We start from the raw sequence: 288358 nt of genomic DNA, 5'->3' as shown, positions 1-288358 counted from the left end.
GAGTAGGCGTTTAGATGGTATAAGTACATGTGATCAGATCCAATAATTGGAAGACTGTTCTAACCTTAGCATTTCTCTCCTCCCTCTCTGTCTCGAATCGAGAAAAAAAAAAAGATCTCTGTGTAGGAGAGGAAAAGTAATAATCTGTTGACTCGACCCGTCTTTCTTGTGTCTGTAGAACTTAGATATTTGTCAGATACAAATCCCGGCAGGCATCTGAGTTCTGTTCCACCAATACGATACTATAAACCCATATTTCACAGAACGGCTTGGCCAACTGTAACGCGCAAACTTAAAATAACTGAGCTGCGATGACATCGTGCAATGATAAGTTATATAGCACGCTATCACATAGGCCGTTACCAAAGAAGTTTTAAACATCATGGGTAACAACATTACTGTTGTTGTCACTATCTTTTCCGTGAAAAGTGTATGTTTGTTCCCATACAGCCAGAACAGGTCAGTGAAAATGATGTCTATGATAACTTACAGATACTGAAGTTTGTGTGGATGAACTTTCTGGTCATTATTCTTGGTAGAAAACCACAAGTAGGACCTACATCCCCTCCTCCGGCACAAAGAAACTGACAACTGCATGCTCTCACACCCAAGCTTATATATTACGCCATGGTTTGAGGACTGCTGTAAACCTGGCAACTCCGTAACAGTAGCAATGAGTAGCTTGACCATTCATGCTGTAAAATTCTTCATTGCTCTCACAAATCACTCGATATGAAACCTGAAGGTGTATGCTGTTCCTGCACTGAATGACGCGTCACGGCGGAGAAATGGAGGGAATAGCGGATGAAATAACATGGCAGGGTTTTACGGGATATCGTATCCAGAGACGGATATTACCCCGATGGCGGCTCTAAATCATGAATTGCGCGTCAGAGCGAGGAGCTTAACTGATGCGATCCTCAAAAGCGTTACGCCAGCATCTAAACACTGCCATGATGGTCATAACAACGCGCGTTTTATACTGCACCATAATGTCATGAAAAGACGCGAAACTGACCTATGTGTTTGTACATTGCACGTTACTTCTAAACTTTTTGTTTTACTCATAAGTTAAGCACGGACCTATGTGTGTGTGTGTGTGTGTGTGTGTGTGTGTGTGCGTGATTTAGATTTCGTGTGATCGGTAAGCATAAATTACAACAGTCAACATGACAGCGTAAGAAGTTGTGATAGATTTACATAAACTAATACATGTATACGAGATCAGAATGGTTGCGCCATCGCACCTGCTTGTAACCCCATCCCCCCCCCCCCCCCCCCACCCCGCCCCTTTCCCGGCCAGGTTCTGTCTCTCGCCTTCGAATCATTCCCCTTGCTAACCTAACGAATGGAATCGAAACGAATTATCATGATCAAGCCGTTTGGATAAGGAGTTGTGAACATGATTGACCCCTCACATTCAAAACTCAGCTTTTGACTGAGATGCCTTTCGCTCACTCTGATAGGTGGCAACAAAAGGAATGTGGAGTAAAAGTGTGTTTGCCATTGGTTTAGTCCTTTTGGTTGATTAGAATTGCTATTAAATTCAAATTTCTATATTCGGAATATGAAAACTGATATGTTAAAAATCAAACTCCCAGTGTTTTTGTATTGAACTATTAGAAGCCTGGTTAAAGATGAATAATAACTTTTGTTTGAAATATCATCCGATGGTACATGAACTACAATATGAAAATTCTATGGCGTAAGAAAAAGAATGTAACTTTTCAGGAAAATACACTTTTTTCTATGAGGAGTACAGCATCAAAAATGGAATCGATTTTTTTCAAAGATGTTTTCAAAGAGGGCAATTTTAAAACCACCAAAAAAAAAAAATGTTTGCTCAACTGAAAAGACAGAAACAAAAGCAAAAACAGGATTTTTTTTTACATCATATTTTGCTACGTCAGGCTAGTCCAAAATCATGGAAGGGACAGTTCTGTTCGGTATCATGTACTCAAGTATGGTAATAGATTATTTTTAAAAATCCTAAGATAAGAAAAGGAAGAAAAATCGGATAAGCGCTTTTCATGATGTCTCAATTAAAAACATTCTATAGACTATAATATTTAAAAGATATTCGTGCTATTGTAAACAAAACAAATAAACGAAATTTAATGTCAAGATTTTGTATAATCTATTACCATGCAGTGAAAAAGAATTTGTATAGCTATCGAAGACATTCTCTTGAAAAAGGTAAGAACATGCTTACCAAAATGTCGGGAGGGGCCAAGGGCCACATACCTAAAGAAATATACACGCTATTAAGAATGTGATAAGTGCTAATTGTAAGTGCAAAGCATTTCTAAGGTTTTATGATAAAAACCTACTGTCAACAGTACTTAAATAGTCCCAAAAAGAATACGAATTAACCGTGAAATATAAATACCAATGTTTTCATTGTAATCCTTATCCATAATTTTGTGATCAGTAACAAATAATGAAATACAGTGTAATCATACATTATTATTTTACTCTATTTTCATATGAAACTTTGTAGGACTCTGTATTTTCTGATGTCCTTGTGCAGGACCCCTTTGTCAATCAGTTTTGAAACTGAAAGGGGTACCCTGTAAAAAAATAAAACGGAATGATGAATAGCTCTGAAGCGCCGGATTCGTGCTCTGCGATATCTTAATGCACCACGCCTTTTCGCTGGCAATGTTGTAAACGTGACGCTATTATCAATGCTCAACTTATGATATGCTCATTGACAGGAGAAACATACAAAGGAATATCATTACCGACTATTACAATACAGCATTTCAAGAATAGTGCGAGTGAAACAGTAAACTCTTTACTCATTAATGCTCATCTTACTTAACTTTAGTATAGTTTATAGACTCTTTAGTAATCCAAAAATGAAAAAAAAAGAAGTACGTGTTAACGAACTTTCTTAATTCGAACCTTTCTTCGTTTTCCGGTTAATGAACCCCTTTTTTTTTTCTTTTGATATATCCGATTGACGAACCTCCGAAATGACCAAATGTAACTTTTAAGACCAGTGGGCACCATCTGATGAGATCATAAAAGATATAGTCCAAGATGTGAATGCCCCCTCTCTCCCTAGAGGTGCAATGACCTTAATTTGATATCCGTGCCTAGTCACGTTGCCATGTACTACACATTCATGGCAATAGGTACACACTATATAATGGCAATAACCTCATTATCGCCATTGATGTCTACTTTGCGAATGCCGACACGTCCTTCTGGTGGCCGATGGACTGAGTAACTACAGAATGTGCTATATATCGATGCAAATTTTCTCGTTTACTCCTTGCATGAATGCGTACCTAATGATCCTTGTTTAGTTTAATGAATTCGTGATGAGTGGACAACAGTAACTGTACTGTACGCAAAGCCCACACATTCTGCAGTTTTTGTCATTACTGAATTCAAGGAAAACACGCCAGCATGTAAAAGCGTTGTGCATTCTTTATAAGTAAGGAAAAGCAGGATGACAATTAAATGCACTCTGCCAAGTGTTACTAGGATCATCGTTCTCTCACAATGCAAATACGTATAAAAAAAACACCCAAACAAACAGACACAAACACACACACACACAAGTGATTTCGATTATATCCATGTATGTGTGTGTGTGCGTGTGTGTGTGTGTGTGTGTGTGCGTGTGTGCGTGTGTGTGTGTGTGTGTGTGTGTGTGTGTGTGTGTGTGTGTGTGCGTGCGCGTGTGTAATACATTTACAGACAATTGAAAATTTATACTAAACCCGTGTCTGGTATTAGGGATGACCAAAACTCCTGTACATTAATATTAGTGTATATAACATGATTATTATTTACATTATCATAAAATCTATAGGCCGGCAGTATAATCGACCATAATCGACCCAATACCAAATAAACTGTGAACCAACTCAAAGTACTGTGAAGCACATGACGTAGACCTAAAGCAACATGTACGAAAACAGAAAATCGATAGCGCCAGTAGAATAATAAGGATATTTGCTATGTAAAGCGCACTTTATTTTACAGTACGAAGGAATGCTGACGTCATCACATTTGTCAATTTTCTTTAATCTGTATATAATTGGAAAAATAAATGTTAATGTATGTACCATAACTATGTCAATGTTTGTTTTTTAATAGCAAAGACAGACTCAAGTGTTCATGATGGTGCTGATTGTAAACATGGTAAAGTAAAGACAGCTTGGCTGGGTCAAAATGGGCCAAATGCCGTACAATAAGAGTCATGAAGACTGCATAAAGAAACCAACGTCTTTTTGGCTTACATCCCTTTCTCCCTGATGATAGATATATAGCACTCTACACAATGCTGCCACCTAAAGAGTTACGCAACATCTTTTTTTAACCCTCAGCTATACAGATATATATACTAACTTAAATTAATCACAGTGATGGTGTCCATACAGTAAATATACATTCTGTGCACTTACACCTTTACAAAATCTGTTTCCATTTTGATCGGACACTCGTCCCTTTCTGAATGTTAAAAGCTTTCAATATAGCTTTCTCATAATCTCATATAAGAGATTTGATATTCTGATAGCTTGGTATGCATTGCATCAGCGACATTATTGCTCGCATAATATTTGCCCTTCAAAATGGTTCATCAAATGAATTGAAATGAATGTATTTTCTTTGAAATAGTACTTATCGCTGGCCAAGAGGGGAGATGACACAACTACTGCACCATAATGTTTTCGGTCGAAAGCAAGTTTATGTCATCTGAACATAATGGGACATTCATGCATGCGTACGCAGAGCATTCTCTGCCAGAAAAGAAATGAATTTACTAATAGTTATAAAAGAAATATGAAATGAATTCAACAAAACAAAAAAACAAACAAAAACCCGAGTCCCCTCATTGGAACAACGCCCGCCTCGTTTTTCGCTCCTCGGCGCCAAGCTGTTAGACCTAAATGCACCATCAGCACCGAGGATGATTAAATTTTTACAAGCACTGCGGCGGAGGGAGATGCCCGAAATTAATGTTTACTGCCACGGGGATGGAATTGTGTTTAACGATACAGAAAAAAGGGCGAAGCTTGTTCCCGCCCAAACGCTGCCTGCTAGCCGTTATTTTCTGGAAGGCGGCTCGTGACAGGCCCCGCTGGCGTGTCTTCGTGTGAGGGGGTGGTGGTGGGGGGGGGGGGGGGGGGGGGGGGGGGGAGAGAACTGAGGATGAAGACTCATGAATATACGACATATTATCGAGATCCAACGAGTGTTTAGCTGGAATCAAGAATACCTCCATGAAAATATGGGAAACACACCCATATCTACTAAAGGATGAAAAAGAATAGACCATTGAAAACCACCGTGAATGATACAGCTCACTATAAAAGAACGATCTGTTTTCACGTAATCATCCAACTAATTTTGTAGCTAAGAGAAAAAAAAAATAAAGTAACACTGCATCATTACTGATACTAGCTTCTTTACGTCAAAGCATAATATAATACTTGCATTGTAGCATTTCCGTATGGCACACCTTTGTAGAAAATACTAAATATGAATCTTGTTTAATGTTTACGGGGAATACTTTTGCCGAAGAATGGAGTAAAAATTACGCTATCAAAATTTATCAGTGTATGCCACTTTTTGCACGATATCATCGGCTTCCTCTCATATTACGTTATCTTAACATTCTTCACAAAAACACTGGTTTCATGCGTAAAATGTTGTCAGGAAATTTATTTACAAATGTGTACATCTGCGATTCAACACTTCAGAGGGTTGTCAGTTGGTTGCCAAAATTATACAGGTAAGCTGAAGTGAGCTCATAAATCCGCTTTAGATCATACAAGACGTGGAACAAGAAGTCACAAATTTGTGGCAACTTTTTTTTTTTTGTAAAAAAACCCCAATAACAACACAAAAGGTCAGCCTACTGAAGTAAACCGACAACCTGTAAGATCACACAAAATATTATTGCAGTAATATTTTCAGGGGAATTTAGTTTCAGCTTGAGAGTGTTTTAATTTCCTGCCCCCCACTGCAGGGTGTTTCACCAGTATGCAGCACATTGTCCGAATATCCAACCCTGATCTTGATCGTTTTTCAAACCTCCGTTCCGTTAAAAAAACAAACAAACAGCAATCCATAAGAATCGTGATTTCGTAATCCAAGAACAAGCGTGTAGTTGCAAGGAAATAAGACGAGCAAGCAACCATCTTCTTGCCTCAGTTACATCTTACAAATTAACACTGAAACAGAAAATCATTAGGATTAAACACCTCAAGCGAGCAGCCCTGCTTGTACGTTATCAAGTAATGTTACAAAGCATTCTTTATAATCTATTTATGAATTTTTTTGTATCTGTATTCTTATCTCTGTGTGTGCGTGTGTATGTGCGTGTGTAATTTCTTTTCTCTTTTTTTTTGGCTTCATTTGGAAACCTCCCTCTTCTTTCTTCTGAATGAAGAATTCGTCGGTTTGCTTATTATACTAATATGTTGCAAAGGATAGCTATTTACATAAGCAAATATTGTTTCATTTCATAGTTTTCACCACATTATAAAAATGATAAAATCGAACAAGTTTTCCGTTTTTTCAACACAGGAGCTTGCTTATTGTACGGGCTTTGCATTTTTGCAACTTTCTTGCATATTCCTCACAATTGATTTACTGTTATTTCAATTTACGTCAATATCTCGAAAATCAACATATTTGTATAATTATGTGTATGTATTGCATGTATGCATGTGCAGTTAGCGGGGTGTATTAATAAATGCGTATATTTATTCACATGTGGTTGTTAAGTATTTATTTCATGTAAACATTTGTATTTACTTCATTGTGCTATCCCAATATGCATTTTCATCTGGTAGCATTATCAGTGTTGTTTACTTTGTAATAATTTTACATTTTTTGAATATGCAAAAAGTATAAAATAGAATGAAATGAAAGGTAAATGAACAATTAATGAATAAAGAGAAACTTTTTCACAAAACTGATGGTCTGTCTATTAAAGCACGGCCTTATTGTAAATAACATCCACACATACATCATAACACTGCCCTCTGATAAACTATTGAGAAATGTCAAATTCTTGTCTAAAACGGATCTGAAATGGGTCGGAGTAGAACGACTTGAACTACAAAATGTATTCCCTTCTTGCGCTGCATGCAGCAACAATTTTGCACTCAAAGCACAACCCTTGCCGCAAAGTCCCCGTTGAGAATACCTTAAATAAGGACACATAAAGCTCAGATTTACGAAAATCTATTCTGGGGTAAAAGTGTGGACGGAGAGAAAATAAACTTTGCACCTCTATGATAAATCAGGCTATAAACCTTTCCAACTACTTTCCACCCCCGATTTCTTATCATCACTTTTTTCTTTTTTTTTTCTTTTTTTTTTTTGGGGGGGGGGGAGGGGACTGCTACTGCTATGTGAATGTTTAAGTTTTATTAGGGTGAATTTAGCTAGAGTGGAGTACATGAAGTCATGAGTGCCACGTATGGGGGAGGGGGAGTAATTATGGATAGGAATGGACTCTAGAATAGCCAAAGTCAACAATGCCAAAGAGCATGCAGCGGAAGTGAGTAACTGAATTGCATGTTTGCTTTTATACAATATTTCGCTTTATATACTTGGACTTGTAAATGATGGCAGTTCGAATCCTACCGAGACAGCCCTCGGAGAATACGTTTCAGTTATCAGAGACACGAGCTTATACAATTGCTCGAAGGCACTCCGGTTTCGCGTAACATTCTCAAAAATCGACCAGTCCATATAGAAAAAAAAAAGAAAAAGAAAAAGTGGAGGATGATCAAAATAGAAACAAACGGTGGAAAGCAATTCGGAAGGGGAATAGAGATGGGCAACTCATGTTCATGTTTTAGGACGTCATATAAGACAGAGGTCTAAATGAATATGCGCATTAGAAATTCAGGGGATATAATGCGTGTATATAACTGAAATAGGAGAACCTGAGCGGTGTTTTCTTTCAAAATTATCATTTCTGCAAAATCATAGTCAGTGGGGAACATTAAAGCATCTCAAAGTCAACTTCGATCTTTTTTATTTGATTTCTTTTTTTTCCACTGAGAGCATACTATAGATGTATTAAACAAAACATAATATACCAGAATTGCAAATGATCTTGAGTACACAATGGAAAGTGAAAAAATAGATATGTTTGAATAGAAATTAAAAGCATTTATTCCGATGTAAACATTGTTTCAAATCAAACTTGTTGCATGTTCTATGTTCTGAAGAAAAAAAATAAGGGGTCCACTGGACAATGAACAGAGCCATGGGATTTTTAAGATTCATTTTTTAGATAATCTTAAACTGACATTCACACAAAGTTAGCTTTCACTTCCTTTCTTTCTTTTTTTTTTTTTGTTGTTGCTATGAGCAGAAATGGCAGTTTAAATAAAGTGTGACTGATCAACTCAGTGCAAATAAATCAGTCAATTGGCCATGATTAATCCTATATTAGTGTGATAAAAGAGAAAAAAAAAAACGCACACACAGAGAAATTGACATTGTTGCATCGCCAGCATGCGACAAGATGCTCACAGTGATTACTGTCACGACTGTTGAACACTAAGAGAAAACTAAATGGGACCATGAACAGATGAATCCTTGCAGAGGACCGCGCGGTGTCACGTGACATGCAGCATGCCCAACAGCAACTATAGGTGTATGTTTCTCGTCGTCTCAAAATGAAAAAAAAAAACAAAAACAAAACAAAACAAAAACGGGAGAATGAGAAGCATCACGGCGGAAAGTTGATATATGGCAGGGAAAGGTGTCAGGAAAACATCGCTCAATGATGGAAGTTCGCCACCGCGTCCCCCCCCCCCCCTTCAAAAAAAAAACAAAAAAAAAGGCAGTGAGAAAGAGAGAGAGAGAGAGGAAAAAATGATCTGTAGGTACGAACACTTGCCTATGTTTCTTTCTTTTCTTTTCTTTCGCTACGATGCGCAAGCTGAAATCAGAGACAGCGCCATTACGAATCCAGGGACTGTTAAACGGCTGAGCGCCTGGTGTACATGCCCCTTGTGCCACAAGACGGGGCTGAAGTCCACGCTTAGAAGCCATATCATGCCAAGCTGAGCGTCCTGCTTTCCTGTCACGTGCAAGGCATAGATTCGTGATCCCTTTGAGCATTTTGTAGAGAATGAAAGAAAAGATTGTGTGTGTGTGTGTGTGTGTGTACTCGCGTGCGCGCGTATCAAATCGTTTTGATGCATTGAACATCCGCCTATCCCTTTTGCCTTATCCCTTTAATAGATGTTAATCCTGTGCATTTCACAGATCGTACATTTCTGAAACGGCTTTTTGACCATGACAACTTGTTTAAATTTCAATTTGTCTTCCACGTCACAATGGCGCCCCGTCATTTTGTCAGGTGTTTTTGTCTGTGTATACATTTCTCCTCAAAAGAGTTCTGGCATCAGTACAGAACTGCCATGTGATACGTGCGTGAAATATACCGGTATAGGGTCGGGGATGTTACAATAGTATATCTTTCCTGGATTCTACCCTAGTATATCTCTTTCGCGGGTCTAAAACCTTGTCAAGTTTAATTTACTGTCATCCAGACTGGATTTGCGGACTGAGCAGACAGTCATGCCGTTCTCAATGCCTTATTCCAAATGTCCACAGTGCTCGCCGAAAAACTTGAAAATTAAAAAAAAAAGCTTCACACATTGTAAAAAATATTACAGATGCTTCGTGTGCTTATCATACAATGCGTATCAAAAAAAATCCGACTTTGGAGGACTGCCATTTCATACTTGTCGGCTGTGGAGAGCACAGTGTTGGTTGTATTGTGAGGAAAGAAGAACTCTTCCTCTTTCCATTGATACCTAATTATGTTGACAAATGTAATGCATGACTGAGCACATGAATTTTAAAGACAATGGCAAATTGCACTTTTTCCAAGTTTGAGTGTCACATGAATTAACAAAGAAGTCTCATGAATGGATGAGATCTGTCAATGAAAGTGACCAAATAAACAGGCCAGCCTGTACGAATGCAGGTTTGTGTTCAGGGTTTCTTCCAACATTTTATAGTCCATAAGCTTTAACATGGCCACCTGGCCGATAACGTGGTCACTTTACCACTAAGGCCAACCCAGACAGTCCATTTTTCTCCGTTCATCATGTTCATAATAATTATTATTCAACGCAAAGCTCGCAGCGACAAACAATGTCTTGAATATCATAAAGAGAGAAAACGGATAATGGGTTAGCCTTTGTAGAAGTATCCATACACGTCAACGTTTATTTGCATTGATTACTGTAGTCCCTTTAACAAACAAGGCCAAATCTATTGATTTCAGCAGGTATTTTTTATTTGATCTGGTCACGTCTGATTCCCTTTTTGTTGTTGTTGTTGTTGTTGTTTAGTCAGCAGATTTCTATATATTCTGTCTTGCGCAGACCTTTTTTTTTTTCATTTAGGTGCCGAAAACTGATCAGTTCGTAATGCATTATCATCTTGTGTTCACCATCTTTATACCGACGATCAAAGAAGCGCATTCCTCTCCACTTTGCGGAAGAACTCTACAAACCCTCGTTACCTTTACGCAAAGCACTCTTAGACAAAAGTTGATTTTTGCAATTGTTACTCATGTTTTCGCACTTATTAGGTCAGCAAATATTATATATGTAAAGCAGACACTCTAAAGATTAACAGTTACAGATTGAGGCTCATACTAAAGAAAGATAAATCTTTCCATCGCTTCACAATTATTACAAGAGATACACTCATAATCAGCTCTTCACCCACAGAACAACCAACAGTGACATTTTAAAACACTCGTAGTTCACGCTATGGTCTCCTTTTCTTTTCTTTCCTTTTCTTTTTTTTTCTTTGTTGAATTACGCTGTCTTCAGATTAGCAGCTTCAATTTAAACGAGTAATACTCGGAATTATCTTTTCTGTTTTCTGCTGGTAGAATGTACGTCACTTTAAAAATTCAATAACATGAATCTTCTATGATAAGAAATTTAATTAAGTGCCTAAGATTCAGATGAGCATACCTGCAGCGTCCACACGCGGCGTTGAAACTCGTGAAAGATAAAAACATCTCTCATCCTCAGAAGGTTTATAAAAGCAGCACATTACGAAACACTCCAGTGTGTGTCACGAAGCACTCATGTAAAAGTAGCTGTCATGTACGTTCACGCAACATGAATCATAAATAAACGTCGTTATAAAAGCAGCAGCGTCATCGACGAGATTATTATCGTCAAGAATTGCGTTTTCTCTTGATATCATATTTCTTTTGCAATATATTGTATTAAACTATCCACAGCAGCCACAGTGATTTCTTCTTGTGTGTGTGTGTGTGTTTTCCTTTCTTTAAAGGAACAACGAAAATGATAAGAGATCAAAGATTTCATGTAGCCTCTGAGAGTTTTCCGATGAAAGGGAAAAAAAAAGATAGAAGGAATTTATTCAAGCTGGAGTGATCGTTTCATTTACACGTAGATCTGTACTTACTGCTTTGTGATATCTAGGCTTCTCAAGAATAATTGACTCAAATTGTGAATCGGCTGAACCTGCGCATCAGAAACTAGAATTTCGAGAAATATTGATGAATAGATATTAAAAGAGTGAGAAAGACGGAGAGAGACGAGGATTGGGTCGGATGTGGAGATGATTTGTAAACAAAACGCAATTTGAATAAAACCGATGTGAACATGATAAAAAAAAATCAAACTGATGTCGATGCAATTGTTGTTGTTGCTGCTGCTGCCGTTGATGTTTTTGTTGTTGTTGTTGTCGTTAGTTTTGTTTTGAACGAACACGAATCTCATCACCCCCTCTCTTGTCATGTTTGGTTTCCCGAAATGTCAATAGGGAATCGAGTGCATTAGATGATGATTCTTGAAATATGAATACACAGCATAAAACCAGCCAGATTTTTTTTTTTTAAGTTGTGAATATAGCATTGTGAAAATGGCATCCTCATTGATAAATTCATGGAATTAATACATCAACGCTAAAGAGTTTTCCAACGGACATTATATCATCGAAATTGATATTGTCAAATGGGCATCTTAAAATTACGCTGCATTTTATATTGGGAAATGAAGATTCGATGGGACTGATTAATTCTGCACAAAAGTCAAATAGATATGTAGACAAATAGATAATGAGAAATATACAAATTTTTGTCTATTTGAGAGAAAGCAAGAACTTAAGCGTTCTTAGTGACGAGTTCCAAATTCTGAAATCAGTTAAACTTCAATAACGACACGGTTTTTGAGTGTGCTGCAAACGAAACAACAGATATGATAGGAACAATAGAAGCATCAGATGAGATAAACTACTACGCTCTGTCTTTTGTCAAACACTGAAAGAGATGATTTACGTAATGGAACGCTACATCACCAAACCATAGGAATTTCTTTTTTCAAGATATGATTATTTAAGCAGCAGAGTTAGAATATCGACGAATGTTTTTTTTACAGATCTGACTAGAATTTAAAACAAAAATCATTGAACACGCACACACACACACACACACACACACACACACACCACAAAGTTTAACGTCAAATCCACCCGAGGGAATTTCACAGAATTTCGGCGTCATGGCATGTAATCTGGAAGCACCTGGTAGAGACGTTGACAATTGTTTTTCCCCTTTCAGGGCATTTTGCTTCAATTTCTCATCATCTATGTAATCAAGGACAAATGTGACAAATACAATTTGCCTATTATATCACCATCTATCCCTAAACAAAATATTTTTTCTGTTGTGACCGATGACTCTATATTTTACAGTTGTTGGTGTGGACAAAATCAAATCACCCAATAATTGTATAATGTGATTCCCTCGGGATAGCAGAACCAGAGCAGAGAGCAAACAGAGAAAAGAAAGAAGTGGGGTGTAATAAGCACGAGGGAATTACAATTAACGAAGGGGGAAATGCAAACGCTTGCGTGACAGCAACGTCACATGGTAACGAGCAACATGTTATATTGAAGAGAAGCTGCCATATAGAAACGAAGAGAAGACCAAAATCTTTTGTGAAAGAGAGAGAAAAAAAAAACACAACGACAACAATAACCTGCTGGCTAAGGCAGCCCAAGAATTGATTCAGACAAAGATATAGAGTTTTTTGTTGCTGTTTTTTGTGGGGTGGTTTGTTTGTTTTTGTTTTTGTCTCTTGACATGACGACAAAAAGAAAAAAAATATAAAGACATTCAGAAAATCATCGGACTTGTGAGAAAGTGACTGTAAAAGGAACGGGAAAAAAAGGTTTCATCAAATCCCATTAGGAAATGGAAAGGATTCACTTGTGAGTTTCATAAATCGCGATCGATTTGAGAATTTCATAACTTCATGCCACTTTGGGGAAAATGTTGAATTGTGTCCTGTCAGAAAGCGTCTATAAAACATGTATTCTTCATGCAGTAAAAGTTACTTTATTTATTTCTTATTTGCTATACTTCAGAATCCAATAATAAAAACACTGCAAAGGGTCCTACGTTTTGAGATCTTAGCATTTTAACTTCATCTGAGAAACTGAATTGAGATATCTCCAGGCAAAAAGCAATTGTTACGTAGCTCACTTTTTATATTGACGTTACGATGATGAACATGAAAACAATGACGCAGATACAGTTTCTCAGCGTTTGTGACAAATCTTCATTAAAGTTTTGCAATTGATACAAGTTGTATTCATGTCTTCATTACTTTAGACAAAGACATACCAATGAGTTGATTTGTCAGCACGCCTGAAATTAATATTTGGGTCAACTCAAGTGATTCTATGCAGGTTTCTGGGTGGGGTTTTTGCTTTTGTTTTTGTTTTTTGTTTCTCTCTCTCACGATGTTACTCCTTCTCTATTTAGATCATAAACACTAAGATTAAGAACAAAGAATTAAGTACTGGTAGTTTTTTTAACAGTTTTGCTTCTCCTATTTTTTTTTTTGTCCGTGTTCCATCTATAAGGCGAAGTGAAATTGCGCACCTAAACTCTACAGGAGTATACTATTTAAACAGTCAGCAGCAGCTTTGATGCAGTTTCGGAGGGGGTCTGGTTGTTTCCCCTCCCCATCCCCAGGTATATATACTTCATCTAAACGCGGAGCTACAACACGCTATGATCTGAATAATGTACTTTGGTCCGCACGCACGCACTCGGCATGCTGTCCGGCCCCGCTTACCAAAACACTGCGCGTTCCTTGTTCGTTATTGCTGTCGATTGGTACAACACAATTTGAATGCAAATTACGTTTAATCATTGTGTCGCATTACACTTGAATGTTGCAAAGGACATCGGCCTACATTGAGAGTTTAAGGAGCAGTTCATTACTATACATATAACAAACTCAAATTGACTTTAATTGTTACAGATGAACTTAGAGAACCGACTAGTAGAAATATCACTTAAAATCGGAGCCTAAAACACATGTAAATTAGAAAAGTTATGGAATGAGAAAGCTTTACAAATAATTTCTCTTACCAAAAATGGTGAAATTAGTTTCAACTATTCACATTCAAACAAGCTGAGGTGATGATGTCATAAGTTGAAGTAATGATGTCATCAACTCGTCTGTCTTTCCTAAGTTTGTACTCAAGATGTGATTTAAAAAACGAAATTATGCTCTGGTAGATAATTTGCAACCTTACATCCACCTTATCCGCTGAAAGTTAATACTTAAGTCTTAACACTTAGTACGATACAGAGAAATATTCGATGCAAAGTATATAGATGTTCTTCTTCTTTAGTTTACTCCTTTAATTCACTTTTGTCATATCTGGACAAGTGTAAGTCAATGGTAAACTCAAGATGTAATGGTAACATAACCTGCACTGCATTCATGATTTCTACTTATGTCCCTATTTTGTGAAAAACTGAAGAAAACATTTGATACGTTCCTTACAAACAAGCAAAGCCATGGCAGAGACTGTCTCGAGGTTTGATATCAGATGAAGTCTTGAACAGTAACGAAATTCATTAAAGGGTACTCGACTTCATTACAACATGGCACTTCCCCACCCCACCCCCTTTCCTCGTACAAGAGCACTCTGAAGGTTTGGCACTCCCGAATGTGGCATAGCAAATAAGATTTAAAATTTTAATGAAAAGAAATGCTGTGGCAAGGCCCGCTGCGCTACGGGCTTTGATTTTTCTTTCGTTTTTTTATTTTTTATTGAACTGTCAAAATACGATGAGACGAGAAAATAATGCCATTTTGAGGCTTAGGGATGAGGTAACGTAGGAGAAGTGATGATGATGTGTTCCGGTTTTAAAATAAAGTAGAACTCTCTGTAAAATGTGAAAGAAGACACCACCATTTACAGGTTTAAAAGAGGCATTTTGACACAAAATAACATTGTCCCATCGTAACCGAAAGTTATGATATACGATTTACGATTTACACTTTTACGTTGTTTTTTTTTTTTTGTGTGTGTGTGTGTGTGTTTTACCAATAAAGAAATCTAAATGCTGGATTTGCTATCAACTCGTCGATCTTTTCTTGAATTTCAAGACGTTTTTGTGTGACCTTTGTCAGTCCTCACAATCAGAGCAGTCAAAATGAGCAGTCTAACGTTTGCAGTTTGATTTGGTTTCTGTCTTCTTGAAGAAAATTGGCTACCAAACTCTGTTCTAGAGTTTCAATTGGTTGATTTTTCCTTGGCCCTTTTGGCCACGTAGTAAACAATTTCCTTAAATGATGTTCTTGCAACGGCTGACAGCATATTTGTCAGTTCAAAGAAAGAACAGTTTGGGTGTACACTATAATTGTGTGGGCAATTTACAGAAATGTGTGGAAGTGGTTGGCAGAAAAATAGAATACCAACAAAGAAAAATATCAAACGTATCCTGTACAGCTCATTTGATATGATAAAGATTAGTCATCACAGTCGAGGTTTATGTTCAATAACTTTTCATTAGTTTCATGGTATATAAGTGTCTATTCGTCTTAAAATGCAGTTGTTGTTTTTTTTTTATTTCAGGATAAAAAACAAAATCAACATCTCTTGATAAAGAATCTCTTTCCAGATCAAAGAACTAAGTATTGCTTGTACTTGATCTCGTTAACCACTATGTATGGGTTTCACAATCTTAGCATGTTCTGCTTCAGACGTTAACAGTTCTTGTCATTTAAACACTTTATACTGGAATTGTGTATTTTCATAATCATAAACACGTTTAGATGTTTATAGAGTGTTGCAGAAAAGCGTTTACTTATGAATGCATCAAAGCATTTATAAAATGAATAAATTGACGTGTTTAAAACCTAAACAAGATGTTTATAATGAAGTGTTTTAGTGTATAATTTTATATGAAGGTGTTCTAAGGAAGTGTTTATGAAGTGTTTAAAAGTATCTATGAAAGTGTTTTGATAGTGTTTATGAAGACTAGTGTTTAAGTGTTATGAAGGTGTTCTGATGATGTGTTTGTAAAGTGTTCAAGTGTTTACGAAGTGCTTCGGTGTTTATGAAAGTGTTCCATTACAGTGCTTATAAATGATATAGTAAAGGCGTTTATGTGTTTATAAAGTGCAATAGATAACTGTTTATGAAAGTGTTGAAATCCCTAACATTGCGTTTTAAAGTGTACCTCAAACGAAATCTCATGAAAAGGCCATAGTTTGGTTGTTGGTGTTGTTTTTGTGTGTGTTAGTTTGAGTTTTTTCTTTCTTTCTCTTAAATGTGCGTTCCTCTGAACAGTTGACTTTAACCGCTAAACACGGATCAGTTCTCTCTCCCACCACCATCTCCGAACACACACACACACACACACACACACACACACACACACGCACACACACACATATACACATACACACAAACCAAACAGTTTTGTTTGCGTCACTTCCATAATCAACATGAACTATACATAAAATCGGGCTGCTTGGGGGCTAAATGAAATCAGCATCCAGAAAATGTACGTACCAGAAATGAGGGGTTTTTGTTTTGTATTTTCGGTTTCGTGTTTGACCTACCTTCCATATATATCAGATTCGCGTCTCGCTAACGGCATGAGCTGCGACCAGCCGGTAAATTAACGCCCCTCTTTAACCATGCATATCCAGGTGAAGTGGGTCGTTCCTTGGGAGGACTTCAAGTTACAAATTGTACCGCCCATCATGTTTCTTGGGCACTGCGGCATGAAACGCACGCTGTTAGTAGTACGTCAAAGTGGCGCGTCTGTGAAGTTATCGCGGCGGTTCAGAGAACGCCTGATGCGTGCGTTGCTTGAGGAGGAACGACATTTTGGTCTCACGCGGCGGAGTGGGTTGGTGGAGCTGCGGTGCGACCACATCACTCACTTTCACACTGTCGATTAATTGTAATGCTTCCCGCCCCGCTGCTCTCACCCTCGTTCTCTTCAGACGGGTCCTTCAATCGAGCCGTTAGTATCGCTTTGGCAGCCCCAAAGCTCTGGAGAACAAATACAAGGTAAGAACTTTTAACAGCTTCTTTAGAAAGACTAAAACAAGTACAAAAACAATTTGTGGTGCTTAAGAGAAGGTAGGAAAACATCACTTCGTGCATATTCCGGAAAAATTACTGGAGTGAGTGAAACAGTTAATTTTGGTAATGGCAGGCAGAAGCACACGTCGTGAATATCTAAAAATTTCATGATCGTCTGCGGGTAAATTGAATTGGCGGATGACCATGTGGTTTAAAAAAAAGCCCTGCCTGCTAAGAAATTTCATCAAAAGTGCAAAGGTACATGAGTCTCACTCAATGCTAGTAGAGAGTGTTTTTTTTTTTTTTTGGGGGGGGGGGGGCTGATGTTTTAAGTCCTATCAATAAAACTTTGATATTCATGAAATTCCGTCATGCGCTCCCATCGAAATTGGACTAAACGCAGCGGCTTCCGTTTGAGTTCTGGATGCAATGAAAATTATGCACCGGCAATATGAGTCCATTAGTCCGCGATATGATTAATCTTACGATAGTAAATAGTGTAATGACACTGGAAATCCAATACCAAGGCGTAATTACATTGACCTGTCTTATGAATATTCCCATTGGATAATAATATACAGGTAAAACAAAAGACACGTTTCGTTTCTCCGAATCGAATGCAAAGCGAGCTATGTACAAAAAAGTGGAGACGAGAGGGAAAAAGATGGAGTTGAGGCAGGTGAATAAGGTGCAATGACGTGTAAGAGTCAGACGACAAGTATATTTGTGCATATATGAATATATGAATTTATACATTAATTATAAGTATGCATACTCTTACGTTGTGTTTATGATGTAAGGACTGTATATTAATAATGACTATGTGAATTACATGAATGTATTTGAGTGAGTGGGTGTGCGTGCTTTTTGTGTGAGAAGTGAAATCAGTATGTTCAATTAAGTTTAAATCTTAAATTACTCGATATACAAAAATTCGTGTTCACCACTTTAATGTTACTATCGGTAATTTGTTTTATTTCGCATATTGTTTTTTTTTCAGAAATGGACCGTAAGTTATCCATCTCACGAATTGCGTTTATGAGTCGATTATAAAGTTAATCATGCGCTTGAACACTGGATCTGACAGTGAGGACATTTTCCCATTCTAATTCGCGTTTTTGTTTTGTTCCAGAAACTCACTTTTATTTTCGAAGGCACTAGACTTGAAATATTGATTCTATGAAGCCTGCAACTCATTTTATTTCCATTCAATTACCGAGGTAGTTGTTCACAGCACGCTGCTGCTCGGACGAAAAAAAAAGATAAACAACATGAAAACAAGATTTCTCTGGGCGTCAATTAATATCTGGAGTGAGCAATTACAGTAATTACATTCAGCTGGAGATTCTACATTCACTTTTTTCACCCTTCGGGAAGTGCGGATATCTATTGGAGACGCAATGGAAAAACAGAACGTGGAACTTTTCCTGAGTATTGTTTTTGTGTTTGCTGCTTGCTTTTTGGGTTATTGTTGTTGGTGGTGTGTTTGTGTGTGTGTGTGTGTGTGTGTGTGTGTGTGTGTGTGTGTGTGTGTGTGTTTGTGTGTGCATTTTGTGACGTAGACATTTTTTGGTGAATACTTATGATGTTATGTCTGTCTTGACTTTCTTGTTCTATAACACCCAGTGGAGAAGCAGCAAGCAATGTGAATGTGATCAGGGTGATATAATATTAGATGTCAAGTATACACACACACACACACACACACACACACACACACACACACATAACAACCATTCAATAAACCTATAATGCCCCTTGTGTTGCCACTTATCGTCACCATAAACAATCTTGCCCTTTGTTTTTTGTGGTTTTTTTTTCACCAGAGGACTAGTAATCTTTACGACAAAGAGAAACGCGATGTAAATATAAGAGTAGCTGTATTAAGATTCTAGATTTTCATTCTGTATACCTTCGTCGATGGCATCGTAGATTTATTTTAAACCCATCTACCCCATTGGAAATCTTCCGAGAATGCTCATTATTGCTTTTTAGTAAGGTATTGGGAAACGTCCTTTTTCCATTGACTTTATCGAAGACGAGATAAAAGTCGCAAAGATCAGCTAAGTGCGACGGGGATTAAAAAAAAACGATGATGGCAAACTTAAGATTAATTTGCATCAAAGTATTTCTTCAATTCAAAATTAGTATAACACAATATAGTTCACTTCAATACTTGTATTTTCCTCCAGTACCTGCCTTCCTCTCTGGCTGGGTCCATCGTGGCTTTGACTTGATATCTTACGGCGGTTGAAGAAAACTATTGAATAATGTTTGATTTGGGCGATTTGTAGATTAGTCTATCCTTCATCTCAGCACACGCATTTCAAATTGTTATCCCCCAGGTGCTCCGCAGATGCTCCGAAGTAGTGAGAAACTAACGAATGAAATATTCAGCGCGCCCCCAGGAGAATTCAAACTTCACCAATGGATAGATTCCTGTTTGATATTCCGAACATGAATACCAGGGAATATCGGAATTATTCTGGTTGATTTGTATGACGGTCACGCCAAGTCCCTGCACTGAAGCATTGAACCTCGCCGCCCTCGATGTTTTTCCAGTAATCCTATGTTGTATTTCTTCAACCAATAATCTCATTGAAATTCTCCACATTTGATCGATTTTTCATTCGATTACTGAGTTGATATTGCCTCTTCTTGTCTACCATGTCACCTCTTTGCGGTGATTACTGATAGACGAAACAGTTTTTTTCCTCGAATATCTAACGAAGCCTTTCAGACATGAATGCACGATTGCCAGTTGGTGAAATATCGTCACAGCACCGATGCGCGCTCATACCAAAAGTTGACACGCATAATTCATATCGCATGGCTTTAAGAGCACACCTTTAATGTTCCAGAATTATGTTTCAGTAACTTTTCGTATTGCAACCGTGTGCTATGTATGAATACATACGCACACTCCAAGACAAGAAAATTAGTAAGATGCATGCGTTGATACTGATTTTAGAAAAAAAAAGAAGAAGTCGAGACGTATGATGCTGGTGCTGTTATAAGTACATATTAGCATGGAGAATACTGACTTGACAATTTCAGTTTCGAAAGAAACATAATTATTTTGATCAAATCGTTGATAATGTGTAGACTACTGATTCGTCATCACGTTACCTGCACGTAGGTCAGAAACACTGAAACCCAGGAAATATATCAATACCGTATGATTTGGATGGGGATTACAGATATATTGAGACATTCCTTCCAGAAATAAAAAATGATGATATTTTAGGTACGTCTCAATTGTCAAACTTAATTGCAGAATCTAAGAATATCTTGCATTTTGAAACTTTAAGAGTTTTCTTGAAACATTTTGTGTGTGAATGCCTTTCCTCTTGATTTCCTTGAAAGGACACACACACACACACACACACACACACACACACACACATATATATATATATATATATATATATGGAGCGAAAGAGAGATTGAAATACAAAATACATGTACAGCTTATTATATCATAATATCTTATGCATGCAGAGTCACAAGAATTGAATAACATCATGGTTTGTGCGTGTGTTGACACTGAATGATGTAAAAATCTTAATAGCTATGAAGTCTACGCAGTCGATTACACAGGTGCATTGTCGATGGCTGTTATAAAAGTTGCTATTCTTATATTACCTCATGAATGCCTTCGATGGTATCGAAAACAGAATTGCACTTAACCTTCAAAAGTGTGGATGCAAGAAAAAAAAACCTGTCCTAGTTGCGAAAAGAGCATGGGTTTCTCGTTTAAAAGTCGCATTTTGAACGCATTCTTCCTAAATCTAGAATGTTTTGACACGTTTGTTTATCTTTCAGCAGTAACAGGCGAGTTGAAATAGAATCCCTCATGCAGTCAATCAGAAACGCCGCAGTAATAATGCAAGATTGCAAGCTGGCAAGATTTTCCAACTTTTGAACGGAAAGTTCATGGCTTTGATGAGAAGAACAGCCCATCATTAGCAACCTAACAGCCTGAACTCAACTTATCGAGTGGTTACCGCCTGTGGACAGATCTGGGCTGTTAGCTGTAAAAAGAGCCTTTGATGTTCATGATGTGATCCCTTACTAAAGTGCACTAACACACACACAAAAAAAAAAATGTGACTAAATTGGGCAATCACTATTATAATGATGATGATGATAATAATGATAGTAATGATAATGATAATAATGATGATTATTATTATAACTATTATCATTATTATAATTTTTTATCATTATTATTATTATCATTATTGTTATTATTATCATTATTCATGTTATCGGTATTATCATTATTACTATTATTATTGTCATTATTATTAATCATGAAATGACAACTTCGACTATATGTAATCAGACCAGCTGCTGATAAGTAACCATGGTAACGACTGGGTATATCTAGGTATCTGTATTATCTCTTTATATTTCGAATAGCACGACTACGATCCTTCAACGACAGGGTAATCATAAATCTGATTGTCAATTCTTTTTGAATGAATATATCAAATTTTTGTCTCACGGTCATTACGGATTACACACACACACACAAAAGAAAAAAAAACAACTTGAAAATATGAGATGCCTTAGATTCCCGTCTGTTCACGTCCAATCAACGAAACTCATGTATCTTCCCCTGGAGAATAGAGAACGACCAGTGAGAGAAATGAAGCAGCGTGCTTCTTACAACCCCATCCATCCACGATTAGCATCTCCTCCTGTCGGTCAGGAATGCACGAATGATGGTGACACATTGAAAACAAAATTAGCCGTCGTCGGAATAGTTCGCGTACCACTCAAGTCTGCAGGACAGGTCTTGTTTCCACCGTAAGTAATTTTATGTAAATTCCATTTCCTCTCCAAATATTGGTTTGTATTGGACGCAGTCGCGACAAGACCAGACTAAGAAATAATAAAAAAAAAAACAAACAAACAAAAAACAAAAAACCTATTCCTCGTGGCAGTATTAATTAGTTTTAAACTCTGCAATCGAATATTACTGTAAAGACTAGTAGCTTGAATTCCAGAGACATTTTCCCCCCAGGTACATCCAATGCCGTGGCTTCTTTTCATTTTGATTGATATCTTAACCTTGGGATGGCAAAGATGAGATGACAAGACAAGATGAATTTTATTTGAGCTGTCACGTCGTCGTTATATATCTTTCTTCATGTGATGATGAGTGATATATTCCAAACATTGGAGTGTAATGCATTATTCTATATGTTTTCATTCGTTTCTGCTTCAAAATCAGGCAAGAGTTAAAATGAACAGATATGGCCAAAAATGATCTGAATAGAACCGAATTAAAAGCTATTGCGTTAGAGCTGATGTATAAAATTAGCAACACAAATAACACAGCATGTGTAGTCACTTGCGTTGATGTTGAGCCTAACATTTTTTTTTTCCAAAACAGTTCGGTCGATATCCGGAATTCCATTCTACTTTAAAATGCTTAGTCCAGAACGTATGCTAGTATTGTCATAATAAGTTTATTGATATAGAATTAAATTTAAGAGATTTGAAAATATGAATAGTTTAGCGTGAAGATAGGTAGGCCTACATGATTAGGGAAATTGATGACTTACAGACAAAAGATACGGTTCAATAATTTTCTGGATCATTGGATAAAATATACATTTTATGGGATAAAAGTTTGGAACAAAGTTGGGCTCTTTCTTTTTTTTTCCCTTCCTCTTTCATTTCTCTTTCTTGTCTTCAAGCTCACGAATAGGCCAGTATAGTGTTCAAGCCTTGTGACAACTCTGATGATTAAAATCCACAATGGTTGCCTCCACTAATGTTTAGAACTACGAATGTCAAGAACTGTGAAATGCAGAGTTTTTACAGCTTCCAAAGTTTAATCATCTTTGGATGAATATTTCTAGAAATCTTGGACACACAATACAAATGCTTGTAACAACTGTGATTGATAAAACAGTTATCTTAGCGAGCCATTATTAAGGATTTATATGGTACATGTATCATTAAACAGGACGAAAAATAAATGGCCGTGGTGATACCTCCTTGCGAAAGTACCCATGCTATAGTGTTTGCAACACTTTCGTTATTTTATTTAAACGACAAGAATTATGTTAAGCATTCTTCGTTACCCTTCTTTGCCCGCCGGTCATCAAGGGGAGGGGGGGGGGGGGGCGGATGGGTGGGAAAGAGAGTACCACATTCCTTTCTTTTTCTGCCGACAGACCTTATTGGTGTTACATCCAAGAGCCTTTGAGAAACTTACTTATAATTCCATGCGTGGTGTCCCAGAGAATAGATTTCAGAAGGGGACAAGTGTTTTGGACATCGCCCCAAATGATGAATTCCACATTTAAAGAAAAAAAAAAAAGCCCTGCTGACATACCCCTTCGTAACATGCAGGGAACTGATCGATGAATGTGTCAATAACACTTTTTTCTTCAGTTTTTCGGGTGAGAAACGACCGTGAACTGTTTCACCCCCCCCTTATTTTTTCCTTTTTTTAATGTTTTCCTCCAGGCTCCAAATTTGCGTCTCTCTTGCGATGGCACACCCGTAATGGACATACTATTCTGCACGACAGACAAGATCTAACCATGATTTTTATCATTTTGCGAGCACACCTCGATGTAAAATGCCAAAACCTGTCACACCCCCATGGCTTGCAGGTAGCTGACCTATTTGACGCGCGCGCTGGAGCAGAATACCCCAAGGCTGTTAGCAAGCCGCCCATCTCCCGCCTTTTTTCCGCCTTGTCTCCACTGTCAATTTGGCCGGGGCAGGCGCGGTAAGTCGCCAGCCAGCAAAGTAAAAACGTAATTATACAACTTGTGGGCCCTATATATTCCTCATACCAATGTTCCTGAGATAAAACTCCGAATAACTTTCCTCACAAACAAAATTACTCGCTGCCTCCTCGTCCATCCCGTCTTTATCGCCCGTGAAATCGCGAAGATGTACTTTGTGGCTTGAAAATGTAAGTCGATTCGTGTTGGCTTGGATATCTTGGGGAATCAAAAGCCGTCTCCACGTGCCTTCATTGCATGGCGTCCTAAAATCCACAAGCTCACCACGTGATCTCCAGGCGACGAGAGAGAGAGAGAGAGAGAAAAAAAAAAACTGCCGTAGAAACCAACAATATTTTTTTTTGGTAAAGTCTGAAAAGCCCTAAATTACATCCAAATTACTTCTTCAGTTTCCTTATAGAATACGCAAGACCGCAAGAATGATCTTCATTTTCATGTAATTGAGGAAGTCATGTTCATATAACGTGAAAGATGTGTGTGTTTTTTTCTGTGGAAGTAGGCTGTGAGAACGGCTAAGTGAGAGAAAGAGACAAAGAGATAGAGTAAGAGAGGGTTGTGTTTGTATGAGAGAAGGAGAGAAGTGGGCAAACAAAGCCAGCAACACTTCGTACATGGAACATAGAGCAAGATAAAGAAAGATAGTGAGAGAGAGGGAGAGAGAGACGCTACATCGCTATATACCTCTCACAGGATTGTATTATCTCAAACCGAGAAAGTGTCGGTCATCTGGGTAAAAATATTATTTCACGGCCAGTTTTTGTAAATTGATTTTCGCGAAAGCTGCCTACAGCATGAATTCTGAAAACAACATACGATTAAGCTAGCAAAGCGTTGCAAAGTGAAAAACCATCTAAATGGTTGCTTTTGCACAACAGTCGAAAATCATGTCACTTCATGTAAGAGTGCGAAAAAATTGGGATTATTATATGTATCTCTCTATCTAGCTTTTTATCTATCTATCTATATACATATATATCACGCAGGGTGTCATAGTTTTCACAAGTTGAGATTAAGATTTACAAAAAAAAAAATGACGGTAAAGATTGATGTTAATTTCTGTTAATGTGGAGCAAGTCCTTCAATTACCCTTAACCTGGTTGTCTCAAGACCTTCCCTTGATGTGTGATGAACTATGGATATACAAATACTATTATGATGTAATGGAAATATGAGTATCATACATCTCCGCGGTGTTTCTACTGGAAAAGAAGCTCTTGTGATTTTTAGTAAATAATCCCGTGATTGACCGGTGCAAAGCGATTAGTCAATAGTTTTAGATGTGAATTTCGTAATCCCTCTTGTTTCTTACTGAGTTGTGACTGTGCGAAAGTGTTCTGCGCGACAACGGAGACAAAATATCCGAGAATTAACCTAGAAGTGAACAATATTCCCCTCATGAAAACTGTATTTGAAATCAAATCCTAACTGCATGCCTTGAGACAGACTCGGGGCGGATAAATTGGCGACATGTTCATCCGGCCTAAATCTGTCTCCAACTATTCTCTTTTTCATCTTGCTGATGTGTGCATCTGATGCGTGCCAGGGCTGAATTCTTCCATAGGAAGAAACTCTAGAATTCAGGGGGGCATTTCATGAAGCATTTTGGTCTGATATTTTTCTGACAAAGTGTTAAAAGCTACTGAAATCTTTGCATCTGATTGGCTGAGAGCAAATTTGTCCGACAACTTTGTCGGACAAAATGCTTCATGAAATGCCCCCCAGGACAAAGTTGATCGTGTATAGTGGTCTGTCGACAGTGTACTTTTATTTTTTCGTGGATCAGGAATATGGCAATGTGAAATAATGCGGTCATATGCAGATGTTGCAGCTGTAAGCTCATCGTCACGGCTGGAATCATTACAAACTATCTATGATGCTGTGAAGTAAACAAAATTCGTCAATCATACATTGTTTCTTTCGTTTACAGGGAGATTCTGGTAAAAATTATTCAACACAATTTATACACACATCCGTGTCTTGGTATGAATGTGTGGGTGTGTATTTATTCTACAAGGTTATGATAAATGGCTTTCTATAAATAAGCCTCTTAAGGGATCAAATAAAAAGAAAATCAGATTTTTACCGATGATGTCATATGGATTCAATAATATTATCAACCTTTAAACTTGAATGTTATGACATCATAGATTATTAAAGCTAATAGTTCCAAATCAGGTTTTCATATAGAATTCAATAACCTGGTGCGTTTTCATCACGCAAAAGAGCAGGAAAAAAGCTTCTTATCGTTTCTCCGCTTTCCCAAAAGCACAAATCAGCTGGAAGTATAGGTCTATTCTGTGCATCAGTGTTGTTCGGTTATTTTCCCCACAAAGATATCATTAAGATTTATCCTCTGCGTAATACATTTTGATGACCTAAGAAATAAATCGTTACATATAAGCACTTTATTCGGGGTGCAGTATGACAACTTGAAATATTTGAAAAAAGGAGAGTCAATTCCTGTGCATGAACGTTTACCAAATATTACAACTTCAAGCTTCCTTTTGTTGTATAAGTATGAAAGTGTGTAATTATGTACAATCTTTAATATGAAACGATCTTTCTATATCCAGTACGGAGAGCAGATTCGGAGTTATCAATAACAATCAAATCAAATCAAGCTTTTGAATATGCAATAGAAACTGGGGATGCCCAAAAACTTGTGAATTGTTTCTGCGCCATTGCACACATCTTCTTTTAATCATTTTTTTTTAGTTGTGATATTTTGCTACTTGAACTTTCAAATAGAAAGATTGAAGCCGTGGGGCAATGAGAATTCGTGTTTACGCAGGATTATAGTAACTGTATGTTTGTTACTAACACGATATTCATTGTGATTTGAAACCACGAAAAACGATGCACGTGTGTAACAACGAACTGAGTGCGGATATGCATTGCGTCAGAGTTCATGGCCCTATACCGTGGTATAAGAAGTGTATAACTGACGAAAATCTTGATGATAATAATGATGATGGTGATGGCGGTGGTAATGATTGCGCCGTTTATCTGCAAAAACAAAGCAAAACAAAACAAGACAAAACAAAACAAAAAACCTTCAAAGGCGCCCTATTTACCATGGACACAATCTTTTTTTTTTCCCATTCGGTAACAATGAGGACTTTGCTAAAAAGACTTGCTGGGAATTTTACGTGCAATTACATGCAAGCATGCAAAGTTTGAATTCCATTGGGGAAAGGCTTTTAGAAGTTTGCAGCGCTTCTTTCAGCAATATTGCTATATTACACACCACACCAAATACCATGTATATATGATTCCTTTGGTGCATGATTTAATTTAGGTTGATTGACCTAGATTTTCTTATTTGACTGTCTGCTTCCGTGTCTCCCTCCTCTCTCCCTCTCTCCCCTCTTTCTCTTTATCTCTCTTTCTCTGTCTTTTTCTCTTCTTTATCTCTCCCTCCTTCTCTTACTCTTATATTTCTAAGCTAAAAACATCTTCTGCTGTCAAGCCAAGAGTATCAAGTTCAAACCAATTTTCTCGATAAATTGAATAGAATGTCTGATCAGAGTGACGCCGTGGCATGTGTTCCTTCTCCCAGCTTTCCGGCCCCGCCCTGAACCGATTTTCCCTATCACTTAATTCGTAAAAAAAAATATCGTAAAATCATGATTTTTTTATTCCTAATGTTCTAGCGTTTGGCCACCTCAAACATGATCGTCCTTTCCGCCGGTCAGACGCACGCAAAATACAGACAGTATCGTTCTCGTTAAAAAGTAATAATTGCAAAAAAGATATATGTATACTTATGAATACATATATATATATATATATATACATATATGTATAATATATATATATGTATATATATATATATATATATATATGTGTGTGTGTGTGTGTGTGTGTGTGTGTGTGTGTGTCATCACATGTATTTTTATTCTAACCCGTGTTATTTTTTTATCGGCATCATGAATATCCAATCACAAGGTCAGAACTTTCCTGTATTTTTTCTGTGATTGTGTGTGTGTGTGTGTGTGTGTGTGTGTGTGTGTGTTTGGGTGAGTGTGAGCGTCCAGCTGCAATGAAAACAGAGAAGCATTAATATGTATTTTAATTCATTTATTCACTGAATTTTTTGCAATGGTCCGTTTACCTTCTGGCATGTCTGATGTGCAAAATAATCACGCACTCACACACACATGAGACCGATTAAAGAAAAGAAGCGTGTACACAAGCATGTAAGAAACTTGACAGCTGCTGCGTTCATGAATTTTGACGGGGGTGGGGGAGGTAACATTATTTCTTCAAGATTATTGTATGTCAATCATTTCTTTTTGACAATATGTGTGAGAATGCCCGAGGGAGAGAGCCCGCCGTCGTCTTGAATTTTTAAAGGAAGTATAAAACAATAAGTACTATGCTTCGAAAAACCCTCTGAAAATGCATTAGGAAACGTAATACGAAACGTTTTCGCTTTAAAGTTAAAAGTCCTTGGACGTCATAAAATAGCCTCGAGGAACTCGGCAGGATTTGCATCATCAGTCAGTGTAGGCCTAAGTATGTGTGTGTATGCAAGTGTGTTATTTCATGTATGTGTGAACATCAAGTAAGAAAGTTGCACGTGTATTTTGGGGTTATTTTGTGTGTATGTGTTTTGTTGTTGTTGTTGTTGTTGTTGTTGTAGTGTGTGTGTGTGTGTGTGTGCTTGTTTCAATGTGCATTGTGTTTCCGATTAATGTATTTGTAAATACGGTATGCCATCTTTATGCGGGTGATTGTGGAACTAAAATGTCAGGCATTGTGATTATGATTGTTCTTGTCTCTTCAAATTTTACTTTTGTTCCTCGCAAAGACGCAAGTAAATGTTGAAAGACCTATTGCAGTGAAGTTTTGCCCCCCCCCCCCCCCCAAAAAAAAAAGAAAGAAAGAAAGAAGAAGATAATTTTACGGCAAAGGTTATCGTTCTTGATGAGGGCTCTTGATGACATTGTACCAACAATGTTGAAAGACGAAGTTCTTAGCCCACTTCGGTCAGTCACATTGTAACTGTAATAATAAAACACTAGAACTGAATCATCTTGTGAAGTTCCATGCATGCTTCCATTTCATATTATTATCTCGTTATTTAGATGAAACCTCGATTTTGATTGGACAGAAGTCCAGTCAATAGTTTTGTTAAACTGCCCAGCAGTCATTTAATGCTTTTTTTTTCGGGATGCGTAAGGCTGATTGTGAGATTATCTTGTGCGCGTATCTATATACATGTATTTGCACTTGAGTGAAAGGGCCGGTGCTTTACGTACTTTCGCTGACCGGTTCCACAAAAACTTAATTTCAATGCCTTGATTAAGCATGAAAATCTTAAGATTAAGTCGGATGCGCTATACAAAACAATTATTGACTGCTTTCTTTCTGATCATGGTTAAAACTTAATTATTTGCCCTCGGCGATATCTCCATAGTGCTATGCCCCTCGACTTTGTCTCTGAGCATATAGTACTATCGAGAAATAGCTCTAGGCAAATAGTTTTAACCATGTTTAGCCATGCCCCTCGAAGCAGCCAATTTTTGATATGGTACTCAACAGTGTCTTCTGCTCAGGTAAATCCCAAAGCCCATTAATATGTGTGTTCCCCCCCCCCAAAAAAAAAAAAAAAAAAAAAAAAAAAAAAGATTGGTTGATTTATCGGGAATTCGAGTAGATTAATGCCGGAAGTATGAAGTCTTATTCTGTCAGAAGTGGACGTTTGTACAGCATAAAAATATCAAATTGGTCAAATCTCAAATATGTTTTCATACATAATGAAAACTTTAAATATCTGAGCTTTATGCAAATTGATGCACATTGTTTGCTAGTTTTTTGTTTGATTGTGACATTAGTTACGCCATTTTTCCAGTTTATAGTTGCAATTGAAGTGAAAAAAAAAAGCCATGAACATTTTCTAACAGCTGTTACGCGTAATACGCTCATGAAAGAATGGACTACAAATTTTCGGTTCTAAAATATTTTGACAGAGTAAAACAGTGCTTATTTGTCAGCCATGTTTGCTCGAAGGCGAAAAACTTTCAAGAATGTAAGAATTCTAGCCAACTAGGGCCTACATAACTCCGTCTGACCACAGAACTCTACACAGCTCTGTGCGTCAGACACACACGTTCACAATTTCAGTGCTTCCTATCTCCAGATTAGGCAGGATACTGGAATGCATATAGCAAACTCTTTGAAGCCTATAGCGTATGGGTGATGGTACAAGTTCCCTCGATTTCATTCTGTTATCTAATTCTTCAAAATATCTCCGACATGTTAACGAAGTAAGCGCTGCATATATAGCTCGAGAATAAAACACTCCTAGCCGTTCATGTTTTAGTCATACATGTATGTGCATGCATACACACACATACACACACAACCACACACACTGATATATATACATATGCATATATTAATGTGTGATTCTCTTCCCTTGTCCGGAGGGAACGTAATTGCCATGATTCCCATGTGCGTTCACACCAACTGTTTTATGCCAGCTAGCGTCTTTGGTCGAAACTATGGATACCCTGCTGACGGCAAGTTGTGTGTACGCATAATGTCAATCTTATTTCATGTTCCGTACTGTATGATCAATTCAAGTATCCTTGAGCTTGAGCTTTTTTTTATTTAAGGAGGGTAACGCTTTGGGAATACACCTACCGATCAGAAAAAAAAAAATACGTTAGAACATGTTCGCGCACTTATACTACTCTGCTACAAAGAATGTTATTCTCACCAAGGGATAACAGTATAATAATAACAACGATATGGTCTTATTTACCCAATTTAGCCTCATCAGGATCAGCGTTGTTCTACCAGAGGGCCCTGCCATTATTACGACCCTAGCATTGTCAGGTATATACCCATTTGTACACCTGTGTCGATAGGGACGTCGTAAATGAGCACTTGCCAGGATTCGGAACTCGAGACTTCCGTTTTAAAGTCTAAATCCTATCCATTACTATACCACAATGCCCCTAATAAAGTATAAGATAAATTAGTAATGTCGTACATTCGGTCGGAGAAGACATCCGGTCGCTTCCATTGAATCCATGTTGCTTATAAGACGTATCGTGTTCATATCTACATTAACAACATCTTGCATCATTCATGTTATTGGAACATTGTACTTGTTATTGAGAAGTTCCTTTATAGCGAGCGACATCACCGTGAGCAACATACTCTGTAAACAGATGCGTGCATGATTGGCGAAAGGAAATGACAAGGATGTGACAGGGAAGAGACGGGGGGGGGGGGGCAGAAAAAGAGAAGGATGATTCTTCAGCCGAAAGTTTTTCCCGCCAACGTGTGATGCTATAATCATGTTCTGCATGAGCCGTGTCATGTCCGGGATAGTTTGTTTTGATGACATTACGCCGGTGTCGCGATGACTGACAGTCACCGTCCCCAAAATCACGACGACGTCTCGTAATACCGCCTTGGCGCTCCCTCCTCCCATTTTACCCCCAAATCGGTCGTCCGCTCTTAACCTCATTGAGTCTACCCGGCCTGATCTAGATTTGTTCCGTTTCAATTAGGTCCTGTGTGTCACGTTCATCGGGCGCGAGACGAAAGGAGGAACTGATATGCAGGACGTAATTTCCTTGCAGGTGAATCCAGTCTGGCACCCAAGGCCACTGCTAATATTGCACCCTAGAAACGAAGGGGGAAAAGAACAAAAACATAAACAGCCCGCGGAAATTTACTTTCTAACTTCATCATGAAAAAAAAATCAAGACACATCTATTGTGAGTGTGCCAGTACCGAGCAAAATCCGGCGTGCTATTGTTATCTTGCGCTCGACGCCTGCTCAGAAAAACAAACGAACCAAAACAAATGTTCCCTTGTTTGAACGGTATAATGGACGAATGAACTGTGTTTGTGGTTTTAGTATATTATGTATCATAGAATTGTGGAAAGATACAGTGGAACTTTGGCCAGTCTTACTGTAGTTCGTGTTATTCAAAGATGGCCAAAGATATAATATCTTCATCGGAACCACAGGACTTTTGTGATAAATCATTTATTACTGCTTTATTCTTCAATCATTTGGTTTAACAACATTCTATGAAAACAAAATAACAAAAATTAACCACCTTTTAAATATAAGATAGATCACAATAAAACGCGGAATACCGGATAAAAGATTTTTGAAAATAGTATCAGTGTGTACGCTCTGTAGTCTAAGATGAAACTGCTTAGATCTAAAGTGTATTTGAAACACTTAAACAAGGTGTTCCCATTAAAATAATTCAGTCATGATGTGTTCACTGATGCTGGCTGTAGTATCGTTTCTACAATTCATGTAAAGAGTGCGTATTTCTATTTCCACTAAAGTTCTGTTCAAAACTGTACACAGAATAAGTTCACATCTTACAAAGATCGGGAAAGAGCCCATGTATTATTCTGCTCATGTACATTGCGATTATTGTTTCGTATTTTTTTGGCATTACTTTTATATGCAGTTTTGAAGTAATATTCCTGCTTCATTTAGGAAAATATGAAAATGAAATCAAGATAGATTCAATGTACCTCTACATGTACATTTTCTTCTTTATCATACATGACTCTTCGATTTTATGTTCCTGCTTGCTTGCCTTATTGTGTAAAAACTATAAGACGATGTCCTAAAGTCCAGTGAGTGAAATTTAGGGTCGATGAACAAACAGAAGTGGGTGCACTTGAAATTCACTCAATAACGCATGACTTGTGCTGGGAATAAACAACAAAGTCATCGATGCAGAGTGAAATCAGCGCTGACTTGAGAATACTCGCAGGACTCATGCTATGAAAGAAACAAAGCAGAAAAGGTGGTGGAGCGATGAAGTTTGCAAAAATATATCCGTGAGAAGTGTTTGAAGGGAAGAAAGAGGGGTGGGAGGGGGAGTAACCCTTCGTCGGTACTATAGAATCAAGTCAATTTGGTTCATGTACGCCAATAAAGTGCCGAACCACCGGGAGCAACGTCTTCTAATTTAGACGTTAGGGCGTTTTAGAACGGGTCACTGCGCAGGAGCTGTTCCCGAAATCAAAGCTGTAGAGCCGTGATGAAGAAAATGCCAGCTGCCAGCGGCGTGCATGTACTCCAGGGGGGCCTTCGACTCCCGACCGACATTGCTTTGCAGAGAAAGAGAGAGAGAGAGAGAGAGGGGGGGGGGTGGGGGGAGTAGAGGGAGAGGGGGTTACTGGAGCAAAATTATTACCTGTGGTAGCGACTCTACCGCAAATTAATCAGCAATATCGGCAGCTACTGGCGATCGGCTGCACTATCACAATTCGGTCGCGTGCCGGAACGATCGATTAGGTGAGGCACATCTTTTCTCCCCCCTTATACTGTGTCAAACACTCGACTGTAATAAAATGGGGCATTTCAAAATACCAGTGTACTTCTACCTATCGGATGGCCTATTTGCCCCCAACTGTCCTATCTCGTGAGAAAAGATGCAATTCCATACAGGGGAAAAAGGTTCATTAGTTTTTTATTTGCGTCTGAATTGCAGAAAATCGCCTTATCGACATTTATATGACAGCATAACCAGTGATTTAAGAAGTCATTCACAATATCGAAAAAAACCAAACAAACAAACAAACTCAATGTATGTGCAAGCATTGAATCCTAAAGGGGGAAGGTAATTACGTCACTTTTTTTCTCCTATACTCACGTACTACAAACGTGATAAGAAGTGTAAAACAACTCGTAAATCATCTTTTATTCCACTTTGATATGTGAGACAGCGTCAGATGACGATGTTCACCCAGCCAATACAAATATCTAATCGCAAACTATTTGAACAATTTCCTCTTTAACATTTTAAAGCCTTTCAATACTTTCTTTTCTGTGAGATGATTTTTTTTTTTTTTTGCATTCGTAAATTTGAAGATACGTTCTACTCGCTTGACTGCGTGGCATCTGTGCTGGTTGGTTGACACATGAAATCGATAATAAAAAAAAATCATGTTAATCAGCAATGATGACAAAATCAAAAACAACACTCTCCTTTTTGAAGATGTCTGACGGTTACATCGATATGATATCAATTGCATTCAATCATTAATGCAGATTGGCTCTTGGCAGCTAAATCCTAAATGCTGAGCGTGACTCTGCTGAGTCGCACAGAAATGACCGGTTCATTTACCAAAATCAAAATACACCTGTCCAATATACATGTAGGATGCACGCTTCAAATCCGAAATCTCAGAGACGCTGCCGTATAATGCTGAACCCAGTGATGTCGACATGGTCTTTCCCCTCCTACCGCTCTTCTTGAGGAAGAACCTTGTCACCTGTCGCCGTTTGTTCCAGACGAATAAAGACAGGCATCGAATCAGAGAGGTGTGACGGAGACATATATACCTCCCTGACCGAATGGAGATCTGTCAAAGCGATATCTCTTCCAACCTGAACGAATTTTCTTGATAAAAACAAGCGATTCATGAGCCGTATATCCTTCGCGGTGAGACACGATTCGAAGAAAAAGGCCTCCGAGGCACTGTGCAGTAGAGACCGCAATGGTTCGACTGGCATTTAAGGATAATTTCATGCAGTACGTCGCCAGAGATATGTAGTATATATATATATATATATATATATATATATATATATATATATATGCTCATGATTGCTTCGTTAAGGAGAGACAACACGTTAGGGAGACAATTGTGTCTCCTTAATAAGCACGTTGTCAGGAGGCGTGTGTATAGACAGACCTGACTAAAATCACTATCAGAATATGTTGTACAACCGGTAACATCTTAAAGATTATATTTGTTCCCGGTATTTGCTCTTGGATGACGTTGAGTTTTTTTCTTTCTTCTTTTGTCTCTCAAATGCCAGTTCTAGTGTACATTTCTTCCAAATAAGACAAGCATCGGATTGTAATTGTATCTTCCCCCTGTCGCCGAATTTGTCAGAACCTGTTAAAATTACGTGTGGTCACTTTTGTTGGAACCGCCGACGAGCAACATACGTGTGACAGTATCTCGGGAATTTGATTGAAAGTCCAACTGCTATCTATTGGCTGTGTGCAACAATTCCATTGGCCTGCTGGGGTATAGCGAATCACTGCTGAAAAACACGAGACGACAACTTTAAATGGCAGTCGTTACGAGCTCATTACTTCTCTGTAATGACTCGACGTTCGATGTGGAATCAATTCAGAGATCGGGTCATGTTCGACACGAAACGTTATATACGCGATCACGCATCCCCTTCTGTCGCGTCTTTATCTAAAACATTAGTTCATAATTCGGATGCTGACGCTTATTGCAGAGGACGGGTGTATCACTCTTGTTACCCTGACAACGGTGACATAATCGAATTCTGAGATAAAATGCGTAAGTTGACTGAACTCTGTTTCAATTATGGCTGTTGTAGCCACCTCCCCCTCCATGCACACACACACACACACACACACACACACACACACACATTAGACACTGCTGAAATAAAATAGAGGAAGGCACTAAACTCTCCTTTAAGCAGGCAGGATATCTCATTGGCTATCTCAACGCACGATTGGCAGGGCGACCATCATCGACTGTCTGACTAAGACCATCGAGGTCCAGGTCCTCGACAACCCAGGTGGTCTGTCTTGCGACACTCGTCCGTCATACAAGGTAGTCATTGTGGTATATTATAATCAATTTAATGGTCAGGTAATACTCAAACACTCGAAAATTGATATTGTCTTGGCCCAATCACAATTACAGACGAAGAGTTTACTCAAAGCTGTCAATTTCAGTTGACAACAACCAGTAGCATCCCCACGGAGGGTATATAGATGTCCCCTGAGATTTTGCTTTGACTTACAGTATAGACCTATCCGACCTGACAGAAAGTCCCCCAGTACTGCGGTGTCTCATGCGCGCACGCGTATGCTGAATGAATGATACTTATATAATATTGGATGGCCTTGAGATTAATACAAGGAAATATTGGACGAGCTATGCACAAATATTGGACGAGTCGAAGACGAGTCCAATATTTTGCTTAGCGAGTCCAATATTTCCTTGTATTAATCGAAAATAGGACATTCAATATCATCATTATTATCCTACAGAGGATTTTAGCGAAGAATGTTTTCACTTAGGCCTACCCTTTCTGTCTCCGACTCCGAGTGCTGTGTGGTCTCCTACTGTGTAGTGATCCTGACATGGGGTATGGTATGTTGATGTAGGCCTACAGTCTCTGATAAAACAGTGATCTATGTATCCAAGGTAGCCGTCATGTTACTGTTAGACCGAGATCTAGCTAATTTAGACCAGAATTAGATGTATTTGTATCCGAGATCTGAGAAACAATTCACGTCACATCTACCGTAGATCGTGAAAGATCGAATTAGGCTACTACAATTAGTAGTCCTACTGTATAGTGTATACGTACACGTCGCGGTACAGTATCGATTATGCATTATCGCGCATGCAAATGCAAGCGGCGGCCGGCTACATGTATTTGTATATCGCGCGCGGGCTATCTAGCAGTAAAGCGCTGAGCATGCAGAGCTGCAGATCATTCGTCGCCTTGCGCCTGCATGCACAAAAAAAGGCAACTTATTTTCATCAATCCTAAATTTAACTTCCTGTTATGAAAGTGATATTTTGAAAAATTGTATAAAAAACAATTTCAACTGATTGATATATGAAATTTGTTTGCATGAACACAGAATTTTAGAAGAAACGATATTCTAGTTAATTCGTGATTGACCAATCACAGACGTTTTTACTTCATATTTCAGGTTATCTCGTATATATCTCAACCAATCACGGTGCAGTTTATAAAAACTTTGGGGAATCCCCCTCTTGCCGTCCAATATTTTAAATATTGGTCGCCTCGGCAAAAAATATTGGTCGAGTTCAACAAACTTTTTAAGTGGGTTGGAGGTTATGAGGTGCGTCGACAAAATAACACTTGTATTTGGGCTCTAAAATCCTCTGTATGGATAATAATATTAGTTATCCCCTGCTTGTTCACGAAATACGGGCAAATATCTACAGTCTGGTGCCATATTCCATGAGGCCGAAGGCCGAATGGAATATGGCACCAGACCGTAGATATTTCCCGTATTTCGTAAGAACAAGCAGGGGGTAACGATTTTATCTTTTAGTGTAAGTGCTAACCTTCTTCTCGCTGATTTCCCCTCGTGAATGATGTTGAAATCGCCGACTGTCAGCCATGACCATGTTGACTTACGTCTCGCGAGCTGATTACTGTATGCGCGCATACAATGTACAAATATTAAATACGTACAAGCCATACGATACTGCAGTAGCCAGATACGTAAGTTGCTGTTGTCGTTTATCAAGCGTCTAGTGGTCTCAGATTATGTGCGTAATACGCTTGAGGACCACGCGCTGTCCATTTGTTTTGTACAGGATTAGCGCGCACTTTCCTATAAGCGTCTTTGGTACACGCGCAGCTAGCTGTGTAATATGACGTCATATCACGGAATACGGAATATATTCAGTGGTGGATTTAGCGCATGCGCACAATATGACCTTATCACGGAATACGGGATATATTCAGTGGTTGATTGACCAATGAGATTACAGAATTCACGATCACAAAAAGATAATATTAGTTATCCCCTGCTTGTTCACGAAATACGGGCAAATATCTACGGTCTGGTGCCATATTCCATGAGGCCGAAGGCCGAATGGAATATGGCACCAGACCGTAGATATTTCCCGTATTTCGTAAGAACAAGCAGGGGGTAACGATTTTATCTTTTAGTGTAAGTGCTAACCTTCTTCTCGCTGATTTCCCCTCGTGAATGATGTTGAAATCGCCGGCTGTCAGCCATGACCATGTTGACTATAGGCCTACGTCTCGCGAGCTGATTACTGTATGCGCGCATACAATGTACAAATACGTACAAGCCATAAGATACTGCAGTAGCCAGATACGTAAGTTGCTGTTGTCGTTTATCAAGCGTCTAGTGGTCTCAGGTTATGTGCGTAATACGCTTGAGGACCACGCGCTGTCCATTTGTTTTGTACAGGATTAGCGCGCACTTTCCTATAAGCGTCTTTGGTACACGCGCAGCTAGCTGTGTAATATGACGTCATATCACGGAATACGGAATATATTCAGTGGTGGATTTAGCGCATGCGCACAATATGACCTTATCACGGAATACGGGATATATTCAGTGGTTGATTGACCAATGAGATTACAGAATTCACAATCACTAAAAGATAAATGTATATATTGCGGCGGGCGTGAGCCAAAATATTCATTCGCGTAGTCATGGTAAACTTATGTGAGCGTATGGGACAACGCAGTAATGGCAGATAGTGCTGCCAGGCAGGACCGATCTGCAGGTCGGCTACGGTGGCTGTTGGCGATTTCCAAAAAGAAAATTCTTACAAAATAAGTATTCTCAGAACGAAGGACCAAATGTCAGTCAGGGGCGGTGCTACATTTTTCAAAGTGAAGGGGCCGCCTTTATGGGGAAAAAAAATCGCCTCACAAGTAAAAAAATAAACAAAAACAAAAAAGAATTCCCGTTTTTGTATCAGGCAAATTAAAGGAAAAACGAAGACCCCCTCAAAAAAAAACAAACAAACAAACAAACAAATAAACAAACATGCAAAATGGGTTTAAATGTGAAACTTAATCAATTCCACAGCAGGTCTCTTGGCTCTCGTTTAAAATGAGGTTACTAGTATGTAACAAAGATTGAACGATGACTATCACACCCATTTTTTTTTTTTGATCACCCATCACTTCATGCAGGAGGAAGTCTTTTGTCGAGAAAGGGCAGCAGTGAAATTTCATCCTCTTATAGGGGTACATGTACTCTAAATCCTGTTTCTTTACGAACATTGATGTTCCCCCGTATACGCCGTGCAGCTATGAGCGTCGCGCCGTCCATTCCCGCGCAGCGCGCATGCCCAAGGCTCACGCGATCAGCCTGCTCGTGTGTACCGATTTGGCGCCACTCAATCCTTGTGAAACGCAAATTGTTATTACATATTTTTTCCCTCCATCTGAGAAGTGAGAGAGAGAGCAAAATCAACCCGCGGCACTCTCATGATTATGGGGCATGGATTTGGGGTCGAGACCGTCTACTTATTGCCCAAGATTGTGCCACAGAGCAGAGATGCATTATTCTCATGCACTTTGGCGAACACTGTCCTTCCATATTCCAAAATATTCGCATCCATTCGCATCCGCAGTGCGCATGCATCACTATTCAAACTCGCGCGCCGTCTGCTAGCCTAATGGGTGCCATTGTTTTCGTCGTTGTTCTACTTTATGACCGACGTTTTGTCTGTTAGACTATACGCGAAGAGTTTAAATCCCGAAAGCAACTCTTCGCAGAAACAATTACAGGAAACATAACGGATGATGCGCTGTCTGTTTTAGTACTGTATCACCTATTATTTGTTTGTTTTTAATCTCTACGGACCCATGTTGATTGAGTTAAAAGCAGATCAAAGACATCAATCATCATTAGCCTTTCACTCAATGTTCTAGAGAGATGCGCATAATGTTTGTATGATTGTTTTTAAAGCCAAAACGTAGTTCTCAGAAGGGCTCAAAATTAATCTTCAACCATATTATATGCAATTTACTTGCAATATATCGAAAGGGTCTACCGAGAAACACGCGATTTGCCAGAATAATGAGCTGTTAGGGAGTATTTTCAGATCAAAAGTGTTAAATAATTTCGATTGTAGTACATGAATATTATTCTAGAAGAGCTCTCCCCCTTCACAGTGGGGAGGTAGAACGTTTACGTGACGATCAATCGTGCCGATATGCTAGCAGTCGTGTTTTCCAACAAGCTCCATGCGATGCACTTTAGCGCAGAATATTGGTTAGTACCGCTGTTGTCCGATTTGTCGATTATCGTTAATCGATTATAACGAATTACGCAGCAACCACGATCGGGTATGCTCTTTTTTTTTTGCTAATATTTCGCATTTTCGTCGTTATTTGAAGTGAAATCGTGTTATCTTAGCGTTATTTCACGCATCATATCTAATGCATATCCGCACATTTTACAGCAAAAAAAAAAAAAAAAAAAAAAAGATCATCGAGAGTTCGGCAGATATTATGAGAACTGTGTTTTCACTTTATCCCGTGAGTTCAAAAAGCACGTGTGTATGAGTATACCTCCATATTCGTACGTACAATGTTTGTAAATGGATGTGCAAGTACCAGAGATAGGAAAGTTTTGAATGTTCTGTGTAGTCTCACACTTAATGTTCCCAATCGTTGACTCATGTATGCACCTAAACTGCGCTTTAAACATTTTTTTCCATGCATCTTCATTATTAAGATCAACCGATTCTTACAAAAGAAGTTTAGTATGCTAGATTACTCTCTCTCTCTCTCCCTTTGAATTCTAATTGGTGGCAGGGAACAGTTTACACAATTTTTTACAATCCAGCCACCAGCTTACCCAAAGAACCAAATTCCGTCTATTTTCCTCTCCTTTTTCCTAGTTTTTTTTTTTTTTATACTTCATCAGATTTTGTTCCTTTGTTCTTACTTCTGATGTGAGCAAGAAAGTTACTTGTTTATGCAGCAAGCGGGCTGCCTCTTGTTATGTGGTTCAAAGATAAGGCAAATTGCTCTTTCAAATACGTCTCATCCAGAACGCATACACAACTGATTTACCTGAGATTGTAATTTCCTTCCAGGAATGTTAACTTCTTAAGGCATATTCTTCTCAATGTCCTGCGAAATGAACAGGATACGGCCTATATTGTCTTAATTGATTATCTGTCCGTAATTTCAGCGTCAAGGAAAAATGCACATATAGAGCCATATTGGGCTGTACAGGACGCTCATGACTGTGAGAGTAAGAGCAGCCTCAGCATCGCTTTGAAACGATCGCTATAATGTGGTTTCCATGCCATTTCAGGGAATTCAATTTGCTCCATCCGAGCAGCGTTGGCCTCCGCGAGGCATCGGGTTGCGTGATTCATTTACTCAAGGCGACCCACCCCCTGTACAGTCGTTTGCGCTTTTTGACTGAGAAACCTGAAAATTGTGGGGCGACAATACGATTTGAAATTGTATCTCGTCACAAATGTACTCACTGAAAGATCAATCTTGTTTTATTCTTCATTTATCCCACTCTTTGCCCAAACCCCGTTAACGCGGAATCTCGAAAAATGAAAAGAGAGAGAAAAAAAAAGTTTACTGCCGTTTTACATGAATTCGTACGGAGTACAAACAATGGGCAAATATGTATAGCATCATCCAATTTACTGATGGTATATGGCGCATTGATGACGAAACATACTTTTTATTCTGATTCAATTCCAATGAATTATAACCCCCCCCCCCTTACATGAAAAAAGAAGGGAAAATCAGACTGTATTATGAAAAACAAAACTTTTGTTGCCTTTACTCTTTATATAACTAAGCCGGTGAGCATTTATACCGAAATCCTGCCCACGCTATTCTGAATAGGAAAAGACACCTTCGCATGAGCTTTACTGGAAAAGGACGTTACCTATACCCTAAATTGTGTCCAGACCTTTTCTTTAACTTTCTTTCTTTGTTTGATGCCGCGCTAGAAGGCTTATAATTTCCTTGGCCTGAGAAGTAAGTAATTTCCAATAGTTAAGTAAGAGATGTTACACAAATTGCCAGCAGTAGACAGGTATAGATGTCTACAATGTGTACAATCATTCCTTTCTCCGTGTGATACAGTTCATTGATATCTACATACGTTTTACTTTTCTCTACATGATTTGAGAAATGTGCGTATATAATATTATGTATGAACAATACGATGTAAGGATATGGCGTCATGATTGAACACATTTTCTTGTTCTACTTTTATTACAGTGAGGTCATAACATTAATATGTCTGTTGATTCAAACCCATGTGTAAAGATTAAGATCAAGTTCAAACGAATATTTCATTCATACCTTGGTATATAATAATGAATGATTCATCTCAGTTACTATAAGTGCTTATATGATCATATCTATCTCCAGTTTTATCGAATTTTGTTTGTAATGTAATATTTCCCAGGCTTTGATGAGACTGTGCTTTTTATTTTCTTTGATTTCTTGTTTTGGCGGGGGCGGGGAGGGACAGAAGTGAATGATGATAGGAGGGGGGATACTATCTTGTCTCTCAGTTCGTAATGTGTAAAATGGCTCATATACTAATGGTGAAAATGGATTAGCCGCGGCCATCATACTGAGGTATATTGGGACCTCTGTGGGCCATCGTGTAGCGTTTTCATAGCATCATTACTACATGCATTATCATCATAATCAGCCTTGCATCGCACGGCTTTCCGCCAGTAAGAGGCCCTCGGAAATCAACTAACGGCCAGTAGCGAGTCTTGTCCTCGTCAATGCACGCTCGTACCGCCCAGGGAGGACTTCATATCTTAGAGGGATTACCCAGGCCAGTTGACCAAACCCTCTTCGGAAAGTCAATCACGGTAGAGGATTTGCGACAGGAATCAGCCGCAAGAATCAATTTACCACTTGTACAATCTGTTCTCCTCCCTCTTCAGGGTTCCACATGAAGGGGATTCCTGGATATTGCCGACAAATTTATGTCATGTCTCCCTTTTTGTTGGATAAGTGTTGCAGTGACCTGCGGCCGGTAAATTCTTCAGATTTGCGCCCCGGCGCCTCAGTGCACAATAACTACTCTATCGAGAAATTGTCGGTTAAAGATATATTCTTCGTGCCCTTTCTAACTACCTCTGTCTGTCTGTCTCTCTGACTCTTTCTGTTTGTCTGTCCGTCTGTCCGTCTTCCTCTACCCTTTCTCCTTGCTTCGATCTATTTTCACTCCTTTTTGCTCTCTTTCTTTCCATGTCAATCTGTTTTTCCGCCTCTATTTCAATCTCGGTCTTGACAAAACGTTACAATAATAAGATGGTTGCATAAAATTACTGACATTAATAGTAATAACAAACAGTTTCTGCTGTGAAAAGGTTTTTATTACGTCAGCGTCCCAGTCTATCCGAGAAGCAGTCATGGACTACTGCCACTAATTTCCTAATTACTGACTTTTGCGAGGCTGTGAAAAAAATGTAGGCGTTATTGCAGGCGAATGAGCAAAGCAATAAAAAAAAAGTGTAAGTAAAACAATCGATACCCCCATGATAGGCGAAGAAGAAGGAGAAGTTTCAATTCATGATGTCCGAAAGGTGTGTTTTCTTTTCAACCCTCCGACCCACCTCTTACCTGGAAGAGGTATTATTGCCCACCATGCAAGTCTTTTGAATTCAAGTAAGGTGAGAGCTGTGTTGATATGGAACCGCTGTGTTGGCGCCAGAACGGGCTGTGTATTCGACCCTGAATTCAAAACCGGTGTCATTTGATTAACCCAGCATTTGGCATTGTAGGGACGTCGTTGGATTTCTTTGGAAGAAGGTGAACAAATACGTGTTCGTTGGATGGAGAAGTTTGGTCGTGTAGGATGACATCAACTCCTAGCGAGCTTTTTACTCCAGGCTCCTCTGAAGGTGTCTACTGGGGTACAGCAGTGTAAACCAGTTGCAGGTGCATGGTCTGTGAGGTTATTACCATCGCTACTTACCCCCCTATGAGGTGGACTTGCCGAAGCTTCGGGGTATACGCAGGTTATGGCAATTTAGGTTTCTAAACTGAGACATTCCAATATACATGTCTGCTTGTCATTTTGTTCAGATGGCACTTAATGTGGGTATTTATATTTGAAAGTATTTTCTTAAACGAGGAGGGATTCTATAGTTCCATCATTTGTCATCATACGGTGAGCGGGTCTGTAATGCATGAAATAGTACGCAGAAGGTCACATGACATTTGAGTGTTGTCTCTGCTGGCATTGTGCTTGAGATCTTCAAAAACGACATGACACCCAATCGGAAGGATGTTTTCACATATAAGATTTTATCAGCAACAACCAAAACAACAAACGAAAGGAGTTCCTGGTGTCATGTACGCTACATAAAGGTCATTTTGTGATAGTTAGACCGTTAATCACGTGTTTGTTCGTTTGGTGTTGTTTTTCTTTTACTGCTTGTTCTAAGATGCTAGCTATAAAAGCTTTTCCACTTGCTGTTATTGGTCCGTACTATTGACAAAGCTACCGACCAATTGTCGCGTGAAAATTATCGGAGCCGTCGCGCTAGTTGTTACGAGCACGTTGCTCGTTAGACAAAATTACAGTGGCAAGTGGAAAGTGATGGTGACCGCGTGATCTACACACATAGATTGTGCGTAGGGAATTTGATGTTAAAGGACAAGTTCACCTTCATAAACATAAGGATTGAGAGAATGTAGCAATATCAGTAGAACACATCATTGAAAGTTTGAGGAAAATCAGACAATCCGTTCAAAAGTTATGAATTTTTGAAGTTTTTGTGCAGTACCCGCTGGATGAGAAGACTACTGCAGTGTATGAATAACTTAGATGTCACATGCGTACAACAATATAAGGAAAATATAAAGAGAATTTCACAAAATTCCATCTTTTGAAAAAAGTACACATTCCCCTGACTCGTTACCGATAAATGTTATGGGTAATATTATTCCCCCTGCCTTTAGAAAGAGGCAAGTCAATTGCTCTTTTATTATGCGAAAAAAGTGAAAATATGTTGAATTTTCTTTTATATTTTCTTTATACTGTTGTACGCATATTTTAAAAAATTCATAACTTTTGCATCGATTGTCCAATTTTCCTTAAACTTTCACTGATGTGTTGTACTAATATTGTTGCATTTTCTCAATCCTTATGTTTATGAAGGTGAACTTGTCCTTTAAAGACACCGAGCTGTACTATGATTGATTTTCAAATGGATGAAGAAACAATCAAACATATCATACGTAATTGAATCATGCTTGTTGGTATGTTCATTGGTTTGTTTGTAGGCTGATGTTGTTTCGGGGGTGTCGAAATGTGCTACAGCTACCAAGATCTTCTTGAGCAAATATAACCATAACAGGAAGTCGTTTTCTCCAAAGTGTTTGTTTTTTCATCTGTCATAGGGAAAATTGAAGGTATAATAGAAAGATATCATGGTAGCGATCACTGTTAATCCTATATAGTCTTTTCAAAGCAGCATAGCTAATACACACTATAATACGCCAGACCAGCCATCATCTCAGATATTTCTAACTAGGATCAGGGCAAACAACGTCTTTAAATTCACTGGGATTGAGTCGTGCGTGTCGGGAAATATTTTCTGGCTGTTTACTCATCAGTTTGCTGCTTATACTTTGCATTCTTTTTTTTCCCTTTCCATCGCAATATTCGCCATGAAACTCTAATAAGAATCATTGCACTCTCAAGGAGGTGTGCGTTGTTGGCAATGCCTCAAACGGGAGATTGGGAGAGCAAGACAAGTTTGACAATTTCCAGAAAGGTGGTTAGAATATTCCTCTTTCTTGTCTCTACTATACTCTCAATTTTTAACAGTAATCAGAGGGAACACTAATTTAAAGCGTTAAAGGGATTGTACAGTTTTGGTTGAGACCTAATATCAGGTTTCTAACATTTTTGGTGAGATAATGAGAAACCTCTTATGAAATATGAAAGAGCATGTAATTCTATGAGGAATTCAACGTTAATTTGATGAAAATTGGTTTTGAAATGGCTGAGATATCCAAAAAAGAGCGATTCTAATAAAGTGTGGAACCCACACTTTATTACGATCGCTTTGTTCTATATATGTTTTTGGATATTTCAGTCATTCCAAACCCAATTTTCATCAAATAAACTTTGAATTCCTCTTAAAATGGTATGCTCTGTACTATATCATAAGTGTTTTCTTGGTATCTCGCAAAAAGTTAAAAGCCCAATTCTCATCTCCACCAATACTGTACTATCCCTTTAATTAATGATGAATCTTCATTTATTTGACCACACACACGCACGTACATAATCATTATACTCACGTGCATACACACACACACGCGTGCGCGTGCGTAAAACAGCTATTATGTACATACATGTTTTATACTACTCAGTACTTAATACTTAGTATCGCCAGTAGGCCTACACATGAATCTCACGTAAATCTATGCATGTTCATGCGTTAATAGATGTTTCCTTTGAGTGCAAGGACAAGTCTTCACATCAACGTCTCTTTACACCCAAACTTCATGTAATAGCATTGTATTGTCGTTTGTTTTTCTTCATTTTAGTTACCTCACTGACGCAGAGAAATTTCGATCATTGTCATTATCATTTCTTTTCTGAGCCCATAGCTATTATGTGTTTTAGGTTTGTGAGGGAAAGCATGATGTGCATACAGTGTAGATTTTACCACAGTTCGAGCACACAGTTGAAATGTCAAACTTTATTCACAATAAGACTAACGATGTACATTGTATTTCAATTGCTTGACGTGTATCCATATAGAATCAGGAAAAAAAAAAAGAAGAAACGTACTTCTTGATAAGGAAACAACATTTTCTATAGGGCCTACTTTGTATTATTTGTAGTTCTGTATTATTGAAGGTCAAAGGGTACAAAGTAATAACAAAGAATTATATTTGCCACTCAGAATTTGTTTCTGTATAGACAACAAGAGATATTAATCATGTGTTTTCCAGAGGTGTTATTTATTTCTTTGACTCGAGAGAACTGGGCCTTTGCGCGACCTTTGACTGATTTGTAGATCGGGTTGTTGTTGCTTTTTTTTGGCAGTTTTGTGTTGCTGGTTAAAAGAAGACCGGCATGGGTTGTGTGGTCATCGGACCCGAACATTGCCGAACGAGAAAATTATTTCCCGAAGAGTTTGGTTCTTTAATATCATGTAGGCCTACTACAGTGTCGGTTTCTCCCGCAACGCTCGGGCTGGAATTTCAGCTCATATAAGAGGCTGGCTACTTTACGATCGAGCAAGTCGCTATATACGGTACCCATACACGAAAACTTGAGTAGGTAGGCCTATGAATAGCGTGGAGAGAATAGATCGAATTTACACTGGACTATATTTGTTCTATTTCAAAGGTGTGTAATATTACCTGAATGTGACTGACGTTGTGCTGCCCACAATAGCTAGATTAAACCGCTGCATATAAACATTACAATCTCGAGTTAGCGGTTAGGAATTCTCCATCCAATTCCACCGGCTGTCAGATGCTTCAGAAGGCTTAGAGTAATCCATCCGCAGTTTCAACAAGCTTCGATGAAGTTACTGTTTATGCATGGAGAGTGCTTCAATGATTCTGTGCATTAGGCGAAACATTTACAGCAACGGGACTACATAAACCCGTAACTGGTTCAACGGTCTAATATGAACTACGGATGGGAAAAGGTTCACAATGTCACGAATACATGACATATAATACGCACATTCTCAAATAAATGTTCTTCGCAATATTCTGCAGGATTCCATTAACTGCAATGAATAGCAGTAGTACCGGCAGTCTTCGTATATCAAAAATTTACAGGAATTCTAGACACGGCCATATTCAGTGGCAGCTTTATGTAGTCACGGATAGTTACAATACAGAATTTCATGATACGAATGATAGATCTTCCCTCCCCCCCCCCCCCCCTTCAATTTCAGTAAAGGAGTCTATGATCTTTCATTAGTATACCGTATGTCCCAAAAAAAAATTACAACGGGGTCCTACGCAATGATATCTTTAAAAATATTTCATTAATCTAAATACAAATTCAGGGTGTGAAACAATAACTCATTGCCCACATCTTACAGAAAACCCCATTCGATTTGCTTCAGTGGTCAAAGAGAAATGAGGAATTTTGTATAGGATGTCGGGAATCTCTTTTGTCCAAGTTCTGTCTATTGTTTACACACAAAATCATCGAAGTGCTAAACTTCGAAGAATCAGACTCATGACATGCTTTACTACAATCCCCATTTCTCTGTGACCGCTTATCCAAATCGAATGGGGATTTCTGCAAAATAGAGCTAAGATGTTATATTTTAAGACCCTGAAGTAGCATTGAAAAAAAAAAATCATATTGGATGTTATCAATACGAAAATGTGACTGTAATTTTTGTTGGACATACTGCAGTATGTCCCTCAAAAATTACAATCAAATTTTCGAATTGATACCATTCAAAATGATCGACCTGTCTAAGTGCTACTTCGGGGCCTTAAAATATAACATCTTAGCTCTATTTTGCAGAAAACCTCATTCAATTTGGTGAAGCGGTCACAGAGAAATGTAGATTGTTGTAAAGCATGTCATGAGTCCAATTTTTTCCAATTTTAGCAATTCAATGCTCTAGCGCGTGAATAATAGACAGAACTTGGACAAAAGAGATTCCCGACATCCTCTACAAAATTCCTCATTTCTCTTTGACCACTGAAGCAAATCGAATGGGGTTTTCTGTAAGATGTGGGCAATGAGTTATAGTTTCATACCCTGAATTTGTATCTAGATTGATTCACTATTTTTAAAGATATCATTGCGGGGGGTCCCGTTGTAATTTTTTGGCGGACATACTGTATATAATACAGACACAAATCTATGCCACAGAAAGAAATTGAAACCGGGGATGAAACAGGCACGTTGTTAATTAATCGGTGTGTTTTGATTTCTTAAAATTATTAGCGAAATACCTTTTCTTGGTGATTTTACCGTATAAGTATGAAAGAGTTACCACGGCTGAGATATATTTATGACATAAACTTCCTTATCCTTTGCTATTGTGGGGAGCGCTATCATTGTTGGTGTCTAGTTCAGCTATTACACCTTCCTGACTGCACTTAATATTTTTGCGTGACGGAGCCCAGCTACTCTAGCAAATGCGTTTCTTTGTCAAATAATCCCAATATGGTGATAGTTTAGGTTACCTCTAAATTAAATGTCACAGAATTAAGATTGCAGCCAGTGCGAACTTCAGCAACATTTCAATCCCGTGTGAAATACCCGAAACTCATGTTGTCTCAATCGTTTTTTTGAAGCAACTATAGTAACATTGCATCATTTCATTGAGTCTTTTGTACTCCCATTTAAATATTCACTGTTATTAGGCAGAAGAGCTTTAATCACCTTCCGCCAAAAAGAAAAGAAAATCATGACCGCTCACAAGCTGCATTATACTAGACGATTTGCAAGGAACTAGATCATGTGTTCAAGCAGTCACACGTTTAAATCAGATATGATTACAATTTTGCACATTTTAGCAGCATCTCTTCACTGATCCTATCCCCTAACTCGATGACGACGGTTATGTCTTCGTTGTTGTTGTTGTTGTTGTATTGCTTTGCTGCCTTTTGTCTTTTTGTAGTATCGTGATGTTATTCTGAAGCTATCCTCTGTACAGGGACAACTTTGGTATTCCGTCAAAGTGCGCTTATGTTGTGCCTTGGGTAACCATGACTTCAAAAGAGAGTGTGTTGTGCTTCTATGGCATCAAAGTAAGTGTGCTTCCATCAGCATAGATCGGCCTGTCATCATTCTCAGTTTGAGATGTCGTATCAAATACGGCAGTCTTAGAAGGTTTTAAACATCGTGCCACATAATATTTCTTCCCCTCGACAAGATATTACCCCGTAGCCTCTTTACAGCAGTGACAGCGAACAATTTCTGAGGCTTACCTCTTTCACTCCGGGAAGGATTATCGCTTATTTTGTATTCATCTATGATGTTTGTTTTCTTTTGTTCTGATTTGTGTGATCGTGTCTTGGCTGTCATCTGTTTGGCGTACATGCGATTGGGAAGGCTTTGTTTGACCGATGACCGGCTCAGCGTGACCACTATAGACTCATTTGTGGCAGACACGTATTTCGGTTAAGACTTTGAGGAAGAGTAATATCTTTTGACGTGCAAAGTTGAGCAGTGATGTGATGTATAGTGCAACATCGGTGTGTACAATGCATTCAAGGGTCTTTTTTTCCGCGGAAAGAAATATGCTCTGAATAATAATAAGTTAGAAACAAACGCTGGAGGCTGACGCACAAACATTTCATAGAATCATATATGACGTTCTTCAAGAAAGAGCCCGTGATGGGGTGGTATCAAGAACCATAAGGTGGGAGAAGTTTCCAGATGTACCAAATTTGCTGCGAACTGTGATAAACGACTCCATTCTCAGTGTCAAAGCATTTAGGAGCTTTATGCCGTAAGCCTGCCGACCGTGCGCTCCAAACTATACTTATCACTTACGAAAGTGGCTCCAAGCTTTGCGAATCCAACACCAAAGCCCATATGCCATCAAAGGTTTGTACTCATTGCCGTTGGCGTATTCCATCTTGCTTTCAAATATATATATCCCTATTAAGGCTTGCAATTTTTCTAGCCGCATTGTTTTTCGTGACCTTGGTGCAATTTGCAAAATGTCTGCATAGTCGCGGGTCACTTTAGCAGAGGTCTATTCAATTCCTGACATTTCTTCATCATTTGTTATCCCTTCAAAAACATATCTTGTGTCTCAATAGCGTCATTTAGTAGGATTCCCTTTCATGCTTGTTAAAGGGTTATATCGTTTTAATGTCACCATATCCTGACGGGAATTCGGGAGGGACAACACAGTTATGAGTGCAGGATGGACTGGCGATTATTCTGTAATGTTTTGGTTTGTTTTGATTTGATTTTCCCGGTTGGGGGGGGGGGGGGTATAGGGGAGGGTAGATGGGTTCGGTTTATGTCTTTTCCTTTACTGTTTTCTTAAAGTTTTAACATAGAACACTTTAACATATGGGTTGGTGCAATGCATTATGTTGAAAATACATCTACATCAATGTTTCCATACGTGTTCGCTTATGGGTTGTTTTTTTTTTTTTGTCTTTTGCACTAATACTATAGCATCACACTTCATGCACAGCATACACGCGCTACCGACAAGCGAGTATTGCGAAATAGCAACAGATTTGCTTTTGTCAAACTGTTGTAACTGGTATGGCAGCTTGAGAGAGAAACGAACTGGTGAATGTGTTGGAAGCTACAGAGCCTACTACTCCCGTTAATGTTAGACAGTCGTGGCAGGGCCGGAAGGCAAAGGATTTCCCATTATACTAGTATTACCAACGCCTGAACTGGGTAAGTTTCTTTGACACCGGTAGTTCTAAGGGCTTTTTACACTTGTGTTTCTTAACCCCGGACTTTCTCTGACCCAGGACTATCGTTAGTCCCGTACCAATTTTTTCAGCTTTTTACACTCGCCAATTAGTCCCGTACTATCTCTTGTCCGGGGCTAAGGAGAAAACTGACCTTTTTACACTCGTATTTCTTAGCCCCGGACTTTCCAAACCACATGAATATTCATAATTACGCTGTGTACTGTACACGTACACGCACGCACCGGCAGCACTTGATTACCTCGTTTCTGATTGGTCAGTGAGGGTCGGACTTCGTCTCCGTCGCTTAGCCCAGGATTATTTTTTCGTTCTGTTTACACTCACTTGCTTGGCACCGCAATTGCGGTGCTAACCCCTGCTAATTTGCAGGGCCAGATAGTACCGTACTATCGGTGGGGCTAGCCCACTTTGGCAAAAACGAGTGTAAACAGAAAGTGGGCTAAGGATAGTCCCGTACCAACGGTGGGGCTAAGGCCCCCCCCCCCCCCCCCCCCCTTAGCCCCACCGTTGGTCCGGGGCTAAGCAAAATTTTACAAGTGTAAAAAGCCCTCTATACTAGTACTAGCGCTGGACCTGAAACAGGGCCACGTCCATAGTCTACAGCTCATGTATACCAGTGACTGCAGACAGAAGAGATTAGGCCCTACATTGCCAAAGTTCACATTCTCATACATCACTACAAACACTTACCTCAACAAGCTTGCTTTAGACTAAAAGCGGCAGTTGTAGACCCTTAATGTTAGTCTTCTAACGTTACAATTTTTTTTAAATAATTTTACAACTCTCACTACAAAATCTAGCTCTACCGCTACGTAAATAGGCCCTCACTACAGGCCTACGTACGATTGAATAGCGATTGTTCTAGGAATGCTCCTGCACGGTCGGCTATATACCACGGAAGAACGAATTACCGTCAGTAGGGCCTAAAAACTACGCGAAAGCCATTCATAGTTGTGGCTCGGTTTGGCTCGATTGCATACCACTGTTACAGTGCCGTTGTCACGCGCGTTCATGAATTTGACTGTGGGTTTGAAAAAGGAGAAGTCGTGTTGCTTTATACAGCAGTTTCTTTCTTGTACTGTAGGTCATATAATATAACAGATATTGACTTTTTTTCCTTCGGTAGGAATATAACGTTTCATTTCCCTTGGGAAGTTATATTTTTGTCTCGAAATACTATATTTTTCCTCAGCGCTACGCGCTTCGCAAAAATATAATAATCCTCGACAAAAATATAACTTCCCGCGAGGATCTCAAATGTTGTATTCCACCTCTGATTTTTAAGTCAATATCTGTATAATATCGCATACTTGCAATATCCTATATCAATTTTGTAATAGGGCTCACTTGGAAAGCAGGTCCCTGGGCTGTGAAAAATAAATAGAAATATAAAACAGAAATGATTGTGTCCACAGAAATAATTGTTATGCTAACACAACACTTGTGGCAGACTAGTAGTGTATTATTTGTATGGACACAATCGTTTATTCTGTAGTTGTCTATCTGTTTATTTATTTATTTTTTAAAGGTAATCAGGGTAGTCAGGTTCACAGAGCCCAGGGACCTGCGCTGTTTAAAAGATAATGTCCTAGAAAAAAAAAGAGTTTTGTATTGTTCATCTTGTGTCATTCTACTACTGTGACAACACCAAACCCTGTTCCTCTTGAGAGAGGGCGCCACGTAGAATTATACGCACCGCCTTAACATTTTCGGATTAACGAACCTTCGGAATAACGAACCTTCGAATAACGCCCCAAATGTTCGGATTACAAACCCTTTTTAATATTCGGATTAACGAACCTCTAGGTATATGTAATTTGTGCGTTTCGGAATAAAAAAAAAAAAAACCTTCGGAATAACAAACCTTATTTTGTTTTCGGATTAACGAACCTTCAAAATAACGAACATTACCCGGGAAAACTACTAAAACTACCAAACCTGTCGGAACGTTGATTGTCTCTACATTCTTCACAAGCTGCATGTGGATTGCGTAAAGACATGCAGCCGTAACTGGGACATGAGCTCAACAGGACAGAACCCCAAACACCCCCACAGACTTAATAATGCACATTTATATTCTTCAGAAAAGGAGTACAATTATTCCACCAAAATATGAAAACTGCACCGTAGACATTGTAGATCAAAAGAAAATCAGTTTCTGGACTTTTTCGCTAATCGTCAAAAGCTCCGGAGGGCAAGGAGAATTTAGCATGAAAATTTTACACTTTTACTCGCATACATACACATACACACAAAAAAAAAAAAAAAAAATGTAAACAAAGTTTGAAAGCGCTGGACCAAAAACGGTGGTCTTGTGGAAATTCAATGTTCATGTACGAAACCAGCTAACATGGTGTCATCCGGACGAGAAGCGAACAGACACCGAGATAATTTTACCACTGACGTTGATGTCAAGATTAAGTCGCATTAAAGGAAAATGGCATTTTCTTTGTTATTTTTTTTACGAGAAAAGAAAAGTTTAGAGTCGCGCTCGGGCGTAAAATGGGAACAGATCTCCAATGACAGATGAAATCCATAATCGTGATGCATACTTGAACCACATGAATAATTGGCTTTACATGCAAGTTTGATCAAAAGTAACTGCATGTAAGATACTCGCATCATTGACACTTTTCCAAGATGGTAATATACGATGGCAGGATAATCCTCTCCAACGATGATAGAGTTCTAGCCTTCAGTATGATTTAGTATGATTTAACAAATATTCCCTTACACAGCTATAGCTTGTGTCATAAAAAAACAACTTTCCTTCCAGAGGGATCACACTGCGTATTATTATTAGGATGAGCATTCTACGGAGGCAGAGTGATAACCTTAATCATAGTCTGTTATGAAGAAATCTGGTTGACTGAAATAAAGTGGTGCAATACTCTACAATTAGTCCTGAAAACTCCCTGCGCTGTTTAAAGGGAAATCCAGTCCAAATATAAGTTAGTCTGATAAGAAAGAGTAAAATATTACGAGTTCAACGGTATAATTTTGATCGAAATTGGATGAAAAATAAGGAAGTTATGATATTTTGAAATTTCGCTATTTTGGGGGAGACAGTTCTTGAACAGCCAATATGAATATGCAAATGGCGAAGTGAGCATGTCATTCCCTCACAATAACCATATAGTTTGTACACAAAACTTTGAAATTTCCAGTTTTTCATTCAAACGCAATTATGCCCGAGGCTCAAATCCTCATGTATCAAATTTTCTGAAGTTATGCAACCAGGAATAATATAATTCAGACTTCAATTACAGAAACATTGAATTTTTGTCATTTTTTTGTTGGTACACAATCAATGAAAAATTGTGAGGGTATGACATGATTATCTCACTCATTTGCATATTCATATCCACTGTACAAGAACTGTTTTGCGGAAATTAGCAAAACTTCAAAATGTCATAACTTCCTTATTTTTCATCCGATTTCAGTCAAATTTTTACCGTTGAACTCGTAAGATTTTACTCTTTTTATCAGACTACAAATAGTAACTTATATGGACTGGATTTCCTCTTTAAAGGGCGTCGTTGTAGGGGAAAAATCTAGTTTCACCCCTGCTATAGAAATGAAGCTCACCTTGCATGAATGATAGTAGTGTGCTGTCTTTTGTTTCACGTTTGATTTGCATGTTATATCAGTGTTTCACAGTTGGTTATTGCCTATACAGAATACTCTCGCAAATGAGCTAGTGAAACGAAGGAAAAGATATTTAGATATACTTATATAGGGGAGTAAATCGAGATGGCAACTTCAGAAGTGACCTTTCACCTGACATGATACATTTTCCCCTCAAGAGGAAGTCAATTTTTTAAGTCTGGTGATCTGATCAGCCTGATTTTTACTTGCATTAAAACACTCAACAAATAAAAAGAGAAATGTAAAATGTAAACCCATTCCGGACATATCAGTGCTTTTAACAACTTTTAACAGGAATAGTATGTGAGTATGTGGATTTCAGCATTTGATTCTAGTGTACATCGAATTTACGTGCAAACATTACAGTCACTTTGGAAAAAGTCTGGACGAATGTGAATTCAAGCACATATTCTAAAAGTTTGACAAAGAAGAATATGATTTCCACAAAGTAACAACGATATCGAAAGTGTCCATGTGATATTCAATACAAGAATAAAGGGGAAACTCTTATTCCCAGAGTAAACACTAACATCTAGCGGAGTGTCAGCCAGTCCTACACATATAAACGTAAGAAGTTGGAAATTACTATCATAATTGGCACATTTTACTGTATACGGTGTCGTATTGGAATTTATCAGCCGTGTGAAGACCCCCTTATGGGTCAGACTCGACCAGGGTCAGTGTAGATATCAAGGAGCTAAATCTGGGCCATCTCGGGAACGCTACACGGGGCGATATCCTATCGGAAATTTGAAGAGCCAGCGAAGAGGTGTAATTGGAGAATGGCATTATTTCACTGAGCGCGAGACTCGGCGAACGTTTAAAGAACAGGGAACACCCTTCTCAGCTAAGAGTTGAATGGTGGTAATGAAATCATCAGGTATATCCCGTGACATCTATATATACCTTGAAGCAGGTGTAGGCTTACAAAGTTGTATTTCGGGCTCGCTGTAATTTGCTGTTATAGGTTTTCCCATTCATTTTCAAACTTACTATGATATGGGTTTCATTCAATTTCACAAATTTTTACTTCAATTTCGTCGCAGGATGTCAGGAATAGGCCAATCTCACTTTCATATTGGTCTTTCGTCGTTCATTTTCAAATAAAGTCAATTCAATTTAGTCATCTGGCATACATTTTCGTCATTTACAGTTCAAATTCGTCTGTCTCACTCGCAGCACTCAAAACAACAGGATCGATTTCGTCTTCTGTCAATCATTTTCGTATAATTTTCATTCATGTTCGTCTCATATCTCTATCCGGTGTGATTTTCCAGTCATTCGTGTATTTTTTTCTGTAACCGTTCACATTTAACAAAGTTAACATACACACAAGTGTCCCCCCTCCCACACACACACACACACAGAAGCACAGATACAGACACACACACATGCAATCCGATCGAGTACACACTGATACACACAGATGAAAGCACTGACAAACGATTTCTAGGCAAACATGATTACAGACAAAATCTAAGCGTAGAATTGTAGCCTGTTTAATGTCAAAGAATGGATAACATGTTTGCTACTTTCCAGGGTACAACATTTTAAGATTGCTTCATGAATTATGATGCGAAAACCTGAATATACGAGTTAAAGTTCAAAATGTGACACTGACATACTGTCCTGGGTTATGACTTTTGACTGTCGTTTATCCTTCAATCAATTTCGGTTGGCAGTCATGTTTTTCGTGTGTATTGTTTAAGCAAATGGTTAGGGAATAATGTGTAAAGTTACAATTTACGAGAGAAAGTAAAAATATGTCAGCTTAAAGTTGGTTCACCATCAAAATAAAGAATCGACAACATCTGACTAATTTGAATGAAAAAATCATGAAATTGTGTGAACAAAAACGAATTTGATCTTCACATTCTGCGATCCGTCAGCGGGAGGGATGAATTTGAATGACAATTGACGATTCTATGCTATGTCTTCGAAAATGTTTGACGAAAAACGAATTACAATGACAATTGACGAAATTGAAGTTAGGATTTGGCTTCCACGTGCTTCCCGGGACGAAAATTGAATAATATATCTTTGAAATTCAATTCAATTCAATTCAATTCAAACTTTATTTCATTTTTCGAAAAGAACATAAACAGTTCACTTCCTTTGGTAACAGAATGACAAAAATGGTAAATTGAATGACAAAAGTGCGAAAATGGATGGGAAATCCTATATTACAGTTGTCCATCGCCTTGATATTATCATCAAAGCAGATGCATAATTTGATAATACTTTTGGTGACGTTTACGCTGGTCTTGTGTGTGTGTGTGTGTGTGTGTGTGTGTGTGTGTGTGTGTGTGTGTGTGTGTGTGTGTGTGTGTGTGTGTGTGTGTGTGTGTGTGTATGGGGGGGGGGGGGTTCTGAGGCGTCACAGTGGCTGTGTAACACTAATCGGCGCACATGCACAGCTGTTTCTCTTCGGGATTTGTGTAACTTCATTAATTGCTTTATCTTATGATAACGTTATCATTCACTGGAAATTTACACTTTTGACAAAATGTGGCGTAAATTATATTTTAACCATATTCTTTAGAATATTGAAACTCTCACTCTCATTTGGCCATCCTCTCATGTGCATTATTATTTACAAGTTCATAGGATTTTAGAACGAACTCGTCAAAGCAAAGGGAAAAAAAGATGGCCCTGCTCTTTGATAATGCCAGTATTCTCTGTGCTGTGTGCGTATTATGCTTATACGGTATCGCAACTGATTGACAAATCTAAATTGATCGCCGCAAACAGGCATTGTTCATTATTGTTATTATTAGTAGTAGCCATGGTGAACTAGTGAAAAAAAAATCATGGGTATAAAAACTCAGGTCGGACTCGAACCAATGATCTCCTGATCACGAGAAAAGCGTTCTTATCCACTACACTACTAAGCTTCCGCGCGACAGCCATAGCTTGTTAAAATCCGTATAGCATGCAACGGGTACTGCATAATTCATTCATCCAAACTAATGAATTCTTGCGTCTTGTTGTTTTGATTGCCACTGAATGACAAATTGCTCTTCATCGAAGTAAATTCATTAATTCATTGATATAGATATTACGTTACCACTGTGTATCTATTACACAACATGTTCAAACATATCATCATATTATCATCATATACTTGTTATTGAAAAAAAGAAGAAGATTGAGAGAGCTTGGTAAAGTTACTGAATAAAGGATTCTTCAGTCATTTTGTTGCATTTTACTACATAAGTTTCCATGGTGTATGTGTGTGTGTGTGTGTGTGTGTGTGTGGGAGGGGGGGAGAATCAGTCATCAGATACAGTAAGATGGCGGTTCATTAGTACCTGGTGGTTAGTGCATAATATTGTTGCCTTTTCTGGTTCTCTGATATTGTTAATGGATGAGAAGACAACGATAACTGTGACTGGGATGTGCACTTTAAATGGGCATGGATTTCACGCTGTATTCTTATCTAATTCTTTGTATATATTCCATATTCGATGCTTCCGCAAGAGAGGAAAAAACGTGCGAATCAAGTCTAGATGTTTCCGGAGAACAAATTGTCGTGAGAATATGCAATTTGCCATATTACAGTGGGGAAATTGAAAAATAGTGAAAAACACAAAACAATACATGAGGGCTGTATAGTTTCATGACTTCGTGCATTATTGATATCAGACGAGTCGAAATGCTTTCGCACTACATCAATGATAGATCACGGAGATAGTAAGGAATAACTCATTCTGGGATCCATTAGATCCCTAGCGACATGGCTGATATTCTTTTCAGTCCCACAGCAGCCGGTGGTATAATAGGGGATGGACGAGGGGGGAAAACAAGAGTCATGGGTATAGTTAATTTCATATGCTACTCCCAGAGCTCTTAAAGGCGTGCTATATTGCACCTCATACTGATGTAGACTCTCATTTGAAGAAAAAAACGAAATATGAATAAACAGACAGAACTTAGAAAGTCTTAAAAACATAAAGAAAAGAAGAAGAAAATGAGGAAATTTCCATTTCTTTCGAGCCTTCGTAATATTTATTGTTGATTTTGTTTGCATGCTGCTGTGATGAAATCGCAATATTGTTGATTGGGCGTATTGATTTCATTTCTTCTTGATTTATAAGCCAGTTATAGTATACTTGAAAATGGAAGCTTACCTCATCAGACACCATTGGGAAAGTCTGGGAAAAAACATGCAAAAGGGAGAAGAAAATGCGGATATTTCCTGTTCTCTCGAACCGCCGTGGTTCTTATTGTTGTTTTTGTTTTTATATTGCTGTGATAAAATCGCAATGTTGTTGACTGGGTTATTTCATTTTATTTCTTCTTTTTTATTTATATGTCAGTTAGCACTACAAAATGGTATCTTACCTCAATAAAACCAAGTTTTGGTCAAGATTGAGATTAGATTCCGGCGCCATTATGGAGTCCACCGCGATTAGGAACACTATCAGGTTAACTCCACTGGCGACACTCGTGCCGTCGGCAACACACAGCCCTCTCTGTATCTCATTGGGGCCAGATTCTTGGCCATTTGCAACAACAAAAAGAGAGAGCGATCAGACGGATAATCGTAAGCTACACATGCAGGCCTCGCGATAGGAAGTGTAGACACAATGTCTCAGAATATTCGTGACCCGGTAAAAATCGTCAACATCTATATTGCACCTACCATTTCATGTCCTCTCTGTTTTGTTTCGGCTTGTTTTGTTTTTCGTTTGGGGGGGATGTATTTTTTTTTGCAGGTATCAACCTGTTTTGAGGCAGTGTGGAGGTCATGGAATCACAATCAAAACGACCCTAATTGGTTCCCTGTTGTGTCAAGGGGAGCAACGTTTGAAATCCATTCACGGAACTCCTCTCTCGTCCGCTCTAATTTCGTTATCCGATAGCGACAGTGTTTACGATTGGGCGCGTTTATGGCTGTACAAAGTGGTCACCAATTGCGTATCTTGGCGAATTATATTACCCCCAGCAGTAGCATTATGACGTCATGATCTTGACCGCAGCTCTTTGTGTCATTGGCGCCAAGACGAAAAGAAGAAGCCAAGTGCTCGTAAAGCTGTCCCGCTGATGAATTAAGTGCTTCAGCATAGGTATTTCAGAGCAGGGAATTTGAGAAGGAACATTCAACAAATCATATTATCGTATTTCGAAGTCAAATCAATTTGTCCAGAATTCGATTTGATGCATTTCTTTGGCTTCAAGCAAAAGCCATGATACAAACAGTTCAACATCAATTTCGCTCCTGGGATCACGAAAGGGAATATCCTAATGCCATTCGAAGATTGCGAAATGTTTTCACAAATTCATATTGTTCATTCATTAATATCTAATGTTTGGGACAAGTGAAGTCATACAAAATTCGTGTGAATTTATGAAATCCTATATGCATACACGTATTCAGGCCGTATCAACTGCAGACGTTGTATTCGAAGTTCTAATGACAGACAGCGGAGTGTCCTTTAAGATCTACAACGCATGAGATAATTTTACGAACATTAAATCAACGTGAAGTGTTACTCCGTACCTACATGAAGAGTTGGTCTCAAGTAACATGAAAGGGGGGGTTAGAGTTTTGCATGTTTCGTTATTTTCACTACATACTATATGTTCTATACGTTATCATCGCTTGATGCAGTCTCAAATCCCACTTTTCCATAGATAGATATATAGATGGATGAATGGATGGATAGATAGATAGGTTATATCATAAGTGGATACTTAGAAAGATACGTTAATATTGGGGCTGTAGATAGATGGGTAGATATATCATTGATAGGTTGGTAGATACGTATAGATTGATTATATAGATTGATATGGATAGACGGACAGATGGATAAATGGCAGTATAGATAATTAGGTTGGCAGGTAGGTAGACATGCATACAGAAATTATAGATACACTGCTGTTATAAGTGTCATTCTAGATAGTGAAAAAGAAGTAGGAGGATGGCAGCAAGTGGCTTGTTTTCCGCCACTCCCACAAATTGTTGACTATATACTTTGAGACGAATCGGCTCACATCCATTTCCCTCAACGGAGGATAAAAAATACAGACAAAAACGTGTGCATGATCGGCCCTACCAGGCGAAGCCTTTCGAGCCGACATGCTCGGCTAGTAGCTTACCTCCCGGAGGAGTTAGCCCTTTTAAACTGCGAACAAAACGAGCTGAGGAGTCTTTTTCGACGCGAGTGTCACCCGAGCGCGATGGTGATGAAGAAAAACCAACTCGTTACAAACCCCTCAATGCTTAGGCAATGTGTCAGAATGGATAGTAAGAGAACACCGCCCCGCTAATCGCAGCTGTGACACTGGTTACCGGTTACCTCCCATGGTGAGGGCAGACGACACCTAATAATGACGCCTCTAAATCGTGCTGCGATGCGGTGACGAGGTGGTACCGGAAACAGTGTTCATCGCCTTTCCCTGCTGACGGGATATACTTAAACTTGATGCACTCTCTTTTTAATCTTTTCTTTTATTTTGTTTTCTTCCTTGCTTTTTTTTCTTCCTCCTTTGTCGCAGCGGAAGTTGGGTTGAAAACATTCTGCGTGTTTGTTTGTTGTTTACTTTGTTTTTGTTTGTTTGTTGGTTTGTAACCGCGTTTCCGGGAGCCCTATATCGTAGATATGTTCATCTCACTGACCCATCAGACGCATTCTTTATGAATACTGTGCAGAGATGGAAACACCACTACACATAAGTACATGTACATACACACACACACACACACACATACACACACACACACACACACACACACACACACACACACACATATATATATATATATATATATATATATATATATATATATAACAAACATGTAACTATAGTCTACACAAATCTTGGCTGACAAACATGAACACACACATTCACACAAACATGGCAAATGAAAGTAATATGCTTGTATATAATAATGGACATAGATATGGAGTAATAAAACAACTCTTTTCACTAAAACATGAGGCACATAATCAAGACTACCATTTGACTTCGCTGGGGTTTTGTTTTGTTTTGTTTTCATCAAACGTTTCATATATCATGTTTTCTGTTCACCCATTCCCCATCGGCCTGTCGTATGATCTTTATGTTGTTGATTAAAGCGAAAAACCTCCGATCATGATGGGAAGACTAGATCGTCTACATAACTGCCAAAAGGAAACGGCTACCACCCATTTTAAAGGTTCGTTATTCCAAAGGTGCGTTATTCCGAAACACATAGTTCCCTATCATATGCCTAGATGTTCGTTAATCTACACTTGAAAAAGGGTTCATTAATTCGAACAGTTAATTTGAAAATGAAATAAGGTACGTTATTCCGAATTAGGTTCGTTAATCCGAAAATGAAATCAGGTCCAATATTCCAAAGGTTCATAAATCCGAAAAAGACATAAAGTTCGTTATTCCAAAGGTTCGTTAATCCGTCAATAAAAGAAGTTGCGTACTAACGAACCTTCAAAATCCGAAAATGAAAAGAAAATTCGTATTAACGAATCTTCGTTTTCACATCAATGAACTGTCGGAACAATGAACCTTATTTAATTTTCGGATGAACGAGCCTTAGGAATAACGAACCTTTGGAAACACGAACTGCAACGACAGGGTCTTCCGCAAGTGTTTGTGCACTCAAACGAGCAAGACCGAATGCGCCATTTCGCTTTCCTTTCAACATCACATACGTACAGGTCTGTAATAGATGCTATCTCTAAATTGCCACACCTGCACACACACACACACACATGCACACACACACATTACCAGGTACTTTCCGTTTCTTATTGACGGCGTGCATGGCAAATGTTAGGTATTCCATTACACTTTACATCTCCCTTAGATAAAGAGTAGTCATTATCTTGCTTCATTTTTAAACAACGGGCCACGCCTCTGAAAAGATCTGCGGTTTTCAGTGACCCTTTCCATGTAGGTATGTATAATGGGTGAGAATTTTGAACGATGTACAATTGCCAATTTTCGTACCTTATGACATTCTTTCCCTTAGAACACGCCAGGATGATCTAAGCAACCAGATTTTTTCATGTCATCTCAAAGATTGGTAAATTTCCTTTCAGGAAATATATGGTTTGGTTGACTTTTGCCTGATATTTTCCATTCCACAAGGACTTAAAGCGTAAAAATACGGTAAAAACGCTATTTTCACAATAATTTTTGTTTTTCAAACTAATGATGTGCATTTTTAATGGTACGTGGCATCTAATATCTGACCATGTTCTGGATCTGACATATCATGGGTATGTACCACAAAATTATAAGAACGTTATGAGCACGTATAAAATTACAGAGAACAATTAAAATATCAAAGTCCTAAACAGACGAACGTCCGTGATGCTTTTATTTCTATCGCTGCTGCAAACTCTACTTTGTTGTCCCAACTGTAACGTATACGAAAATTTGGTGTTCCACCTAATGAACATATCCTGCAAAAATTGTACGTCTGCTGGCTGTACATGGGACGTAATATTCTTTTATGCAAAATTATACTCAGTTTTCGTCACGGACGTGCTTCCGCTATTTTCTAATAAAGATCGTAGCCCATGAAACGTTATTGGCGATATTGTTCTGAGTCGTAATCAACTAAGATCTAGCGACACGATAATATGTTTGTTTTGAGTTTCTGTCCATCCTTTGTCAAATAGGAACCGAAATTATATTTTTAGACGAACCTCCAAGAAAAAAAGAACGTCCGTGATGATTAAAACGTTTTCGAGTGGGACACCATCTTGCTTCGATGGCGAAGGTGCATTTTACATTTGGCTCTCTAGCCGAGGAGCTGCATGCCATTTTTGGAGCGGACTGAGGTTCGTCCGCAGTTTTTGGACCATGCAATTCACCGAAAACCAAGCATATAATTAATATTTTCTCTGAAAATTCACCTCCTGATCCCCCTCTGAGCAATACATATGTTGTAAGGATGTCAAATTTCTTATAATTTGCATTGACAATACCTTTTCAAATTTTTGAAAGAGTTAGGAAGGCTAGGTACTCTCTGCCGATTAGTTATCCGTCCTGGAACATGACCCTAGTAGTAGAACGAACGTCCGTGATAATTCCAGAGAACGTCCGTGACGTATGCAATCCCTCCGATAGGGATAACTTGTCCCGAAAGTGTCCTGTATTCTTTAAAACTTTTGGCTCGAATAGCGACAAATAAAGTTTTACAAAGTAGAAAATTAGTTTAGAGCAGTAGTTTCAGAATTTTTAAGGCGTTATGTGATCATGATGAACAAACAATTGAAAATTTACTCACAATTTTACGCTTGTTTTCCCTCTAATTATACAAAAAACAGCTAAACACTTAAAACAAAGTTATAGGAAAATGGAATTTTGCGTAATCTACAATTTCTGTGCGTTTAAATTTCTTTCTAATGAGGTTCTGGCGACAATTTGTACTGTTACAGGTTCTGAAAGTTTCGCTCACGGACGTTCTGTCCGAGAAAGGAAATTTCTGACAATTACAAATATATCACTGCACATACGATTAATGTTAGTTGAAAATATTACCAAATCACCGAGCCGCTCATACCCGAAAGTGAATAGCGTTCAGCACTCAATTTACCTGTAATAACAAACGGAAAACGTTGTTTTCACGGATGTTCGTTGGTTGAATAAGTCAGTGGATTACATAGTAGGAGAAAGAGGATCAGTGCCACTTTTTAGTGACAGGTGCTCTATTCAGTGTTTATCATTTGAGTATGGTAGCTGCCGTCTCAAACAGAACACATCCAGTTTTGGTCTCCATAACGGACGTTCGCTGTAATTGTCATGATATTAAATGCCTTAATTCATTCTTATTTTTCTCTTCATGACGATTTTTCTCTCATTCCCTCAATAGCCTGAACATGCTGCGACCAAATAGAAAAAACAAAACAAAACAAAACAAACCAAAACAAATCCGAAGAGTGCTACGCAATCACATTCAGGATAATGACAGAAGAAGTCTGTAATGAGCATGTGTTGAATAAGAAACGGAAAAGCAGTTGAATGAAAATGACTGAGAAACAGAGAAGGGATCGAGCTCCAACACACAGAGAAAAGAATTGCCAGTGCACTCCCGTTATACCAAATTCTTCTGGAGAAGTTTTTGTTTGTTTGTTTATGTTTTTTATTCACCGAAATGCCGTCACAAGCGAACAAAAATCATGGAGTATACAATTATTGTCTGATGAAAACACACAAATCCTCCGCTTATCATCACATTATGTTGTTTTATACTCATCAATGAAAAGCAATATTCATTTGTAATTTTTTCCAAGATTTTTTTTTCTATCATTTTACATTTAAGAGACAGAGAGATCGTCAATTTGTTTGTGCATTTGTGCTTACTTTGAAAACACATGTTAAAAAAAGTAATGATTAAGAATAGGTTTAAGGCTGCACTTTGATACGTTCGCTCTTCCAAAGATTCGTTACTCCGATGTCCAAAGGTTTGTTATTCCAAAATGAAAAACAAAAATTGTACTTAATTCAGGAGGTTTGTCATTAGAAATGTTCTTCGAAAAATAGATACTAAGGATCATTGTTTTTAGGTCCGTTCTTCTAAAAGTGGAATGGGCCTAATATTCGTTTAGGTGAAAACGGTTATTATGAGGTTTTGAAATTGGAGGATTTTAGTTGTTAACTTGTTTCTCCACATTTGGATAAGCGAACATAATTTTTCATGTTCCAATTAATAAGCCTTTCGGTTAACCTTCGGAGATTCCTATCATTTACCGAATAAAAAAGCTTCATAATTATACGAACTCTATCAATTTTTGTATAGACAAACTGTATGAATAACGAGCCTCCGAAATGACGCGCTAGAAAAGGTTTGTTATAACAAACCACATTGTATAATATCGAAGTCACAAACATCCATCAAAGTTATATGGACTTATTATGGACTTGTTATGACGAAACTTCGTAGTATCGAACCAATTATCACTTCTGACTAATATAATAACACAAATTCTCCTCGATAACAGTGTGTAACACAAGGAGCAAACACAGAGGGATTTCTTCCTAACGTATTCGTTTGCCCTCCCTAGCTAAACTTCGTATTTCTATAACGGAGCACATTTCTGTTGTTTTTCTATATTGATTCTTTGTCATAATTTTAGCTGTGACCATGTTCGTTATATAAAAAGCAAATTTTGCATTGTAGACTTTATAATTATAACAACTTTAGGACCTGAATATTTACTTTCTGACAACGAAATTTTGATAAATATATTCGTTCTCAAGGATGGACTACGTCACTGAGATTACACGTACGTTTGTACGTTCATTTACGAGAGATGGAAAAATTGTTTTCTTTGATTCCCCAGTATGAGAAGATAAACAAGCTTATATAATTGAGAATTGGTAATATCTACTCAGGATTTTGCAGAGGAGTTTGTTCTCGACATGAAATTGCTGTTTGTTGTGAGTAGAATGCGTTTCCAACTCAAGAGAGCTGCATTGTTCAATATCTTGTTTGTTCCGAACGTCCGTGAGCTACATGCGAACCTCCGTGATGAAAACTATGCTATGTTTGTTGGGTTATAGAGACTGCCCAGATGAGATACATCTTAAAAAGGTATATTATTATTTGGGAGTGAGGATTAAAGTATGGGATAGTGAAATAAGAGGTGAAAATATTGAGTTTCTGTAAAATGCGCGTAAAGTTAAGAAAGTGTTTAGCGGAAGAGCAATATTTCCACAGAAATTACGAATTTAGTTAAATCATCAGTTGTCTACCATTACGAACAGGTTAAGAGTACAAGCTTAGTATTCTGCAATCACGTACACATGTCCCTTGAGATATTTCGTTAGGATTTTGAACTGAATCAGATCTTGGAAACTATGTTAAATGGTATTCAAATGTATGTGCAGTACTATTCCTCACGGACGTTCGCTGCTCTGGACATGGTAAACTTCAGCGGTGAATAAAAACTTGTTCCTCTGGGAAAATCCTAGTATAATTGGGTTCATATTAAAGCTTGAGTTATACTCTTTCAGGTAAGATGAATGATTTGGAGAATTTCCTACTTTTTAAATTTTGCCTTGTTTTGGCTCAATTGTACATCGTTCAAAATTCTGACCCATATACTAACACAACGAAAAACACGGGAAAGAGCAAAGTTACGTCAATGAAACTATTACATCTGCATGCAAAGGGTGACATCTGTTCAACGTGATGCTAACAATTCGTCAGAATATAGCCCACCTTGCATTGAACAATGCCGCAATGATCAGAGTGCACTTACCACTTTCGGTATGTTAGATTGTTAGATGCCATATTTTTTCCGGCCATTGACCTGGACATCCCCTTTAGGGCTCGAGCGCACATGTTACGCTTCTCAACACATTTTAATCACGGCGGCCTGCAGTGAGCCACGTAAAGCTGACACCGCCACAGTAATCGTCTCGAACGGGACTAACAAGGCCAAGTAAACACCACGTGTCGGTCAGCCCTGTTTACTGCGACTTCAATATCATCATGTAATTGTGTCCCAACATCCCCGGGTGGGCCGGAGCTGAAATAAGAGGATCTTTTTACTGGTAGCCTTTGGTGTATCAGAAGGGTTCTATAAATATGCTTTTCACCCGGTGGGAACCGATTAGGCAGGTATCCCCATGCCACATGTTTTTGAGGAGTTAAAGAGCAACCACCCCATCTGCGAACTTCGCACGTCAGCAAGTATAAAGAATGGGTTTAGCATCAATCCATCGAAAAAAACAATGAATAGGATTATTGCCTATACCTTAGGCCATACTGACATACTTATTTAATATTCATTTAACGTTCTTTTGAATGTGCAGGGGAGTGTGGTGAAGAACCGATGGGCCTGCTTTACAACAGAGGACAGTGACGTTAAATTGCATCGCACGTGACGATGATGGGTTTCACCAATACTGACACCTGACAACACATAAAACACTAAAAAACAAAGGGCAAAAGTGAAATCTGTTAAGTAGGGCCTATTGCAGCAATTACAAATTAAACACAAACTTGGAAGTAAACCATTTGGTAAAAAATGATAGGGTAAAATTACTACAAATACGAACTAGCTTTTTACATGAAAGTTCAATGAGTACTGTAAGTATTTTGAACAAAATAGAGAACAAATCTGAAGCAAACATGCAAAGGGTCACATTGAGCAGAACTACATACCAAGCGCAAAACACGAAACAACATTAACACTGCTCAGTACTAATTTAAAGCTAACAGTATTCATACGCTCTATGACAAAGTGAGGTACAGCATTGAATAAAAAGAAATGCAGTGTAGTACAATGCTACAAAAAAAAACTTTAAAGAGAAACAATAATTTCAACTTCAGTTTACAGTCTGACAGTGTTTACATCTCTGAATATTGAAAATGGTATATACCTTGTTAAAAAGCGAGCATGCAAAATGATGAGGAAAATCGTGTTTTTTTTTTAGATACAAATTTTGTATATGCCTTGATAATAGAAATATATTCTAGACATTCTAAGACATTCTAGATATGAAATAGAGAAGAGACTTATTCAATACGCCGATTTGCTGAAACGAGCATATATCATACATTCCTTAAGGACCTTTTGAAACAATACCAATCAGTACAGAACTTTTCCGAGGCTTGTCCGACATAGTAGCAACTAACGGAAAAAGTACCCTTTTTAAGACCCTCGGGCAGCATTCACATTAAAACTGCTAAACGGTCTCTCAATGGTGCAATCTGAAAATGTCTTTTGTGAATGGAACAGGTTTGTTTGCTTATTTGTTTGTTGAAAGACGGGTTAACATACTTGCACTTGACCACGTGTTGACTGGCAATATGAAAAAACTAGAAATGTCGCTATGGCGACTGGTATGCCTCCGCCATAATGCACGATTCTCCTAATAGGTCTATAGTACATGTGGACAATGTGTGATTACATTTTCACAAAATTGGCAAAATATCAAAATGACATGTTTGTCACAAATGCATCGAATGTTTACCTTCCTTGACCTATGTTTAATTGGATGAATAGGAGAGCATGTACTTTAACTTCGACTTTGACCCTTTCATAAGTTTACGCACTTGAGTAATTTTCAAGGTATGGAGAAAAAGTGCAATTTCTGTATTGAACAGTAAATTGTTATCATTTTCATCTGGCCTTTGATTCATAAGAGAATCACTGTCAGGCAGAACATACATAAATATGTACTAAGTTTAAAGATTACTTGAGCCGCTTCCGAGATATGGAAAAAGTAGTAAGTTCAGCACTTTCACTTGATCTTTGACCTTTTGACCTTTGACCTTCTTGGCAAAAAAAAAAAAAATCCCAGAGAATCTCTAGTGGGTAATAGACATGCATACATTAAGTTTAAAAAAATAATCCTGCTGGCATTGCATAAATATAAGGAAAATAGTAAAATTTCGAAGTATTGCCCTTGACCTTTGACCCCTGACCTTTGACCCCATAAACCCCAAATTCCCTAGCTAACTACTGACAGTCAGTACATGCATGTATACTTTGTTCCATAAAGATACTTTGAACAATTTCCAAGATACAGAGAAAAAAGTGAAATTTTAACATTTTACTTGACCTTTTGACCTTTGACCTTTTGACCTCATGACCCCAAACTTTCACCAAAGAATCTTAATTGGGTAATACATGTATACACTAAGTTTCAAGAAAATATCTTCAGGCATTGCATAGATATGGGGGAAATAGTGCAATTTTAAGCATTTGACCTTGACCTTTTGACCTTTGACCTTGAGCATGTGCACCCCAAAGTTGATAGGCACAACTTCACCCCCTAATACACATACATGCCAAGTTTCATTAGTCTACCTCAAAAGGTTTTGATAGTTACCCTGTCCACAAAATTCATTACGGACGGACGGAAGGACGGACGGACGGAAGGACGGACGGACGGAAGGACGGACGGACGGAAGGACGGACGGACGGACGGACAACCCGAAAACATAATGCCTCCGGCACCACTTCGTGGCGGAGGCATAAAAATGCTAACAATTGTTTATGGACATAAGATTGGATACATTCCTTACATATTGCTCCAGCGTAAAATAGCCTGGTAGGATATTCATTGAAGCTGGCAGTAAGTCCGTTAAGTTTTGTTTATTTTCCTTGATTTTCTTGTTTAACCTTCCTAACCTATTGATACACAAGATGGAAATTTCATAGAGGGCAAGCAGACATGACACAAACGTATGCAAACTGCTACAAACAGACGAATTATGTAGAGTCAAGCATTAGATAAGTATGATGATAATTTAATCAAAGAAAAAAGCTTTGGTTTTTCGAGGAGCAATCTTATTTTGTAAACCTAACTGAACAGACAAAGAGATAGAATGTGAATGAACGAAAAAAAAAATACCAGGAACGGTATAGAAATAGTTGTTTGAAAATTATTAAAAGAAAAATGGACTTTAACGTTGTTATATTAGCGAAAATATTCACATCTGAATTAGCATCGGTTTTTATTACATTGGATTAAACCATGATAAATAATCACGTGTGCCCTGAATGTAAACTGCATGCTTATTGATTTAGGGCTCATTTCTAAGCATCGTCTTTCAAAATAAGGTTAGCCAAACAATTAATGTTTGCACAGATGAATATGATTTGAGCACTTTGCACAGCAATACGCCGACTATCTAAGTCGGGGTCATCCCACGAGACACTGAGCGAAAAAAAGACCTACGAGTTCAACACTAGGTAAAAACGACCTACGAGTTCGGCATTATAGATGAATGTGTCGCTGTCGAGCATGGGCTTTGTTTGCTTAGGTCAAACCAGTCGTAGCCTTGTCTACTTTACAGTGTTCAGCTCGTGGGCCTTGTTTGCCTAGTGTCGGACTCGTGGGCCTTATTTGCTTAGTGTCGAACTCATTCGCTGTATGACTATAGTGGGCTGCATGACTTATGGGTTGTAATGACTCGTGGGTTGTGATTCGTTGGTGTCGAACCCGAGACTTTGCACCCACTAAGTCTGGTCTCATGATAAAGTTTGTGATTATATCATTCAAAGCTTACTAAAATTTGAGCTAAAGATTTGTCTGGTGTTTAGAATTCATGTACTTTCTAAATCAAATAATTTTGTGTATCTTTGAATAAAGCAAAGACTATTAAACTTCATTATACGAATATTCACAATGATTATTATATCATTATGTTTTGAATAGCCTTGGATTTGAGGAAATATCAGAACACGAATTTGTCCCTTCCTCCAATTTGGAATAATCTATCTTTGACATAATATAAGGTTTACTTTATCGACATCGATGATACATATTTTGTCAACCTTTAAAAAAATAACAAAACTAGCGAAAAATTAAAAATGCAAATACTAAGTAATCTGATAAGCACACAGGTACACTCTTGCAAAAATGCCTCTGGAATCAAATACGATTAGTACATTATTGCTGCAATTTTAGACAGCATAGTATAGTGTACTTCATTAAAAATATAATGTTCAAATGTTAGAACAGTTTTAGGCTTTATAATTTGGACATGCAGTAGAAAATGTAGATATAAAATTTCGAATGTTCTTTCATTTATCTTCATAACGTGACTGAATTTTTTCGGCTTTGGTTTTAACATGTCTGCAAACAGTATGAGGATAACATGGTGAAAGACGTAACATTTATACTAATTTCACGTATTCATTTTTCATAATAACTTAGAAGTCTATCTCCTTTTGGAGAATTTTATTTGACAGAAGAACATGGTACGACACAAAATGAGTCAAAATATAGTTAAATATTTCTTGATCTTTCTGTTTGTTCATTTTCTTCTCCTTCATAGTTTTGTTTTAAAAGATACGAAAAAGAGTGTCGAATTGAACGCTTAAACTGTGTTGTTTATTTTTTTAATGCTTTTTTACTCTCGCAATGCAATATACCGGATTGATAACCTTTGCAGCCACGATGGTGTGAAATGTAAAGCATTGTGTAATGCCTTCGTTGTAAATAATTCATTAGTATCCGTGGCAATGAGGAAAGCAAAACATTACGTTAGTCGGCCGGGTTATGTGAAAAAAAAATGATTGTGCATTATGCTTTATTCATCAAAGCTGTATAACGCTTTGTGGCTTGTAGTGAAATTACTGAATCAAAATGAAGTTGTTCCGTTCCTTTGTATTGTGGTGATGCTGCGGTCGTTCTTTTACTATATTTTTAAAAAACTTTTTTGTTGAAACATGGACTGACTTCAACGGACCGAAAAACTGTCATCATTTAGTTTGGGAATCGTGCCTTCTCGTTTCGATTATACAATACGACGGTGCAAGGCGGCCTCAATTTGATTATAAAGCATTTCAAAAGTTGACAAAAAGTAGGCCCGAAACTTTGACAGAAGTAAACAGCACTATGGAAAGGTGGGAATTGCGGGGGCGCTTTACTGCTTTTCCACTCCGCAACATAAACGACATAACAGGCAACACCTCAGTCATAATCTCACAGTTCTTTGTGATGAAACTACTCTGGCCAAAAATGGCTAAAAGCATCATAAAAAAGAAACGACTTCCACTTGATTTATAAAGGTGATAATATGCATGCTCATGACTGGGATTTCTCTATGAGCAAAGGAGCCTCCATAAACATGCAAACGTACTCTAAGGACTCTTCAAAGTGCGTGCAAACTGCTTGGTTTTTAAGCATTACTTTTCAGTGATATACAATTAGTAACGTATATGCTTTCTTCATTCTCTTCCCTCAAGACCCAAAATGCGTGTCACCGTGCCACCATAAATCACGTGGTAATCATAGTAATTACTTGCGATGCTTCCCACTTACCTATAAAGCTATCCACATTACTTACCGCTCACGTTCCCAACGAAATGGAAACACGATCGCCTTTTAGGGTTTGTTTTTATTTCCGTTTTCAGTTTTAGTCCTGCCTAGATTTTGTTTCGTTTCGTTTTTGACTGATCGGTCTGGCTCTGACGGAAGGAATTCCAAGTAACTGATATGGATAATGTGCCGCTTTTCATCTGATGTCCTTTCAAATGGCACTGAAAATGGAGGGCTTAGGGAATGCGACGTCACATAATATTTCTCTAAAGATCATTAGCTTACATCTCACGATCGTATGGCTACAAGACCACATGGAATGATCACTGACTGCTAAATTGGACTTGAACGTTCTCTCAATCTTTCTCTTTTTATCGTAAAGCCACAAGTTGGACATGGCTGGCTGTCAGCGTGTGGTACTGGGACGGTAGCAGATACACAAAGAACTTGTTCCCTCTGGCAGATGTTTTGTTCTTTTGATATATAGTTTGCACAAATTAGACCACTCGATTTAAATACAAGCAAAAGAAGTGCATCGTTTGCTAACTTGTACACAAGATATTTTTTTTTTCAAAGGGCATACAAGACGTAATTCTTACTGCGTGCGTGTGTGTCATTTGTGTGTTCCGCGTATATACAATTTTGATTTTGGGCGACTTATATCTTTCAACCTTTTAAATCACTTCAGAATGACGATCATTTCTGCGTAAATGGCACCTAGGTTTTCACCTTACAGTGATAAAAGGGTTTGTGTTGTTGTTTTTGTTTGGGCTTTGTGTTGTTGTTGTTGTTGTTGTTCAACTTCAGTTTTGGATATCTGACGTGTTAATTGGTTGTCTACGTAGAAGGTGTTTCGAATCGTATTCCTACATCAAAAAGGGGTTCTGAGAAATAAAGGGGTAAATTAAGGCTAATGGCAAAATGGAGCGACTCCAATTGCTTTCACGGAAAATGACGATGGGATAGCGCGAATTATGGCCGGTAAGGTTGCGCTAAAACTCACGCTACTTTGCCCAGGGGGTAGGTAGTAGACATCTGATGCTATACTGCTTCTCCGCCAGCGTACATGGGTGGATCAGACGTTACATAGTCAACTACAGAATGGAGACGAATATCAATGTACACATCTGAAGTTTTAAAAAAAAAAGATAAATGAAATCATGAACACACACACACACACACACACACACATACACACACACCCTCACACACACGCACGCACCTACACGCAAACACATGTAGGTCCTATGTATGTGAAGGAAGTAAAAACGTTTCGTTCTTGAATCACACGCCTTTGAATGAACAAATTTCGCTGTCAGCGTTGGGAAGCGAAAATCAGCCAATCAGCAGCATTCAATTCGAAGAAAATCCTACAGAGTGCAATACGCACTGACTCACGGTAGGAGAAGACAGGGCCTAACGAAATGAATTATTCAGTAAACGTAGTTCTCAGGTAAAAGCTTTATACCGTCTCATGAATATTAATCATATTTGCTGATTTTTAAAGAAATCAGTCTCTACGCGCTCGGATTTATCTCACGACTGCTACCGCTAACTTTCAAAAAGAGGTATACTCCTCACCTCAGTCACTCGAGAGAAGTCAGTATGGCGAGAATAACGGAGCGTGCCAGAGAAGCGGATAATATTTGAGCTGGGATTATTGAGCCTACAACCAGATGTTCTGACTTTTAAATAAAGGGATGAAGGGATAAAGGAAGGAGGCACAGTAGTCTCAGTTGAAAATTGCTGGCTTGAAGATTTCCCCCTCTAACTCCCCACGCCTGTCTTGCGATGGCATAATACATAATCTATTAACAATGTTTTCGGACATAGTGCACTATATATAGTTCACTACCGAACTATGCTCCGTACCTAGACTTAATCTTACCTAGTTGTCGTCATTAATGTGTTATTTAGCCAGTAGACTTTGATTAGCAGACTAAGATCAAACACATTGAACGGTAGAGGGCGCATTACAATCGTGCTTATTAACATAAGGTACTTAGAAGTCAAATATGGATTCTTATCGATCAACCACGTATTAATTTTATCCACGTAAGATGACATGAATGGATTTGCTATCATTTTGTTCTAATTCTGCTCTATGTACAGCAGTCAACTAGAGCATGATTGTTAATATTTCTGTAATAGTGTGACGAAAAATTAAATATCTGCCGTTTTAAAGGGATCGTATAGTTCTGGTTGAGACCTAATTTCAGGTTTCTAACATATTTTGGTGAGATAATGAGAAACCTCTTATGAAATATGAAAGAGCATGTAATTCCATGAGGAATTCAACGTTTATTTGATGAAAATTGGTTTTGAAATGGCTGAGATATCCAAAACAGAGCAATTCTAGAAAAGTATGGGACCCACACTTTATTACGATCGCTTTGTTTTACTTTGTTTTTGGATGTTTCAGTCATTCCAAACCCGATTTTCATCAAATAAACTTTGAATTCTTCTTAAAATGATATTCTCTGTACTATTTCGTAAGTGTTTTCTTGGTATCTCGCAAAAAGTTAAAAGCCCAATTCTCATCTCCACCAATACTGTATTATCCCTTTAAGCCCATCTTGACTTAACTTTTTGTAGCATTTATGTCACTTTTTCAGCTTTATTGTATTTTTAAACTGTCTATCTTTTACTTTGCATTTGTCTGTTGCAAAGAACTTACATATCCTTTTAATGGCAACAACATGTAGGTGCTCCTTTAAGCATCACTGCCGATAAGGTGCCAGGTAAAAATGGCAGAGGTAAAAATGGCAGAGGTAAAAATGGCAGGGGTAAAAATGGCAGAGGTAAAAATGGCAGAGGTAAAAATGGCAGGGGTAAAAATGGCAGAGGTAAAAATGGCAGAGGTAAAAATGGCAGGGGTAAAAATGGCAGAGGTAAAAATGGCAGGGGTAAAAATGGCAGAGGTAAAAATGGCAGAGATAAAAATGGCAGAGGTAAAAATGGCAGAGGTAAAATTGGCAGAGGTAGAAATGGCAGGGGTAAAAATGGCAGAGGTAAAAATGGCAGAGGTAAAAATGGCAGAGGTAAAAATGGCAAAGGTAAAAATGTCAGAGGTAAAATGTCAGAAGTAATGAGAGCGATTTCGTCGGAGATAAACGTATGAAGAATTATCAAATCCAAACTGCAGATTTGAAGAATGTTTATTGAATTATGTTTTTAAAAGATTTATTTATTTATTTTTATCTATTTATTCATATTTAAAAAAAATATTCTGAGTTTGATACAGCATGACATTCTGATGATACATCAGAAGCAGGTACACAGTGAATTGTCTTATGACTTCTGATAGTGAACAGTTTTTAATGGTTACTCAGCAATGTGAACGCAGGAGGGAATACAGATCATTCTTATTGATACACAGAAAATGGGGAAAAGTGAATATGATACCACTGGCAAATTACGTCCCGTAAAACCATACTGTTGGAAAGACATGCATTTTTCTTCTCTTTTTAATGCGGGGCGTGGACTTTTTCTTGTCTGTATGGTTGAAGATCACCTATTGGAAAGCAATATACCGTGAAGTACCTGGTTTAGCAAATATTTAATCACAGATAATATAACTTTTGAGCCCAGCTATTAGTTAAATTGCATTTACATTTAACATCTTTAATTAAAAAAATAATGATGCGCAGTGTGGGGCACGACATATTTCAATCTGTCTTAACGGATAACGTACTATTATGTTTCTTTGGAAAGAGATATTTCTCCTTTAATCATGCTATTAATGAACATCTTTAATTATCATCACACAATGAAGGATTAAAAATCTAGGGCAGCTAGTGTTACTTTATCGGATTGTATACCATGTTGTTATCATGTTGTTCTCGGGGTGAAACCCGGAAACTGTGGTATCATAAAGTTTCATGAATAATGAATATAAGTTCATTTTGCACTACGATATATTCATAAGCATTATGCCCTTCAGCATGGTGTTGTGGAGTTTGCCTGTTATATCAAAGAGGTTCTCTCGCCTTCTTGATGATTATAGTTTAGCTCCTGATGGTTACATGCCATCATCATAATGCATGGTGAATATCAGAATTGTATAAAATCCGCTAGGTTTGTTACATGCTAAATAATTCTGGACTTAGAAATTACTTATATCTGGCTTACGTTACAGTCAACGGGTTTTCCTACGAAAACATTCAGGTTTCGTAGGAGCCTATTTATCTCACAAGGCCTGATCACGACATAATGTAGAAGTAAAATTACAAAACGCAAAAAACAAACTACAGCAGATGTATCGGCAGATATAAGTAAGCTCTTGCAAAATATTTTATTACATTGTTCAAGTATCACATGGCGCAAAAACAAATATCTCGAAGTTTAATGAACACTTTGTGGTCACTTTACAAACTTATGCCTATTAAGACTGGAGACGAACTTTAGCAATAGACTGTTCAGCGAGAGTAAAAACCGATAGTTTGCCATGGGATTTCTTTCAATCATTGTTGAACGAATCCGCAGGCGAAAAAATGTAAATGTTTGATGCCTTTCAAACTTAGCTGTTGCCCCAAAGCATGGGCGTAAATCCAGGAACACATCAGTGCCCTGTTGCATAAAACCCTTACCGCTGGACTTACCGCTCCTTTCTAGCGGTAAGTCTTTAAATTAGCGGTAAATTCTATAATCCTTGATGCTGATTGGCTGTGACGCCTAATTTTGACGGTAGTTACCATTGAAATTCAACGGTAAGTTTTATGCAACGGGCCACTGAATCAGGTCAATAGCACCATGAGACCCAGAGATATTCGCAATTGTAGATTTCAAATGGCGACCATTTTGAAATCCAATATGGCGGACATAAAGAGAGAATTCCAAGTGGCCCAATATCTGAAAATGTTTGCAATATGTTAATGTACATTTGTGCCAAATTTGGTGCTTGTATCACAAAATGCACGATAGGTTTCCTAAGCTGCCCCACTAAGAGTATTTAGTGATACCCCTTTATATATAAAACATTTTCGTGTAATTAATGATTTGTTTAACCCCTAATTTGGGGGGATTGGGACATCAAGCGGGGAGAAATGAGACAACCTAGAGTGAAATTGGATAACCATCATGACCAAAGTAGGATTTACATGTCGCGGGGAGAAATGTAACACTGCCCTATTAAATGGCTCTCAGTGGTAACAGAAACAGTAAAAGATCCCTGCGAATTTTTCATACCTGCATGTCTGGTATGAAGCAATTTTATTTTCAGAAGTTTGCACACTTATTAAAATGCCTATTAACATAGTATAGGACCTACCAGATCTACAGTAAGTTTGATATTTTACTGACTATACCTGTAGAGCTGTATAGTGGTTATAATATGTCCATTTTCAGGTGTACCGAGGCTCATCTTTTTACTGATATATAATTGGATTGTTGACTGGCCAAGCATTTTTCAAGTTACTTGAGTGTCCCATATTTCTCCCCGTGTCCCATTTCTCCCGGTCTCCCCCGTGCTTATTTCAGAAGGCACGAAAAGCGCGTATTGCGAGAAAGGTGTCAGAAACATGAAGAAAAAAAACAAACTTTTACCTCGTCCCCTTGCATTTCAACATCTAAATTTTTATCAATGGCAATTTTATCTCTAGCATTTTGACCACTGACATTTCGACCACTGACACCTTTAACTCTGACATTTTTACCACTGACATAATTATTTACCTCTGACATTTTTACCCCTGCCATTTTTACCTCTGCCATATTTACCCCTGCCATTTTACCTCTGCCATTTTTACCCCTGCCATTTTTACCTCTGCCATTTTTACCCCTGCCATTTTTACCTCTGCCATTTTTACCCCTGCCATTTTTACCTCTGCCATTTTTACCCCTGCCATTTTTACCTCTGCCATTTTTACACCGAACCGTCGATAATGCGATCAGAGGCGACAGGTTATTTGCTGACAGCAAAGAGTTATGCCAACAATCAGCTATAAACACTATGTGTGCTGTCACATGTGCTTTAGATATGCATTACACACTGTGCACGAAGTGTTAAAAGCTTGAATTAAGTTTATAAGTCTATAGGGGGTTTGAATTATTAGTATCTTGATACGTTGCAGTCTTTCACTGAGTTCACTTGCATGCGTGTATGTTTGTGTTTGTCTATCTATCTGTCGGTCTAGGAGTCTCAGCCCGTGTCCACGTATCTGTTATGTGTGTACGTTACTGTATGAAATATCAAGATGCTATAGCTAGATCGAGTAGCCTTTATTCTTTCACTTTTTCAATCTACTAATCTCTAAAATATCGAGATTTCTACTACATACATCATAAGTTGTCGTTAGTATAGTTTAAAGAGGAAGGAAAGTTCAAGGAAGTAAGACTTTACTCATCAGGGGGAAAAGAAGGAAAAACTGAAAGAGTGCAATTATGCAGACATATTGTGAACTCGGGAACAAGGAAGGCGACATTGAAGTGTTATTCCAGCGAAAACCACGCCACTTATTTCCGTCGCGAATGTCTGTTGCGACACGCCTAAATCGAATCTGTAGTCTGCACTGTTTAGTTATTCAATTTAGGCGCCGTATGTACTTCGTGTCGCCTTTTGCACTTAGAAGGTGCAACTGAGTCGGCTTTACTTTTTTCTCTTTTTTTCCAGTTTCTTCTTCTGTACTCTTCTTCCACAAAACAGGATTGAAATCTTGATAAAGTGAATGAGTTGAACGGACTCTGGACGAGTTTATCCTTCCCGCGTTTACGCATAGAATGACAAAACGAATTCTGAACAAGTGATAAAAAAATAATAATTTCTCAGTGCTACTATATAACATATCTCTTGATAAACACCTTTGATATTATCATAAATATAACACAAAACAACGAATATTTAGAATACGACTGATATATCTTTCTTGCATCATGATACTGTAGTGTCATGGCTAGTATAACCTAGCAATGGTAAATTTTAAGAAGAATAGGTTTCATCTGCTGAATAAAAAATGAAAAATACGATTTTCTTGTGTATGCAAACCAATCGCAAATTTGTGGGTGACCACGTGTAATTTTGCGATGATTGCGCTTGCCATCTCCACGACCGTTTCCTTTTTTCTTTTTAAATTTATTAAATGTTTAACGATATTTCGACTAATTTTGTGTCTGTCAAATGAAGTTTTCCAAAAGGAAATGAACTTCTGCATTCATAAATTTCCTTTATCCCCGATTTATGCATTTTCCCCGTTTTATATTTTGGTGATTGTTATCAATAAAAGCAAACAAAAAAAAAACACTAGAAGCTACACTTCAAACTGTGGTCTATAACTGGGAGGAAAGGCGAGTACCTTGTCAGGGCGCAAATCCTTACAACCACGACTTTTATTATGATCGACAGTAGAGAATTGACTAATGGTATAAAGGCAGCGAGAAGTCATTTAGTAGACGATCCATTGATAACGCGTCATACATGCTGTTCTAATATTAAATGGTATAGGTCTTTCTTTTGTCAAATTTTAATAGAAATTTGGGAACGCTTTGATGAATTCTGACAATGGATAACAGTTTAATGGAAATAAAGAATTGCTTTGAAAAGGGGAAAAAAGAAACAGAGGTATTAACAATATTATTCCAATAGCAAATAGGCCGACTGCGTAATCTTGTAACATCTAAACTTCGAGTGTTTGTACTGCACACAAAACGTATGCAAGCGGGGAAAGTTAAGGATCAGCAGTTTCGAATGGAATTATTGGATAGCTGCCGCAGGACTATAATTCCAGCACGAAACGGAACTGTCGTCTTCGCGGCACCACGTTCGTATTGATTGCTACAGACGCACTTCGTTGGAGCTACAATCCAAATACATTAGGGCAGGTCTTATCTAAATAGGAGACAAACCATTAGAGTGCTGCTCATTTTATTTGCATTTGAAAGAATGAAAATATAGATATCTTCCATTCTCCCAAGCTTACAGTTACCATAAATCTCATGAGAAAAAAAGGACATATGTTTAAAATATCTTTAATCAAATGAAAAATTGAACAATTTTCCTGGAGAGTCATGAACAACTTTTTAATGTCGATGTTTAGACACCATTTGACATGATTTGTTATTGCATTAAGAAGATATTTTGAGTATGTTCAACCAAAACTAAACGAAACAGAGACAAAGCAACAAAAAAAAAAAGTCGTGATCAGGTCTTTTATTTGAGCATCAGCGGGAATCTGACATGTATTTAAAGGCATTTGTTAATGTTTTTACTTCCATTAGCTTTGTTTATTTTGCATATGCATCAGCAAAGGTAAAAGGTAAAGGAAAACATTGATAATAATTTATGAAGAATTGAAGGTTAGGTAGCTGTTCATTAAATATGTATATATATATATATATATATATATATATATATATACATATATATTTGCCATTTGGGCATTAGTGCTTCAAAATAGTTCTAAAATGTGAGATAGGGATAGAAACAACCAATGTAAAAGTGTTAAACAGTATAATGAATGTTAAGTATTGTTAAGTATACAAAATGTGAACAATAGTTATAATAAAATTGTTTCTAGAACAAACCGTCTACAGTTATGGTCTACTGAGAAAAATAGTGATCATCTCCTTATGTTTGAGGACTTAGAGCGAAATTTTTTATACGGTATATATAGGATATTTTGTGACACAACTGACCTACACATAAGCATCAAGTGATAACTCGAACATTTTTAACTAACTGCTCCCAATGGTAAACAAAACATTTAATTTAGCAATCAAGATGCATGGAGACTGAGGACAAAACGAAGGAGTGATGAAAATAATTGTGGTTATTTTCCACCATCTGCAAGGCTCTGTTTCAGTTCAGTTTCATATATTGTCCATCCAACATCCAACAAAGAGTACAACAAAGTACAAAGTATGCGTTACACCATCACATTGTTTGGTCAGTTTGAAAAAAAAACATACATAACGCAATATGAATTGTAAAGCATATGATACAACTAGATAGAATAACTGCATGATAACATACATAATGCATAGTTACAACAAAGTCCTCGGGACAGGCTGCTTTCTTTCGTTATAACCGAACAATATAGTGTATAAAGATGGACCTGAATTTCGATTTCGTTGTAACCGTTTTCGTTGTACGGGGGTTCACTGTAATTAAAATCTCGTTCGTACCCTGCGCGCCAGGTTGTGATATTGTACAATGATGCATTATTTTTGTTGCGTCACGGAGAGGTTCGTACGATATAACCCACACTCATCATGCCCTAACGTAATGTACTATCGTGTACACACAAACATACACACACGCGCGCACACACACACACACACACGCACACGCTCACACACAACTCACGTGCGATCAGTGGTTCTGATATTTCACGTTTGTATAGCGAGCGATAGCATTATTACACTATCAAATGACTGCATCATGTTTTCTCCAAATGTCAGAACACCTCCTAAAGCGATTCAATCAATGATGGGGACCTATTTCCCCTCTCAGTGTTTTAGAGCACCTCTTTCTTTATTCCCCCAAGACAAACTGCACATAGAAGGTCACGTTCATTTGAAGCCTGCCTATCCCAAATCAAACAATGTTGGAAGTCCTCTACACCTCCATTTGTCAAGCTGACAGGACAAAAGTCTGTACGTCGGCCTGATTTATTTCCTTTCCTCCTTTTCCCCCTATTATTCCTCCATAGTTGTAAGTTGAGGTCTCCTCGGCCCTGTCACGTTCGTCACTTTGCGGCGATCTTTGCAGATTCTCTAACTTTTGACGCCAAAGTGCGTGCAGACTTGAACCTGTAAAAAGCCCATGGGTCTGTCACTCGACGGTGTAGATCCAGAGATGTCGATCATGGTTTCCTTTATCAGCGTAATATTTCCACACCTCATTTGCAATCCACGTAGTGACGGACAATTACTTTAACACACGCTTTACTATATCATGTGCCCTGGGCCGAATTTTGATGGACGTACATACGTTCAAAATATATATTAGTGATGTAAACAAACGCGTCGGAAAATTTTGCTCTCATATACCCAATCAAACTACTTATATTAACCTTGATGTTCTCTTTAAGCTTGCTGTATATTTTCGTTCTGATAGGTTACCTGTAACTCATAAACACGAGTCCGTGCTATTGTATCGTTTATTGGTGTGAGGTTGAAATAACAGCGCAGTATAAAATCAAGCTGTAATAGGGATTTTACGATTTGGCTCATAAATGATTCGAGAACCGGAAAATAAGAAAAAGTGGCTGCATCGTCTTAACTACTTCAAAGCGAAAAGCACAGGTGGATATGAATAACCCATCATTTTATCAAAATTCATTTCACACTAAAGACAGAGTTTATTTCAAATTGGTATGCTGTATTGAAGAGAATAAATAACGTAACTAGAAAGTGCTCGGAGGGTAGACATATAAAACAACTCTGCTCACCCCTTCCCACCCCAAGCCGTGTAACTGATGCAATCATTTCTCTTCATTTCGTTAAGAAATAGCTGTACTGAACATGCTGAATAATTGCCGTGGATCCCAGATTTATTACATGTAGGGTTGGGGGTACCACGTATCGTCACCCTAAGGATCTGTAGCTTGTTTATTCTAAAAATATAACACAAATCCGCCTAATTCTTACCTCAAATATGTCATAAATACTGCAGTTTTGAATGTCGTGACCGTCTCGTTATTTATGAATCTTTCTTCGCGCAGCTAAAAAGGGAACCTTGCGATCGGCACCCCCTCCCCTCCATAGGTATACACGTGAATTTCACAGCATAGGTAATACACGTGAATTTCAAAGGCCATACCTGTAATACACGTGAATTTCACAGCTATGCGTCGTTACTGAGCGGATGTGTAATTTTTAGCTTGGTTTGTTTGAGTTTGATTTTTGTTTCTTCGTTTTTATTGTCTTTATAGGTAATGACACTTAATCCCGCGCGTACCTTTTCGTTCTTGGGGTCCATACGCAAACAGCCATGATACGCAGGGTGCCGATGGGAAGGTGCCCTGCCGATAGATGGTGCCCCAACCATACTTAGTGACAGCTTTGTGTGCGGGTGTGTGTGTGTGTGCGCGTGTGTGTGTAATGAGGGTTTTTTTTTGTGAAAGCTTACTATGCGCACTCACGGAGGACGCGTCTTTAGTATTTAAAACTACAGGAAGTACCCGGATGTCCCTCTCAACGCTGTATACTGGAAATGCAATTTGAATCCCCACCTCACGAAATTATCTATGCTATCATGAAAGGATATATTTAGTGGAACTAAAAATGGTCTGCAAAATTTTAATTTTTCGTATGATTTTTTCTTGTGTTTTTGTTTTGATTTTGTGTTTTTGATTCTCGAGCGCTCCTTCTCATTTTACATTTTAAGCAAGTGTTTAACATCTTGTCATTAAAAAAAAAAAAAAATTGTTGATGGAGTTACTTACGTAGTATAAGCGTTCCCGGCATTCCACGACAGCTCAAACGCTTTACGTGCGTGATAGTCTGCCCTCTCCAGTTATTAACCCTAAAACGGCCGGGGGGGGGGGGTGAATCAACTCCCCCCACCCCGACATTTTCCACAACTATTCCGCGGCGTGAAACTTTTTGACCACGCCGCTCACTGACTTTTTACTTTCAAGTCTCGCACATCTTTTTTTCGCGAAAATCTGGCATACCGTTACGACGCTGCACGACCTTTTATACAATGCTTGTTAGACCGAAAATGTTCTTGTGAATTCTGTAAAGGTGCGAAGTTCTTTAGTCTTAATGCTGTTGAAGGACAGGGTAAAAATTGTAGTCGCCCTTAAGACGAATGGTCATAGCAAATTACCAATGGTTCAACCATGCATCTTACAATATTGCTTGTTAGTCACTTAGGCGCAGTTGCTTGGTTCGTAGACTTTTTTTTTTCTTTTTTGGAGTTATAAATGCTTGTCTCAGCGAGGAACACTTCCTCTTATCACTGATACCGAGCGGGGTTCTATATTCTTTGGATATTTTATGAACATCTGAATGTCCCATACAGTGAGTGAATAAACTTGTGTAAAACACATAGGACCTATATGTGGAAAAAAAAAAGAGACTGAAAAGAAGACTTATGGATCAGTGAGGATGGGTGGGGTAACTCATGCCGATAATTATGATCGAGGGATATGCTGAAAAACTATTCACCTCACCTTTTCTTCCCTTGGTTCCCTGCAGAGCGCTGTCCTTAATTGGATTATCAATGTTTCTAACATGCTCACAGCCATTATTAATCACACATTTGGAAAAAGAGTGCCACCCGAGAGCGATTACACACATTGCTATGGGTGACTGTCCGTGAGCAAACTCGGTCATTTTTCTCCTCTGAGCCCGCCTTAACATCTACACGCGTTTAGCGAACGAGTGATCATTCTAAAATTAAGCAAAACTAGACGAGACAAAACAAAGGTAACTGATGCAAACAAATCAAATAGCAGATACAAGGGGAGAGGAGCGATTACACACATTGCTATAGGTGACTGTCCGTGAGCTAACTCTTCGCACATTCTCTCCCGTTATTAGCCTAACCTAACATCTTTAAAGTGTGCTTCGCGAATCTTTCTTAACTATCAACAAAAAACAAAAACAGCTATAAACTAGGTCAAAAGCTGACACCAGGGGAAAAAATAAACATGCGTAAATACTAATTGCTAATAATATAGTTCGTGTAACTTCACACTTATGGCTCGATAATGACGACTTTTGTAGACGATTGATTTATCTTATTTCGTGTTCGTGTAAGACAGATCACTATCAAAACGAACAGTTACCCCTCCTGAACACACACACACACACACACACACACACACAAGAGGAAATCTTGAGGAGACAGTATTCCGTTTGGTGTAAGACGAAAGAACCGTGTTTAGCAGTTAAGCAAATCCGAGCATTTTTAAACTGTGCTGTAAAAAAAAAAAATAATATCAGAAGACTTACCCCTCATTTTCATTTCTTCCAGCACATGAAGAGACTCTTGGCTACTGGAGTGTATAGATGAATGCGACTTCAGAGCAGTGTAACTTATGGCGGCCATTACTGGGGAGCTACCTAAGAAGATAAAAAAAAAACAACAACAAAAACACACACTTTCAATGGGTAATACAAAGAGCCAGGTGCGTTGGTATGTCAGTGCATAAATTATCTTTTGTCAGGCATACTTGAAGTCCCCCAGTTAGAAATTACCACACTTTATCATACCTTACCACACTTACCATACTAGAACTTTCGACACGGACACATTGACTGGTAGTGGCGTAGCCGCAGGCGGTCGTACGGTAGCTCGTACCTTTTGTACGTAGCCCTGGGCTATATGCTATACGTTAGAACCAATCTACAATAGATGTGAACCTACCTAGCTACACCTCCACTGTATATGCATAAAATACTCATACGATCTTGATTGCTAATTCGAGCTACCGTACGGCCGCCTACAGCTACGCCATTACCAGTCAATATGTCCGTGTCGAAAGTTCATTTTGCCCTAAATAAAACTGACTGTTTAGACCGTGTTTCAGGCAATTATTTATATGAGTGTTGTGAATGAGGTGAGTACTCACCGATGAAAACTCCTATGTATTCCTCCATTCCGCATTCCTCTAGAAAAGTACACACCAAATCCGAGTCATTACTACACCAAAATGGGTTACTCACAATGAGGGGGAAACGACACCGTATCAGAGTGAAATTGTGATCTTTTGAATCGGAAATCCGTGTCATTTTGCTGGATTAGATTGTACCTAACTGACCCCATTTCCGAGTCAAATATGACACTTTCCGAGTTAATTTGACGCCACAGAAATGACTCGGAAAGTGACTCGAAATCCGAGTGAAACCATTTGACTCGGAAGTCCGAGTAGCTTTCACTCGGAAGGAGTTGACCTTCAGCTGGCGCCATTTCCGAGTCACATTTCACACGTTCCGAGTAATTTTTGACGCCGCAGAATTAAGAGTGTTCTTAAAACATCTTTTGGTGTATGTGTGTGTGTCGTTTGTTTTTTTTTTTCGTCTTTACGTCATGACAACATATCCTCCGAAAGACCGACTATCTTTTATATAAAATGCAAAGACTACAAGGCAAGGAGTAGACCTAATCCCCCCCCCCAACATTTAGAGACTGCGCTTCCGTGAACTATATCATTGCTAGCGTTCGACAATGAGCGTATGGGTCATTGCCATTTCCTTCAAGAATAATGTCTTCAATTCCATGGAGCATAATAGTTCTTATGAGGCAAGACAGAGATAAAAAGGTAGAGAGATATGCGGATGAACACATAGTTCAGTAGCTAGATACAGAAAGATATAGGTAGACAGGGGAAGAAAGAAAGAAAGGAAAAAGCAAGTTGCTTTATGATGCAAGTGAACTTTCATGTTCTGAAGTCCGCAATAAAGACCTGAGTTGATTAAATTTGGCCCGAACGGAAGCGAGTTTGATTTCCCAATGTGTGCGTGTGACAGAGACGTCTAATGTCACAGCCATATAGTTTTCAGATGTAACTTCAAACTTCGGTTTTTGTTTTTAATTATGTTAGAAGTTTTGAGATGGGAGATCATCGTGCTTTAGGTCTCTTATCTAATTAGCGATCGGCACAAGGGAGAAATACACTGTGGTTCCGCACATCGTAAGTGATTTCCTTGATTGCCATTTTGTCAATTGCTTCTCCGATCGCGAAGATAGCTTCTAGAACCTCAAGAGAACAATCTGTATCGTGATTGCACATCATTCTGTCATAACTTTCCATTCATGAGCAAATGATAGAACGAACAAAATAAAAACAAAGTCAGAAAACTTATACGTGTAAAGAATATTTCAAAGAAAGTGAAAGCATTCATTTTGACATGGCCACATGATGCCATCCAGTCTCACTATTACAACGCGGTTGATAGGACATTGACTGCATTAATATTAACATGGAATAATCTTCCTCTTTCAATTAAGAACCGTGATTGTATCCACCAGTTTCCTGAAGAAAGGTCGAAAGATTCCCCCTCGCCGGAGAAAAGTTTCACTTATTTCATGTCATATCATCTATAAACTACTTTAATCAACCCTACATACATAATGTGGTATAGTAGTTTCATTCGTCATAATCATATGGCACTGTCATGTTATAATGATTATGATGTAAGCATGTTTATGCGTATGTGTAAATGTACACATGTGATGTATGTGTGTATGCATTTAGTATGTGTGTGTTTGCGTGTGTGTGTGTGTATGTATGTATTTATGTACGTGAGAATGTATTTACATTTTTCTATCTGTCTATCTGTAATATAGTACATACAAGGATCTTCGTTATGTTCATGATGATATGCATTTATGTGTGTATGCATGTGTGTTAGCATGTGTCGGTGTGTATGTTTCTACATGTATTGCTTGTAAATAATGAAAACATCAGATTTTTTGTTTGTTTCCGATGAACAATCAGATTCTTTGAAGCTTCATATTGCATTAATTCATTTCAGTATTATTATTTCACTAAAAGTTCATTAGCTAACATAGCCTAACAAAAACAAAAACAAAGATATTAATTACAAGTCTTGATTCGCTCAGCACGAACAGCTATCTTCAATCTTCTTCAGCCATTCTTCATTTTCTGTGGCCATCACTATATTTGATATATTCTAAACTCTCCATATTTTATGATTTCCAGCTTAAGTGAGCCTATAGTATCGGAGGAGAGTGCGCCCCGTTGTGTTGCCCATTTCCTCCGAACACACATGTAAACGTGTTTGCCATTGTGGTTAGAGATTAATGCAAAATTCTGGAGAGTCGGATTTTTATGGCCATTAAGGATTTTGATGTAATCTACTATGTTTACGCCTCTGCCGAAATCATTGGATCCGTTCATGCTTCCATTTATGATTTATTTACAAAAACAAACGATAAAATGTGGTTTGAAGCAGTGTTTATTTTTTCCTGGAATTCTTCTGGAATCCCTCACTATTTTCTTTCAATAGATTTTTGTCAAGTGATTAAATACAAATAAGTGCAGCGGTGATATATGTTTCCAGCTTACTTTGGGGATTGGTGGAGCAGGTAAAAGCGTGGAGCATGCTCCATGGTAAAGGCAATCTTTTCTGCCCAGCAGTTCATCATTGCGCAGGCGCAAAACAACTGTCGGGCAGGGTCATCAGGAGAGAGGAAACGATTATGACAATATATACCTATGATCTTCTGCAGGTGGCGCCAGAGAAGTCGTGCAACTGAGCAACGATCTCATATCGAGCAATGATTTAGTGGCGAAGGGATTTTGTTTTTATAGCAACCGCTTTTCCTTTATTCTGTTGTGTTGTTTTTGCTTTTAGGGGTTTAATACATAAAAAATATTTTCCACACACAGAGGCAAACAAACACCTACCCACACACACACACACACTCACACGCACACACACACACACACACACACACGCACCCTCGCACACACACACAAACACAAACCCACCCGAACATGCTTACACGTTATCCATCTTTCGTCATCTTTAATGCTTTAGTCTTCTTTCTACCTTTTATTTTTATCTAGAGTTCTAGGTTTCCGTTAAACTAAAATGTATATATTCGTTCATACCCAGAAAAGTGAATATATATATATATATATATATATATATATATATAATCATAACTGTGTGTATGTATGGCTTTGCTTCGCGAACGAAGATTTAAGGAAGTCCACGTTTGCTGTAGGCTCGAAAGTGACTGATGAGTCCGATGCGGGACAGGCAGGCACGGTTGCAGCGGTTGCACGGGAAAGTCGGTTGGTTGATGTCGGATGTTGGGTTTTTCCTCGAAGGCGGCTGTTGCTCGTCGAACAGTAAGGCGCCAAGATGTGCGATCAGAGGCGATAGCAGCCCACCGTCGGTGATCGATGTTGCAGGTGCTCAAGGTTTTTTTCAAGCAGTCCTTGTATCTCTTCCTGGGTCCACCTCTGTCTCGGTGTCCAGAAGAGAGCTCACCGTACAGCATGACCTTCGGAAGGCGATGGTCTTCCATTCTCGAGACATGACCAGCCCAGCGCAGTTGAGTTTTCATCAGTGTGGCTTCGATGCTAGTAGTCTCTGCCAGCTCAAGAACTTTGATGTTGGTGACAAAGTCATTCCAGTGGATGTTTAGGATGAAGCGGAGACATCACTGGTGGAAGCGCTCAAGAAGGCGTAGGTGATGCCGGTAGAGGGCCCATGACTCGGATCCGTACAGGAGAGTTGGTAAGACAACGGCTCTGTACACGCTGATCTTTGTCTGCTTTTTCAGGTGGTTATTTTTCCAGACTCTGTCGTGCAGTCTACCAAAGGCGCTGCTTGCCTTAGCAAGTCTGTTGTCAATTTCTTTGTCGACTCTTGCGTTTGATGTGATGTGCTGCCGAGATAAGTAAATTGATCTACTGTTTTGAGTTCTGTTTGCCCTATGGTGATGTGGGGGACTGGTAATCCTGTCGAGGAGCCGGCTGATGAAGAACCTCGGTGTTCTTCAGGCTTACTTCAAGGCCAAATGCTTTAGCAGTAACTGCGAAGCAGGACGTTAAGCGCTGGAGAACAGACTCTGAATGAGCAACAAGAGCGGCATCATCTGCGAAGAGTAGCTCACGGACGAGTAGCTCATGCGTCTTGGTGTGAGCTTGCAGACGTCTCAGATTAAATAGACTGCCATCTGTGCGGTACCGGATGTAAACAGCATCTTCGTTATTGAACTCTTCCATGGCTTGTTTGAGCATCATACTGAAGAAGATGGTAAACAGGGTCGGTGCAAGAACACAACCTTGCTTTACACCGTTGTCAATTGGGAAGGGTTCGGAGAAATCACTGTTATACCTAACCCGGCCTTGCTGGTTTTCATGCAGTTGGATGATCATATTGAGGAACTTCGGGGGACAACCAAAGCGCTCCAGAATTTGCCAGAGTCCTTTGCTACTCACTGTGTCAAAGGCTTTGGTTAGGTCAACAAAGGTAATGTAAAGTCCCTTGTTTTGTTCCTTGCACTTTTCCTGAAGCTGTCTGAGGGCAAAGACCATGTCAACAGTTCCTCTGTTTGCGCGAAAACCACACTGAGATTCTGGGAGAACACTTTCTGCGACACTAGGCGTTAGTCTATTGAGAAGAATTCGAGCAAGGATTTTCCCGCAATGGAAAGCAGCGTGATTCCTCTGTAGTTGGTGCACTCTGATTTCTCTCCTCTGTTTTTGTACAGGGTGATGATAATTGCATCCCGAAGATCTTGAGGTAGTTGGCCTTGGTTCCAGCAAAGCGTGAAGAACTCGTGAAGCTTGATGTGTAGGGCTTTTCCACCAGCCTTCCATACCTCTGGGGGAATTCCATCCACACCTGCTGCTTTGCCGATTTTCATTTGTTCAATCGCTTTAAGTGTCTCCTCGAGGGTAGGGAGTTCATCCAGCTCAGGTTTAAAGAGCTGTTGGGGAATCTGGAGCAGGGCAGATTCTTGTACTATGCGGTTGGCACTAAAGAGCGACTGAAAGTGCTCTGAGGATGGAGGTCTTGTCGTTGAGGAGAACTTCGCCGTCTGCGCTACGAAGAGGACTTTGAACTTGGTGTGAGGGACCATAGACACTCTTCAGTGCCTCATAAAAACCCTTCAGGTCGCCAGTGTCGGCACAAAGTTGAGTTTGTTTGGCAAGGTTTGTCCACCACTCATTCTTGATCTCTCGAAGTTTGCGCTGAAGGTGACTGCATGCAAGACGGAAGGCACTTTTTTTCACTGGACAGGATGGATTCGTGAGATGAGCCTGGTGGGCAGATCGCATCTTAGCAAATAGCTTTTTTGAAGACTATAATTTGTGGTAACGTAATAAGGCATCGGTTTGATACCTCACATGTCGTCATACTAAAAATCGTTATATTTCTAATTTCATGTAATTAGCATAACGCAACGCAAGGATACTATATTTTCAGGGCTTTCAAGACTTTATCCCAACTCGGACATTAGTTATCAATATCGATCATAAGCCATTTGCTTGTACCAACATCATTCAATGCATTAGATTTCACCGTGTTCCCAGCGAGAATTCTGACATTCCTATAGAAAATATTCAAATACAATGCATTTGAGAACAGCTAAAAGGAAGGATATCTCAATATTTCTATTGTTTTGCATATGAAGTTAAACCCAAATTTACTTTAATCGGTAGATGACTACTGACAAATTGCATAAAAGGCACGCTGAACTATTAACATTCCATCATTCACGTATTTAAAAAAAAAAAAAAACACTGAAAATGTTCAACAGTATGAATAATTCTCCTGTCAACTGTATAGAGAGACAGGGAGGGGAAAGGAGGGGGGGGGGACGGGAATGTTAGAGATGCGATTGCCTGTGTATTATTTCAATTCTAATGTCTTTCAGCATGCCCAAATTCCACGAATAGCTATGGAGAGCAGAACTTGAACTTGTAAGGGAGACCGGTGCGTGTCTCGTGTTTGTGTACGTTGTACCTTTGCAAGCGACAGCAGACAAATCTGTTTATGCACTTGTGGGGCTGGTGTTGATGTCGGATGCAGGAGTACATCACTTTCTACTGACGCACACGCTTTGTGTGTGTGTGTGTGTGTGTGTGTGTGTGTAGCTTCCTTAGCTGCCTTCACGTAGTATTTAAAGTGTATAAAGACTTCATCAATGGAGTGTGATGAAGTTGATGACAAAAACGTATGCACTCTCTTTCTTTCATTCAATCAAACGCGAGAGAAGCAGAAAGGGAGAATACAATAGGCGTTTTCACATCAGCCCTATTAATGTTTCGAAATAGCGCGCTATTTTCTGACTTGGGAAATTAAAAAATATCTCCGGCTTGGATTTTCATCGGGCTGATGTGGAAACGCCTAATGAGAATGTGACTGCCTTGGTTTGCACTTCTTCCCTTCTTCTTTCTAATCGTCCATTCAACTCCAGTGTCACACTTAACTTGATTGACAGTGTCAGACATTGGAAAGAGTGATGAATGTGAGGATGTCACGTGTAGAATTGGATGAGAATGTTGAAGGAGGAAAACAAATAGAGGTAATATACGCCCACTTCATGCAGTGCACCAGACAATGACGGTGATGAGTGAACGTTCTTTTTTAGGTCTTTGCAGGAATTAATTGCCTCATCTGGTATGTGAAGTACGTAATCGACATTTTCCCTCACTCACTTACTCCATCTCTCTGTCACAATTCAAGCACTCACATGATAACACTGAGTGCTCCATAGCATCCATCACAATTACTATCTTCGTACTGTGACCCTCTCTTTTTTGAGCTTTCTCAGTGTTTGCATCTGGACGTCGAAAGCAAATTCGATATTACGCAGTGAAAGCAACGGCAAACCGATCCGACCAACGGAAAGTGTAAGTAATCAGGAAAAACTTTATCCACAGTAATCGAAGAAGGGACATCACGAGCATGCACTGATCGTTCCAACCCCTTCAGTCAGTAGTGTCACATTCAGCGCTTTTGTGAATCAAGTTTTCTTCCATCTTTATTCGTTACTGAACGCGTGGCCTGAGAGGGACTTGCGCAGCATCTGTGATGTGAAAAATCTAATCGCTCCTGTGTGTTTTCTTCAAGCACCGTGCACATTCATTTCATCGCAAGGAAAGGCCTGGAGGGCATTGACTCGACGCACTAACGGTTCAGTCCATATATCCCCCATCCCCGAGTTCAAGGCCGATAGATGTTTCATCCACTGTGCATGGGTGCGCAGACCTGGGCAATGAATCTAACACCGCGCGCCTCATCACGTGATATTCCCAGTGGCGCGAAGGGTTTTGTGAGAGCGGAGGGATGGTCGTTTGGAGGCGCCGTCTCGTGATATGACTCCCCTCTCGCACTTTCTGCCACTTTAAGTGATTAACGGCCACGCCTTCGAACGGTTAACCAATACTTCACCTGGTTGTCACCGGAGAGTCAAGTGTACTTTCAAAAGGAAGAGGGAAAACTAAACCGTACTGCAAACTACCCTAACGTAACTTCGGTCAGACAATGTCTGTCTTTTGCATAGAATAAGAAACGATCTGGCGGCTAGCCAGGATGATTATACCAGGATTGTCTAAGTTGACCCGTCCCGTATAGGCCCAAAATTCAAATATATATATATATATATATATATATATATATATATACATATATATTCAGAAGGGTTGTGGGAAAGTAATATAATATATATTAATATATATATATATATATATATATATATATATATATGTTATACAATTAATCGTTCTCGTGCTTCTAGGCTACTTCTATATTTGTAATGTTTCTTCTGAAAAGTAGTACTAGTACACAGCACAAAGATTTGCTTGATCTTCGGATTTAAAGTTATAGCAAAAGAACAGCTTACGGTATATATACTTTTTCTTTACTTTTTGTGAATATGCGAAACGTCTTCACATGTAAACATACATTAGGGAGGTGTTGGTCAGTTATTATGGATACAATGGGAAGAAAAATCATGTGAACGAAATATCATCTCTGGAAGGAAAATGAGTTCTTTTCTCATGAATTGAATTATTGAAACTGCACTGGTCTTGCCCTCGAGACTCAGTGGACAATTCCAGCACATTTATTATCATATTTCTCTTCACATGATTCAATACATACTAAAAAAAGACAGACAAACAAAATACAAAATAATATAATCTAAAGTGGATCAGGACAAGCAAGCTTGCGAGATCTACAGAATAGACTGTAATCTTCATAAGATGTGAAATTATTATGAAGGGACCGCAAAAGCAACCTAGGACATAAAGCACTGATGACATAACTATGATATGAAAGCTAAAATAGCAAGGCACAAAGGGCAAAAGAAGTAAAAGAAAAGAGAAGGAAAGAAAAAAGACGAAGGAAAACAAAAAGAATAAGAACTAAGTGAAGTAAAAGCTGGCATATAAGTACACAAGTATACAAGAATATACCTACCATCCAGGTCATAACGAATTCAAAGTATGAGAACTACGGTGTAATCATTAAATGGAAGCATAAACGCTGAAACAACAGATAAAGCAAGCGCACATTTCAAATTGATCTGCCATGCATTAAGAGAGGATAATGTAAAATAACAGGTTAAAGGGTGCTAGTCAGACAACTTATTATCATTCCGTAGCATTGTTCGAAGTTTTTCTTCGAAAATTACCATAGAAGAACATTTGATTAAATCTCCGGAAGAATCATTCCAGAATTCGGGTCCGGTAGGAAAAACAAAAATGAGTTCTGAGCTAAGAGTGTGCGAGTAAATGGAAGGAAAAATGAATCTTTTTTGTCTTGTGGGGTAAGCGTAGACTGCACAGTTTTGCTGAAACATATGCGTAAATATGTCAGGCAACCGAAGGAAATTTCCGAAACAAAATATGTTTCTTTTATAGGTGAAAGACAGTGAAGCTTTGGAGATTTCTGAATTGATATCAGTTTTAACATTAATCTGTTGAAGAAGAAAAAATGGCTATACGTTAGTCTCTTCCAGTCATGATGGTCTTTTATTGTGCTTCTTTAGTTTCTATAACAGCAAACGAACAAGAATCTTTAGTTGTAGGGGGAAAACGTGCAATGGGCATCCCTCTGTGAAACACGTGCCGGTATTCATGGAGGGATTTAATGCTGTCATTCGCCAGTCAAATTGTCGGCACCGGGTCTCTTCTTGGCGAGGCAATGCACTTCCGTCTGGGAGGCCAGAGAGCCGAGTCAAAACCTTCGGTAATTGATCGCCTTGTCCGCCTTCCGATCCCACAAGATTGAGGAGGATCAATCGATGCAGAGCTGACGGGATCAGAGATCAGCGGATTGATATCGCTCCCCCAAAGGATGGCATCTTTCCTTCGTTCTGTTCTGGTGGGTTCTTTTCTTTTTATTCACCCTTCCATCTCATGAGAGGGTCTGGGAGTGTGTGACAGGGGCTGGAAGCAACCGGACACGTCTGGAAATAATGCATTAGTGAGGATCAATTGCGAAGGGTTTAATCGGACGATTTGTTATCGAGAGTTGCAAACGACGCCCTCGTCATCTGGTAGTCTGGCGGTTTCTTTATCGCAACAGGTTGACGGTTTCGGCCGCGTTTAGAACTGTTCGGATATCTATCCTTGCAAGGTACTCTTAAGTCTTGATAAGACAAGACCGATATAGAGTGAATATACTCTCTTCGTCTGGGCTGAAATGTCTGTAATCTGTCGCTTTTTATGATTGGAATCTCGAGGAAGGAAGTAACGCGATACATAAGCAGTAGCGGGAGATGATGCTCTTTCGTCAGCAGAAGCCAGAACCTCACCTGAGGAAGGTAGAAGGGAACGTGTCAACTGAGATAAACAAGTACGATATCAGGAAGAACGGACATAGGTATTTAGACGTCGAGCTGGCTAAATAGATGGATAACTAGGTGTAATACTAAAAGGTGAACAAGCTGACAAACTATTTCGGAAAAAGCTAAGATGCTACAGAGAGATAAGTAGAAGCAAATACTTATAGATTGTAGATAGACCCAAAAAAGAAGGAACTCCACTTTCTTTGTCTTCCTGCTTTGTGTGTACGTATTTACAATATAAGTGTGCTCGCTTCTTTATAAAGTGTTTGTCAACTGATGGAGATCATTTGGATTTCATGGAAGTCTTCATGATATAGGACGCACGAACGTGAATACACATTTTTCTGTTAGAAATGGCTGTTGAGATGTGGACAAAAGTGAAACACTGAACTCTCTCTGAACCGCCTCCCAGGCCTCTGTTAGCAGCTTTTTAGAAGATTTAGGCTTCAACCCGACAGCTTTATCTATACATTGTGTATAAATGCTATATCAAAACAGGAGCGCGAATCATACAGCCCAGGAGTCATATAGCCCATGAGTTCGACACTTAACAAAGAAGGCCCATAAGTCCAACACTAGGCAAACAAGGCCCACGATACCGACACATTAAAGCCAATTGATGTAATGTTGAACTCGTGGGTCCTTTTTTTGCCTAGTATCGAACTCGTGGGCCTTTTAGGGTAGTGTCGAACCAAATAGTGAGCCTTGTTTGCCTGGTGTCGGACTCATGGGCTCTATGACTCGTGCGCTGCGTGACTCATGGACCCCCTTTTCAATGGACATTATACGTGTACATTATGGATATACATTCACGTCCATTATGTAAGAGAGAGAGGGGGGGGGGAGGGAGAGAGAGTGCAGGACAAGAAAGTTTCCTTTAGCTACGAAATAAAAAAACAAAGAAATGGTGAACATCTAACATCAGTCAGAAAGCAGCTGTCCTCTTCACTGTTCAGCGCACATCTATTTCATCCATCGCATCTGTGAATAAATCACACTCACCTCTTTTTCATTATGTGAGTAGACTGACAATTTTCTTAGAAACAATGAATAGAGATGAGGAATGTATCTTTTTTTTTCTATTATATAACGAGACAACAGGTTGCAAGAAACCTTATATAATTTTTACGACAGGTTATAAGTGCGAGGGAGGGGACATCACCAGCCGGCGATGTATCAAAGTTTTGCCGTTTTACACACTTCGTGCATGAAAACAAATGAGTATTCCCGAGGCATTCTGGTTGCCATGGATACGACACATCTCGTGTTTTCAGCTGAAAAACTTATCAAGCGAGCCCGCAGATACTTGATACCGTGAAGTTTGCAATAATATTAAATCTCAAGAGAGCAAGCACGCTGTGTCTACGAGGCAGAACGTACACGTCACGAAGGGCAGCCGACAAAAAAAAAAAGGCTTCGACAAAGGAAAATTGCATATCCCTTCCAGCAGATACAGCTAATTGTTCTCGAAGAAGTAGGAAAACATGCTAAAATGAAATAATGTTTTGTGTCTTGTTTCGATCAATCATGCATTTTCGGACGCCGAATGCGCCCATCTGTTCGCCACCTGAATTCCAACAATTTTTTTTCGTTGTGATTTCATGGCAATTTATTCCCATGTAGGACAAAAATGCATTTGAGTTATGAAAATGAAAAATGGGAACAAAAAAAAAAAAACTTAAACAACGAATGATTTAATTGAAAAATTTTGTGCATGGCTATAAAAAAACTGGTAATCTTATCGTGGAAGCATATTATGCTTCCACGATAAGATTACCAGTTTTTTTTTTTTTTCAGTAAAGTCATATACCATGTCCTACATGTCCTAAGAGAAACGAAATGAAGAACCAGATATCTTTTAATCTGACCGTAATTCGTAATTAACAGGTATTGTAAAAGGGAGTAAAAGAATAACAGTTGCATGATGACATATGGCGCGTTTGATTTATAAACTTACAGATTCGTTATAGATAAAAGGCAACGTGGCTTGCGCATAGCAGCGAGAACTGTATCTCATTACAGATTGCACAATACAGAGTACACATACATAATTATTACACATAACAGAAGCTTCAAATGCTCAATATCCAAATAACTCATTTTGGAGAAGTAACAATTAAGCATATTTACAAGACCCAAACGCAGAATGATTTTAAAATATTTCTTCTTCTTAACGAAATACTACTAGTGGAATTCTCAATTTCAAAATTAAGGCACACCAAGTAATGCATTAATATTATTTTATCAATCGATATTGATATTGTAAAGTAAACAGCATTTGGTGGATTTAAAGAAACAAAGTCCCTCTACGTATTATAATCTTATGTCCTCTAAAACGTCATGAATCGGTAAAATCATACTATCTTTCAAACGAACAATTCCCTTTATGTCTCGCACAATTCGCTTTCATCCTTTACCGAAGTGTAGAGTATTTTATAGACACAAAGAAAACACAACAACAAACTCCCAAAAATAATTACTTGGAAGTTAGGCGTGAAATATAACACGAACTTAAAACATAGCCTTTTCGCTTTGGACTATCGTGTTGTTAGTTGATCCTACAATGATTATTCAAAAGTTCTCATCCCTTGAAATTAATCTCGTGTAGACAAAAGCTTTAAAGTAAACAGAGCATGTTACAGTTCGCGTCTTTACTCATATATCTCTAGTCATATTGGTGCGATATCTTCCCCATGAGTTGAGAATGAATAAATGAAAATAAATGTCCCCAAACATGTGATGCAAAAAAAAAAAAAAAAAAAAAGAGGAAGAGGAAGAAGAAGAGAAAGGAACGAAATCCAGGTCAGGTGGTATTCGATCCCAAAGGCAATGATATAATTTCCAATGAAAATGCATTTTTTTTTTTCAAATCGATTGTAAAGAAATGCGTTACCTGGGACAAATATACGTGCCATTATCAGACAAACGTTCGGTCAGCTGGTGAGAAGCGATGCAAAGCCTGAAGAACGTTGTTAGATCAATACAACCAATGTTGCCGTATTCAAATCGTCACGTTCACTGTATTCTTTTCTTCTTATCTCCTCTTCGTGCCCTATAAAATTTTGCTCATGTATTTTTCTTCTGTTGTTGTTGTTTTTCAGCCATCAGACCAGATTCTTCAGTGCTCTGCCGTGCTAAGCCATCAACCCGTATATCTGGAGAAAAGTTTGCAGTATGCCCAGCAAAGGCATAATCTTTACGCCGTATTTTGTGAGCTACCCGCCAACCAATCAACTTGAAGTCTGGGTGGGCATCGTGGAATACTGACCAATCAATACTTATTCATCGGTGGAGGACTAACTCTTCATCTGCTCCTCCACTTAGTCCAGACTATCGTCATTTTGACTAAAAGTAGCAGATTCACGTACCTGACGACCACTCTAGGTAAACACTTTTTTTTTTGGTCTTATGCCAATGCAATACATTTTCTTTACATATAAAGTGCCAAAGTTTGATCAAAACCTGATACACAATCTGAGTTAATGACTGCTGTAAAACTGAGAAAATACATTTGAGTGGAAACAGATAGGAGATTTCACAATTGTGTGCTATGACTGTTGATATCCTTCGAGAGAAAGTGTTTATAGAAAAAAAAAGCATGGGAACACAAGCTAGTCTTCAAGGAGACAAAGATAGAGTGTAATGCTAAGTAAATACACTGTAGGCCTATGTCACATTATTCTTAGATGAGAAAAACAAAATGATATACGTCGTGGGCTTATTTTTGCTCTGAATTCATTCACGATGGATTTTATCATTAGTTACGTTCAGACGGGGATCCTTAACATCGAGAAAAAGCTATAACTTCGAGGATAAGCTCTATGGGGCGCCAAGTGTCGCACGGTCGATTTCGTTACGAAATCGGGTAGTTCGTCAACGATAATATAATGATAATTTCGGCGCCCCATAGAGCTTATCCTCGGAGTTATCAAGGATCATCGTCGGAACGTAGGTCTAACTATTGTTCGACTTAACAAATAATGATCAATCAAGCCAGTCAGCAAATTAATCCATTCGATCCTGAGATTCTTGAGATATATGAGATTGCGATTTTATTCTTGTGTGATTCTTCTTAGATTCACCTTGCCCTTAGCAACATAGGCCTACTACGAAATAAAATTCGTTTTCCTTCCTTTTTAAGGACATGGAGAGTAATGACTTGAAAAATGCTGAATTGCAAATAGATTTATCTTGTCGGTTCCTCTGTGGCAGCAGAGGAAGATTCTTTTTTTTTTCTCCAAACACGGAGAGTTTGGGCATAAAGACAGCTCCCGCCACGTCAGGGGTATCTTTTGTACTATTCCTGTTTACTTTGGGGTAATTTCACTGCGCTAGACGAAACGAAACAATACTCCTTCATGCTGTTATCCATTTCTTTTCCATCTCCAACACAAACAGGTAAATATGATTTCTATATCATTTCAGAAAATAAGTGCGTATATTGACATTACGACATGTATACCTATGCAATTAACAAAGACGGTAAAAAAAAAAGAATATGAAAATGCTTCCATAGGGTGCATCCCCCCAAACAAAACAATTACATAATTGACTTGCTATTCATATGCATAAAAGGCAGAATTGCTGAAGAGAATTACACGAACTAAGAATAAAAACCTAACCATCCGTATACAAACACCCCGGACAAAACCCAGCACTAAGTCGCTGTCATGCAGAAAAGAAAAAAAGGAAGGAAGAAAGAAAGAAAGAAAGAAAAGAAAGAAAGAAAGAAAGAAGAATGAGAAGACAGAGAGAAAAGAAAAAAAAGAGCTGATAACATGGTGTGAATATAGGAAAAGGTCGATGGCGAAGACAATTCAAGCTAATATAGTGCCGTTACTATACCGAGAAATAAAAAAGCGTCCCATGAACATTCGGGTGCACGTCACAAGTTCGATACCCACGAATCATACAGCCCACGAGTCATACAGCAAATGAGTTCGACACTAAGCAAACAAGGCCCACGAGACCGACACATTAAGCCCGTGTTGTAATATCGAACTCTTGGGCTGTTTTTACCTAGTGTCGAACTCGTGACTCGTGGGCTATATGACTCGTGGACCTTTTCAATGTCGAACTCATGGGCTATTTAAATCGAGGGTGTCTGTCTAATTGGATGATCCGACAGCTCTACTTCAATTTCAATTTCAATTTCAATTTATTTTCGTATTTCTCGATAGAAAATACATGGTATATAACAAAATATAATACAGAATGTCCAGCTTGGATATATACATGAAGAAAAAGGAATACAAAAGTAATACATAACGGTCGATGTGTCATTTTCAATCAAAGTAAAGGATGCGAAGAGAAATACGATGGAACCTACTAAAAAGCAAAGCTTGTTGAGTGTAGGTCCCAACAAAAGCCTAGTAAGGGGAACAGGATGAGGGGCATGGGTACAATTAAGACCAAAAGTAAGGATAAACAAAAGAGAATGACTATTACTCGGGGCACAGAAGATTCTTCTCACATGTATTTATGTGTGTGATAAAATGAGAACAAGTAACCACATGCTGCACACTATAGCAGTTGCTCCAATAGCAATTTTGACATGGGAGTGATAATGATAATAATACTTGATGGCCAATGATAACGCTCTGACGCTCAGCTGAAAGAAACTATATTACGAACGACAGGGTGAGAGGGAAAAAATCAAGAAAAAGTTATCTACCTGCACTGACATTAAGCGCGTGATTTAAATAACAATATGGAAAAATTAATCTTGCATCTAGATCCTTCTCATTTACTGAATTGGTTATGCCATTTAACTATAATTTTGCTTTGATGGAAGATAGTGCATATTGTGTAAATAGTGAAAATTTATTTAATTACTATTTGAGGGAGTGGATTTGCATATAAACCCCTGTACTTGATTGGTTTACGTGCGTGGTTTACATTAAGTTTCTGTGAGAGATTTGGTTTGTTATTGTGCAGTTCGTTTTCTATCCTATTTCTATCATTTACATGCTTATTTGCCTGTAATACTTGTCATAGCATATACAGATAAATGCAAGCTCTTCAATTTTGTGCCCAAACCCTAGATAGAATTTCGTCACATTCGATGTTCTATAAAGAATGGTTACTTATTAAACATTTTGAATCTTTAAACAGTCCTGTATCTTTGCGGCAGTAAGCGTTATCGGTGGGCTCGAAACAGGCGTCCTTCCGGCCTTTTTTAAAAACCGTGAAAACACCACTTGACCGAATTACCGTGTTCTACTTTCGCTGAACTTTTGCTTTGTTTTGTTAAAGTGAGCACTTAAAGGCACTTTTCTCGATAACATGTTTACTACATTGTCTGGACAGAAAATAAGGCGAAAAAAATACAAATGCTTCATATTCGTTTAAGAAGATTATCGCATTTCATTTTCAAGAAAGGAATAGAAGGAAGTAAGCACAACAATAACTAGACATCACGCAGGACACTCCGAGTACTTCGTGTACCCCCACCCACCCCAGACACAAACACTAAATTAACACACGCACCAAATTCTCTTCTCTTCCCATCTCTCTCCTCTCCTCCTCATCACTTTTCCATCTCCTTCTCTCTTTCTCTCTCTTTCTTTCTCTCCGTCTTTTTTTTCTCTCTCTTTCTCTCTCTCCCTAGTTCTTTGAGATAGCCCATCAGTCTATGTCACAAAGAAGGTAAAATGTGTGGTTAAGACATTGAGACATAATATCATACTAAGGAACTTGTATACATTTCTATAAAATTATGTCTATTTCTGTATAGGTCTATACCGTTTCGGTGCCAGGGATTTTGGATAGCGTTTATAAAGCTTTTGTGTTTTCAGTGCCAAGCGGCATTCAAAGCACATAGCGGGTTAAATGAGACGACAGGCTGGGAGGAAGACCAGTCCCCCCCCCCCCCCCCCCTTAGAGCTGTGATCCTACATTTGTATAATGAACCCCGCCATGAACTAACCATTTTGATTCACACAATCGGCCCGCAGTGATACAAACGTTTTCAAGGTGAGGGTCGTAAAGCATCCATCCCTCCTCCCCCCCCCCCCCCACGACCTTACTGATGCAATACATGTCTATTTGTGACTCCTTTGCGGCTAGGACTGGTAAAGCAATATACTGAGGGTAAACATGACAAAAAAGGGTAGGCCTTTAATTAAATCGCTTTCTTAGAGTGCCCAGAGGGGCAGTATAGAGAAACGCTGATATCCTTGTGATCACACGCCAACCGCCTCGCAGTGGGCACGCTCGACTTTAAAAAATCTCTCCTACAAAGAGATTCGGTGAGGATCAAGAACAGAATCCCGATATTCGGTATGTGTATGAGACTTGGATATTTTGCAATGCAATGTGTTGGCTCACTCGTGAGAGATGAAAGGAGATTAGGCGGCGAAATATTGAATAATGTAGTCTCAGTTACGCGTACCTGCTTCATTCATGAATAAACCGCTCTTTCACATGACGGTATTCTTGTTTTAAAGACAAACGTATTCTTGTTCCACACTGAGCCACCCTTTTGCCTTTTCCGTTTGTCCATGTACAACGCAGATAAGCAGAATACATTTATGAGAATCTCTAGATCCGTAATATTCGATGATAAGCTGATATCACGGATACCAAATTCCATCGGATTTTGGTATAAACCGTAAGTGATTATCAATAGTCGTCAATATCTGTGTGGGGAAAAAAAAAAAAGATGATGTAGGCGTGGAGACAGATTACAGTCCAGGGGGGTGTTTCATAAAGTTGTTCGTAAAGTTAGGCGAACAACTTACGAGCGACTGGTGATCAGTTCTGATGTGCTATACTTATCAGAATTTCCATAATTCAGCACAAGAACTGATCACCAGTCGCTCGTAAGTTGTTCGTAACTTTACGAACAGCTTTATGAAACACCCCCAGGGCCGGCGCAGTGTTTTCAAAAGCGTGGAGGCCCACTTCCGGGTTTCATGAGCTAACAAGCAAAAAAAAAAAAAAAAAGGTCCTCAGCTCATCTCTCCCCGTCCACTTCCGGGTTTCTTCAGCTGACAAGCAAAAAAAAAAAAAAAAAGGTCCTCAGCTCATTCTCTCCCCTCCCATTTCCGGGTGTTATAAATAAAAGGTCTTCAGATAAAACACATAACCTTACCGCCGCCATACTTCAAGATCTCGATCTATTTCTTTTTTAGTGCCACTTACGTACTTCCGGGTTGTGAAAAGTGTGGGGGCCCAAAGTGATGACACCTTATGTATTCCTTTGTATGGTGCACAAAAAGTGTGGGGGCCCGAGCCCCCACGGCCCCCACGGCCCCCACGGCTGCGAGCCGGCCCTGCAGTCAGGCAAGTAGTAGATTGTCGGAAAGATTGAACGTACATCGCTTGAGTGGTGCCATTACCTGCACAACGATCTGTAAGTTCTTCTGCAGTTGTTGTTGTTGTCGTTGTCTTTTTTTCGGGGGGGGGGGGGTATTCATCCTTATGTGGCCTTAATTTTCTTTTTCAGAGAGAGAGAATGTAGGCCGGACTCAAATTTTGAAGAAACAGGGAAAATCGTAAGCAAACTAATGATTTGCAATTCTACGTTACTTCACACTGAATTGGAAAATGGGAAAGTCTAATTTGGCATTCGTTTGCATGAAGAAGCACACCCTATGGATTCTGCCCTGAAGTGTTTCGAATCGTATTACACTAATACTCAAACCTGTGTAGATAGACCTATATACATCTCTATGTGTGCACGAGGTAACATGACGGTAATGTAAGATTATTCTTAAAACTAATGAGTTTTACTTTCAACAAAAAAAGAAAAAGAAAGAAAGACCAGATGTTCTCATTGTTGTTACTTTATTTTCAATCATTACTTAATCTAAATCATTCTATAAAATAAGTTCTGCGTACGTGGACTTCAATAAGTCGGTGTTCCAGACATTATCTTTGATCCCCAGGCTTGTAAAAGAAAATAATAACAATTCTCCATTGATGTCGATTGTCTGAGTATAGCCTTTCAACACATTATTGCATCTATGAAGCGAGTGCATCAAAAGAGGGACCGCCTGATAGAAAGGAAGAGAAGAGAGACAGACAGACAAACAGACAGAGAAAGACAGCGCGGGGGGGGGGGAGGGGTAGAGAAGGCTGACAGCGAAGTGGCGAATCTGCAGCGCACCGTCAACCTCCACGGCTACGAGATTATCATCTTTCATAGAACTGCAGCACTATTATTTTGGCTGTCATATTTCGTTGCCGTCGTCATGTCAAAAAGGGTGACAGTGGGGAATGAGGGAGGGAGGTTGGGGTGGGGTGGGTAATGCTTGTGTCAAGACGGGCGAAACGTGCCGATGGCCACGATTATGTCTCCCCTTTTTATGTCTGTCACTCTTTCGTGAACGGATAACTTTACCCCATACCGCCAAAGAGAAACAAAGGAGAATATACATATCACAATATATATATATATATATATATATATATATATATATATATATGTATATGTATATATATCATATATATATATATCATAAAGATTTAACACCACGGGTGTTAAATCTAACACCGATCAAACTTCAATAAAGGACCACACCCACAGGTGTTGAAAATGCACTGTTGATGGTGTTGAAAAGTGTTCACCTGACACTTCGGGGTGTTAATTTGACACTGTACCTGGTGTTATTTTGACACTGTACTGGTGTTAATACAAAAATGACACCACATGGTGTTGATTTGATATTTGTTGGTGTTAATATCAATGGTTTAACACCCGTCCAGCTTCAATAAGAGACCACACCAGCTGGTGTTACTTTGGTGTAAATTTATTTTCACATTTTTTCAAAAATCTAGTATTTTAATATAAAATTCTTGATCGTCTTGTTTAAATTAAAATCAACAAGAAGTGCAGTTACTAAGAAACTCTTCAAAAAACAGTTTGAAATTTGTAAATGACACCCGGAAGTGTTAATTTAACACCATAAATGAGCACCGAAAATTTAACACCAGCTCGGTGTTCACTATTTAACACCGGACTTTTTGCAGCGGTATATATGAACATATATATATATATATATATATATATATTATATATATCATATATATTATATATAAACATATATATAGGTATATATTTATATAGTATATATATATATATATATATATATATATATATATTTAGAGACAGACAGACAGACAGACAGACAGATTTATATCATTATGACAACGGTGTTTTGCGTTAGCATGTACACATGAATTGTTTCTTTGTATGTTTAGAAAAACATTGATAAAGATTTTATACCATTTCCATTATGCGTATCCTTTCTTGAGCCCAAAGAGCGAAATGATGATGTAAGTCAATATTATTTTTCATGTCAATAGATTTGATTAATATTTTAGATTTTTTGACCAAAAAAAAAAATGAATGTTCATGCTGGTATACATCTTCAAGGTCTCGGTGACGAATTTCCAGATTTCTTCGCGTCAGTTCATTCAAAGCTTTGCTCAGTCTTTGTCTTCGGGTGCGTTTAGTCACTCTCATGGAAAGCTAAGAGTCTGTCGTCTTTCTCTCCATCTCTCTCCTATCCCCCTCTTCCCCTCCTCCCCCCCCCCCCCTCTCTCTCTCTCTCTCTCTTTCTCTCCTCCTCCTCCTCCTCCTCCTCTTAATGCTTTCTCTCTATAGCGCCATTGTGGTTTTAATTTCCAACATTTTACTAAAAACGAAAATAGTTTATAATTGACACCGTAATGTAGAGGATATCGAGCTCTACAACATGATACCAATATCTCAATGCCCCCCCCCCCCCCCCTTTGCAATAAAGCCCTTCTGGTTTTCACCCGACGTAACGTTCTTTCTCCAATCTCCTCTTTCTTAATTTCTTTCATTTCTGCACGCTTATCCCCGTTGACTATAGTGCCGGTCAGTTATGAACTTGCAGGCCTAATACAATATGCAACAACGTTGAAAGACATCCTCTCAAATATCATTGTCATTATCTATATACTGTATTTTTTTTTAACAGATTACTTTACAGATGTATTAACGCTGATATTAAAGGAATCTGCATTCATAAGTGTATTCGTTTTATAGCAACTGAAAATTCCGTTTATTTTTGTCTATCAAATGTAAATTTTAAAGCCCATTAAAACTTTACCAAGAAAAGGGTATGTCTCCCCGAAGTAATTCTGACGTACTTTTGTTGACCTGTGACCTCTTCAGATTACGTATTTCTATATTCTATATGAAAACAATAAAAATGGTAAAGCATAAAACTATTTCAAAAAGGCGGACAGGGGGTTTCTGGCGGTTGAGGGAGTAATGAGACGGGTGGTTCGGCCTGTTCAGTTACTAATGGGTTAAATAAATAATTTCAATGTTAACATAAACTGGAAAGCAGGTTTCTATATCAGGACAGGTAATCTTCTATTCAAAGCGTTGAGCCATGTAATATTGTGCCTCGGGCACCTGCTTCTAATCAATTGGATCGATATTTCACCTCCTTACATACGGGGAAAGAAAGGGAATACTCACTGAACTGATCAAGTTCGTCACACAACGGCATCGGATTTTGATGGAATTGTCACACACACACGCATATCACAATGACAGGTATTGCTGAATCCGCACCTTCATCATAGATAAAGCAGGTTTCTCACAAGGAGAAAAAAATATGAATGTATATGTACCTGTATATATATATATATATATATATATATATGTATATATATATATATATACATATATATAGTTTGATTGGAAAACGAGTTAAGCACCATTTTCAGACACTATAAAGTAAGTCCATCATTAGATGGAGCAAAATAAAACTTTTCCAGTGATACTAGTAGGCCCTATACCTCACTTGTTACCTAATAAAGAATATTCTGAAAGATATGACTATAGAAATATATTTCATATTTTCTTATTATTTTCTCTTTTTTGCAGCTTTAATCGTAAATATCTCAAATAAATAAGAATGGAGTCAATAGGTTTAGCGATCGCCCTTTCTCGCTCTCTCTCTCTCTCTCCTCCTCTCTCTCTCTCTCTCTCTCTATATATATATATATATATATATATATATATATATATATACATATATATGCGTATATATATATATACATACATATATACGTCGGGATATGTTTTATTGCAAGAGAAAGAAAGAAAGAAAGAGAGAGATAGAGAGAATGAGAATGGTATGATTTCACGATTTGTCTAATGCTCTGCACTATTCAATGTTGGCTATCACTTTGATGACGCCGGTTGGCCGGCCACCGCGTTCCCAATGAAATCGGGTAATTGAATAAAGAAAGATTCCCAATGGCAGATGTCGTTATGTCGCTCCCTCTTCACACGCTCTATAAACGTTTTCATACGCCAGATCCCTAAAGTAATTATCCAATGACTAGGAAGGACTTCTCCGATAAATGGCGCGCTGGCGCGCAATCGGAAAGCTACCATTGGAAAGATATTATTCCGAGTGTGATCGTACAATATATCTCGTTCTATCGACATGCACTTGCCCACGCACATCTATTGCAGGCTAAAAATGGAATAGAGAAACATATGCTTCGCTTATGATTAGATACTCATTAAGCGCTGTATTGACATCTGGCAAAGAAAAGAAAAACAAACGAGAGGAGATGTTCCTTGCCTCAGACACTTTCGAGTTAGTAACAATCAAGGTGCAAATTTACTGAACAAACATCTCGGAGCGAGTGCTCTAAAATGCTATTTCCATTTGATTGCTCTTTTGTCTTTATTGCGTGGTAATAAACAAAATTGGTCAAATAATTTCATTTTGGGTACAGTTCCACCTTTGTCTGTCACATTGGATAGCTTTCAATCAAATTTCAAAGCCATTATGATAGACGAGCAATTTGGTTCCCTGAAATATATCTATAGGTGTAAACTGTTTTTTTCTTAAGTGGAAATCGCAGCATAAGCATTTGGCTCGATATTCGTGTTGTTTTTTTATTTTATTTAGATATATCATATTCCTTGCAATTAAATTTAGCGTGAATGCGTCTGCGCCTGTGTAGATACACCCGTGCTCTTGCTGCAACTTGTCTGAAATTTGACGAGTTGCCGTGACTCAGCGGATGAAATCGCGAGGTCACAGGTTCGATTCCCTTGCTTTTCAGTGGTTATGCCCCTTGGCAGGCACCTTATCCTCATTGCTTATAGTCATTCGGAGGGGACTGTAAGCACTGGTAATTACGCCATCAGTCACGTGCTTGCTTGCTAACGAGCATTTAATTCAATTCAGTTCAATTCAAATTTTGTTATATTTTTCGACAAACACATATACATTTTAGTATTACTTTCTTTGATAACAGAATAAGGAAAACAAAATCATGTGAAATAAGAAGAATATACGATAAGTGTGGAGCTTTATAGTGATGATACCTTGTCATGAAAACTGAAAGTTCATCGTTTCCTTATAGAACGGGCACTAGAATTCACTTCAAAGAGGCACCCTAAAAAAACCAAAAAAAACTTGTAAACTTAAAAAGTTGCAAAATAGCACTGAAACAGAGATTGAGAGATCATAACTTTAAGGAAATTTAAATTGTCATATGCAGATTTGTGTAATTAGATTTATAAGGAAGACCATTTATGAATATACGGCCAGACACACTCATATACAGGCGTACAGATAAACACACTCTAACAACAACATAGGCCTAAATGCAATCTGTCAAGTTTCAATTAAAGTAAGTGGAAATTCAACAAGCAACCGGTCATAACCGGTCACCAAAGTCTATTATTCCCTTCTAAATGTTAAATTCATCCTCTTGTTTAATGGCGTGTGCAAAATCAGTGCAGAGTTCATGAAGATTTTTCGCCACGAGCATGCGTAGGCGGTGATGAATAACAAGACAATGCTTAGTATAACATCGTTAAGTTCTATTCTCTATACCACTATTTTTTTCCACCTTGTCCACCGTAAAGTTTAGAAGTCTAAGGTCAGCCACTCCCCTCTCTTAGTCGATGCTGCGGCTGTAGTCGCTCCTTCATTGCCATAAAGCTTTTATCCAAGCTGATATCTGAACAAACTTTAAACTGCTGCAATTGCCGCAGGAGGAGAGAAGACACACCAACATAGCTGCGTCTCTGTCTTATCACAGCTGCAATAAAAGTTGCATCGATTTAGCCACAACAAGTTTCTTCGAAGTACGATCGAAAGGAGTACGTCCTCAGCGCTCATTCCGCGGGATTAAAGCAACTGTCTTTATACTCGTATATACACGGATCCGCGGTGTGTTGCCATGAAGTGAAAGTGATAAAAGCGTGCGACAAACAAGCTGACCTTATATATCTTCTGAGTAAGTTCAGTTCAGTTTTGTTCCTGCATTTCATTATCAATACAATGTTTAAAAAAAAACGTTTTCAATGTTTGCGCATAATCATTTGCGACATTCTCTCTAAAAAAAAAATCGAGTGAAAATATTCACTCTTGAAGGAGTGAATACAAAAAAGAGTGAATTTAGAGTGAAATTGGAGTGAATTTTGAGTGAAAATGTTCATTTTCACTCATTTTGGAGTGACCTCAGGGATCACTCGAAGATTTTGGAGTGATCCCTGAGGTCACTCAAAAACGAGTAAAAATGAACATTTTCACTCGAAATTCACTCCAATTTCACTCTAAATTCACTCTTTTGTGTATTCACTCCTTCAAGAGTGAAATTTTCACTCGATTTTTTTTTTAGAGAGTTAATTTACAGAAAAACAGGTTATTCGATACATACATTGTTTGTACAGAGCGCTGAAATAATCTGTTTTTATCATCATGATTGTAAACATGTGTAATTCAGCCTTTGGCTGCGAAACATGATTTTTAATAAAACCTGTTCAATTTAATTCAATACAAAAGCATTGTGTAAACATATAAAGCAAGTTCATTGAATGTACGCTGAGAGAAGAAATACTCAACATACTCAAAGCCAATTAAAGTTTCGGACAAAAATATTGAGAATACAGAAGACCGTCGTGAAACGAACTTATCGTGAAGTATAATTACATTATAAATCTTGCAACTCACGGGGTTTCGCTTGCCAGAATATTGTGTGTCCCAGAAGAATATGCCAGAATGTGAAGATTCGGTGCTTATCAAATGGTAAGATTAGTTATCGTCATTTAAAAATAGGTGATAGACATTTTTTTCTTTCAAATAACATTTATTTCATATTCCAAACTACAAAAATAACATAAAAATTACATTACACCTTTAAAATTACATTTACACGAATTAACTAGAGAGAACATCAAACATAGTAAATCATTTAGAAGATTAAACAAAGATCTGCAAAAACGTAATTTCTCTACCTCAAGTCTTTTCCGCAATTCAGATATAAACTGTAGGTGACTATCAAGATAATGATGGTAAAACATTTTATTTTTAACTCTGTTGTCCAGAATATGTATACAAGCAGGGAGGTGGGAGTAGACCTTCCCACCTCCCTGATACAAGCATGGATGAAAAATATAAAGAAGCGGCTCGTTTTCGTTAACATTAAAGTGTGATGAGAACAACAAAATCCCATCTGCGAATCTATACCCGCAGATTAGCGGTATTGTACAGGTCGCAAAATCTAGACCGAAGGGCCGGGGAAGAAAGATGTGCCGAAGGTGTGGTAAAGGAACGAGATTGTATTATGTTACGATGTTTGACTTATGGCAGAATCCGTCATTTGATCCCTTCCGCGTATTTGATGGCATGTGATGATAGCTCTGCGGAGTGGGAGAAATGAAAGAGAGAGAGAGAGAGGGGGGGGGGGAGGAGGAAAAGAATAAGGAAGAGACTTAAACAGACAGAGAGAAAAAAATAAAGAGAGAATTGGGGAAAAGGGAGATAGAAAAGATGACCTTGATGAACGAAATATTCTACATTAAAGATACACGCTGTGTCAATTCGTACTGAAGCCAAATATCATTAATCTTTTTCAATTTAAGCAAAACCTCAGTTCGCGTATTTCCCATTTGGCGTACATCAAAACTAATAGATAAGTGCTAACATATTATTACACTCTGTTCTTTTTTAAAACGTATAGCATTCTATTCTATCCTACCATACATTTAAACTATTTACAAAGATGGATTACTGAATGTTTTCTGTCATCAATCTGTGGTCATAATCTTTCCACATACGATAATATTGAAGTGATTGGTGAACTCAACACAAGAAGACAGTAGTTCTCTTATTTTCCCGGATTTATCTATTTTTTCTTATCTTTCAACTACGTATATTTATCTCAGTAATTAAGAGTTCAGGAATTCCAATTCCTATTAGTATATTGATTCCCTCCTCCCCCCCCCCCCCCCCCTCCCCCGCTCGTACTTTTTAAATAAACTTATATATTTTATTTCTGGCCAACAGACGACAATAGACATCAATCACCTTTGCCTGTGTACGTTCAATGACGGTAGGTGGGCTTATCAGATATACTTTCACTTTTAAAACGCCTCAAAAGGCCACATTTACCGACAAGAAAGGGATGGTGATGGATTGTGTCAACGCTAACGGAGACCACTTTTAATCTTCAATTGAATAACAGCAAAACGATTGCATTCCCTTAACCTTATAGTTTGGATTCAGAGAACGAATTTGGTTCTCGTTGACGGATTCATACGGCTCACCATAGATCATCATCGTATCGCAACACTTGCCTACGTATAGATGCAATCAGGGTATCAATTTAGCCAACAAAATACATAATTGATTCCAAGGTATGCCATGTCAGCTTAAACACAGATGCATCTTGTCACAACAAGAAAGGTGATAATAGCAAAAATCACCACGAGGAATTAGGTCTCTATATCCAGCTTCAAGCACTTTGCCGTACACTAAATAGAGAATTTGCGTCATCGCTGGCATTGATAAGCACGTTCGCCTTCATGCGATTTGGTGATATGATGGGATAAGTCGTAAGGACGTGAATTTGCAAAATACTGTAAGTTTTCGTTGTGAACATAATACTTTGTTTTTGTCTTCTTTTTTATCCCCGTTTTGATGTTTGGATGCCTATAGCGTAGGCCTATATTTGCTTTGACAGTTGCAAATTTCATGCCAGGAAAATATAAAGATCAACTTGCACAAACAATTTCTATCGTTCGATTCATCCGCCTTATCTACTCTCTAAAAAAAAATCGAGTGAAAATTTTCACTCTTAAAAGAGTGAATACAAAAAAGAGTGAATTTCGAGTGAAATTGGAGTGAATTTTGAGTGAAAATGCTCATTTTCACTCATTTTGGAGTGACGTCAGGGATCTCTCGAAGATTTTGGAGTGATCCCTGACGTCACTCCAAAATGAGTGAAAATGAACATTTTCACTCAAAATTCACTCCAATTTCACTCGAAATTCACTCTTTTTTGTATTCACTCTTTTAAGAGTGAATATTTTCACTCGATTTTTTTTAGAGAGTATCAAGTGTAGGAATTTAAAGCTTCAGGTCCAGATAGATAGGATTGTTCAATTGGAAAATTACACATATTTTCCATAGTTATGTAGTTTTCGTACTTTCTGAGCAATTTCACATCCATGAAATACGAACATGTTCATTACACTACATTAACAAGCTCACACAAACACCTTTAAAAAACAGAAAAAAATGCCGTAACTGATAACTTTATACATATACTACATAGTGGAGCGGCATAGCTTGAAAAATTAGAGGAATTGTGCATTTTATGATAAAAGCACCAAATTTCGCACACATGTTGACTATGACATTTGAAATAAATTCAGATATTGGGCCATCGTAAATAGCGCCCTCAGCGGCCATGGCAGCCATTTTTCAAAATGGCCGCCATAAATGCCATTTTTCGTAAAAATTTATAAATTTCAGAAGGGAAAATCAATAAGATTTAGCAAACGGGTGGGAAATACCATTCAAAATAAATTTAGATATTGGGCCACCGCAAATTGCGCCCTCAACGGCCATGGCAGCCATTTTCAAAATGGCCGCCATAAATGCCATTTTTCGCGAAAAATTAAAAATTTCAGAAGGGAAAATCAGTAAGATTTTGCAAACGAGTGGGAAATAATATTCAAAATGAATTCAGATATTGGGCCATCGTGAATAGCGCCCTCAATGGCCATAGCAGCCATTTTTTTTCAAAATGGCCGCCATAAATGCCATTTTTCGTAAAAATTTACAAATTTCAGAAGGGAAAATCAATAAGATTTCGCAAACATGTCGGAAATAGTATTCAAAATAAATTCTGATATTGGGCCATCGCAAATTGCGCCCTCAACGGCCATGGCAGGGATTTTTCAAAATGGCCGCCATAAATGCCAGTTTTCGTAAAATTTTACAAATTTCAGAAGGGAAAATCAATAAGATTTTGCAAACGAGTGGGAAATAACATTCAAAATAAATTTAGATATTGGGCCGTCGCAAATTGCGCCCTCAACGGCCATGGCAGCCATTTTTTCAAAATGGCCGCCATAAATGCCAGTTTTCGTAAAATTTTACAAATTTCAGAAGGGAAAATCAATAAGATTTTGCAAACGAGTGGGATATAACATTTAAGATAAATTTAGATGTTGGGCCATCGCAATTGCGCCCTCAACGCCAATGGTGGCCATGTTTAAAATTGGCTGCCATAAATACCCCCTTTTTCTCTGAATTTACTTATTCTAGAAGGAAAAGTCAATAAGATCTTGCAATCAATTAAAAAATGTTGTTTGAAATATATCTTGCGCTTATTTATTACATTATTGTAAATAGCGCCCTAAATGGCCATTGCAGCCATTTTTCAAATTGGCCACCATGGATTCCATTATTTTTTATTTCCTGATTTCACAAAAAGGCAAAGTCAATAAGATTTTGCACACAATTTGAAAATTATGTTTGAAATAAATATTTGTATTAGATTATTATAATACTGCCCTCAACGGCCATGGCAGCCATATTCCAAAATGGCTGCCATTGTCATAATCATTTTGTTTTTAAAAAATGGTAATTTCAGAAAGAAAAGTCAACAAATGTGTACATGAATTGAAAAATCATGCTTAAAATCAAACAATATATCTAGATTGCATTAACTCTACAAATTGTTCCTTCGCAAATTTCAAGAAGAAAAAAAAATGCTAATAACGGTAATTGCAGCCATTTTCCAAAATGGCTGTCATAGATGCCATTTTTCTTTTATGAAGATGTCCTAATGCCGGAAGAAGAAAATAAACGGTTTTTTTGCGCAAGTTGACAATTACATACAAAGAAGTTTAGACATTGAGCCATCATAAGCTGTGTTCTCAATGGTTATTTCAGCTATTTGTCAAATTGGCTACAATACACCCTTCTTTTTTTTTGTCTTGAAAATTTGCTTAACTTCAGAAGGAGAAGACAGTAGAATACTCACAGAGACATTAAAGAATCTGAAATATGACGTGTATCTATTCTAAAATGTAACTTCCTAAATATTTTTAAGACAGATACGAAAAAATGGCCTTTCATTTTATGAAAAAAGTTAATTTACTTGCTGTGCTTCCATAAAAACACATACCTTTGATATCCATACTGTTAGCCATCACACGCGAAATACTGCAATTAGAACCAAACTGAAAACATGAATTTAGAACTAACCCATCAATGAAACCTTTTTTTTAATTTAAATTTCTTTGAACATCAGATTGCATTAGATATAATGGCTGTTTAGCAGTATGCTATTGCTTTCTCCTTCTGGAAAAAGCAAGGAGTGTGTGGAAGCCGTTTTGACAAAGAGCTGCCATAGCCGTTGGGGACGATGTTTAAATGGTGGCTCAATATCTTCATTTCAAATTCAAATTCAAATTCAAACTTGAATTTATTTGAATGTCTTTTGTCAATTTGCACAAGAAATTGTATTGTCTTCTTCTGGCATTATCATATTTAAAAGAAATAAATAGCATCTATAGTGGCCATTTGGAAAATGGCTGCCATGGTCGTTGATGGTGCCATTTGTAATGACCTCATATATTATTTTCTTTTGAATATGATTTTCAACATATGTACAAATTTCATTGATTTTCTCTCTAAAATTAGCAAAAAGAAAGAAGCAGACATCCATGGCGGTCAGCATGGCCCTTGAGGGCGCCTTCTAAGAAGACCTTATACTTAAATTTATTTTTGAGCATAATTTTCAACTTGTTTGCAAAGTCTTGACTTTTCCTTCTGACATCAGCAAAATTTTGCCAAAAAAAGGGGGGGGGCATCCATGGCAGCTGTTTTGAAACTTGGCTGCTATGGCTGTTGAGGGTGCACTTTTGGATGGCCTATTATCAAATTCAGTTTTAATGTAATTTTTCACCTTTGTGGAAATTCTGATTGACGTCTGCAACACTTTACGAAAAAAAGACATTCATGGTGGCCATTTTGAAAAATGGCTGGAATGGCCATTGAGGGGGAAATTTGCAATAGCCCAATAAGTTTACTTTTGAATGTAATTTCCCACCTGTTTGCAAAATCTCGTTGGCTTTCCCTTCTGATTTTAGTAAATCTTTTCGAAAATATAGCATTTATGGCGGCCATTTTGAAAAATGGCTGTCATGACCGTTGAGGGCGCAATTTCCGATGGCCCAATATCGAGATTTATTTTAAATGTCATTTCCCATTTATAACCAAAATTTCATTGACTTTTCCTTTTGAAATTAGCATTTTTTTAAATGAAAAAGTGGCACTTATGGTGCCCATTTAAAAAAAAAAATGGCTGCCATAGCCACTGAGAGCACAATTTTCAATTGCCCAGTATCTGGATTTAGATTGGATGTAATTTCCCGCTTGTTTGCAAAAAAAGAAAAAAAAATTGGCTTTCCCTTCTGAAATTTGCATTCTTGAACATAAAAAGGCATTTATGGCGGCCATTTTGAAAAAATGGCTACCATGGCCGTTGAGGGCGCAATTTCCGATGGCCCAATATCTAGATTTATTTTGAATGTAATTAACATTTATGAGCAAAATCTTATTAACTTTTCCTTCTGAAATTTGCAAAATCATCGAAAAAGTGGCACATAAGACAGCCATTTTGAAAAATATCTGTCATGGACGTTGAGGGCGCCATTAACAATGGCCAAATATTTAAATTCATTTTGAATGTAATTTCCCACTTGCTTGCAAAATCTTACTGGCTTTCCCTTCTGAAGTTAACAAATATTTTGAAAAAAATGACATTTATGGCGGCCATTTTGAAAAATGGCTGCCATGGCCGTTGAAGGCGCTATTTCCGATTGCCCGATATCTAGATTTATTCTGAATGTAATTTCCCATTTGTAACCAAAATCTTATTGACTTTTCTCTCCTAAACTTAGCAAATTTTACGAAAACATGGCATTTATGGCAGCCATTTTGAAAAATGGCTGCCATGGACGTTGAGGGCGCTATTTACGATGGCCCAATATCTAAATATAATCTGAACGTGGTTGTCAACCTGTGTACGAAATTTGGTGCTTTTATCACAAAATGCACAATTGTTCGGCTATGCCGCTCCACTAACATGAAATTAATACTGAGTAAAGTTATGTGTTATCAATTTCAGCGGGTAATGTTGATTAGTATGTAAGGGGGAAAATGGGTCTCAGCATCAATAAAAATGTGACCAATTATGATTTTTTTTTCATTGTTGTCTCATTTCAACAAACGCTTTGCTATACCACCACTTGAATTTTCTTAACATTGACACTATGCTTCGAAATAAGTTCAAATCTCATTACCAACCCTCTCACGTACAGACATGAGCAAACCAAATCAAATGTCAAGGGAGAATGATTTAGAACCTGATAACTCTAGATATGGGCAATAAAGGTGCCCCATATCTTGCGTTTAGTGTATTACAATACACCACAATATTTGCAAAACGCAAGTCATTCCTAATGACCGCATAAAAAAATCATAAAAAAGCCCAATAACCTTTATGTTTCTGAAATAGCGTTCGAGGCCATCTCTGATAAGGTATATATCCTGAGGAAAGCCAAGCAACAATCTAACAAAACCCGAAGAGCAATATATAAAGGAAACTACCCATTAGAGTGTGATGTTCTATCCGCTTCGAGCCATTCCAATTCTCTTGACATTGCATGCTGTTTGGATCACTTTTCAAAATGTTTTCACTGATAAGATTCTGGATGACTTTGAGTGAACCCTAAAGAAAAGCCCATCTTCACATGCATTGCAGAATGTTTGGACAAAATTCAATCATATAAAATACGATGATCGGTTTTCAAGTTGTCTCTGATCATATTAGGTGCATTCAGCAGTAGTGCTATCAAGTCTGAATTTATAGGCTGCGTTTCACAGCTCATGGATATGTGGACGTTAATATACAGGAGAAAAAAAAAAGAAAATAGGTGAACGTAGAAAAGATTTAATGTGAGTTTTTGGAATAGAATAGGCAAGTTATAAATCATGAAATTGAAGTTTTTCTTGTGTTTTTACGAAGTAGTGGTGAATATGGTCACTATCACTTTATGCAAATAAAAATGAGGAAATAATATCATCGCATCGCAGGTTTGTCATTGATCTCTCAATAAGTCTTCACATATCTTCCTTGTGTTGTACTCAAATAACAAGATCATATCTATAACATTTGACGATTGCGGGGGGGGGGGGAAAAAAATCAATCGCAGATATCAACTCCTTGTCCCTCCAATTTCTCGCCCTAATTTTATTATGGCTTCATTTGTATTCCACGTTCGTTTTACCACATTTTATATTATGGTGTATACCTGCTTGATTCAGGAAATGGCACTGAACTATGTACTGATATAGGATTTTTAGAATACAAAACCAACGATTAGAACATTACATCGTGCTAGCTGCTATTCTCACAAGAACATTATTCCTTCTAATTTCAAAAAAGTGTCTGAAGATTACTGAATTGGTTGTGAATGATTTGGGACAAATTTTAGCAACTAACTCTTTGCCACATATCTTTAGCCAGATGTTTCATGTTATCATACATTTCATAATATGCGCCAAAGGGGAACTTTTCAACTTCCACTTACTCGCAATCAAAGGAATATTGCTTTTACTAGGTCAATATTGTGTATGGACCTTATACCCCTGAAATTCTTTGATAAGTGTTTTGAAAATCGAGACTAACATTTATAGAATATTTATACACAATTCTTTATCGAGAAAACTTGTAAACTAAAAGAAAAGGAATCCAAACCCTTCTTATTTCGAGTTAAATTTTAACATTTTAACTTTTTTTGTACTGATTATTTCATTTTACTTTATCCACTTTAGGGAACAGATACACCTAATCAAACACACACACAAAAGTAATTTGTGTGTGTGTGTGTCTGTGTGAGAAGTTGATATATACGTATATATCAACATATATATATGTACATATATATATATATATATATATATATATATATATATATATAGCAAAGCAAAGAATATTAGAAGAGAAGTAATTTTAATGCTTTTTACAGTCCCCCCCCCAAAAAAAAACCCGAAACAAAACAAAAACAAAAACACGCACACACGCAAAAAAAAAATCTTATTCTACCTTAATATAATCGTGATTCCTCTTTTTGAGCAATTTACCGTACTCTGCAATATCTGTCCATCGAACTGTCACCAGTCTTGGTCCATGCATTAATTTCGTCGAAGTGTCACATTCCCTCCTCATGTCACGATATCTTCGCCATCTGAACATCATGTATTAATTGCAGCCAGGCGTGGACAGCCACTCGAAGGTAATATCAACGGTAGATATGGATGTATTCCTGCACAGTCACGCAAACGTGTCGTACGTCTTTCATGTTTCATGAAAGAGAAGATGTATTGTCCGTAATCCACGTGAATTGAATCTCTTTCTTTTTTTATGCAACAGCTGGAACGTTGGGAGGAGAGAAAATGGAAGGAAAAGAACAGGAAAGATGTGTGAAAATAGAATGCAGAAGTGTGTGCGTGAGAGGGAGAGAGAATGATGGAAAACTGATTTTGCGGAAGCAGCGCGGAATGAGGTACAAAAATATAGCAATCCAAAGGAAATTCTATATTCACTTTTAACCACTGCCATGAATGATTGAAAGTGCTCAATTAGTCATTGGTTTTTAGATGATTTTCATGGTGAATCAAACAAAAACAAAAATAAAGAGTGTAAAAATAGTAGAAGGAAAAAATCTATACTGAGACTTCAATCAAACTTATCGTGCTTGTAGGAGCAGAACATGTGATAGCAATAAAAATACTTATGTGATATAATTATAATATGATTATGTGATTTCAGTTTTTGGTTTCGTTGTTCGATGCGCACGGTGTGATAACTAATTAGAAAATATACAAGAAGAAAGAAAAGGTGGGGGAATCAAAAATTAATCCAGAAGATTTGACTGCGGTTGTTGTCATGACTTTACATCAAATACATCTCAACTTCTCTTTGAAAAGGAAAGAGGAAGTAACAAATGTTATTCCTAACAGGCAAAATGCCCTTCATGGTAACTCGTCTAGGTAAGAGCAGAGATGACAGAGGGTACGTGTTTGAGCAATATCTTTGTTACGACTGTGGGAGATAAGATAACGATATTCAAAATAATATGACAGTGTGTTACGTTGCAAACTTGTGCGTGCAAGTATGGACTAGCGCATATCTGTTCTTGTATTAATAGCGTGGGAGAGGAATAAAGAGAACATGAGATTACAAAGAAAGAGAAGAAGAAGATAGAGAAAGAAAAAGAGTGCTCCTCACTAAAAGTGGATACCGGCGAAATCCCACCTGTTTTCACAAGAGAATATTCTAAAACTGCTTGCCGCTCCATTGAAGAGGATGAAATGTCACGGATACCTTCATCGCATGCAGAATTATGGATTACCAAAAAATCTGTGGATCTCTCATTGAGATCTTGTTGAGAACATCAGTCTAAATATACAACTGGAATGACAAGATGTTTTATTTTACATAGTGTGCCCGCAAATGAGACCAATCACTTAAGTTACCCTGATTCCGCTAGCTGAATCAAAACACTCGCGGTTTCCTTATAGAACTGGATAATTAATCCCCTTGAAGATTGCTCTCGAAGAGCGTCGGTCCGCCGTTTGGTTGTTTGGTTTTATCTTTTTTTTTTCTGTCTCTCGTAAATCGGTTTTTACTTATGACCAGAGGAGCGAAGTGAAATCTCTTCTTTTTAATTTATTCTTAGGTGAAAAATATGACACTTGTCGCAATCACTGAAACTTTCATCTCCCCCCCCCCCTCCCTGCCGAAACAGGTAACCGTTTTTGAAGAGGAATGAACATGTACCAAGGAAAGAATCAAAATTTAAATAGATTATTATTCTCTTTCCCAGTTCTAAAGTTAGTGATATAGTCGTTTAGGAAATCTCATAATCATCAGATTATCTTTATCTGAAATATAAAGGCAGTGGAACAGATCTGTCCCACAACAATAAAAAAGTGAGAAACGAAAATTCTATATAGTACCTTGGACCAGCCTATATACTTCGCACACAAGAATACCTTCCTCAGCCCGCTCTCCCCTGTTACCACCCCACCCCCCCCCCCTCCACACATTTATTTTATATTTTGGATAGATATATATAACAATTTGTTATGCATTTTCACTTTAAAAGTAAAAGCAAGGGGATAAGTCACGCTCTTACGGTGGCCCTGGTCCTCTATACCGTCAATGCAGATGCAGTGGAAAAATGCACCAAGAAGCAGTAGGCCTATACCATACATGCTATTTACATACTTTTACCTGTTTACAGTGACAGCGAGAGCGAACTGGTCTATCATTTGAAAAAAAAAAGCCTGAAGGGCCTAGTTTTCTTTTCTTTTTTCTCTCCCCTTTTCGCCCCTCCACATCTCATGGAATGATTCTTTTCAAAATCGATGTCGTTAGAATGCCCTTTGAATTGCCCTCGAAATCAATAGAAGGGAAATTGTGTGTTAACACTTCCTATCTTCCATTTGCAAAGGGCTTAACTAAAACCTCTAAAGGAACCCATCCTTACCACATCCCATGATTTCCAGCCAGCGTTTGATGCAAATATTTTCTCCCAGCAGTACCTTATATACAAAAAGAAATAATCCAGGCTGACGTACAACATGAATGTCCGAACGAAACTTTGAAATATGAATGGATACAAAAGGGTTGCGAGACATTTCGTGGGAAAAATTCACTTGAATATAGGACCTTTTCTTTTATGCTTAGTTGTTTATCTAGGGGTTTGACATAGGGAGTTAATGCGCTGTGTGCGTCTTGCATCATGTGACAAATGTGACAAAACGTTACGATTCTCTCTTCTCATTGTATATCATTGAATAATTGTGAGTCATCATTTTCAAATCGAATCATCGTTTCGAGATTGTGTGAATCTTGACATTTTCGGTTATTCTTTATATTTTTCATTTTTACGGCCTTATTTCTAATGACGATGTGAAAAGTCGAGGAAATATGCTGCCGAGTGTTTGATTTGCTTCCGACATCTTGCTCAAGTCGCTCCTCTTATTTCAATTAGTATCCATATGTTTCACCGAAATAGCCGAAGGCCACGTTTCTAGCCGGAACAGCACAATGCAATTACCTTAATTGCCGAGTGTAGATATGATTGAAGACTGTCATCAGAGTTCTGGTACAAACCTGCCATATCTATTCGTTTCCTTTTATTCAATACATTCAAAGCCATATTTCATGAATATGATATATTCTCTGACGTGCAAAAAACGAGCCTTTGAATGAAACGCGGTCACGTCGGAAAAGTCTACAGTGTTGAAGCTTCCTCGCGAGACGATATTTGTGAAAGATTTAATGGTCGGGCAATTCGTCGTATTATCCTTTGCATGGATGCTTTAAATACAACAACGACAAAAAGCAAGCAAGACAAACACACATAGGGAACCAGAAGGTGTTGTACGTGCATGTTTCACGGGATTGGTTGACATAACGCGGCGGAGGCGCCGCATTGAGGTACGTCATGTGTCAGGTAGCCAATCGGATGAGATGGAAAAATAATACGGCATGCCTGTAGATTAGAGCGCGCTGTTGTGTCGAGTATGCAGTGTGTGTTTTCTGGGGATGCTGCCGCAGCGTCAATTTCTTTCGAAGCAGCTTTTGCCTGGGCTGAATTTCATTCGGGTGGCGCTAAGGCAAACAGATTTAACAAACTCTTTGAAATACCTTTGATGGAAGAGGAGACAGTCTTTCTCTCTGGCGAGAAGTTCTGCTCAGGAGGCCTGCGTGTCTGACGAGACAGCGATTTTCACAGCTCTCGTCTGTAACCCGCGAGCAGGTGCTATCGCAGAAGGCATCTTGGCTATGTCAATGTGCTAAACCTGATGTTTTTTCTCCAAACACTGAATGTTTTCAGAAGTTTGTTATCAATTACTCTTTTATGACGAGTGATCCTTCGTTAGGTTTACTCTTGTCGGAGGCGGGCACGAACCCTCCTCAGTGACCGACTGGTACGCAGAATATCGCTTCCGTCTTGCAGCGTGGAGGAAAACATTTGGACCCTTTAGGAAATTCTGCATTTTAGGCCGTGGGCAACTTGGTGCTTTCCAACTACACGACCGGGAATTGATTTGTGTTTCAAAATTGCCCATCGGGTTTCTTTGGTAAAAAGAAAAGAGCGCCTAAAGCATTAGAACATTTCCATCAACTACAGTCTGGAATCAGTAAATGCACGAGCTGTCAAGATGGACATGACACTAATAACGTGAGTAGTGTTATCATTCATCACACGTATGAATGAAATCGCGTAAATAACATTCCGCCTTTTTTTTTCTCTCTCTCTTCGTATGTTTCTTTTAAGAACACCTGTTTTCTGCAACACTAGGTCAGAGGAATGCGTTTTATTGATTGCTCCCTGCGTAATGGTGTCGATCAATAAAGCAAAGTTAATTATTAGCTATAATATGAGACAAACAAAATGAAATATTTGCTTAAGGCATGTTCATTTATTTCTTTTATTTGTTTTTCCTTATCTGTCCTCATAGCTTCACACATTTGGAATTGATTTCGTGTTCAGCTTTCTCTTCAGTATTTTCGATTTTCGTTTCACTCTGCACTTGCCCTTTACCCATGCTCTCATTTCTTGGGCACACACACACACACACTCACACACATACACACTCATGAATAAATAAATGCAAGCTTTATGCGAGGCAAAACCTCTTTTCCTGGCTTTCTCGTGTTCTGTGTACTTTTCTTTTGCTCCGAGTGGCGTAAGACCTCGGAGCCTTTCGAAATCCGATTTGAAGTCTCGCTCGAGCAATGTGCGGATTCCTGTGGAGATGATAGGTTGACAATGTGCGTAGAGGGAGTATTCCTGGGTCATAATATTACGTTTTGTTTTTGTTTCCTCTCTCTGCTTGTGATTTTTTACGTAAGCAGAGGCACATTATCTCGTCTACCTTAAGGCAATTTGTATTCTTTCACTAGAAATGAGTGATGATCCGATTTAAAACTCTGCAGTTTTCAAGGAGGCGATCTTATCTCTTGATGTATCAGAAATTCTCACACGAGAGCAAAGATCAACTACGAAGTATCGTCTTAATGCACATCATCACGAAAACGCATCGAAAAACTGTATCTACTTAAAACCTCCTCGGATTCTGGCAGGCATAGTTATCAATCATGACTTTGATATGTCTGTATTATGTAGTATATGTCATCTTAAACGCGATTCGCTCCCCCCCCCCCCCCCCCCCTCCCCCTCCCCAGACGGTGGCTGTTCTGTCCATATCCGAATAAAACAAGGCACCTTTCAGAACACTTTTATCATCATTTCTCAAAGTCAGTAAGAGAATGACTATTGAGTAGGCCCACTTGTGTGTGAATATTAACCACTGTTGTTTGGAGATAGGTGGTACTTGTCAACGTCAAAAAGAAACGAAAAAGAAGGCCCTGAAAGCTTTTATTATGGTAATAACAGCTTAAACAAATTGAGCTCGAATATGGTCGCGTTTGTAAGATCGGGAATTATACATATTTTGGCATGTAATTCAAGTATATACATTATGAATATAGATTAAAATAAACACTTGTATTTTCAATAGTTACAGGCTTATGAATTATGAAAAGCCCCCATATTCTGACATGCTCAAATATTAATATTTGTATGAGGTAAGAGCTAGAAATTGATGTTTCGATTTTATGTCTTCATTTCACTTGTGGAAGATGAAGAAAAAAGAATCTCAGTCAGACAATCACGTCAGCTTTCCCGACGGCCAAGGTCTATTTGAATCGTGTTACACATGGCAATCAACTTTGAAATCAAATTCAGTGAGCAGTCTTCAACTGCCAACGCACAAGCGCGCAACGTTACACTTCCTCGCTGCACTTGCACACCTGTAATCAAATTGTCCTTATGTCATTATTAGTTGGTGGATGCAGTCTAAGGAAGTTCTAACCTGACTTGAGCAGATTCGTATAAAACCGACAGCATTCGTATTTCCGGTATGTCCGTGGAGCATGTACAAAATACAGATATCACCTGACGTGTACTGGGCGGAAATATGCGAGCTTATTGGGTTCTCGGAAAAGTCTGCAGGAAGGATATGTCTGCACTTCTCTACTCACTTTCTGTATGCCAACGTCATACTGCTCCCAATTGCATTATGTTTATCAAATTTGAACCATCTTGCATGATTGAACAGAAGATTGAGCAATTTCATGTCATTGTATTTCCTGTAGTACTGAAAGTGATTGATATGGAACATGACATGTTTTATATGAAATACTAGGTGTTACAAAAAACATTTCCCACTTTTGATCCTTAATAGTCGAAAACTATACATCAGGTAACACTGTCATTGATATGAGTAATAGATGAATAGTGTACAATTTAATTGAAGGTAATTTGAATATGGGAGCATGAATCAGTTTAGTTAAATCCATGAGTAATTTGAATATGAGAGCATGAATCAGTGTCGTTAAATCCTTGATTAATTTTAAAGTTAAGTTCCAGATTTTGCTCAAATTTGAATCATCTGTACAAAATTGAACTTTACCAAGAACCAATGATGTGTATGTGAGTGTGTGCTTACATTGACCCTGAACAATACATGAATACTACGATACCTCCTTTTCAGAGCTCTGCTGAATAGGCTTTTGGACTCTTGCTCCAAGGCACATGAATGCTTTGTTAATAATTCATGATGGATTGCCCTGTACACAGCTAGTCTGAATTCATAGTAAAGGGTAAATGCATGCACATGAAAAAATAAGCTCATGTTTTCATGTGCTTGCATACACTACATTTCAGGATGAATAAAGACTAGCTGTGATAGTGGGATTTCTCATGAATATGTAATAGATAATTCAAATCCTGGCCATTGTTCAGGACCATTGTCAAGGTGCTAACTCCACACTCCCATACACACCAATTACCCCCTGTGCAAAATCAAAATTTTGCACAGAGGGTTACGTGAAAACAGAGCAAAATCTGAAACCCAACTTAAAAATAAGTCTTGAATTTCATGAAACTGATTTATGCTATCATTTCTAACTTAACTCCAACAAAATTGTACACTATTCAGCTATTGCTCATATCAATGTCAGTGTTAGCTTATATATATAGTTTTTGAACTATAAAGTATCAAAAGTGGGAAATGTTTGTTTGTCACACCCAGTATTTATTCACATAATTATTTTAGACATGCATATACCTCTGTTGTTTTGTAAGGCATGCAGTGCCTTTCGCGTTGTCATTTCCTGAGATGGTACGCATTCAAATTCTTAACTTTTGCCTTATTTTCGTTGTCATTAGGAAAATTGTGAAAGAAAATTGTTAAACATAAGAGTGCACTCGTCACTCATCTTCATTTCATCCCATGATAAAGGCATGCACTTGCGCTCAAGTACCACCAACCAGTTACGAAATGACGAAAAGAACATTAAAGAAAAAGACGGTATAGTTTTAGTTGAGATGGGACTTCAGGTTTTGACTTTTTTACCATATAATTAGAAATCACTTATACGAAATACTTAAGAGCATACGATTTCAAGAGGAATTAAATCTTTATTTGATGAAATATATCCGAAAACAAAGAGGTCCTGATACAAGTTGGGTCCCACCTTTTCTTTGCACCACTTTGTTTTGCTTTGTTTTGTTTTGTTTTGCTTTGCTTTGTTTTGTTTGTTTCTTATATCTCAGCAATTTCGAATCGGTTTTTTTTTAAATAAGCTCTTCCTCTTAGAATTTTTGTTCTTTCATATCTTATATAAGTGGTTTCTACTTACCTCACAAAATGTTGGAACCTGAATCCCCGGGACATTCTCAACAAAGTCTATACCATCCCTTTAGGAGCTTCAATTGTCAACTCAAAGCCCAAGGGGGAAATGAAGCACGAGCAGATGACGAAAAAGAAAAGTAAAACGACGCAAGCAGATGGCAATAGTTTGCCCAATTTAGATATAAATGCCTTGGAAGAGGATATAGATGATGCATAAAGTGAAGGTGTTACCTTTTTTCTCTCGTTCTCTCTCCATTGATTCGTCAAGCAAACGGATCCAGTGATATTCTCATTCATCCTCCAGATTTACCTCATTGGATAACCCAATTATATTCCAGGTGTCATATGGATACGCTCATCTCAGAGAGTGTAGCGATGCTGAATTGCTTGGAAAGGGAGCAGCAGGCAGCAGTCGCAAGCAGCAAATTACTCGTCAGAAAGCATTGAAAATACATTTATTAAATTTTTCAGGTCGAAGAAGAGACTGATTTGACAGTGGAGTCCTCTTCCATCAACAACTTAATGAATGCTTTAAAAAAAAGAGTAACATTGATTCTGTCTTACTCTGTGCTGAGACACGGCTGTATAGAAAAGCAAACTATAGTCATTCAGTGTTCGTTGCAAACGATTTAGGCATGAGTTAGGAAAAGAACAGAGCTATCTAAATACGATTAAATGAGTAGGCTACGTAATTGCCATGGCAAAATTCTAAATTGAAACAAATCTGCATGAAACAATAAAGACAAAAGAAAAATGCGCTGAATAGCATAGCTGACTGGTCTTGAAATCAAATTCAGTTCAATTGTAATCAAATGCATGCCAAATTTGAATAATTTCTTTGTATATTCTGTTGAATGAATAAAAAAAAAGGTTTTAATTGAATTGAACTGAAATAGACATGAAATTTAATGAAGGTCTCTTTCTGAATCATTATACTTCAGTCATGCTTGCGGCGCGCGAGCGTGTTTTATGCCCCGAATCGTCCAGGATCTTGGAGGATACTGCATACTCAGAGATTCAGTTTTAGATTCTTTGTTAATTGTTAACATGGATATCTAGTTTTTTTTTGCGTTACAAAGTAATTCTATGTCATTATGCTGCGGCACTATTATTGATCACAAGGAAGGTTCCTCGTGAACATCATATTTGGGACGCTTTATGCTAAACCATTGTGTGTGTGTGTGTGTGTGTGTGTGTGATATTTTGTTGTTCCACTTCTGTATTTCTTCTATGAAATTAATACAGCGATGTATTAAAGACAACCGATGAGAATAAACATGACTGTAAAGCAATGATTGACTGAACTTTTGATCCGTGACTATCAAATTCGAATGCTAAGATACTTTCTACAAAGTAAAGCGTCTTTCTATAAACGGAAAACAAAAGAAGAAATGCATGTCACCGCCATCAAAAGCGAAGCTTGCTGGATGGTGGCCTCAAAACAAATGAAGAGATACAGACAAATCTGAAGTCAGAAAGAACTAAGCATGCAGTTTTGCCTTCGACAAAAGGAAAGGAGACCCCATGTACTAGCATTGTTGAGACTCGCATTTGATCGAAAGTCACTCACTTGAATTCACTCAAATGTGATTACTATGATTTCGTTTTTGCAAACCTATCCAACCTGTTATGGCTCGAAGTCTTGATTTGTGCTGTTCCTGTTTGTTCAATTTTCCCGTGATGGTAGTTTATACCAGTTGTCGACGCGTCAATCAAGAATTTTTTTATGATATTGATTGTGAAAACTGGGTATGCGCAGACTGGATGAAAGGGAAAAGGGTTACGGATTCCTCGAAATGAAAAGATTTAGTCATCAAATCCACAGGAAAATATAAATGACGGTTTAAACGCAAAAAGGTTTAAATGCAAAGTTTTTTTTTCTTATGCCTACAGAGACGCCTTGGCTGGAGTTGGGTTCTGATAAAGTTCGTTCTTCAATTATTTTGATGCTTCATATCAAAAATTTGTTTTGTTTTCGATTGCTTTTAACAACGTTTCCCCCTTCTCTTTGTTATAACGTCTTCCGTGCTCCTTACACAATCGCGTCGTTATTTCTTTGCAAATCAATCATTGTTGAAATGTGTGCGTGAAATCACTCACTTGAGAGCTAAGTGACAGGGTGGAATTGTTATAATTGAACCCTATAGTTTTGATGTCGTTGAATTTGACCCCGCGACAGACAAGACTGTCATATTTCACCTACAGTCCGTGGAATTGGTCACAAGGGGGTCGTAGACGTCAGATTCTCGTCAGCAAATGTCGTGGCCTGTCACTGGTCAGTAACACACTGTCACATCCCGTAGGTGTAAGTTTGAATTTCTATGAAACAAATGACTATCGTGATTAACATCGTCAACTCCCTGAACTCCAATTACTTAAGTGGTGTACATTCCAGCGATATCATCGTTAAAATACCGCTGGGATAGGTGAGGATTCTGAAAGTCGCAGACATGGTAGACCTATCTTGTGTTGATGGATCGTCCGGCAGCGCGACGAGAAAATAACGAGCTATTTTACTCCCCTTGACGGCGGAGACAAATTTTGCAGTGGTGCTTTTTCATGGAAAGTCCACGCAGACTCGAACAAACGTGAAAGGTATATATAAAAAAATTTGTCATTTCAAGCGGAACAATACGGTTTCATTTGACATGCTTCGTCAGATAATGATTTGGCGCGCATCTGTTGAGAGATTCTGCAGAAACCCCGCAGCTTTGCCGTGTTATTGACATGTTCATGAACGTAAGAAGACGCTTCCTAGCCATTTGCCAAGTAGTGTAGATCGGAAGGCGGATGTACTGCATGGATCGTTACACGTCAGACCTCTATGGGACAGTACTATTCTTGGAAAATGACTTGACCGTCCTAATTTCACTTCAGCCCTTCTTCCCTCTATTGCAGTGAATCGCTGCCACCGTTTATCGTGACACTCTAGTCATCCACAAAAATGCTGCAAGCTTCATTACGTCCATTTCATTACCTTAATTAGACAATCCATGTTCTTGCCATCATGATTACCACTATTCAAATCAGATGTCCTTACTTGAATATTGCTGTCATTAGAAATATAACATCTGGCTTTGTCGTAAGTGGACTCACTAACATCATCAATTGTATTTTAGAGGCTTAATATCGATGTTATGTGATTTCTTCGTTCGCATTAGAATCATCATTAAATTGGTTTAATTATGCTGCGTAATTCCATATTTTCGTCATCGCAAGAAACCACGTGATAGAATTCGCAGCCCACACAAACAATATACAGCTACCCTGTAAATGTAATCAGTGCATGTTATGCATTCTCAGGTGATTACCCATTATAAGACGTTACCCTATAATTGCGAATTTAAAGAATAGAAACGAGAAATAAAAATCCTCTTGACGAACTCGGTATCACCCACACGTCATAAGAAAGATATTTTCCCCTGCAGAGAAGAACTCGATATTTGAGATTTCCTGAAATATTTGAGTGTCCGAGTAAATAGGAAGATTTCTGGTCTTCTAAGGTCAACGGAAATAAATGTCTGATTGTAAAATCGTGACCCTATATCCCTACGACCTTTCCGAACTTACACAATCATCTTCGTAAATATCTAAGTTTTCGTTCTTTGATCGGCTACAAAAACGCTACGATGAAACGCTACGATGAAAATAACACAAGTTAGAAAAGTTTTGAAATGGAGAGAAGAGTTCAATTTCCAAGAACAACAAGCAATGTAATCACTACGTCGCTGGCGTATAGCTTTTAAACACAAGCCTTGGGGCAATTTTTGTTTTGTTTTTATCATTATTATTTTTTGGATGGCTATGAAACCACGTGTACAAACAAATCCGGATCACATCTAAAGTGTACCATGCACGTCACAGGGGCATCTTGGGGTCACCTTTCTCAGGGGTATTCCGGGAGCAGAACTGCTTGGGGCTTGGATATGCACTAGAAGCATTGATTCAACCGCAAGTCGACTGTGAAACGGAATTAAACCAACCTTTTTTCCCCCCGTACATCATTCCCTCGGCGCGCTCTCGTATCCTGCTCTCAAAAAGCAAGGTGTCATCCGGCTGAAACGTACACCACAAAGAAGCGCCAAATAACATCTTCGAAGGACAGTTTTTCTCTCCTCTCTAACTCTGTTCATGAACAGAGAAGGTTTACAGCATCACTAACCTCCCCTGTTGACGATTGGGCACAGATTTCATAGGGAAGAAGAAGAAGAAAGAAAGAAAAGCACGTTATTTCAATACCATTTATTGGATATGTAAACGTAATCGGAGACATATTTCAAGAGTAGAGACAATCACTGAAAGAAAGGGATTAATAACGCAGAGGGGTGAAGATGTGCTGTGGCAACGTTTTTATTAACTGTCACCCTCTGTACAAAAATGATTTGCAAGATCGCATTGCTCTGCTGTTAAGTATTTTTTTTTTCGGAAAAAAAAATACTATGCAGATGAGAATTAGTGTCACACAAAGAACTATGCTCGCTTGCTTCATGCTTCTTGATCTGAGGGTAATTTAATCATGAGGCAAAGCAGCTGAAATTTTGCTTCTGAAGTCTAATTACATGACGGGAAAACTAAACCAAAGAAATGTATTCCACTGACAAAGTTGGTTTTATTCCGATCATGCAAATGAACAGAGGTGACTTAACAATGAAGATTAGTTTTGAGCAATGTGAAATCGTTAAACCTGTGACAGTTGTCACATTTCAGCAGTGGCGGATCCAGAGGGGGCGTAACCGGCGCACGCCCCCCTTTATTTTTCATTAAAAACAAAAGAAATAAAAAGAGAAGAATGAAACGAAACCCGGAAGTGGCACCAGAAATATTAGTTGCGCCCCCCCCCCCTTTACAAAATTCCTGGATCCGCCCCTGTTTTCAGTAGCCAAACTGGTCAGAACTGTAACGTCATTTGCATATCATTTTCTTTTCAATGGCTTCATAATTTGGACATCAACTATAAATGAACTATTCCGCTATGTTTTGTGAAGATATTGAATTCATTATCTCTTTCATTTGGGAAGGGGGATTTCGAAAGAACAATACGTAAGTATTTGAATGTGCATTAACATTTGTGTTGCGAAAGGTCTTTGGAGTAATACAATGGTCTATTCGTGAAAAAGACTTACCACCATAAAGGGTTACAGTTCGTTATTCCAAAGGTTCATTACTCCGAAGTTTTGTTATTCCGAAAGTTCGTTAATCCGAAAATTAAATAACACTCTAAAAAATCCGGGTCAGAACTGACCCGGAACTGGGTCCGTTGGGGTCACACACCGTTCCGGGTCAAAAATGACTTGAAATTTGGTCATGAAGACCCGGAATGGGGTCACCCTGACCCAATTCATGATTCTGGATGGGGTCATATCTGACCCCATTCCTTGTCATTTCTGACCCGGAACGGTGTGTGACCCCAACGGACCCATTTCCGGGTCAGTTCTGACCCGGATTTTTCTAGAGTGAAGGTTCGTTATATTCCAAAGGTTCATTTACTGGTAAAATTAAAAACAAAACAAAACAAAAACTTATTCCAAACTTTCGCTAATGCAAAAACGAAAAAAGGGTTCGTAATTCCGAAGGTTCGTTCGCAGTCACTTTTTGCTTTTTCATTTTCGAATCGATGAATCTTCTTTCATTTTCGGACAATCGAACCTTCGGAATAACGAACCTTGTTTCAATTTCATTTTCGGATAAACGAACCTTCTGAATAAGGAACATCATCCCCTCCCCTCCCGAACGCACACACACACACACACACACACACACACACACGCACACACACACAGATAGGGAGACTAGGAGGGCGAAACATGAAAGTGTTTCATGACAGGAATTCGACGAGATAGAATATAGCTACTAGACAAAGACGGCTAATTTGACATGACATTTGATATTTTGGTAGTGCATATACGCATCCTTTATTTTCAGAGATCTGGGTGTTTTGTTTCGCTCGTGTTTAAGTGTCTCTTTTGAAAATGAAGACGACTGAGAAAAAAAAAAGTCGTCTTGTGCACTGGCAGGAAATTGGAGGGGATGGGAGCTGGCTTGAGAATTTGGAGCAATGATTTCAAAGCATAAAGATAGCAATCGTTGCTGCTTTTCCAGACTAATGGCAAACATTTTTTTTTTTTATATGTAGGGTTTGCCTTATAGGCAGATCATGAACGCCCGACATGGTTCTTGAAAGTCCTTTGGACACCATTTGCCGAGGAATGAATCTCACAACAAATGTGCAAATATACAAACAAGAGAAAGAGATGCGACACGAAATGCTGTAAAACAATAGTTGTACTCGAAAATATTCGGAAATATTTATATATATCCTCCCGTCACAAAAACCACATTAGTAGCCTTGGTAACGACATGCTTTGTGTTCGTGTTTATCGACGAAAATTACGAAGATTCCCATTTTAGAAGCCTCTGTTAATATAAACAGGAATGCATGGGCATTTGCTTTCAAATTTCCATGAAATTGAATTTCGGTTACTGAAGAGAAAAAAAAATCCTATTCAAAAACGACTTCAAGAATTTAGGTTTTCCATGGTGAATTTCCATTGATTTTCTTGTGATGTGTAATGTAGTTGTTCATCCTGTTATGTGGGTGAGCAAAAAGTAAATTTTTGGTTTCGTCTTGAGTTCGTATTTAACTCTGTTCCTTTTGTTATGCTCTCCTTTATCTATTAATGAATGCACGCATGTTGTATGTAAATTGGTTTAGACATGTGCCTCATGTCACTCAAAGCATATCGTCAATATCCTCACCGCATCAATATTCTCAAAGCTTAAAGCTGCGCAAAGTTAAGCCAGGGTTGGGACTGTCGACAGCTATGTTTGTTCAACATTATTCATTTATAACGTCATAATTTCTCCTCGGCTGGCTGTGATAATCACAGTCGACGTTCAGTGGGTAGTCGAGTGCGTTAATTCTTGTCTCTTCTTGGCCAGAAATATGGGTTAAAGTAACGCTATTTGATCGCCAGTGGCAATGGGTATTGATACACTCTCAGACATTGATTGACTGTAATTTCCATCTGTCCCAATTAAAGCAACTCCAAGAGCCGTTTGATGGGACACCGCTGTTTAGATAATTCGCAATCGCGTCAATGAAATCAATCGCCAAGGGTCCGTTAAAGTTCCCTCTCTCAATGTCTTCTTCTTCCTCTCTCCACACCCTTTCCCCGTCTCTCCCTCTCCCTCATCCTCCATATTCTCCACTGTTCTCGGCAGTTGCTAGTGTCTATAAGATTTGGACATTGTTATACCGCGAAAAGAAAAAAAAAATGTGTTAAGTTCTTAACCACTAAACCCTTTCCCGGGGTGCGCAAAAATTGTCTCAACATTGTCCGATGACGTATGTCCTCTTCTGACTTTAATGCACTATAAGAGCAGAAATCAGATAAGTTATACACTCCGTGTCCCATTTTCCAATAGATAGTTCCTCATGGTTTTGATGGCGATGGCTGCAGGTTTTACAAACTAACTTAGGCGTCTTGTCGATATACTTATCATCTACGATCTGTACAGCATGACTACTCTCGCAGGGATCACCGTGTCCGCAGAAAAATTCTTTACTATACCAGTTCTTGTCAAGAAACGTGATTGCTTCTATCATGGCCTGTTATATCTTCCTATGTCGTGTGTGTACATTGCTATAATCCTTTACCGCAATTTGCCAGCCCCAATTCAATCTGCGAAGTGAATTTCGAAGTATATCAGGAATTGCAGACATTATACAAACCGCGCTTTTGATAAAGCAGCCAAATCTCTACTTTTGCAAACTGGTTTTATTTCATTGTGTAAAGTTCAAGATACAGGACATGATATACGGCAAATATTGGTATACAGCAAGAGTTTGCTATGCCAGTAACATTTGTGTGTGTTATGTGTGTGCGTGTGTGTGTGTGTGTGAGAGAGAGCGTACGTTGGTTTGGTTTGGTTTGATTTTTTTTTTTTGGTTCCATATTTCACGTTTGACAAGGAAATTCTGAACATTTCAAGAATTGAATATGCAAATTGTTGAATGCAAACAAAATAGAATAAAAATAATATGTGAAATGTAAAGAATCTATATATGGACGTATCCAAAACCTGATATATTATGTCAACTGTCAGACAGCATTTAGTGTATAAATCAGATAGAGACGTAGAGATGTATATCTAACATTCAAGGAGTGGTTATAGGTCTTTAATAATGACGCAAAAGTCACCCAATGTCCGTCAAATGTGTAGCATAGCGTGACTCTGGAGATCACGACCGGCTAAAAATAGCAGTCAGTGGTTATGAAATTATACCTCATTAGGAAGTATCGATGGTGCCACAATTTGAGTCATTGACTTATCACTCATCGACGTACACTTTAATTGCTATTCGCTTTGCTGGTAATGTCGTTTCAAAATACCCCATCATTTCGGTTTTGATGGGCTAGATTTAACTCAAACATTTTTGTCCCCGCCGAACGAGTTCGAGCAGGGGACTATGAAACGGGCTCCGTACGTGTGTGTGTCCGTGTGTCGTTCCGTCCGTCCGTGTGTCCGTCCGTCCGTCCGTCCGTCCGTCCGTCCGTGTGTCCGTGTGTGCGTCCGTGTGTGATCAAAATCTTCAATTTGCTACTTCTCTGTCATTTATGAGCCAATTTTGATTCTGTTTGCTTTATATGATAGCACTACATGGGAGCTTTGAAACTTCTACACAGTATTTCAGTCGTGACCTTTGACCTTGACCTTTGACCTATATTGTACATTTTGCTACAAAATGCTACTCCTTCGCCATTTCTAACCCGATTTCGATTCCGTTTGCTTTATATGATGGCACTAGGTGAGGGCTTCAAAACTTCTACACAGAATTTTGACCTTTGACTTCTTTGACCTTTGACCTTGATTTTTGACCTATATTGTACATTTTGCTACAAAATGCTACTCCTTCGCCATTTCTAACCCGATTTCGATTCCGTTTGCTTTATGTGATGGCACTAGGTGAGGGCTTCAAAACTTCTACACAGAATTTTGACCTTTGCCTTCTTTGACCTTTGACCTTGATTTTTGACCTATATTGTACATTTTGCTACAAAATGCTACTCCTTCACCATTTCTAACCCGATTTCGATTCCGTTTGCTTAATGTGATGGCACTAGGTGAGGGCTTCAAAACTTCTACACAGAATTTTGACCTTTGCCTTCTTTGACCTTTGACCTTGATTTTTGACCTATATTGTACATTTTGCTACAAAATGCTACTCCTTCGCCATTTCTAACCCGATTTCGATTCCGTTTGCTTTATGTGATGGCACTAGGTGAGGGCTTCAAAACTTCTACACAGAATTTTGACCTTTGACTTCTTTGACCTTTGACCTTGATTTTTGACCTGTATTGTGCATTGGCTATAAAATGCTACTCCTTCGCCATTTCTAACCTGATTTCGATTCCGTTTGCTTTATGTGATGGCACTAGGTGAGGGCTTCAAAACTTTTACACAGAATTTTGACCTTTGACTTCTTTGACCTTTGACCTTGATTTGTGACCTGTATTGTACATTTTGCTACAAAATGCTACTTCCGGCGGGGACATATATTACGCACCGCGTAATTTCTACTTTTCCTTGTATTTGAGAAATTCGAATGTCTCAGACTCGACTGCATCGCTTTTGACCATTATGTCTCTCTCTCTCTCTCTCTCTCTCTCTCTCTCTCTATAAGAACTCTGGACTTCCTATTTAAAGCACTTTAAGCTTTGCTTAATTTCACGTCATTGCCTCTGATAAAACCCAAACCAGACGACTGAAATAGGATTGTAGAAAAGTGACTCATTTGACTTCATCATTTTGATTTTATCCTTGTTTTGTATGTTATGCTATCTCGTCTTTTATGACAATAGGAGTTAAGGAATTGGCGCATGCAATGATCTATGAGAACTTCGCAGAGTGGACATATTGTGCTATATCATGCGAAATGGCAACAGAAACCTCCTCGAAAATATAATTTGAACTCCATCGAACCATGCGGTGTACTGAATAAAATTTGTATTAGTCCATAAACTTGTGTTTCCTTATTACAGTGAAATAAGCCAGTTTGGGGTTCCACTTTGCGCATGAGCCGAAAAAGGTCATTTGAACAAACAGGGCCTGATGTTGGTTTTTAAATTCACTGAGATAAAGATCTGTAATGTAATGATTATTCAAGTAATCCTTATACATATAAAGGTTGCTTGCCAGCACATCCGCCTTACAGCAAAAGTGGTACATATAGCAATATCAACAGCAAAAACAATTGTTAATCCATTCGATGCAAAATAATGAAAGGTATGCTGTCCAAAGTGTTAATTGATGGACCATTCTGGTCATCTGGTCTTTTTCTGTTCTGATATACAAATCTTCATTTGAACAATGAAATCTGCTTTTGACCGTTTTTCACAATTTCTGTAGAATTTTATGCACATAATCTAATAACTATAGAAATGGATGTCATATTCTGGCGAAAACCAATTTGAGGCAGAAAGAAAAACAAATAAAGAAACACGGAGCAAAAGATGGAGAAAACGTAGTTGATATACGATAATTATGTTAATTCATGTCCTTCTACACATCTACTTCAGATATTAAAACAGTAAATAATGTCAGAAACATTCAGCTGAATATTCATCTTCAGGCCTACCGAAAAATCGCCCCAAAATATTAGAGCAAATGGTTCCTGTGTTGCAGGGTCACACACACACTGTTCTCTTTCGCTTCCTCTCTATGTATACATACATATATACGTGCATAAAATCATATTATGTATGTATTATAATCATATAGGTGTATTATGATATGTATAGAGAGAGAGGGGAAGGGAGATAGAGAGGGAGAGAGATGCGGGAAAGTCAGAGGTGCAAGGCCCGCGTTATGTGGCGACCCACTCTTCCTGAATTTGGCGCATGAACGATGATGAGTTGCAGCATGTCGATCCAAGGAGGTACTATAGGCGCCTAGTAGTACCTCCGTGGTCGATCCCGGTGTATCATATACGCGTGGGCAGGCACCTGCGGCATCTGAGCCCGTGGAGGTAGCACCTGCGTGACTTTACACCACACGCTGGGCGCGGCTCTGCGCTCTAACCCCCGGTATGACTGCCTCATTAATCCTGCTTTGCTATTCGATCGAGGCTACAACCCGAACATAGTCCGGACATTGCCGGATAGAGAGACTGGACGTTTCACATAAGTCCGTCAGCTATACAGTGGAGAACAGAGATTCAGTGAAGAAAGAGAGGCGGTGGAGTGCATGACGGGAGGAGAGAAAAAGAGAAAATAATGTGTAAGGTTGGCAAAAATGTGTGCTTTGTGAGTAGGCTACACCTCTCACAATGAAATCTCGCATATATTAGAGTGTACGTAACACGTATGTCTTCATCTCATGCTCGCCTGAAGAGAACTCACTGATATCGTTGGAGGAGTCTCTTAATGCATACTGCCAAAGAATTGATGGATAGGGTGTGCCTGTTATGTATGAATTCACCGCCCTAGGCTTGGCATTTTGTGGATTAAAGGCAAAAGGCCTTGCTGCAGACATTGTGAATGATTGAACACATAATGCGACGTGACTTCTTGAGTTCGTAAGCCGCGTTTCATTTTTAATGAAGACTTTATTACAGGATCTTGCTGTTTTATTTCAGCGTTGATACTGTAAGCCCCGACCCAGTCCCTTGGGCGAGGAATGAAAAAAAAAAAATCAACACTAGCAACACTAGTGTAAAGCGATCGCTCGCAATCGATGGCCAAATTCTTTCATCAAGAGTCAACCAATAAGGAAAGCCAACAAAGCCAAAATTAAAGAAAGAGGCAACATGATCTCCGCTGTGCTATTAATCCGCTCTCGTGATTCAATGGTGGAAAGAATGACCAGTGTACTGTGAAAGCTGAAACATGAGCGACGAACGTGAACGTACAAAAAAAAAATGGTCACTGGTGTGTGTAAACATTTAAAACCTTAATTTGATTCCTTGAAACCTTGATTGAGTCTGACCTGGTGTTTAACAGATAACACGCTTCTAAAAAGTCATTTGTTATATCTCCCGAAATGTATCTACCGAAGATCATTAGATCCACCAGGAAAGATGTTTCAAGGATATTTCTCTCTAACTTTTTGCTTTCTTCTGTCTGTGCCTGTCTTCCAATTACCCTCGATTTCTCTTCATTTTCTCTTTCTCTCAATCACTCTTTCTGGGTACTTTAAAGTTTGTCTCAAGTCATTGTATTAAAAATATTTTACACCCCTTGATCACACAGTTCTTTAGAGGCACCCATTGTGGCAGTGTTTATTAAAAACGATTTATTCTTATTTTGTTTTCTGTTTTCCTTCCACTACCGTAAGGTTTTACAACAGGTGGGTACGCCCCTTTCACGCGGTGTCTCTGGCTCGTACGCAAGCAATTCATCAATCAAGTTATTACCTAGTTTCGATAAGCCTATGGCAGGATAAATCGATATTGCTGCTCGGGTATCGTTGTGGTTTAATTGAAAAGATTTTGATATTCTCACCTGAGTATAAACAAAAAGGTTCAGCTGGCAAGTAGTTCAAGGAATGCAGCGTTCTCCTTTTTCTTCACCTCATCCTTCTGTTCTACGTTTTACTTCCCTTTCCTTCTTTTGTCTCTAAACCCCTTTCCTCATTCTCCTTCCTTTTTCTCACTTTTCTCTTGTCTTCCTACACTCTCTCTTCCTTGTAGCTCGTCCTCCTCCTTCATAAAATTATTTTCTTTCATTTATTTTCTTTTATTGCGAGTAAGACCATAATTTCGGAACACGGCGCATGGACGTGCACATACATGAAGAAATCGTATTTTGCTCGTTTAAGAGGAGGGGGAGTCAAAACATGATCAGGCAGAACATATCAAGGGAAAAACTCATTAACATAGAAGGCAGTTCTCTTCGGACATGCTTTGTGAGTGCATGACGGCATCTCAGCGCACCGGCGATTAAAAACGGAACAGTCGGATGTATCAATTAAGTTCATGGTCGCATTTCACGGTGATGCAGTCATCTGATGGGAAAAAAACCTAAACGAAACAAAACAAAACAAAGGCATCTCTGTGCATAACACCTAAACTAAGACCTAGACAATCAATATTCATTGTAAATCCATTTCTTGGAGCATATCGCGCGATCTAAAACTGTGGACCTGACCCACAAAAACTGTTTTTAATGTGGTCTACCCATCATCTCTGCGTTCTCGATCAGCGCCCAGATAAGACTAAGCCGGCGAGCGGCTAAAAAGATGTGTTCAGTCAACCTACTTTTGACGCCGACCCCTCCCCCACTCCCTGAACTGGGTTTCCCCATTCCTACTCCAATTCCTCTTCTCCCTACTCCTCCTCCTCCTCCTCCTCCTCCTCTTTGCATTTCCCACTATGTTTCTCTGCTTACATGAAATCATGACACGAGGCTTGTCGACAGTGACTGACAGTCGGTCCGGAGGCGGCCACTTGAGTTACAGCTACCACCTGGCGATATTGCGCTGGTTGCATTGGTCATGCCAAGGCGTCACTCAATGCGTGACCGAGAAAGAACCAATTGCATGAGGAAATCAAACAAACTGAAAAAAAAAACAGAAAAAAAACAAAAGTAACGAAAACATAATGTTTCAAGATTTTAAAATTGAACGTCTCATTTCCAACAGCGCCATCGGTTTTTCTTACAGAAAAATCTGTGCCTTGACCATGTGAACAAAACAGGACAAATCAAAAGGAAACAAAATTTATGTTTCAGGGTTTTAAAGGTATGAACGTATCTAACATTTTCTAAACATTGCTATGCTTGCTTGTAACAGAAAACACTATCAGTTCGTTGTCACTGAGTAAATTCTCTATCTCCAAAGTACTAGTAATCATATCATAACTTTCAACGTATAGTGTATGAAATGATGCCGTCCATGCAAAGGTTAAACTCTGTATGTTTTTCTCTCTTTCTGAAGTGAATGACTATAAGATTTCTCTTAAGCGAATGGAGAATTAAAAAAAAGGTTTTCGCGACCTTTATCATTTGTCGTTACGTGAAATATTGCACAGTAGACCGCTAAGGGAGGAAATTCACGGATACAGTCAGTTTGCACGAAGACCGGGGGTGGGGTAGTTCACCTTTGTAGGCCAGGAAGTTCTGTTTGCGAAGTGTTTGGTGATTCGACAAAATTGCACTCCGTCCCAAACAATCCCTCCATCGCCGGAGCTGTCTGCTCAACTTTCACGGGCAATTATTGGACTCGTTTGCGATCTGAAGGAGACGAAAATAATTTTAAAAAAAGGGGGAAATGGCGCCTTATAGCAATAGAATGACTGAAATGCCTGAAGTACGCCTCTCCTGCAGCCAGTCGTGATGTGCAAATCACATGAACCAGGTGGACAAAGACAAGGGAGTCTGTTCTTGAATAATTATTCCCCCCCCCCTTTTTTTTTTCACGATGGACACCTATCAATCGCACCGAAATGTCTGCGATATGATGTGTAAACTAAGTTGTCAAGTGAGTGTGCGCGGTCATAGACTTGATGACTGTTTGGGTCTTTTAATCAGACGCGTCCCGTGCTGAAGCAATGGATCCCGAGTGAAGGTATATTATTATAATCATTGCCATACCAAGTGCGTAGGACCACAACCAGTAATGACAAGACAAGGTGCTGGAACGTGAATTCTTGAGATATAGTCTCCCTCCATGATTGTTACTCCTCCCCGCCTTTCTCCCCTTTCGTCTTCTTCTTCTCCTTCTCTCTCTCTCCCTCTCTCTCTTTCTCTCTATACTTCTCTTTCTGTCTGAATATGTCTATAATGTACTACTTATAGTACTACTAATGTAATAACAAATTATACTATAACATGATAATGTGCTGCTATACTACTACTTCTAATTACTATACTGATGTACTTCTAATTATACTATAATAATAATTTGACTATTATGAAAGTTATACACACGCACAATCACGCTCAGTAAGAGAGAAAGAGAGGGAGAGAGATACTTTTCCTTTGTATTGACAGGTTTTCTTTCTTCACTAGATCTCTCAATAAAGAAACAGTCAAAGCACGGTCAAGCGCTTCTCATGGTGTTTTTTTTTTCTCTCATGTTATTCTCACCTACATCTAATTTTTGACGTATTTTACATTTACTGATATAGTGTTTAAAGACTTTTTATTTCCCCCAAACATTAGTATGTGTATAATTGAGGTTATTATGGGTATGTGTGTGTGACACACACTGTGTAGTGAAGGGTTCGTATTATGACGAACAATCAGAAGGGCGATTAGGATAATACATGAATGCCCCGATGATGCTAGTATACCTTGTTATAGCTCCATGGTTAAACTGAGAAGAAAGAGCAAGATTATACGGAATGCGCATTGACCAAGTTATTAATGTTTCTTATTTGTGATACTGCCGCCTTTTTAATCTCCCGCGAAATGCGCGCTATTGCCAGTTGTTCTCCATAGCGATTGAATTAATCTCGGCAATATCAAGAAAAAGGGGAAAGCTGACGGACCAGCTGGCGGTCTCGTCTTTGATTCTCGTAGGGTCGGATCCACGACCGCCCCGTATCATACCAAAGACGACCTGGCGGAAACGGTATCACTGTGTAATTAGTGGTTGTTCAAGCATTCATGACTCATGATTATGCTTTTTTCTTTACGTTGTTGTTGTTGTCGTGTTTTGTCTCCTGCATTCTTGGCAAAGAACCTAATTTGGAAAATGCTCGGCATCGCTTTACGTGTCTTCTGGCAAATACAAGTTCAAGGATGATTTCTGTCATCAGTTAAAAAGTCGGCATCTCTAAAGCAAATTCATTAAAGGTACGGCCTACATTGTGTCTCCTCCAACAATGCTACCTGTATGTTCTTTGAAGTATACCTTAAAAAAAAAGAAAAGAAGGAAGAACTTCATCAAATTTTTCGGGTAGGGGTGGGTGCTGGACACAATAAGTCACAGTCATGTTTGATATCAGCTTCCTATGAAATTTGCCGACAACACAAGGGGTAAAAACAGCTGCCATGTGACGACATAAAATAACCCATTCCTGCAGTTCTACGTGTCACGTGACGCCACTATATTATGTCAGTGTTCAGATTCGATCAGTGCATTTTTAACTTGCACAGAACTAGGCTTTCCGATATCCGGGTAAAGTTAATTGTGTCTCGCCGGAATGTCACTACATGCGAACATAATGATAATGAGGGCAATGATATTAAGATAATATATATACCGGGTAAGAATACACTGTAAATAATGTAATGATAATAAGGGCAGTAAAGTTAGCGTATTATACCGATGATATTGATTAAAGAGAGAATTACAAAATGCCACATTGCTCCGAAGCCGTTACTAGTATCCCAGTCTAGCAAACTGCGGGTTGATGACGATCTCCTAAATCTGTACATACCTCAGAAGATTACAGTTCGTTATTCCGATGATTTGTCATTCCGATAATGAAATAAGGTTCCTTATTCCGAAAGTTCGGGTAATCTATACACGAAATAAAGTTCGTTGTTCCGAAAGTTTGTTATCCAAAATGTTTAAAAAGAAATGGTTCGTTACTCCGAAGTTTTCTTACTTCGAAAACGAGATAAACTTCGTAATTTCGAAGCCTTCGTTCTCGGGTTAACGAATCTCCGGAATAATGAAGATTATTTCACTTTCGGAATTAGGATATGTTTTTGTTCGGAATAACGAATATAGAATTTCATTTTCGGATTATGTATTCAACATCTAGGTATACGAAATGTGTGTGTTTTGGAATAACGAACCTTCGGAATAACCTACATCACCCCCTTAGAATGCACGATCACGTATGTTCTTGTATAAACGTAGTTATATACTCCTTTTTAATACATTGATGTTTTGATGAGGACGTTGATGATTTGACATAATGATTTCAGTTGTACTAGTGGCGAAATGAATAAACTGAAAATGAAAATGATGTTAATGCTGAAAATAACTCGGTTTCATATTTCACAGTGCAGGAAGACCCCTTGCATAGATCTTTCATAGGGATCCGTCATCACTGTCCCAGCAATGGCATGTAAGTTTCAATCTTATATCAATTCTGGATGAAAAGAGGAACAGGATGAATATCCCACCTTGTATGAGATTTCGAAATCCGCGTCGACTGCCCAAGCTTCCAACATGTCTAAAGTCTCATTCACTGAACCAAGATGTTCCCAACTTTCACTTTCGCTTTCGAATGAATCTTGAAGCGTCACCGTACTCGAACTCGGGATAGAACCCTTGAGGGCAAAATTGCAACCTAACCACCTTGCGCCCAAGACTTTTGAGAGAAAGAATGTCACTGCTCAAAACTGGCCTCTTCCTTTTGCCCTTGTTTCCTTGCAACTGAAACAAAATGTTTCCACGTGATCATTTTCAGGCATCCGGAGCACGTGCTTGGGCGTAACCAATCATCCGTAATAATTGTGATAGTAGGCTTGCTAGGGCGAGAAAAGGGGCGATCGCTGCATTTTATTGTACAAATGTCTTACTTGGCACAGATGTTCCCTAAGGCAAATGAAAATTTTCATCTAAAGAGACAATCTGTACCTATGCAAATAAGCCTTAATTTGCATAATTTATGCAACATACATATAAAAATTATTAAAAAATATATGTCCATCCAGCAGAAATACCTCATTTGGTAGAAGTATTCTATAGAGTATGTGGAAACAATTCCTGAAAAAGTTGATTTCATACCTATGCAAATAAACATAAAATTTGCATAATTATGCAAGTTAAATGCAAATTGATTTGTAAGCAATTAAAAAACCCTTAAATCTCTTCCTATAGATATATCTTACCCGTTGCAAACACTCTGTGAAACAAAATGAGATAAGAATTTGAATAATTGAACTATCATTACCATCTAATTTACATAATTACTAAAGAAAGTAAAGTAAAAACATTATTTAGTTTTTCTCACAGTCTAAGAACTGCATTTTATGATAAAACTACCAAAGTAGTATGCGTATCCTTTAGTCAAAAGGAAATGATTTGTAATATCAAAACACTATTTCTCTATGCAAATACCACCTAATTAGCATATTACGCATATTAATACCCGAATGTACCAGATGTCAATGGTCAAGGTCGACTTAACAAATTGTATCAGTTTCTGAGATAACTGAAGCAAATTTCACCAAACTTGGTCCAAGGATGACGTATGATGGGGCAATTAATTAAGCAATTTTTAAGTAAAATCGGCAAAGAGGTCAAAGGTCAAAAAGTTCAAGGTAAATGCTCAAAATGTCATTATTTCCCCCATATCTATGCAATGTCTGAAGGTAATTTCTTGAAACTTAGTGACTGCATACATATACTACCAAAGTATGATTTTCCAGAGAGTTTTAGATCAAGAGATCAAAAGTCAAAGGTCAGGTGAAAATGTTAAAATGTCACTTTTTTCTCCGTCTCTCGCAAATGGTTCAAGGTATCTTCATGGAATTTGGTACTGGCAGGAATATTCTAGGAATTTAGGGGTCATTTGTCAAAGGTCAGGGGTCAAAGATCAAGGTCAATTGGGCCCTTAAAATTTCACTATTTCCCTCATATTTATGCAATGCTTGTAGGATTTTTTAAGAAACTTAATAATGACGTGTATTAGCTATACCAAATGGAGATTCTCAGGGAAATTTCCTGGCGAAAGGTCAAAGTGCTATATATCACTTTTTCTTGTGAATCAAGGTATCATGAAACTTACATATTTGTGCATGTTCTACCCGACAATGATTCCCTTGTTGATTATCGAAAAAATGTTAAGCCCTCCCCTCTCAAGTGTTTTTATTTCCTAATGATAAGTAGGAAAGGACATGGCATTCAGTGACATAGTATAGTCATCACTGTCATTGCATTTAGTATATGGGTCGCATGACAGTTAATCTTGATGCACGCAATAACCTCTGACATTCTTACCTTTTACATTTTTAACTGTGTGTTTTTTTTTAACCTCTGACGTCTTTACACAAAACCAGTTAACATAATTAATTTTTTTAAAGCTTCAAGATCATGTAGGTCATGATCATCTATACATGTATTAGCTAGTATGTGGTGGAATATAATATTTGTAGGACCGCCAGGGAGTTACATTATCCCAAGGGAAAACAATCACAACCAGGGAAAATATGACATTTACGATCCTTGCAAACAGTAGCATGTGACAATCTCTTGATAAATCACATCCTAGTAATTGTAGAGGCCATCTAATATACTCTTTTATGGCTATGAACATATTATTTTCCTTTGATTTATTGTTGAAATTAACTGATTTTAAGTCAGAGACTAAGATTATTTGACTTAAAGTATAACATCTATATTGTTCACATGACAACTTTTATTGTTGCATATATTATTGCCTTATCACAATGTTATTGTATATAAATTTCCCAGAACAGTTTCCATGCCATAGCAGCTCGTAATATACTGAGGCCAGAGGGATTTTTTTTTCTTCATAAACATACTTTGTTTCTAACTCAAGTTTGTAAGTTCTTAATGTGTGCAGATACCCTTGCATCCACATAGTTTGCACAAGTTTATAATCAGTTTGATGTAAAAAGCCTCTTATTCGCTTGGTTGCCTACAAAATACGATTAAAATCAGAATTCACACTTTCACTAGGTAGGGTTTTTTTCGTAATCATTTTCTGACAATGACCTCAGTGGTGTACTGTTTGAAGGAAAAAAAGTTCCTTTTGTAAGCAATATTGTTCCGATATTCATGATATCAGTGCTATTCCTATGTATTACCTACTGTTATATTTATAGTTATAATCATATCTAAAGAGTGTCACTATCGAGTGCTATTTTTCCCAACCTGCAAAGTATTTATGCAATGAGGGAATATTGATAGTAAAATGATTTTAAAGAGAAATATGTTTCGAAACTTTACGTCTTGTATACTTATTTACATAATTTATGCATAAAATGCCTGGGTTAATTAAATGATATGGAAACAATTCAAGCAACAGAAGAGTGTTGTTGAGAGAATATTGTCTTATTCTATTAGCTTTGGGGATATCAAGTTCAACCGATTTAAGACATTGTCACAAGATTGCTTTTTATTTGTTCTGATTATCTATGTATAGGTATTAATATGCATATTTTGCAAATAACAGGCTGTTTGCATAGAGACAGTTTGTCTCTTTAGATGAATCATTTGCTTTTGACCCAAGGAACATCCATCCCAGGTTCAAACTTTGTACTACGAGATCCAGTGCTTGATAGATTAGAAATTCTTTCAAAAATGCAGATTTTTTGCACAATAACTTGCATAATTATGCAAATTCTATGTTAATTTACATAGGTATGAAGTACATTTTTGCAGGAATGTTTCCACACTCTCTATAGAATACTTCTACCAAATTAGGTATTTCTGCTGAACGCACTTATATTTTTTAATGATTTTTATATTTTTTTTGCATAAATTATGCAAATTAAGGCTTATTTGCATAGATACAGATTGTCTCTTTAGATGAAAAATTTTAATTTGCCCTAGGGAACATCTGTGCCAAGTAGGACATTTGTACTAAAAAATGCAGCGTTTACCCCCTTAGCAAGTCTACTATGACCCTGCACCACAAAACCAACAAAAAGTCGCCAGACATGGATTTTTAGTTAAAGACAGATTTTGAAAGAGCAGACTGTAAGCTTTAAAGTGATGTACCACTCAATTAAAATGGACTCCCCTAACCTATCTAAATACTGGAAAAAAGCACACACTCTGGAACAGTGGGAACTGAGAAAAAGAGGCTCTGAAGTACAGGGTCTATTCAAGCGCTTAATCCTTACCAAGCCGTGCTAGCTATGCAGTGAAAGGGACAAAACACGGGATGTAAACCACTGTAGCAACAACAATGATGAGATTATCAGATTAAGCTGAAATTGAGTATGTTCTATCAACACATTATGTTCATGATTAATGCCAATTTTCAAAGCAGTAGCTTTATCCTTTCACAAGTTATTAGACTTGAACGTAAAGGGTGTGCAAAGGATTTTCAGAAGTGAAAAGGGGCCTCTAAGACATACGTGATCATTCTACTCTCCCCCCAAAAAGGGTTGTAGAAAAACTGCTGAAAACACACTTTCCCATTCATGTTATGATCAAACACTAAAGAATAGTGTAGAAGAAGGATAGCTCTTTCGGAAACTATGAACAACTCAAGATTGACTTGGTTAAAGGGATCGTACAGTTTTGGTTGAGACCTACTTCAGGTTTCTAACATTTTTTGGTGAAATGATGAGAAACATCTTATGAAATATGAAAGAGCATGTAGTTCTATGAGGAATCCAACGTTTATTTGATGAAAATTGGTTTTGAAATGGCTGAGATATCCAAAAAGGAGCGATTCTACATAAAGTGTGGGACCCACACTTTATTACAATCGCTTTGTTTTACTTTGTTTTTGGATGTTTCAGTCATTCCAAACCCGATTTTCACCAAATAAACTTTGAATTCCTCTTAAAATGGTATGCTCTGTACTATGTCATAAGTGTTTTCTTGGTATCTCGCAAAAAGTTAACAGCCCAAATTCTCATCTCCACCAATACTGTATCATCCCTTTAACCCAGTCCTCACGTAAAATCAATGGGTGCGACTTTTTGTTCGTTTTCTGATGCACGGTCACAATTACATAGCTATATTACTGCCACCGGCTGTTAATTGCCTGAAAATGCAAATCAATGAAGCGCTCACTAATATCTCACTTGTTAGTAAGGTACAGGCACGAAAGTTTATGCGTCATGCATACGTCATGTATCATACGTCATGTATCATGTTTTTACCCCACTAAATTATCAGTTTAATACATTGCTTGACAATTTCTTTCCAAGACCCCCTACAGCACAGCAAAATAAGAATCAATACAATCCAGTGGGAATATACACGTCACGTTTTTCATGATCTGCAATTAACTTGTACCCTTACAGCGAATGCGAGATACCATCGTTATACTGAGGATATAAAAAAACACTCGCTATAATTATCATATGAATATTGCACAGGTGGATGCCCGTTTAAAGTGAAGATGGAGAACATTCGAGGATGTTATGGTGCGGCACGCACGATATCGCGAGGCACAGCTGAGCGCATGTTGCACGACATTGTGAATATCCAAGAGCGTGCAGCATTATTTGTTTGATAAAATCGGTCTATGATCATTCTATGATACCAGCTGGTTAAACTTTGTATAGCAATACTGTGGTATAGCTCTCTAGACGAAAGTATGAATCTAGGCAAATATTGTTTGGGCTAATATGCCGCGCGCACTTAGTAGTGGGATTCACACGTACGTGAATTACCGATAATTAGCGAAATGATAAAGAGAGCACACGTGATTTACTTCAGCGTTTCTGATTGGCTACATTCTTCAACCCATATTATAGTATTTTGTAATCAAGTTAGAATGTCGATAATAACTCAAATACTGACTACCAAGATCTATATTGAAAATATATACGTCATAAGATCTGTTCATTCTAAAATCATATCCATTTATTGTTATTGTTTTGTTTTGTTTTGTTTTTGTTAGTGGCACTGTTTAATTTGATGTAAACACTACGTAATAGCTAACTTGAGTCCATTGCCAGAACTCCTCACATCCTAAATCTACAGTAGAATTAATGACCTTTCTGGACGTGGACGCATGGATTCTCTGTTGCTTACAAGGGAATAATAAATGTACGTTTTTCTTCAAGAAGAAAAAGAGATGGATGGTGGCATTTCTAAACACCAGTTGTTTTCTCCAATATCCGTAGTATTAAGCACAAGTGAAGAGCAAAGTTCCTTGTCCAGTTGACATTTCATCCTCACGACACCAGACGCGTGAATCTAATACCAGGGACAGCTATATCGGATTACGCCTGCGTTGTCTTTACAGCCCGGTCGATGTGGAGAAACACGTTGGAGAAGGTCACGTGACAGAGTAAATCGGAAGCTGTTACATCCTCTCTACTCTTCAAAACTTGGGTGTTTTTTTTCTTCTTTAAAAAACGATCGATTCAGATAGTTCACAATCAGGGGCATTGACCGTTAGCGTCAGGGATGATCTCCTAAATAAAAAGAAAAAAATAATAAGGAAAACAGTACCGGTAGGTTTGTGTCCGAAGCAGTTTACGTTCCCTGTATATCGATTGTGTTTTGTCAACTTTTCTCAACGCAAGTAAAAGGGGTACTTGTGTATTCAGATTTTTTTTTTTTTTTAGACAGAGGGTCTGACATATTGATCGAGTGAGTGGGAGAAAAAAAATGATATAGAGCAAAGACATTAGGAAAGAAAACTTAACTCCTTTTACTCCTTTCGAGAAAGCGCTTCCTGATTGTAATCAGCTTAATTCGTGGACAAGGTTCCATATAATGTTATCATAAACGATGATCCATGAATAAAATGTATCGGGAGGAAGGCCTAGAAATAGAGGCAAAATTGATCTTCCATTATATCCCTTATCAATCAAATCCTGGTCAGCGATTGGTTTACATGACATCATCGTGACCAAATATAACATTGCTATGATGTTGATGATTTTGAAAACAAAATGCCGATGGAGAAATGACATAATGCACTATACCATTAATGTCGTCATAGATATGCCATCGATAAATGGTTTTCACTGATAACAAATTTTGACATTAAGTGTTCTTCCAATGTGGTCTAGGATTTACTGAAGTTAAAAAAGACTGAAGTTGGCAACGAATTATGCAATCCGGGTTTCCTATACGAATTGCATAAGAACATCACGGTTTAGAGTCAAGGCATTCTACACGTACTTATTCATCCAGCATTTGATACAGGTGAGACATAGGCGCAAAAAGTCATGCCCCACCCATACACTAAACGCATGCAAAGCGAGGCTCAAGAATTATTGTCCCTCTTTTAAATTCAGTTCTTAAAGGAGACCTCCGGATGATTTTCATACTTTTACATTTGAACAGCTATAACATAACTATATTGAGTACAAAGTTTCAGAATTTTGTAGTGATTAGGGTGAGGAATAAGAATGTTTTTTCTTTTAATTTAAAACAAATTGCAATGAACAAGGATGATGACATGGCAGCCTCAACATAAGAATGCATGAGTTGGGGCTCAAGGAAGCAGAACAAAAGAAGGCATACATAGATTTCGCACAGGTGAACATGTTAAGCAAGCGGTATTGTCAAGTAATTGTAATGGAATTACACTGCTAGATTTCTGAAATATGTGAGGCTCCTATGTCATCAACACTGTCCAGTGTAATTTGTTTAGGATTTTTCAGAGTATTGGTTTCTCTGCTAAAGGACCACAATAAATTCCACAAATCTATATGGAGCTTTCGATTTATGTACTACATGATATGAAATTATGAAAATTCTCTGGAATGCCCCATTAAAGTTTGAGGTCTAATGCGCACCTCATACAGAGACTTAACAAAATGAGCTCATGTTAAATTGTTCGTGCCCAATTATGCGCTTTAAGACATAATTTTCCTTTTCCTAACACTGCTCATTCTCCCATGACCTCTTTGACACATCATTTTTCACTCAAAATCATAAAATTACTACGAATAAGGACATAAAACAGTTAGTAAAATGTAATTTACTGTCATATCTTATTCAGGCTTTTTTTTTTCTTATCATGTAGGCTATGGAGATGCCCATGTTGACACTAGTACAGTCGTGATAAGAGTTGTTTTTTTTTAATATAGTTTTGACAACATTGTAGGAATGTTTTACCATCACATCCGGACGAGAATGTATAGTGATATGAAAACGGGGCACATAATTTTGCTGTTGGCCTTCATTGGTTTTTATTGAGAATGATGGAGGTAGTGGTCGTGGTGTAGTGATAGGTAGGCATGTTACCATCACAGTTGGCTCTGCAGAATGGACGCCAGGTGAACACAAAGCAGACTTATTTGTAACCCTTGCATATGTGCTATGCTCAAATTTGCTATTATTATTATTATTATTATTATTTGTAGAGCGTGACAAGAATGTGTGTACAGATGGGCCTGTTTTTGTGTTAGGATTGGGGTTCTTGTGCGTATTGGCGGCCATTTCAAAAGCCATCTTTTATGCACAATGAAATTACCAGTCACATCTTTGTATCCGTAAGTGTCAGATTTTCATCTCTTCATCTACGCGTGAAGATAACCTATAAGGTATTCATTACTGGGATATCTTAGTGTTAAAACCCCACTGCGGCTGCCATTATAGAAACAGTTTTGGCTGTCTTGACAAATTTGCTAGACAAAAATATTATAATTTACTTATGTGAAAATACGAATTATTGCTTTTCACCCGGAGTTCAATCTCCCGAATCACTTCATGGTATAATTTTCATACATTTAAAATGATATCCATATAGGAAATTTCAGACTTTTGAGGCAAATTTAGTTTGAATTTCTCAGAATCCTCCAGGATGCAAGAGTCGAATCATCCAGATTCAGATTCTGCAGCACCCTGGAAATAGTGCAAAACGACCTCTCTTCTTTTTTTGGTTTTCCGTCATTTAAAATCGGAAATACACACATACAATGTGTATTGCTTTAGGATTTTAGCGGCTATTTTGACAGTTTGGCTGCCATCTTGAATATCTCAAAATCTTTAAGGGTGCAAACGTTGCATCATCTAGATTCAGATGCAGCAACCTCGAATAGGATTAAACTTTTATTTCTTTTTTTTTCAATTTTTCACCATTTGTAAGAAAATATGTAGGAATTTCAGATTTTGGCGGCCATCTTAAAATGTTTCACAGTCATCAAGGATGAAAGAGTTGCATCATCCAGATTCGGATTCAGCACCATCGAAACAGGATAAAACCATGAAAAAAATATCGGGCGGACGATTAAGCACGGTTAGGCACAAAATCTGACTTGACACCCGCACTATATTAAGTGTGGTTAGTCATGACTAAAGCATGATGAAATGACGCGGTCAATGCAATGCAATTCAATTCAATTCAGTTCATTTCATTTCATTTCATTTCATTGTATTTTCAGAGTTCTCATTATGGGTTACAGTCGGTAATTGATTGCCATGCATCATTGATGTGAATGGAATGATGTCTTCGCAAATACCTAACATATAGGTGGTACTGCGTTCTCTCTGAAATGGTGTAAAATTAACCTATTGCTTGTTGATTATCTCATCGAGTAGGCCTAACAGTGCCATAATTTTTATTTGTATTAAACCGAGCAAGCAAGAGGTTTTTAGGAAAAATTAGGAAATGTTAAAGACACTCGGTCGTGGCGAGTGGTTTGTGCGGCACGGAGACGAACGCAACACGCTGCCTCCCCCATTCTGTATCAAATGTAGTGACTCCCGAATGAGAATAGCGCTGGCTCAATGGGTCAGCGAAAATACGGTAGGCTACAAGAGAGCTCCATGTGCTTATCTCCTAACCCAAAATGGCTGTCCCGAGAGCTTCCGAATGGACGCACACTCTCAGTGCGCATGCGCATGAAGAGAGGCCAAAAGAGCCACACGTCTTCTGGCCTCTCTCCTCCAATCACCGCAGCTCGCGGTGACAATATTTGTGTATGATGCGTACACACACACGCACGCACACACACACACACACACACACACGCCGCAGCGTCTTCTGGCCTCTCTCCTCCAATCACCGCAGCTCGCGGTGACAATGTTTGTGTATGATGCGTACACACACACGCACACACATACACTAAAACTTGTCTCAGTGGTAGCATTACACAAACTTCGGTCATTCGGAGTTTACGTACCATTAGGGATGGCGATCGGCTGTCTTTAAATGTGCTTTTTACGCACACAAAGATAATGAACGAAAAACTTCTGCCCGAATTTTCCTGTTTGCGTGTTAATCTGTTGGTTGGAGAAGAGTGCGGCTTTGATTTCGTGTTTGGTTCCTAATAGATCCACACACATTTTTTTTTAGTCAACAGATTATAGAAAATTGATCCGTACGTGACTGTTGCAGGAGGAAATAAAACATTTTTACCTACACTTCCATCGGCCATCATTGATAAAGTAATGCTTATGTAAATACATTCCTTCACCTCTGCTTATGCAGCGTTTGAAAAGAGCACAGTGCGGCATCAGCACACCTGTTTCCCGGGGCGATATGGGGTAAAACATGAGTTAACATCGAAAGAACCTCCAAGAAACAGTAACAACGACAACAAAAATGTTCTAACGATCTTCTAGCAGACCGTCCTGATGCGCGTTCGCGTGCAGCCTTCACATCGGTTAGTCACGCACGCTGCCCAGCCTCTCGCCGAGTGCCACTCAACCAAAGTCGCCCAACTGTTTGATCAGCTGCCTTGACCATCACTGCGCGTATAGTAAACATACCTTCATCGTCCGCACTGCGTGGTGGCGCTTGCGCGCGCGGACTTCGGAAATTGCGGGAAAGTAATCAGAGCACAAGGGATAATTTTCACTTCACTGTAAGGTCACTTTGAGGGAGCTCGACGAGATTGGTAAGGATACGTGAAAATAATTTTATATGAATTATCATCACATTTTTTTAATAGTACGTCTTCCGCTTTTAGCTGCATTAGTGTTTTAGTTGTCTTGTTGCATTGCGATGTTTTAAGTCACTTCCAAATTTAGAGGGAAGGGGTGGGGGGATGGCGAGATCTTGTATTTCATTTCTTTCGTTATTTTTTTTTTCACTGAAGAGGAATCATGAAAACTGACAGGATTGCATCTTACATACACTACCCGATATACCGCGAGCTGTCTATAGCTCAAACAGCAAGCGAACCTCATCCTACTTGCATGACATTTGGCGCGTTAATCGGAAAAGTGTCCCTAGCGACTAAACGACAAAACGTTAAATCATTCACTGAAATCGTGAAGTGGATGTGACGGCCTAAATAGGTATAGTAACCCCCATTAATGAGGATCGACAGGGATCCCATACGAAGAACTGGAGTAAGGATAAAGCAGGGAAGTATACGCACCTCCTCCTGACATCGCTTTTGGTGGTGATGCGATCCTGAAAGTTCTTTCATATCCTCATCTGATTGATTGGAATTCTTCGCATAGAAGACCTCCGGTCCTCATCCCAGTCAAGAGGGTGTGTGTTGATGACAAGACCGAAGGGGTTTGGAAGAGCAAAATCACACGGAAACTGAGTCATCTCGTATCGCTCTTCAAGAATGAGATGTTCAGCTTTGGGGAAAAATGTTATGTTATTATCATATTGTGATACATGACTGGGGAATTCGAAATGTCGTGAAACATAGGGTGATGTCCGTTTTTCCGAAGGTTCGTTAATCCGAAAATGAAATAATTATGGTTCGTTATTCCGAAAATGAAAAGATTGTGCGTACTAACCAACCATCAGATTTACGAACCTTATTTCGTTTTCAGAATAACACACCTTCAGAATAACGAACTTTCCCTCCCGACCCCCCCCCCCATTTTTTTTTTTTTTTTTTTGGATTAACCAGCCTTGTTTCACTTTCTGATTAACGAACCTTCGGAATAAAGAACTTTATTTCATTTTCGCAATTGACTGTAACCGAAACAAGGGGAGTACATCATATGGCCAGAAAAAAAGAAAATTATTACGGTGTATTGTATAACATCATGTGTAATTGCAATAATTCGTGCCGCTGTGAACAGCCTGATGCGGAGTCAAAACCTCCAACGTAAGCTGTTCCGAGAGAGAAGGGGGGGGGGGGCTGAAGTCAGTTCCATTAATATCAATGTGAGTAGATATTAAAGAATTATTCAATGCCTTTTGAGATACTCCGATACTAAAGGTGTGCCGTATCACGTGATTTTCGCCACGAAGAAACGCTTATTATATGGTAAGAGAGTGATATAAGACTTGGATTGCGCTGTTACTAAGGGTTTAATTGGCTTTTCACATCAAAAGGATGGCTCTTCAGATTTGCGTAATATCAGACAAAAAAAACAACAACAACACAAGACATCAGTAACACTTGAAAACTATCCCAAAATAGATTGCAATAGCAATTTTCATCAAAAAGTTCCTTTAAGTGACGTCGCATTATGTTCTACATGAATACTTTTATAGTGTATAATGTAAATACATAGATAGATAAACAGACAGATAGGTAGGTAGGTAGGTAGATAGATAGATAGATGGATAGATAGATAAATAGATAGATAGATACATACATACATACATACATACATACATCACATACATAGATATTGCAATCATCTTGTAATAAATATCACACCGAAATTTAGAATGTGAAGCTTATAGCCTGCGTAAATTATGTATACTATAGCAGGAGGTAGTGTCTGGTCATTCCATTCAAATTAAACTTTATTTTCACTTTTTCAACAGAATGTACAGAGAAATATGTAAAATTTGAAATGCCTTTTGTTGAATGTATACACAGACAGCCAGAAATAACATGTTCGTGTCTATATGATCAGCACAAACAGAGCCCTTTTATTGGACGTGGGTGTTAACGGGAAAAGAGACGGTGACAGAGCGAGGGAGCTATAGGGGGCCCAAACTGAAATGTTACAGTTTAACCCGATCGCAGCAGGAACCCGCTGGTTCCTGTGCAAAGTGCATGAGTATCTCGTAGGTGACAGATATGCTCGTGGCTTGCGTGGACTTGGGAGAACTGGTTTTTTTTTTTTTTTTGTCTTTTTTTCGAGACAGACCGATTTCTCAGTGTAGCCTATAAAAAAGTGTATAGGGCCGTAGGGAAGGATTGTGAATGAAACGAACCCAGAATCATTTTCATTCGGCTTCCCATTTCGTAGAGTGTTCCGATCAGGGGACGTTATTTCGTTTTCATGCAGGTGCGTGTAACGTCCATTAAGACTAGGTGATGATGATGATGGTGATGATGATGATGATAATGAAACAGCATTTACATAGCGCCATTCCTTTGTAGAAACATTAAAAGACGCCCGGCTCCCACAATGTGTCACGCATCATTGACAAAGTTGCTGGAATAGATAGGTCTTCAGTTCAGATTTGAAGGTATGGAAGCTGTTGCAATTCCGAAGCGGGACCGGTAGATAGAATAAACACAAACAATACAAATTAAATACGTTAAATCTCTGTTGCAAAAAGTGCATTGACAGAGAGAGCATTTGCTCTCTCTCCCTCCCTCTCTCTCTCTCTCTCTCTCTCTCTCTCTCATTTCAATTCTGGAAGAGAGAGAGAAGTATAGAGAAGCAAGGAATTCACGTGGTCTTACCACGAAGCACTTATTCTTAAAAGTTAAGTCACCATTTTATACGGACAGCGCTACACAATTGTTTTGTTTTGCGTATGAACCAAACGATATTTTCACTCCTCTCTCTCTCGTTTTAAGCAGGGCTTTGATTTAATGTCCTGCATTTGTAAACCACTGCAGAGATGTTGCGCATGAAACATGAAGCATACTTTGCAGTGACGCAAGCTTCTGGTTCATGGACCGTATAGCTCGTGGGCCTTTAATAGCTAATGTCGAGCTCGTGGGCTGTAGAGTCGTGAGATTTATTACTCGTGAGATGAGTAACTCGTGGGTTGTATGATTCGTCGGCTGTATGACTTGTGGGTGTCGAACTCATGACATCCACCCATAGTGATCATCTTGGGGTCATCCCATCATCTCGTCTCCCACGAGTCATACAGCCCGTGAGGTTGACACTGGGCAAATAAGGTCCGTGAGTCAAACAGTAGGCAAACAAGGCCCACGAGTCCGGCACTGGGCAAAAAAGACCCACCAGATGTACACTGGATTAATTAAGCCACGTAATGATGTAATTGGTGTATACAGGCCGGGCTCCTTCACTGCAACAACCTTAATAAAGTTGGTCAAAACCATCTTAAAAAGGCGCCAGTCGTGTATTGCTTTTGTAACCAACAGACTGCAGACCCTCTCGCTAAAATCTGAGTCACGCCTATGCACTCACATCATAGTTATTTTGAAGTTCCTCTGTATGTTGTAAATAGGTTTCGTTTAATTTCAATTTCAGTGCTAAAGTTGTGACCTACCGATTTAGTGGCATATTTAAACCTTACCATATTGATTGTCTAAGCCCTATTACCACAATAAAACATTTTCCTATTACTTTTTTTTTAGGCAATTGAACGGGCAAAACCCCTTTTGCAATTAAAACAACAGATACCTCTCTCACTTTAGGATGAAATTGTGTAGATTGAAATTGTATACCAGTATTTTTTGTTTGGTTAATATTCTGTTTTATCTGTAATTCTATGCTGTGACGCTCTTCTTTTTTTTTAAAGTAAAATAATATATGAAATTCATCTCAAAGGGTTTTCGCGTCGGATGGTAATTATACGGACCTGCTTTCCTATAAAGCTCAAGTGGCGTGTTTAGTGTGCATGAACGGATGTTCCGTATCGCTTACCGGTGGGAAACGCCCACACATCAAGGTAAACTGGAAAACTAAAATATTGAATTTTCGCTTCGAGTCATCGCCAAGCATTCGTCTCGTTGTTGCCTGAGTTTTTCATTATTTTTGCCTTCGGGCGTAGAGTAAATATTGCATTTCTGGCACCTTTGTGCTCGCTAACGCCTGGATGAATCCAATAATTATTATTTTTTTTCTACATTAGCCAAATAACACCGAACCCACCGTTCCAACAACACTGAATATACATAAGCCCAAAAATCAATGGCCAATTCATCGGATAAAGAAAAGGGTCGACATGTGTGGTTGGTTTCCTGCAGAGTACTGAACCAATTTGAAAGCAGTCACACATATGAAATAGAACGTTACAGAGAACTCCAGATATTTCTTGAAATAGATATATATGGCCTATCATACTATTATACACAGTCTCTGGTTAAGTGAAATGTTTAAGAATTAATGATCAGAGCCCTTCTTAATGAAAGATCTTCGTTACTATATAGCAACATTTCATCCTCAGTCAGGAGAGGGACACATCACAAAGAGAAAAGAAAAAAATAACACACCACTCACAAAATGCAGCACGTGTAATGTCCCTTTTTGGAAAATGCCTACGTAGCAACGTAATATCTGTATAATTCAACATGACATTGCATGATATTGTTACTTTGAAAGATTCCTCAAGTTCATGTAGCTTACTAAATATTGGTTTTGTGTACACCAACGTACCTACACTTTGCGAGCTTTTGTGTTAATTGACAGTAAAAATGAAAAAAAAAGAACTGAACTGAACAAGATTTAAAAAAAAAAAACACCAACAATGTACTACACCTACCCTAAGAATATATGTTTGGTATCCACAGTAATATAAATGTACACGTAAATGTTTGTGTGTTAAATGATAATGCTAACTAAAATGACCGTACTCACAGACAAATGGTGTGAAATGACATATATAAGATCTCAAGCAAGAACTGCAAAATTTAAGTTGAGATAGCAAATTATGAAATTTAAAAAAAAAAAGTAGATTCACATAAAAAAAAAATACAATGAAATCAAGGATGTCATTAAAAGCTGCAGTCAAAAGGGTTAAGTACCAGCGGTGAATGAATAATGATAATGAAAACATATATTATTGCGACTTTGTACCAGTGATGAGTGAGGAACAACAAGAGTACGATGTCAGCAATTACCAGAGGAAGTACGAGACGTAAGTCAGCCAAATGTATTTCTTCATTCACGAACAGAGTTTGTTATTAAACGATGCTATCTCATCGGGCCCTGCGTTCCACTCTTGAGCATCTCACCACACACAATACTCAAACTTGTTTAATGTGACAGTCAAGGTAACGTTTTAGCATACCTCAGCTCATGTTGAGATCAAAGCTTGGGATTGTAGTCATGCCTTTCATTGCCACGTATGATTAATGAGGCGTATTCTCTTTTCCTTTTTTTTGCCACAGGACCACCACTGCCAGCTCTACCACCATGGAGTCGTTTAGCTCCTCCAGCTTCTCATTGGCCATCAATGAAACATTGACGTGTGAGGCCGACTGGAGCTTGCACAAGATTTGGGGACCTTTCTTTCTCATCCTCGTGGCCATCTTCGGTTTCATGGCAAACCTGAGCCTCGTGGTCATCGTTCTGCGTTACAAGCATCTCCAGATGCCCCCAAACATCCTCGTGCTGAACCTGGCCATCGGGGACATGGTCTACCTCCTCGTCTCCACGCCCTTTCACGCCGAGCACGAGATCCACGCATGCTGGCAGTTCGGCCTCGTGGTATGCAAGCTCAGCAACAGCATGCAGGTGCTGTCGCAGGGCGTGTGCGTCTATTCCCTGATGGCGGGCAGTATCGAGCGGTACTGCGCAATCGCGCGTCCGGTCCGTGACAACAGCAACGTGTCCGCCCACCTCAAGACGTCTCTGGTGGTCGTCCTGATCTGGGTGGTGTCGCTGGCCTTGTCCATCCCCATCTTGAAGATCGCCGATATGCCACACGAGTCCACGTGCGTCTACCTGCCACATGCCACCCAGACGGCGGTGATTCACGAGACATTCAGATTCGCTGTCATGTACGTCATCCCTCTCTTTATCATCGCATTCTCCTATGCCAAGATGTCGCGAACACTCATCCTGAGTACATCCCGTTTCTCCGGGGAACGCCAGCCGGGTGCCGCCCAGCAGCTCAACACGCGACGACGGATAGCCATCATGTTGCTTACTATTGCGGTCTTCTTCGGCATCTCATGGCTGCCTTACTTCACGTACTCCCTTTGGTTCCAGTATTCTTTCGACTACCGACTAGACATGCACATCAAAGTGGCTCACGTGTTCCGGCAAGTCCGCTTCATCCTTGCCTTCCTGAACACCTGCTTTAACCCTGTCGTTGTCTACTTGCTCAGCACGAGCTACAGACGAGCGCTGGTCCACACCCTTCGGTGTCGCCCATCTTGCGAGCTTGGACGGGACGCCGTGAGGAGCACGTACTCTGCCTACAAGAACAGTGTGGTGACGGCCAAAAAGAGGGTTAACAATCAGAACAGCGGGTGCTACGAAAGCACGGACATGACCGTCCTCAGTTCGTGACTAGCCCAGATGGGTCAGTGCTGTACCGGCATCGATTCTTCTTGCGAAGATACTAACGAGCAAAGCACAGAACAGCAGCAGCTACAGCAGGATGAAGCGAGCCCATCCTAGACTCCGATGTATAAAAGCTCACAATGAGGACATGCTTGCTGCTTGACAGTACCCATAATGGTGTGGTGAGCTTTTGATCATGATGTCCTTGTCCTGCATGCTTCATCAAGGGACTGATGTCTGAGTTTGGATTTAGAGACTCACAGTTGCTGAACATCTCGACGTCTCGATAAGAACTGGAGTTAAGTGTAAATAGCATTGTATTGTGCATCAGAACTTTGATTCATGCCCATCTAATGTCCATCTGATTTTGCCAGGCCACTTAAAATTGAGGTGGGAAATATTGCACGAATCGGAAACTAGTTCTGTACACTCCAAAAAGATGCAGTTCGTTTTCCGATAACTCCACAAAAGGAAAGTAAATGCTAACATTCTTTTTGATGATAATAACTGCCTTATGGAGGCAGAAGAAGAAAGGACTGGCATTACGAAGAAGTATGACCCGCACAAAGTTCTTCATGACTGTTTGGAATGATGGCTCATCTTTCGTAATGTAACTACTCTTCCCTAAATTTGACAGCTGGAAGATAAGAGAGAAAGAGTAACAGTAATTTTCTATTTGTTACAGTACAGGAAAGTGGTAGTCTATACTCCCAGACTTAGTACATCCTCACAAATTTAATGTCATTCGCAGTGCATGCATGGATGTGATTCGTGTAGGATGTGTTGAGCCTTACTGAAGATACCAAATCAATGTTTCATAACAACTGAAAGAATAATTAGAGACTAGTTTAAAGGAATCCAATCGATTATTTATTTATTTATTTATTTATTTACTTATTTATTCATTTATTAATGACGTGTCTTCACTACAAACCGCTGACTAGACAAGGTTGTGGCAAAGGTGAATGGAATCCATCGGAAGGATTTTCGCCTGCTACAACTTAAATCATTGATATGTTATTGTGTGGTGAAAATCAGATTACAACTATTGATCTACCTGTTTATCACTATCAAAGCGTAGATCAGTGTGTCAGAGGGATCAGCACTGTTGAATTAATAAAAAAACACCAAACAAATAAAAAAATCACAGTGCCGCATGAAATATTGTTTTGGTTTCAGGCGAATCGTGCCCCAGTGCAATATAATGTGAAGCCTTTCTCATATTTTTATTTCTTTAAAGTGTGTAAAGCAAATAAATTGGTGAACTCATTTGAAGCACAAGGATCAAAAGAGTTACTAATAGTTTATGTTCACTTTTCTCAATCTCTCTTTCGCAACCTTGTTTCGTTCCTTGCTATTTTTTTTTTAATCTTACAAGGAATTTGTCCATGTCGTCACTGCTCACGACGTGCCAACATACTAACTTTTGCAATACAAACGATGCACTGAAAACGATATCTTACACACGTATGTAATTGATAAAAACTGATGCACTGAAGAAAGAAAGTTCACAACCGTGGAGAAAGATCGTGTAGATAATAACTTTACATCGATAGCTGGGAGTATACTGAAAGTACTTTTAGCAAAGGTAGCGAATTGCACTACTTATTCAATCCTCATTTGACTTAATCCGTGAGAATATAAAGTTTTGCATCGAATTTTCTTTCCTGTGATAAAAGATGAAAGTATGAAAAGGGAAAATATTTTTCACCTTACCATGTACATACAAGAGAGCATTATTGTCAGTGTAGTCTCATTCAAGACTCTCTTATCTTGTTATGCTCCAGACACACCGCTATGCCGGTGGCTCTATTCATGTTGCTGGTGAAACGTTCCTTCTTTGGGAGGCCAAAACGTAGTGAAACGTGGAAGTCTGATAGTACATTTTATGTGTAGGCATGGGGAAAGCGATATTTTGTCTGTTTCTCGTTATCTCAAGATATGACACGTCGGTTTTTGAAAGTGATCTTGGCGTGTTTCATGATGTAAAAGTAATTTTCACAACAGTTGAGTTTGATTCTGAACTAATTGTGCTACTTTTCTCCCAGCTAATTCAATACTTTCTTCATAGAGTGTATGTTTACGAACATTAATGTCTTAGGGCGTATATAAACGAAGTGATGACTAATTGTCTAGGCTAGACTGTACAACTGGCAAATGATATGTTTAACGCCTTTGTCGTAGAGTGATTATGTACTTCATTTCTATAGAACAGAGGTTTCAAAAAGCATTTGACACGTAAAGCTCCAGACACTTTCACACAATGACCACACACATCCCTTCCCATTTTCTCTGATCCGAGAATCACTTCCCGCTGCTGTCTTGTGCATCTGTGTGCATGAATTTGGACACTTCCCGAACAGGAACTAATGTGTTATATGTTTGATCCTTTAAAAAAAAGAAGATTTGACATCTTTGACTATATTTGACTGTCTTTGAAGAGATTTAGGCCTACTGGACAACATTTTGTTGACTTTTACCCTGGAAATTTGTAACCCGAAGGGTATTCTCGGACGAAGTAGAGTTCCTCAGGACAACTTCATGTTTAACAACTACTGCCACTGACAGTTGCTGTGACGGACAACATCTCACGGACAGCTACACTCGGACAATTACCCCCGGACACTCAGACAAACCTGTTATAATTGTTCCTAGAAGAAGATCATATTCGGGCACATAAATATCCAGGACCATAAACACGAGGACATTATACCCAAATGACAACGACTCTCACAGCTATTTATAGGAGACATTTACCCCAGTATGAATGCGGTCAGATAGTCACTTTCAGGACCATTGCTCTCAGACGATCATCATTCGCAAGACAATTGTTTCGATCAAGTACCCCATGACCGAGTTTTCTCTCACATATTTGTACTCAGAATACTAGTGGTCACTCTAGATGCCAGAACGATTACTGACAGACAGATGATTGCCGTTACATACGCAAGGATGCACACTCGTGACTACCTACAACTCTGTGACGACTGCATGCTGTTACTTAACCAACCCCGAAAACGTTGTCCCATATTCTACGATCAAACCAAAGACCATGAATCTTAGAGCGTTCATCCATTGACAGTTATACACTACGACAATTACTTCTGAGCATTAACCTCCGGACCATGAATAGCAAAATTTCTTTCCCAATGGCCATGCTGTCTCAAGAAATGCAGTAATCTCGTGTCGACCTTGGAGCGTCTCTGTCTTGTCTCACACGCGTGCTTCGATAGGTGCTGTTCTCCAATCAGTTTTGAAAGTCTTTTCCTGAAATCTTTGAAGGCTTCCGTGGCGGTAGAACACGTAGAGTGGTAGAAGGCTTAACGGTGCACCACTTATTCTTTTCTGGGTATATATGTGGCCCTGAAAAAGGACCTACCCACTCCCGAAGTTTCGGAAAGCATGTTCTTGCCGATTTGAATACGTGGTGCACCGTTAAGCCTTCTACCACCCAAAGTCTTCTCCTGGTCCATCGAAGCATTATCCAAGAGACGAAGAAACAGCTGGCGGGTGGGCGCCTCCTGTCTAACTTGGAAAAATATTGATTGGACACTCCCTCGTCATCCTTCCCTCTCTCACCTCCTACACCCATTTACCTTATCCAGTTAGAATCCCAAAGGTTGTTTGCATGGAAGCAACTGTACTGGACTGGTAGTTTCCGTGGGGGTCTAGGGCAATAACCCCCTGGGCAATTACCCCGCACCCTTCCCCTGGCCCTAATCCTAATCCTGGACCTAATACTAACCCTAACTCAAACTCCTAACCGTAACCCTAATCTTTACTCTAACCTTACCACTAACCAGTATTTAGCCGGGGGGGGGGGAATTGCCCTCTGGGGGTAATTGCCCGGATACGGTTTCCGTGGTTAAGTGTCCAGATTGGGTAATGTTTTTGTTGTATACTCACATCTCGCCTTGTCAAGGTCGAAATGTGTCTAAATGGCAGTGGTTTCAGGAACTTTCATTATACGTGTATCACCACAACAGCATTGCCGTCGATGTTACAAAATTTGCATGAGAGTATTACGAGTGCGTAATAAACATTTTGGGGCAGTTTTCGCCGTGACAACGTTTTACAAAATTGGCAACAAGTGTCTCAAGTCGAGACTTTAAGTTGCATTATTTTGCTGAAATTTATCATACATCATGATAACATGATAATATGATCTCCAATAATAATATTTAATCTCCCGCTAATAGTAATACAATTAAAAGAAATACAGTTGATTTTTAGCAGATGACCCAGCTGCTACCGTTGAAATTGTTATAATAAACATCGTGCGTTGTACGTGTACTACGAAACGCGGCCCGCAGAGCCAGCTTACAAGGGGTTGTTCACTTGCGTTACTCCTTTTCAAACAGTGGTTATACCGATCTTCAGTGATTATACTCTTGTAGAGTATAGTGAATGTGTGAATCCAATGCGTGGACGGGGCCAGGGAAAATACCTGTCGGATTTAAACCCCTGAGAGAATGATTTTGAGAGAGGACTTTCCCGATTACTGTTCGTTGTCATAAACTGATGTTGAAGTTTTTCGCGTGAAAAGTGTGGTTATATAAAGCACATAATATAGTGTCTTACCAACCAAACTGATACTTTCTTACTTTGTCCTTTCTTCTTTTTTTGTTTTGTTTTTTCTGTAAATCAAACTGAAAACAAAAGCATGATAAAATCCTGGAACATCGTCAATCTCAAATGCGATCAGACATGGCGTTTTTGCTTCATGTTTATCTGATCAGTGCGAGGTTACAGACATCAAATCGAAAGGAGGACAGTTCATTCCCTTGAAGCAATGTTTCTTTGATCGGCGAGCATTTGTTACTGTTCTTTTTACTGGTTTGTTTTATTTCATCCATCTACAAAAGTTTGTGTGAACATGACCTTTGACAGTTCGTGAAAATGTGAATGTTGTGTTATGATTTTACAATCAGTAAAAGATGACTCCATGTAACAGCATGACTGCAGATTGTTTTTGTATTATATCTTGCTTTACCGCGAGTAGAAACTTTTGCCCCGACACGCAAATTTCGTTTGATATCACGTAGAAGTGTGGATGTGAGGTAATATTTCATAACTAATATTCAGATTGTGTCTAATGACTTGTTGAATACAACAGTGGACGACGTCTCGGCGGCGTTTGAGCTGTAAAATTATTGTGGTGATGTGGTGGTTTGTAACTTCTGCATTGTAATGCGCAAAGCATGATTTAAGGCCTTATACAACTCGTATTCAATACTTTAACGATAATCTTATTTTGATGCTGTTAAGTCCTAATAACTTCATCACAATAATCATGTGCAATCATGTGTAATGCTGAAGTGTTTTTACATGTTTCAAACTTCCTTTCCGTGGGTTCTGTTCCTATAGAAAGAACGTTCCATTCGTGCAAGTGTGGTATTCAATTAATGAGCGCTTGAGATATAGATAATAAAGTCATGTATTGAGTATAGATATCACGGGGGAAGTAAAAGGGTTTATTGCTATACCATTGTATACGTTCAACTTACAGTCTTGGGTAGTATAACTCTATGTGATATCCGTTCAGACTCGAAATATATTCCTCGTTGCAAAACAAGCTGGTTTGTCAACACAGAGTATGTAAGGATGCTTCATGTATAGTATGGCAGTGTACAACGCGTCACCTTCTTAATAAAGGGCATTCTTTCATCACGAAATGTACAGGCCTTAAGCGTCATTTTGTTCGCGAAAAAGTGCAAGTGACTGATGCAGCAGAAGGCTGTATGTTGGTGTTCTTATGTTGTGGTGTTTATCTAGCTGATGACTTTTAATTGTATATATCGACTTTTCCGAGAAAGGCCGGCTAAGACTTTACAAGAATTAGCATAGATATTGCTTTAAGGAAAAAAAAAACATACGGAATTCATCCTTCACAGACACACATACAAAGAGGCTTTTAACATTCATTTTTCTATCGTATATGCAATGCATATAACATATATATATATATATATATATATATATATATATATATACATACATATGATTGTTACATGATCACATATTCACGTGTATATGTTACTTTTCAAAGTATGACGTACAACCATACATAAGAATGTTGCTAGAAGTACGCTTTTGTCGTTCACATTATCAATCAGAAACGAAAGATTGACAAAAGTTTTAACAAAACAACAATGATGTTGGTACGTAAATTTATATTCTTGAAACCGTTAATCTAAGTCCTATCGTTTCTCACTTTCGTTATCCGTTTCCAACAATAGATGGACAAAAGCTTTTAACATTTTATATTGTTGTGGCATATGTCGGGACAATAAATCTCTCAGTGCTTTAAGAGTTTGTTAGTTTGTTTTATTTATGCAAGGGTTAAAATACTTGCACTAAAAAATATTGGCTGTTTTTCATCAAGTCCGTATGTTGTACAGAAAACAGTGATACAATGAACGCGTAGGGGCTACTTGTATAATAGCGCACAGGTCCACCTTTTGGTGCTCATGGCGCTTCATGAAATTAAAAGATATATATATATATATATATATATATATATATATATATATATATGTACGAAAATGACAACAGAGAAGAAAATGAAAAACAACAAATAAACACATACAAGATAAAGAACACAATTGTTCTTGTTCCGAACATTATAAGTTGCCGTTTAGTCCTCAATCCTCAGTCCTCATTACAATGAAATAAGAAGATTAGAAAAAAAGGGAAACAAGTTAAAATTACACAGCAGGGTAATGCATAACAACTGAAAAATTTCTAAAAAGTCAACTACCCACTAAGATAAATGTGAGGCATTTTAGCGGTTCTGTTGTCATGTTTAATCAAAGTATTCCTCCTCTTTCGTGCCCCTCATGCCTCGGTAAGAGGACTTTTTATACTGCCTTTCCATATAGGGATGACATGGACATAGCTGGAACTGGTTTCCGTAGGCTGATTTTTCTTTTTCTTTTTTTTTTCTTTTTTCTTGTCATTCCATTTTCATTTTCTCGTTAACATCCATTTCTTATAGGGAGCAAAGATGGGTCGATCACTTATGACAGCTTTGCTTCTTTTCATATCGGCTGATGTCAAGTTGTCTAAGGAAACTTAACCTGACAGTGCTGACGAGGTGCGAAAATAACAGCCAATATCTGAACTCGAAAGGTGTTGGGTCCGTTCTGACATGTCATGACTGTGTAATCTGATTATTTTGGTCTATGAGGAGGCAAATGAATTAATAATGATATCCTGTTTGCTTGCATGACCTGAAAAACGGCAAAGGCTGTTCAAGTATCCCCGTACTATCTTAATGAAGAAATGGCGCCAACTGAATCTATAGCGGGAAAGGCAAAGGCGATCACCTTAGAGGCCCACAGACATCACCACCTTTTCATACGCACAAACACTACTGACAAAGTTGAAAACATTATCGCGAATGGAATGGGTAATTACTGTATTAAGGAAAGGACATAGAGAATTAATAACAGATGAGACCAGTATCCAACGAACAATCAGAAATCTTGCAAAGACCAAACATGCCACTTTATTCTTCACATTATGTACATCCAACAAACAATCAGAAATCTTGCAAAGACCAAACATGCCACTTTATTCGTCACATTATGTACATAATCATAAAGCGCATGTAGCAAGACCATAAAAAAATCGCGTACATACCAGCATAAAAAGTACGATTTCTTGGACTAAGAGTTCGTCAAGTGTAATTGTAGAAGATAAAGGTTGATGACAAAAAATGTAATTCAGGATGATGGCAATATACTGCAGTATGTAATCAAATGGTATTGATCAAGCCATTCTCTCTGTTTCGTTCATTTAACAGAAATTGGAGAAAAAAAAAACCCGAATATATTCGAGAGAACAAAATATTGCCAAATTCATGAACCTATCTCGTTATAATTATTATGTCCGTTCAGTTCCATTTGTCAAATATGACGGACACACTGAACTTATATAGGGCCTATTATGTACTTAACAAGCAAGTATGATATGACCGTATTATGTAAGAGAAACTTACATTAAGAATGTTTCATAGTCACGCATGCACAAACTTGTATAATATATTTTGTAAATACGTGTTTAAAAAGTATATGGATAAGAAGGTGTCTCTCTCTCTCTCTCTCTCTCTCTCTCTCTCTCTCTGTGTGTGTGTGTGTGTGTGTGTGTGTGTGTGTGTGTGTGTTGTGCACAAGCGTGATAACTAAATGATAATGGACATGCGTTTCAGCAGGAGTGTCGAGTTGCAGGACAATCTCTGAAACATCAGCAGGTTAAATCTTCGATTTTTACTTTTCTGGGCTGATAAGGGATTGTGTCCCGGGAAACCAACTTGGAAGCTAGATGGAAATCTTCAAGATATTGCCTGGGGTCAATATTCCACACACGGGACTTATCGAAACCGGGATAAGCAGCCCTCCTTTTTTTATAAAGAATCGGGGAGGTTGCATTCATTACTCGCGTTATTTGCGTTCACTCTAAGCCCACTCAGAGAGCGTTATTTCAGTGTTTTCAAAATCCCGCATTACAACTGGTAATGTCTGATATTGCGCCGAGGGTTGTTAGCTTTAGAATACGGTAATCCATCGACCGTCTTTGGAGGATCTGGAGACACAATAGTTGACAAGATCTACCTTGGGCAGTAACAGGACTGGTAATCCCTTAAATGGGAGTCCATATAACTGTAAAATAATCGCACAAGACTTTTCACTCCTTCCAATCTAGGGTGGGTAAAGTTGTCTCTTTCGGGGTTGCGTTCACACTTTATGCTGCAGGCTCCTTGATAATTCATGATAAGAAGTGCTGTATTTCAGAATACATCCTAAATGTTGCATGAGATCGATGTGCGGCTTCAGTTTTGAAAAAGGAGAAATCAAATCTAAGAATCGTTGTCCATGGCGATTTGAGGAGATATCGTTCAAAACAGAAACACGATAAGGTCGAAGTCGATAACACATCTCTCACGGTGCTCCCCCGGTAACTCGCCTTACAGCTTCTTAGTCCGTGCTGAGGTAACGTGAGAGGCGCTCTGGCGTCAAGGGCACGGGGAGGGAGGGGGAGGTATAATACAGTCCCAAAATTATGCAGTGTAGAGGACAACATAACATTGTCTTCTCGCTTCGTACACCAGAGAGTTCGTCGCTCAAAGAACAAGACCATGGATTCAGCCAGAAGTACCAACACACCACCTTCCAGGTTCACTGGTAGTGCCAAGTGGGGACCTCTCGGGTAAGTTCGCAGTTGCTTGGTGGCTAAGATTTATAAGTCTTTCGCACATCTGTTCAAGGATAGCGATAGAGTCCATAAGCTCACTCCGGAGAAAACGCATGCATCTTGTGCTATGTGTGTATAGTGCAAGTTTTATTTCGTGTTGTATTATGATATACTCGTCAAACTGAAATAGGGAACATTAATGTCCAAAAGGGATACTTCATAGCAGCATATATAGTAATCTGTAACTAACAAACAAGCAACAAACAGGCAAACAAAAAGGCAAAATCCTTTTTCCATCAATGGGATTTGCAGAAATGTATAATATCATGGTCAAATATGATATTTATAGGATTACGCAATAACTAATAGTGTACACTTCACCACGTTCAAGCTTGCTTTGATAATGAGAGTGAAATCAACCATACGGAATGGTAAAAATTTCATTAAAATTAGTCATAACATGATAGAGCTATGGAAAAGTTTAACGTGTCATTCCGGAACGACAAACACACATTTCAGACGAGGTGATTTTATATGCTTAAGTAAAATTTTACCTAAAAGTAGACTAACTTAAAAGTACTTTAAGTAAAACGTTGAGAAGATGTGTGAAAGCCTAGTGGAGTGATATCCTTACGTCATCTACTTGTGTTTGTGCCTCCGACGTGTACTATTTGTTTGTTTTTGTTTTACCAGATCGTTTTTTACCAACTTGAGCTTGAAGTGGAATTGTACTTTTAATACTCACAGCTGCTGCCATAGTGATTGAAAAAAAAAAGTTGTAGTGGTGTGAATTGTTGCACGACGGAGGTAAACTTAGGTGATTCTCCTTTCAGAAGGCGAAGTGCCACCAATAGTTATATTCTTTGTGGAGAATGATTGAATAATATGACCTGCGGGTGTCTTTCGCCGTCCACTGCAGTTTGTTGAAATCACGTTAGTATAGAACTAGAAGCACCCTTATCACAAAAATAGCGCGCTCTGATACAAAAGCGGGCGTAAACAAAATCGTTGTTATCTGATTGGCCGATTAATGTCAACGCTAAAAAGTTTGGTTGTTATTGTTGTTAATGTCGTTGTTGTTCCTGTTGTTGTTATTGTTGTTAGTTGTTGTTTTCAAGTTCGGCACATTTTCTGTACTTTCTATTCTTCGGGGAAAAAAAAAACACTGTTTAATCAATAGTGGAGTTTGATACATTAAACTTGGTCGCCCTGGGTGAAACATGATGAAATTAAAGAAAGAAAATGCGAAAGGTGATCCTCTCTTTCCGTGAGAGATCCTCAATTATTGACATATCCCTCATGAATGTGGCATGGACTTGAAACCTTGACATTTCGGACCTGCTTACAGTTTTAAATGTAAGCACGAACATTTCTTACTGCAGTCATCTTTTCCCCCGTGTAACGTACACGAATAATGAATGGTTTGCAAGTTATCGATTAGTTGCCATGTCATTTTCTATAATTATGAAAGGTATCAGAAGAAAGATAAACAAAACAAAAACAAAAAAGATATGGTCGATACATGCGTAAGTCAATATTGCGTGGTACAATCCAAAAAGTTGAACAAAACGTAAAAGAAAATGATATGATCGCCAGCACAGTGACGTATCGATTGGTTTTCAGTTTGAGGTGTTACATGGGTTATTCACCTCTCGATGTTTATCCGTAATTACTCAGACTGTGTCTTCGTAAAAATTGGTCCCCCCACCCCCCCCCCCCCGCATGGTTGTTCGTGTATTTCTATGTGATTGCTATATGTTCATTTTTTTTACGATTTTCAATCGACTTTAGGCGTTCTTGTCACTTTGCAAAATTAAGATTTTTGTTGAAGTCCCAACGAGGGGTTATCATGCAGAGGTCACCCTTTACCACTGAACATTTCTAGTCGGAGATAATAAAGTGATTGATTATCTATTACAGAGCGTATTGTAGATTAACGAGCAAAACATTTCAAGAGATGCTAATTTGCGGCAAGAAATTGACTCAAAAGCCAAAGAAAATAACTATTTAATGTCATACTTTGTAACATTTTATCGACACATCAATTCAAGAGCATGGTAACTCAAAAAGAGCGTCGTCATATTACAGAATCCAAAAAAAGCCAAGGAGCTTCAGTTTGGAGCTCCTTGAGAAAACATACAACAGCCTTTACGGAACATACGCGCACGGCACACACGCAAGAGTAAAGGAGTAGTATTAAAGTGAGAAGAGAACACTGTAAGTGCGAGGAAAGTATACAGGGATGTGTACGTGTGTAAGATATTACGACGTGAGGGAAATAAGAGAGGGGGAAGAGGGGGATGCTAACCTTTTTTCAGCAGCGGGGAGGAGCGTTTCTGAATGGGGTAAAGTGCTAGTGGTTGGTTGGGTCAAGGGAACACTTTCTTCAACGGCCAATAATCAATGATGATTTTTTTTTTTCAATTCTGAAAAAATTTAACTTTTGAAGTTCAAAAATTTCTCATTCTTATTCTGTTTTTTTTTCCAGTGATACTTCCGTGATTTAATTAATCAATGTAAAGTCAATTTGAATTCTGAAAATAGTGGTAATGATTATATGAACTGAATAACGCCAAAACATCTCTCAGATGCTCTGTTCATTAACCCTCGTATTGTCTTGCTTGGTTGATCAAGCCGCTGTTTTGTAGTGAAATAATTACAATGGACATCCATTTTTTGTATTGTTTGACGTATGTATTTTCCGCTTCATGATTAATTTTGTCATTCGTTATAAAGGTAAATTTCATGTGAGACCTCATTTCGTTAAAGTCAGGTGAATACGAATCGATCGAAATGTTACTGTGAAATTATTAAAGAAAAGTAAAAGTAATATTCTAAACATTAGAGTGGCAATGGGGTTTGTTACTTCCCATAAGATTTACGGAACAGGCTTAAGGAACATCCCGTGCAATGTTATAAGGTCTATCATTCGAGATGAATGGAGAAATATAATGCAGATTATGCCATGGACATTCACTTCACATTTCAGATTTCAAAGATGGAAATACAGCGGCTGACTCTAACCTTTATCTTTTTGCAGACTGTAGTGTTATAGAAAAACGAGTAAGGATATTAAACTTCACTAATGCTCCAATAGCTCTTTAATGAAATATCGCTGAAAATTTTGAGACAGGTTTGGTGTTGGTGGTTATGTCACCCTAATGATCTCGAATATACCCTCTGGTCATCCGTTCTGTTTTGACCTTTCAACACTTTTATCGCTCTGCATCATACACTGAAAGACTATCCCGTGAAATGAACTTGCTCTGTTGCCATGACAATAGCGCTTCCCCAGCCATCGGCACTTTACGCATCGAGTAGGACACCTATCAATCATTTTTTTTTTTTTGTTCGCCAGTCATAATTTTGCCCAGTAAGTAATTCATGCTGTGATCGAGTGATTTCTAGCACTGGCATATCAGAAAAAGAAAGAAAGAAAGAAAGAAAGAAAGAAATCTCACGGTTTTTGTTACCTGGTTCCCATATCAAGTGAGTGATTTGAATTCTGAAAACTACGTCAAAGTATTCAGGGTTTTGAACTCTTTATCATCATAGGCTGTCAGTTTTGATCCAGTGAATGACGAGAACCAGTGATCATCATCAATAATTTGACTGAATGGCTCTGAAGTGTTTCATAAAGCTGTTCTTAAAGTTACGAACGACTTAAGAACGACTCGTGATCAGTTCTTGTGGTGAATTATTGAAATTCTGATAAGTATAGCACATCAGAACGTGCTTCAGTCGTTCTTCAGTCGTTCGTAACTTTAAGAACAGCTTTATGAAACACCCCCGTCATAGTTTATAAGTAAGTAGGTTTAATGTATTATGTTTGTGTCCTTATGAGTGTATTATGTGTACGTATAGGTGCGCGCGTGTGTCATGTACATTATGTTTTATTTGGGATGAATGTGTATTTTCACTTTTGTTTTGTTGTTTGTAAAAGAGGATTCCATAAGAATCTATACATGACAGTTTACGATATGCGTAAAACTTTTGAAACTACAACTTTAATATCGAAGACCTACGGGTTTTTGCAATTTGAAAGAGAGAGAGAGAGAGTTTAAAATATCGCATCAGAAGGAGAAATAGAATAAAAGCGCCAAACCAGGAAATTAGTCCCAACAAGTGATTTATCTTCATCTTAGATTATTTTCAAATAACGTACAGTGGAGATGGCCATTAGGCGTGTTATCAGGCCTTGGAACTTTTCTTTTTCATTTTTTTCTTAATTTTGTTGTTGCTGTTGTTGTAGTTGTAGTTGTTGTTGTTGGGGGCGTATGTGTGCGTATTAGTTTAGCAGATTCATGTTTTTTGTGGGGGATTTTTTTTTTTGTCAACTATGGAGTGCGAACGCCTTCGTACTCTCGTCAGTTAAATCATTATGTATACAATGTTTCTCTGTTGCTGTTACTTTTTAATTTCTCAGTGTTTGTATTATGCTTCATGTTTGATATATGAAGGAGTTGAGTTTCAATCTATGTAAGAAAATGTAAGAAAAAATAACAAGGACAAGAAAGAAATGTGAGTGCCTTTGGCTTATATTGCCGAGGGTGTAAGATGTGATTTGTCAGATTGGGTGTGAAGTGGGCCCACCCTCTCATCATTAATGGATGTTTTAGAAGCATTTTTGCCGTGTGCCAACAAGCAAATTGGCACCTCACCGAGAGTCAATATATAACACTGCTTGAGCTACCCGATGCCGATGAAAATAGACTCCCGTTCGTTGAACCGGGGCTTCGGCTGCTCGTGGGTGCTGCATTTATGAAGCAACTGTTTCGTTGTAGCCTACAGCGACATTTAATACCGAAGTCTGGTATCATTTTGCCAATATACGTGCACACACACACACACATCCATAAACTCACACACACACATACACACACACACACACACACATGCACACACACACCCTCAGGGAAAACTCAGGAATCCTGGAGACGGAATTGTTTACAGAAGGTCTAAATGTGCGACATTTTCATGACTTTTTTATATGAGAACGGAGGCAAAGTAAATTTAAAAATCAAATTAAGAAAACAAGGTGATACTCCCGAAATAACTTTTTAGACGAAAATCTATAGTGATTTCTAGTTTCAACCTTGGAAAATCGATAATCAGTGTTCACTTTTGGAATGAGGTTTTCCCATCAATAGTGTCATTTCATTGTTCAAATAATGACTCTTCACTTCGTCAACCAGAACACAACAAAACTCGAGAACTTCCGTCTAGTATAGCAGAATATTGATGATCACATATAGCAGGAAAGCATCCTAAATGCATCTCGCAAGTTGAAACAAACTGACATTATTCACACAGCTCTGCCATTTGCAAAGTCAAACATTAATCTGAATACGTATTATCTAACCTGAGGCAATTTGAGAAATTTACACACACACACACACACACACACACACACACACACACACACACACACACACACACACACACACAAAGTTACCAAGCGCGCTCATAGTCCTTTCAGCGAGCCCCTAAGTTTGTCAAGTTAATTTGCCAATAATCAATATTCTCCAGCAATCCAGGATCTGACTTTTTAGGAAGCGGAAGTCCCCAAGGACTATGGATGGCTGCGAGAACACGGAGACTTATCAATTATGTAGTTATTAATACTGAGGACGGGATAACGAGCAGTCGACATTAAAGGGGCCCTGAAATCCAAATGCATGTTGATTTGTGTTGATTTATGATATCCTCAACATCACGTTTGCAGTGGTGAAACGAATATCTAGAAACATTCCATCTATATTTAACGATTTTTTTCTTCTATTTTTCTTCAGAATACTTGGGAACGCCCACAAAAAATCCTTCCAAACCAATATTCTTGAGATGACTTCATCAGATGATGTCATCTCAAGAATATTGGTTTGGAAGGATTTTGTTAAACATTTCAGTACTTTAGCAATGATTGACAGTATTATTCTTTCAATCATTGCTAAAGTACTGAAATTTTTAACAAAAGACATTGGAATGCACCTACCCCTCGACTCATTATAACTTGCATGTTCCCTCGCCATGTCTTTTGTTAGTCATATTAATATCACAGAAACATGCAAGTTATGCTGAGTCGAGAGGAAGGCGCACTTCCAATGTCTTTTGTTAAACATTTCAGTACTTTAGCAATGATTGACAGATGATGTCATCTCAAGAGTATTGGTTTGGAAGGATTTTTTTGTGGGCGTTCCCAAGTAACCTGAAGAAGAATAGAAGAAAAATCGTTGAAAATATATGGAATATGTCTAGATATTCGTTTTACGGCAAAAGTGATGCTGAGGGTATCATAAATCAACACGAATCAACATGCATTTGGATTTCAGGGCCCCTTTAAGTGCTGCTGAAACATTCTTATGACTCGTTGTATCAATAGCTACCGTAGTCATGAATATTCATGTTTCATTTAAGAGGAGGGGGATGCATCACAATAACCCTTAAAATTATTTGTATTTACCTTAAAGTAAATGCTTGTGGAATGTGGAAAGTGGCAATATGTTGATTCCCTCCCCCCCCCCTTTTTCCCCCTTTTATTGGAAGAATTATTGCAAAGCGCATAGAGACTTTACTGTATCATGCGCTATATAAGCAGAATGTATTATTGTTATTATTATTATTATTATTATTATTGTTATTATTATTATTATTATTATTATTATTATTATTATTATCATCATCATCATTATTATTATTATTATTATCATTATTACAGCCATGAAGGGAATTTTGCTGAGAAACGGCTGTTGAGAAGATAATGCATCATAAACCAAGCTACAAATTGGGCAGTGTAGGGGTTTGGAACTTTCTGAAATCAATATTAAATTTTTACAGACACTTCACTGAAGATTGTCTTCATAGTACAGTTATAATATGTGTAGCATTATAAATAATTGCTGAACTTCTTTGCGGAGGACTTAATTGGGCTCCTATATTCATATACCATGAACCTTGCATCATTGTGAATGATCTGTGTTAGATACTTCTGAGTTCGAACATCCAAATATGAAAGAAGTTTTGTAGATTTGACAAGGCAAGTTGAATGCCATAACAGTTCGCAGGAATTTTTACATCGGGATAAACACTAAAATACTTTCATTCAAACCAGGGTCTTTTTAACCACTCCCCCCCCCCCCCAAAGTTCCTTTATGCATATGTGATGGTATCTAACCAAAATTATCCCATCCTGACAACAATCGAAAATCGAATATTCCGTAACTTTTGTATTCATTTCTAAAATCGCTGTGTCATTCATTTTACTTTATTCCTCCCAGGCAACTTGAACATGAAATGCCATCCCACCTTTACCCATGTTGAGATGTTTACTGGTTTCAGATTTCATAAGTACTTTTCTGCTTCAAAAACCGACTTAACTGAACAGAAATGATTCTCAACTGATACCATCAACGTGTCGTATCAAGGCCTCTTATGACTTTGAAAAACGCGACGTTATTCTGGGGGACTTTGCAACATCTCGCGGGATTTGAGTTTTGTTTTTGTTTTTTGTTTTTTTAATGTAGGAGGCGTCTTCGTTATCATTAAGAACGTGAATACATCTATTCAGCTGTGAAAGTTACAGTATGGATCTGAAAAATTAATGTTTGCCAAATTTCGATCAGACACATTATCAGTCTGGACTATAGCTTCATTTTCCTCTGATATCCCGTTCCCACTCACTTGCTTTCACGTTGCATCCAATTGGGGGACTTCTATCTTTCCCCCAAAGGGCGACACTCGAGTCCAGGGGATATTTGCAGTCCGAAATTTGCTCTCCATCTCTCTGCTTCGCACAGATCCAAACAACCTTGGCAATCATCGCGGTGGCTTCACTCACACGGAGCCAGTGTCACGTTTGATTCGCTTAGTTAAGTATTACACACTCCTTGAGATAAACACTCCATTTTCTTTCCGGCCCCAACCAGGAAGATTGGGGGGAAAGGGAAGATGATTGTGAGCGGAGCTCGCAAATACCGCACATGACGAAAGTGATTAGGGATCTAACTTTCATGGCCCGTTGGCTTTAGGATGATGCGTAGGGTATAGAGTGACTTTTGGCGACCAAGTTGACGATGTGGTGATCGCTCACGGAACAAACAAAAAAATAATAATAATGGTCGGCCTTACTACCCAGAAATATGATTGTTTGAACCAAGAACTCAGAGCAGCTATAGCTGCTGATTATTTGTGAGATAGCGTAGGAGAATCTTACTCCCTGTCAAGGGATTGAATTGAATTTAAAAAGGTATTTTCTTGGATAACATTAGTTGCTGCCCTCAGGCTGCAATTGCGGACATTTTACATGAATTAGCATGAATCCAATGTACATCAAAATATATACAAAAATACATAGAATAAAAAAAGAATATCAACTGTTACACAATAACATTAACCTTTTCCACCAACAAAGCAAAAACGAATATTGCAATTACAATTTCTAACATTACTATTCTCATTATCATAAATAATAATCATTACTTATACATGAACCTTACTAAAAGATAGTCCTTTCAATTCAAATTCTTCTCACCAACTCATCTTCTTCTTCTTCATTTTCTCTCTTCCCCTTCTTGTAAACTTACTTCTTCTTCCACTTCCCCTCCTTCAACCTCTTCTTATTCCCCGCAACAATATTCAAATTATCATTATCATAATCACACATATTTTCCATCATTACAATAAAATCATCGTTTATGCACTATTACAAAACAACAATCAATATTACATTCACCAAGAATATATCATGATGACACAAAACTCTGGGTTTATATCAATACAATCGTTCAAACATCATATCAAATACCAAAAAAAAAAAAAAATACAAAACTTCATATTTCATATGACACAGAACATACAAAACATATATGGCAATCAATTTAACATCAGGAAAATTTGCTTAAGACTAAAGAATTTTGGCAGATGAAAAAAAGAAGCAGATAGAATCAGAAATGAATTAACGTGAAAACATATTCTCTATGTAAGCTGTGTATCCGATCACTTGCACTTGTTGAAGCAGGTGGTGTTCTGTTGTATAATCCAATACATACATTTCTCCTTCTGGGTATGTATTTACATTTTTTTCATTTATTATTTCTAACAACAACAGAATACATGAAACTTTAATCAAAATCTCATCTTAATCAAATTACCAAAATATTACAAAACTATAATTATCATTATTACTTTATACCCTTTATTCTCTTTATTATTGGCAGCATAATGATGCTATACCAACATATTACAAATAAATGATATGCATGTCATACACAAGCCCCCTATCGGCCGCGGGCAAAACGCTAAGTGCTGCAGAAATTATATAAAATTACGTAGCGATAACAGTGGCACTTCTATGACGCATCCGTTCATCAAACATATGCTCTGCTTATAGAGAAAAAGAAGTATGGACTGACAATGTTGCACGTATTTCTTATTTAATTACTCCACGAAGGATGACTGACGATCATTGACGGAGCGATCGTTCTAGACTTTTGGCTCATGTGTGAAATGGAGAAAATTCCCCAAGAGTGCTTCATCCAAGATAACTAAATGGTCGAAACCTGCGGGGGATTAAAGCAATGTAACGGATTCTTCGGATTTATACAATAGTGGATCCACATATTGCGCCCGCCGGGTATCCTTGCAAAGCAATGCTTTGCAAACCCACGCGTACCACCAAAGACGTCTAAAGTTTAAAGATGATTAAATTTACTAAACTTCAAATTGATTTACTTCAGCAGATTAAAACAAAATCAAATATAACAGAGCCGACAACAAAAATGTAATTGATAAGACAAAACATTATGGTACAATCTCTTATTTCAAAGAAACCTTGCGTTATTTTTTTATATATATTACGGACTGAGAAAACAAGAATCAGTGAAAAGACTTATTTGCTGATTGTGTAACCATCAAATACACAAAGCAAAAATAACAGTTGCATAAAACAGGTAAAGATCCTATAAGATTTTTGATGGGGAAGCATGCGAAAAACAAAAACAAAAGTAAGACGAGACAGAGCAAGACAAAAACAAAGAAAGCAATGCTATGAAAAGAGACACAAGAAAAAAAAACAAATAAAAGAAACGAACTGACATAGAAAAGGGGACAAATACGTTACGCGCCAAGTGATTTAAAAGGGCAAAATTTTGATGATGATGAAAAAGGCAGTTACTGACAAACAACAAAAGCAGCTCCAAAAATTCTCTGCACAACAGTATTGATGTGAAACAGGCAATCAAAAAACACGACTGTCATCATCTCTATCTTCTCACCTGCACACACAACGTCACAGGAAGATATGCTCGCGAATACAAGCATAAAGTCTGATATACTGGTCCTAAAGTTTGGAATAAGTTGCATGCCACTCCTCATGAAAAAAGTACTTCACTTCGAGAGATATACCCCCAACATGTTCAAAAAGATTGCTTTGTTATTTGTACGTATGGCTATTGTTTGCTGGAAATAATGTCATTGAACTGAAACTGAATTTTTAATACTCTGTTCTCAAGATTTCATACATTGTAAGATACATGTAACTGTAATCGGCTAGAGCAGATAATCAAATATATCACTACAAAGAGTAAAAACCAAGTTGACATTGCTGAGTCAACATGCGGTTTTCAGCCAGAGTTGACGGTTCTATCGACGAGAGAAAGTTTTGGCGTGCCTGCGAAGGACTGAACTTGAGTAATAAAACACAAAATGCGTGGGCGTTATAACTTTCAGTAAAACGTTGATTATCTTCTTCTCTGTCAAAGAGATATCAAAGAAATCATAATTGTGCCAAAACACTTAAAGAAGCTTTCAAGCCTTACACAGATAATGGAAACAGAATCAGTTGGGATCTCATTTTTGCGAATCTTCCCTGAAGCACACAAATGAATTCGAGCGGCACATTCTAATAAAAAGGGGTAATATCTACACATAGATCGATTCCGGCGTATATAGAATCCCCCATTCGGCATACATGAATGGCGTCCGTAATTCTCTAAGAGGCATTAGCCCAGTTTAATTTTTTTAGTTTGTATGTTCATGATTTGTTTTTCTGTGTGCACACTGATGTGGGCTTTCTTCTCTGTAGAGGCCGAATAATGTCAGGACACTGAAACGAATGAATAAAAGTCTTCTGTATGAATGGCATTAGTCAAAGGAAGACAATCTAATGACCCCTTTGCTGACCAGGTAATGGCAATAAATTGCAACCATGTTCCTGGTAGCATCATTTTAATCCAAATGTAGGCCTACTGTACATGGGTTGATTAGTGCAAGAGGCTGAAAAAACCAGATGTAGGTATCCTAAGAACGAAATGTAATACATCTTCCTACAAAGCTTGAGAACGAACGAGTAATATAAAGCTTGAAGGGATATGATCGTCTACATCAATGCCAATCGTAGAAATCGTGAGTGCAATAAATTTCAGCATGATGTAAAAAATGCACTAACACATCTCAGCATCTCTCAACTTTAAAATAAGATTACACAATTACACAATATGGATCACATATCCTCTTTTTACAATACTCCTTATACTGTGCAGTTCGGACGGAATCCGGTCGGAAAGTAAACATTAAAGAAGTATACCAAGGCATGTAAGCAACGCGTTTGCAACGCTTATCACGCGATTATTTGAAAGTGTACATATATCCAGTATGTTATTCCAACTGTTGGAGCAGTATTAAAAAAGAGCAAATGAATAGATAGCTGGTTGTATTCCATACATTCTGCCATGAGGTGGCCACTTTAAAGAATCGCGTAAGAACAATAGGAAACTTTTCATAAACAATTTGTCCATTCTCCCCTATCTCCAACTAGTTACAACGAGAGCGATCAATGCCAAAAAACTTTCCCGTGGTGTCCTGATGGCGTGTTGCCTTTAAGCTAGACACACGAATTCATTTGCGAAAAGTGGAGCTACTCGGAGCTGAGGTCATTCCGGTATATTGTTTCAGGCAGCTTGGCAAAATGCGTGTCTGCGGAAAGAAAAAGGCGATTACAACAAGGCGGAGTGATATCCATGGTAGGATTTCCCCCCACGTATTGAATTTCGCGCTCCTATCAACCGCACGACTTCAATGAATGATGTCGATTTGATCAGCCATAAATCCGGCCGTTTTCATTACACTCCGTTTTGCACTCCGCCGCCTTTGCCTTCTCTTCGGAGGACACCCGGACCCGATCGATTACTATTGGCTTTGCCGGAACACATCTCGGGGCTTTCTCTGACCAGAAGACAGGTGCGCTGGGTGACTGGGTTATTTCCATCTAATTACTGGCCCATCACACCACCTGATGATTGGCTTTTCATTATTAAGTGGAAGAGGAGCTGCGTTTCCCCCCTCGTGCTTCATCGGTGTAGCTCGGAATAAAAGTTTAATGCCAGTGCTTGCGTAATAAATAATAGAACACAAGACTTGATAAGAGCTGGCGTGCATTCATTTTTCCATATAAGCCATATCCTTCCCGTAGGCCATTGTTTTTTCCGTTTTGTTGTTGGAGGCGCCCTATTTCTCTAGGACGTAATTCAACGAAGAACCGAGAAGATGGTATGACGATAGTGAGGAAATGAAAAACAAGAGGTTTAAAACAGAAAGCAAAAAACCCTAGAATGAGAAAGATATGATTGGAATGACACTTGATACGCCCGGGCGACATATAGGGTATGAAGAAGGAGACTCAAATCCCCATTGGACGTGTTTTTATAAACATTGCCCGCTCAAGATGAATACCAGAGTTGTCAAGAGCGTTTCCGGATCGGGTTTCCATTTCAGCTCTCTAACAAACTATTTGTCTCCACCCTCTCGTATTCCGTAAGGACAGCATACTAACGGAAGCCCAATAACATAATACTCCGTCTTGAGCGTGAGGGACGCGGGATGGGAAACCGCTGGAAAAGGGACCACTCCTGTTTGAAATCACGCAGAAGTCCGCATCATGCATTCCATGAAGCACATTTGGTATAGCTCACACGCTCATTATTGCTCATAGGCTTTGATTAGAGCTTTTAGATATTGTCACCAACACATTTCGGCATATCTGGTGATCACCTATACACAAACACACACACACACACACACACACACACACACACACACACACACACACACACACACAAACACACACACACACGCACACACACACACACACACACACACACACATTAATGCAGAACCAGGGAGGTACCTCCCTTGACACGAGGTCATACGACCCACGGAGCTCGACATCGAAAAAAAAAAAAGTTCCATGAGCCGTACGACCCACGAGTCATACAGCCCATGAGCTCGACGCTCAGAAAACAAGGCCCATGACTGATGACGTGATGTAATGTCGGTCTCACGGGACCTTTTGCTTGGTTTCGAGCTTGTGGGCTGTATGACTCGTTGGATACATGACTCATGGGTGTCGGACTAGTGACGTGCACCCCCTGGTATAATCTTCTCAAGACATGTTATACCCGCTAATGTTGAGAACCTTCTGATACAGCAAAATTAGGGGAATGATAACAACGCAGTATTTTCGGGGTTGACATAATCAGTGCTATATGATATAGCCAAAAATGAAATCCTGATACGTGCATTGCATATACTTAGAACAAGGGTCTGTGGAAAAAACAAAGAAATCGCAGATAAACCAAATAATGCTACCACAGATTCTTAAACATAAGTGGATCAAGAAAGGATATCTGCGTTCGAGAAAGTCACACTAAATGAAACTCCCTGGAAAACGTGTGATTTTTTTTTCGTCTTGCGTGTGTGCTTTTAGAGGAGGAGGTTTAGATCTGTTTTCAGATTGCTTCCAAAAGACAGCGACACTTTGATACCAGAAGAAATCAGTCGGAGGAAGTCAGGTTTGTTTGTTTGTGTGTTTGTTTGTTTTTTACAAAGTGTTTTCGTGTTTGGACAATTCTTTTTCAAATTCGTTATAAAAGGCAATTAAACAGCATTGATTTTCCTTTTCAAAGGTCTCTTCAACTGTCTCAAAGGTCCCTTTTGCCCTTTGTCCATTTCTTTTCCGGAGTATTAAAAAAGAAATCTTATTCTCTTTTTTTTCTTTTGTGGCCACAAAATGTACCATACACGATTAATTAATACCGATGAAATCAATATAAACATGTCGAGTGCCGAATGTGAGAGACTTTTTAATGTTATTCTATCCGCCCCACCTGTCTTGTGATCAATATGAGCAAAAGTCACCTACCATTTTTGCCTCGTCTCTGCAATGGGAAATGTGTCAATTATCCAGTTTACAATACAGTAGTCATCAGATTTAGGGATATGCTCTCCTCGAAGAAGCCGGTGGGATGCTTTGTAAATGGTGAAAAAAAAAAGTTGTTGCAAGTTTTATCTCGGCTTTACAAAGTATGTCAATAATTCATGTTAGCCATATCTACGCGTAGTCTTTCCCCAGGGATAAGCTATAAAGCTATAGCAGTTCTCCCTTAATTCTCCTGAACAAAATTTCGAAAATTTTACGTTCATTGATTGTTATGTTATGGGCAACTTTCAGACAAGCTTTCTGCATGACAGGAACAATCTTTGTTACAATGGTGTGCATACAATATAATGAATATGATAAAGTAACCTTGTCCACTAGTGTGTAAAGACTCAGACATTTCACTCGGTCGGGCCTTGCTTCTCTGTCGGCAGATTTCGTTTTGGGGCTAATAAAGAGTATTCAGAAATGGGCACGTTTATTGGCAACAAAATGGTGTTGATTTATTTTTCACTTGCCTTATATCCAAAAAGATGCATTAGACCAACCATAAACTTATAAAAAAATCGAATACTGTGAAGTTGATTTCAAAGTTTTAACTATCTCAAATATTACAGTGCTGGTAACAGGTGAATTCAAGAGCTTGATATTTAGCCCATAGGCCCTAAAGCCAAAATATGCATTGATGTGAACACAATCAGACAAGCATTATTAAGCAGACCGTCATCAAAATCACACACCTCACATGACCAACATCTAAGAGTCAAACGAGATTTAAAAAAAAAAAAGATAAACACCACCTGTTTGCGCATGACATTATTTTGGGTATCTTGCTGTTTAATTTCTGCGGAAGGTTCTATGAGTACCATCAAAAAGATAAGACCATTCCTCACCTTCTAGAAATGCGCATTTTGGTGTGCATGTCATGGAAACTTGAAAGGAGATCGAGTAACTTGCATTTTGATTATCAATTTCACTGTTGCGTGAAAACATGTAAAACTTTTAGAACGTCATAAATACCTTTTTATTCTGTGTTCCAATTTAATGAAGACTTTGGCGTTCTCTATGTTATTTTAATGTATTCACTTTAACTAAGTTAACTCGAGCATGGATTGGCATCACTTTAGCCGCAAGGGATTGGAACAGAAGTGTTTCCTCGGCGTTTCCGAAAGTTCTTTAAAGTCAACGATTGCAAATCCGAAAATGAAAACACGTTCGTTGTTACGGAGGTTCACTGATCCGAAAATGAAAAAAAGGTTCGTAATTCCTTAGATAGTCAAGGCTCGGCAGAAAGCATATTCTTTTCATTCGCGACTTAACGTGCCTGATTTAATTGTCTAACCTACAAAATAACGAATCTGCAGAATAACGAACCTCCAGAATAACGCCACAAATGTTCGGATTAACGAATTGTATTTCATTTCCGGATTAACGAACAATTCATTATAGGTATAGGGAATTCCTATGTTTGTGTTTCGGAATAACAAGCCTTCCGAGTAACGAACATCACTAAGTTGACTTGACGATCATTGCAGACTCATTTCACAGTGACCCCATTTATTTCCAGCAAGTAAAGCGAACGAGCTAATTCTATGTGACTCATGCTTAGGGATCATAAATACGCTTGTATCCCAAAGAGTTCATAATTTTTCGCTTGTCCTAAACCAAGAAGTAAAGTCTTTCCAAATTGCTGGCGACATGTCTTGCGCTGGAATGCGAGTGAGCTGGAATTTCGGCAAAAAGCGGGGTACATGATTAAAAGCACGGTTCGCTTTGGGAATGCATCCAAGTGATAATGGTTGTGAAAGTTTGCGTTCTGTTCACACACAATTACAAGGGAGAATAGACATTTTAGAGCGAGAAAACAGTTGCAGAATTTGTGAAAATTCAAAAAGTTTTGACAATCTCGATAGCGGAATGAAGGGCATGCTATATGAAAAAAAAAAAAAGTCATAAGTTATTTCAACAGTTCCATCTCCAACCTCCTGGCTATCAAGGTCTTGAACAAAATTCATGTAGCACGTTTTCTCTCAGATTTTCAATTTGTATTCATGCTCCCAAAATCTTACCCCGGAGATGCGGAACTCGTCACCCCCTCCCACAAAATGTTTCCCCCACAAAGCTGCCACCACTTCAATTTCGCGAGGTCGTCCTTTTCATTTCAATGCATGCATTCCTCCCTTCCACGCAGCTATTTTTATCTTTCTATATGAGAAATTTCAAATGTATTTACCGGTCTACATTTCGTGTGCCTCCTGGCCTTCTGTAGGTTTTCCCTTAACCGAGTTCTTATAATGTCATATACAATGAATCACTGAGTGTTTGAAATACTGGCTATCATAACATTATTCTTTATTTGAAGAGTCCCTGGCTTTAAGATACGTATACTTTACGATTATACATGTACATTGTAGTTCCTTATTCCGAAGGTACATTAATCCGAAAATGACATCAGGTTCGCTTATAGGTTCGCTATTCCGACGGTTCGTTAATCCGAAAATCTTAAAAGGTTTTATTATTCAAAGGGTTCGTATCAAGATTCGTTCGCACTTTCTCTTTATTTTTAGGGCTATGAATCTTATATCATTTTCAGATAAATGAACCTTGGGAATAACGAACCTCATTTCATCTTCGGATTAATGAACCTTCGGAATAACGAACCTTTGGGAATAACGAACCTTGATTCATCTTCGGACTAACGAATCTTCGGAGTAAAGACACAAATGTTCGGATTAGCGAACGTTATTTCATTTTCGGATTAACGAACAGGTAGGTATAGGAAATATATGTGCTTTTGAATAACGAACCTTCGGAATAACGAACTTTATTTTCATTTTCGGATTGACAAATCTTCAGAATAACGAACGTATCACCCCGTAAAAACAATGTTTGTTTACTATCCGACGCTACATCCTGTATTCCAAATATGAGTCTTGCTTTTCAAAGTTTAGACGACAACTGAAATTCCAATTATAGCCACCAAGGTCACAGCAGGCAACCTCGAATCTGCTCTCGGTATGATGTTTGAATTAAATTGATTGACATTGTAGTAAAGCCAGCATACTCACTCAGTTTTGCAGACCGTATGTTTCCTTGATCGTTTTTGCAAATATGGTGTTTGCTTCATAAAATTGTCTAAAATAAGTAAGCCTAAAATTGCTAGCGTTTAGCATTTTATAGGCATCATCCAACCACATTATGCAATTATCTTGTTCACGTTGTTGCTGATTGCCGTTATAAATTCCAGTACCTGGACATCTTCGCACTATTAAAGCGCGTTTCATGTCATGTGACACCGGCTTAACTGTCTTTTTTTCCTGTAATCTATTTTTAGTGTCTATACACATTTGTCAACCGAACCGGATGAAAGTGCCAAAAATGTCTGTGCATTGCATTTTTTGTTTATCACTCTCATTGTTGTTTTTCCACATTTTATTTTTCGTCATCATTGTCCGTATTTTTGTTGTAAGTGCATTTTACAAAAATAGCGCAGCACTGAAAATGGAGAAATGCATGAACACTTCTGGTATTCTTAGCCACTGCCTCATAATACCCTATCACTTTGTGTGATTTTATTGGGTGTTCTTTTTTATTCCACCTGAAATAAGTGCTCTCATCAACACCTTATTGCGTTTATTCTAGCATAGGGTTTTTTTTTTCTTTAAATCTCGCTTGCTTATTTTTCAATTCTTCGAGCACGAATGTCTTGCAATAAAGGCTAGAATATCAGTTAAATCAAAATTTGTTTTCAGTCATCAGCTTTCCATCTGAGCCACACTCCTCATCACCAACTGATAGTTTTTATTTACTCAAGGTGCAATGTTAAAATTCACTTGCGCATGTGGAGTAACATAAAAACAGAAAAACAGAAGACTCATTACACAAACGACGTAACAAAGGCATGGTATTTCCAGATTTTTCAAACACAGTAAGATGGAAGGCACACTCTGCTGGAAAGAATACAGTGTTCCACAGTGTGTTCACAATGATGTATGTTCACAAAGTGGACTGTGTGAAAAAAAAACCGCTCGTATTCAACAGTGTGAAACTTATTTCACACTGTGGTGTGTGTGGTTCTTTTTTTTAACATAGAGTTCACCTAGTATTGTTGTGTTTCACACTGTGACATAATGATTCATACTGTAAATCTATGATTCACAATGTCTTCACTGTGTTAAAACGCTCGAATATAACAGGGTGAAGAGATTTCACACTGTGTTCACAACAGTGGCGTACCGTGGGTAAAGACATGGGGGGGGGGGGCACCTCAGGGAAAAGTAATTTTGAGGGTGTGTATGCTTGTGCGTGCGTGCGTGTGGATGTGTGTGTGTGTGCGCGTGAGTGTTCAAACCGTGTTTCACATTGTGTATCACAATGTGGGACACTGTATTCTTTCCAGCAGGCATAGTGTGTTTGGCAAAGTGATTATGAACACCTCACAGCACTCAATCGTGCAGTCCTTTATAATGTTTATTCAAAGAAATTATGGAATGCAGCATCTGTAACCCCTTCCACACTCAACAGCTATTATTACTACAACCTCAAATTATTTTGCTGAGATGTTATACACTATTCATTTTTGTGAAAACAAAAGCAATTCAAGTATTTTAGGACAGGTCAATTCATTGTGACGATTTTGACGGCGAAATACGAATGTATTCTTGTTTTTGTTTTATTTGATAATTCCGTAACTCATTTCATAATCAATTAAATGACTTGTCTTCCTCTTTTTGTGTGTATGTGTGTGTGTGTGTGCCTTTGTGTGTGTATGCGTATGTGTGTTTTTTTTCTTTTTATTCACTAATGAATGGCAAAGCACTTATAACATACAGCGTTGTTTTGAAGTCTAGCTTGTCTTTAAAAAATGCATCAGTGACGTCTAAAGCTGCATGAAATACATCTCACATTTTAGTATAAATTCCTCAAATGTTATGTGTGGGGGGGCGTGTGTGTGTACGTGTGTAAGTATCCACCCTTATGCATTGGAGTTTGTGTGTGCTCGTGTGTGTGTGTGTGTGTGTGTGTGTGTGTGTGCGTGTGTGTGTGTGTGTGTGTGTGTGTGTGCGCGCGCGCGCGCGTGTGTGTGTGGGTGTGTGTGTGTGTGTGTAGACCAAAGAGATTTTATTTTGACACAGTTTATTGATCTGCGTTTTGAGTCAGCATACTGTAAGTGTTTGTGTCAGACCGATACAAAAAAGGGTAAGATAGCATCTTGATCCAAGCCTCGCTCCAACGGCCTTGCGGAAGTTCGCTTTGAAGACAGAGTAGACACGCTTTGATATCCGGAAACCTTTTTGCCTGTCTTATTTCATTGACACTTTTCTTTATTCTTTCTTCATTCTATACTTTCTTTATGTTTTGCGGGATAAATTTTTCTCTCGCTCTCCCTCTCGCTTTCTGTCTGCCACCTTGTCATCGTATTTGCCTTTTTGCTTCCCCCCAAAAAATCCAGTACTAATGGATTTTGGTTTTGTGTGATGAAAGCCGTCTTAAGAACTAGCAGAAGTGAATAAAAGCGACACTTCCATTAGAAAGTATATTAGGATCACGTCATGGATTAGGCTACCCATCAGAGATATCGCTTGTATGCAATGGGCACGTTGCACCAATACCCTTTCTCAACAATAATGACATTCAATTGTCCATTTTGTTCAACACCCTTAAACAACAGAAACTGGCATTAGTAAGCACAGGTAAGAGACAAGTGACTAGTGCCTCAGTGCTTTTAGTTGATGAATAATAGATGAAAATGAACACTACATATGAATGAAATGAATTAGCATGTAACACTTGTATCTTTTATCTCTCTCTCTCTTCTTATTTCTCTTTTCTTGAGTTTCCGTATTAAAGGTGAACATGGTGTAATAGCCCAAATCATCAACAAGACATAACCCGCTTTGCTTCTTCGCGAGCTAATCGTTGGATTTTTATTGCCAAAATGAATCCAATGATTCTTGTAGAGAGACGCGATATTTTCAACTCTGCATAGAAACGCAAATACACAAGCACAAACAACCAGAAATGTACGGCAAATACCCGGAAAGGGTGTGTTATAGCGGAAAGGGTGTGTTATAGCGGAAAGAGTGCTTTGGGAGCGTGCCGGTTTGTAAACACTCTTTCTTGTCGATAGCAGCAACAATAACAGTAATAATAAATGATAAAGATAAGAATAATTGAAATGACAATCATACTACTCTGATATCTATAGATTGTCTACATGAATCTTACAGCACCATAACAAATGATGCCATTAAAGTTAGATTAGAATCTGAGAAATGACGTTTTTAACATGTGACAGAATGTGAGAATGAGAAGGGAGATAGGAGCAAGAAAAGAAAGGGAGAGGAAGGGGGATAGGGGAAAAGAAGGAAAGAGAGGACGAGGTAGTGTTCCGGCCAGCAATATTCAAACGGTTTGGAAGACTTTCATTTTTCTTTGTTTTATAGGTTCGGTCTTGCATTGAATCCGATGCCCCCGACAATACGCGCGATCGAGAACAGCATGTTCCTATGGACAGAATGGATAGTGTTGCACGATTTGTCGTCTCTTACGTCATCAAACATTAATCAGGCACGGTCGTCGGTGTTAGATAAATACCGATTGCTCAGTTACGTGTCGGAAATCAGGGGCGTCACCAGCTTTTTTTCAAGGGGGGTGCGTTTTGACACTAAATGTTTACGAGATTTTTTGTACAGACATTTGGAATATAGGAAGCTCTCAATCCCTAGACTTTAACTTTTTTTTTAAAGGGAAACCAAGCGGGGAAAGAGCACCGGCGTAGCCTAGATAGGATTTCATCTTGGGGTGGGGGGGGGGGGGGGTAGTATGCGAGGGAGCGAGCAAGGGTGGGGGGAGGGTGTGGAAGTGCCGGAGGGGGTTGTACCCCCTGTAAATGGATTATGGAATGACGGTTGGAAACGACAAATTACTGGCAGCGATATCAGGAGAATGGCATAACGACTACGGTAACATGCAAGCGAGGGGAGCGAGCGAGCTTGAAAATTTTGACATTCTACAGTCCAAAAACTGCCATTTGGAGCCATATTTTTTCTCTTTGGAAATAAAGGAGGGGTGGGTTGCGCAACGGGCGCAACTGCCGGTAATTACTGGTAGCAACATCAGGAGAACTGCATAACAATTAAATGCGAGCGAGCGAGCGAGCGAGTTTGAACATTTTGACATTTTACAGTCCAAAAACTGCCGTTTGTAGCCATATTTACTTGCTTTGGAAATCATGGGGGGGGGGGCGCACCGGGCGCAACTGCTGGCAATTACTGGCAGCAACATCAGGTGAATGGCATAGCAATTAAATGCGAGCGAGCGAAGAGAGCGAGCTTGAAAAATTTGACATTTTACAGTCCAAAAACTGCCATTTGGAGCCATATTTTTTCTCTTTGGAAATAAAGGAGGGGTGGGTTGCGCAACGGGCGCAACTGCCAGTAATTACTGGTAGCAACATCAGGAGAACTGCATAACAATTAAATGCGAGCGAGCGAGCGAGCGAGTTTGAACATTTTGACATTTTACAGTCCAAAAACTGCCGTTTGTAGCCATATTTACTTGCTTTGGAAATCATGGGGGGGGGGGGGGCGCACCGGGCGCAACTGCCGGTAATTACTGGCAGCAACATTAGGAAAATTGCATAACAAATGCGAGCGAGCGAAGAGAGCGAGATTGAAAATTTTGACATTTTACAGTCCAAAAACTGCCATTTGGAGCCATAATTTTTCACTCTGGAAATAAAGGAGGGGGGGGGGCGCACCGGGCGCAAATGCCGACAATTTCTGGCAGCAACATCAGGAGAATTGCGTGAAAATTAAATGCGAGCGAGCGAGCGAGCGAGCTTGAAAATTTTGACACTTTACAGTGAAAAACAAACAATCTGCCGTTTGTAGCTATATTTCTTCGCCATCGGGCGCAACTGCTGGCAAATACTGGCAGCAATATTAGGAAAGCATAATGATTACATTCGAGCGAGCGGAACGAGCGAGATTGAAAATTTTACATTTTACAGTCCAAAAACTGCCGTTCTTAGCCATATTTTTTCGCTTTAGAAATTAAGGGGGAGGGGCACCGGGCGGAATTGCTGGCAATTACTTCCAGCAACATCAGGTGAATCGCATAACAATTAAATGCGAGCGAGCGAAGAGAGCGAGCTTGAAAGTTTTACATCTTACAGGCCCAGAACTGCCGTTCTTAGCCATATTTTTTCGCTTTGGAAATTAAGGGGGGGGGGGGTCGCACCAGGCGCAACTGCTGGCAATTACTGGCAGCAACTTCAGGAGAATGGCATTACGACTCAATGCGAGCGAGAGGAGCGAGCGAGCTTGAAAATTTTGACATTTTACTGTCCAAAAACTGCCGTTTGCAGCTATTTTATTTTTTTTCGCTTTGGAAAATAAAGAGGGGGGGGGGGACGCCCGGTGCGCCCCTCCCCCTGGATGGCCAGTGGTAGTCAAGGGCGTGGGTTTATGTTCATGACTGGGGGAGGTATGACCAGCGAGGTGGCGTCGAAGTGACCAAGCGGGGAAAGAATGTCCAAAATCTGCACTTTAGAGCATCCCCTAAACTAATATTGTGCATGTTTGTTTGTGTGTGTGTATTATATACATGAAAAAGTTAGGAATTAGCCCAGGTCAAGTCCTTTTATTGGCAATGCAAGACATTTTTATATAGACTAGTATGTAAAGCAACACTGCAAAATCAATGATCTAGCTTTGATATAACGAAGCGTAAGGTACAAAGGTGTACATTATTCTACATCACATTGCGCAACATTGTAGCGACTCTTCGTTCGGATGTATACTGAGTACACTGCGCAGATCCTGCTTAGATGCAGAATGCCAACCAGGAATCACAATCTTTTGTCGGGTCCGGGCTTTGTGAACGATGTTTCACACTATATACCTATTTAATTTTATATGGTTAAAAGAAATCATAGAAAAATATCTTATTTGTGGATCACCCTTTCACTCAAAAGCAGTTTACTAACATTTGAACTACTATTTCGGTAATTTTTTTTTTTTTTTTTTTTTTTTTTTACCAGCGGATTTGGAGGGGGCACACCCCCCCCCCCCCTCCGTAGTTACGTCACTGCTTTTGGGTGAAATAATTGGACAGATTTCTTGAATTCTAACAAAAAAACAAGAAAATCTTTTCATCGCGGGAATTACGATTATGTGGGGTGGGGCAAATGGTGCGCTTGCTTCCAATATTTTTTATGGGGGCAACATTTTTGTTTTCTTTCAAAAGCAAGAAAATCTTCTCATTTCGGGAATTATTAATTATGGGGGGGGGGCAAAATTAAGATATTATGCCTGCTCCTCCAATATTTTTAGGGGGTAACTTTTTGTTTTTCTGTCAAAGAAAAAGATGAAAATCTTCTCGTCTCTGGAATTATGGGGGGGTGGGCAAAATGATATGCTTGCCCCTCCATTTTTTTTTTCATTTTTTTTTTAATGAGGCTAAGGCTCGCTCTAGGGCTGGCAATATGGATTGGTCAGGAGTAACGTACTGTGTACATAGACCCTACATACTTGTACGTATAGCACACGTACATGCAAACGTGTTATGTATTGAAGTGCTCCGTATCGTACGGATGTACAGCCCGGTCGATATAATTATAGTAAACACTATAAATATGTATAAAATCAGTGCTGCCAAAACCAGGGGTGCGAATTGTTTTTGCCGACGATTTTGTGTGTGTGTGTGTGTGTGTCCCTGGTGCAAAATATAAAAAAAAAAAAGATAGAAAAGAATAATTATTTAGCGTCCGGCGTTGAGGTCGCTCGCAGACTGATTTTTTTTTTTTTTTTTTTTTTTTTTTTTTTTTTTTTTTTTTTAAGGATCTGAAGGGGGGTGCGTTCGCACCCAACGCACCCCCCCTGGTGACGCCCATGGAAATAACTTCTATACCATATCAATGAGCATTGTACAGTCGCCACGTCTACTCGCAACACCATCCCCTCCTCCCCCCGGGGGACGGCGGGAGAATTATTTGAGAACGCCACATCACGAAAAGTTGCAGAAGGCACACCCCCTGACGGCGACTTATTCTAACCTGACGATTCCGCTGTGTGATTTCACGCTCTCTGGCCACGGGGGGGGGGGGGGGGGGGGGGGGGGGTGGAGATCTGTCACGTGACTTGCAGGAGAGCGTGGCGTATCAGATCATTGATCATCACCAACTTGTCCTTGGTTCTTTTCGTCACGGAGATCGACTTGATTTATACATAGATATATCATTTGCCCCCTCCTCTATTTTCCTAAGAGAAGGAAGTACGGATACTATTTAACAAGTCAGTTGTAATCATTATCGTACATATTTCATCAGTGATATTTCACAATGTCTTAACACCATTTCAGTCATTATTCTTTAACCTATAACATGCTCTCTTCAAATGTTCTTGTTCTTCTGACTGTAGTTCTGCATGTTTCACTTCTACTATACAATGTACCAACATCATCACGCACGTATACGGAAGTTTATTTAAAAAAAAAACAAATAAGCAAACAAACAAGACACAATGTCCCTCTATATCATCAAGATAGATACAACGCCTTGATGGATATATACATGTTCAAGACTCGCTTCATTTGTCTCCGATACACGTTGTAATTCCATTCAAAGTATACGTGCCCTGAAGGCGCAAGCAGTAATGTGTTCATAACTGGAACAAAGCAATTTCTTCTGCTCTGTTTTAGTTTGTTTCGTTTCGCCCTCTGGTTTTTCTTCAAATTTGTCGCAGTGCTGGGCTTTCCATCCTTGTAGTAAATATGTTATGATTTATCACCCTTGGTATACATGAATCCCTATGCGGTCCTCGCTTCATTCTGAATGTGCCCTAAATTATCATTTCCAGAGCCTGAATGATGACTCCAAATGTTATTAATCGAAATCCCAGTCTGAAATCCCAAAATCTTCCAAGTCCTATTCCCGCTGATGCGCATGGGAAGGGAATTAGACCAAATGGCAATCTGAAAAAGACAAACCTCGTGAGATTATATTTCGTAATGGAGGGGACGGTTCCCCCGAAATGATCTGATAATCTGATTTCATCGCATGTCTGATCTTTAAGATGTCTTTGGGCCTATCTCAAGACCACGACAAAATTGATAATAACCCTCATACAGGCAAGACGTTTTAACGAGAATCTAACGACTTTGACGATTATGTTTACCCGGACAAGGCTTAACATCAGCGCCAGTCGCAGCCATGCCATAAAATGCTTGCGGCATCCCTCCATCGTAATAATGAGGGCGTGTGCATTTACCCCACTGACGTTTCCACACCATCCGAAGTGATTCAAGTTGATATTTTCATAAATAGAGTACAATCGATCGAACGGAATGATAAAAAGTTTCAATAATCAATAATTGGCCTTTGATGTAAAAAGTTTTGGGATTTCGAAGTTCAAATGTTTTCGCCTGATTGTGCCGGCAGTCATCGTAGCCATAACCACATATGCAAATTAGGTGAATCTTATGTCATCATCTCTTTCATTCTTTTAAACACAAATTCATCACAAAAATCATATTATCGTTGATAAATCAGAACCTAAAATGCTGCCCTCCTTTCAAAAAAATCCCAAACATCGTTGCTTGCTCACGATGATACTACAACAACTTTGTCAAAGGGATTCGACATTCTTTCGTTGATTCATTTCAGAACAAGACATTTCAGTGACGACGTGTGCGCATGTCGGTTATAGGAGATTTATGAGGCAGCGGTATCATCTCCATCTCATTTAATTTACATATTTATGTGATTAAGACCAATATATATCACTTAACGCTCCAATGGAAATTGAGTAAACTTGCACCTTTACGTCTGGGAATGAAGGTTCCCCTCAAAGTAACTGAAAAATGAGAAAAGTTAGCACGTGGATTTTTTTTTCTATCAAATACTTTTAAGTTTCAATGCCGTCGATAAATCGGTTTAAAATGAATTAGTTGTTTTATATTGAGAAACACGATTTTTCGTGTTTAGGCCTACCATAGTTTTTTTTTTTCGGGGAAAGGTTTGTTTTTCTCATTAGAGAGGGACTTTATTTGGTTTGGACTCTCTAGCGTCGTCGTGACAAACTGATCTATGCCTTTCCTCGAAAAATGACAATAATATCATTTAAAGAGCAGCGCTCAATATTCTAACCCGAGGGTAAGTTATGATTGCACCTGTTTTGACGGGAGTAGACGGTGACTCTGCTCCGCCTAAAATAACCAACCGCGCGGAAGGGTGACTTGGGCATCCTTTAATTTCGTTTGAAAATAATAAAGTTATAGCGTGTTTACCTTTGGTGCCAACTTTTCCTCTCTGAATAAGCGTCAAATGTCCCAGTATTGTTATTCAATAATTGTTTCCTGTGATAATTCATTCATTTCGATAAGTTCATTTCCTCTCCTGTTTAAAATCACACAAGGAAAAAAAATGAATGAATTAGGGGCAGTTGCAACTATGAGATAAGTTGCCGATAGTTACTGAGATCTTTCGAAGTGTATGATTAATCAGAAAACCCTCGCTTCCGCTTTAAATCGATCGATCGAGTCTTTGTCGCGAACTGAGATTAAATCATGAGGAAAAACACACACACACAAGACCACTCTTCGGATGCTGAGATCGACGCAGCGAACTTGGAGCGGGAAAAGTAAGACGGGAAATGTGACAAAGTCGCGCGCCTAATCCGATTGCGCCGTGGGCTCCTGTTTTGATTTCTCGCGGGAATATGGTCTGGTGGCGGTCATCCACCTTTCAGACGAGGCGCTACCCACCTGCATGCAAATCTCAAATCGTGACGACTCAAAAAAAAAAAAAAAACTGCTTCAGAATTCGACAATAAAAAGTGATGAAGTTCTGCAATCCAACGGCTTGGAGCGTGTCCCTTATCAGCACATTCATCACAAAGTCAAAGACCGGAGGGTGGAAAAAAAAAAAGACGCTTGCATGTCTCAGTGACAATTTATCCAATGTTTCCTTCTTTCACTTCAGTGGAAGATTTTCTCGCATCGATTGATGAGAACAAAACAATAAGATTCAGAAACAAACAGACACGGGGCAATGTTGGCACACATCTCGTTTTTGCCTGATGTTATCGCGATACTCTCTCAAAGTTTCTTCAAACCTGTCTTGTCAGTTCCCATGCATGCGAGAAGGTCAGTTTCCATGGTTACATTTTGACGAGAAGATTTATACGCGACTTCTATGTTGCGTAGCTTATTTGGCAAAAGATCATAAATAATGATGAAGTATTGTAACGTCAAGCAATATGTGATTCAACAGATGCACTTTGCATGCATCAAACATATCTTGTGATAGAGATAGATAGATAGATAGATAGATAGATAGATAGATAGATAGATAAAACATAGATATTGGTTTATTCTGGTCAAACAAAAATGGTACATAGCAGCCCATATAAAGACGTTGACCAGGGTGTCATCGGTGTACATGTATAGGTATAAGACAATACATTAAACATAAAAAGAACGATGGCCCTTATTATACAATTGTATACGTTAGCTGCATATACAATCATGTTTCAAATTATTTCTTGAATCAAAGACTAATTGCAAATAGAATATTGCGACTCAAAATTGAATCAACTGATTTTGGTTAAATATATTTAAAAGATGTATATGAACCGGTGATACAATAATCACTAATGTGCAAACGGATCTTAGCTTCAACATATCATAATAAATGTATAATGCAATATTGTTACAACATTATGAAATGTTAGTATAAATATCATTCATTCATTCAATCATTCATTCATTCATTCATTCATTTTTTTCCATTTCATCAGAAACATATAAATATCTGATAGAAATTGAATCCATAAATTTCATCATTATATATAATAAAGGATAATTAGTTTACAAAATATTTTAAGTAAACGGAAATGCTGAGGAATGCTACAAAGCAGAAAGGAACTCTAAAAAGCAGATAAAAGACAGCCCGAACCAGTTAGAAATCTAAACTCACAGATGAAGTGTGAATATTGGCAAAAAGAAAATTTTGACCTCGTAACCCCATGACTGTTTTTTTTTAAACATAGTATTCTCTTCCATTTGGCAACTGACAAGCTCTGTATAAATGTTTCCTTTATATTCATTTAGAGATGATTGCGTCCACCTTTGCCGAAATACCCTGTAGAAGAAACTCATCATACCGTTTCTGTGTACAGAAATAAGATGTATTAAAAAAAAGTGGACGTCGTTGCAATCACACAGATGAAAACAAAATGTAAGTGATTTCATTGATTATTATAATCAATATTTTGTTTATGTTCTTATATCATTAAGCCATTGCCTGTTCCGTTCATTTGAATGACTCTATTACCATGTGTCTTTCCTTTATCCTATTCTTCCTTTTCTCCTCTCTCAATATCCATCCAGATTTTCGTTGTATTGTTGCGTTTGTATTCGTTCGTATTTCGGTGTGCCATAGCTCATGTGCCTGTCTTGTAACTTGTTTGCTTCTTTGTTCTTAGTCCCGTCTCTACTGGATTTAGTAGTTTTATCGACCTCCTAAAACAATCTTAATGAACGTATTAACATGTTTGATTTGGTTTATTGATTAAGCAATATGAACTAGGTTTGATTACCATGCATTCCCCTTTTTTTGTATGGACATTGTATATACACTCAGCAAAAAAAGAAAGTAAACGCTTTTTCAAGTTTATCTTTCTCATAGACTATCTGGCTAAAAATGGTGTTTTATATACCATGTTAAGGGTAATTTAATTAGCTATCAACCTTGTAGGTCAATGAAAATGTTAACTTTACGCATGAGTGAACACATTCGTTTTTCTCTTCCAAGGTACAAAAGTAAAAATTGCAAAATGGACAAGTTTGAAACGTTATTTCAAATTAAGAAAATTTGAAATAATATTTTGATCTTGAATTTGTCTCGTGCATTCCTAAATTCCTTAATTAAAAGGAAAAATGAAGACATTCTGTCGAATTTATCACCTTTACGGCTTACTCCATATGTCATTTAAAGTTTGAATTGATAGAAAATGCTTATGTTCCACCTTCAGTTTCCCCACTATGTTTTTTTTTTTTAATATAAAGGGAAATAAGGGAATGGAAACTTATTTCTGCTGTTTCCTTCATGTCTTTCATTGCTTTGAATTGGTCTTTTGTTATCATTGCTCTCTTGGAGGGCATTTGCAAATGAATTTCAATATGTCCAATTCTGCAATTTTTACTTTTCTGCCTTGGAGGACAAAAACAAATGTGTTCACTCATGCGTAAAATTTCCCTTTGTGTAAACATACCAGGTTGATAGCCAATTAAATAATCTTTGATATGGTATATGACACATTGATTTTTATCTCAATCTTCCATGCAAAATATTAACTGGAAAAAGTGTTTACTTTCTTTTTTTGCTGAGTGTATATTGGAACTGGTGGGATCCAACTTTTAGTGGGTCCCCCCTCCCGTCTCCATCCTTTTATTGATTTATCACCAAAATGCATATTTCTGCAATCCTCATCGAAAATGTAATCTACCTCCTTTTTTATTGATTACATATTATAGATGTAATCAATAAAAAAGGAGGTCCATTACACTTTCAATGAGGATTGCAGAAATATGCATATTGGTATACATATTATGTTGATATTTCCAATATACTTTCATGTAAATTTCAATATTCAATATCATTCAAATGAAATTTCATTTCCAATAACATATATATGTTATCGATACAGAATCAAAGAAAACAAAAAGTACAATGTATTACAACAAAGGAATATGCACATGTTATGGAACTAATTGTTCAAAATAATTGCGTTATTGGAAAATTTGGAGTATAGCATAGTTCGTTATGTGACTGATTTTGTTGAAATGGAGAAAATTCAACTAAACTTGGAGTTGAATTTGAACTACAGAACTATTAATATATGTATCATGCTGTAGTCTTTCTAATACATGAAAGAATAAAAATATAAAGATGTATGAATATGATTATATACATCTCTCCCTCTCTCTCTCTTTCTCTCCCCCCCCCCTCTCTCTCTCTCTATATATATATATATATATACATAAATATATATATATATATATATATATATATATATATATATATACATAAATGATGTATTGACAGCAATGGACCAAACCACAGAACAGGGCGGTGCAAGGACAGTTAAATAAATTGCCAGCGAATTGATATATATATATATATATATATATATATATATATATATATATATATATATAATAATTATGTGATAATATTATTGATTAAATTATTATTGAACGAATCATTATTTCGAGTACATGGATTAGCATTATGACAACATATAAAATATCTGCCAATGTGATGTATGTACAATGTATATTGCATAAATGTTCGTCAGGATACATAATATATATACACACACACACACACACACACACACACACACACGCACACACACAAACTACACTGTACGGTCCGACATGAAATGCATGGGATGCGAGAAAGCAATTGTGGAAAGTCGATGGGCAGGGGTATCTTCTTTCTAGCTTTTCCGAGATCAAAATCGCATATTGAAGTTCCAGGAGAAAAGCATTACCCACCTTAAGTGCTACATTTTGGTCGAGCGTCGAAAATGGTATGTCATAAAGACGTCAAACGAGCGATAAGTTATCATGAGAATCAGAAAAGAATGACAGAAAAAGAAAAACAACGATGCTCCTCATCCATGTCATCTCCGAAACAAATAGTGTATTTCCAGTTTTAGTGACTAGCTATTGCTATCACATAGGACATGTCGAAACTGCCTTATCACCATCCCTATAGAGTCAAAAAGGTATTTTTTTAAAATCCCGTGTAATAATCATTAAAGAGTTTTACATACACAAACTAAACGTTTCCACATTTTCGTTTGATATAATATACAGTAGACGATCGCGGTGTCATCATAAAAAGACTAATTTTTACACATTTTACAACTGCAATGCCAACTTCCAAGGTCATCATTTCAAACTATGTAATTATTACAAGTCACGAAGTAACTTTGTGTGATTGTGATTGTGATCGTGAAGGTTTTTTTCTTTTTTTCATCTAGATATGCATGTTCGAACAGATCAAAACTTCAAAATTTCACGGTGCTCTAATTTGGGTCTAATCTTAATAATGAAATCATTACTTTTGAAGAGATTGTCAGGAAAAAAGATGAGGGGTCTCCAAAGAGTGGCGCTTGTTACGGAACTGTCTGACTGTGGACAACTATAAGGCCCAGTCCATATATTTTCAAGCTTAAAGGGATCGTACAGTTTTGGTTGAGACCTAATTTCAGGTTTCTAACATTTTTTTTTTTTGGTGAAATAATGAGAAAGCTCTTATGAAACATGACAGAGCATGTAATTCTTTGAGGAATTCAACGTTTATTTGCTGAAAATTGGTTTTGAAATGGCTGAGATATCCATTAAGAGCGATTATAATAAAGTGTGGGACCCACACTTTATTACGATCGCTTTGTTTTACTTTGTTTTTGGATGTTTCAGTCATTCCAAACCCGATTTTCATCAAATAAACTTTGAATTCCTCTTAATTTATGCTCAGTACTATATCATAAGTGTTTTCTTCGGTATCTCACAAAAAGTTAAAAGCCCAATTCTCATCTCCACCAATACTGTACCATCCCTTTAATCATCCATGATGGTGGTCTCCTGCATTCAATTGTCGCTGATAATTTCCCGAAAAAAAAAAGCTTAGTGTGTATCTTATCTACATCTTTTGTATACGTTTACTGCGCAACACTACTGCTTATGTTTATCTATATCTGTGTAATGTTATGTTATCATTTCAAATCATTGCACTTGTTATTCTTGGTCTTTGAGTCTTTGAAATTTGTATTCAATTTTTATTTGATGGAATGTGAAAATGAATAAAATCAAACAAACAAACTCATGCAAAAACTTACAAAAGGAAAATATAAAGTAATTCAAAACAGGACAAATGTTTCCATATGAAATAGGAAAATATGACATTTGTCATTATGATGATTATGTCTCTATATAATTTGCACGCACCCATCCCCTTAAACAGAAGAAGAAAAGCAAAGAAAATGTTATATTCTTATTTCAGACTTACGGTGACGGCGATCCATTACAGATTTGTTTTTCTTTTTGTTGCCATATACGAGTCCTATTTCACAAAATAGATTTTCGATATTCAGGGAGACAAGTTTTTAAAAGAATAATATGAAGAGTTTTATTGCAAAATGAGCTATATAAGCACCATTATAAACATTTTAAAGTAAGTCCATCATCAGATAGAGCAAAATCAAACCTTTCCAGTAATACCTCACTTGTGACATAACAAGAAAATAATACTATTCTAGAAGTTATGATGAAAAATATCCTGTATTTTCTTATCATTTTCTTTGTTTTTAGCAGCTTCAAAAGGACAAGTTCACCTTCATAGACATGTGGGTTGAGTGAATGCAGCAATATTAGTAGAACACATCAGTGAGAGTTTGAGGAAAATCCGACAATCCGTTCAAAAGTTATGAATTTTTAAAGTTTCTGCTCAGTCATGGCTGGATGAGAAGACTACTATAGCTTGTGATGTCACATGAGTACAACGGTATAAAGAAAGTATAAAGAAAATTCACCTTATTTTCACTTTTCTCGCATAAAAAAAGAACACTCGACTTCTCTCTTTCAGAAGGCAAGGGGAATAATATTATCCTTAACATACATCAGTAACAAGTCCAAGAAATGTGCACTTTATTCAAAAAGTAAAATTTTGTGAAATTCTCTTTTTATTTTTATTATATCGTTGTACGCATGTGACATCACACACTGTAGTAGTCTTCTCATCCAGCAGTAATTGCGCAGATACTTAAAAAATTCATAACTTTTGAACAGATTGTCGGATTTTTCTCAAACTTTCACTGATGTGTTCTACTTATATTGTTGCATTCACTCAATCCACATGTATATGAAGGTGAACTTGTCCTTTAATCACAAATATCTCAACTTAATAAGAATGGAGTTAGCTCGTTTTTGCGATAAACTATATGGAGATTCCCATATAGTATCAAGATAAGACCAGTGTTGTGGATAAATGCAATTAGTTGGCATCTGTTAGGCCTGTTTCATTGGAATCTGTATTGTTTTACAAGAAGGTGATGTTGTATAACAAATACCGTTTTCATTTGTTTTTCAAGTAGGGTAAGGAGCATTTATTCAATTCGTTAGACTTAGGGTAGGGGATATATTGGTACGATAACCATGATAACGAAATACGCCATTTAGGGTGTATGACGTACCTGGTGACGCCATTAGGGTAATGTCGTACAGGTGTGACGCCATAAGGTGCATATTTGCTAGCCATAGGCCTAATGCATCATTTTACGCTCCATTTCTGAGGCATTTGGACGCGGATGGGTAGCAAATTTGTTTAAGAGCTTCAACAACATGCCAGTATGCATTAGGATTGTGTTTCAAACACCGCAGTTGGCCATCTTGTACACACTCTGTGTTATTTCGACAATTTGTCCTCAATTCAATTCAATTCAATTCATTTTACTTTCATTCGAAAGAGCTCAGTTACCAGTGTCACTGATTCCGATATGTTTATACTTCTTACAAAGCGCTGAGTCGAACGTAAGTGTGCTCCCTTTCCTCACCTGTTGCTCAGTCATCTTAACAAACGTATTTGTCCTGATGATGTTATAATTATTACTCGTGAAATACTAAATTAATTAATGATAGTGAGTGCTTATATTATTTTCGCAAACCATTTTAGCATTATTATTTTTTTCCGTTGGGGAGTACGTAGGGCAACCTATTAGAAAGACGTGAGAATAAGGTGAACATAGCATAAAAGATTGACTTGACGTGAAAAATAATCAAACTAATCAGAGGAAATTCAAGCTTATCAAAATCATAATAGTTTCATTCCTGCCCAGGCCCAGTGAGTGAAGCTGAAAAGAACAAAACAAAAAACAAAAAGGGGAGGGGGTGGGTTGTGGGGGGATGGATGTTGAGCGTGTGTAAAAAAAAAAACAAAACTGTATGCCAACGATGCCAACTCAGAGGGCGTCGTCGTAATTATGTCGGCAATATTCTGTTGCTAATGTACACAAGGTCCAGTATCCAACGTTCGATCCTAGAGTTCTGTGGCGATTTTTGTAAGTAAATTACTGCCTATGCCAAGTTAGATAAGCCCGTTCAGGGTCAGTTTCGTGAGTAGTACAATTCAATTTCACATAAATTTCTCAAAACTGTAGGATATTCCATTCGTCTCTATAAAACAAGAGATACCAACACTGGTAATTGCACTTTGGTACGACACGTCTCCTGCCGTAGGACCAGACCGACACGTACATGTTTGTGTTAGCGTATAATGCTGTACGAGCTCCACGCTCCGTGCACTGCTGCATGAGCTGGTGTACTTTACACTGGCTGAACAGTTACGAACTCGTGATGCACGTCGTAGGAAAATAGCATCGTTGAACTCTTATATCCAGATGTCGTACTGGTTTTATAGGCTGTACAGTATAGACAAGTCCTTGACCTTAACTCGCCCTAAAAGTTTTTTTTTTTTTTTTTTTCTGATTGGGTGACTAACGACAACAACAGTCAACCACACGTCGTTAGAGTATCTAGGTGTAAATTCTAGACAAGTGTATAGTAGATCTATACTTGTACATCTTTCTTTCTATGAAACTGCGATCAAACCAGGGTCTATATATGTGGCATGAAGAAGCAGACAATCATGAAAAAATATGTGATCTGCTGCAACAATGCCAAGCAAGAATGGTCCGCAAACCACATGTGAGCCCCCAAAATATGATTGGAGATATCTTGTAGTATGGTTGGGTGTTCATAATACCGGACACCTAACGTTTTTCTATCAATAGAAACGTGAAAAATCTCACAATTTGACTGAAATTTTACTCACGTGTGGAGAAAATACTCCGGATTCACAAGCGCGCACTGAAAATGCGATCTGAGGTACGCGCTCTTAGATGGCGGCTTCGAACGCGTGGGGTGTCATTTTTTCCGCACTCAGTTGCCCTGCTCATTTCAACCGACCACCCTGACAATGCGTATAAAGGGCACTTAAATGCGTTTTTTCGACAGGCCGCTGTTTTTTTCTAGCCGTCATTTTTTCCCCAATATTTGAATATATTTCGAATCCTTCGATATTACTTTTGAAGGACTGTTTGATGAATTTGACTTGATTTTCATTAGGAAACTTTTCATCGTAATTGAAATAAATTAGATGAGTCGGTTTGTTGTTTCACATTCATTTCTCGTTTCTGCATCAACTCGTACGGTCGTAGCGGGCGACAAAATGTTTATGTCATGTATATGTGTAACGTGTGTGCACGATCGTACAAGCGGCGGTGACAATTTTGCGGTCAAAATCGTCAAATTTATTACGGAAGGATACTCTACATCTAACAACGAGTCAGCAAAGGTAGGCCTAGTTATATGTAGTTACACGATAAACCTTACTCGATTTTGCTAAATTTCGGTAATTTAGAGGGAATACTTAGTTGTTTTCGCCACATTTTACTCGGTAGCGTAGCCCAGTGATCAGAGTGAAGAATCGAACACCGTTGCGCGTAGTCCCATGCGTACATTTTCTTTCTGTACGCGCAATGCCATTATAATGCGCGGCCGGTCGTTATGGACCCGGTCGGTAGGTTGGACACCTACCATACTACATTGTAGTAGAGTACGTATTCATCAGATGCACTGAAGCAATGACAGCAGACGGTTTGCTGTAAGCACAATTGTATCAAGCAATTCAAATCACTCACATGGGATCTGGGACGTGTTCTATGATCCTAGAGGTTGCTAGATTTACAGTACCGTAGCTCTATGTTAATATCAAGACAGGTGCTGTGCAGTAATACAATCATCCATCATACAGTAGTATAGAATTCTAAACCCTTTGTCGCTAATGTGTTTTGGAAAGTTGATGGAAGCATATCCGTAGCCACAGCCTTTTTCTATTACTGGACTGACTGATGCGCTTACTTTCTGTATTTTGCTCAATGTTTCATTCAGTGAATATAGTCTACTAATAATTACATTGTACACGTACCATCGGTACAGCACCATACATGTAGTTATGGGTAAGCTCAGCCTAGTGGATAAACTTGGCCACTTGTAATGAGGGCGCTAGGGGCCGAGTTTATTTAATAAATAGGCCAAGTTTACCCATAAATATGGTACGTACAGCAGTATAGAGTCTATTCAAACTCAAACTGCTGTCACGACTGCGCCTGCATGCAGTGTAGCTGTCATATGTTGAATTACTGTGTCTATGAAACCAAGTTTTGTTGTCATTTTGAAGTGAAAAAGTATATTAATGAATAGAAGTGAAAAAAGTTCACTTTATTCAAAGTCACACATTACTAAATGGTAGACTGTGACCGGCAAGCTTTTTTCCATTATGAAACGTTGGACTAAGTTTGCATAAAGGAAAATCAAATTGTGTTGGGAAATGTGTTCTGAAGATTCCAGGTCATTGAAAAGTGCTCTTTACATTCTTTTTTTTTTTTTTTTTTTTTTTTGAACAGTGATGGATGTACCTCTTTCAAAAACATCACTTTGTGACTTTGTGACCATACCAACCCCCCCCCCCCCCCCCCCCCCCGGCACAATTATCTGCATGATGCACTTTGCAGCAATGCAGCAATGCATACTAATTGTTTTTAACCCATTCCTTGTGGGAACCTGGTATACATGTAACAGGTTCCCAGACAACAACAAAAATCATTGCAAACTACTGATTTACAAAAACTCTCACCATTTGCACAGATGCACAGCAATCTATTGATTCCTTGCAGAATCATTCCCCCTCGGCGCTATAGTATTATACAAATAATACATATACATGTAAGCTCTACCTGGTCCAACTGCTTTGTTTCTGTGCGCATGATTGCTTTTAACCCGTTGAGGATGGGCTGGTTTTGCTATAACACACAAGTATATTCCCCCTAGATACCCACCTGAGTATACTCGGCTTTAGTCTTCAGTGGGTTAAGAGGGTCTTTTCAAGGGTTCAAATACATTTTCACACAATGCAACTCTACTACCAAGCCCTCAATACAACTCCTTCGCAAGGAATCCTGTATCATAGCAGCTAGGTAAATTTTGCTGGCGAAATGATAATAGAAGTCAAGCTTTGGTCTCTGAAAGAACGGAGTTCGCAGACTCTTTGTTAATTTAAATTTTGTTTTGTGCAAAGTATGGCAACAAGGTACAATTGTAATCAGACAAGCATTGATACAATATACTTTGATAACAGTCTGTTTGTACCTGAATGTGTTGTCACATCCCAATTACTGCCCTTCTGGCAGCAAATTAAGGTGAAAGGAAGGAGCAGGAACAGCAGGTTTTATTAAGGTATCAAGATATAAAATTTTTCATAAATCTAACCACTTCTAAAAGTTACATTTCATATGTCCCATATCATACTGCTAGTACTGTATAAGCTGTTATTTTTGTGAGGGTTTGATTTTTCGCCAATTTTGCAAATAACTGTTGGGCCGCGTATTTAACAACATGCAAAAATTGTTGCTGTGCACTAGGGTAATAGTGCACTTACAGTATGACAGCCTCGGTGTCAATTCCTGAAAACAGCATCTTGCGAAAATGTCCATGACCTCCTCATCTGCGAAAATATCTGTACACAAAAATAACAGCTCTTACATTACAATGAATGATGGCCTTCACTTGACAAGCCAAAAATTCTCATAATTTGCTCTTTTGCTGTGCAGTGCAAAAGCCCTCATTTCTGGCTTAGTTTTCGTTTGTCTGCTTTTAGAAAGGAATTCATCGCTGGCAAATGTCGACGTAAGTTTGCCCCAAGGTTTAAAAATCTTTGTCGCCATCATCATTACATCATATATGTACAAATGTTTGTAGTATCCATTGTATAGTATCATCTGATAAAGAGAAAAATGACCGGCAGGGATAAGATATGACCCGTGTCCATGACACTCTTCCACACTTTTTTTTTTTTTTTTTTTTTTTTTTTTTAGTTATCAATGTTCAGGGACACTGCAATGGAGCAGTTCAAGATTTTTTTTTTTCTCTCTCTCATACTGTGCATTTTCTCGTCTGCCTCTCACGTACGACAATAAAAGAACATTTTATACACTGTAAGTTCAATTCATCAGACCCTGACTTTTTATTTGGGACTTAGGAATGCATGTTAGCAAGAAAATGTATCTTTGGAAATGTCTAGTACATGATTGAGGGTCGGAATGCAAAGATGTACCTTTGTACATAATCATGTAGGTTGCGGAACTTAATGCTTCCTGGTGTCCAAATCTCTGCATGCATGTTGTTTTAAAACTGTATGCATATGTTTGAGCAGTGTAGCATACAATGTACTGTACATGGTGTACAAGTTGCTCACTTGAATAACAAACTCCATGATTTTCCAAAAAGAGTCAATGCCAAGAATTAGACTGTATACAATGACTTCAGGCTTTAAAGGGATCGTATAGTTTTGGTTGAGATCTAATTTCAAGTTTCTAACATTTTTTGGTGAGATAATGAGAAACCTCTTATGAAATATGAAAGAGCATGAGGAATTCAACGTTTATTTGATCAATGAAAGTTGGTATTGAAACGGCTGAGATATCCAAAACAGAGTGATTCTAGTAAAGTGTGGGACCCACCTTTTATTACGATCGCTTTGTTTTACGTTGTTTCCGGATGTTTCAGTCATTCCAAACCCGATTTTCATCAAGTAAACCTTGAATTCCTCTTAAAACGGTATGCTCTGTACTATTTCACATGTGTTTTCTTTGTATCTCGCGAAAAGTTAAAAGCCCAATTCTCATCTCCACCAGTACTATACCTATCCATCCCTTTTATGATGTCGCTTTCATATTTTTGCCATTCATTGTGCCAGTTTATTTGTAACATTTATGCACACCTTTTAAAACCCGTTGAGGATAGACTGATTTTGCTACAACACGCACTTCCCAAAGACACTTGCCCAAGTGTACTTGGGACTTGTCCTTAACAAGTTAAAACCAAGTGGTCTGAACCAGGCCATCATGCAATGACATCATATCACAGAAGGTGGCTGGTAAAATCATTATAATTTTTAATCCATGCCATGTTCGTGTTAATGACCACTACACAGTTTATACAAGGTGCTCATGAATATTAAATGCACCTTTGAGCTGCTATTTACCTCACTTATTCAATATTTGTTGCCAATTTATAGATATTCTAAGCCTTGAAATACTACAATTGTACAATATGTTGTGCATGCATTGTATACTGTATCTTGTCTCTCTTTCAATTCCGATTGTAAATGTCAGTCTTTATCAGTCATATTACTGTCATTGTCATGACAATTACTGATCAATATACTATATTATCATTCCTGTCATCATTTTTACTCAACACTACATGTACATTAAAAATGCAGTTACCAGGTACAAACTGTACATAGTATCAGTATTCACATTATCAGGATTACTACCACTTTAGTTATCATAATTATCAGTAACATTCTGTAAACACCATCACTGTGTCACAGTCTTTCACTGGGGAGTACGTAGAATATCAGAAATTTGTGGCCTGGCTTTAATATTTAATTGCCTCTGATGTATCCATTCCTACAGATGCTCACTATCCTTTAAATAATAGAAGTTAGGTAGAATCAGGCTACAAAGTATTTATATGATGTGTACATTTTTTCTTTTTCTTTTTGGTACAATTTGTAAATGCATGAATTGATTACACAAGCAAGGCAAGAGGGGTTAATGCATCACATTAAAAAAAAAAAAACCCTTCACATGAGAATTGAGCCTACATTGAAATGCTACACTTTTGATAGAGTATAATGTGATGGTTCCCAGGCTACTTAGAATGTGATATGGGGTATACATGTACCTGTAAATTATGTTCCATGTGAGCATACAGACACATCTACAAGTATCCGTTGTCAGATGGTTAATCTATGGTTTGAAATAGTTTTTGCTTGTGAAAGTGTGATTTGGTCTTGATCACTGGCATCCAGTTTGATTTTACATTAATTACCACATATTATGTTTAGTAGCAACTATAGTATTCATTTTCTTTGTTTTGTTTATGCAATCGTCATTACGCTTATGTTGCAAAGATGGGGAAGCATTATACAGCAAAGGCACATTGTCAAGATTTTTTTGTAGACTGTTTGCACACATCCAGTACACATACACTGTACATGTACCTGTAAATAAACTCTAGAGAGAGAGAGAGAGGAAAAAAAAGTAGAAAGTTGAAGAAAGCGTCATCATGTCTGTGTTTTTTGTTGTACACAGTGCACAAAATGTTTTATTACCTGATCAACCATCATCTGAAGAATGTACACAGTAAGATGTTGGCAGCAGGATGATGTTTTGATGGGCTTTTTAAAGACCATTGCATGTTTCAGGTAGAATGATGTTGATGTGCAGATCTCCGTCATCAAACATCCAAAGCCCCAGAAACACATTGTATTCACACTGGCAAGTCAGTATAAACTTAATGCCGCAAATGCAAATTGCAATGAAAACGGATCAATAAAATTTCTATGTGATTTCTGAACTTGAAGTATTGGATCATAGGCATGAACGAATGCAAGCAATTTTTTTCCCTCTTTTTATCACAACTGCTCTGGATATGTTTTTGCAGCAAATGCTGTTATATGGGAAAGTGCATCTTTTTTTTTCTTTTTTTTTCAGTGCAAATTCTAAGAGCTACCGTAATGCAATATCAAGCTGTTATGTACACTGTATACGTCTGAGTACCGCCATAACTTCCAGTGATGTAAATTGTAAGTGCATGGCATTTGTGCTTGTGCTCATGATATTTGACACTCAGTGACAGTTCAGTGTAATCACCATTTGATTTTAACAATTATATTTTACCCTTGAACTGATACAAGTTAATTTGAACTTTAGTACATTGTATATTGTGAGTGCCGCATTCTGAAAGAAAATGAGAAAAAATTGCCACACTCTGCTTTTTTTTTCTTGCACGCAACTGTTTGACGGAAAAGCAATGCTTTGATTAACTCTACATACAACTTAGGAACATGTTATCCAGTAACAGTAGAAAAAAAAATACTGAAAAGTCTTCTAAAGGGGACTCCCTGGAACTTCTTGATCTTAGATTCTTTTCTGTCAAATACATTGTATCTTTAAATTTGGAATGTTAAGATCCATCTACCGTAATACACACGTTGGAATATACAGTTTGCCTTCGATACAGTACAATGTATAGCCATACATTGTGTGTTTCTGTATTGCCATCTTATAACTTTGAAACCAAATGATTTTCTTCATTTTTGTTCTTACTTTTTTTTTCATTGCAGATCAATGCAATGTACATGTACTGTACATGTAAATGCTGTGTGTTTGTTATCATTTTTGTAATTCATCTTTTTATGATGATGTCTTAGTGATATACTTCCATCATGTGAAGGCATTCTTTGGTTGTGAAGGACATTGAGCCAAAATGTACAAATGTATTGCATTTTAGGCAAACTTACAACAGTGTACAAAAAATACATACCCTTGTACACTTGTTTGACATCATGCACACTGATGTGCATGTTCAATACATTGTGCGCTCTTCATACATACAAATTTAGCATTCTTATAGGCCTGATCATTGGAGTAAACATGTACATGTACTGTACACGTACTTGCACATGTATTATAAATGATTAGCATGTTGGGATTCATTGTGTTACATGTACGCTCAGTTTTTCCACCCCCATTACTCTGACATGTAATTCAATGGAATATATTTTGGCCAAAAAGATGTTTTCTAATAAAAAAGTAACTTTTGTTTCTTGTTGAGCACTATTGACAATCACTGAACATGAACTGGAGCAAGTGTATGCTGTTAACATACTGTACGATGTTGATACAAATGTGTATCTTCCTTGCCTTTAACTCTTAATGTGCCAGGCCCAAAACCCCTAACGTGCCAGAGGTTTTTACTTAAGGCCAGAATGTATCGAAACTGGACTGACAATGTAATTTAAAACTGCCATATCTTTCAAACTATCGACTGTTTTGAATTGAGTTCTACACAACAAATACCAAGAAATGATTGTTCTTTCGTGCCATGTAGTCAGTTTTCCGTAATATCTATCTGAACTTGAAATATTGCAGAAATGAATAATATCATCAAAAAATTATTGGAATTTTTTGTGTAGTATGAAAAGAAAGAGTCAGTCGTGGTTTTTCTTCAATAGAACGCTCCCTTGACTCTGTGAGAAAGTTTTAGAGCTACATCTCCCGTTTCAAATGATAGCAAAATTGTCTTCTAGAATTGTATGATTCCAAAGATACAAGCGGTTTATTTTGTCTTAGCAATTTCTCTTTCTGCCTCAGTAATTCATTCCCAAATCTGAGTCCTTTAGTCCCAGATCCTGTATTTGAAACTAAAGTAATTGTCCCGGGCCCTGGAAAGTGTCTTTTGTCCACTTGAGAAGGAAGCACCCTCTTATCCTTCTTTTGTCTATGCGGACTACGGGCGGGCGCACTCTATTGAAATCGGCAGGCCTTTGTCAGCGAGGATTTGTGCGCGCGCAATTCCTTGGTAACGGCGGATATCATCCGAGTACTGATTGAGTACAATACACACTAGCGGTTGCTAGGGGCAGCTTGAAGGATGAACATGACTCCTGATTGAAAGCGAAGATGCTGCCGTGATCTGACCGATAAAAGTGCACACGCCTTCCGGTTTTTATTTGTCTAACGCTGTATCAATCAAGAATGTTGATCCGATCAACCTATTGCCAGCCACTGTCCATCCGATCACAACATTACCAAAATATTATAACAAAGTTAATTCACGGTAGTATACCACTTTTGTGTTTATTGCCAATCCAGAGAAATCAAAGTAAAGTGGGTTTGGCTAGAAAACCAGTTCAATCTCAGCACCACGAGGTCAGTCGCTCGGAGCAGCACACCACGTGCTTGTAAGCCCAGCGCTGGTGTTTGAAGCCATGTGCGTGCAACTGAAAAGCTCACCATTCATTTCATGATTCGGTAAAATAGCACTACGTTGGGAGGAGCCCTCTCATTCTCGAAACGATCTTCTCACTTTGAAATAGTAAAGTTCAATAGCGCTGTACTTGTGAACTATGCGGCCAGAGTTGTGAAGTAATTGAATCTTGCAAACGAATGAATTCAGTCAGATTTGAAATTTCCAAAAGCCCGATCAGAACAGCGAAAATAACAACGAATTGAGACGAGACACTAAAACATGACACAGATAAACAGTGAAAGGAAAGGCAGCTTTGCACATATCATGATGAAGGAGCGAACAATGCAATTACATTCAACAAAATCATTACGGTACAAATAACACTTAAAAAGAATCAAAAGCCCCCTAACAGTAGGCCTGATCTGCATAGCAAAATTGGTGACAAGAAGACAAAACTGTAGGTGCCGACAAGTATAAAATCACGTTTTACATTGCTGGTATGCTTTTCAATGTTTGCTGTCTTTGATTGTCTTTAGTCTCATTCGCCGTGAAACATTTGATTATCTGAATATGACATTATTCAACGGCACATTCCATACTTTCACATGGCGTCAGAAATCTCTATAGCGCCTGCCAATATAGGTTTCATACCGAGCGATTTGTAACCATCAGAATTATTTTGAACGTTCATGGAAATCATAACATCGATCACTCTACTGTTGAAGTTCCTTCATTGGTTTATAATAGCCGATGGATGTTAGTTCCGTACTTGAATTCGTACCTTCATTGCGTTGTGACACAGTTTTCATGAAGCAGCATCATCCGACATTTCTTTCTTTCTTTTTTTGTGTGATCTCCAACACTGTTTTACTCCAAGGACTGAACAGCAGGATCTGAGTTTGAAGTTTTCAAAATCTGCATGCTAACAAATAGTTTGATGTTACTTTGCATCCTCTCTCTCTCTCTCTCCCTCTCTCTCTTATCTAAAGTCCTACGTAATAATAACTTTGATGGATTTGCTTGAGTTTGAACATTTTCCTCTTCACCTGCGACTCGGGGAAAATAACACGTTTCTATAAGAGGTAGGATAAACGATAAGCAAAGCTCAACAAATAACATAAATGCGTAAATATACTTTAATTCTGTGTCTCACTGAGCGATGAATGTTTGGAAACCTATCAAATTATAGGTTTCGAGCTTCCTAAACAGTTGAAATCAAAATCAAACAAGAAAACCCGTTTGCGAATTTGATATTGGCTGTCTACGAATTACTGATCGAATTCTGTTCTACTTTATCGAGACTGTGCTGTAGGGATTGTGTCTGCATCATTGCTTGGCGATAAACGATACAGCTTCGATTTTTGTTATCATGAAATGATAAATAATTATTGATCATTTTGCGTGGTTGAGTAAACAATTTCTATAATACACCAATCGACTGTCGATGGTTTTTTTTTGTTTGTTTTGATTTTGTTTTTGTTTTTGGCCAAAAGAAATAAGATAAATATTCTTGACGTTCGCAACGATTCTGGTCGCTAATTCGAGAGTACGTAGTTAGAGACATTTACTGTTCCCATAGCCAAGGTTATTTACACGCTATTTATAGCCGGAAAGCTACAAGAACCAAAACATCCTCCAAAATACGGCAGGACAATGACAAATTTTACGGATACGGAGATACGCTCAATGCGTGAAAACTAGTTTTCTTCAAAATGTATAGAGAAAAGAAGAAGCAACATAATAAGAGAGAAGGCATGCCGAAAGAGGTACAGTATGAAGACCAATTGAAGAGAAACCCTCAAAGAAAAAAAAATGCAACCGTGGACGCAAGCACAAAAACAGAAACCAGTACATGGAAAACAACATAGTTTGACTGATTTTCACGTGCACATCGTCACATACATATAGAAAATCAGGCTCTATAATGTACTTTCATATCGGTGGAGTAAAACCAATACAGCTAGTTTGCGCTAAAATTACAGTTCCAGTCACTTTCGTAAGTTTGAGAAAAAAAAAAATCGGTTTTGGGTCAAAACCAGTGTTGATTAGTATTTGTACTATTTGCATGTCGTCGCTCAAAACAACAGCTCTATTCGCTCTTTGCGAACGCTGCCTACAATTTTTAAACTGAACTAAGCAAAATAATGTTCATCTTTTGCGATCTATATTTTGTCTGAAATTCCGAAACACTAGATTTCTACTTTGAATTTCATTTCGCTTCGAACTAGAAGAAGGTAATCACGCCAAAACAAACTACGAACTACATGTGGTACCAAGCGGCATAGTTTACAGGTCTACTTTCCGTTCACTGCACACGTGCATAAGACAAGAACAAAAGCGTCTTCTTCTTTTGTATGCTAGCGTGGGGACGATTAGTGAAGTTCACCAAAATAAAAGGATGAAAGACTTGACCGACGAACGCAAGCTTACCGTCTTTGAGGGACAAAATCAAAGCAGCTTCCCGCCGGACAGCATCCAAGCGGAACAATACAACTGGAACCGCATAGGCAATACACGCAGATTAAATAGCATACACACGCGTGGTCTACCAATGAGACTTTTGATCTATACACATCTCGCAGAGGGTGCGCTCGCTGCGGATTTTCCCGACGCGAAAAAAATACATCTAGCCGAAAAATCACGTATTTACTCAAAATTTTCCAATGTAAGCATACTCATATTTTTGGTGAAAACGATGGCTATGCTAGTCAGCTACCAGTACATATCATTGTCAGTTTCTTGGTGTAACACATTATGGTACCATAAGAACTTAAATAATCAATGTTTTTCGCGCTCTTCTTTGTCGCCGATCGGCGACCATGGCACGTCAGCACTAAGGTCGCCGTTCGGCGACCATGGCACGTTAAGAGTTAAGATCAATACTGTACATTGTAAATTTATGTTATGTTGTGATTTCACCCTTTAGAGGAAAATTCAAATTCATACCGTCCAGTTTTCTCACTCAATCTTTACAGTGACCTATTGCATTTCCTTTCACCAGTGTATTTTTCATGTTTTTCATTTAATATTGTCTCAGTGTATTTCCCATTCTCATACTTTGTACCCATCCTTTATACATTCATTTATAAAGTCATTCATTTTCATCAAAAAATATAGATGTATAAAACAAAATACGTAAAAAATGATCCATACCAATTAATTCTGAATATGTCAAATTATAGTACAACTGTATACTCACACAGAATAATAGGTTGTCAAGCAAAGATACCTAATATTTGCTGAGTGATGTTGAAAATAGAAAATCTTTATAATCATTTCCTCTGTTTTTTTTTTCTTTTCTTCATACATGTACTTCATTTTTTTTTTTTTTTTTGGGGGGGGGGTAATCACAATATTTGCATGGTCATTGCTTTTATTCTCATCTTCTTCTTTTCTTCAGCCTAGTCAGGAAAGTGAAGATGGGGAAGCGGGTGGATAAGACACAGAAGGACAAGGGACCACCGTCCACTGTGCCGGACAATGAGGATGATGCAAATAAGACACCTGGTAAGATATTGGTCATCTTAAGTGTAGTCCCTCCGCTTTTTCAACCTTGATTACATACATGACAATTGGAACAAGGGCTGGATGTAATCTGCATAGTGTTCAGATCTAGGGAATGAGGGTATTTGTTGTTTATAGATAGCAGACTGTACATAGATATATTACTACTTGTAGTACACAAAGACTGAATGGGAAATGGGTGTAACCAAAGTGTACGCTAAGTAAGATAGCCTGAGGTTCACGTGTAGGTTGCCACATGAGTGACACATTAACCCTACAGTATTTGATATCAAGACTGCGATTACATTTATGTCGTATCAGCTTGCTGTAAGAGAGTGACATTTCTTCTCTGCATATTTAGAGCCGTACGTGTGCACGGGCAATTTCGAGGCCGACTTCACCGAGCTCTGGAGGCGGGCGGGGCTGCAGCAGGCCGAGATGCCCCCGGTGGTGATCAGGGCCAAGCGGCCGGGCACGCCCCCGCCCCTGGACCCCAAGTCCAAGGGGGACCCCACCCCCGAGGAAACGAGGGAGGATGAGGGGGAGGATGCCAAACCCAAGACATACGTCACCAAGGAGAAGTTCTCCTACTTCAAGCCCAGGATCCAGGTGGAGATGGAGAAAGAGGACAAGCCGGACACGGTCACAGAGGTCTTCATCAGAGGTCAGTTTTTTACCTGCGGTCACTGGATTGACCAGACTTTAGTTCTTTAAAGATTGAATATTTTGTAGTGCAAAGTTGTTAATTCTCGCAATTTGCCTCACCATCCATGCATAAATTGTACTGTCACATGTTGTAATATCATGTCTGTTTGTTTGTTTGTTTGTTTGTTTGTTTTTTGGGGGGGGGGGGTTATTGTTTGTTTGTTTGTTTGTTTTTTAGTGTGTGTGAGAGAGATGTGGGGAATGGTTAAACAATTTTTGTGTTGTGTTCCTGTGTTGTGGGCTTGTGCTCTCATGAAGCTGGATATTAGTATTGACTGTTCAAGAATTGTTTTGTGAAAAGCAGAGATTTCACAATCTCACAAATTCCTGAAGTTTAATCCGATTTTGATCAAATTTTCGCTGTTGTGCTCATAAAATTGTACTCCTTTTATTTATCAGACTGACTTTTATCTGCACAAGGTCTAGAATTCCCCTTTAACAGGAACAGATAGCTCGACAGTCAGCTTTGCTGCATTTATAGGCCTTTTTTATTTGTTTCAGGAAGAGCAAAGCAGTGAGAAAGACAATGGAAAAGGTAGAGCAGATTAAGGGGAATTTCATCCATCTAGAGCGATGTAGGGACTTGTTCTCGTGCTCACTTAAAAAAAAAAAAATCTTCTCTGAAACAGTGAGCGTGGTCAGCAGACTCATCAAAGTTGGAAATCTGAGAAACTGGGTCGCCTTGAATCTAATCTAATAAAGTTTAATCTCAACTCAAACTTCAAATCTAATGAGTGTTCTATTGGGACTGTGTACCCTCTTCACAAGTCTAGATTGTTACTAAATTGAATAAACATTTTGGCTCACTCTTTGCAATATAAACTTTTCTATTCCCACAGTGAGTGAAAGAAAACAATGAGGAAAAAATAATAACTAGACAAAATTGTCCCTCTAGCACCACCAAGTCATGAGACCTTGTAATTACCCTCATAAAGGAATGCTACTGTAGTTTCTGGCGACAGGTAGTTGTTATGGACTGCTTGTCTCCAAGTGATAACAATAATCATACTCCACACCTCTTCTTTTTATCTTTCCTATCTTTGTTCCAAATGGCATTGCCTCTGCTGTAAATGCTACCGTGTCAGTCACCTGGAAGGTACTCATTTTCTGTTCTGCCAGCATTTTGATTTTTGTTCTTTCTGTGTTGCAATTGTTGTTGCTTACAATCAATTAACTTCCTTTTTTTGCTCTCTTCTTTCACTCATCTCCTTCCACCTCCCCCCCCCCCTTCAATCCCAACCACAACCCATTAGGCTGGAAGATCGATGATTTGATGGTAGGCATCTTCAAGCAGTGTTTCCCGGCCATGGAGAAGCTACATACAATCAAGTAAGTGGGGGGCAACCCAGTTTCACATGTTTGGTGAGAAGAGGCGTCTGAATTGTAACCTTTTTTTTAACATCCATTGTGGGCATTGCAAAAACAGTGATGCCCCACATGTGTGAAAAACAGGGACACATGTAGAATCAAAACAAATATGCCCTCAAAATATTGACTAAGAACTTTGCTGGAGAAATGTATCTTATGCTGCTGACCTATCGATGAGTGAAAACAATATGTGGTGGGCAGGAATGTGATAACATTGAAGATGTATTGATTACAATGCAATTATGACTTTTGACATTTTGTAAGGTATCATTGCAGGATGCAAGCCTGACAGTAAAAGGACTTTTTTGTGTGTGTGCAAAGTGTTCCTCCATATGATTCAGTTGTATACCTTTTGTCCCTAGATTGGGGTTTGCTGTTTGTTTGTTTGTTTGTTTGTTTGTTTGTTTGTTTGTTTGTTTTCTATGAAGTAAACATGTTACAAATATAGCGTATTGTGGGACAATGTTGATTTTTTTCTCCATCTTTTTTAATGAGCAGATATTACACTTTTTTAATAAACTCTGGTTTACTGTATAATAAAGGAATGTGTGCATTTGAACAAAATGCACATTGAAATTGAATTGCATGATGGATAGTCAAAAGTTGCATTTTAGATTAGTACATAACCTTCTCTTGGATAAGCCACCTTTACTCCATAGTGAAAGTGTACAGTCTCTAACTGATTAGAGTTGTGGTTATTTCAGATTTTGCACTTTCCTCGTATAGTGATATGAAGCAGAAAAAAAATATTCAGTTTAGAAATAACTTTCTGTTATATCAAATTGTGATGATTGCTCATGATATAATTTCGTATAAACAATGCAGTCATGACGTGATGCGACATGAAAGGTTAGCATTTGTCTCAGGGTAACAATAGACTCTATGATTGCTGACAGAAAAAAAAAGAGAGAAAGAAAATACTTATTGTGTGGAAGTATATTTGTTTCAAATGATCATCTGAGCATAAGCTGTTTCGTACGTGGAAGATCAAATGTGTCTCAAGGGATGAATTGTACAATGCTTGTGCACAAACAGTGATCCTTGTGATCTGTGAATGGAGTGACGTCAGTGATGACGGCATTTATGCCAACAATTCCTCTCACCATGTTTTGTTCCTAGCAGTGTATTTTGTTGCTTGTACAAAGTAGGGGGCATTGAACTCAGCACTATTCGATCACAAGTTAAAAACTTCCGTAGAATCAATGACTTTATTAAAGAACTTTCAGATAACTGTCTTTATTATGTGTGTTGGTTTTGTTTGTAACCTTTTCTTTTTTTATTTATTTATTTGTTGTTATTATTATTATTATTATTATTATTATTATTAATGTCATTATTATTATCATAATTACTATTATTATCATCATCATTATCATTATTATTATTTTTGTTATTATCATTATCATTATTATTATCATTGTTATTATTATTATTATTATTATTAATTATTATTATCATGTCCGTTGTGCGTCGTGCGTGAACTTTTTACATTTTCATCTTCTTGAGAACCCCATGACCAATTTTCACCAAACTTGGTAGGTAGCATCCCTAGGGGAATAGGATCTCAATTTGTTCAAATGGGGACCATCAAGCTTCAATCTTGAAAAATCTTCTTCTCTAAAACAAGAAGTGATAGAGCTAAGTTAATGCTATAAGTTAGTGCATTCATGACTGTAGTTTCAAGTTTGTTCATGGCGGAATCAGGGGTGGCCCCCTTGGGACCCAGGGGAGGGACCCTAATGGTGGCCTAAATTGTACATTTTTATCTTCTTCTTCAAAACCCCATGATAAATTTTCACCAAACTTGGCAGGTAGCATCCCTAGGAAGATAGAATCTCATTTCCATCAAATGGGCACCATGCCCCACCTGGGGGGGGGGGGGGGGGGGGGGGGGGGGGGGGGCAACTCACCCCCAGTAAGGAATCTTTAAAGATTTTCTCTAGAACCAGAAGTGATTGAGCTAAGTTAATACAGTGAATCAGTATGTTGATGACTGTTATTTTAAGTTTGTTCATGGTAGAATCAGGGGTGCCCCCCCCCCCTTTGGGACCGGGGGGGGGGGGGGGGGGGGGGGGGGGGGTGGAGTGGGGTGGGTCCAAATGGGGACTTAAATTGTACACAATGTTCATATTCTTCTTGAAAACCCCTCGATGAATATTCACCAAACTTGGCAGGTAGCATGCCAGGGGGTTAAGATCTCAATTTGTTCAACAGGGCACTATGCTCCCCTTGGGGGCCCCTAGGGGGCCCATTCCCCCCCCCCCCCCCCGAACATTAAGGAATATATTTACAATTCTCCTTCTCCAGAACCAGAAATGATAAAGCAAAGTTATTATGAGTTTGTACATTGAAGACTATAGTTCCAAGTTTGTTCATTGCAGATCCAGGGCTGCCCCCCGACTCCAAGGGGGAATCCAAATGCAGACCTAAATTGTACATGTTCATCTCCTTGCTGAAAACAACATACATGTAATGGATTTTCACCGAACTTGACAAGTAGCATACCTAGGGGGATAGGATCTCAAAGTGTTTGAATGGGCACCATGCTTTCCTTTGAGGCCCCAGGGGGCCCAAACCTCCTAAATTAAGGAATATTCAATAATATTCTTCTCTAGAATCAGCAGTGATAGAGCTTTATTAAAGTCTTTTTTTCCCCCAAACTGCATAGTCCAACATTCCATAAAGTACAGCATACTTTGCAGGTATTTTTACCAGTGTTATAGAATATAATGGACACCATGACCCATAACCCCAGCTCTCAAAGCTGCCTCCGCCCCAAGTCTCCAATGTTCTCAGGTAAGAGTGTGCAAAAATGCATGGGAGGTGAACTTGCGATACTCAGGTGAGCACGAGACCCGCTTGTCTCTTGTTTTCATGATGTTTCATTTCAAGTTTTCATGCTCTCACCCCATAATCTGAAACCCTAGGAATTATCCTATTAAAGCTGTGATAGCCATAGGCCTCAGCCTTTGCATTCATAGCATATATTTCAGTTTTTCACAAGTCACATTAGTTTAATCTTGCCTTGCAGTAGATACATACATGAGTGATATGTCCAGAGCGTAGAGACTCCAACTCTCCCGCTTTCGACGGGAGATCTCCCGCCGAAAGCCCACTTTTGCAAAATCTCCCGTTCTCCCGATGAGATTTCATTTCTCCCGCCCTGGCTCTGTGTCTCCCGTTTGAAATGATTTCTTACTTTTTGTCTTTGTATGTTGAAAAATAAGCCTTTAGATAGCACGAGAGAGCATCAAGAACCCTAATTATTAGAGCTTCTAGGGCCCAAGCGGGCCCTGGACCCCGGTCACAAGGAACTTTGCGCTCGTGATATGTGCTTTGTGCACATCAAGTTGGAGTCTCCCGTTTGCCAGGGGTTTCAGGCGGGGGAATCACCAGATCAGAAGGTGCTTTAAATAGGGTTGGAGTCTCTGAGAGCGATGTAAAAGTATGCTGTTTTTGTCTTTTGTAGACTGCTGTTGCTTAATACGAGTAATGTCTTGGATACAGTTGTGAGTGTCCCTTCCAGTCAGTTAACACGAATCTGTACTAATAATCCCCCTCCTTTCTTTCCCTGGACAGTTTCTGGAACACAAGTCTAACGGAGAAAACCCTGAAGGAACTGTCGTTGTTCCTGCATCAATGTCCAAACCTCAAGTGAGTACTCAAAAAAACCTTCAATCCATATTAAGAGATTGTAGAGTTCAGGCATTTATATTTTAGGCTAGTTTCATTGCCCTTGAAGCTCTTTCTGCCCATGCTTTATACTTTTGTAGGGCTTTCATTGAAATTGACTCTGAAATCATGTAATTATCAATTTATTGCTCCTTAGCATTTTTGCCTGAAGTGCTAGATATCCATTGTATTATAGATTTCAAATGATAATTTGTACGTCTGTTGATTTGGAATGTGTTTCAATGCAGTGTTAAACGTGTACAAATATTGCCTATTTTTAGAGGACTGGTGTACGTAATATAACAATTGACATCTCCAAAGGAGATATATTTTCCCAAAAAATTTATTACCTCCGCCAAGGGAGGAGGTTATGTTTGCGTTACCGTTGGTTTGTTTGTTAGTTTGTTAGTTAGTTTGTCTGTGTGCAAAATAACTCAAAAAGTAGGTAACGGATTGGAATGAAACTTGCAGGAAAGGTTGAGAATGACACAAGTAACAAACGATTAACTTTTGGTAGTGATCCGAGAATTTTTGGTGAATTTATGAAGGATTTTTGATTTTTTGGTAGGTAGGGTCATTGAACTTGGGAGTTCAGGCTGCGCGTATTTGAGGTTTGCTTGCGCGCACTATAGTGCGTGCTCTAGTTTCTGCTAGGACGAGGCGCACCGTGCAGCTGAGGGTTTATGACGTAACAAAGGCTTCTATATTGGGAAATGGGGCGACTTTCAGCACACAATGCTATAAGTACTTGGGTGGAAATCACTGATATCTCTATGGAAGAACAAGATCAGTGGTGGATATGAGCTGCATGCTTGGCGGAGGTCTGCGCTCTCAGAGTGCTTTTCTAGTATCTATATTTATTTGTTTTATTTGCAAGGGGTAAATGTAACCCTCAATGGACTGTCACAGTATTACAATAGACAAGGCAATATTTGTTCTATTTATATGGTCTACACAAATACACATCAGTTCATTCTAGCTTCATCACCACTGCTTGCAACATAAACAATTTCAGTCCTTGCTGCATTAATCATGTGATTGCATTATGACCAATCACCAACCAGTATTTGTGTAGACCAATTTAGTATAACCCTGTGTATACTGCAGGTGGTACTATCAACCCGTTCCGTGCAGGAACCGGGTGTATGCACGAGACATCAGCACTGTAGGGATTTATCTCACAGACAGTGGTTTAACAATTTAGTTTTGTCAGTTTACTGTACATTGCATTTAAACTTACAGCTACACATGCATTTCATTTTGTTACAAACTATTCAATGTATGAATTTTGATTAGCATTGGAGGGGATACGTATACAGAATGATCCTTATGAAGGGTCTGAAATACTGTGCATTTTGAGCCCAGTGAACATTTTGTATATTCTTGCCGAGATAAGGTAGCTGTTTGACTAGGGTTGGTCAAAGTACATTGTACTTTGACAGTAATACTCACCTTCAACTTGAAATTGTTGTGGTTGCCATTTGACATGTACCATTGTCAATGAGCCCATGCAGATATACATGTATGTAATTTGCTGTAATGCACAGTTATGATGCTTCAGAGTCTTTTCACTACATACACACACATGCGATGTGTACTCAAATTGTGTGGCCAAAGTCTGTCACATGCTCATTCTGTCAATTTTTCTTTTGTTTATATTGGGAAAGGTTCACCCTTGAGAGGACATTCCTCCCATATGGAAGAACTTTGCAAATGTTTTGTTATCATCTGACCATGGTTATGTTTTAATTGCTGACTGGGCATATGACAAATCTATATCATTTAGTGTGAGGTAGATACACTGTAACATCAACAGGGGTGTGTTCAAAGTCAGTATGTCCATTGCATCTGTTTCCACTAAAGAACAAAAATCCTGCTTCTGTATTGGAAAACCAAATGTGATGACTATGTTGTTCATAGAAACATCTCATATAATGACTTTTCAATAGTTTAGGGCTAAGTTGTTTTGTTCTGTTTTGTTTTGCTTTTTAGGGGAAGGGGTTGACTGAGATTAAAGAACCATTCTTTATTTCCATAAATGTTTACAATATTTATGTAAAATAAAAAGCAAATAAATGAAGCGTATTAACATGTTTCATATGACAAAGAGAGGACTTACAAGTCGTCAAAACAAAGTGGTAAACAAGTGAGCTAAAAACAAAACAAAAACAGAAATTAGAAGTAGATGGCTACCTGAAAGAAAAAGGTGTCACTGTAAAAATCTCAAGGGCTTGCAGTAATGGCATCACTTGATTGGAAAGAGTTGATTTACACAGGAATGGAACAAATTGCAATGCTAGGTTGGCAAATCACAGGTGTTGGATCAAAAGGGTGCAATAAACCTGAAACTACATGTAATATGTAGTGAGGAGAAGTATTCTAGATTGTTTTTTAAATGCCCTACTTTTCACAAATTGCAAATTTTCAAATGCTGTGTTGTAGTGAATTCCAAATTATGAGACCAGAGTGGTGAATCAAATTGGAATGGATGTTTGTTTTTATTTTCCAATGGTGGGATTTGGTTGATTGTTGGGTCTTGTAACTTCAGTCTGACCTCTTGTTATCCAGCCATGTCGGGACTGGCGCCAGACCAGATAATCAATTTGGCCGGATGTGGGACAAACAATGCTTACACTCGTATGTATTCACATGTACAGAATTTGTACCTGTACAGCTACCAAGCCAGCGGTACAAATAGTGTAGCTATTAAAGCAGGTAGAGTACACTGCAACAGCGGTGTACTCTATACTAGCCTATTTTTAAAAAAAAAGAAGAATAGACCTATTTTTATTAAAGAAATTGAAACATTTTGATGTAAAATTCAAGAAGATGTTTCTGCAGAAAATATCATGGGTACCCAGTATTAAAATCATTTGAGTTTTGTAGGAGTTTTAACTGAGTTTGAAATCACATATTTTTGTCATCCCCACTGTGCCAACATATTTGGGTGATAGAAAAGTACAAATAAGAGATGGCCGGATAATCAAAGTCGGACTATGTGCACATTTGTGTTCAAACAAAACATCTCTGTAAGATAAGGGGTAAGGCTTTTGGTGATACGTTGTACTTTAATATGCACTGACATATACATGTACAGTGTATGAACCAACATGCAAGACATTGCAGTCGTGAACGTTCAGTTTGTGAATGTGATGAAAACAGTTGGCACAAGTATGGAGTGCTTTCCTCTGGAGTAGGAGTGCTCTCAACACTTTAAAGGGGTGTATTGAGGCCCATAACACAGTATACTATACATTATATGGGGTATTATTTATTCACTAATGTTTTGATAAAAGGCACTTTACGAGACAATATAAACTTCAAATTCGAACAATCCGGAATATATTATATATCAAATCTCATTTTTTTGTGTGTGTGACAAATCCAGGGAGGTTGTACCAATTTTGACATTAATGAAAACAGAAGCTCTGGCTCCAAGAAGTTTCTATGGGATTAGAAATTGTCGCCTGGGAAATATTGTGATGTTTATATGCGTCATCTCACAAGAACAACATAGCGGATCATTGCGTCTGCACCAGTGGATGCTTTACAAAGAAGATTGTGAGGGAAAAAAATGAGAATTTTTTTTTTTTAATATTAGACTTCTGTCTATTATGATTATCAAGAATTGTTCTCGCCATCTGAACATTAAAATGTCACTGCTGATGATAAACCCATCCATTTCCTTGGTGTCTGAGCACTTCTGTTCAGACATGATAACATTTGCACTTGAGTATAAAGACAGAAATGTGGCACTATACAGTGTAATGCAGTAAGGCCTACACTTGAAATGAAGGTGATTATATTTCTTAGAACAACCCTTTCAAAATCACAGTAATATTTTTTTTTATAGTATTGCACATTTTGTTTTGATTTTTTCTTTTGTCTGTCTAGCATGGAAACACTGTTTCCAATTCTTATATTACTTCTGCTGCCATTCACATACATACTGTAGATGCATTGGTATAGTATCTAACTTGAGCAAAATTGTAAATCAATTCTGTATTGTCCTCAATCCATGATCAATAATCAGTCTATACTTCTAGCCCCAGTTGTGAATGAATTCAAAATGAAGTTGTGAATGCATTTTTTGTAAACTATCAATTGTAGCTAATCACTATCCACACACCTCAGAATAACAAGCCTTGAGTACTTTTATACACGTGCATACCTTGGCGGAAGTACAAAATAGTGTCTGTGTGTGGTTAACATCTGAATTGAGATGTTTTTACAGCACTTTAAAAGACAATGTGTTGGCTCTTGGCCTACCTAGAAGGCCTCAAGGAATGTCTGTCTCTGAGATATGAAGCTTTCTTTCAGCACATACAGTGTAGTATTTTCTTTTTTTTTTTCTTTTTTTGTTCAGTTGGCAAACCTGCTATTGTAGTAAACATCATTGCATAATCATGATATAGGCCTCCATGGAGTCTCACATTAATACTTGAGTTCATTTTTGTTTTTTGTCTGTTTTTGAACATGTTATGATAATTGTGTTGCTCAATGCAGCTGTGAGTGGTTTTTTTTTTTTGGTTTTTTTTTTGGGTTTTTTTTTTACAAAAGTCGAGTTGCTGTTCATATCACTAATCTTCTTTAAAGAAAAAGTGCATTTGATGCAGCATATGTGCATGCAAGTAGGGGTTGTGGTGATTGGTTGAAAAAGACAATACATTCTGAGGAGAGATTATAGCAGTATGTATGATGTAGGTCAACACAGGACGATTTGCTGAATACTTGAAACAAGTCATACAAATGTCAAGAAACTGAAAGCCACTGCTTGTATAGAAATGTAATCCATCAGATACAATGTATGATGTTGTAAAGGCACACCAAAAGGGTCTTTTAAGCCCGTTTTAACAGACCTTGCTGTGACAATGCCGCGACATCGACTGGAGAACAAAATTCCTCTAAAATTCCAATAAAGCCGCAGGAGAGATCAAGGGGTACCTTTTTAACAGACACACACCGAAAACCTTACCCAGGTACACATTTAGGTTTCCACAAAGGGGGCGTGTCCACTGATGCGACTACACGGATTGTACCCCGCCCACTGGCCAGGGCTGCGTGCCTGTAAACAAAACGTGGTTCAGTGCCCAAAAAATGCATTTTACTCTTTTTTATCAGACTAACTTATTTTTGGACTGGATTTCCCCTTTAAGAGATGACCAGGGACAATCATTAACTACACAGGGCCTAAATGCTGCACTGCTACACTGCTTTCTTTGCAATGCTCCCCCCCCCCCCCCCCCCATAATTTCAGAGAGAAAGCACAGAGATCATTTGTGTCCATTTTTTAAACTGATTTTGGCTTTCTTTGATGTTTTAAACCATGATTAAGTGTGCATGAACACAGCAAGGGGTTCTTTGCAGCATCAATCCTTTCATGAAAAAAAAAATGGTAGATAGAAATAAAATGTGTTTATGCCAAGTTTTAGGATAATCTGACAATTCCTTCCTAGTGGTTGCCATGGAGTCTAAAATCATAGTTTCATTCCATACACAGCAAGATTGGAGTGGGTGTATTTCAGCAGAAAGCCCTTATGGATTTTCTATCACTCATTTCAATTGGTTAGGAACAGTGGACTTGGATAAAATGTGTTGTAATATCACTTCAAAGCTGAGAATCTCTGATTTCTGTAATCTATATCTATGTATATGGATCTTTTTTTGGGGGGGGGGTAGTGATATAAGAGAAAATATGAGTGTATTTCTTATAGTGTAAATGCAGAAAATTTCATCTTTTTAAAAAAGAAATATCAGTATGTAGCTCAAATCCTCACAGTGCTGTTACGTAGAGGTACATTGTGTACAGTCTAGATAGTATTGGTAAAAGTGAGATGTTCAGTAGCCAGTTGTCGCCAATCGTTGGATGCGATCTATGTTGATGAATGGCCCAGGCGTTATAATTAGATGCTGGAACCTCGTGGGAATAATGCTTCAAGATGCCATTGATAAATTGGTCAAAGTGGTTGCCAAAGGTGTTAACGGCAGAGTTATATTGTAAGTTGGGAACGAACATTCATGTGCAGTGGAGGGTGACTGAAACACGTGATCGCCTATTTAATGTGTGATGTTTCACCGCATTGCTCTGCTTTTCCGGCTCTTTATTCATCATTTAACTTCTTCTCTTTTTCTTTTTTACCTCCTTTACCCCCTTTCTTGCCTCAGTTTTAGTTATACAATGTGTGTGCAACATACAAATGTAGTGGTTGGGGATTTAAAAATATTTGCTTTCACTGCAGTCCAGTAGATTTATTGTAATGCATACACAGTCACCATGACTAAATACAATGTAGAAAGAAGAACTCATGGCATTATTTTTGTTTTAAAGTGACTCACTACTATACTACATTGCACTGTAATTACTCAACTCTAGCTTGCAGACATTTCACTGTACTAATACTCAGCTCTAGCGTGCAAAGATGTATTAAGTTTAGAAAACATTTCATATTTTCTCTCCCTCATCCTGTGCACACTGTCATAATTATAATGCATAGTGCCCACTAACTTTTCGGTTATTATGATGTCAAAGCTGTATGGCGAATAGTGATTTTTACAAAATGTAGCTCACTTGAGCCAAAGCCAAAGGCTCAATGAGCTACTGCGATCATTCATCATGCAGCATCCCTCGTGCATTATAAAATTAAACTTTTTACATTTTTATCTTCACCTTGAAAACCTTACAACAGATTTTCATGAAACTTGGTAGGTGAACTCCCTATGTGATAGGGATAGGATCTCAATCTCTTCAAATGGATGGGGGGGGGGGGGGAGGGGGGGGAAGCCCCCATATTAAGGAGTCTTTGGAAAAAAAAAACATCTTCTCTAGAATCAGAAGTAAAGGAAATATTGATGCTATAGATGCATTATTGATGAGTGTACTTTTTATACCCCCGCCAAACGAAGTTTGAAGGGGGTATATAGGAATCAGCGGACGGTCGGGCGGTCGGGCGGTCGGTCGGGCGGGCGGGCGGGCGGGTGGGCGGGCGGGCGGGCGGGCGGGCAGGCGGTCGGGCGGTCGGTCCGTTGCAAATCTTGCGTCGCGAACTACTTCCTCAGTTTTCAACCGATTCCCATAAAACTTGGCACAGATGTGTGCCTTGGGTTGTAGATGAGCAAGACGTATTTTTTGACAGTACCCAAAAGTACGTTGCCATGGTAACGGCATTTATGGGCAAAAATGGGTACAAATCTTGCGTCGCGAACTCCTCCCACAGTTTTTGATCAATTTTTATGAAATTAGGTACAGATGTTCATCTGAATATGTTAATGTGCAAGACACATATTTCCGCAGTGGCAAAAAGTGCGTTGCCATGGTAACGGCATGTTATTGGTAAAATATAGGGCAAAATGCTTCATGGCAAAACTGCTTCATCAGTGTTCTTCCAATTCTCATGGAATTCATATTGAATGTTTGTCTTAGGATATAGGTCAGCATGACACATTTCTTGACAGTGACAAAAAGTATGTTGCCATGGTAACAGCTCACATATTATGAGCCAAAATGATGGAAAATTTTGTGTTGCAAACTACTTCCTCAGTTTTTGCCCAATTTCCATGAAACTTGGTACAGATGTGTGCCTTTGGTTGTAGATGTGCAAGACGCATTTTTCGACAGTACCCGAAAGTACGTTGCCATGGTAACGGCATATTAATGGCAGAAGATCAAGGAAAGATCTTGCGGATTTAACTACTTCCTCAGTTTTTTGACCAAAGCTTATGAAATGTTGTTTTGACCAAAGCTAATATGAAATGTTGTTTGGCGGGGGTATAACCAGTCGCTGTAGCGACATTTCTAGTAAATTTATTCTGAGAAAATACATCTTGATTCAATGAGTATACTTACGTAAATGTACTTGCATAAGATCCAGGAGTGGCCCCCTGGGACCTGGAAACAAATTGGAGGCCAAATTTCACAATTTAATCTTTTTAAAAATGCATCAATAATTGTAAAATTTCCTATACATACACTTGTACTTGCCAAGTGATATTGCCGTTGTAGAGTAACAGAATGACAAATGGACACCATGCTACACTGGAGATCCTCTATAAAGCCCCCCCCCCCCCCTTTTTCCAATTTCTTAGAATTATACTAATGGGCACCATGCTACCCTGGAGGCCATTTTAGCCCCCCCCCCCCCCCCACCCCCATACAGTGTATTTGCCAGTTCTTAAGGTGATAGTGAGCAAAAATGTATGGAAGTGAAATTATAAGGTGAGCAAGAGACCACTGTGTCTCTCGTTGAATGTACCTGTTTGCTGTAGGACCTATGACTTTGGAGTTGCTAATTACTATTATTTTACAATTTCTATATAATAGTACATTTTTCTTCATCCAAAACAAATAAGTATAGTTTTGTAATTTCTCCATTTAGGAATAAAACTTGATACATTTTTTTTTTCATATAACTGATTATGTTTTGTTATTATGTATTACTATGTAATTTGGTCTGCAGAGCTTCATAGCCCTGTCTGTATGTATGCACCAGCTTGCTGTACTCATTAGGCAGCAGTCTTTTTTTGTTTTTGTTTTTGCTTTTTGCTTTTTGCTGCATGAATACACATGGTACAAATGCATCATGTGTAAATGGTTTGCATAACTGAATTTTCTTCAACAATTTCTTGGCATATTGTCTTTTTTACCTGCCAGAAATGTCAGCATTGAAGGTAACCCGATACCAGAGGAGCCATGGGCATTCCTTATCGGTGAAGAGAGCATGTGAGTACAACTGTATCTGTGCAGACTCAGTTAATTATGATATCATTTATTGCAATATCTAGGCTCATTCACACTACCACCGATAGCCCACATTATTTGCATAGCGATTTGAATCGCAACTGGGGCAACACAAAAATAATTCTTTTTTTATGGTGTTGTGGACATACAGTGTAAGTGAGACTTTTTGTGAGAATCACATTGTGATCCACTCACCATTAAAAGAAGTGTGACTTCTGTGAAGTAGTATTTTTTTTCTGAATAGTTGTGATTATTTATCATTTAAAGAAAATTCCACAACATTTCAAAGTTTTATGAAAAGTACACAATCCCTCTGCTTGATACTGAGATATGTTAAGGATAATATGATTATGACATTCCTCCTGTTTTTTGAGTGAGATATTAAAGTTGAGTGCCTTTTCACTATGCTAGAAAAATGAAAATATGTTGAATTCTCCTTATACTTTTTTATATCATTGTCTTTTAGTGACATCTTGAAATGTTGTAGTCTTTTCATCCTGCAATGGTGGATTCAAAACTTTAAAGACTAATTTCTTTTGAATGAATCTTGCAATTTTCATTAAACTTCACTGGTCTGTTCTAATATTGCTGCATTCACTCAATTTCTTGGATATAAATGTATATATATATATATATATATATATGTGTGACCGTGCACCACAAAACAAACAAAAAGTCGCACCCCTTGATTTTGTGTGAGGACTGAATAAAGGTGAAATGGTTCAACCAAGTCAATTTTGAGTTTTTCATATTTTCTGAAAGAACTATCCTTCTATGTTATTCTTCAGTTTGGTAACTTAAGATGAATGGAAAAGTGTGTTTTCTGCAGTTTTTGTACAACCCTTTTGGGGGGAAGAGTAGAATGATCAGATATGTCTTAAAGGCCGCTTTTCATGTCTTGAAATCCTTTGCACACTCTTCCCTTTCAAGTCTAATAACTTTTGAAAGGGTGACGGTACTGCTTTGAAAATTAGCATTAATCACGGTCAGAATGTGTTAATAAAACATGCTAGATTTCAGCTTAATCTGATAATCCCTTCATTGTTGTTGCTGTGGTGGTTTACATCCAGTGTTTTGTTCCTTTCATGGCACAACTAGCACAGCTTGGTAAAGATTAAACGCTTGAATAGACTGTGTACTTTAGAGCCTCTTTTCTCAGTTCACATTTTTCCAGAGTGTGTGCTTTCTTTCCAGTATTTAGGTAGGTTAGGGGAGTCCATTTGAATTTAGTTATACATCATTTTAAAGCTTAGAGTCTTCTCTTTCAGAATCTGACTTTAACTAAAAATTCATGTCTGGCGACTTATTTGGTGGTGCAGGGTCACATATTATTTTCATTCTCTTTTGCATAGGTACCATTAAAGTTTGAAGCTTATCTTCGTGAGAGAAAAACTTAATCGAACAAATGTTACAGCCACTAAGTATAGGGCTTCTATCTTAAGAATCTAATATCGTGCAGGAAGTAGCTCCATTTGTACCACGCTGTAATTGCTTCATGATGGATTTGTTTCCCCGCAGAATCGTGAATCTCTCACTCCGCCATAACAACATCACGCAGAAGGGGGCGGTGCTACTCGGGCACGCCATCTCCACAGAGAGGTTGTGCAACAAAAACCTGCTCTCCCTCAACCTGAGCAACAACAAGCTTGGCGATGAGGGCGCCATAAGCCTCATAAATGTGAGTAGAAGAAAATAAACTAAACAAAGCAAAAATCCTTTTTGGTCACCTTGAATCTCTTTCCTATTACACTGTACACTGTACCTTGTTTGCTTATTTCTGTTTTTATTTGTGTGTGTGTGTGTGTGTGTGTGTGTTACAGTGCTTAAATGCATTACAATTTGTATGTTTATCACTCTTTACAAGCCATTGAACTTTGTTGCCGTCTACAGCTGTACCATTTCATCACAGCCTTTATGTAAATCTGAATAATTTTTTGACTGATGTACGTTACATTTGCATGTTTCTTTCCTGAACATTCTTTTATTACAACTTAAATTAACAAACTGCATACAGCTCTCTTGTTGATATACAATTTATCTTAGTAAAATTCTCAAGCCTCATTCTTTTTCCTTTTCCCCTTTTTTTTTACGTGAGATGCTTTGTCATAACTGCGAGAATTTCTAATTTTTATTGAGAATTTCCTTCACGAATGTTAATCTTTCTGGAGGCATGTTGATGTGACATGGATGCAAAACTTTGCTGAATAAGCATCATTATTTACTTTTCCGGTGAAATTCTCCACCATGTGGCGCTTATAAGGACAGAGAATTGAAGAGAGAGAGAGAGAGAGAGAGAGTCTGCAAGCATGCTACTTTTGATTAGCAAACACTTTTCTATATTCCTACAAGAATTACATTGCCATCTCTCTCCAACTGCCTTCGTACAATGTCACTTTGTTTGTCTTCTTCTATTTTTCTTCTTTTTTTGTGTGTGGGGGGAAAGATGATTAGTCATTAACCTTCAACTCTCATACCATGGGAATCAGATCACTCATAGAAACTGCGCTTGCATGCATGGTAATTACTTCGTCTGAGATGATGAATGGCCGCCGTGATGTTCTGGCAGTGGCTGTCCTTGACAGTTTCTGCTGTTCTTTTGTAAGAGACTGACTGACGTGTGATTTGACTCTGAATGTTCCGTAAATATCGTATCATCGGAACAGACTCAGATGCTTGCATGGGAAAGTCGCCTTCGGGGAGGGGAGTTAATTTTGCGCAAGAGATGATTTAGGTCTTCTTGAACATATCGTGTCCGGAAAGATGTCATTGAGTGCACTTCGATATATCAGCAATGGACATTCTAGTGGGACCTCAAAGTGGCTGCAGTGTATTCATATATAACTAGGAGGTCTCTGTGAATGCCATAGAATTTGTACAAAAACAACTTTTCCCCCCTGGGGAATAATGAGTGCAAATTACTTACATGTATTCTGTTACTCGTAGGTTGTTTTGATAAGTATTAAGGTCTTTGAAGTACCAGTACATCTAGAATAGTGTCATAAGGGAATATCTGTTATTCCAAAACGTGAAGTGAATGACAGTCTAAAATAGAATATAAAACAAATTAAAAGTATGTCATTTGAAAAGGAAGTCTAATATTACCTGCATACTCTGATAGACCTCTTCTACGGGGCCCAATGCTCGCAAAGTCATAAACATCCGGCGCTTTCTTGACACCGGCGTCATGATAGTACTATCAATTTTAATAGCTGCAGGTCATCTGCTTCAAATACAAAACTCTTAATAGAGGGACTTTACAGAGATAGGTACAAACGCTCATTCTCAAGAGTCTCTAAAGATCCTTCAAACTTTCCAAACTATCTTCTTTGAATATATGCAAGGCTTTATACTCATCAGTTTGTGTGTGTATGTGTGTGTGTGTGTGTGTGTGTGTGTTTAAATGCTTGTCTTCTTTTTATATGCATTTTTATGAAGCACGGCAAAGCATGGCAAAGATGTAAGGATGTAAAGACAATGGAATTGTATGAGCAAAGAGTTACATCGTAATATCCCAAGGTATGATTTCTTTGAATATGGTTAAACCTGCCTTAGAGGCCACTCGTCCATAGCAGGTGCCTGCTATATATGGCCACTAAAATATGTGAAAATCCCACAGAGAATTAAAAGCCATGTTAAAGATCCTGCCTATCATGGCCACCTGCCTATAATGGCCACTCCCTGTCTCTCTTGGATTGGCCACTATAGACAGGTTTGGCTGTATAAATATGTACAAGTACCACTGTGTATGAAAATGTGCTCAGTCAGAATCAGAGATCATATCTGAGAATTTCACACAAGTTTGTGCTCTGTAAGTATAAGAATCCCAACTGCGCTTCTTCTTGCCCATTCTCCTATACAAGAAAATTATAATAAGACATAAACAGGTGTTCTTTTTATTCCTGACTTGGTGCTCAAGCATGTAAAAGGGAGAGAAAGGGAGAAATTAGAGAGAGAGGGAGAGAGAGCGTGAGAGAAAGGCACTAGATTTCGCCTGTTGACAAAGAACAGACAGATTGGTCATCCACCTGTGCTAATTAAGCAGTCAAGTAGTACAAATGTATTCCCTTTCCGCGATCAACTGCATGTGCCATCGAACAATGCAACATACAGTACATGTATCAATCGGACGTGAGATGCAAAGAGAGCGTGCACTGGAGTGGCAAATTCTTTTGTTATATACTGTAAGGCCCCAAACAAGGTCAGTGAAAGTCAAAATCTCATGAGCTCAGCCTCGAATGCTACCTACATGTACATGTACGTCTTCATACAAATTTTGCAGCGAAACAAACATGCTACTACGTTGAAAAGTTTAAATCACACAAAATTTGCCATTCTGAGACAGAAAAAGAACTGAATAGCTACATGAATTGATAGCAGAAACTTTTTTTTCTAAAAGTTCTTTTTCTGACATCAGAATAATACATATACACTGTAAGCATGACTTTTGGCCACAAATCGAGACACACTTGTGTACATTTTGGGAACCGGGCATACCTGGTTCCTGGAAGGATTGGGCTCAAATTGATAGAAAATGTCACTTTGATAGACAAAGTACAGTATGGCATGGACTACTCTGCCTTATAAACACACTATGCAATGAAACATACATGTAAATACATTACCAGGTATTTGGAAGAGAGAATCATTCCACTTGATTTACAACCTGTAGACTGAAACTGTGTATCTATTCAAGATATTGCTATCTCAGGTTTACCAGTTTTATGTATTTAGGGCTTAGGGATTTTTGTTTCAGGGGTGTTTTAGTTTTTGTATGTATGTTTGTTTTGTTTTTGTTTGTTTTTTCCACTTCTAAATAATCGAGCAAGTTAACTCTAGTCAGAAATTTTGTGCCCGTAGTAAGGTGGTTGTCACGCAATTGATATACAGGAAAGTAGTTGCATTTTTTTTCTTTTGATAATTAAAATTACTGGTCTATGATCATCATAGCATGCCCCAAAACAAATTTTGTACCTACAGTATATACCAAATTTTCATCGATCAGTCAGCACTGTGATGGGAATTTTAACAGTGACAAATGGCAGAGATTTTCTTGATCCAGACTCTACCTGTGTTTTCTCTTTTTTTCACATCTGTGATGCTACTTTTGGCACACATCCATCACAGCCAAGGCAGTGGCCTATAGTAGCATTGAAACTCATTGATTTTATGCAAGTTCTTTGACATAAATCCTAACCACAAAAACACAGGAGATTAAGTCAACAAGTGTCAATTTCCTCCTCCATCCATTTTTTTTTTTTAGTTTATTATTTCTTATCTTTTTACTTATCATTATTATTATTTTTTTGTGTGCATGCAGGGGCTTTGAATAAGAACCTTTTGGCTGGGGAGGGAATGACATCCTGGATATTTTGAGGATAAGTTTCCATTAAAGTTGTTTTCTCATCACCATGAAATGGCATGGGGTCAATAAAAGGAGTATGTTAGTGTCTTTGGTACGGGGATTTGTTAGTCTGATCTTGCCGTAAGAAGTACATATATGCACCAATAGAATCTTGTGATATAATGATTGATTTCTCATTTCTCGTCAGATGACCTTTTCGAAACGATGATTAGCATGCTATCAGCTCATGAACAGAGGGGCCTTCTTTTGATTAAAAAAGAAAAAAAAATCTTGTGAGAAGATATATCGTATTTCAACTCTGTAATTCCACAAAGAAGAATGGCCTGAGGCAAAAACTTTTTAGAATTTGGCTCTTCAGTGAGAGTTGATAAGAGGAGCATTTGCTTCCATAGATCAAATGGGGCAGATTCTCAAATGGACATGATGCCGGTGCAAGCAGCCTAGCAACCCGTTCAGTTTTCAGTTTAGTTTATTTTCATATTTCTCATAACATAAACAATACTGTGTGGTAACACAAAATACATATCATGCACAAAACACATCTCATAAAATATACAGTAAAAACAATATTGCAGATGCAAAAGAGTTGAGAAAGAAACATGACGGAAACCTATAGTATGAAAAGCTATTAGCTTGTAGAAATTGCAGGTTTTCAAGGAAATATGAGTTCTTGATAGCATTATGGAGGTCTGAAATTATACGAAACTGACCAAAACAAATATTCATATGAAAAACAAGACAAAACTGAACAACTTTCTTTATTGAAGCACAATCATGATGTAGCAGTAGGACATTGTAGTGAGTTAACTCATTATAGAATTGCATGATATGGTACAAACAGTATATCCAAAGAAATAGCTCTCAAAAAGCAGTTCATTCTGTTGTCAATGAAACTGATGGTTTTGCCATCTCTAGTATTAGCCCCTTTGAGGACAGGCTAATTTTGCTACAATACGCATTTCCCATAGACCCCTGCCCGAGTATACTCGGGACTCGTCCTCAATGAGTTAAACTTCGGCACACAAGTTTTAAGGGTTGCATAACAGCAGCTGAAAATCATTTATCTCTCTTTCTTTGCTATATTAAGGCCCAGTCACACTGCCCAAAAGACACATAAACGCATGAATCACGCAAGAAATTTGGTTGTGCGTGCTTGTCCGTCAAGAATTTTCGCTGATTTACGCGATGAAAATCACCGATGAATTGCGGAAGAACTATGAAATGATCAGGCAAATATCACTTACAAACCACGCACTTTCAGCGCATAGGCACGCAAAGGCCCCAAACAGGGCGAATACGTGGTTGTGTGCAACAACTGAGGTCCACGGAAAACCACGCATAATCTGCGCATTATCACTAATGAACTGATTATGAATCGCGCATGATTCGCGCATGAACGCGATAGCGGCAACGTTTTCGCGAACGATCACTGATATTCCATGGATATTTTGCGCGTTGTTCGCGTAAGAACTACACAAACTACGCAAAAATTACGTAAAACATCGCAATACTGCGTAAACTTTTACGCGAAGCCGAGTTTTGAGCTGCTCAATACCTGAAATCGCGTAAAGCGCAGATCCGGCGCACATCGGCGGACAACTACGAACTTGGTTCCACATCAGACAAACTTATGAAAATGCGCAAATTGCGCATGTATCACGTAAGGCTCGAATTTCTTACGTGATTCATGCGTTTACGCGACTTTTGGGCAGTGTGATCGGGCCTTTTGATAAAGACATGATGCATGTGTATTTATCCAAACAAACGCAGAGAAGGATTGGGTATACATAGTGTATCAGCTTCAATGATTATAAGGTTCAGTCTGCATTGTAGTCTTTTTATATTTGTTAATATGCATAGTGAATTTGTTTTAATATTCATTGATCTATTCATTAATTTTGTCATTTCTTCATTCATTCATTCATTTATTTATCTATGTTGAATTCATTTATTCATACTTATTTATTTAGGTACTTTCTATGTTCATTTATTTATTTATTCATTTACTTTCTACTGTTTATTTATTGCTTTCTCCATTGTTCATTGATCATTTCCTTTCTGTGTTGTTTGTCAGTCTTGTCACCTTCATTGTCTTCTTCTTCTTCTTTCACCTCCCCATCCTCCTCTGGACAGGGTCTCAGAATGAATCGAGTGGTCCTGTCCCTTTCCCTGGCTTGTAACGAGCTGACCGACAAGGCAGCCACCTACATCGGGGAGGTGCTCTCGCGCTTTCCCCTCACCCACGCCGAGGTTGTCGAGAGGCGCAAGGTTCTCAGCGACAAGGGGTCACCGGAGCGGGGCAGTGGCAAATCTGTGAGTTGTCATCGTGTCTCAATTAAAAAAAACAAACAGACAAAAAGCAAAAAAAAAAAAAAAAAAAAAAAACCACACACATTCACAACAATGTACCAACCCCCCCCCCCCCAAATATAGGCAATATTTCTGTCTTTATGATTTCACAGAAATTTGTATAAAACCTATTCAGATGTTATGTGTCTTACTCAGGATCACAGAATGATCTGTTTCTTCATTTCATTTGGCTCTGTATATTGATCTTTCTTTTACGACATTCCAAGTACTTGTGGTTGTAAAGAATATTCTTTGTTTTAGGTGAATACCGTTACACTGTTTGAGTTCTGATATGATAGCCATGCAGCCAGTTTCTATTTACTGTAATGAATATTGTGAAGTTGTGAAAACAAGGAAAAATTATATTAAAACAGTGACAGCACGTTAGCTTTAGACAATTCCAAATTATAGCGCATGCTTGGTTTATCAGAATCAAAAAGGATTTTTTTTTTCATAATAAGTTATCATTTACATATTATGTCAATTAATGAACTTTGAATTATGACAGATTTTGTACGGTACTATCTTTTGTGTTTCATAATTCATAAATTAGAGATGTCTGCAAATACACACAAATGATCACACAGGCAAATCAAACACACAGGCACAGTAAAACATGATCACAGTCAAATTTAAGTTTGTGATGTATGGAAATTGGTGATGATCACCATAAACACGTTATTATTCTCAGTGACCAAACCTACACATTGACGTGGTCACTATTATTGTCATCGTTTTGTCAAACTTGTGACATTTGAAAAGAAAGGGATCTCGGTCACTGCCAATTGAGCGTGGGCCACAGTTGATTTGAAGTCTACCTGAGTCGTCCCAGATTCTTTCTGGAATAAACATGCAGTGTTTTTCAGGGTTAAACAGTAATCCCTGAGGGAATCTTGAATAACACTGAAACCCAAATCACAAGATCTTGAGCCCTCTTACCATGAAAAACACTCGGCAAATAGTCCGATAATCAACTTATGTGTAAAGGTGTCTCTCTCTGTTCACCAAACTTTGCAGCCGCCCCCATCCAGGAGAGCTGAGTCCAAGGACAGGCCAGGAAGCGTGAAGAGCGGGAGTCATCTGGACAAAAATGACAAAAAGAGAGACAAATCCTCCAAGAGAAAGGTAAGATCTGCGTCTGTGAGCTAGTCCCACCCTATCAAATTAATATTGCCTTTGGTGATTGCACGTAAAATGGGTATTATGGTACATGGACATACCTTTACATACTGGTATATGTGTATTTACACCCTGTATATGTATGTCGTATATGTATATATATATTGATATACACATGTATGTATTTCATATGTTTGTGTATGAGAAATGAATGCTGTAGGCGCGTATTAAAGCGTGCAAGCCATTTTATGATGACTTTAAGTAACCTTTTACCCTCTGTTGTTGAGAGTGAACGTACATGCCTGGTTGCCATTTATTCCTATGCAAAAACTGTGTTGGTGTTTTGGGGAAGCATACCCTAGTCTGCATGTGCATTGTCACTGCTTGATATTTTCTCTATCTTTAAAGAATTTCAACATAGTTACAAACTCATTTACGTATATGTCATGTTAGTACCTTGTAATATTGTCTTTCAAAGACACCTGAGAGCAATCGTTGTTGGGTAGATGAATAAGTCAACAATAATTGGAGTTTTAGGGAACTGCATGCATGTCACAAGATTGTATTGTGTAAAAGGGAACTGTTATCACTGCAACTTTCAATGTAGTTTCAGTGACCATAGGAATGGCTGGGAAATGTTTGCAGTTGAATAGTCATCGCCCAGCTTCAGCAGTGGTTACTACAATTGCCTGTAAGTTGCAATAGATGTGCTTAGTTTTATCAATTTTTTTGATATTTGACACTAACCATCCCTCCTCCCCCCCCCCCCAAAAAAAAAAAAAAAAAAAAAAACTAAGATAAAACACTTGACATGTATTGTGTTTGAGAAAATGAACTTGTACACTCTATTATGGTTGTGCCAACAGCAGATAATGGTGGTGTACTCAATTTAAAGGGACTCTACAGTACTGGTTGAGGTGGGGATTCATGTTTTGAATATTCCTAAGTGAGATATAATGAGAAACCTCTAAATGTAATATGAAAGAGCATGTAATTTTAAAAAGAATTCAACGTTTATTTGACGAAAATTGGTTTTCAAATGGCTGAGATATCCAAAAAAGTGAAAATAATAAAAGGCGACAGGCTACGCCTTTTATTAGGATCTCTTTGTTTCACCTTGGCCATTTTTTTCATCAAATAAATTTTTGATACCCCTTAGAATTGCATGCTCTTTGACATCTCATAGTGGTTTCTGAACATCTCGCAAAACGTTAAAAGCTAAACCCTCACCTCAACCAGAACTGTATACATGTACACCCTTTAAATATAGAAAGAAACCAAGATTTCCAACATTGCTGGTGATTTTACTCACCCCAAATGAGGAATAAAGATGACTGAGCAGAAAGTGAAATGTTAAATTGAGTTGTGGCCGGCCATTTCAAAACCGATTTTCATCAAATAAATTTTTGATACCCCTTAGAATTGCATGCTCTTTGACATCTCATAGTGGTTTCTGAACATCTCGCAAAACGTTAAAAGCTAAACCCTCACCTCAACCAGAACTGTATACATGTACACCCTTTAAATATAGAAAGAAACCAAGATTTCCAACATTGCTGGTGATTTTACTCACCCCAAATGAGGAATAAAGATGACTGAGCAGAAAGTGAAATGTTAAATTGAGTTGTGGCTGCTACCAACTACAAAGTTTTTGTGGTAGTTTACAAGATTTTTATCTTTTATAATATTTTTTTAAACTCAATATAGCATGGTGTCATAACTTGGGATTTTTTTTTTCCCCTGTGGTCGAACGTTTAAAATCTTGAAGGTGACTGCCACCTGTATTGGCAAGATGCCTTTATTTTAAACGGGTATCAAAGAGGCGTGATGGCGCATGGCATTCACTTGGGTTCCTGTAACTGCAATCTTTAACCCGCTGCCTGTGTTATGTGTCAGTGAATATGTATTCCTTTTCGGCAGGATTCAGCCAGGGCGCTGAAGGAAGATCTCAGACATTTCAGGGCCGAAGCTGTGGTAAAGCGACACCGAAGTTCTTCAAAATTCCGTTGAGACGCAAACGAGTCGAACCTAATTTCCTTTTCATGATACACACTCGCTTGCTTCCAGAATTGATATGTATGGCCACAGCTTCGTTCGTGAAGATCAAATCACCTGCTACATTTAGAATGTATCAAGTAGTCGCCCTAAAGTCATCTACAGTAGCTTCTGTGATAAAATGCTGACATCAATGAGAGTACCATACATTATTTCGTTATCATTCTGGCGCTATCACGTTTTCACTTTAGAGGACCGAAGTACATAGCCTGGTACTGGTTTACAATATTAATCAAGTCATATCATATACCGCCCTATTACTGCTTTGCTGCGTGTGAATCTGTGGGAGAGGGAATGAACATGTGTACATTACGTGAATACATGAATTATGTGTCTTGCAGATGTCATGTGCATTCTGAATTCTTTAAGGGCTAATGGGGGGGGGGGGGGGATGTTAGATCATTTGTGACCCTGCACCTCAAAACAAACAAAAAGTCGCCAGACATGAATATTTAGTTAAGACCATATTCTTAAAGAGCAGACTTTAAGCTTTAAAATGATGTATAACTCAAATCAAATGGACTCTTCTAACCTATCTAAATATTGGAAAGAAAACACAAACTCAGGAAAAGTGTGAACTGAGAAAAGAGGCTCTGAAGTACAGTGTCTATTCAAGCGCTTAATCTTGACCAAACCGTGTTGGCTGTGCGATGAATGAGACAAAAATCAGGAAGTAAGCCACCAGAGTAACAACAATGAAGGGATTATCAGATTAAACTGAAATTAAGCAATCCTCATTAACACATTCTGTCCATAATTAAACTCAACTTTCAAAGCAGTAGCATCATCCTTTCAAAAGTTATTAGAGTTGAAAATGAAGAGTGTGGACAAGGTTTTTTAGAAATGAAAAAGGGATTCTAAAGACACACCTAATCACACTATTCTACCAAAAATGTTCGAGATAAACTGCTAAAAAAACACACTTTCCTGCCCGTTTTATGATACCAAATTCTAGCATAATGTAAAAGAAGACCCGCTCTTTCAGAAAATATGAAAAAGTCAAGTTCGGCTAGGTTGATCCATTTCACTTATTTTCAGTCCTCACGCAAAATCAGTGTGTGCGACTTTATGTTCGTTTTGAGGTGCACAGTCACATTTGTCACATAGGGCATATGGGTGAACCTGGAACATGATAGTGTATGAGTTCTGCCTAGGTTATTTTCAAAGGTATATATCATAGATATGTTTCAAATTTGTCCATGTCCATATCTGAGGTGAGTGGATTGGAGCTTTGACATAAATTTATTCTGGTCGTGTACTACGTACGGCACGTACCCGTACGTGGCAACTGGGGAAGTAATCAAATCAAACATTTGTTCATTACAGCAACAATCAGATTGACAACTTAATCTAGTCTCCTCTATGGGAAAAGGCAGTTTGATCTTTATTTTAAAAGAGCATAACTTTCCACTCCTAATGGGACCCAGTTTTGGTATGATTTCCATATATATACAAAATATGCTTAATAAAGTTTGGTTTCATTGAGCTCATCAAAAGTATATATAGAGAACTGCACTTCAATTATGACGTAATTAGAGTTCAGTAATTGAAACTTCAGTCAAGTACGACACACAAACCACAGTTGCTGATTTCCTTGAAGTGTTTTCAGTGATTTTGTGGATTAAAAAAACACTACTGGCTACATTGTTTCAGTAGTTAGACTTGTAGAACGAGCAATCAACCTATTTAAAGATAAGTCTTGAGTATACTGTATGCAGGTTTCTGTGTGAAACATGTTGTAGCAAAATTAGCTCATCCTGGATGGGTTGATTTTGATTGAGAAAGAAGTTGGGGTATAACTGTCTCATTTAAAAATGTGATGATCTGTACTGCCACTTTTTGGATTGTTGCTTTCTATTTCGGTGTTCAAATCGTTTGTGAGATCTGGCAACGTTCCGTGTGCTGCTTTTGTTGTTTGTGCAAATGATATGGCATCTTGACGCTTTGAACCACTCCACCCTGTGTCTCCCATGCAATGATGGAGCTTTGTATTTTTCATCTATTGAAGTATGTCTGCGTATCGCTCTCTTGTACACACGTCATGTTGGTCGACTCCCATTCGTAGGTCATCCTTGTATGGCAAGAATACACAGGGATGCTTTCTTCTGTCACAGAGTCCAATCCCCCATTTCATAAAAAGTTGATATGATAGCAACTCTTGCTAGAGTGGCGATTGTCATGGTAACGACAAGAATCCAGCTTCCTGATTGGCTGTTGCTATTGGAAGTTGACATTCCAGTAAAAGTTGTTATCCTAACATCTTTTATGAAATGGGGCCCAGATGTCAAAGTGTACATAGTCATTTTTTGTTTCTTTTTTTTTTCTCCACAATTATGGAAGGTCCTTGAGGAGTTTCTAGGAATGAGACAAGACCTTTCTCATTATAGGGTAGTCATGACACTTAACATCCTTGCCCTTCATCATGCTATGAATACTTATTCCTCCATTTTGTGGGATATACAAGATGACAGCGTGCATCATGGGATTACAGCAGCTCTTGTGTAAGTGTTTGCATAAGCCATTTCTCAGTGAGCTCATGGGCAATTGGTATCAGCCTGATTTGCTGTCTCTCGATCTTGGTCTCTTTTTTTAAGTACTATAGATTTTGGGTAGACTGGTACATGAATAAAAGAAAAATAAGTTATTATAGTACCCATTTGCTGCTTGCTATATAAAACATCTCTGCATTTCCTAATTATTTTGTAACTTTGCCATTAGGCTCAAAAGGGCATCATAATCCATGCCCTTTCCCCCAACCTTTTTTTTTTCCTTTCTTTGGCAATTGCTTTCATGGAAGAAGAGTGTAGTGATAGTGATGATGATAATAAAAGGTTGGTTTTTCATTCCAATACTGGAAGATCTGCCTTCTTACATTGTACCACAGTAAAATGCTCAAAGCTCCCTTTGAACATCCTATTACATTCGTACTGTGTACTAAGTCAACTTTGTGGGGGGGGGGGGGGGGTCGGTGATAGGCAATCTTGCAATCTTCTGTTAATTTCAGCCACCAATTTCCATTCAGGTTGTTTTGCTGTTCTTTTTTTCATCTTTAATGTATTACAGTTACTTGTAGATTGTAAATGTTAAATTCAAACTTGTTCCTTGATTAAGATGTAAATGGGATCTTGGCCTTTTACAAAAGGTCTTAGATGAAAGGGATAAGCTAGTTCTCATGGCATATTACTTATAATGTACAAGGCAGAATTCATTTTGTAACGCTTCAACAATAAATAAAATTGTTGTCTTTTCAGGACATTTTAGATACTGGTATTAGCACCTCTGCCATTTTTCAATATATGTTACATCTGCATTATATTAAGTTTGTCACAATAAGCATTTAAAGGGGAATGAAACCCACATATACTTAGATTGAGTGGATGCAGCAAAATCAGTTGAACACATTCAGTAAAGTTTGAGGAAAATAAGACTATCCGTTGTACAGTTATGAATTTTTAAAGTTTTGGTGCAGCCATCGTTTGATCAAAAGTCTACCACAGTTTGTGTCATCACTTTTGGAAAACAGTCTATAGAAAATATAAAGAGAATTCCACAAGATGTAATTTTTAAAGTTTTCTTTTAATGAAAAGTACACATTCCCCCACATTGTTACTGACTTATGTTAAGGGTAGTATTAGTCAAAACAATTCCTTGGCTGGTTGGACCCTTTGAAGAAATCAGAATTCCTTGTTGAGGTTCTCTAAGCATGCCTTGTACAAAGAAGAAGAGGATGATAATGTTGATTTACAGTGCAAGTTTTGTTTCTCATGAAAAACACAAAAGTGAAGTTCAAGGTAGGCTCTGTGAATTGAGTATTCAATATCACCAAACTACATACTAGATGGTTGATCAATAAGAAGTACAACATATATATAGCTCATATGTGACAGGTAGTTACAAAAATATTGGTTTTCAGGTTACCCTCAAGTTAAATCTTGAAGAGAGTTTACCATCAGTGCCAACTGCTGAATTCTGGCTTTCACTTTAATAGACATACTACTACTCTACTGAAATCTGATCATAGAGCTTGTCCCATTTCTTCAAAAGGACGGCACGCCAGCTTTGCCAAGTGATCAAGGAATCTTTTTTTTTTTTTTCCAGGAAGATTAACCTTTCAGTTAACTCTATGAAAGCTGACACTCGGGTATGTCTGTTGATATTTCACCTTAGCATGCTGAAAATTACAACAGGCTACACAGTTTTTATAGTTATGTTTAATAATTACCATAAAGCAAACAACTATTAAGAAATGTGCCTCAAAATGGAATGTTATTCATCAGATTTTATTCCTTAGTTTGTTTGCTCCATTAGAATATCTTTTTAAAAGGCAGTCATGCGACAAGCAACTAACCACCCGACAAGGACAAGCAGTTGTCTTTTCGAGCACAAGCTCTTTGAACAAACGCTTGGTGATTACATTGACTTTCGTCATACACTATCTATAGATGGAGATTTTAGTAGTGGATATTATCCTAAGCACATCTGCTTGTGGGAAATATTCAGGCTCGATCAGATTTCCCCCCAGATCCTGCAAGCCACAAACTCAGAGAATTCTTGCTAGAAATCAAGCGTTGACCACAAGGAAAGAAAGGAAGATAATATACGATGACAGACAACAAACAAACACAAACAGGATGAGCGAAAAGAAACCCAAGAGATTTGATTTTGTGAATGTTAAGCTCACATTCACTGTCCGTCCGCTGATTGTACTCTAGGTGCTTGAGTTACAGCCGGGATAATTTTTTTCACAAAAAAAAATGATTTCCTGCATCATTCCTTCGTTCCCTGCTGCTGATACGGTTACCCGCCTGGTGCTTCGGGCATGCAGAGCAGTGAGAACTCCCGCGTAGGAGTAACAAAATCCATTACACCCAATGCCGAGTTTCTGCCCCCTCGGAGTTCAGACCTGTACGAGGCGGTCATCGATACCTGGATGGAGTGTACGTCAAGGCCAAGGAGGGAATATTTGGCAAGAAAATAGACTAAGATTATTGCGAAGAAGCTTTAGGCCTACAAGCTAGGGAACATACATGTAATGGACTCCAGGTCATTCCATATAAAGACTGTCCAAAGGGGAGGTGCCATAATGTTGAAAACGGGACAAAAGAAAAGAGAGACAGCATTTCTTCAACATATAAATGAGAGAGAGGGGGCAGGGATGGGAAGTGGTATGAGAGACTAGAATAGACAGAGTATTAAATATGAGAAGGAAACTGAGATAAGATACAATGCATCTGATATGACCTGAGAAAATCGACAAGTTGAATGAGACAGAAAGAAGCGTAGGTGAGCAGTAAGAATAAAGCTTTTCGGCAGCCTGGGATGACGTACAGCGTGCATTTATGCTGAGTAAAAGCAGGGCAGATCAAAAAGATAGTAGGTTTTGTGAAAGTACATTTTAGGAGAGAAGAGCACAATAAACTCACTACCATGATGGTAGCAACTGAAGATGCAGCATCATCTTGGAATATTAAAGGACAGGCGTCAGCCTAGTTTTAATTGTTTTTATGAGATATTATGTATATGATTTAGATGTTTACATACGATACGTATACACCTTGCTGGGTTTGGTCATGTCTTCGAAGGCATGCCCGATTCAGAAATGTTTCTTTCATCATTTAAAAAAAAAGCAAAAAAAAGCTTGTTTTGGTAAGAAGCAGGGTTGATGCTCCGATGGTTGACATTTGCCGGATGGTACCGCCAAATGTCATTGATCTGTCCCCTCCATGCACCCTCTTATGGATGTGTGCAGCCAATAAGCCTCTCAGTCCCCCAGGTTTACGGCTTGCCTCCCTCTCCCCAGGAGTCCTGTTGTCCCACATATATCCCTCAAACGGGAAGACAAAAAAGACGAAAAGTTGTGAGAAGGAGAAACACAGGTGGACAGAGAGACAGACAAAACAAAACAAAAAAGAAAAGTTTTAGAGAGACAGCATATTATTGTGACTGTGAGAGATGAAAAGAGAGAAAGGCAACATACACATTGAGACATTGAGACTGGAGATATAAACTTAAAGGGTGTGTACAGTTCTGGTCGAGGTGAAGATTTAGCTTTTAACGTTTTGTGAGATATTCAGAAACCACTCTATGAGATGTCAAGGAGCATGCAGTTCTAAGGGGTATCGAAAGTTTATTCGATGAAAATCGGTTTTGAAATGGCTGAGATATCCAAAAACAAGGTGAAACAAAGAGATACTAATACAGTTGGGGCATGTCGCCTTTTATTATTAGCACTTTTTTGGATATCTCAGCCATTTGAAAACCAATTTTTATCAAATAAACGTTGAATCCTTCTTAAAATTACATGCTCTTTCATATTTCATAAGAGGCTTTTCATTATCTCACGTAGGAATGTTCAAAACATGAATCCCTACCTCAACCAGTACTGTACAGTCCCTTTAAGGTATTTAAAAGCCATGCAGAAACTAGAAAGAGAGTGCATACCTCTGCCAATCAGCTCATTTACACCGATGCACGCATGCTGAGAATCGCCCAATATAGAAGCTTTTTGTATACGTAATCAGCTTCCAGCTGCGCGGCGCCTCGCCCGAGCAGAGCATGCACTTCAGTGCGCGTATACAAACCTCAAATACGCGCAGCTTGAACTCCCAAGTTCATTGACCTTATCTGCCAAAATATAATAAGTCCTTCAAAAAATTCATTGAAAAATTCCAGGATCAGTACCAAAATTTAATCATCTGCTCCTTGTGTCATTATCAATTCTTCCTACAAATTTCATTCAAATTCGTTCACAACTTTTTGAGTTATTTTGCACGCAGACAAACAAACGATTAAACTAACAAACCAACGGCGATGAAAATACAACCTTCTTCTGTTGCAGAGGTAGTAGTGAGTTTTCGCAAGCACGACACAGTCAGTAGTTGAGCATGCCATGTGCAAAATTTGCTTCTGCGCATGATCAAATCTGAAAAACATCCAGTCCTGGGGAAAACGAGTACAGTACTTGGCCAAAGTACGATATTGCAGCGTTCGGTCTCGATGCCAGGCAGGATTGAGCCAGCCAGCCAGCCAGCCAGCCAATCAGCGATCTTATTGTCACGCCTCCATCCTATTTCGGGAAAGCAGAACCGCTTTAAAGATAATGGGTACGGGAGTCCGAGTGCGGGGACTGTCACAGTTGATTGCTTTGGCGTATTCTTGGTCTTCCCGTCGTGTAGCGAAAACTCCCTAATAAACAGTGAGAGAAGGATGAGGGGATGGAAGGCAGAGACGGAGATTTGCAACTGATTACAGATGGGAGGGCAAAAGGCCCGGAGGCTGGGGAAGAAGGCTGTCACAAAAACATACCGGCCCAAATTCACCAAGATAGTGCAAACCAAATCCATCGTGGTCTAAATTTAGTCAATGACCTATTGAAAACAAGCTCAAAGTAGGCGTACCTGTCACATGCGAGTATCAGCCCGCGTTTATTATCGAATGTCTGTTGGCGTATGCGATCTGTTATATTTCACATTAACGGAAACAAAATTTGCATAATCCATGTCACTAAATCTAAACTACCTTTGTGAAATTTGGCCACTAAATATAATGTAGTAGTTGTCCCTAAACCAAGCTTGAGACAGTACTATATTTTTTTTTGTCCCCAATGCTGTGTTCAGCTGAACATGCATTTCATACATGGTGCCTCAAAGTTTTCCAATTCTGCAGAAGATTTTGAAAAAAAAGAATAAAATTATCTTATGTCCATACAAGAGTATACTGTATACTGTTTAGTGAGTCTAATTTCTTGCGAATCTGGACTTCCCTACAAATTTCACGAGTGGTTAAATTCGCATTTGTGAAGCATAGTACCGAACAGAATAATGTCTGTCACATTCATGTTGGAATGAGGGTTAATATTTTTGCATATTTTTAAGTTCGCAAATAGCACCTGACTCAAGAAATTCGTGAAAATAAAAACTAATAAAATAAAAACTTCATGAAATATTCAGTATGTACAGTAGTCCTAATTCAGGGAGGCTTAGGGTTGATACATGTATGTAGGTACAATATACTTCATTATGCAGAAATATTATACATAACTCTTCCTGTGGTAATTCAGAAGTCATTCTCATCTATTTAGGAGTAATTCCCCTATTATCATGTGTGAATGCTGACTGTCTTGTTGTGCTTTCCATCTTGGCATTGTTTCAGCTTTATAGCAGTATGCATGATATATATATATATATATATATATATATATATATATATATATACATATATATATAAATATATACATATATAGATATATATACATATATATTTATATTATGTGTTCAGCTTTTGCAATTGTTGCATTTTTTTGTTTTTGTTTTTTAGAGAGAGAGAGAGAGAGTAGTAACTGTAGTAGAAAATGTGTGATTTTACTTTCCTGTGTAAAAGTGTGGTGTGGCTGCAGTATATGTAAGCCTGGAACCTTCATAGTCAGTGTAGATAGGATAGCTTTGTGTTAAAGAGAATGTATTTTGTGAGTCATCAAACTTTCTCCTAAAAGATTCATTCATATTTATCACCTAACGGAATCAAATGTTCCTGGAGCGATTCTCTTCCAGAATAACAAGCTTGTGTACAGGTAATACCTGTTATGATACTGTGGGAAATTTCATACCTGTTTGTTTATTACTGCTTGAGAAAAGAAATAAGAATTGACCTTTGACCCTTTTCCAGGATGGCAAGAAAGACAAGGAAGAGGAGAGGAGCAAGGGCAGCAAGTCTGTTACCATGGTAACTGCTTCATCAGTGGAAAACAAAAGAAAGATTTTAACACTACTTGCAATTTTGGATTTTGGCAGATCTACTACCAAATTACTTTTGATTTGCAGCCCTATGCTGATAATTCTAGCTACCATATTACATGATCTAACTGGTCGTTGGGAAGATGCTAATGATGCTTAACTATGATTTATTGTAAAATCTGCTTGTGATTGATGCATAATTATGTTTACATTATTTACTCATTCTAATGTTTTAAAGCATTATTTATAATCCATCAGTCTCTCTGTTCATGTAAATCATTTGTTAGCACCTGCTTTCAATTTCCTGTTTAGTGCTTGTTATTGTCTTTTTGTCTGCCCTGTTTTTGTTTTTGTTTTGTTTTGTTTTGTTTTGTTTTTATTTTTTTCTCCTTATGCATTTTGCTGCATTTATTTGGTGTTTGTTTCAGTATAAAGCAACTATTACCTCCCCAAAGGAAAAAAATTGGATCTCGATTTGAACCCTTTGGATCAGTACATGAAGTCCCCTGCCTGTAGTTGACTCACTTTCGAGGATTCCCAAGCCCATTCAGGCGCTTCGCGTTTTTGCCAATGGCCTTTCAGTGTCAGACATAAATCATCTTTCTGCCTCTGCTCGCCAACAAGGAGATATAAGCTACTTCTTGCAGTTCTTGTTGTTTTTCGATGTACTGTATTGCATTGCTTGCCATGTGATTAAATGCTTTGCTAGAGCAACACCGCAAGCTTATTTCTTGCTTTACAATCTGCAGCTTGGTCATCTTTCTGCCAAAGAAAGCATTTTACTACTTCAACATCAAAAAGTAATTTGCTCTTTGTCTGGTGTTGATTAAACCTTGTTAATCATTTCACATTGCAACAAAGCAACAACAACAACAACAAAAGAAAAAGAAAAAAAGGCAAAGCCCCAAAAGCAGTTAACGTTGTTGAGTGTGCAATTACTGTATTTGATACATTACATGTATGTGCAATTGGAAGTGGCTGTTGAAGGGCAGGTGGTGATGTGTTATGTATATTGAATACTTCAAAGAATATTCATTTTAACAGGGTGCTACATAAGCACTTGCCCAATTGCCTGGGGGCAAGTAAAAATCAAAGTTGGACAAGTGTTTTGGAACAATGAGAAAAAATGCTTGCCCAGTTTTGAAGCCACTTTTTTTTTCAGTTTTCCCCCCTACAAACCCATGAAGTCAACCATACAGAAGCCCGAAGTTCACGACTGTTCAGTGCGCAATGCATTTTAATTCATTTCGGCAACTTTCCAACAAGTATAATAAGAAGAAGTCTCAATGCAATGCAACATCGACATTTCATTGAACCAAGTTTGTTTATACCTCAATGTGTTTAAGTGTGCAAACCAACATCTGCTGTTTATCCAGATGATTGTGTTTTATCAAGCCCTTGACATACAAGTGATTTTATATATCATTTCTTTTATCTTTTGTACTTTCTTTTTGGGCAAGTGAAATTCACTTAAGACAAATATTCTGCAGCAATATGAAAATCTACTTGCCCAAGTGGGCAAGTGGTTTTAAAAAAAAATATTTTGTAGCACCTTGTATTGTAGATTTCAAGGTAAATTTGTATTAAAGAGAAAGTAATCGTTTCACACAAGCTACTGATAGTAGTAGCTCCTCTTCCCCCCCCCCCCCTGAAGTATACTCCCCCTGTTTTTGAAGTACTGGATAATTTTCTTTTTGTTGTGTGTTAACTGTTAATAGTTATTTTGAAGGATGATGTTCTTTATTCCAAAGTTTCATCTGTCAGAAAATGAAATAAGGTTTGCTATTTTGAAGGTTTGTAGATCCAAAAATGAAATAAGATTCCTTATTCCTCAGTTTAATTAATCCAAAAATGGAAGAAGATTTCATTTGTTAATCTGAAAATGTACTTTGGAATTATGAACTTCATTTTGTCTATTGAATGACAAGCCTTCAGAATAATGAACTGCTATTCATCTTCAAATAGACATACGTTTTGAATAATGAACTGTCAGATATTGATAACCTTCGGAGTGAGGAACCTTAATTTCATATACCTTTTTTTTATTAACGCACCTTTGTGATAATGAAAATTCAGAATAACAACCGTTTTTTTAATTTTTGGATTAACGTACCTTCAGAAAAAAAAAGAAAAAAAAAAAACAACTCCAGGATAACAAACTGTAACCATCTTGAAGGCTATGTCAGAAAAGTTTTTCCGAAATCACTTTGAAATCAGCCATGAAGAAAAGAAAAGTGGATATGTGCAGTTCATGACAATTCATGAAAACTAAAAGTAGAGCAGTCTAATGCAAAACTCATTAAAACTGGAGACACATGACAACTCCAGCTATTGCAGGTTGCTCCTGGGATGCTATGATCACTAGCAAAGAAGCCATCAGTGCTAATGTATTTTTGGTCTGATGTTGCTCACACGATTTATTAATCTATTTTTTTTTTTTGTATTCAATATGATCTTGTTCAAAGCATAACTTTCTTGTCAGAAAAAGAAGGACAGTTTTTGTTTTTGTTTTTCTGATTCATTCTGAATTGCGGCTTGCTAATCATGAAAAGTTGCAAATTAATGTTGGTTCACACAATACATGCCCAGCCATGTACAGTGTAGTTGCAATCACTATTCATTTTACAGCCATTTAATACTGCTTTTTGAAGTATAAATATTGTGTGTTTTTTTCTATACCATTTCATGGTGCTTTGAAGTGCTTTGCAACATGATTGCAAGATGCTCAATGTATACACAGCCAGCCCTGGTGTGATTATTGTTGTTGGCTTTTTTTTATTTACTAGATGAAAGAGGCAAGTGCAGTTGAGACTGGCAGAGATACATGTACACCTTATTGTGCCTCAAACATGCCAACATATTAGTCATTAACACATGAAACTTTTAACATTACGTACATGGTGAACCTAGAGAACTAGTTTAATCCTCATTGCAAACAGCTAAATGTTCAACAAATGGCGTGTAGGAATGCAATTCCCAGTTGTAACCCATGGCGGATGCCCTATACCCTGTTCCTGCGGTCGCCATCATGTGATTTCATTTTGGCTAATTGGAATTAATCATTCACTAATCCACTCAAAACTTGTGCTGATTATGCTTCTGTGATTTGATATAAAGCAAACTGGCATGAATATCAGTGATTTCCAAATGCCCACCTCAATCATGAAATCCATGTTTATTGTATAATCAAGGTACATACAACCATATGAAGCAATTTGCGTCTGTTATAGACAAATAATCTATAAAATCAGAAATGATGATCGTGGAATAGTAAAAGGACAAAATATAATATGTGTGGGAGCAAGCAATTTTGGCCTAACATCACTTTACACCTCATACATGTACTCATCCTACTTTGCGAATTCTGCTGCATTTAGAGTATAAGCCTGCGCTTTCCTGATTTAGACCTGATTTAGACGTTGACATTGTCTCCACATATTTTTGTTTATCCCAAAAGCATGACAGCTGTTTCTGAAATTGTTAAAAGTTATATGCTGCCCAGCAGTATGGTGAGAAAATTGACTCGAAATGGAAAAGAGAAAAACAGAGACAGAGAAAAAGACAGATAGAGAGACACAGAGAGAGAGAGAGAGAGAGAGAGAGAGAGAGAGAGAGAGAGAGAGAGATGTCAAAAATATAATGATATATTTTTGGACCAAGAACTTGGAGAAATTTGATAATTTTTTTAAATGGTTCAAACATGTGTTTCGTTGACATGTTAGGACCATTTCCTGGCTGTTCTAAACTGCTTTTTGTTGGTGATGGTTGTCCATTGCTTGGAGTGGTAAAGATATTGCAAGTATTCAGTGTCCACTTGAGAATATAGCCATATGAAAGGAATACCATAAACAGCCAGATAGAGAGAGAGAGAGAGAGAGAGAGAGAGAGAGAGAGAGAGAGAGAGAGAGAGAGAGAGAGAGTTCATATCTGCCTGAGACGACGGTCACTGCCCGCCATCTGCCCTCGTCTGGTGGTGATATTTCCCAGAAAAACTTTCTTTCATTTAGAAAAAAACAAAACAAGCAAACAGAACTTTTATATGAAGTTTTTTTATAGGTGTTTTTTTTTTTTTTGCTATTTTCATCAATTATATGAAATTCTCTTAGAAAATCAAATGAAAAAACAAAAAAGACCTGGCTTTCTCATGCTGATCTGACAATCAAACAGCATCGTGAAGGATGACATATCACGTGCGTAATCCTAGTATCTGCAAGCTGGCATTACGGAAACAGCCATTATCTAGTGAAAGGCATCCAATCGGCAAGGGAATGAAAGTGGGTGTTGCAATTTCCAAGCTTGTAAAGTGCACCAAATGATGACAAAATTCATGATGCAAAGTGTAATTGCTAGTCATTGCTCATCATTGAAAGGCTTGTTATAAGGTTAAAAGTCTTATACTTGCATTTGTTTTCCTTTATTTTTTTTTTCCTTTCCGATGAAATAGGATAGCAAGAAAGAGAAAGAGGAGACACAGAAAGGAGGAACGAAGAAGGATGACAAATGGAAGAAAGGTAAAATACAACTTCTGTTAAAAAACTTTGTATTGCTGCAAAGGTTTGATCTTAAAGTGAGGAAAGTGTTTAAAAGCTTTTATTTGCATCACACAGGCATTTCTGCTTAATGTGGGAGTCCCCTTATCGTCTGTCCACCCACGGGAACTATAACAATGAGTACGATGCTACTTTGACAGACTTTATGAGGGAGAAGCTCCCGACAAATGCCCACATTAAGAAGTGATATTATCTGATGGACTTGCTCCACCAAATCTGAAAGCTTATGGAGGGTTGAGCTTGGGCTCATTTTTATTTCACGGGGACAGCTTCTAGGCATGTAATAATATATTAAAGCACATATTAATGGCTTTCGGATAATGCATGAGGCGGCGAACGTGGAGAGAAAAGGGGAAAATCCTAATCTCCTCCGTAGAATGTCACTTTGGTTCTCGGTCAAAGATTCTTGAGACGCGATCATGCCTCAGAGCAAGGGGGATGCTGAAATTAATCTTGTGGTTCTTCAAAGTGCCTTCTACAATACAACATGTCTCAGTTTTGTTGTTTATTACGTGGCTATTTAGTTATTCTGTCCGTTCAATCAGGAATTATTCTGGGAAAAGAAAATGGCAGTGCGAGCTTTGCTATATTCATTTCAAATGAAAACAAAAAAGGGGGCAGTTGGTGATAGCCATTTTCAATTCTTACAGGTGTAGCAGCCACTATTTGGAAATGCAAAGTTGTGTAAACATTAAAAATGATAGCAATCATTTGTGCCAGAAGGGGTGTTACACATCAAGACATTTGCAATCATGCAAACAGCTCAGAGAATGTCTGAAGTAGGATTTACAGAAAGTTTTCCATTTGCATTTAGTTCCTTTCTAGTTCCCACGCACGCAATGTACTTGTGCATGGCTGTCGCATCTATAGCGACTGTGGGAAACACTGAATCTTGTGCTGCCTTCGGAGATGGCAACGTGCCAGTGACATAAAAATCTCAAATTTAACTCATCCTCAATAATTATGCATGTAGCAATTTGTTACTGGTGTCATTTGACGGAGGTGGCCATTGCAAGCAGGTTTGACCTAGGTTCGGCTTCTATTGTCTTCCTTTTTGGAGCACAGTATGTAATCTGCTGTTTGCAATATGACAGTGACGCAATATATCTGTTAGACAATGCATTGTTTTTGTCGGGTTTAATTTTTCAACACAATGCATTGCTGTTATTTTTTTTTTGAAGTTTTGCATGAGTTGTTTAGACAGTATGTTGCTCTACTGGAATTTGTTTTGAGGATTATGTTATTTAACATTTTACTACCATTTCTTTTCCTTCGTTTTAGCTGCTCATCTTGCGCAATTTTTGCCTTACAAATACTGTGAATTGGGCAAAAATGATGTGCTTTTTTCCCCTTGCAGAGAAAGCTTATGAATTTCTGCCAGCAAAATTATGCATTTTGCCTCATCTAGTCAGGAGATTAGCCAAACCATGTCACATGACCTGCTCCAGAAGTTAAGAAAATCACCATAAAACGATTGTGATGTGTTCTTTGCATGCTGCCAGCGTGACCTTAAAGAATGTGTGCGACATGCGGTTTTTAACTTCTGTTTTGAATATTCATAAAGTAACATTTAGATGCATAGCATGCTTGTCATGTTGAGTTTTCCCCAGACAGAATTATTGTACATTTTATATTTTACACACTTGTCATTGGTAAGAGCTTCTAAGTGTGTATAAATCTCAATTGCTTCCAATCCACTCTTGGATCAAGAGAATCCTTTGTGCAACCATTTTTAATACCTTAAATGTCTTGACATTTGGATAATATGTCTTGCTTGTAAATACTTTGTTTTTTAAATAGACCCATTTTTGCTTTTGCCAAGCAGGTGGATTTGTTATCAAAGATCTTACTGGTTTGACATAAATGTTTTAAATCTAAATCTTAAGTGTATTGTGTAGAGTGTCTGTATTTGCTGATATTACTTTTTGTTGTATATTTTGTGAAGTAATTGTATTTTTTGGTTGTTATGAGGAACATTCGTACATTGATGTCCCATCTTGTATGATATTATTACATCATCCAATATCTGTCAAATTTCATGTGGGAAGGAAATGTGTCTGGATAATATGTCTATGAACCTGTGGTGATGTCTTTTCAATCGCATTATGGATAGTGTGAAGTTTGTTTGAATTTGTTTATATATTGACATCTCATTCCAAATATAAGAATTGATTTGTTTGATCTAGTTCGTGTTTTCATCAAAGTAATTCAAACATTCTAGATGAAGAATTTGTTTAACTGTAATATTCACAATTATGTGAGTTAGCGATTGACCAAACAATGTAATGTGTTCATGCTTCAACAGGGTACCAGATATAGTTTGTCTGTTTTGTAATAGCCTATGAGTTCAATGTACACAAATTTCTGTATGCTTTGAGTATAGTGTTAAGTTATATAAGAAAAAGACCTTTTTCTTCCTTTTTTTCACTGTTTTCCTTGAAATTGTAATTCTTGGTAATATTGACCACATTATATTCTTGTCATACACATAGAGTCAAACCTGTCTTATCAGCCGTGAATACACTAGCTTTTATGTTTGTTGCATAAATTCCGCCAAAACCTATTAAAAAACAACAACAACAAGCAAACAGAAAGAAGGCTATTAGAAAACTTTAATGAAGTTACAAGTGGTAAAGGGGAAAAAAATCCCCATATTTTAGCTGCTCGTGGAAAATTATTATTATTATTTTTTTTTTAAGAATAGCATGCGGTTTTAAATGCTGAATGCAAGTGTTGAAATTCAAAATAGCCCCCTGCCTGTCTATAGTGACCACTTGTGTTGTTTCCCATTGGTGGTTGCCTTTGACAGGTTTGACTGTATGTACATTTCACAGATTGTTAAAGCAATCTGTGAGGTATACAGTAATGTAACATGGCTGAATATTCCTGTCAGGGACCTTATGATGCAAGACAAAAGTACTAAACATTGCCTTTAAGCATAATATCATTATCATGAAAATCTTCTATTCATTATTAGATCTCATAATTTGGCAAGCTACTGAAAATTATTATTTTTTTTTTTTTGTCACAAGACATTACGGTGGTAAACAGAATACTTGCTGAGCTAGGGTGACATTCTTTTTATTCCTATTTAATATTACTGAATACACCGAAGATGAATATCTTATAACAGTTGCAAGAAATGCACCACACTTTTCTGTTTTCACTTCTGTAAAACCTTTTCATTTCTTTCTTCATTAGTCTCTCTTTAGCTGTACTGCACTTTGTATGTCTGAAGAAAAAAATGAAATCATGGTGGAGAAATTGTTTTAAAAAAAAAGCACTCTATCTTTATAGCAAGACTCTTAACCCATTGAGGACGGACTGATTTTGCTACAACACACATTTTTCATAGACACCTGCCCGAGAATACTCGGGACTCGTCCTCAACGGGTTAAAGTGCCATTCTAGCTTTCACATATCTACTTCTTTAAAGAGATTGAATGCAGCAATATTAGTAGAACTCATCGGCAGAGTTTATCAAAGGAAAATCAGACAATTCGTTCAGAAGTTATGAATTCTTTAAATTTTGGTGCAACTATCGCTTAGTGAGAAGACCACAACACTTCAAGTATGGCTGATACACAGACTGTAAAGAAAATATAAAGAAGTTGAACAAGCGCTCACTTTTTCTGGCATAATGAAAGAGCACTTGACTTACCTGTCTCAGAAAGCGGGGGGAATAATATTAGGCACAAAAAAAAAATTGTTGTATTGGCTTAACCCGCCCGACCGTGAACTTTTCAGAAAAAAAAAGAGGAAATACATCGTTTTTAACGAGAGAGGGCGCGATACAGGTTTGCGAATTATCAAAAACAACAACAGCTGGTGTCGGAAAATGGCCACGCAGTACAGCGTGTCGGCGACCGGCAAGTCCGGTTCGAAGATTTTATTTAATATTATTTGGAGAATCGATTTGTCTGTGGCGCTGGGTGATTTAGCCCAGGAATTTGTTCGTTCGTATTTTGACCGGTATGTCGTGACGGCTTTTAAACCAGTGATATAACAAACTTTGGATGCAACAGACCCTCTCTATCGAATGGGGTTTTGTTAAATATGAGTTTTACACTTAAAATACAGGTAGCAAAAAAAAAAAAAAAAAAAAATCCGCCTGCCCAACCCTATTTGAAAATCTCATGTTACGCCAATACAACATATATATATATATATTTTTTTTTGGGGGGGGGGGGGCCTTACCCTAAACATATGTCAGGAAGAAAACAAGGGAATGTGTACTTTTCAAAAAAAAAGAAAAGAAAAAAGAGGAATTCTCTTTGCATTTTCTCTATATCGTGGCACATACAGTATGTGACGTCATGAACTATAGAACAAGGTAGTCTGCACAAAAACTTTAAGAATTCATAACTTTTCAACTGATCATCTGACTTCCATGAAACTTCGCTGATGTGTTCTAGTATTAATGTTGCTGCGTTCACTCAGTCTGCATGTTTATTTGGGTTTCATTCTCTCAGACCTACCGTCTCAAACTTCCATTGCAAATGCTTGCAAGTAGATTTCCCCACTGTAATGACCGAGTAGAGCAGACAACTTTACATAAATTTGTTTATTTGAAAAACCACATCAGGCCAAGCTTCTTGGTAAATTTGTATGGGTGCTACAAAACAGACTTGTAAATGTGCTAATTGAATTGTATACTACTGTAGGTGATAACAAATTCCAATTCACACATCAATTAGCTTCCCAATTTCAAATATTTCAGAACTCTAGCCAGTCCTCATGATTTTTAGTGTCAAAGCAGTTTGATGAGACAATGTGATATATAGGCCTACTGACAATCTAAGGCAGCCTTTTCACATTTTTGGCATTTGCCCTTTTATTATTTTTTATTTATATTTATCTTATTATTTCTTTTAGGGGGAGGGGAGGGTTACTGTGGTATGTCAATCTAAAATATCTCTCAGCTCTGCAAACAGCCAGTGAGATAGTAGTGGCACCCAGTGACTGTGGATCATACAGGGCTTTGTGTGAACTGGTTTTGTTGTGAGACTGACAGCTATCTGTTTTTAGAATTATTGTTGTATAGAAAGCGTTGACAGAAAGAGAGAGATATAGGTTAGTGCACCATTCTCTTTCACGCCCTCACGTGAAAAAGGAGCATTCAGATTTGTTGCCTTTTCGCAATGCATGATATTTGTCCATTTATGCTTTTAGATATCACACCCACTGAAAGAAAAAATCTTAAAAGTCGTCGTTACGCTTCCTAACTACAGGAAAATTAGATGAGGCACATTTCTTTCATTTTGTTCAATGTGTTTTACTTATCATTGTCTTTAAAACTTTTGGTTTTATAACAGTTAATAAATCTTCCAACAAGGCTTATCATACACGTACCTGTATATGGTTGCAAGTGCTTTTACAGTGTATATGCACTAATGCTTGCAAATGAATAAAAGATAAGAAATAAAAATCTCCTGTTTGGTCAAGCAAATTTCCATCCAAGAATCTCAGCACTAATCTTGGTAACTATGCATGTACACCTTTCTTTTCCAGATTTCTCCGTGCATGAAGTCAAGTGCAAGTTCTCAATCATTTGTTTGTCATTTTGTTTTGCTTCCTCCCTTTATCCTGTGTAGCTGGCTTTAAAATGTCATTAACTGGTAGGATATAGCTGTACCTTTCATTTTTCTCATTTCGTAGCTGTCAAGTATTGATAGTAAATTGGCTTCCAGCACTTCCACAGCAATCCAGCATTTCATAGCTCTGCACTTTTGTTCTGTTTGTACTTTCATTTATGTTCTTTTTTTTTATTTTGTTGCCTGTCTCAACTACTGCACATTTTGCCATTATACTCATTTTGTCTACTTATTCTGTCAATTTGTTTCGGCAGAGCTTGTTTCTTCACACCTTATCACCTCATGAAGGATAGATCCACTGTTAAAATTCACACCGTTACCATCCATCCATGGATGAGTATTATGCCCAGCACGCTGTGATTTTCATAATCTGCAAAAGCTATTTCTAACCCTCACTTAAGTGCAGTTCAGGTCTGTGCATCTATGAGATTTCCAACAAAGTCATTAGATCGATGTGATCAGACATACAAGAGTTTCCTTCACTGACAAAAAGCGGCATTAGGTGCTATTCACATTGCCGATAAAACTACTGCCACGACCGCACCATAGGAGGTACATGGCACTCACCATCATCTGCACGTATTCACTCGCCTACCACTGCTTCAATGTATTTCACTTGCAATATCACATGACTTGTCAGTATTTTGGAGCTGTGTGAGTTTTTGATCATACAAGGTTAATGCTGCATAATTCAGATGGGCCAAATGTGTGTTGTAATTGAGCTTATGAAGTTGGAGAGCAGTTGCCTTATTACAAAAAAAGAAGAAGAAAAAACTTGCCACAAATAAAACTGAAAACCAAGAACCACACAACCATCACAAAAATACTCAAAATAACTCCACAAAAATAACCAAAATTTCCATTTTCAGCCTCCCACACCAGAATTCCCTCGTAGCATATCTATGCCAGGTAAGAACAGAAGAAAAAGGAAAAATATCAGTATGCAAGAATACTGATTAAAGAAAAGAAGGATTGAGTTTGAAGATACAAAGCTTCGGCCTTTTCCAAAGCAATGCCTCAATTTGGTGAATATCTCATCCAAATTACTTTTCCCAAAGGCAGGTTTAAATCCTCTGTGATTATTTCTCTCTTTCTTTTCTTCTTCTTCTTTTTCTTTGCTTGCAAGATATGCAACCTCATTTCCTGTGAGCTATAGAATTAGCATCAGTTGCAAAGATCGCAATTAAAGAACTAAAAAGCTGTGCAAAGATTTTACTCCTCGTTTAAGCATGGCTTCAAAAAAAAAAATGCAGACTTTGATATAGAATGTAGATTTCCTCTAGTGAAGCCAGTTACAAAAATGCACTTTTATCAGCAGTTTTACCATAAAACTATTAAAAAATCAACGACACAATAGGAAAATGCTGACATCATAAGAACTGTGTGATGTACCACAAAAAAAAAAGACTGTACAATATAAACCTGTTGTGGCCATCTAGATATCTTGTCAACCACATAGCAATTACGCTTGAATGAATCAGTTGGGATCTTACAACTGTAGCAATTCCTTTATAATCCTGTTGTCAAAACTGTGCCCTCACTCAATCATCCATAAGTGGTTTGACTCCACCCAATTGTTGTCAACAGCACTCAGGCGACGGCGTGCCTGTGCAGCTCCATTTTGTTATCCACGACATATGTTTTTTAAAGCATCCATATTCATCCCACTAATCTTGTATCCAGAGTATATACCTCCCAATTGGCACCTTCAGCAGATCCCGCATTGCTTTACCCTAGATGGGATTGGCCGACTGACTCTCGCATACCAGTAGCCGCAGATCAGGAGCAAGCGTCGGTATTACAAGCTCCATCAATAAGTATCCCCATGTGGACCATCTCAGCAGAGTAGATCCAAGTGTGAACTGTTGTGAGGGAATCACTTAATGTGCTTGCTTGTTTTATTCATGCAGCATAATCTTAGTGAAAAAAGTACTGCAGTATGGCCAGTGATTGAGGGCGCATCATTTTATCTATGAATGACAAACATGTTTTATTGTTTCTTCTTTCTTTTTCTTTTCGTTTTCTTTTTCTTTTCTTTTTCTTTTTTTTTTGGGGGGGTGCATGGTATTGTGCCATTGCAGTATGAATGTCTTTTTGATGTAATGAATATATGACTCTAGTTGTAAAAGTAATGTACCATCTTATTTCCACAAAGTGGCTTTTTACAATGCCGACTTCAAGGTTGTGTCCATGTACTGTACTTTTGATTTTTGGCAATAACCTTGCTTGTCTCTGAAATACATGTACATCTCTTACTACTGACATTGATATGCAAATGCATTACCTCATGATACATGTATGTGTACGTATCTATCTGTATGTACAAACGTGTAATATATTCAGTGTATACAATCGTGGTAATGGAGTTATATTTGACTCGGTATCTGTTTAATGCATGATCAGGTGTTGATTTAGGATGATATGATTTGTAGTAATCCTCAGCTTACAATTAGGGACAGTCAAGTGGAATCAAGCAGTAACTGCAAGTGAAATCCTATATGGCATGCAGTCTAGATCAGGTTTTTAAAGGCAAAGGAACTTATGTAATAGCGATCAGGGGGGCATTTCATGAAGCATTTTGTCCGACAAATATGTCAAACAAATTTGCTCTCCGCTGATCAGATGCAAGGATTTCAGTATGCTCTAACAGTTCGTCAGAAAAAAGATATCTGACAAAATGCTTCATGAAATGCCCCTCAGGTATTTAAAGGCAAAGGAACATATAGTGCCGGATTTGCTTTAGCTGTTCAAACTCTCTTTCAGCAAGCTCTCACGTGCTGTACAGTACTTCTGCTCAAAATACATTGTGTGCTTGCCCAAAGTAGACCTCGCATTCATTTTAGCTCATTGTATCAAGAATTTTTTTTTGCTGTATGTTCGTTTATCATGACCATGCTTGCATGAATGTATTCATATTTCACCTTGACCCTATCGCTTTTTCAAAAGTTTGTTTTTTCATAAACGCCATAAATGTCTGCATTTATTGTCATCCCCCAAAGGTGGCGGCCGTGCTACAGCAGTTATGATAGGTATGCGACTATCAAATAGTCTCTTGAGAGACTTCTTGTCTCTCTCTCTCTCTCTCTCTCTTTCTTTTCTTGGGTCAGTAGGATTAACTAATATAATTTCTTGTTACCTTCTTTTCCTGTCCAAATGTAACATCTATAAAAGGAAGGAGACATAAATAAGATTCAAGCAAAGATGGCTCCACCTCCTCCGAGAGAGGAGTTGAATCCTCTCCTTCGTTACTTTCCTCTCCCCCGGGGGATGCTGTCTGCGTTTCACCACACCAACCTCACTTCTGTGGCATATCTGTGTGAAAACAAGGCAATATTTCCGGAGAGGCACCGGGCAATGTTTTAGAGATGTTAGTTTTTGCGTGGCACGCCCTGTGGGAGAACAGATTTAAAGTCACATTGTCTTCTCTCCCTCTCTCCCTCTCTCTCTCTCCATCTCTCTCTCGCTGTCTGTTTCTCCTGTGGTTCACATCCATTTTTCTTTTATCCAATGACGGCATCGTGCCTCCATAATTCTTCAAGCAAACACTCCTTATTTCTGCTCCACTGCGCAGTGTTTTTGTCTTCTTCTCGTCTCTAGTTGTATAAGCGCATTTTAGTATGCGTGAGCAGCTTCTTCCTTCAATTCTAGTACATACACTGTATATCTTCTTATTTTTTTCCTTTCAGTTTCTTTCATCGGTGCATGTGACTATGATTTTTTTGCCCCACCTAATACCGGAGATGAATAATGCTGTCCTGCGCACTCCCTATCAGAAGCAAAAGACAATCATAATTATTAGAAGCAGTTGTAACGGTTTAATGCAGCACAAATTCCATGGAGTTCACAATACCCTTTTGCTTCACCACTGGTGTTCAAAGGAGTAGTGCTTTAGCAATGAACATTTTAGAAAATTTGTAACCACACCTTTCGCTACTAACACTTGTCCATATCACTGTGTATGAACTGTCAAACTGATGACTATGTCAGCCACTAAATTCCCTGCTGAAATTTAAACAAACTTTTATTCCAGAAATTTCTTTGAAGTTTTCCCAGAAATGTCACTCAGTTCTTGACCTGTTCACTGTTGCAAGCCACTTTCTGTGACTTTAAACAGGTCAAGCAAAGTCCTGAATTTGAATCTTCTTCAAACTTAGAAGAAGAATCAAGGAGCAGTGATTCATAAATAATGCCAATTACATGCAATTATATAGATGTAGATTTATGAAGAATTACAGATCAAAATGTTGCAACTCATATGTAGTGCCTTTCTGTCTTGTCATGATAAATACTCCTTTACAAATTTTTTCAGGATCACCACCAACATTTTTCATTTTGTTCCTGAGCCAATTCTGATATTCCATGCAAAAATAGCTAAATGAAAAAACAAATGAATAGATAAAATCATTCATGAAGTTGGTTCATGATTTTTGACATAAAGATGCTAATCCAACATTTGACAGACTAACAGGCAGACCAATACCAGCTAAAAACATAATATCTGTGGCTGGTATAAAAATCTGACCAGGCAGAAATAAAGGAAAAGCAAAGGAAGGAGTTGGGAATTTACCATGTTTTAAGCAAAATGATATGAGTCACAATCACATATGCAAATAAGACAAGTCAGTGATTGCATCATATGGTCACTGTCATTGGTTCGTGCATATATTCTGGGGGGGGGGGTGTTTTGTTTTGGGGTTTTTTAGGAGCTGTGACTATGCTCCCCTTTTCAAAGTCATTCTCACTGGATTCTTGCAACTATAACATAACATTGTGTGGGGGATATTATTTGCTTGAATTTTATGTCAAAACAGTCTTTAAAAAAGATGTATTTAAAACTGTTGTGCATGCGAATGGAAGACTTACAGTTAGTTCATGACATCACTTTCTCTAATTTGCATATTTGGCTTGGACTTTATATGTTAAAAAAAAAACAATTTTGAAATTCTGCGATCATCACATTGTTTGTCTGATTTTAGTGACACTGTCACTGCTATATTTGTTTTGAGGGTTTTTCTCTCTTTCTTTTTTTTTTCATAGATTTGTTAGGATTAGCTTGAACTTGAAATTGTAGATTCTAACAGTAATAAATTGTAATATATATCCCTCTGTGTTGGTGTGATAGAGTTTATATGCTTCATGACAGCTGTAAGGATAAACAATTAATACTGTTGACTAGATCCCGTTTTTCTCTCGCCTGAAAATCTTCCTATCTTCATTGCTAATTTTGTCATTAACAGTTATAGATAGACTGAGATGTGTCACTATGCATTGTCCGATATGAACATATCCAGCATCTATGTAAATGGAGAGAGGCAGTGTGTAATGTATGCACTGAAGGGGGTTTCAAGCTTATGTGTATACAGATTTCTGCAGCTAATATCATAGGATAAGCTAATTCCAGTGTGAGGAATTAGAAAATATTTACAAATTAAAGGCGATCTTTCTTATTCTGCCATGATGGGCATTTTTTACAATCTTGCAAAACAGTTTTGTACAGTTGATGAAAAGAGTGTGCATTGATAAATCAAAAGAAGAGGTGACCATGGTCGTGTTTTCATATTTGTATTATGATTCATTTGTTGCAAGGAAATGATTATTGTGTATTTTGAGAAAGTCAAAGGAAAATGAGTATTCTGTCACAGCGATTCAGTGATATACTCAGTATCCAAATTAATGACTTTACATGTAGTTTGCAGACCTGAGGAAGCTCGACACTTTTCCTTGCAGTAAGGCAGTGCTACACAGAGTTTAATACATGCATGAAGTCGCTGTGTATGCTAGCTGTACATTATTAAAAGCAATCCAGAAGTTGAAGGACTGTAGTAATGATCATGATTCTAGGAAGTGTGCCATCATGATTCCTCCCCACGTGGATAACTGTTCTCCTCATCATCCCGGGTCTTTTCTTTTTTTCTTTTTCTTTTTTTTTCTTAATACCCCTCTAGACTTTTGTCTCAATTCATTCCCTCCTGGAATCACATTCACTTTCCCAAATTGCATTCACTCCCCCGAATCATCATATATCTCACTCAAATCACATCCTTCTCCCCCAAATTACATCCCTTTTACCTTTCACAAATCTACCCCAAATCACATCCTTTTCCCTAATAAATTACATCCCTTTTACCTTTAACAAATCTACCCCAAATCACATCCTTTTCCCTAATAGATTACTTCCCCTTTACCTTTAACAAGTCTACCCCAAATCACATCCTTCTCCCTCAGATTATATCCCCCTTTCCCTCTGAACAAGCCCCTCTGTTTTCTCACCCTCCTCCTCCTCCTCTTCCTCCTCAGAGTTTCCAGTGGTCGTTTTTTAACTCACGTCGGAGCCCTCTCTGTAATAATATGATGAACGGTCTGCAATGTGATGACAGCCTTGTTTGCAAGGCAGCTAACCAGTCACTTCTAATTAGCATCAATCTTACAATTAATTATGTCTGCCTGTTATAGGAGGGTGCTGTCTCATCTAATAATGTGATTTACACCTCACTTTAATAATAGTTTGCTCTTCGAGGACTGATACACAAATGTGTTTAATATTGTGAACTAATTTGTCTGTGATTTGAATATGTCTGAGTCTTTGATCCTCCCAAAATTGGGGGTAAGATTCGCTGATGTGTGAGGGAAAGGTGTGTAGCCAATATTTTGAGTACTGCTATGTTCATCAAAAATTAAAGATAAGCAAATAAAAAAATCCAACAATTCAGATTTAGAAAATAGTCATATCATATTTGAATATCGATGTATGTGGCATATTGAAGGCATATTACTTGTAGAAGTTTCTGATATAAAGACTGAAATGTGTTCTGTGCCACTTTGTGTACCCAGTGTTGTTTTGTGCATCATTCATATTCAACTAATCACTGGTCTACATCATGTGGAATTGCATTGATTAGACAAACGAAAAAGAAATTGACAATGACATGATCTCATATGTACAATGTATAAAAAAGTGGAAAATTTACCGTCAGTAAAAGAAACATCTAACGTGATTATGATGTAGAGAAATGAAATAATATGTGTGATCATTAACATTTTAACAGTAACGCGTGCTAATATGTGACCGCACTATTTGTAATCGTATCTATGTTATATTAATCAGTGTTGCACTACATTAATGTAGTATTGATTTGAATGTCCTTTGCACTGTGGTACTTGAAATAAATGTGTTCTTTCCCTTCCCTCGACAGAGATTGACCGTTGCACCCACGAAGTCACGCACCTCTTTCCAAACCCCAAAATGCATGATTTTTAATATATTTTTCATATTTTTATACTTTTATTTTTATATTTTCTTTACCATATATATTTTGCGTATTTGAACAGAAATGCCAAGACTCCTTGTGTCACCCATTCAAAGATGTTTATCTTCTTGATATTTGCCCAATTTCTTTTAATACTGCAGTGGTGGTATATTGAATATGTGGGGAAACCCACAAAAGAAAGTCACCAAAAAAGTTTAAAGTTTTACTTAAGCCGGGATGAACTCTGCAGTAACCGGGTGAACAATGCTAAAATCAGTGACATCTAACTGATTACTCCTCTCAACTTCTCGCGACATTAAGCGCAGCAATTTTGATTCCCTTGTTGCGATATTTGGGGGAAGAATGGCATCTGCCAAAGAGTTTTGCTACATGATGTCCCTTGTGTGCAAAAACAGTACATGTATGCATTCTATTTAAAATCTTTAGGTGATAACAATAAGACAACGCTTTTCGTCCATTTATCCTTGATCTTTCCATTCCCAGAAAGGCAAAAAAAAAAAAAAAAAAATAAGATAAGAAGGAAAGAAAAGAAGGGGAGATTATATGTTTAAATAAAGATATACAGCATTTTTTTCCCCCATCTCCATCTCGAAATTGTTATCTCCCATCTGCACACTGGATAATCCTCCTGCCGTCCAACATCAGCCACCCTCACTCCAACACCGGTCTACCCCGATGATGCACGATAACATCTTCTTTTTCCTTTTGTTCCCACTTCTGTCCTGACCCGTCTCTTTCCTGTTGGACCCTTGTCAACCGTGTCATCTGCGGCTGCAACAAAAAAAAAAATGATGTCACGCCGTTTGCCTAATAGAACCGAATCAGCGCCATGGATCTAGAGGTGTTTTTTTTTTTTGCGTGTGTTTTATTGTTTTTGCCTTTTGTTTATAGTACATCCGGCAAAAGAATATAGTTATTTGACCTACTAGCATAGGAATTTGGTTTGGCGTGTAGTCCTTCTAGATAAAGAAAAAAAAAAAGAAAAGATAAAAAGTGTTGCAGTACTTAGAGTTTAGCTTGTGTGACATTTTGTGCAGCTTATAAAATGCATTTGAATAATAGCCTCCTTTTCTCTTTTAACTCCTTTCAATTTATAAACCAAGAGAACAAATTGTCTCATGCAAGTAATGCTTCTTTCTAATGGAATGATATTGCACGAATCATCAAAGTTTTGCTTTCTAATGAAAAATCAATCTAATCATGCATGAAATAGCCATTATTGACATCGGGTATCTGGGTCTGCATGTTTTTAATCATAGTTATCATTGGGTTTGATTGACCATATTACAGAGTAGCTAATTAACTTTAGAACATAGTAGCCAAGATTAAACCACTAGGAGATAGAATACAGTGCCTTTATACTAAAAGTGATTGTCTCTTTGGATTTAACACACTCTTGCATGCAAAGTGAGTTCGTTAAAACTGACCTTTAGTTCGTAGACTACAGCACAGGTCGTCCTCATTTGCCTTATCATCATCGACATCGTTACCATCGCCACCGTCTTCATCACTGCTGTCGTCGCCGTGCAATTCGGCTGCCAAGCTGTAACAGTAGTTCTACTAGTATATAGTAGTCCTTACTTGAGATACATACAGTAACATGTGGCAGGTGGATTATTTCAAATCGCCGTACCTGCATAGAACAAAGGATGCCATTACCAAGATATATATAGGCAACAGATCCACCTCTTTGTCCAGATTTTTTTTTTTCCACATTTAACACACAAAACAATAGAAAATGAGAATGGGCATTTGCCTGTCATTGAAAATGAGAAACACTGTCAATATTGTGAATTATACATATAGTTGCAATGAGTTTTGATATTTCTGTACTGGAAAAATCAATAGATCATCTCACAGAATGAGATAAGAAAATTGCACCGTCAGTGGTGGGGGGGGGGGGGGGGGGGGAGGGGTAACTTATTTCTTTCTGTCCATTTTTTTTTATAGTATTGACTGACAAATGTGCACTTTGAGTACAGAGTCATTTTGCAGAGATGAATCGTTGATGCTCTCTTCATTTGCTCAAGTGTAAGTCTCAATGGTAGTACTGACTGCGATAGTTTCACACACACAGCATCTGGTAGTGGGAAGAGGCAGCGAGAGAGAACACAGCCTGTAATGAAAAATGCAACAACAACAACCAAAAAACCAACAAGCAAACAAGCTATAAAATTGTTCCACGGGGAATTGAAAGTATCCTCTTACCCGGCCACCTCTCCCCTGGGAGATGACTATTACAAGAAGAAGGAAGGATTATGAGAAGAAGGATTATGATTCTGAAAGAAAAAGGTGCACTCTTCAATCAGGATTATAGAGCAGGAATGAAAACCCGCCAAATATAGGCTCCTACTCATACGCTTCAGAGCGCAATATCGTATGTGAAGTAGGAGGCAAAGAAAATCTTTTCAAAAGGAAAAGCAAGAAAGGTAGTTTAGATGTAACAATAGATCAGCCACAAAAAAAACAAGAAATTGATCTATAGTTAAGAAAAAGAGAATGCTAGATGCCAAGACCATAAGTGTGGTCATCTTGACTTATGTGACATGCCATCCACAGGTGTCGGCAGTTTTGGTCATGTGACTAAAAGACATCATTAATGTCTTTGAATATTCGTCAGTTGTTGTGTTCACAGTTTGAGTGATCTCACTCAGGGGATTTGACTACGTCGTAACTTTGACAGTGGTGGCATGTGACTGTGACATTTATGCCTTGAAATATTCCTCACTCATGACATGTATGTTCACAGATCTTGTTCAGGGGAATAACTATCTGCTAAAGGTACATTGACCTACTGGTTTGATAGTTGAATGCATACGCGGGCAGACGGCGCAAGTTTCCTACAGACACCTACATGTAATGTTATCGACTCCTCTTTAGCGCTTACGCTTAGACTCATTTCCACTCCGGGTCTGCGCATCTTTAACTTTTACGGTTGTATCAGGCAGGGTCATGAGAGAAATATTTTCCTCCAAGTATAGGAGAAAGTTCTTCAGAAAAAATGATTTAATAGTGACATTGCTTGTAAATGACAATTCATATTTTCTTTAATATCCATCAGCAATTAGTAGACAGTTTGTAGTACTGATGCTATTGCCCACATCAGAAGGAATATGAAAGAGTATAACAACCAGGATTATGTAATTTTTTGTTTTTTAAATGTCGCGTACCATTGTTATGTGACAACAGAGCAAAGAAAACATAATGGTACTGGATGCCACAACTGATGTCACTCTGTCCAGACCAACACTGCTTTTTTCATATCCCACGGAGTGCCACATTGGATGTGACTTTCAGTTTAATATTCAACTGGTCATATCTTTCTCAGTGTTTGATTTTACGCAAGTATGTGACTGATGTGTAGCTTCACTGTTTCTGTTGAAAATAGCTTTTTTCTCCATTTATTCATCTTTGTATAGGTGAGTTTAGGCATTGGTAATTTTTGTTGAGAATGAGCTGATTTTGCTATAACACATGTTTCCCATAGACACCTGCCCGAGTATACTTGAGACTACATTTAGTCTTCAACGGGTTAAACTAATTTCTGTTCTCAAATATGCATCAACAGTGTTGCTGATTCCATTGAAGAGAAAACCGAGAAAGGATTAAAAGATTATAAAGTGTAGTAATTCGTTGTTTGATTTTCATCTATTTGTGCATTCTAATGATATGCGTACGTTAGGTGCTTTATGCTTCTATAAATTATCGGATTCACTGCAGTAATAAAAGTAAAGCATCAGTCGCATGCATCCACATAAATTAGGTATAGACTACTTCATGCATCATGCACAGTGGTTGCAACGGTTACAGCTCGTTATTCCGAAGGTTCGTTATTCCAAAGGCTCTTTATTCCTAAGATTCGTTATTCCGAAGGTTCATTGTTCCGAATTTCATTTTCGGATTAACCAATCTTCGGAATAACGAACCTTCGGAATAACGAAACAAATTTTTGGATTAACAAACCCTTTTTCATTTTCGGATTAACGAAACTCTAGGTATACACTGTAGGTGTTTCGGATTAACGACCCTTCGGAGTAACGACCCTTTGGAATAACGAACCTTCGGAATAACGAACAGCACCCGTTGCAACTACATCGTAGGTGCATTGCACCGGTCAGTGATATTTTGCTCTATTATTACATTGATTGCATCAAATAATGTTTCAATACAGAGCATAAACCTGGTAGAAGATTGCACATATGTTTTCCATCTTTTGAGTAGATGGGAGTTTTTGAGATGAAAAAGACTTTCCCCAAAATAGCGTAAGTGGGTTTTTTTGCCCATGCAGTGGTATCTTGTCAAGAGTGGAAACCGCCTGTGTGTTTTCTCATGGTAAAAATACATGTTGTGAGATGTCACATGCCCTATCCAAAGACTGTACTTTTCAGTGTTTGTGGCAGGTGCCATCTCTAATGAGGTACCAGTGGGCCTATGCTGTACTTGCATTCATCTTTGAGTGAATTTATCATCGCTGCTTTTTGACATATTTTCCAGCTACATGCATATATACAAAAATGTAATTCCTCTGTAGTGTGTCACATGTCATTTATGTGTGTATATACATGTATGTCACTGTCAAAATAGACAACTTGTGTTTTCAACACAACTACATTGGCATCACACAATTTAACCTACGAACATTCTATGCAGCGTTAGGGTACATTCACCTACATTGTGCTGTGATTTTCATTAACTGTAATCTCCTATGTGTATCCATAGTACACTGTGTGCTGTGTTACTAAAATTAACACTTTTATTATGGTGAGGGTTTTTTGTTTTCCTCACGTGTGTTGTTTTGAATTTTTTACCTGGGTAATCGTTTGACATGACACTAATACCAGACAGCAGAATAAATCTGCATTAATGCATACAAAACATGATGAACTATAAACAAAAGGTGGCATCTGGTAAAAGACGTTTCGAGTTCATTTCTTTCTATGTCACCTATTAAGTCATAAAGTGTGTGAAATTATTCTGAAACCACGCAGAGAAAAAAAAAGAAAAACATTTCTGATGGGTGTCATTCATTAGAACTTTTCAGCCACCCAAAATTGTGAAAACATGTTTTGTTTTGTTTTGTTGGTTCATAAAGGGATGGTATAGTGGTGGTGGAGATGAGAAATGGGCTTTTGACTTTTTGCGAGATATCAAGATTCCGCTTGTGAAATGGTACAGAGCGTACCATTCTAAGAAGAATTCAAAGTTTATTTGATGAAAATCGGTTTTGAAATGGCAGAGACATCCAAAAACAAAGTAAAACAAAGCTGTCGGAATAAGAGGTGGGTCCCACCTTTTATTAGTATTGCTCTGTTTTGGGTATCTCAGCCATTTCAAAACAAATTTTCGTCAAATAAACATTGAATTTCTCTTGGAATTGCATGCTCCTTTATATTTCATAAGAGGGTTCTCAATTATATCTCACCAAAAAAAAAAAAAAAAAAAATGTTAGAAACCTGAAGTTAGGCCTCAACCAAAACTATACGATCCCAGTGATTTTTGTTACACTTTTGCAAAGTTAACCACCGGCCAACAAAGCGTCGCCAAATTATCAAGCAGAGTCACTCTCAGTTGTTAAGACAACATCCCTTAAACGAATTTACACCGGTGTAAAACTAAATTACCAAACACCAGTGTAAATTTTTGTGGGTTCTATTAGTGTAAACAGTGTGTCTTGTAGTTACTGCCTCTTAATAGAGTAAACATGTCATGATTAAATTGATTTATCAAACCCCCTTTAAAATAAAGCCACACATTTATGTACTATACCATTAAAAAAATCCTATAACTTAAAGAAATTACAAGAAATCAAGGAATCCAAAATATCAGGCGTGCAATTAGGACTGTAGAAGCCAAATGCACAAATTTCTTATTGTCATAGTTGGAGTACAAGACCTCGCAACCATTCTGAATTTAAATTAGAGGTGGAAAGAATCTAAATTTTGACCATTCCCAGCTCTTGTTTCAATAGGAGTTTGCTATTTTTTCTTGATAATTTTACTACACGCTCTCATGGGAACTGCTCTTTCTTTCCTAATTTTGAGTACCAATCATCCCTGTTTTTCAGTCAGAAAAGTTGGAAGGTCTAGTTGGAGTGACGCTTTGAGAGGGAAGAAACCCAAGTCATATGGCAACCAAAATCATACTGAGAGAATTGTAATAGGGAAAGTATGTTTGTTGAGATTTTCAACAGTCCGCTGAACAGTCATGTGTTTTGTGTGCATTCATGCAGAGAGGTGATGTAATGTCATCATTATGTGCACTCATCATGTGAGTGTGAATCCAACAGTATAATTGTTGTATATATGCAATCCTGATGATCACTTGTGTCATCAACTCCTTTGGGTGCTGCACTCTACACACGGGTTCAAAAGGTTGTAACTGTCACTTTGATGAATTGTCTTGCACTCTCCATTTTCCCACAGTCAAATGTCTATCAATGTGTTTGAGAGTCAGTGGTTAGTGATGACTTATAATCTGATGACATAAAAACAAAATATGTTTCACTCTGCGTTCGCCCATGTCAGAAATTTGCAGTTCATTATGAACGCGTTTCATTAACAATCAACTTGTGTCAGTGGTAATATTCTGACCAGAATTTCAAAAGTGAAAGAGCAATTTGTGTTCTGCAGATCTGAATTTATTTTATAGATTAGAATCGCACTCGTGATTCCTGGGGATTTTTAGTACTAAAATAAAGAAGAGTTCATATCTGGGGAAGAAAGACGTTTGTGATGTCATTTGCTATCATCAAGAAATATTACCTAGTTTTGTTTTGTTTTGTTTTTCCAGTAAAGCAGGATTTAAAAAAAGAAGAAGAAGAAGAAATAAATGCAGTGTATATGTATTTAAATCATTGCACAGGATTTTCCGTTCTTATCATCAAGCGCACACTTCCTGGGATTCAATCAAATATTAGAATCCCTTTCTTGCTGGGAAGGAGTGAAAGTGATGCACTTTGTAAAGATGAAAGGCAGGATTTTCTTGTCTTAATGCTATTATCCCCCAGAAGGAAATTTGTACCGAAAGGCAAGGGATAATGTAAGCTAACACTGCATAATTCTACCGGATAGCGGGGGCATCAAAAAAGAAAATGATTTTAAGATATTGCAATATTTGTGTAAACATTGAGTTCAGCAGGAATATTTCTATGTAAAAATGGTAGGCTTATGGTATACAGAGATATGTGATTCGTGTTGCGACTCCAGCTCAAGCTTTTGTGTTGTCTTTTTTCCCCCTTTTCTGTCAAACAGCGGAAACGATGAAGGTGACTAAAGGCAAGACAAAGGGAAAGGACAAGAAACAGAGTGAAGCCGAGGTAAAAACTCAGAGAGAAACAAAATGAACAAATATCTGCATTTCATTTGCCCCCCCCCCCCCATACCCCACAAAGATACTCATTGCATACCATCTTCTTCTACCAGCTCCATTCTGTTCTCTACCACGAGATTTGGCTGTTAATACTAACTAACAGAAATAGTGTGGTAGAATTATTAAGTTTCTCTTTGTATTTTTTTGTGGGGGGGGGGGGGGCGGGTTGGTATTGTAAAGGTATAGGCCTACAGCTTCGCGTATGGATTGGGTCGGTGTAACACATTCAAGCTTTTTACGTCTGTTAAGTTAGACATATATGCAAAATTTACCGGTACTTAAACGCCGGTATGGTTCTATGAATAGCGTGATCTTAAGATCATGAGTTAACTCAATGCTTGTTAATTAGAGATATTTGTGATTAAAACTGCTAAAAAGAAAAGCAAAAAGAAACTGAAAATATAGGATATTTGTAATCATAACTTCAAGAGTATTAATTCTTGTGTAACACGTGATGTATCAGTGGAAAGGTTTTATTTTACTCTATCTGATTATGTACTTGGCTTTATTAAAAGATGTTCAGAAATGGCAGTTGAACTGTTTTGCAAACAAACTCTTCATATATATGGATATATATTTATGCATATTTTAAGGCTATTGTTTTGATATGGCTATTTCCAATCAATCTGTATCCTCATACATTTTACTCCACCTTTAAAGACCCCAGAATTCTCCTGATTGCTACATCAGATTCATCACTTCTTCTTCTTCTCTCCCAAGATACCGTCCATTATCTTTCTCTTGCCCATTCCTGCCATCACCCTGCCTTTTAAAAACAAGTATATAGCCATTCTCTTGTGCAAGTCCCTCATTTTTTGCTCTTTTATATTTGTTTTAGTGGGCTTGCCCAATAAAGTTACTAGTATTTCTCCCTGAAGAGCACACTTTGGTGTCAAGAGTGGGCATGTACTCTGTGTCAGTGCAAACTGCACCAACTGGATTAATAGTGCCAAAATGTCTTCTCCACCTTGTACCCCTGATAATCTTAATCCAGTTAGATTTGCACCCCGCTGTCACTACCAGTGTGCTTCATCTATCTCTCATCTCCCTCTCTTGCTGTCTACGTCTCCTCCCACCCCTCCCCTCTCCTCAATTCTGATTCACACCACTAAGCATCTCTAACACCCGGTCCCTTGTTCACCACTGAACTATAAATGCGGCCTTTGCTCTATTAATGCCTGTCTCCCAAATACATCCTGCCCATCTTCCATCATTTAATTACTACAAGTGTCTTGATCCCCGCCCCTCCCCAATTCCCTTTTTCTCTTTAATGCGAGCCTTCCCTATCCAGCCTTCTTGCCCATTACATGTGGAACCATCGTAATCTTGTTGAGCGCCCAGTAACAGGGTTCATTCCCCAGCTCCATATATAGTGCCCGCCTGTGTGATAAAGTCGTCTGCTTTGTCCACTGCAAATGTCTTCTCTTGGCTACCAAACATGCACTTTAATGTGTGGAAGCAGAGGTCATATATTAAACCTTCATGAACTGGGTAGAGTTTAGGGAGAGTAGAGGCAGGGTGGGGGTATTGTGCCCAGGCAGAGTTCAACCAGATTTTTTTTTAAATATAATACATTATGTTTATTGTATTTTTTGGTGAAAATTTGTGTGCTCATTGTTTTCAGTGTCCTGTGCAAATATATGTCATTAACCAGATTATCTCAAATGTTTCCATGTCTCATCCAGTTTATAACCATTTCTTTTCATCTGTTTTCTCTAACTTACCATTTTATCTGTCTTTGTTTCTATCTTTTTTTTTTATTGATTTACTGGTAGGTAATAGCTAAAGCTCGCCTTACCACCCAATTGCCTGACACCCCTTTTCACTTCCCATCCCCTAGCTCCTCCATCTGTCACTTCTATCTATTACAATGCCATGTCTCAATCACTCTGACAAGTAATGTGTCTTCTCCCTGTCCTCCCCCCTCCCTCTCTCCCGTGCATCAGTCACCAGACATCCTGGAAGCCATCAACCCTCTCGTGGCGGAGCAGCCGGAGTCGATCGACGGCCAGCTCTGGATCCCCGGCAACCGGGCTCTCATCAACCTTAACCTTGCACGTGAGTAGGCAACTCCCTCGATCCCTCCCCTCCTCTCTTTATCTCCCCCCATCAGCGTGCATCGTCGTCATCGCGGGCACGAGTCCTCCAGAGTTTTCCTTACATTGATTAGGGATGTAATCCATCTCACGTTTGCTCACTCCTCTGGCGGGATCGATTCTCCTGCCCTTCTCGCGTGCGTTACCGAGAAGCTGTCAGCCCCTTCACCGGTGGGTCAGAACAACGACATCAGCGCTCAGTGCTCAATGTCAGGCCCAGAAATAACCCCTCTGTGTACACACAGGGGGTTTGGAGACACCACTACGTCTCAAGTGTGTGTTTTTCATGAACAACACAAAGAATGAGTGAAACAAGATGTTTGCAATGTGGACTCACGTAGGCTCAATTTACTTCATTTTTCTTTCTTTTTTCTGCTTGTGTTTTCTGTAGATACAAGCAGAAAAAAAATAATTCTGCTTGTACACTTCATTGCTGTTTGGGGATACTTCAAATGTGACATTCTCATGAATATTCATGGTTTCAAGAGAAGGAAGGAGAGGATGGGTATATAAAGTGATATTGGATGCACGAGGTAATATGAACAGATGATGTGAACAGACTTGTATGCCTTCAAACTGATATGATGCTCTGCTGACGTTTTGAAAAGGAGAGATATGTGGAGACTTTGCGTTTATATTGGAGATGACCAATCATCGTATCAAATGATGCTTCAAAGAATTAATCATGCATTTGACTCGTGCTTCTCAAACAGGTATTGTTTGTATATCTTAAGTCCCTCTATCCCCCCTCTCTCTCTCTCTCTCTTTCTTTTTAACACATTGATGGGGGCACCCACGCTTTTCAAGAATTTAATTCCTTTTTAACTATTCAAATACTGCATAATGCTACCCAGTGGACACAGATAATACTTTCAAAATGATACCAACAGTGACAGGAAGCCTAATTGATACAGAAAACTTTCAGCAATTTGAGTAAACACATAGAAACTCATCTGGTAATTGCCCACTCTTTCCGTCATTAGGTAACCTTATACTTGGCTGACTAGCTTTCATCCACTCCATTGGACTTTCTCGAGCCAAATTATTCTTTCACGCAGCAGCTGCTCGTTTGACGCTGCTTCCAAGTCACTAGGGTGTGGATGGGAGACGATGTTCATTCAAGAGTGAGGAAGTTCAATTCCCCATTGCTGAAAAAGGTGCAGAAGGCACTTGGTAAGGATGAAATATAACATTATCTGCATTGAAGAGTATCAGTCCTCTTCATTTTAGGCTCATGACAACAACAAAAAAAAAAAAAATAGAATGGTATCCATATATTGACAGAGTGCCTTCCGAAGAGTGTTCCTTTATGAAGTACAGTGCACAGCATCCCAGAACCCAGAGCATATTGTTCATAATAACTCCTCCTGCTCCTCCTCTTCTTCTTCTTCCTCCTCCTCCTCCTCCTCTTCCCCCTTCCTCCTCCTCCTCTTCCTCCTCCTCCTCCCCTTCTACCCCTCCTACTCTTCTTCCTTCTCTTCTTCCTCCTCCACCTCCTCCTCTCCCTCCTCATTCTTCTCCTCCTCCTCTTCCCCCTTCCTCCTCCTCCTCTTCCTCCTCCCCTTCTACCCCTCCTACTCTTCTTCCTTCTCTTCTTCCTCCTCCACCTCCTCCTCTCCCTCCGCATTCTTCTTCTCCTCCTCCTCTTCCCCCTTCCTCCTCCTCCTTTTCCTCCTCCTCCTCTTCTACCCCTCCTACTCTTCTTCCTTCTCTTCTTCCTCCTCCTCCTCTCCCTCCTCTCCCCTTCCTCCTCTTCATCATCCTCCTCTTTCTCCTTCTTCCCCTTCCCTCCTCCTCCTTCTCCACCTCCTCCCCCTCCTCCTTCTCGTCTTCCTCCTCTTTCTCCTCCTCTTCCTTCTCTTTCTCCTCTTTCTCCTAATCCTCTTTCCCCTCCTCCTCCTTCTCTTCCTCCTCCTCCTCTTCCTCCTTCCCCTCCCGCTTCCCCCTCCTCCTCCTCCTCCTCCTCTCCTTCCACCACCTCCTCTCCCCCTCCTCCTCTCCCCATCCTTCTCCTCCTCCTCCTATCCCCCACATTCTTTTTTTTTTTTTTTGCTTCGCACCACAGGTAATCAAATCGGGGAGGCAGGTATGAAGGCATTACTTCTCGCTGTCCAGTATCAGCAGACCCTCAGCACACTGTCCTCATCCGGCTCTCAAAGGGCTAATGAGGTTGTCCATTGCGGTAAGTCAACTCTCCATCTGAACAGGAATTCTTACCCAACAATGACAACATTTTCAAGCAAAGAATAGGATCTTAAAAGTGACAAAATACTGTGCACATACATAGCAGCAGTGTAAAATCATTCCGAAATGTGTAAAAGTGCCAAAGTCAATGGCAAATATTCAACTTTTATTTGACTTTGTAGACTCAGACATAAGTATTTTAGGTTGTGAAATGGTTAGGGTTAGTTTGTGCATGACTGAAAATCACTATGGAAGCCTACAGGGCTGTGCGAAACCACACTAGTGCCGCGTGCTATAGCTTGCAATTGCCCATGCATGCAGTGGCTTCAGATCAGAAAAATAGTAAGATATCAAATAGCAAGGACCTCCCACATTACCTCTCTCGAAAAATCCAGACTAGAAACTAACTTTCTCTTTTTTACCTGGCCTTACATACCAATTATGCAATGCTCTGTCCAGAATTTCCTAGCAAAAGTTTGCAGCGATGAACAAATGCAGAATATTCTTATCACAGCTTCTTCATCAAAAACTTTTGTATAATATGTCTGTCATTAAAGATTGTGGTTATGGATATTTTTGACACTCTGGTTCTCATGAATTATTTTTTCCACCTGATGTTCTCCAAAAATGAATACATGAAACCCACATATCTGGCACTAGAAAAATAAAGGGGGGAAGGAGAAGAAAAAAACGATTAGTCTAACAGAGATGTGAACAGTCCTCGTCAGTAATCCTCGGGGGATCATCATGTACCGGAGTAGATCCCAGATCTCACCATCAACTTCTAGAGTGTGAGGGGGAAAAGCAGGTTGGCAGTGCTGCTGTGAAGGATTATACAATCCAACCGTGATTGTCAAGTTGTTTTTAGTTGAAAGGAATATGTCATGTTGGAATAATAAACTTTGCAGAGATTTCTTGCTTCTGTGTACTCAGAAGATCATTGCAGGGGGGAAAAACGGGTAAATATTTAAAGAAAGATGAGAGCTTTAGATTGCATAGTTGACTCAGGGAAGGAAATACATGAGGTGCATTTGGGTATCTTAATTCCCAATATTTATTACTTTCTTGCTTCTTGGGGGATTTACGTGCCCTGAGGGAGGACATCTGCATTTATATGAATTTTCTTACCTATGCCTACTTTACTCATAATATGTGTTTGAGTGTATGTGTGTGTGTTTTCCCTACGTGTATCCAGACTATCAGGATGCTGTGTTGTGTCAATAGCTATCAAAACAGGTGTAATAATCGGCCCATTGGAAGCACAAGTTTTTTGAAAAGCCGCAAATTGCGTATTGTGCGGGGATTCGAATTAGGCTGAACTTTGGGATCTCGGCAGACTTTCCAGAGCAAAGGGGAATGTTAATTTGCAAGCTTGTACTGATACTTGTCATTAATAGAAGGCGATAGAGTGTAGATATGAAATAAAGCTGGCAACTTCTTAAAGAGAGAGAAAAAGAAGCTCTGCAACAAGTGTGTTTTAAATCCTTGTGCCCACTTTGTTTTCAGTGTAGCTGCCGAGTTTTACATTCCTAACATTGCATACTTTCTTGACTATCAAAAAGCTGTTTTGATTGGCCAACAGAATGGATCAATAGCCCATGAGAATCCAAAGAATGGATTAAAATTGCCTGGCTTTGTGGAGGACTAGATGGAAAATGCTGCTTTAGACTTGATGGGGGGAGAAGAGAAAATCAATATGTCCTCCAAATCCCAATGAAACGAAGTCGTTAACATTGTCACAGAAATCATGTGGGGAAAACTTATCATGGCAACCGAAATGGTCAGGTGATAGCCATGTTTTTAAATCCAAATCTTTCTGTTTCATTGATGTGCTGAGTAACATCAAACATGAAACAGATAGCAATGGACCCAATAAGCCTGTTTAAACCAGCATCTTGGTCTGAAAGCCCCTCACTTGCAAAGACCACTAGTTTGATTCCCCTGAGAGTTGGTAATGTGTACACAGTTTTGCCTGTGTGCAATGTCCACCTGCCAGTAAAGGTCATATCATTGTGTTTCCGTGCGAGTGGTCTCCCTATTTCATTGAATGCATACAATTTCTGGTTTCCGAAACGGAGAATCGTATGCATGCTGTACTTGCGGCTGTCACCATGCTTCTTGGTACCCTAGTAGATTTCCAGCATACAGATAATATTTTGAAGAACCAAAGAACATACATGACTAAGAGAAATGTTGATGTGCATATCGCGCTTGAGCTGATCTGTTGATTTTTGTTTCGTCTCGTTTGTCTTCAAACCATCCCTTTGCAGAAGAACGGCGTCAGCGGAGAGTGCGAGACTTACCAGAAACTCCATGACCTCATGGTCCAGAAGGACCCATTCTACAAGCCGGTGTCGCAGAGCCCCTCGGGGGACAACCAGTCAACGGCGGGCTAGTTTGGAGGATCGAGGGAAAAACCAGCCATCAAAAATGAGAGCCGGGCAGTTTTCTCCCATGACTGCACACGGCGGCGGCGACAGTGGGCGTGGGCGGGGAAGAGAGGAGGAGATTGAGAGATACTATAGAGAACTCTTTTTAAGATTTCCTTCAGTTTTCTTCCCTTGAATGCAAAACGACCAAAGCCAGTGGCGCATGCTGGGGTGCAGACGCTGGGATCTTGTGATTTTTGATGTAGCCTATTGCTCATCATCAGATGTATATTCATTTCTCACCATTCCTCCTGTAACAGTTTGTGAGAGGCAGAATGACATCACAAGGGAGATTAACAAATCAATTTTTTTTTGTGTGTGTGCAAAATTAAAAGCTGGGGCGGCTAGGATTTTGTTTGATAATCAAAGTTTGGAGAGCATGGCTCTAGCAACATTCCTTGATATTTGATGGGGGTTTTTTTTGTTTGTTTTTTTTAATAGGGGGCTTGCTTTTGCTTTCTTTTTGGCTTTTAGTTATCAAATGTTTTTGTCATGAAGACATTAACCCATTGAGGACTGGCTGATTTTGCTACAACACGCATTTCCCATAGACACTTGCCCGAGTATACTCGGGACTCGTCCTCAACGGGTTAAGGGCTCTGTGTTGTTGTTAGCAACAGATGGCATACACAGAACATTATATTAGTCAAGTAATTGAGAATTCTGTGAAAATCCAATGTTTTAGAAAAGCCCCTTGAAATTCCAGTCTGTGCTTTATATCTGAATTGAAATGACTGTCTTCGAGACACTAATCGCAGGTGGTCTGCAGTTTCAAGCAATCTTCAAAATGCTTTATAGCGAAAGCCAACTTGAGTTGCTATTTTCTAATCATTCATAGGGCCTAATTCACTATACCTCTCTGTTATTCCATGATGAGAACTACATGGCATTTGTTGTCTTTGTTATCAAGTAAATACAGACATTGGCAGGGAATGCCCATCAGATTTCATTTTTTAATAGTATTTGCAGATTCAGTATCAATCTTACATGAAAAGGTCACATTCACTTGGAAATGATTATTTTGATCTTTTCTTGTTTTCTGCTTGATTTTAGCATTGATAATGATATTTACATAATACTGGATATCAATGAATGGGATACCAGGAAATATTGCAGGAGTTACCGGTCAATATGCACGAATTAAAGATGAGTGCAATATTGGCTCTAACGAGTGCAATATACCCTGGCATTCCATGAATTAGAGCCATTAAATATATTCATTATTATCTATAGTCATTATCTAGAGATGGCATTAACTGTGAAAAAGTACCATACTTCTACGAGACATTGAGGTCAACTCTGCACTGAAAATAAAGTGACTTGCACTTGCCTATGTAGCAAGATGTTTGCAAACTTGTGAAATGTAATGAGAGTCTGTGCACCTAGCAAGCACTTGTACGACAGATGAGACAATACACGGTGTAATATTGCACGGCCACAAAGAACGGTAGCTTATGGGGAATTAAAACATTGGCCTATGCATTTCCTTCAATATTTTCTCGTATTACACAGTGGAAATCAAGCGGACAAGAATAAGCTTTTTGAATGCACCACTTAAACGTCCTGTGTAATTCATAGTTCCGAAGCACCCTGCAACTCAGTACTGTGCCCTTATCAGTGCTGGTATATCGTGAAGAAATGTGTACATGATTCTTCAACACACCATGATAATCCCACAAAGTGTTTTTCGGGGGGTTTTTTTCTCTTTTTTTTTCTATATCTTTACAAAGAGGAGCCTTAGGTAACACAAGCATTTGTAATGACATTCCACTTTTAGCAAACAGCAGATTATTTGCCCAGATGTTAGCCGTATAGGTTTACACCCCATTTGTTTACCCTGGCGTAAAATCCAGTATTTGCTTAGACTGCACCCATCGGTGTTAGCAGTCTTTGAAGATTTTTTTTCCACTGCTGAAAGAGTTGAGGGTTGATTTAAAATGAAAATCTTCCTTCATTTTTTCCCTCATAACTATTTTGCCATCAAATAAAAGACCACAATTAATAGATTTTTTTGATTTTTAAAAAAAGACAAAAAGAAGGAAGGCACTGTTGGAGGACAGAGAGGCAGGGAGTGGAAATGATGAAAGAGAAGATTTGCTCTGTGGAAAGAGAGGCAAAGAAAAAATATGTGTGCGTGTGTTTTGTCTGTAATAATGTATGTGTGAATGAGTCCATGTGAAGGTGTGTGCTGAGTTTGTCAGTCTCCAGATTCCCCTCAAACAAAAGAAAAATTGATAATTTGAAATTTACATAACTTTGTAAATACAGTTGGATATGTACACATCAGCTGAATTGTACATTGATTGCTGATAACTACAATATTCAGCGCTTGTATAAACTGTATTGTAGAATGATCTGTACATACTCGTATACTTCATATTGTGATATATGTTTTATCACTTGTACATTGCCTGAGAAACTTGGTAAATTAAATCTATGAATGAATCATCTATGAATGCAATTTAAATTCTGTGTTGTGTCTTTTGTTGTGTGATTGTGATAATGAACAGGAATGAGAGCAGAGTGATTCTAAAGGAAGCACTTTGAATTAAGAAAGAAAATTGATTTACACTGTATTGATATACCACTCAATGAGAATGAGAGTGTATGAGAGTTGGAATTATATCTCCACTTTCGCCCTAGTGCTTCCATGCTTTCAAAGCAAGAAGCAAGTGGCCGACTCTCAACAAACTGACAAGACAATGCTTTCTACTCCAATGACTCCGTGTGTGTTTGGTATGACAGTTATTCACAAGAGCATTCTTTCGATTTAGACCCCAAGATCATATGCCTGGACATATTCTATTCTTGTTTTCTTGCTATGAATGATATGTTGCCTTCCTGACCATTGAAATGATAATGAATGGTAACAATGATGATACTGAAAATGATGATGATGATGATGATGATGATGATGATGATGATGATGATGATGATGATGAAAATGATGATAGCAATAATCATAATGATGATGATGATAACAATGACAGTAATAAAAGTAGATGCACTGTTGAATCAAATCTGTATTATTTTCTAGAAATTAATCAAATCAACATATTGTTTATATTCAAGGAAAATCAACTACATAATGGCACATTCATTGCTGTAGGGAACAGAAAATATATCAAAGAAAGCATTCAGCAAGTATACTTTTACCATTACAGCTGTAGGATGAGAGTATAGTTGTATCATTTTGTGAAGTGTGTCCAAGAACTTAGTGCAGAGCACTGCCACACGACTTGAAAGATGGAAATAAACTCTGAATGTCTTTCATGCATTCTGAAGGAGACTCGCCCAAAGTTCACTGTTGAGGGAATATTTGTGACATTTGATGAACCGGACAAAGGAGGAATTCTAGAATTCAACATGTCATTAAGATAAACTCGACAAGTAATTTCGTGACTCTACAGATTCTAGATAGTACTTGATTCATTTGATGTCTCTAGAGACATTCAAATTTTCATAGATTCCATTGTGTGTATTGTTTTTTTCAACAAAATGTGCATTGAGTATCGGGAGTCACAGATCAAGATTGCATGGCAGCAAAGAGTGTCGGTGCGTATGATTATCCTGTTGAGGATGGACTGATTTTGCTACAACACCTATTTCCCATAGACACCTGCCCGAGTATACTCGGGACTCATCCTCAACACGGGTTAAAGGGATAATATAGTTGTGGTTGGGATCCTAATAACAAGTGGGTCCCGCCTTTTATTATGACCTCTTTGTTTTTGGATATCTCAGCCATTATTTTTTTTTTTTCAAAAATTGATTTTCATCAAATAAACTTTGAATTCCTCTAAGCATTGTATGCTCTTTCATATTTTGTAACTGGCTTATTCAATGAATATTGATTTTGAAATGGCTAAGATATCCAAAAACAAAGTGGTCCTTATAAAAGGTGGGTCCCATCTTTTATTAGGACCATCAAATAAACTTTGAATTAATCTTAGAATTGTATGTTATTTCATATTTCATAAGTAGTTTCTTATGATCTCACAAAAGAAAAAACAATCTGAAGCCCGATCTCAACCAAAATTATAACATCCCTTTAATGCAATGATATAGTACTTGTATGGTCATCTTCCTACCAAGTTGGTAATGAGTATGAAACCTTAATGGCAACTTGCTCCAGTTATCAGAAATAGAAAGTGGTTTTTGTTGTTGTTGTTGTTCTCTTCTTGTTCTTGTTTTGGAGTTTGGTGGGTTTCAGTTTTCCGGGAGTATGTTTATAATGCACCAGCTAGGGCTCTATATTCACGGGAGCCAGCTTTCTGCTTGAATCGTAGGAGGGTGGAGTTTCCTTGATCAGGGGATGTCATCTGAGAGGATCTTTGCGGTGTTCTGCTCATATTGAGACTTTTCCGATGATGACAGGCGAAATAAAAGTGCTAGAGGCCGTGTAATATCAAGCTCAATCATATCCTTTTCATTTCCTTTTGGTACTCTCTCTCTCTCCTGTCTCTCTCTCTATCAATCTATATGTTTCTCTCTCCCTTTCTCTACCTACCCCTCTCCAGTCTTCCTCCTGCCTTATATTTGCCCTCATATTGACCTTAATATTTTTCTTTCATTTTCCCCGTCTGCCATTTTGCCCCATATTTTCTCTCTTCTTTCCTCACTTGTTTTCTTGTGATTTGTCTTTATTTTGTGAGTTATCTTCATCTTTCCTCTCCCATTTTTTTTTCCTCCCACACTCATCTTGTTCTCATATCATGGCTTCTCATTTCTTCCACTATTTTTTTTTCTTCTCTTTTTGTGTTTTCCTTCCCATTTTCTACCAGCTATTGTCCTTTGTTTCCTCACACATACTCCCCGTCCCCGTTTTCCCCTTCTGTTTATTCTCGCTCTGGCGCTCCCTCTCCCTTCTCAATTCACTGTCCTTTTCTCTGTCTGCATGCACACATGTTGTGTGGCGCAAATAATATGAGCCTATATCTTGCCGCACATATGGGACAATTTTTATCAGCAACGTGCAAAGAGTTCCTGGTAAACAGTTGTCCCTTGCCTGCTAGTGTAATAATAATTTCAAAAAAAAAAAAAAGGTTGGGCAAAGGGGGGGGGGGGGGGAAGGGGAACTCGTGGCCCGTTATTTCAATCAGTCAGAGATGGGGGTTGTGCATCAGTAGTGACAGTTGCCCGTGGTTCTCGTTGGTTTGAAGTGTTACCAGACACGTCCTGGCCCCAAGAGGGCAGCGTACAGACGAAAGAGACTGGAATGTGAGTGAGTGAAATATGGAAGGAAGGAAGGAAGTGTTGGCAAAATATGATGTTCTCTTATCCCCGTAGGATGTAGAAGTGGGCGGGGGGGGGGGGGGGGGGAGGGGCGAGGGAGATGGGGATGATTCTGCACGAGGGCGCGCATTGTCCTGACAGATCAATTTAGACAGCTGTGGGGAGCCTCGTTATCGGGGACATTCAATCATGGGTCGGGATCGAAGTGTGCAGCGGGTAACATGGATGCTCAGACTCCCGGGCCACTTTTTGGATGGGCGAGGCGAGATGAAGTTTGATTGCTTCTCATTCCCCTGGTGATGCAGGTGACAAATGTGATTTCCAGTGCATTGTAGAACAAAGAGGACCCAAAAGAAATAGTTTCAAAACAAAACAATTAAAGAAAAAGACAGATTGTAAAGTCGTTAATTAGGGTAGTGCTTCATCAAATAACGGTCCCCCGTAAGGAACCAGGGAAAGTCTCAGAACAGCCTTGAACCGTACAAAACTTGTTGAATATGAAACATATAAAGTGACAGAGATGAAATCATACAGCAGCTGCAAAATTGATTAGGAGCAGAGGATACTGTGGCTGAAATGAGAGCACAAATCTTGAGAAAGAAAAACTTGATGGGTTTCGTGTGCAATGTCGATGCACAGTTTCAATCAGATATGCTGAAAATGTTCGGTGGATTGCTTAACCCGGTTAAAATCCACGGGAACAGATGAATTCTACAAATCTCCCCAAGGGAATGGAGAAATTGATTTCGCTACTGGATTCTCAAACAGTCGTCACACAGATGAAATGAACTGTTGCTCTTTTACCATTCTAGAATGTAGCAATTAATAGACGGCGCCAAAAAGTTTGAGCCAATTATCTATGTGCAACAGATGCTCTCCTTTTGGGTGTTTACGAGAAGTCAATATAATTTTTATTTTCTTCGGGGTCACATAA

At 38.3% G+C, this 288358-nt stretch overlaps 2 protein-coding genes across 2 annotated transcripts; both read left to right on the top strand.

Moving 5' to 3' along the window:
* The first annotated feature begins 159317 nt into the window (after window positions 1-159317).
* Window positions 159318-160832, top strand: LOC139720835 (neuropeptide CCHamide-1 receptor-like). Its single transcript, XM_071632172.1, has 2 exons — window positions 159318-159373; window positions 159627-160832. The coding sequence occupies exons 1-2, from the start codon at window positions 159318-159320 to the stop codon at window positions 160750-160752; spliced, it is 1182 nt and encodes a 393-aa protein (XP_071488273.1). The 3' UTR covers window positions 160753-160832.
* A 9053-nt stretch (window positions 160833-169885) lies between these two features.
* Window positions 169886-282238, top strand: LOC139720834 (leucine-rich repeat-containing protein 71-like). Its single transcript, XM_071632171.1, is given in 21 exon segments — window positions 169886-169956; window positions 213004-213092; window positions 213550-213583; window positions 216501-216607; window positions 216966-217268; window positions 218563-218638; window positions 222257-222331; window positions 230997-231065; window positions 232602-232761; window positions 238579-238758; window positions 239812-239919; window positions 250633-250704; window positions 255145-255211; window positions 260845-260868; window positions 263844-263873; window positions 268927-268953; window positions 275363-275427; window positions 277427-277538; window positions 279642-279714; window positions 279716-279758; window positions 282031-282238. Coding segments are annotated over 21 exon segments (1911 nt in total). The 3' UTR covers window positions 282157-282238.
* The last annotated feature ends 6120 nt before the right edge of the window (window positions 282239-288358 follow it).

Source organism: Diadema antillarum, unplaced genomic scaffold, assembly GCF_040938485.1.
Source record: "Diadema antillarum isolate AM-2024a unplaced genomic scaffold, OU_Dant_1.0 scf00000134, whole genome shotgun sequence".
NCBI lineage: Eukaryota > Metazoa > Echinodermata > Echinoidea > Diadematoida > Diadematidae > Diadema > Diadema antillarum.
This window is presented reverse-complemented; position numbering and strand designations above follow the sequence as displayed.

What these genes read in the sequence shown, in the direction of transcription:
- LOC139720835 (XM_071632172.1), top strand. Translation starts at nt 159,318, where the DNA reads ATGAGTGAGGAACAACAAGAGTACGATGTCAGCAATTACCAGAGGAAG. An exon ending in TACCAGAGGAAGTACGAGAC is followed by an intron (nt 159,374 to 159,626) that starts GTAAGTCAGCCA and finishes TTTTTGCCACAG; the next exon opens with GACCACCACTGCCAGCTCTA.